This window comes from Phyllostomus hastatus, unplaced genomic scaffold (genome assembly GCF_019186645.2).
Source record: "Phyllostomus hastatus isolate PE091 unplaced genomic scaffold, TTU_PhHast_1.1 phas_contig_64, whole genome shotgun sequence".
NCBI lineage: Eukaryota > Metazoa > Chordata > Mammalia > Chiroptera > Phyllostomidae > Phyllostomus > Phyllostomus hastatus.
Genome location: NW_025333928.1, coordinates 4,339,236 through 4,604,536, shown reverse-complemented (window position 1 = coordinate 4,604,536; position 265,301 = coordinate 4,339,236). Strand labels below are relative to the sequence as shown.

General features: G+C 43.6%; 3 protein-coding genes and 3 pseudogenes across 10 annotated transcripts; 3 read left to right on the top strand and 3 right to left on the bottom strand.

Moving 5' to 3' along the window:
- Positions 1–6,845: 6,845 nt before the first annotated feature.
- On the top strand, positions 6,846–7,288 carry LOC123825664 (annotated as a pseudogene).
- Positions 7,289–17,932: 10,644 nt separating this feature from the next.
- Positions 17,933–51,685, top strand: GGA2 (golgi associated, gamma adaptin ear containing, ARF binding protein 2). Of its 3 annotated transcripts, XM_045849132.1 has the most exons (18): positions 17,933–18,104; positions 25,587–25,805; positions 26,308–26,392; positions 27,404–27,479; positions 28,368–28,466; positions 30,399–30,522; positions 31,523–31,626; positions 32,881–32,961; positions 33,501–33,638; positions 36,077–36,158; positions 38,590–38,715; positions 39,464–39,583; positions 39,877–39,905; positions 40,427–40,557; positions 41,901–42,058; positions 46,659–46,828; positions 48,114–48,224; positions 48,760–51,685. In XM_045849132.1, the coding sequence occupies exons 1-18, from the start codon at positions 18,014–18,016 to the stop codon at positions 48,868–48,870; spliced, it is 2,055 nt and encodes a 684-aa protein (XP_045705088.1). In that variant the 5' UTR covers positions 17,933–18,013; the 3' UTR covers positions 48,871–51,685. The 3 variants fall into 3 exon arrangements, with proteins under 3 accessions (XP_045705088.1, XP_045705090.1, XP_045705089.1); XM_045849134.1 differs by lacking the exon at positions 25,587–25,805; XM_045849133.1 differs by lacking the exon at positions 33,501–33,638.
- A 10,719-nt stretch (positions 51,686–62,404) lies between these two features.
- COG7 (component of oligomeric golgi complex 7) lies at positions 62,405–137,889 on the top strand. 2 transcript variants are annotated; one of them, XM_045849172.1, is made up of 17 exons: positions 62,405–62,666; positions 65,164–65,312; positions 65,613–65,729; positions 69,908–70,076; positions 81,712–81,794; positions 82,534–82,656; positions 99,586–99,784; positions 102,668–102,795; positions 103,738–103,892; positions 109,158–109,274; positions 111,251–111,316; positions 116,812–116,998; positions 118,588–118,728; positions 126,118–126,201; positions 128,121–128,235; positions 132,996–133,139; positions 137,481–137,889. In XM_045849172.1, exons 1-17 carry the CDS (start codon positions 62,498–62,500, stop codon positions 137,645–137,647), a joined length of 2,313 nt encoding a protein of 770 aa, XP_045705128.1. In that variant the 5' UTR covers positions 62,405–62,497; the 3' UTR covers positions 137,648–137,889. The 2 variants fall into 2 exon arrangements, with proteins under 2 accessions (XP_045705128.1, XP_045705129.1); XM_045849173.1 differs by having other exon boundaries at positions 132,996–133,153; positions 137,481–137,616.
- LOC123825408 lies at positions 123,280–123,634 on the bottom strand (annotated as a pseudogene).
- A 2,935-nt stretch (positions 137,890–140,824) lies between the features above and the next one.
- SCNN1B (sodium channel epithelial 1 subunit beta) lies at positions 140,825–203,451 on the bottom strand. Of its 5 annotated transcripts, none has more exons than XM_045849225.1 (16): positions 203,331–203,413; positions 186,644–186,846; positions 177,938–178,079; positions 177,045–177,287; positions 161,057–161,375; positions 158,191–158,467; positions 155,725–155,915; positions 149,263–149,366; positions 147,292–147,455; positions 146,858–146,965; positions 145,197–145,314; positions 144,043–144,118; positions 143,892–143,949; positions 143,190–143,251; positions 141,993–142,068; positions 140,825–141,753 (listed from the first exon to the last, which is right to left on the bottom strand). In XM_045849225.1, exons 5-16 carry the CDS (start codon positions 161,365–161,367, stop codon positions 141,373–141,375), a joined length of 1,926 nt encoding a protein of 641 aa, XP_045705181.1. In that variant the 5' UTR covers positions 161,368–161,375; positions 177,045–177,287; positions 177,938–178,079; positions 186,644–186,846; positions 203,331–203,413; the 3' UTR covers positions 140,825–141,372. The 5 variants fall into 5 exon arrangements, with proteins under 5 accessions (XP_045705181.1, XP_045705180.1, XP_045705178.1 ...); XM_045849224.1 differs by having other exon boundaries at positions 177,045–177,215; XM_045849222.1 differs by lacking the exon at positions 177,045–177,287.
- Positions 189,367–189,499, bottom strand: LOC123825730 (annotated as a pseudogene).
- Positions 203,452–265,301: the final 61,850 nt, after the last annotated feature.

Below are 265,301 nucleotides of genomic sequence, written 5' to 3'. Positions count from 1 at the left end.
AGCTTCGCAGAGACCTAGTCTTTTCTTGAAAAGTGTATCAGATGAAGTTCTTTGAAAACAAAGGAAACCAACTATGCCTAATTTAAGTTTATGAGAGTTTTAAGTTTGTGGGAGAATCACGGAGTCTGTGGGAAAGCCAAAGACCCAGGTCTGGAAAAGACAGGACCTGGGGAGCTTTGAGTGTGCAGGCAGCAGGAACTAACAGCCAGTCTTCAGTGGAGACACTGGAACTCCATATGTGCTTTATTTGTTTCTCTGTTTATATTTTCCCCTTCAGTTTTGGATACAGCTCCAGATTCTGATTCTAGGAAGAGTGTGTCTTCTTGGGCTAATTGAGGTCATGTTACTGTTCCTTAGCCAGGAATAGATGGTTCCTTCAGCATGACATCCAATGAAGAAAAGTTGTTCCCAAGGAAAACAGTGATTTTTTTTCAGAAGACGCAATAAAGCTAGTGATTTTTTGCACACTTAACCTGAGGTGCAGCCACATTTGGGTTTCAGAATTTGCTGGTTAATACTCCATTATCTCATTTAATCTTCACAAACCCATGAGAAGGATTGTTACAAGAAACTTTCTCATACTGTGGCTCATGGTGCGGGAATGTGAATATTATAACACTGCAAGTGATGAAGATGCTGAGATGATAAAGTGCTCCACTTTCTCAGAGTGAATTATGTAAAAAGCAGCATATTGGACTTCTGGCAAGATGGAGGCATAGGTGGACGCACCATACCTCCACGCACAACCAAGATTGGAACAACAACAATTTAGAGGCAGAATAACACCCAGAACTGACAGAAAATTTATTTGAATGGAAGTTGGACAGCCAAGAAATTGAAGTAGACCCGTTCATCCAGACTAGTAGGAGGGGCTGAGAGGAGGAACGGGCGCCGGTCCCAGCGCGTGGAGATCGGGGAGAACTGGGCGAATAAGGCAACCGGGAGTGTGTAAGCCTTCCAGGAAACAGTGGTGGACCCTGAGTACGCAAGCGGCGGCTGACGGACCCAGTGAGGCAGCATTGTGGACCAGGGCAGATCGTGCAACCCAGGATCCCAGAGAAGGGACTGAGATCCCAGGAGAACGGAGCTACCGCCATTGTACCCACCCCCGCCCCCACAAACAACGTCACAATCTAGCGACTGGGGTGCCCAGCCCAGGTGAACACCTAAGGCTCTGCCCCTCACCGTAACAGGAGTGACCAGGCAAAAAAAAAAAAAAAGAGAGAGAGAGAGAGACATGTCTCAAACAGAAGAACAGATCAATGCCCCCGGACTCATCCTTTTGAGCAACCAAGAGATAGCCAGTCTATCAGATGCACAGTTCAAAACACTGGTGATCAGGAAGCTCACAGAATTGTTTGATTTTGGGTGCAAATTAGATGAGAAAATGCAGGTTACCATAAAAGAGATGGAGGAAGATGTATGGAGAACCAATAGTGAAGGGAAGGAAACTGGGACTCAAAACAATAGAGTGGACCAGAAGCAAGAAAAAAACAACCAAGCAGGAAAGCACGAAGAAATAAAAATTCAAAAAAACGAGGAGAAGCTTAGGAACCTCCAGGACATCTTTAAACATTCCAACATCCAAATTATGGGGGTACCAGAAGGGGAAGAGGAAAAGCAGCAGATTGAGCATGTATTCAAACAAATAATAAAGGAGAACTTCCCCACTCTGGCAAAGGAAATAGACTTCCAGGAAATCCAGAAAGCTTACAGAGCCCCAAAGAAGTTGGACCCAAGAAGAAACACACCAAGGCACATCATAATTACATTAGCCAAGGTAAAAATGAAGGAGAGAATCCTAGAAGCAGCAAGAGATAAGGGGACAGTCACCTACAAAGGAGTTCCCATCAGACTGTCAGCTGATTTCTCAAAAGAGACCTTACAGGCAAGAAGGGCCTGGAAAGAAATATTCCAAGTCACGAAAGAGAAGGACCTACGTCCCAGATTGCTCTATCCAGTAAAGCTCTCATTTAGAATGGTAGGGCAGATAAAGTGCTTCTCAGATAAGGTCAAGTTAAAGGAGTTCATCATCACCAAGCCCTTATTTTATGAAATGTTAAAGGGACTTATCTAAGAAAAGAAGATAAAGAAAAAACATGTATAGTAAAAGGACAGCAAACTCACAATTGTTAACAACCACACCTAAAGCAAAATCAAAAGAAACTGAGCAAACAACTAGAACAGGAACAGAACCACAGAAAATGGAGATTACATGGAGGGTTAGCAACAGGGGAGTGGGAGGAGGAGAGGGGAGGGAAAAGTACAGAGAATAAGTAGCATAGAATGTAGGTTGAAAATAGGGGGAGGGTAAGAATAGTATGGTAAATGTAGAAGCTAAAGAAATTATAAGTATGGCACATGGACATGACTAAAGGGAGGGATATGGGTGGGAGAGGGTGTACAGGGTGGAGGGGAGTGAAGGGGGGGAATGGGACAACTGTAATAGCATAATCAATAATTTTTTTTTAAAAAAAGAACTTAAATGCAAAAAAAAAATGCAGCATATTTGGCCAAAAAGTTGTTTGGTTTTCCCCCTCTGATGGCTCTAGTAGTGCTTAATTGTCTTTAACTTCATTCAAAACAATTTTGTACTTCTAGGCAAGATAGGCATAGGTTAATACCATGCCTCGTCTTCTCACACAACTATAACAAAAATTACAACTAGACTACACAACAAATATCATCCAGAGTTGTCAGGAAATAGAGCTGTGTGGAAGTCTGACAACCAAGGATTTAAAAAACCACCTTCATCCAGACAGGTAGAAGGGGTGGAGACATGGAGAGGCATAGGGATATGGATGGAGCAGTCCCACGTCATGTGTGGTACATAAAAATTAGGAGGGATACCTCAGGAGCAAGGGATCCCAGCCTCAGACCAGACCACCCAGCCCAGGGTTCCAGTGCCAGGAAGACAATTCCCCATAACTTTTGGCTGAAACAAATACATTAGATTGTATTGTGACAGCTGTCATATCAGTGTGCACTTAAAAAGAAACATCAAAATTGGTGAATTTTTGTGTAGCCATTTTAACATTACAGATGGAAGAAAATAAGCAACATTTTAGCATATTATGCTTTATTATTTCAAGAAAGGTAAAAAACGCAACCGAAACAGATTTGTGCAGTCTATGAAGAAGGTGCTATGACTGAATGTGTCAGAAGTGCTTTGCAAAGTTTCATGCTGGAGATTTCTCACTGAATGATGCTCCATAGTTGGGTAGACCAGTTGAAGTTGATAATGATCACATAAAGACATTAATTGAAAACCATCAACATTAGACAGCAGACATACTCAAAATACCCAAATCACGCATTGAAAATCATTTGCAGCAGCTTGGTTATGTTAATTGCTTTGACGTTTGGGTTCCACATAAGTTAAGCAAAAAGAACCTTCCTGACTGTATTTCTGCATGCAATTCTCTACTTAAATGTAATGAAAACATTCCATTTTTAAAACAAATTGTGATGGCTGATGAAAACTGGAATTATTGTAAATTATTACTTTACAATAATGTGGAACAGGAAAGATCATAGGGAAAGCAAAATGAACCACCAACCATATCCAAAGAAGGTGATGTTGTATATGGTGGGATTGGAAGGGAGTCCTCTCTTACGAGCTCCTTGCGGAAAACCAAATGGGTAATTTCAACAACTACTGTCCCCACGTAGACCAGCTGAAAGCAGCATTTGATGAAAAGTGTCTGTAATTAATCAACAGAAAACCCATAATCTTCCATCAGGATAACACAAGACTGCATGTTTCTTTGATGACTGGGCAAAAGCTGTTACAGCTTGGCTAGGAAGTTCTGATTCATCTGCTGTATTCACCAGACATTGCATCTTTGGATTTTCATTTATTTTGGTCTTTACAAAATTCTGTTAATGGAAAAAGTTTCAGTTCTCTGGACGACTACAAAAGGTACCTGAAACAGTTCTTTGCTTAAAAATAAAAAGTTTTGGGAAGATGGAATTTTGAAGTTCCCTGAAAGATGGCAGAAGGCAGTGAAGCAAAATGGTGAATGCCTTGTTTAATGAAGTTACTGGTGAAAATGGAAAATGTGTCTTTTATTTTTACCTACAAACTTTTTTGGCCAACCTAATACCTTCAGGGTGAGGGGTTTTGCTCTAAACCAGTGGTAGTGTATGAAAGGATTTCACACATTTAAAATAACCTTGAGGACCCTGGCTGGCGTAGCTCAGTGGATTGAGCTCGGTCTGGGAACTAAAATGTCCCAGGTTCGATTCCCAGCCAGGGTACATTCCTGGGTTGCAGGCCATAACCCCCAGCAACCGCACATTGATGTTTCTCTCTCTCTCTCTCTCTCTCTCTCTCTCTCCTCTCTCCTCTCTCTCTCTCTCTCCTCGCTCTCTCTCTCCTCTCTCTCTCTCTCTCCTCTCTCTCTCTCTCCTCCTTTCCTCCCTAAAAATGGATGAATAAAATCTTTAAAAAAAAATTCAAGTTCCTTATTGGGTTATTTAAAATAAAATAAAATAAAATAAAATAAAATAAAATAAAATAAAATAAAATAACCTTGAGGGATTCCAAGAGGGCTGCAGAGTAGAAGGAAGTTATACTCACCTGCCCCTGATACCAAATCAGATTTACAGCTAAACTATAGAGCAATCAACCTGAATAATCAACTGAAGGCTAGCTGAAGTGAAATACTATAACAAGAATTACAGAAGAAGCCACATAGAAACTGGTAAATGTGGAGACAGGGCTGGCCCTTGCACCTGCATGCAGTAGCTGAGAACCTGAAGGGATACCTTGGGTATAAATCTTCCTCCTCCCAGGGGTGCAGGTTCTCAACTTCATCCAGGGATCCCAAACCCAGAGCAACAGAGACAGGAAGAGGAGCCTGCATAGCATCTGGTGGTGAAAATCAGGGGGTTCAGTCCACCTGGGAGAGGAGAGTCTGCTAGAAACCCAGGTGCCCCTTCCCAGGGTTGAGCACTCCTATTGTTACTGCACAAGCCTGGGGAGTGCACTGCCAAGTCATCCAACTACGGGCAACACCATTCTGTTGGGTGTGGGTTCTGCAAAGGGTTTCTGCTGGCCTCACCCAGCAGAAACCTTCTGGGCCCTTTCTTTTTTCTGCAGATGCTCTTGGTGGAGACTCAGTGAACCACCACTTTAGAAAGGGGAACATTCTTCCTCTGCATCTCTAGCACACAGTCGATGACGTGCCACCTCCCCCTATTTGTTGAATAACCTGCCCTACCTTGCCACTCTGGTCCTGCTCTGCTGAGTTCAGTCTCGTGGGGTGATTAGAGTACCATTTGGAGTGGGACTTTGGGAGCATCTCCCGGGGACAAAATCATCTCCTGATTTTGTCTCAAAATCAGGCAGATAGGTGCCAGACTATGTGACTACATTGCAGTAGGGACACTCCTATCTCCTCTGTGAGCTCAACCTGTGGATCCTGCAAAGGGGAGGAAGTACCCTTCCCTATTCTACAGGATTGCTAACAACACCCCTAACAGGAGTCTTTAGATCTGCCCTCCCAACTCCCAGTGGTCTTGCCCAGTTGAGCTCAGTTTCATGGTGGAGAGGGTGTGCTGCTGAGAGCTGGGACATTTGGAGTGTGTCTCCTTCAGAGGCTATTGGCTGGGACCAGGACGAAGTACTTGGTTCCCTCCTGTGGGCTTGGCCAGGACCACCCCCAAAAGGAGACTTTTGGTCTGGCCTCCTGAGCCCTGGTGGTTCCACCTTAGTCAGCTTACTCCTGCAGAGGGGCTGGCTGGCTGCACCCAACCTGAACCTGTAGCACAGTCCTGTGGGAGACTGAGGTGGAGACCGACAAAAACTGAGTGGTTTGGCTGTGGAGCAGGGGCCACTTTCCCCTCATTGAATGCCTGACCATGTAGTCCTGACCCACTAGCTCTGTCCTCCCAACCCCAGTCACCCAGCCCAACTGAGCTCATGACATGTGGAAGGGTCTGTGTGTCACAGCCAGCCTGGGTCCACTCTACAGTCTATTGGAAGGCTCTGGAGGAAGAACAGGCAATCTGTGGGGGAGGTGGAGTAGCTGGTGGGTGGAGGCAGACTTCAGGGAGCCTTGGACATTTTATAGATCTGTGCTGGAGGAAGCCAATCCTTGTACAAAGATTGGCCCCTCCCATGCACATGAGGTCCAGTAGACACAGCCACAGTGAATGGTATGGTAGCTCCAGATAAATAACCCAAAGCCAGTTACACACGTCTGACATCAACCTGTACCTGAACCCTGCACATGTGGACCCAAAACAAACACAACCAGTGGAGGGCTTCAGGACATACCAGAGCTCAACCCAACTAGCCACAAAAGTGGCACACCCAAAGGGGGATCAGGCAGCCACCAGACCCTGCTGGGAACAACCCACCTTGGGAGACAGCCCCTGCATAGTGACTCAAACACAGTGATCAAGATTTAGCCTTATAGCCAGCCAGGATGAAGGTTTAACTCCACCCATTAATGGGCCAACAGCATTCAGGGCACAATTACAACAGGAGGATGTACATAACTCAGAAGAAATATCCCTGGAGCACCAAGCTCAGGTGATCTATAAAACTGTGCAGCTGAGCCTAACAAGACACATACATCATAAAGCCATCATAACAAGTTTTGGAGTCATAGCAGATCTGCCTAATACACAGAGACAAAGTGGGGAGAGAAATAAGTATGTGCCAAATAAAGGAACAACAGAAATCCCCAGGAAAAGAATTAAATGAAATGGAAGCCACTAAGATACCAGGTGCAGAGTTTAAATCAATGGTTATAAGGATTCTCAGGGGCCTTGGGGGAAGCCTGGATGGTCTCAGTGAGAAATTAAACAGAGCCTTTTGCATTTTGGCCACCAACATGCCATCCAGACTGAGGAAGATCCAGAAACTTAGGGGCCACGTGAGCCACAGCCATGGCTGCATTGGCAAGCACAGGAAGACCTGGGAGGCTGAGGTAATGCTGGTGGCTTGCATCATCATAGGATCAACTTCAACAACTATTGCCCAGGTTACTTTGGGAGAGTTGGTATGAGGCACTACCACATGAAGAGAAACCAGAGCTTCTGCCCCACTGTCAACCTGGATAAACTGTGGACCTTGGTCAGTGAGCAGACATGGGTCAATGCTGCCAAAAACAAGACCGGAGCCACTCCCATCATTGATGTGGTGCAATTGGGATACTACAAAGTTCTGGGGAAGGGAAAGCTCCCAAAACAACCTATCATTGTGAAGGCCAAATTCTTCAGCAGAAGAGCTGAGAAGATTAAGAGTTTTGATGGGGCATGTGTGCTGGTAGCTTGAAGCCACACAGAGGGGAATTCATAAATGCTCATAAGTGCTTTTATCTTCTGGTCTGAGTGTAGGTTCTTTGGCACCTCTACCTGTGTATCAGAAACCTGCAGGTTCTAGGACTTAAGGGTATGAGGACCTGGACGACTCTGCCAGCTCCCCTGAGAAAGAAAGTGTGCAAGAGTTAGCACCAACACTTAGAGGCCTTGGTCTGTCACCTGACTTCAACTTCTCCTTTATAAAGTGAAAATGATAGCTTTTGGTGGTGTGTGTGTATAGATAAATACAAAATAGTTGAAAGCCCCCCCCCAAAAAAAAGGAAAAGAAAGAAAGAAATTAAAGAGATAATAAGCATTAAAAAAGACATTGAACCCTAAAAAATAATCATAAATGCAGAATACAATATCTGATATAAAGAATACACTAGAGCCCTGGCTGGTGTAGCTCAGTGGATTGAGCGTGGGCTGCGAACCAAAGTGTCGCAGGTTCAATTCCCAGTCAGGGTACATGCCTGGGTTGCAGGCCATGACCCCCAGCAACCACACATTGATGTTTCTCTCTCTCTCTTCCTCCCTTCCCTGTCTAAAAAAATAAATAGATAAAATCTTAAAAAAAAAAAAGAATACACTAGAAAGAATCAAAGCATGTTAGATGAAGCAGAGGTTCAAATCAGCAACTTAGAGGACAAGGTAATAGTAAGGACCCAAGCAGAGCATCAGAAAAGATAGTTTTCTAAAATGAGGAAAGTCTAAGGGACCTCTGGGAGAACATCAAGCATAACAACTGCATCATAGTGGTATCAGACGGAGAAGAGAGTAAGGGGTAGAGAAACTGAAGAAATAATGGCAGAAAGCTCCCTAACCTGGTGAAGTAAAAGTCACACAAGTTCAGGAAGCACAGAAGTCCCAATCAAGATGAAACCAAGATACATCATAATTAAAATGACAAAGGTTAAAGACAAAGAATCTAAAAAGCAGCAAGAGAAAGACAGTTACTTTCAAGGGAGTTCCCATAAAACTGTCAGCTAATTTCTCAACACGAACTTTTCAGGCCAGAAGGGATTGGCATAAAATACTCCAAAGTGATGATAAGCAAGGACCTACAACCAAGGCTACTTACTCTTTGCAGCAAAATTGAAGGTGAAATAAAGAGCTTCCAAAACCAAAAAAGCTAAAGGAATTTATTACCTGCAAACCAGTATTGCAAGAAATAGTAAAGAAAAAAAAAAGAAAGAAAAAAAGAAATGGTAAAGGGCCTGCTTTAAGAGAAGAAATATATGGAGGAACATGGATATAAATATAAAATGGCAATAAGTGAGTACCTGTTAATAATAACTTTATGTAAATGGATTAAATGTTCCAATCAAAAGATGGAGGGTAGCTGAATGAATAAGAAAACATGACCCTGCCCTGGCCCAGTAGCTCAATTGGTTAGAGCATCAACCCAATATGCCAAGGTTGTGGGTTCAATTCCTAGTCAGGGCACATACAAAAAATAATAAATGAATAAATATATATAAACAAGTGGAACAAATTGATGTTTTTCTCTTTCTCTCAAAATCAATAATAAAACATGATATTTTATATATACATATATTATATATTACATATATATGTGTGTGTATATATATATATCCTAAAAGAGACCCACCTCAGAACAAAACATACACATAGACTGAAAGTGAAGGGATGAAAAAAATATTGCATGCAAATGGAAACAATAAAAAGTTGGGGTAGCAATACTTATATCAGACAAAATGGACTTCAAAACAAAGGCCATAACAAGAAGCAAAGAAATCACTGCATAATACTAAAGGGATTGATCCAACAATAGGATATAACCCTTGTAAACATACATGCACTCAATATAGGAGCACCTAAATATATAAAGAAAACCTTCGTGGACATTAAGGGAGAGATCAACAGCAAAGCAGTTAATGTAGGGGATTTTAACACTCCACTGATATCAATGGATAGATCATCCAGACAAAAAATGAACAAGGCAATAATAACCTTAAACAACACACAGGATCAGGTGGACTTAACTGATATTTACAGAACATCACATCCCAAAGCAGCACAATATATATTCTTCTCAAGTGCACATGAAACATTTTCAGATAGACCATATGTTAGGACACAAAATAAGTCTTAATAAGTCTTAATAAAATTAAGAAGATTGAAACCATATGAAGAAGCATCTTTTCTGACCACAAAGTTATAAAACTAGAAATCAATTACAATAAAAAAAACCCCTGAAAAACATTCAAACATATCGAGGCTAAATAACATGTTATTAAACAATGAGTGGGTTAACAATGAGATCAAGGAAGAAATCAAAATTTACTTGGAAACAAATGAAAATGAACACACAATAACCCAAAATCTATGGAACACAGCAAAAGTAGTCCTGGGAAGGAAGTTTGTAACGTTACAAGCCTACCTCAAGAAGCAAGACAAATTTCAAATAAATGATCTAACCCTATACCTAAAAGAACTAGAAAAATAACAAACAACACCCACAGTAAATAGTAGGAAGGAAATAATAATTAGAATGGAAATAAATGACATAGAGACTTAAAAAAATACAAAAGATCAATGAAACCAAGAGCTGGTTCTTTGAGAAGATAAACAAGATTGACAAACCTTTAACCAGACTCCTCAAAAAAACAGACACAACAGAGAGAGAGTGAAAGAGAGAGAGAGAACCCAAGTAAGTAAAATCGAAAGTGAAAGAGAAGTAACAACTGACACCACAGAAATACAAAGGATTGTAAGAAAGTACTGTGAACAGCTATACCAACAAATTGGACAAACTAGGTGAAATAAATTCCTAGAAACATACCATCTGCCAAAACTGAATCAGGAAGAATCAGAAAACCTAAATAGACCAATTATGACTAAAGAAATCAAAGCCCCTAGCTGGTGTAGCTCAGTGGATTAAACGCAGGCCTGTGAAGCAAAGGGTCACTGGTTCGATTCCCTGTCAGGGCACATGCCTGGGTTGCAGGCCAGGTCCCTTCTTGGGGGGGGGGGGGAGGGCGTGCAAGAGGCAACCACACATTGATGTTTCTCTCCCTCTCTTTCTCCTTTACCTTCTCTCTAAAAATAAATAAGTTAATAAAAGAAATCAAAGCAGTTAAAAAAACAAAACTCTTGCAACAAACAAAGTCCTAGACAGATGATTCAGTAGTGAATTCTATCAAACATTCAAAAAAACAACGAACACCTCTTCTAAACCTATTCTAAAAAATTCAAGAGGAGGGAAGACTTCCAAGCTTCTTTCTTTCTTTTTTTTTTTTTTTTAACAAGGCCAACATTATTCTAATTCCAAAACAGATAAACACACATTACAAAGAAAGAAAATTGTAGACCAGTATCCCTGCTTATCTATCTGTCCCAGTTTCCCTATTCTGTTTTTTCTGGCTTACTAGGCTGTCACAATATGAAAGGCCAAGGGGCTTAAACTGCATGACTAGTGACATTCTAGGGATGCAAAGTTTATCCTGGGGACAAGGTCCCGCATTAGGATACTTGTTTTCCCAGTTTTGCCTGTTGCTAGGCACCTGGAGCTTTCCACCCTGGCGACCTATTCCTGGCCTATCATTCCTACTCTGCTCATGTCTGTCTAATTCCTACTCTGTCACTATGAAAGCTCACCATCCAGGAAGGGGAGACAGACCAAGGCCCATACACCCCATATAAATGGTAAGAAGTGGAAAACTTGGTCAGGAAGGGCTGCACAAGCACACAAGAGGGGACCTAGGAAGGCCTCATTAGGGTGACACCATAGTTCTGTCTGAAGCCAAAGCAGATGCACTCACCCACTATCCTGAACCCTCAAACCACTTTATCAATACCCACTTACTACCCTTTCAGATGTGGTCCCCAGACCAGCTGCATCAGCATCGCCTGGGGACTAATTAGAGAGATGGCTTCCTGGCCTCACCCCATACAGATCTGTCCAATCAGAAACTTTGTGGGTCAAGGCCTGCATTCTGAGTTTTTAACAAGCCTTTCAGGTGATTTTTGACAAATATTAGTTTGGAAACCACTGATCAGCCCTGGCTGGTATGGTTGGTTCAGTGGATTGAACACCAGCCTATGAACTGCAAGTTCCCCAGTTCTGAAACCAGAAAAGCTGGTGTTCGTGCTGTCTGTCACTACCAGAACCAATAAGCAGAGACAGAGGGTTGAATCTTTAATGGGCATTTTATTCAGATGGCCATCAATCTGAGAAGATGGTGGGTTATGTTCCCTAATAGATCATCTTACATTCCATTTCAAACCAACCTTTTTTATAGGGAGAAGTGTAGGCAAGGGGTTTGGAATTCAGGGAGAAGGTTAATCAGATAAAAAGCTACAGAATTCTTTCATCTGTTGACACGTGATTCTTTATCTGTGTACTGGGCTGTGGTATTTATCTATGTCCTACATGGTGGATGTCTCATACAATGACTCAGATACCATCTTGACTGCTTGCAGCCCTCCTGGAGCACAAGGTAGAACTGCTTGTGGTCTCCTGGAGTCAGGGTGGGTCACAACTTCAGTTCCTGAAACAATAGTGTTTTATATATATTAACTACTAAGCTTATTGACTATTACCTAAAACAAAAATTTTTCAACTTTTGTGTCCCCCATCAGTTCCATTCATGGTCAGGGGACAGGGCTGGGTTGCAGGCCAAGTCCTCAGGTGGGGGCATGCAACCAATCAATGTTTCTCCCACACATAGATGCTTCTCTCTTTCTCTTCCAAGAGAACCACTGACCCACATGTCAAAATATTAAATGAGTGGAGATGCTTGAAATAAGTACCCTAGGGCAGGTATAAGAAGTATTTAAGGTGTGATGGGTAGTCCTTGGCAATGGAGAGCAATCTCCACAGTCACTTCCCACAGTCACCTCCAGGCACTGAGGCACTGAGGAAACCTAGCTTCAGTGTTGTGAGGTTCAGAACTGTGAACAAAAAGGGGCCACATACTAAACTTGACAAGCTCAGGGAGGCTCACATGGCCACCTTACAAACTCAGAGACCAAAGTAACCACACAGCATGATCTGAAATGAAAATTTTTAACTAAAAGCAGTTAATGGTGGGTAGTCATGTCCTAGGCTAGAATCTTCCTTGACAAAAGTCAATCTTTACCTTAATTTTGAGTCTGTCTATTGTCTCTTTGCATCTGTGATAACATACGCTTTGGAATGTCAAAGTGTAGCAGAATGTCGGGCTATGCAGTTCTGAAACAGATTGGGGGCTTTCTTGCCCATCACTGAAAAGATAACTCCTGATGCCTGAGTTAGGTGAAAAGGAAAGGCATTGTTTATTTAAAAGTTGTACAGATTTCACCCTGGCTGGCGTGGCTCAGTATATTGAGCACCAGCCTATAAACTGAAGGATCATCAGTTCGATTCCCAGTCAGGCACATGCTTGGGTTGCAAGCCTGGTCCCCAGTAGGAGGTGTGTGAGAGGCAACCACACACTGGTGTTTCTCTTCTTCTCTTTCTTCCTCCCCTCCCCTCTCTAAAAATAAATAAATTTTTTAAAAAAATAAAAGTTATACAGATTTAGAATAATGGCAGAATTCTGCCAATAAGTCCCATTCCCTTTAAAATACCCACAAACACACACACACACACACAGATACACACACTCCTGCCTCCCTTTTGTAAAATCAGGCCAGTTTTCAAAATATGCCAGTCAGAGGTACTGTCTTTCAGGAAAAGAACAAAACAAAATAGAACTACACAGCTCAGCATTCCTCCAGTCTCAGTTCAGCATTCCTGGCTTCTCCCAGTAATCCATGCTCGGCTAGGCAAGTCCCTCAATCCCCATGCCATACAATCAGCCATGTCACCATGTTCTCCAGCTCTTAATCCAAAACTGTGTGGCACCTCCTCATGGCAGGCCAGTGGGGGTCCTTCTGCATCCTTTCAACTTGCATGGCCAAGAGTGTGAATGGATGCCATGCTTAAATATTCACTCCAAACTCCCTATTGTAATAGGGTATGGCCAGAGGCCCCCAAATGAAGGATTTGCAATGGGATCGATAACTCAGAGTATCCAGGAAATATAAAAATTTAGGATATCCCCACCCCACAAGTCTGGACTGAGGGATGGGACACATGGAGCAGGGCCATTGAGAATTATTTTGCATATTGACAGTTGGCCAGCTTCATACTGATATGCAAAAATAGTTATTTTACATATCTATAATAGCTAGCTAGCTTCGTAGATATATTAGGTAGCTGTGGCCATACTTTGAGCCAGGGAGACAGGAGTGACTTTAACCCTTGCTGTAACTGGAAGGCAGCTCCCCTTACAGCGCCAGTGTGAGAGCTTGGAGATTGTTCACTCCACGCTGCAGGGCCACACCTGCCCGGACTTACTATGGCAGCCCAGAAAGGCTGGAAAAATACAGGAGTGCTGGCAGGTGTAGCGGATTGTGGGAGGAGTCAGAAGTGGGGTTGCAGAGGAAGATTTGAGCGAGGATTTAAACCTGGGCACAGCAACCATGTGCGTTGGTATAGGGAACCAGTCCGAGTGGCAATGGCTAATGCATCTCAGCCCTGGTTCAGAAAACCTACAGGCGTGAGGTGGCACACAGGAGCCAGGCCCACAGATCGGCTCTCCCATGGGGGACCAGGCCTGCATTATATCTAGGCTGCCTTGAGGCTTGCTTTTGCTAAAACTTCCTCACCCTGAGTTAAGACAGCAGATGTTTAATGTATATCTTTGAAGCAACTCCCTAAAGTGTATACTAAGCAGTCCCAAGGACGAAGTATAACCAGATCAATCACTTTCATTGTTCCCTTGCATTGCAACATTCTTTTCTTTGTTATCTGTAAGAAGCAATTACTTAAAGTAAACCTGAGCATAATGAATGAGAACCTTCTTTGATGTAATGCTACTAGAAAGCAATAAAAGCCTGTCCAGGCAAGGGTTGGGGCACTCTCTCACTCAGAGAGTGGCTGTGTTGTCCCTTTTCTCCACCGGGCTTCTGCAGTCCATGTGAATTTGTTCATCACAGCCACAACACCGCCGACACTGCTGGCCAGAGTCCACATCAGGTTGGAACCACGTGGTTTGGGAGGACTAACCATGCAGTTTTGAGGCTCTCTTGACCACACAGCTTAGGAAGCAGAAATGCAAGGTGTAGCAGGAATACAGAGCTCTCTCTTAGCAGTTTGGAAGAATGCAGGAGAGACATTGTGGGAAGGAAAGGGGTGAAAAGACTCTTGCTGGTGGGCCATGAGAAGGTGCCACATGGCTTTGGATTAAGAACTGGAGATCAAGGCTGGAAACTCCGGAAGGCCTGCCAGCTGAGCACCAGTTACTGGGAAGAACCAGGAGCTAGCTGAGCCACAGACTTCTATTTTGTTTTTCCTGAGAAATGGTACCCCTGACTGGCCTGGTTGGGCAAAGTGGGAAAGGAAGGACTAAGTGTGTTTGTGGATGTTTTAAGAAACTTTGAGGTTTTCAACAATGACATTCTGCCATGACTCTAAATCTGTATAAGTTTTGAATAAATAGTTCCTTTCCTTTTTACCAAACTCTAGCATTGAGAACCATAATTCCTAAGGGCAGCGGGCAAGGCAAATATAGTACAGAGGGACCCTGGGGGAGGAGGGGTCAATTTGGTAACAGTATCTTGTCCCCCACTGTTCGTAACACTATGTCTGGTGAAGCCTCCTGCCTCTTGTGGGGCTTTCTGCTTCTCTCATAGGTGTGGTAAGCTTTCCCATCTCCCAAGCCAGGTTAGTGGGTGACTTCTCCATTTTGGGGGACTTCTAGCTCAATACCCCATTTCAAAAGTAACTTCCCTTTTTCTGAACCCTTCTGGCACAACCACAACCCCCCTCATTATTATTATGTTATCAAGTTAACTGTTGACTGTTAACTATCCTGTGCCCACCTATGTAAAGAAAGCATGTGTCTATCATTTTACTTTTTTAAAATACCTTCCCCCGGACATTTTTTTCATTGCTTTAGAGAGAGAGGAAGGGAGAGAGAGAAACAGCCATATGAGAGAGAACCATCTATTGATTGCCTCCCTTTGTGCCCTGATCATACATGCCCAGACTGGGGATCAAACCTGTAATGTAGGCATGCACCCTGACTGCGTATTGAACCCTTCATTTTTGGTTACATGACGAAGCTCCAACCAACTGAGCCACACTGGGAAAGGCCCATTTTACTTTTTACCCAATCCCAGACATTCCCCTCCGCCCCCACTTTGCTTTCTCCCTTCTTCCTAATCTATCACCAATAGATTTCATATAACCACCTTATGCATCTTCTTTTGATTGTAATGTATAAAATAAGGTGCAAAACTGCCATTTTCTGGTGCATTTTTTCCATCTGTTGAAGTTTTGCCTCCTGGTAATTGTCATCAGTTTGGCTCAAATAAACTCATCAAAAATTCTTACATGAGAATTTTTATTTAGGTATTTCTTACGTTGACAGAATTTTCAAGAGACAAATAAATATGTGTTAAAGATTTATTTAACTCATGAATGAAGAAACTGGTGAGATTTTACAACACATTCCAAAGAGAATCCAAGGAACAGACACATTTATAGATCAGGGATATTGAAATGAATAGGCAAACGGAGGCAAAACTGGCTTTTCACAGGGAGAGGGGTGTGTCTTCCTGGGACAATTCATTTGCATGTCATTAGACAAGAATGATTTCCATTGCATTCTGTTATACACCATTTACAGAGGTGTAATTCCCAAGAACCACAATCAGATTACAGAAGGTTGTGCTATAGACAATGCATAGTTTTTATTTAAATACAAAATTTCCCCTAGTGAATAATATTATAAACTGAACATTTCCTCTTAAAGTCCATATATTGAAACTAACCTTTAAGTGATGATATTTAGAGGTGGGGGAGCTTTGGGAAATAATTAAGTTTAGAGGAGGTCATGAGGGTAGGGCCCTCATGATGGGATTGGTACCATTAATAAGAGGAAGAGACCAGCACTCTCCCTCCACCTGGTGAGCACAGAGCAAGAAAGCTGTCAGTCCTCTGCAAAACAGAGCCACATCTGTAGCACCTTGATGTTGGACTTCCAGCCTCCAGACTTATGAGAAGTAAATGTGTTTTGGACTACCCAATCTATAGTGTTTTGTTATAGCAGCCCAAGTTTACTAAGATAACTGTAAAAGGTCTAGCCCAGAACCTGGAACATCGTAAGCACCTCAGTTGCTTGTTATTTAGCAGCAGTTTCATAATAATTTCTGTATAAAAGGATGCTTTTGGTGGCAATCTGTCAGATGGAGATATGTATGGCTAGGCTTATTTTGGAGCTGAAATAGCACAGCAAATGTGTATCTTTATTTGGGGTAGGGATGGAACCTGAAGTCCTGCAGCTACTTCTTATTGCTTCCACCCTTCTCTTGGCCATTCAGCAAATATTGGCACTTGTATACTGGGCACATTCTAGATACTGGGGATATAGATGTGTGCAAAATGAAGTCCCTGCTTATATTAGTGGACTGAAATGGTAATGGAGTATAGAGAAGAATTTGTGCTTCAAAGGAAAATTATGCATGTTCTAGATAGCATGCCATTCAACTCCCTAGCCTTTCAGTGTCTCGGAGATACCTTATAACTCCTTAGTTGTAGGTGACTGACAAACAGCCCATTGCTATTTTTTTATTTTTAAAGATTTTATTTATTTTAGAGAGAGGGAAGGGAGGGATAAAGGGAAGGAGAGAAACATCCCATTGGTTGCCTCTAGTACCTGACCAGGAATCAAACAGGGACCTTTTGATATTTAGGGTGGTGCTCTAGCCATTGAGCCACACTTGCCAGGGCAAGACAAGCAAGTTAATTCTATCTGCTGGATGAACAGCCCTGCTGTTCTGCCCTGCTGGTAGAAATGCTTGTTTTGTGCCCACTTGCTCATCTATTGCAACATTTCTTTTTCTTTTTTTTTTAAGATTTTATTTATTTATTTTTAGAGAGGGAAGGGAGGGGGAAAGAGAGAGAGAGGGGGGAATATCAATGTGCGGTTGCTGGAGGCCGTGGCCTGCAACCCATGCATGTGCCCTGACTGGGAATCGAACCTGTGATACCTGGTTCACAGCCCGAGCTCAATCCACTGAGCTATGCCAGCCAGGGTGTACAACATTTCTTTATTCTGTATAAATTTGTCCCTTTGACCTCTGATGAATAGATGATAACATCTTGGTTCCTGCATTAAAAGTTAATGAAAATATATTTTACACGTATTCATTTTATAGTGTATGAAAACCATGACTTTTTTTGAGGGGGAGGAGAATTATCCCTTAACAAAATAAGTAAACATTTAGTTGATAGTGTAATGTGTTATGAAGGCAATAAAGCAGAACAAGGAGGGAAGCAGGGCGTGTCATTCCAGGGAAAACTGTCAGGAAAAACCCTCCTGAATAAAAGTGCTAAAAGAATTATTCGTTATTTGAAATTCAGATTCAACCATGCGCGTCTTGTGTTTTATCTGGCAGGCCTATTTCTGAAAGACCGGACAGCGCTGACCCTGGGAGTTTGGCTGGACGGGCTTCGTCCCCCTTTGACGCCTAGGTGAGGCAGCGGCCCGCCCAGCGCAGTAGCAGAAGTCTGACTGGCGGGCGTGTCTGCACCAGGCCCCGCCTCGTCACGTGCGGACCCGCGGCTGCTGCGTCTGCTACTTTAGCGAGCCGAACGGCGGCTTAAAGCTAGCGCTACTGCGCATTTCGGAGCAATTCTTGCCGCATGGCGGAAGCGGAGGCGATGGCGGCGGGGGCTGCAACCCAGTTCGCCGAGGGGTTCCCGGGGCGGGCGGCGGCGCTGGAGCTGTGGCTCAGTGAGTAGCCGGGCCCGCGGGCCCTGCACCGCTCGTGAGGCCTGGCTTCCCGCTTCCTTGTGCCTTTCCTCTGAGGCTGGCCGCGGCGGGGGCCTAGGCCGGAAGCTGAGCCCGTGCGGTCCGCGGGGCAGCGGGCGGAGCCCTGGCACTGGACTCATGTCCACTTTCCAGGCCAGGCGCAGAAGCATTCGCGGAATGACTAACGTTTATTGAGCCTTTCTTTAGTGCTCGGAACTGTGCCACCCACTTATTCAGCCGTTGCTAATGCTCAGTAACATGCCGAGATACGGCTACCGTCGTTCACCCGGTTTTGGAAATGCGGATGATTAGGAGACACTGTCGTGCAAAATGAGCAGCCTCCTCCGCTCTCGGGAGCTGGGAAGGTCTTTGCTGCCGTCTTTCATGTCAAAACAAGTCCTTTTTTTGTGTACGTGTGTTCATAATGGGCTCACTGCTTCTGTGTAGAGTCGCCTCCTGTAAACTTGACACCAGTCGTGGCGGTAGGAGAGTTACTGCCCCCGTGTTACCCAGGAGGAGTTGAGAGAGAGGTTAAGGAATGCCCTTCTTGTATTGGGCTCTTCTAGGTGCTGGGCAAAGAGATGCATGGCACAGTGTCCTCACATCCGAAGACAGTTTGTAGTGGGCCCAAGCCTATAACAACAGCAGCTTGTTTTTATAATGGGCAGAGGGGCGCATTTGTTTAACCTGCAGTAGTAGAATTTGGTTTGTTTTTTCTGGAGTTTGTCTCAGCGGACATAGCACTTGAGTAGACAGTGGAGGTGACAGCATTTCAGAGAGGAAACGGCATGTGCAAAAGCTGGGGGAACCGGAGGCTGGAGCATTCTGGGAAGGAGTAGGTCAGTACTGCTGCAGTCCAAAACCTGGAGAGTCTGGAAACAAGGCTTCGCAGCTGGCTGGGACAAGCTCTTTAAGGGGCTTGTCTGCTGCCCTTGGTGTGGGGGCAGGAGTGGAAGTTTCAGCCTTAGAGTTTGTGATCATGTACATCTGTTAAAAGCATCACCGGCAGCCATATGGAGCTGAACTGGTTAGGCAGATGAGATTTAAGGCAGGAAGAGATTAAAAGCTCTTCTGGTAGGGCTGAGGGGCTCAAGTAGGAGGACAAAGGCTTTGGGATGGAGAGTAGAAATAATTAGCAGGCACAAACAGCTTTGATGCTCTAGAATAGAGGCAGAGACCTGGAGGAATCTAGAATGGATCCCAGGTTTCAGGCTCTGATAACTGGTTGATTACAGATGCTTCACCTATGAGGAGGAGCTGGTTTAGGGAAGAGGGGACAGTTGAGTAATGGAGTTTGAGGTGCTTTAGACACAGTTGGAAAGATGCTCTCTCAGTAGGTAGTTGGTCAACCCCAGATCTGGTAAGAGCTGGAGGTCAGCTTGGGAATCTTCAGTTCATTGGCAGTGAGCTTGTGCAGAGAGAGACTCGCAGAAGGAGCATGGAGAACCTCATCATTTAAGAAGCAGATAGGCTAAGCAGCCTGAAGATGAAAGGAGAAGCAGATATGGGGGTTGGAAGAGGTGGAAGCTGGGAGTTACCAAATGGTGGGAACAGAGATATTAGGAGGCAATGGAGAACAGTAGGCTTAGGCTGGAGTTGCAGAAAGGTCAAGTGGGCTGGGTCAGAGAACCGCAAGTGCTGCTCCACTGACTCTGGAAGAGATAAGAAGGAATGTGACTGCCCAAGGCAGTTCTTCAGCTCCTCCTATTTTAGGCCTATGGAGTCCCAACGTTGCTAGATCTTTCAGTTTTTCATATAGAGCTAGAACCTGTATTTTTATGTGAAATCTTTTGAGTTTTTAAAAGCTGGCAAGTACTTTGACATACAAAGTGTGTCTAGTTCAGGCCAGGCAGAATTAATCTGTGGGGAGGTATAACTTCTGGCCACCATTCCCCACCTCCCTTTTCAAGTAAAGCTTTTGCTATTTTTTTTTTCAGTAAAGCTTTTAATGATTTATTTATTTTTTTAAAGATTTTATTTATTTTTTTAGAGAGGGGAGGGAGGGAGAAAGAGAGGGAGAGAGAGAAACATCAATGTGCGGTTGCTGGGGGCTGTGGCCTGTAACCCAGGCATGTGCCCTGGCTGGGAATCGAACCTGCGATGCTTTGGTTCGCAGCCCACAATCCACTGAGCTATGCCAGCCAGGGCTATAACTATTTATTTTTTTTTAAATGGTATTTGAATGTGAAATGGAGGAAAGATAATAATAGCCAGAGGGAATTCAGAAGTAGAGGTCTTGAGAGGGGCACCAATGAGCGAGCGCCTCTCTGCTTGATGTTTCTTTGGGGGAACTATCCCTCCTGAATTCTAGGTCCAGTGTCCAAGTTATTGGAAAGGCACTTAAAGGTGCTGAAGGTCAGAGCTAGAGCAGAAAGGGGTGACATAGAGAGGACAGGTACCTTTTGTTTTTCTGACTGTCTGGGACAGGAGATAAAGACAATGGACATGCAAATAAGTTTGTTAGTAACAACCTCCCCAACCTCCCACTTAGTATTAGGGACTGAGGGAGTTTGAGGAAGGTGGGGACATTTGGGAATGGCTGGTAAGAGAAACAGAAGGGAGTCCACCTGGTCACTTGGGAACAAGGTTTCTCAGCCTCAGCACATTTTGGGCCTGATAATTCTGTGTTGTGCGGGTCTGTACTGTGCATTGTAGCCATTTAGTGGTATCCCTGGGCTCTTCCCACTAGGTACCAATACACACCCTTTTCCCAGTGAACAAAACATGTTTCCAGGCATTGCCAGATGTCCCTTGGGGGATAGGGGCAGGATCACCTCTCCCCTCCCCACCTGAGATCCTGTGATCCTGCCTGCCTGCCCCTAACTCAGGAGCAGAGAAGGTGAACTATGGTCAAACCAGCTTTGCTGGGGGATGTTGGTGGGGAGGTGGTAAAGCGGCAGGACGAGCGGGTAGAGAGGTTGATATGGCAAGGAGAGCAGTGTTGTTGAAGGATTGCATTGAGTCTAGGCTGGATGGAGAATGAAGTCACTTTAGGTGGGGTCTGAGGACTGCTCATGTCAGATTGCTGACAGACCTTGCCTCATCAGGCAAGGCAGCTATGTTTCCAAGAGGGGAATAATAGTAAAAACACGTCCCTCTTAGGTCATGAGGAGCAAAGGAAATAATACACATGAAGCACTTAGAATAGTGCCTGGCTTTAGTCTTTTTAGTTGCAAGTAGCAGAAAACTAACCCATATAGGATTAAGGGGTGGGGGAAGGGGGGAAGATTGGGCCTAGAATAGGGGAGGAATAGTTCCCCAAAGGATCATCAGGAAGCTGTTATCAGAAGCTCCTGCTTTAAAAATACACGAAGCAATTTATGTACATTCTGAGCTTTCCCACACTTGGATTGTTTTGGTCAGTGTTTCACATGACCGTATCTGTAACTGCCTCGTTCCTGTTAATGAAAAGTCTCATATGCCCTGTTGTGTGGGTGTACTATAGTTTGGCTAACCAGGCCCCAGTAGTGGGTGTTTTAGGTTGTTGCCTGTTTTATGCTATTACAAACACACCCGTTCCTCTGGATCTCTGGGATTCTAACCCTGGTAGTACGGATAGGGAGGCAGTAGCTTCAAGTACATTGCTCAGTGAATCGCTTCCACCTGGGCCTACTTCCAGGTGCTGTGTCCTGTCTTTCTCCCAGCTCCACTTTTATGCCTCCCTTGGGAATCAGGAGTGTTTGGATTTCATGAATTTATATCTCTGAGCTTCTTAGGGGCTGAGCTCGTTCTCTGTTGTGGAGCCCACATGGGATTTCCCTGTGATGGGTCTTGGGCCTTCAGCATGTGCTTGTTGAATAACTGCTGGAATGGAGGGTTCAGTGTGCATCTCCTGCAGAAGGGTCCCCTATGCAGTGAGTACTGTTGATGGATTGATTTGCAAATGTTTTTTCAGGTGGCTGCTATCCCACAGCCTCAGGGCTCCCCTATAGCACAGGCTGCTTCTAGCAGGCCAGAGGCATGACACTAGCATTTGGGTGGCAGCTGGTGGGAGATGATTTTGCTTCTGTATTAGTCACTCTAGGATGAGCCATTTTTACTCACAGCTGGAGTTCTTGAAATTCCTACAAACCTTGCTTTTATTAAGCAAAACTGGCAGTAGTGTTTTAACTTGTCCTACCCAAATGCCAAGTAAATAAACCACTTTGGTGGCAGGGTAGCCATTCTCAGCACCCTGATGAGGAGCAGGTTGGGGGTTCTGTGAGTTACTCTCTGACCATGCCTGCTCAGGCCCCAGGCCACTCCTTGGGATTGTTGGCATCAGCAAACCTGGGCAGTTGCTTTGGCCCATTCAGACCTAGTCTTTGCCCTCTGGGGGTCAGGCTCTCTGGAGCTGCTCTAGGCTTCTGAATTAGCTCGCAGGCTGGGATTATGTGTTGGGAGTTGTCATTTCAGAACTAGAATGGCCGTCTCCTGTGGTCAGCAATATGTCCAGCCAACTGGCTAAACTGTGTAGCAAAAGATGAATCATTCATTTAGTAAATATCTGTGCCAGTGACTGTTTTAGGTGCTGGAAGGTGAATGATACAGATCTTGCCTTAGGGAGCTGATAACTTAGTGGCAAGAAAGGCAAGGAAACTAGTTGCCAAAGATGTCCTACTTTATCAAGGAAGTGAAGACTTTACTGTGAGGAATATTTGGGCCCTGGAGTCAGGCAGACCTGGGACTGAATTATAGTTCGCATTGTTTTCTAGCTTTGTGTTTGGGCAGGTCTCTTCACATGTAAAATGGTGAGGCATGCTTCGAAAACACTCAGCATGGTGTCTGGTCCCCAGTGAGTTCTTCAAGAAGGCAGCTATGATTATTACTGTTATTTGGGGTTATAACAAACCTTGAGTGGGTCTTCATGATACAAAGAAAAAAAATGCTCACACTTTATAGATCTTCCAGCTGCTTGGTCTTGGGTAAGGGTTTGGGACATGGCTTAGCCTCACAGCAGTTTCTTCTCCTTTCTCTGGAAAAGCTGTTGGTACTCTTTTCACCTGGCTGCAGGGCAGGCTGCTGAGGGCTCTATCTTCAGGTGTGCTGAGGCCTGCCTGCTCTTCTCTGCCTTTAGGTCCATCATGTGTTGAGTGCTGAATGCCTTTGAGGTGTCAGTCTTGACCTTGTAGTGAACCGAAACCTCATGAAGGATTAATAACAAAGAATTATTTTAGACGACTCAGACCCCCTTAATCAGATTTTCTGAGAATCATTGCTTTAAATACTTTATTTCATGAGTACTTATTTCATTTTGTACTTATGGGTAAAGCATTGTACTAAACTCTGTGGGAATATATGCCTGTCTTTAGTTTTATTCTCTTTAGGTATAATAAGGCACGTGTACATATTTTTAAAGGAAAAGGCCAAGGCTGTGTGTTAAGATAAGTGATAATTTAGCTATCCTTGCCCTGGCTGGGTAGCTGAGTTGGTTAGAGCGTCATCCTGATATGCCAAGGGTGTAGGTTCGATCCCCGGTCAGGGCACATACAAGAATCAAACAAGGAGTGTATAAATAAGTGGGACAACAAATTGATGTTTCTCTCTCAAAAAAAATTTTTTTAAAGAGAAGTATTGATTGTACGTTAAAAAAGATTAAGCGAATACTTAATTGATTTACTTAAAATCAGTTTTAAGTAATCAGTCCTTTCAAGTAATCAATCCTTTATTGATTACTTAATCTTTGCTACTGTACTGATCACTTTAGACACTATTTACTTTAAATCTCATGACTATTTGTTGAGGAAGGCACTGCCATATTTTTGCTGTGTGTAATGCACACCCACGTTTTTGGCCCAAAATTTGAGGCAAAAAACCTTTTGCTTTGATTTTTTAAATTCAATTATTTATTTATTTATATTTAGAAACAAAACCAATTATTGTGTTCCAGGATATTATTTTACATACAGATATTATTGCTTTCTGGAGTTACACTTTTAACACATAAACATGAATAAAAGAATTAAAAACATTTACATAGATACAGAATTAGTACTACCCATGTATAATACACATCCTTATTTTCCCCTAAAAATTTTGGACAAAAACGTACACATTATACATGGCAAAATATGGTATTTCCTAACCTTATAGTTGAGAAAACAGGCTTAGAGAACCCAAGGACATGTAAGTGATAAAAGACTGAATTAGCAATCTCCATCATAAAAGGGGGGCAGGTAGTGCCCTGTCTGGTGTGGCTCAGTGGATTCAGCACCTGCAAAGAGAAGGGTCTCCAGTTTGATTCCCAATCAGGGCACATGCCTTGGTTGCTGGCCAGGTCCCCTGTTGGGGGGTAAGAGAGGCAACTAATCTATATTTCTCTTATACATTGATGTTTCTCTTTCTTCTTCCCCCTCTCTCTGAAAATAAGTAGGTAAAATTTTAAAAAAGGGGTAGGGACAGATAGAATGTGGGACTTTAGACGAGTAACAGAAAGAGACAGCTTCTGTTTTCTGTGGTGGGAGAAAACAGAGCAAGGGCACCTTCATGAAGAAGGGGGCATTTATTTTATTTTTTAAAAATTATTTATTTTTTTAGAGGGAGGGGGAGGAAGAGGGAAAAAGAGGGAGAGAAACATCAATGTGTGGTTGACTCTCATGTGCTGCCTACTGGGGACCTGGCCCACAACCCAGGCATGTGCCCTGACTGGGAACCAAACCAGGGACCCTTTGGTTCACAGGCTGGCACTCAGTCCACTGAGCCAAACCAGCCAGGGCAAAGGGCATTTAAATTGGAACTCAAAGGGTAGACAGGATTTTGAGAGGTGGGATATGGGGGAAGAGCTTTAAGGGGGGGAAAAGAGGAGAGATATATAAAAATTGATAATCCCATTCCTTCGCTTCCTGTGTCACCTTCTTTTTCACTTAGAGTGGCATTCATGGGTGAGAAGATCGGTGATTACATGACCTTTAAGTCTCACTGTTGAGCTGGGGAGACATGAATGTGACTGCATTAAGGAAAAGTTGAACTCTTGTTAGCCATTGAGTCTTGAGTAATCAAAGGGAGGAGAATTAACAGCAGCTGGAAGAGTAGGGGTGGAGGTTTTGGGGACGGAATTCAGACAGAAGTTCAGATGGTCCTTGAACATCTAAGTACATCAGAAATCTGACTCTCAGAATTAGCCTGTTTGAAGAGTTTGAAAGAGCTTCTCTGTCAGGACCGGTAAGATGCTCATTGGAGAGGCTGGTAGGCATGGATGATCTGGACAGAGGGGAGGAGGGAAAGTGTTATGAAGAAAGTCTCAGGAACTCCTTTGTAAGGGAATGTGGCCTGGTTCAGTCTGGGGGTGGGGACACATGGGTGGGCATCCTTGTTGGGCTGCTGGATAGGTTTTCTCTGCAGTAGCAGCAGGAGGAGAAGAATAAACTGCTACCATCCAGCCGGGAAAGATACATACAACCCCGGATTCCTGGGAGATTGAGCATTGCCCCTCCTTCAGTGGGCTGTGGTCTCATGTTAGGTTTCTGATAATCCCTCCTGCTACAGGTATCTCCTGTCTGTGCCTGTGCCCTGATGCCCTTCAATGTGCAATGTCCTCATTTCATCTAAGTATGACTGTTTGGATGGAGGACCCTAGCATAATTGGATCGGGGTCCCTGAGAATGTATACAGTAGCAGAGAGGGACAGCATTATGAGGAGTGAAGGCGAGGAGATGTCTTCTGGTCATTTTGGACAAGATGCCAACACACAGAGAAGCTTCTTACGTAAGACGGTCAGAAAGGATTTCAGGAAGCTAAGGCTTAGATTTAGGGGTATTGCTTTTAAGGAGATGGTGGGATGACCAACTAGAGTCACCTAGAGCCTTAGTATGTTCTTGTCCTTTTGTCACATGGCTGTGAAACTTACAAGCAGCCTCCCATGTGCTGGCCCCTGCCCATCGTCATTGTAGGGCCACCATGGGAGACTCCTACCTGACGAGGGGTGTGAAGAAGGCCTTCAAAGGCCGACCCCTGCACCGGAAATGGAGCTCCTTTCAGGGCTATAGCTTGTCAACTAATATGCCCATTCATTTAGTCAGCAAATATTCATTGAGGCCATGTCATATGGTACGTGGTGACAGCACAAGTGTGGTCCTATTCCTTTCAACTGTCTGATCCCCTAGAGGTGTGATTTCATAGTCTTTAGCTGTTATATTTACTTTTGGGGGGAAGAGGTCTATGTTTCTTTTTATTATGTTTTCTTTAATTTTATTTATTTACTTGGCAGATAAAGCCACAGACCCAAGCATGTCAGAACAGGATTGGTCAGCTATCCAGAATTTCTGTGACCAGGTGAACACTGATCCCAATGGGTAAGATGACTGTCACCCTTGACTCTGTGGGTACCTCAGACTAAGTGCACGCTGTTTTGTCTTTGGACTGTTTGACAGCTAGGCTTTCTTTGGTTTTTCCATCCATGACCTACTGAGAACATTAGTTTTATAGTTACAGCAAATTCATGTGGCTTTCAAAAAAGCAAAATAGTCATTTTATAACTGGCAGTTATTTTTAAAAATGTTAAATAGTCTTATGAAAGAAACACTGACACTTAGGAGACCTGAATGTTATAGATAGAGTTAGCAATATGAAATAGATCAGTGTATTTTCCATAATTTAAATGTAACCTTTCTTCAGAAGAAGCAGGAAAAAGGCAAAATTGTGTTGAATTCTGGTTTTCAAAGTGTCTCAGTAGGAAATGAAGAATCCAGATTTTTAAAAAGATTTTATTTGTTTATTTTTAGACAGAGGGGGAAGTGAAGGAAAAAGAAAGAGAGGGGGAGAAATATCAATGTATGGCTGCCTCTTGCTCGCCCCACACTGGGAAACCTGGCCTGCAACCGAGACATGTGCTCTGACTGGGAATTGAGCCAGTGACTCTTTGGCTCTCAGGTTGGCACTCAATCTGCTGAGCCACTTGAGCCAGGACCCAGATGTTTAATCTGCATATTACTGACTATTCAGCATTGAGAAATGGGCAGAAAGTTTGATCACATTGTCTACTCTAGTCTTTATCTGACAACAAACGGGGTGTGTGCTGCTCACGACCTAGCTACCCAGAGGCTTGGATCTGTCTGCTCAGCTTGGAGTTTAGGGGTGGGTGGGCTGGGGAGGGTGATATGCTCTGGACAGCAGCAGTTACAGGAAAGATAGGTGGGGCTTGGCCTCCTTCAGAGGCTTGTGAATGGGCTGCATGCCAGTCACAGTCCATCTCTGCTGTGGGACCAGAGCTCCTGGAAGGGGGGTGAGTTTATGGAGCACACTTCATCAGACTGGTTAGTTTTTTCCTGTCCAAGCAGACTCCCTCTGTCTTTGTTTCTCCTTAGCCCCATCCATGCACCCTGGTTGCTGGCCCACAAGATCCAGTCTCCACAAGAGAAAGAAGCTCTTTATGCCTTAACGGTGAGTTTGACCTGTAGCCTCAGCTCTCCTGTCCTGCAGCCAGAGAGAGCTGGGCCCCAGTCCCATTTTGGTGTGGTGGGGAGCCTGAAAGGCGCATCTCACTGGCTATGAGAAAGCAGACCACAGGGAGGTTGGGCTCGGATTGCCCCACCCTAGGTTTGTTTCTAGGGAGCAGCACTGAGCCCACTTTGGGAGAAGGAAAGGAAGGTTTTTTTTCCCTTTGCCCTTTATAGTCCAGGCCTGACAAGTTCAGTGCCCACAGGGCCAGACTGGTGACATAAACGAGTGAGCCACTGGGTAAGGATCTCAGTCATGGAGACCACATGCCCAGTCAATGGAGGATGGCTGCAGTGTGGCACCAGCTAGCTATTGTCAGGCATGACTTTGGACCCGTAGTTGTTAGGACTCCCTGTTTTTCAGGAGAAACCATAAGTCTAGATTTTTATATGAATTTTCTGAATGTTTGATGTTGGTAACTAATTTGAAATGCTAAACAGTAGTATGGACCAAAGAAAACATGTGTAGGTCCCACTTGCATGCCAGTAGGGATCCTGTGGCTTGGCAGTTCACAGGACTTACATACCAAATGTTGTCTCTGAGGGGAAGGGGCTCACTTGTGTGAGGGTGGGGTGACCTCCTTCAAAGGTGGGGTGACCTCAGGGTACATAACTCACTGACCTGTTTCCTGGCCACAGACCTGTCAGATACAGTAAGATCAAATATGTGCTTTTAAAAAACATCTGAAAATGTTCTCCCTTCTCCCAAACTTCAGTGTCCTCATAGTCCTAAGTAAACACTAGCCCTGGTTCCAGCAAGTGCTCAACAGATGTGAGATGAGCCTGGAGCCACTGATTTCCCCATTCTCATGGGAGTCCTGGGTCTGTGCAGGTGCTGGAGACATGTGTGAACCACTGTGGAGAGAAGTTCCACAGGGAGGTTGCCAAGTTCCGCTTCCTGAATGAGCTGATCAAAGTGTTGTCCCCAAAGGTGGGTACACTGGTCTTGGCCCTGTTTACTGTACTGCACCTGGCCCAGCCTTTAAACTCCAAAGGCAGGCCCATTCCAGGACAGCCCCTGCAGCCTGCCTCAGGTTTGAGAGGGAGCTGAGAGAGGAAGCCCTGCATGGGAAAGCTTTCTTCTCCAAGGTCTAGGATGACCTTGCTGATCCCTGCCTTCCCCTGTTAGCATCTTCAAATTATTCTCCATTTAAAAATGGTCTTTGGATGGGTGGCATAGAGGGGATGAGGAACTCTAGCTTAGAGCACAGGTTTCCTGACAGAGACAGCAAGAAATAATCAGGTGTGACATTAAGTTTCATATCACCTCTTGCCATGTGCTCCATACCGTTTCTCCTAGCACCTGTCTTAGCTCTGCCATTCTTGGGTAACTGACATGGATGGAGCCTTGCTGCTTCCCAGCAACAGTTCTCTTGATACCAGCTTAATGTCCTATAGTTTAATTCAGTTCAGTCCTGACACTCACTACCCAGAGCTAAGCGCAGATCCTACATGTTCAGGACTCAGTCATACCTAGACTACGCCTAATTTATTTATTTATTTATTTACTCATTCATTCATTTGTTTTTTTAAACTTACATTTCTTTTTTTTAAAGATTTTATTTATTTATTTTTAGAGAGGGAAGGGAAGGAGATAGAGAGAGAGAGAAATATCAATGTGCGGTTGCTGGGGGGCATGGCCTGCAACCCAGGCATGTACCCTGACTGGGAATCAAACCTGCGACACTTTGGTTCGCAGCCCGTGCTCAATACACTGAGCTATGCCAGCCAGGGCTGACTACGCCTAATTTAAACATCAGCCATGAGTCTCATTGCTCTTCTGCTTGACCAATTACAAATTTGGGGGTTCCCATGACCACCTCTACAAGGTTCCATAATTCAACAGAAAGAATCAAAGAACACAGGAAAGCACTGTACTTACTATTGTTATAAAGGATATGAATGGAAGAGATACACAGGCCAATGTTTTAAGAAGAAGGGAAGCAGAGCTTACATGCCTTTCCTTGTGGAATCCAAGCACATTACCTTCCCAGCACATCTGTGTGTTCAGTCAGGTAGCTTTGTGAGCTTTGTTTCAGAGTTTTTACCTGGAGTTCTAGTATGTAGGCACAATTGATTAAATCATTGGCCAAGTGATTGTACTCACTCTCCAGCCCTCAATGCCCCCCACTGGGGGTTGAATAAGGCTGTAAATTCCAACCCTCTAGTGACATGGTTGGTCTTTCTGGCATAGTTATTGCCTACCTTGAAACTAAGTGCCCACCCTGAGTGGTTAGCGTAAACTCAGGTAAGGTCCAAGGGGGCTTATTGTGAATAACAAAAGATTCCTATCACTCAGGAAATTGCAAGGGTTTTTGAAACTCTGTGCCAGGAACTGGAGATAAAGTTCAAACATATTCTTTTATTATTCACACTTGTTCCAGTTAAAAAATGAATGTTATGCCCTGGCTGGTGTAGCTCAGTGGATTGAGCGTGGGCTGCGAGCCAAAGCATCGCAGGTTCGGTTCCCAGTCAGGGCACATGCCTGGGTTGCAGGCCATAGCCCCCAGCAACCGCACATTGATGTTTCTCTCTCTCTCTCTTTCTCCCTTCCTTCTCTCTCAAAAAAAATTAAAAAAAAAATAAAATCTTTAAAAAAATGAATGTTCCCAGTGACTCTAACCTAGGCCAGTATATGGTGGGTTTTAATTTTAGCTGTTTTCGAGCTTGATCTCTTGAAAGCCAGAAAGAGCCCTCAGTTTTGTGCTAGGTGATTTGACCTCTTGCTGTGCTTCAGCTTTCAACCAACCTTCCGGGGGTTGCCTCTCTGGGCCTCAGCAGCTGTCTCTTTTGCACTACTGTGGGCTTGGTGTTCTACTAAATCCCTTTCAGATCTGTAATTATCCTTCCTGCTTGTTTTCAGTACCTGGGATCCTGGACCACAGACAAAGTTAAAGAAAGAGTCATAGAAATACTCTTTAGTTGGACAGTCTGGTTTCCAGAAGACATTAAAATCCGAGATGCTTATCAGATGCTGAAGAAACAAGGTCTGACTCCATTACTCATACTGCATTGCCTTTCTCATAGTACTTGTTTCTTTTTTCTTTTTTTGTGTGCTTTAGAATTTTTTTGTGAAAACTGGACATCTTATATAGGACAGAAGAGACTGAAACAAGTAATTTCCAATATCTGGAAATGGGCAAACCTTTCCTTCTGGTGGGCAGAAGCCAAGCTGGGTTTGAGATTGTTGTTGCTGTGGTTACCCTTGCTACACCAGACTTCAGATTCCTCCAACATTAGCTTGTGTTTAGGGTGGGGGCTGATTTGCTAGATTTTTTCTCAATATCTGCTTCGCTCTTAGCGCAAGGTCTTTCTTTAGTCGGTACCTCAGAAAGGGTCTTATTCCCTTGTTTTTCCTGACAATAGGCGGTCCATTCTTAGTTTTTACTCAGTAGTGGTGTCATCATCTCTGCTCTGACTAGACCTCAGTCTTAGGCAGGCATTGTATCCCTGGACTTATGAGAGACAGAGATGGACAGAGACACAGACACTGACACCTCCAGAGGTTCTATATTCACTTGCAAAGTTATGAATTTGTATGTTATCCATGCCTTTCTGTGTCCTCTGTGGAAGCTGGGTGTCCATTTTCCCTCTCCCTTGGGCTCTGTAGAGATAGGAACCAGATTCAGGATGGATTGTTTTCCTCTGTCACATGTACTCAGTGTTTTTAGGAGTGTCAGGGATCCCACTCTACTTTTTGGGCCCTGAGATAATGTATCTGCACAAAATGATCAATATTTTTACATCCTAGAGCCCATTTACCACTAGCCATAGGCTCTGGTTCTGCTCTCAGTAGGCTCTGATGTCTTTGTGCTGGTTCCCTGGGTTCTCTGGAGGGAGGATGTGGATTATACCCTGGGTTTATTCATTAAAGCTATTGACAGTGTTTCCTAGATCGACATCAGGAACCAAGGTCTATACAGGTTTATACTGCTGAAGTCAATGTACCCATATCAGTATCATCACTTCATGAATTGCATGTTTCAGGAATCATAAAGCAAGATCCTAAACTACTGGTGGATAAAATCTTGCCTCCACCTTCTCCCTGGCCCAAGAGCTCCATCTTTGATGCTGACGAAGAAAAGTCAAAGGTAAGGAGCTCTTCCCTGACCTTGGTGGCCTACCTGGAACCTAATCAGACCCCTTCTTTAGGGACTCCTTTCAGATATCCCTGGAATGTCTTCTGAACCCTTGAACTAAAGTGTGGGAGAACATGGTAAGGGGGCTAGTGGGTTCTTTCTGGAGCAGGTTTTTATGAGTGAAATAGCATAAGGTCTAGATATTTTCTGTAGTGTGGATGGTTGGTCATATGCAGTGTGTGTGGTATTGGGGAAGATTTGGGGGAGGAAATAGTCCATTGTATGTTGGTTCAGGTCTTTTTAGTGCCAGTAAGCCTGCTCCCACCCATTTTTCTTTTACTACTGCATCCCAGAATCCTCAGACATCAGTAAAGAGGAGGAAGTGAAGGAAGGTGGTCAAAACTCAGGCCAAGACCTGGGGTAACCCTAGAGAATCAGTGGTGGCAGTGCTTTGGGTCATTTCTGGTCTTCCTCATGCACAAGGCCTGTTAAATATTGTGCTAGGAAAACTCCAGGCCATGTGTGTCTCTCTGTGGTACCCATTGCCTTCCAACTGTACCTTTGTCCCCTTGGATCCATGTGTTCAGTGGCCATGCATCCCTGTATGCACATGAGCAGGGCTGTGCTAGGTTTTGGTGCCTTTCTTTCTGTCTCCTCTCCTGCTGGTTCCTTACAGTTGCACAGGGTAGTAGGAGCAAGGGAAGAGGTAGGTCATGGACTTCTGAGAAAGAGAGGAATCCTGAGTCACTTTGGGAAAGCTGCTTAACAATCTGGGGCTCAGTGTCCCCATCTTTCCTGCCATCCATTCAACAAAGATAGAGTGACTCCTATGTGCTAGTTGTTCTGCTGGGCATTGGGAGTCACATCACCAAGGTCTGTTACAATGTAGAGTCCATCATTCAGGACAACTCAACACTGTTGACACTTGGGCAAGATAGTTTTCTTATTGGGGCTGTTCTGTGCACTGTAGGGTGTTTACAGCATCCCTGGACTCTACTCACTAGATGCCAGTAGCATCCCTAGTTGTGACAACTGAAGTGTCTCCAGACTTTGCCAAATATTGTTCTCCACCTTCCTACCCTATTGAAACTAGTGCCTGTGGAGATAGTGATAGTATATGATTGTGTGACTGCAAGGATTTGGTCAGAATATGCATATGAAATATATGGGCTCCTATTGTTAGCATTAACTTTTCTATTGCTGATGCCACACACTGGCCATTTGACACAGAGGGGATTAGCTTCTTCTCTTTCTGTTCACCTTCAGCTTCTATCAAGGCTTCTGAAAAGCAGCCACCCTGAGGATCTACGGGCTGCAAACCGGCTGATCAAGAGTTTGGTCAAGGAGGTGGGTGTTTTTCCACTGGATTCTGCAGAACCAGCCTTGTACAGGAGCTGCACAGTGTGTGTGTGCACATGTGATGGTGTAGACGCATCCCCAGGCCACTGGGGAGAAGGTGGTCTCCTAGTCTGAGCCGCCGAACAGCCATGGGATCCCTTAGGGCAGCAGGTGGTGAATGGAAGCAGGGACCACACTATGTGCTTTCCAAATGCTTCCATTCAGGAGTACAAAGCATTTCACAGGCATCATTTTCTGTCCCAGTGACAGTTATTGTGTGGACAGAGTCCAGCTTTGGGAATCTGTTTTTTAGAGAGTTATGGCTGATGGTACAAAGTAGGGGTTTGCTAGGCCCCCAGCTGCACTGTCTTCTGCAGGAACCCTGGCTTTGAGGACTTTCTTTCCCTGCTGAGTGAACATTCCCTCCACTCACTGTTTAGTGATTTCCCTGAGCTTGCTCTCCACAGTGCAGTACGCACTTCTCACTCCCTGTTCAGGCTTCACCTAGGGCTCTGCCCCTCACTGCCATCCTCTCCTTCCTCCCAAAGGAGCAGGAGCGATCAGAGAAGGTATGCAAGAGAGTCAGTGCTGTGGAGGAAGTGCGGAGCCATGTGAAGGTGCTGCAGGAAATGCTGAGCAGGTACCGCAGGCCGGGGCAGGCCCCACCAGACCAGGAGGCCCTGCAGGTACTCTTCTCTAAACATAAAAAAGTAAATAAGTAAAAATTTTAAGAATAGCTGAGTATAATCGACATACTAGAAAATCACACATATTTATAGTGTACTTTTATGTGTGTTGATGTATCCATCTGTGCAGCCATCTCCACAATCAAGAATTCTTTAGGTCCTGGATGCAAGTCCCTTATCAGACAATTTTCTCCTGTCTTTTCACTGTTTGAACTGTATTTTGAAGCAAAAGGTTTTAATTTTGAAGTTGAATTTGCCTTTTTTTGGTTGTCGTTCCTGGTGTTTTGACGTCATATCTGATACACCATTGCCTGCTGAGTGGCCCACTCAGTCTGTCTGGAGCTCTGCTTTGTGCCCTTCTCTACATTCTAGTTTTTTATGCTTCACCACACAGAAGAGACCTTTCAGAAAGTTTACCTGTCCTTCTATTTTATGAGGCTAGCAGAAATGAACTAGTCTTTCCCATTACCAAATTCCTGAGAGAAAAATTTATTTGGCTAGTGTGACTCATGTATTTACCTGGGTCAGTCAGCTGTGACTGCGACTAGGCAGTTACAGAGAAACCTGTGCTGGTCTTCCTCTGTAGCTGGAGGGAACTGCTCAGAAGTGTTAGGAGCCCGGGCCAGGCAGACACTACAAAACTGATCTGTGGTGAGGTGGTGTTACCAGACCACTTCTGCATTGGGGGTGCCCCTGCCTTGGCACAGTCCGGGACATTGTGCGTGTCAGGCAAGCTCCAGGCTCTTGACTCCTGAAGCGAAAAATTTAAGACACTAGTCCAGGTGAAAGTGAAAGTGAATTTATTAAAGCTTAGGACAGTGAGGCAAAAGAAGAGTCCTTGCAGACAGGATTCAGGGCGAGCCTAGGACAAGCTGCTGCTGTCCACTGCTCCCCTGGGTGCAAGTCTTGTCAGGAGCCTCAGAGCTTAGGATAGAAGAAGCAAAGTACGTACCTGAGGAAAGTGGGGCTTGGGCGTGCTCAAAGAAGAGCATGGGCTCGTGTTCTTTGTCCTGAGCATTTTATCTGTTTTCTGTAGGTGGGAATTTTAGGGGATATCCCAGTGGAGGCTCTCAACAGAATATTCGTTATATTTCAGGTGTGCCGTTTTGTGTGCTCTGATCTATTGAAATGAGCATGTAGTAGGGTCCATGGTCATTTTCTGGTCAGTTTTACCTCTTTCTTGGTTTCATGTGGATCTGTCTGGTTTTTGTTGTCTACCTCCCTGTGATGGTTTAAACCATCTGCTCTTAGGCATCTTCAGTTAGGGAGGGTAGGGTCTTGCAATTTATTAGCTGGCTGTTAATTAATTGTTCAGCCATTCTAGCCCTTCATTTTAGTCATCTATCTCAATTTTCCACATTCCACTTGCCAGGGAATTTTCCTTTTTACTAACCTGCCATAGCTGTACCAGATTCTCAGGAGGGTTGGCACATTGCTCTTTTAAACAGTATGGTTTTTCCCCAGCCAAGATAATAGCCAGCTATGAGGTACAGAGATACAGCAGGAAAGAAAACTTCATCTTTATGATGGATAAAAGCGATTGGAAAATGTGGCAAATAAGTATTGGCCAGTGGCTTCCTGATACTGAACCCTAGAATCAGTCAGGTTTACCTGCCACCTAGGATGTTTCTGACATACCACTGTCTTTCCCACCAGGGGTTTCTTCTTTAACACTTAGATCAGGTAGGAGCAGGGCTGAAAGTGGACTTCCATATACTATAAGCAGGTAGCACTCACAAGCAAAGTGATAAAAACAGAAAACAAAAAGGAGAAGAGCAAAGTGGGAAGAAGGGGTTCCTTTTTGCTTCCTCTTCCAGACTCACCTGTTGGATATATTATTTCACCAGCCCCAGGGAGAGGAGCTCGAGTATTAACTTAGTTAATTGAGCTCCCTTGCAGGGAAGGAAGCTTGAGATGTGCAAAAGCTGTATCTCCTCCTCAGCAATATGTGGATGGTGTAATTGTCTGGAGCATTCTCCCTGTGGTGCCAGAGATGAGATTTCTCAGATGTTGGGGGTGGGGCCAATCATGGGAGGGAGTGTTGCTGTAAAGGGAAAATTGGCATTGGACAGCAGTTGGATGGGGAGTTGCTGCAGGCTTCCATGGTGGGGGCAGGGTGGTGGTCATCCATTGCTAAAACTGTTCTTGCCAAGGCAAGGGGAGGGAACTTGAAGAAGAGAATGCTGTACACTGATGTGGTGGGTTCTTTCTGAGCTAAGATCCTATCGCCCATTTACTTATTGTCTTAAAAAATTCCCATATAATTGTAACCTAAACTATTTTCGAAACGGTAACTGCCATGTTACTTCAAAGCTGCAGTCATGAATTTGGGGCTGATTAAGGAGAACTCATGAAGCACAGGCCCTGCTACTTACTTAGGAAGGCCCCGGGCTCCCCATGGGTCCTCGGTATGTGGTGAACTGAGCTCTATTTCCCAGGCTGTATATGAGAGGTGTGAGAAGCTGCGGCCCACCCTGTTCCGGCTGGCAGGTGACACCATTGATGATGACGACGCACTAGGTAATGGTTCTTTTTCTCTCGGTGCAGGTAGCATGCAAGCAGACATGCTACTTCCTGTTGTGCCTCTGTGGTGCCAGGAACAAGGCAAAATGGACTTTGGGGTTTATAGTGTTGGGCTTAAAAAGACATGGCCTCAGTTGACTTAGTACTGCTTTCTAGAAGAATCTAGCCTTGAGCAAATCAGCAGTTGGTCTGAAAGCATAGGAAGGGGAAGAAATGTACCACGTAGATTGAGTGTGAGGGTAAGAGAAGAAAGAGAAGATATTGCTGATAGCTTGAAGAAAGGCTGGACATGCCACGGAAGCCAAGAAACATTTTCGAGTGGTTATCTTGGAGGTCCCCCCATCCTGAGTGCTTTCAGGGACTGCGTACGTAACCTCTAAGGAGTCAGCCTGATGAGGGGAGGAGACAGTAGTAGGGAGAATGGAGAATTTTAATACCTGAATAGGGTATTAAAACATTTAAACTTCTTTATTGAAAATCTGAAAACATATCAAAAGAGGGGAATAAGAATAAAATCCTATGTACTTTTCAACTATCAACAATGATCAACTTGTAACCAGTCTTTAGGTTTTATTTCTTCTGTACCACTCTCCACACTGCTGCCATTCTGTTTTGAAGCAAATACCAAACATTTCAAAGTAATTAAATATTCAGTGTTCAGGGGTCCCTGGCATTTTGCTCTTTAACCATCTCTTGCTGTTTGCTTCCCTCCTTTTTAAACAGTTTGTTCTAAAGCAGATTCAAAAGAAAAGCCATACTTTGAAAGTGGTTGGTATTTCTTAAGTCTTTTAATGGACAACCTCCATTTTCTCCTTATTTTTTGCATGAAAAATACATCCTTTGACTTGTACGGTTTCTCTTGGTCTCACCTTTCTGATGGCATGGTGTTTAGCATGATATGTTTTTAGAAATTCCTGATATTTCTTATAAATTGGATTGGGACCTTGATCAGATTCAGGTTCAACTGGGGTAGGGACGGGGGAAGCAAGAATACTTCCTAAGTGGTATTCAGGAGGCCCATGATGTCTGGTTGGGGACAAGAAATAAATAGTTGATCACTGCTGAGGAGTAATCTTCTGGCACTTTGGCCTGCATAGCCCCTGGTCCTGTGTTCTTGCTCTTTCCTAGGAGAGAGTTTTTGCAGGTAAACCAGATCATGAGATACTCATGTAGTTTTTGAAATCTGGGTATATTTTATACTTTCAGGACATTTTACTTTGGACATTACATTTTCCTCAGGAATCCTTTTTTTAAAGAGATTTTATTTATTTTTAGAGAAGATGGGAAGGGAGAGAGAAGAGAAGGAGAGAAACATCAGTGTGTGGTTGCCTCTTATGTACCTCCAACTGGGGACCTGATCTGCAACCCAGGCATGTGCCCTGACTGGGAATCAAACCAGTGACCCATTGGCTTGAAGGCTGGCACTCAGTCCACTGAGCCACACCAGCCAGGGCCTCCTCAGGAATTCTTGATCTGTATTTAGATTTTTTAAAGGTAGATTCATGTACTAGTTTGTTCCCTACATACTTAAAAGCTTTTCAATAACTGAATAAAGTACCAAAAATTTTTTTAATATTCATATTCACATTGATAAAATAGCTTTCTGTTTTAATTTTAGATTAATTAAAATAAAGTTTTAGTGCTTTAGTTGATAGAGCCATATTTCAACTGTTGGCCATCATGTTGGCCAGTACAGGTATAGAAGGTGAAAAAATTTGGTTTCTCTTATTTATTTATTTATTTATTCATTTATTTATTTATCAGAGAGAGGGGATGGGAAGGAGAAAGAGAAGGAGAGAAACATCAATGTGTGGTTGCCTTTCACATGCCCCCTACTGGGGACCTGGCCCACAACCCAGGCATGTGCCCTGACTGGGAATCGAACCTGCGACCCTTTGGTTTGCAGCCTGCGCTCAATCCATTGAGCTATAGCAGCCAGGTTGTTTCTCTTGTATCTTTTTTTTTTATATTGAGGGATTTATATTTTTAAATCATCTATTCTATTTATTTTATTTATGTTTTAGAGAGAGAGGAAGAGAGGGAGAAAAACAGTGATGTGTCAAGGATACATCGATCAGTTGCCTCTTACACGCCTTGCCCACCCACCCCAATTGGGGACCTGGCCTGCAACCCATGTATGTGCCCTGACCAAGAATTGAACTGGTGACCTGTTGTTCATAGGCTGGCACTCAATCCACTGAGCCACACCAGCCAGGGCCCTCCTATATCTTGAAAACTAAAAGTGTTGGGGTTCAGGGATTGAGTGACTAGATGTAATAGAGGGGCCTGATCACATGACCTGGGGGAAGGGGCATGGATATACTGAATCTGGCAGAGCCATGTCATAGCTGTGTTGTGGAATGGCTTAAAAAAGACTGACGTGTTGGTAGCCAAACCTGGGGATTCTGAGTTTTCTCTCATTCTTCAGTGGAGATTCTTCAGGCAAATGACCTCCTCACCCAGGGAGTTCTGCTGTACAAGCAGGTTATGGAGGGCCGCGTCATCTTTGGGAACACAGTGAGCAGCACAGTGGGAGACATACCTGTCTCCAGAGGTATGTGCAGAGAGCCTTCCCCTGCCCTCTGCTTTGATGCAGCCTGCAAATACCAGAAAAGAAATGACTCTCAGAATATTCTGGGTTATGATGTAGAAATGGGAAAACTTGGCCTCTTTCTGTTTCCTGCAAGCACTGCCCCACATGCCTTGACAAGTTGACTGACAGGCTGGACCCCAGCTTTGGCTATAAGAGGCAGGTGGCTATATTGTGCCCAAGTCTGTATTCCACTTCTCACAAGTGCATACTTACGGGAGCTGGAGACCGAGAAAGTGATCTTTTTCAGTGGTTCCTGATGCCAGGCTAGCTGCATCAGAATCATCTGTAATACTGGTTAAAATGCAGACTCTTAGGTCTCTGGCTTGGACCTCCTGAATCAGGATTGCTTATAGGTAGGCCTGGATATTTGCATTTTTATTAAACTCTGCAGGTGATTCTGATTAGCTGTGGTCAGCAGCCTCCAAAGGGCTCTGAATTGGAGAATACAGCTCTGCTGTGTCCAGACCATCAGAGGAGGACTTTGGCTGCTGGGTGGGAAGGCAGTCACTCTGGCTCCCTCATTTCAAATGCCAACTCAGGCTATATGTCAAGCCTTTCTCCTGAGCTTGTTTTTCTGGGGGTATGTTGAGGGTGGGGTGAGGTGATGTCTTTTGATTGGAAGGAGGCCTGATGGAAGCTGATAGACTTTTAAGTGGAGACTTGGCTCTTATTCTGACTGACTTGCCTTCCTAAATCTGTTTGTTTCTAGTCTTTCAGAATCCAACAGTCTGCATGAAGAACTGCCTGATGGACTTGGAGGTAGACACTGGATCTGAGCCAGCTGGAACTGGAGCACCATCTCTACTTCATCAGGACCTGGCAGCCTTAGGTGAGGGTGGTTGATTGGGGAGAGGTACTGAATGATCCCGGCTCCCAGGGAGTGTGAGTAAGCTGGTTCCATTTAGGGAGAACATGCCTGTTTTGGAGGGAATTGGGTGTACTGGGAAGCTCAGAGAGGCCCTCTTTTATTTAGTCTCAGATCTGCCATGGATGAGGTGAATGACTGGCTACTTTGCTTTGCCTAGGCTTTCTAAGTGTTCTAGAAAGGTTGGACATGGGGTCACTCTCCAGCTCCTATCAGGTGGAGTTACTGGTGTGCATCTCTCTGTTCCTTCCTTGTAGGAATCAGTGATACTCCAGTTACCAACAAGGTAAGGAAGCTTTTCTCTGGGACCACAGAAGAGAGCAGAGGGTAGGTCCCTTGAACCTAGTGCTGTCTAGGGGAAGAGTGGGGCTATGGCATAGCCTAGAGGGTGCTTGCAGACTTGGAGGCCAAAGCTTCTTCCTCAGCTCTACTATCTAAGCTTGGAACCCCAGAGGGAAGACATACTTGTCTTCTCATACCCCTACCCTCTTCAGTAGTGCCCTCCTGCTTATTGAAGGTCTACTTGGAGTCATGTTCTCTTGCCCTTTCTTGCCTACCTGTGTCGGGCAGTGAAGTCAGCCTGAGCTACAGTGGCTTTTGGTGGGGTCAGGAGAGCTGTGACATGCTGTCACCATGGCTGGTGGTCATTCATGCCCTGGCCTTATTTTTATTTTATTGTTTTTATTTATTTTTGGTGTTCTGACTGGGAACCCAACCTGTGACGTTTTGCTTTGCGGGATGACACCCAACCAACTGAGCCACACCAGTCAGGGCCCGGCCTTATTTTAGCCGTTCCTGGTTTGGCAGGTTGCTGGGCAGAGCTGCTGTAAGGAAGAGAGGAATCCTGCCAGGACACTGCCAGGTGGTGGTGTTGAGAGCCCGTCGGCAGAAAGGAGCTTGTTGGACCTCCTCTCCTCACAGCCACCTGCGGACCCTCTGTGAGTCTGTGGGTGGGAAGGGTGAGGGGGCTCCTGTGTGCAGCTCATGCTCATGGCACCAGGGCTGGGGTGACCCTCCAAGGCAGGGAGAGCCCTCTCACTCTGGAGGGGCTTCTTTGCTTCCCCTCTTCTCCTTTTACTCCCATTGTAAGTCAAGGAAGGACACACTCTGGCCAGGACCTCTGGAGGTTTTGTTTAAGCAGTAGCAGCAGGAGATGATGATGTTTTTGTTGTATATAGGTGGGTTTTTCTTCTATGATTATAATTTAATTTGAAATGAAGCAATATTTGATCACGAGAGGAACAGTTAGTACAGAAAGTCCCAAATATCAACCCCTAAGACAAAGTTGAATGTTCCTTCTTTGCTTTTTTTTCTATACATGTAGTAATGTGTTACTGTCTCTTATTTTTACACAAATGAGGTCATAATTTACAAACTGTATTCCAGCGTATTTTTTTCATATCACGTTAATATCTTTAATATGTTTTCACGTCAGTTTATATAAATTTGTTTCATTCTTTCCAATAGTTATATAATGATTCACATATATATGTATACATGTATTTAATCATTTCCTCCTTATGGATCTTTATATAGCTTCCAGTTTAGAGGTACTTGGGTAGTGGTTACAGTACAGATTTCCTGAAAGTAGAGGTGCTTCAAGCTGTGAATATGAATACATTTCCCAAGATCCTGTCCCTTTGCCTCTGGAAATATTGGAGCAGTTTGCCTTCTCTCAACAACGAGTGCCCTTGACCCTGGTGAGGAGAGACCACAGGGCTCTGGTGGCAGTAATGTGCCAGGTGGTCATACTTATTGCACCCAGAAGGGCTTTTTCCAGTTTACTTTCTCTAATCACTCCATAGGGGCCAGTCATCATTCTGATTTTGGTGGGTTACTTCTGTCTCGACTTTAGTTTTTCAAAAACATTTTCAATTGATATTGCAAATGGACAAAATGATAAAGAAGTATGAATGAAATGGTCCATATAACTTGTGTTACCATCTTCCCGCATTACTTCACCCTGGTGCTCACATGTGGGCAACTGAACTAATGGAGCTTCTGTTGTCAGGGACTGCCTGACAGGTACATTAATTGCCTTACACATTCCACTTAGTGTTTCTCAAACATTTTTCTCAGTTAATTCTTAGGACACCATTAGAAAACTGAGGTATAGTTTAAATTGCTTATATAAAGTCATATACCTCTAAAATATACACACATACCTATGTACATGTATATATTTCTTTTTTCCCCCCATCTTATTCGTCAGAAATCCTAATTACAGATTCCTGGAATTCTTGCTGGTCTTGATATTTTTTATTATTTTTTATTTTTGCAGGAATTATATTCCACAAAAAAACATCCCTAAGGAAGTGCCGACAGGTACTAAGTCATCTCCTGGTTGGTCCTGGGAGGCTGGCCCATTGGCTTCATCCTCATCTTCTCAGAATACACCTCTGGCTCAAGTGTTTGTCCCTTTGGAGTCTGTTAAGCCCAGTAAGTGCAGTTTCACCCTGTTATTTTCCTTTTCTCTATTAGATGCCTAGCATTATTTCCTCTGGATTCATAGGAATGGCTCTTAAACTGGGGAAGATGAGTGGTGGAAATTTTGCCTTGGGGCAGAGGATAAGGAGGTGACTTCATGTCTTTTAGTTAATATTTTCCTGAATGTTTTCTCTGTCTTGGAGTGGACATAGTGAAGGGTATTGACAGGCAGGATTTAATTAGGGAGTTTGAGTCTTCTTAGGGACATGATGTTCATTCATTTGGAATTCAAGAATGTAATGTTCAGTGTGACCTGAAATACCTCAGAAGAGGCGAAATTAGGAAGGGGACAATTTGGCTGGCGATTCTCCTCTTCTAGGGATCCTCATTAAGGCAGGAAAGTAGATGTTACCCTTTTCATAAAGGAAAGGAAACTGAAGGCCCAGCTAAGTATGGTGACTGCCTGTGCCCAGCGCTAGTATGTGAGCAGGAAACAACTGTGCTTTAGATCTTGGGCCTGGCCCTCTTGTGTGGGCATAGGGCCCTGTTGTGGCTTGGTGTGGTGAGGTTAGGCTATAGAGAGCCCTGGAACCAGGCAGAGGAAGTTAAACAGTCAGTAAGCAGTGGGAGCCCTTTGCATACTTACTTTGTTAATTTTTTTAAAAAGATTTTATTTATTTATTTATTTTTAGAGAGGGAAAGGAGGAAGAGAGAGAGAGAGAGAGAGAGAGAGAGAGAGAGAGAGAGAGAAATGTGTGGTTGCTAGGGGTCATAGCCTGCAACCCAGGCATGTGCCCTGACTGGGAATCGAACCTGCGACACTTTGGTTCACAGCCCGAGCTCAATCCACTGAGCTACGCCAGCCAGGGCTTGACTTTGTTAATTTTTGATATAAAAATAATCCACGTTCAGCCCTGGCTGGTGTGGCTCAGTGGTTGAGTGCCAGCCTGCAAAACAAAGGATTGAGGTTTCGATTCCCAGTCTAGGGCACATGCCTGGGTTGCAGGCCAGGCCCCCAGTAGGGGGCGTGTGAGAGGCATTAATGTTTCTCTCCCTCGTTTCCTCCCTCCCTTCCCCTTTAAAAATAAATAAATAAAATATAAAAAAAAAAAAGTCCGGACTTCTGGCCAAAATGGAGGCATAGGTAGATACACTGTGCCTCCTAGCACAACCAAGATAGGGACAACAACAATTTAGAAACAGAATAACAACCAGAACTGATAGAAAATTGAACTGTATGGAAGTCGGACAACCAAGAAATTAAAATAGACACGTTCATCCAGATCGGTAGGAGTGGCCGAGCTGGGCAGCTGGGCACAGGGTGAGGCCCAGACAGCAAAGAGCGTTAGGACTGCGCACGTAAGACATCTGGGGCGTGCAAGACTGCAGCGGGTGGACCCTGAGCGTGCAAGCAGCAGCTGGCAGACCCCAGCCAAGGGGTGGCAACTGGCAGACCCAGCGAGGCAGTGATTGTAAAGCAAGGCAGTGCATGCAACCCAAGATCCCAGTGCTGGGAAATAGAGCCTTGGGCACTGATGGAAAACACCTGTGGGGGTTGAGGCACAGGGAGAGATCCCAGCCTCACAAGGGAGATTGTTGGAAAGTCCCATGGGGTGCACAAGCCCACGCACATGGGAATTGGCACCAGAGGGGCCCAATTTGCTTGGAAGAAGTGATGGAAGGGACTGAGGTCCAACAGACAGCAGAGCAAGTGCCATTGTTCCCTCTAGGACCCCGCCCCCATATACAGCGTCACAACCCAGCAACTGGGGTGCCCTGCCCTGGTGAACACCTAAGGCTCCCGCCCCTCATATGTAACAGGCACGACTAGACCAAAGAAAAAAAAAGATGGCTCAAACAGAATTGAAAGCCCCACAACCAGTAATTTTAAGCGACTAAGAGATAGCCAACCTATCAGATGCACAGTTCAAAGCACTGGAGATCAGGATGCCCACAGAATTGGTTGATTTTGGTCACAAATTAGATGAAAAAATGAAGGCTACAATAAGTGAAATGAAGAGAAATGCACAGGGAACCAATAGTGATGGAATGAAAGCTAGGTCTCACATCAATGGAGTGGACCAGAAGGAAGAAAAAAACATACAATCAGAAAAGAATGAAGAAATACCAACAAAAAAATAAGGAGAGGCTTAGGAGCCTCCAGGACATCTTTAAACATTCCAACATCCAAGTTATAGGGGTACCAGAGGGGAAAAGGAAGAGCAACAAGAGGAAAACTTATTTGAACAAATAATAAAGGAGAACTTTCCCATTCTGGCAAAGGAAATAGACTTCCAGGAAGTTCAGGAAGCTCAGAGAGTCCCAAAGAAGTTGGACCCAAGGAGGAACACACCAAGGCACATCATAATTACATTAGCCAAGATTAAAATGAAGGAGAGAATCCTAGAAGCAGCAAGAGATAAGTGGATAGTAACCTACAAAGGAGTTCCCATCAGACTTGTCAGCTGATTTCTCAAAAGAGACCTTGCAGGCAAGAAGGGACTGGAAAGAAGTATTCCAAGTCATGAAAGCCAAGGACCTACACCCAAGATTGCTCTATCCAGCAAAGTTTTCCTTTAGAATGGTAGGGCAGATGAAGTGCTTCCCAGATAAGGTCAAGTTAAAGGAGTTCATCATCACCAAGCCCTTATTTTATGACATGTTAAAGGGACTTATCTAAGAAAAAGAAGATAAAAACGTGTATAGTAAAATGACAGCAAACTCACAATTATTAACAACCACACCTAAAACAAAACCAAAAGAAACTGAGCAAACAACTAGAACAGGAACAGAGCCACAGAAATGGAGATCACATGGAGGGTTAGCAACGGGAGTGGGAGGAGGAGAGAGGGGGAAAAGGTATGGAGAATAAGTAGCATAGATGGTAGGTAGAAAATAAACAGGGGAGGGCAAGAATAGTATGGGAAATGTAGAAGCTAAAGAACTTATGACACATGGATGTGAACTAAAGGGGAATGTGGGTGGGAGAGGGTGTGAGGGGTGGAAATGGGACAACTGTAATAGCATAATCAATAAAATACATTTAAAAAACGAAAAAATAATCCATGTTCAATGTTAGTTGATTGGTTTTGATAACTGTGCCGCGGTTTTATAAAATGTTAACATTTGGAGAAGCTGGGTGAAGGGTATATGGGAATTTTTTGTTACCTTTGTAACTTTTTACAAATCATAAATTATTAAAAACAAAGTAAAAAAAATTAAAAGCAAAAAAATACATGTTAAATGTGGAAATTTTAGAAAAGAGAATAGACTAGAAAATTAAAATCATCTGTACCATTATCATCCAGAGATGGAAGTTCTGTTAATGTCTTAATGTAGTTTTGTTTCTTTTCTCTTTTTCCTTTTCCTTTTCCTTTCCTTCTTATCCTCACCTGAGGACATGCTTATTAGTTTTAGAGAGAGGGAAAATGAGGGGGAGAGAGAGGGAGAGAAACATTGATGTGAGAGAGAAACATTTATTGGTTGCCTCTTGTACCTGCCCTGACCGAGGACCAAACCCCCAACCCAGTCATGTGCCCTGACCCCGAATGGAACTTGTGACCTCTCTGTTTATGGGGTGATGCTTCATCCAGTTGAGCCATACCAGTCAGGGCAACATTTAAACAATTTTGATCTGCATTGTCAAGCTTCCCTCCAGAAAGTTTGCCTTAACCCAGTGCTCTCACCCATAATCCCTTGTGGTTATTCTCAGTCTTTTGATTCTTCGGCAGTTTTATTGTTAAACTATATTTTTATTTATTTTTAACTGTATTTTTATATTTGCATTTTGATAAATGAAAGTTGGCATGAGACAAGGACTTATTAAAGTTTTTTTCCAGCTTGTTAGCCAGATGTCCGCTACTTATTAATCTGCCACCAGTTTTGAAATACATGCTATTAACATATTAAATCCTCATATTTGGGTCTGTTCTGTATGCTCTGGCTTATACCATTTTGCTTGAACTTCTGCTTTGTATATATCTTGAGTATTTGTTAATGTGAATAGCCCATTCTTCTCTCTCTCTGTTTTTAATGGTCAGTCTCATGATTCCCCGCCCCCACCCCCCAAATTAGCTTTAGAATCATTTCCTAGCCACATTAAAACAATCGTTTTAGTATTTCTGTTGGAATGCCATTAAACCTATTGATTTGATGAGATCTGCTGTCTGTGCAGTTTTGCGAAGTTGAATATAGGAGAGTATGTGTGTAGTCAAACACAAGAGATGGGAAGGACAGAAGCCCACATGTTCGCAGTGCTTATTTCTGGGTAGAATTAGGAGTGGTTTTTATTTTGTTCTTTGATATCCTGTATTTCCCATTGTGTTCATACATTATTTTGATCATAATCATATCTCCTTTTTAAAAAGTTCTTATTTAAAAAAAACACTTGGTAATGTGCTTAGGACGGTTGGATGGCGGGAGGGTCATAGGCATCCAACTAGAAGCACTGAGGACTTGGATTATGGCAGTGCAGAAGGTTAAGTCTAAGAGCTGCTGTGACCCGAGGAGCGAGGAGCGACAGCATTTGGTGAGATTGTACATGTCTTCTTCAGGCTTGGTTTTCTGGGGATTATAGCAGTACTAACCCTTCTGTTTGGCCCTTCTCTACCAGGCAGCCTGCCTCCAGTCATTGTGTATGACCGGAATGGATTCAGAATTCTGCTCCACTTTTCCCAGTTGGGGGCCCCGGGTCACCCTGAAGTTCAGGTGCTACTGCTGACCATGATGAGCACTGCCACTCAGCCTGTCTGGGACATCATGTTTCAAGTGGCTGTGCCAAAGGTGAGCCATCCGCTGGTCAGATTCTTTGAGCTTGTCAATAAAGGTTTTCATTTCTGAGTAACAGGTCCTTTGCTGGGACATTATCTGTTAGTTAGGTATAAAGACAGAATCTGCACTCAGTCATGTAAGATAAAATGGGAACTCTGTTGGCTCTTTTTACTGCAGATTCTTGATGTCTGGATCCAGGTAGGTTCTTCCATGATTCCTTAAGAATCTGTCTCATCCCATCTCCAAAGAGGACTTTGCTTTCCTCTTTGGAGCTTGTTCTCTGACAGACTCTCCACAAAGGAGAAAAATGGTACCAGCAGCTCCAGAATTACATGGTTCTTAGCCCTTTTCTCTCCGAAAGAAACTCTCCAATGCTATACACCTAAAACTAATACAAATAATATTGATTGTAAACTGTAATTGAAAAATTAAATATTTTAAAGATTAAATTAAATAATGAATATGGAAGAAGAAAAAAGAAAGAAAGAAACTCTTATCTGGCATGAAGCATGCAGACTGCCCAAGACAAGGATAGGATTGGCACTGTGGTGTTACCTGTATACACTGGCAATAATTTGGGTTCAGGGATATGAGGTACTCTGGCCAATTTGGATATTAGGTTTACCCCTTTCCAATGGGATGAGGGCTCCACTGATTAACAACCATACCAGAATCACAAATGGAGAAGGGGCATGTCCTAAATGGAAAGGTTCAAGGCAGACAAAATTAAAGATACATATTTTCTAATCCTTATGGTGATCATGTGGGACATATGCTGTGGTTACTTCTGTTTTTTTGTGTGTGTGTTTTTTTTTTAAGATTTTATTTTAAGAGAGGGAATGGAGGGAGAAAGAGAGAGAGAGAGAAACATCAATGTGCGGTTGCTGGGGGTCATGGCCTGCAACCCAGGTATGTTCCCTGACTGGGAATTGAACCTGCAACACTTTGGTTTGCAGCCTGCGCTCAATCCACTGAGCTACGGCAGCCAGGGGTTACTTCTGTTTTACGAATTATCAGTCAAAGGCTCAGAAAGGTTAAATATTTTGTCCAAGGTCATAGAGCTGGTGAGTGGCAGAGTTAGAATTCAACTCAAGATGTGCCCTTACTCTGCATGTGCCTCTTAGAAGCCACTCTCTGACTCACGTCAGACACATTCTGTATATGGGAGGAGTGGTCTTTTGCATCCTGTCATCAATGGGTGGGGTGTGGGTCAAGCTTTCCTGTTCACCTTATCTCCTTATTGAAGCTGTCATTTACTAGGAATGAGTTATATGTTGATTCCCCTGTCCCCCTGTAGTCAATGAGAGTGAAACTGCAGCCGGCATCCAGTTCCCAGCTCCCAGCATTCAGTCCTTTGATGCCACCAACCGTGATCTCTCAGATGCTGCTACTCGACAATCCACACAAAGTAGGTTCTGGTATCTTTAACACGAGGGAGCTGGGGCCCTGAACTGTGGGTTGGCAGCTTGGTACATGGACAGAGGCATAATGAGGTCTTGCTCTGAAGTCTCTAGTGTGGTTGGGAGTGGTGGTGGGTTGGTTCCTGCTAGAGTATGTTTTCTTCTGAGGCTTATTGAAAGAATACTCGTGACCAGATTGTCGTGTCTGGGAACCAAGGGAGTGACACAGACTCTCCCTAATACAAAGAGTCTTCCAAAAGGGTGATGCCTGTCTGTTGTCCTCAGCTGGTCTCTGAGCAGTGGTCCAACTTAGGATTGCACAAGTGGGAAAGGACTTGCAGGATGTGTGCCTAGCTCCCCTTGGGTTTTGGTCCCCAGGGGTCTAGGCCAGGGTATTCTGTCACAGTTGGGTGAAGCCCTCACCTGGCTCCAGTTAACATGAATATACTGCTCTTTGGTGACTACTGGATGGGGAAAGGCTTTTACTTTGTGCTTGTCTCTCTGTTGCTCCTTACTAATTTACCATCTTCTATCTTTGCCTAGGAGCCCATCCGGTTACGGTATAAGCTGACATTCAACCAGGGCGGACAGCCTTTCAGCGAAGTAGGAGAAGTGAAAGACTTTCCAGACCTGGCAGTCTTGGGTGCAGCCTAACTTTTCACAAGACACACCCTGCCATTCAAGTTTAGGCAGTGTTGTTTGTGCTGTCTAGATAGGACTAATAATGGTGACCTAGTGCAGAGTGCCCAGAGTTCTGTCCCGATTCAGGCTCTGGTTGCCAGCCACCAACCTCTGACTTGTTCTGCAGATTGTGTGTGTGTGTGTGTGTGGTATGGAGTTCAGGGGATGGAGGAACAGAACTTGGGATATGGGCAGTATGGGAAGTGCTAAAGCATTTGTGATAACCATCTGCTACAATCATATCTCTTTCTGCATATTTGGACACTGATCTCTCTGCTCAGGGTGAATGTTTTATAAGCCAAAGCTATTGTTGTTTTCATGTATTATCTTTTCATTCATCCACTGTGTGTCTTGTCAGCCTTCAAAAGTCTTGTTTGCTCCCAGGCTGCTAGTCTCAGGGACCTTAAAAGGGACCTACTTAGTTGGTTTTGGGGCAGAGTATATCTTTTGGGGCATTCTCTTTTAAGTAAGACCTTGTCTCCATTTCCATTAGAGAATGCTACTTGCAAGTGTTCCAGAATATCTTCTCAGTGGAATGCTTGTTGCACTGCTTTCCATGTGATGGGCTGCCACTAGACCAGAGGACCACTCCTGTGGGCCAATCATGTCCTTTACCACTGTGCCTTAGAATCACCCATAGATGGGCCCTCCAGGCCAGAGGGAAAACCAGATCCTAGGTCTCATTCAGGCCTCAGTTTCTGAGGGTTGTGCAGCTTGTCTGGGTCCTTACTCAGGACCCTCATCTCCATCCTTATCCTCTTTACAGGCATTTACCTAGAGCTCTTTGTGACACAGTGCTAGTTATTGTAAATCATAGCTACCAGGCTCCCCTGGAATGTTGCCTTCACAATCCAAGATGAAAAACTGTGATACAAATAGATATGAAAAGAGCTTAGTAGTGATTTAAGTGGTGACTAAGTACAGAAAGTCATTGAATAAATACCCGTGTAGCAAATATACTCTGTGGACTTTTGAGTAAGTAGGAGCTGCAAAAGCCATTGCATTTAGAGATGATAGGGTTAAAGGGAACTGTCAACTATTGAGGAAGTAAGGAAGACTTCATGAAGGATGTGAAATCTTAACAACTGTTTCAGTGAAGAGAGAAGCCCTGGGGATCTGAACAATGCTGGAAAGAGATGTGGATTTTTGTTTTGAAGGAAAATTCAGGTATACAATCCATACTTAGTACCTACTATGTGCTAGGCACTTCTTGCATGTTTTAGAGGTCCTACTTGGCCCAATTGGTGGGAGAAGAAAGCTGACCTTGGCTATGATGGCCTAATGAAAGACTTTAAAATTCTAGCAGCTCACCTGTTCTAGCAGAATTCTACCTCAGAAACCGTGAGGCGCCATTTGGGGCTTTTCATTATGAAACCTGGCACTCTGTAGACTGATCTTTCAATATCTACATTTAGTTGGAAATCTGCCAACACTAATTGGTGGGAAAGGTGCTATAAAAAAAACAAGGTATGCTAATTTTTAAGCAAATGTGAAAACTCATAAATGATGGGCTGATTTCTTCATTTGGCCTAATGCACATAAGGTTCATTTTAATCTAAAGTTACTTTTATGTTCACGTGCTCTGTATAGCTTTTATAGGCTCTAGCTACTTCATAGTCTATAATGACAGTGTTGGCCTAGGAAGAGTGATCCATTAAAATGCATGAATGAGGCTTACATGTGAAACAGTCTTATCCTGTTGTCAGAAGTAACTTGTGTGTGTCTGAACATTGTTCTGTCTTCTGGCAGTGGTGCTCTGCTTAGGTGGAGTTGGATAGGACAAGAGGGTTGGGGATAGGGTCCTGAAAGTGACTTTGGTTTACCTTATCAGTGCCTTCTAATTATCAGGTTCAGTGACCACTTAAGGTTCAACTCTTATCCTCTTAAGTATTTGAGCAACTACTATGAAGCAGGCACTGTTGTAGGCACTGTGGATACAGTAGTGACAGAGTCCTTGCCTTCCTGCATCTTCCATGCTAGTGAGGACAGGCAAGTCCCTATTACCTGGTAGAGGTAATCAGTAAGGCACTGATGATTAGTGTGTTCCTGTCCTGAACTCCTCTTCCGGGATTTATCTTACCCCTAGTTCTTTTCCTGCCTCTGTGCCTCTCCACCTGCCCTTAACTATGGTGTTTTCCCAGGGTTTAATCCTTAGGACTTCACTAAGCACATCTGGGCATTTAACCTCTAGATGGGGCCTAGACCTCCATCTCAAGCTTCTACCTCTGTGTTGACATCAGATCCATGTTTTAAGCTGGCAGTGGGTCTGTTTATCTTGAGGTTCCACTGTTACCTCAAACTCCCATTGCTTAGAATGGAACCCAGCCTTCTCCTTGTTTCCACCTACATTTTCTTTTATTTGAAAGCATCTATCTGATCCTTCATGGATCCTTCATTCCTGCTCCATCCATTCTACTTAATACTCTTGTCTCTAGTGTTTACTTCTACATACAACCATATCTTGCCCTCCCCTGTATTCACATTAGTCACCTGCCTCTCAGTTCTTTGAGCAGTGATACTTGCCACCACTAGAATTCTCTGACAATCTGTGTCATGAATCCCTTGCTGAAAAATTCTGCATGATTCTTAATGTCTGAAAAGCCTATGCAATCAAATTGAAGTTGCTTACAGTACCCTCCTGTAACTGTGCGACCTACCCACTGGCATCATCCGCCAAAAATAGAGCACACTTTCCACAGCCACAAGAAAGTTGGTCGGGTTTTTTTTTTAAAGAATATTGATTTGAGAGAAACACAAACATCGATTTGTTGTTCTACTTGTTTATGCATCCATTGGTTGATTCTTGTATGTGCCTTGGCTGGGAATTTTACCCTCAACTTTGGTGTATTGGTGTTACAGAACAAACAAGGGGGGCCTGGGACAATATACTATTATTGAAAGAAGGCCCCGGGTCCATTACGTCCGCCGCCCGAAGAAAGACGTCTCTCAATGCCAGAGATTTGTGAAAAGGAAAGGAAGTGTTTATTTAATGCTATACAAACTTAAAGTAGTGACCTAATGTCTTTATCAAAAATCCTAAAGTCCCTTAAAAGACCCACAAACAGACACAGTCCTTCCTTCCCCCTTTGCCCAGTCCAGAGTACCATATCTCAGGAAAGGAAATAGAAGTCCATGGCTCAGGCAGTCCTCTGGTTCTTCCCAGTTAGTACTCCATCTCGACTGGGAGACCTCCCTGGGTTCCCGGCACCCTCAGCTTGAGTCACCGGGATCTCTGCTAAAACCAGGTGGTGGTTCCCCCTTCTAAAGCTGCGGGGGTCCCCATTCTGGCAAAGGCACGTGGTCCTCTCTCCCCGGGCCACAGGAGTCCCCACTCTGTCAGGCCACGTGGTTCTCCCTATCTCAGGGCTGCGGGAAAGGAGAGTCCCCACTCCGTCCAGGCCGCGTGGTTCTCTCTCTCAGGGCTGCGGGAGTCTCCACTCTGTCAAGGACGCGTGGTTCTCTCTCTCTCAGGGCTGCGGGAATCTTCACTCTGCTAAAGCTGTGTAGTTCTCCCTCTCAGGGCTGCCGCATGGTTCTCCCCCTCAATGGCTGCCACCTCTGGGTTTTAAATTCCCGGGCCCGCCTTCCTCTGCAGCCCCATTTCCGACTCCTCCTACACTTGGGCACACTTGCCCTCAATCTGCTGTCTTCTCCAGCTTTTCTGGTCACCATCGTGGGTCTGGGCAGGTGTGGCCCCAAGTCCTGGAGCCAATCATCTCCAAGCTCCCATGCAGGTGCTGTAACTCCGGGGACCTGCCCCCCAGTTACACCTTGGTGGGGTAGTTACTTCCATTCCCTTGGCTCTGAGCATAGCCACAGCTATTTAACATATCTAAGTGACCAGCCAAAGGCTATAGATATGTTAAATGACCACACCAGAGCTTAGCTGCAAGGCTGTTGCTATGCAAAACAGCTCTCAATGGCCCTGCTCCATTTGTCCCTTCCCCAAACCCACACCCTGGGGGTGGGGTTAGAACATCCTAAAATCTGGACACCTTGAGTTCTGGATCCCATTTCAAATGCCCATTTGGGGTCCCCCCTCTTGGCTGCACCCTGTAACATTGGGATAACACTAACCAACTGAGCTACCCGAACAGGTAATTAACAAAACATTACCTGTCATGTTATTTGTGGAAGGACGCTCTGTGTGGCTTGGTCCCAGCTCCCACTCAGAGATCCACAGGACCCATGCCCACAGATAGGTTTACCCGTGGGGAATCAGGCCTGCAATGTACCTAGGCTGCTATAAGTCTTGCTTTTTGCTAAAACTCCCTCACTCTGAACTGAGGACATTTACTGCAAAGCAACTTCCTAAAAACCATGCTAAACCTTCCAAGGATGAGTGTAACTGGTCCAACTACTTTTGCCTTTTCATTTGCAAATATCCCTCTTCTGTGATATGATTACCAGTATCCTCTCCTTTGTTTTCTGTATAAGGTAACCACCTAAAGCAGCCTGTGCATAGTTAATGAGGATCTTCTTGTACTGTGCCCATTAAGACAATAAAAGCTCATTGGAGCGAGGGTCAAGGCTTTTGCTCCCCTTGAGAGAAAATCCATGCTGTCCTTTTTTGTCCACAGGACTCGATAGTCCATGTGCATATCTCATTTCATCCATAATGACGAGGACCTCACGAGCTGGGATCTGCATCAGTTATTTATTTATTTATTTATTTATATTTTTGAAATTGTTTTTCAATTACTGTTGTCCCTATTTTCCCCCATTATCTCCCCTTCCCTGCTCGCCCCCACCTCTCAAATCCCACATTCAGTCCTCCATACCCCTTGTCTTTGTCCACGGGTCCTTGATACATGTTCCTTGACTTGACTTTTCCCCTTCTTTCCCTGTTATCCACCTCCTCCCTCCCCTCTGGTTATTGTCACTTTGTTCCTTATTTCCATGTCTCTGGATCTATTTTGCTTGCTTCCTTGTTTTGGTGATTATGTTCCATTTATAGGTGAGATACCCGTCATGTCTTGATAATGTTTTCTCCTGTCCCTTTCCATACCTGTGCAGGTTACTCCTCCCTTTATTTCTTCAGTGAATGTAAAATGCTGCTTTATCTGTGTGTCACTGAGAGAGTAATGGGCAATGGAGAGAGTAAATGTTGAAAAACAGGATAAATGACTTAAGAACGAAAGAACATGACTTTTACCCATTAAAGATAATGTGAAATGAGAGAATACAAAAGGTAGACAGCAAAGGTGATATTCTAAAATGCAAAGAGTGCTGGACTACAGCAGTGTTTACAAGTCACAATTTTTTTTAATCCTCACCTAAGGATATGCTTATTGATTTTAGAGCAAGAGGAAGCGGGGAGGAGAGAGAGAAACAGTGTGAAACAGAAACGTGGATCAGTTGCCTCCTGTGCGCACCCTGAGTGGGGATTGAACCTACAACCCTGGTATGTGCCCTGGCCAGGAATTGAATCCTCAACCTTTTCTGTGCAGGATGATGCTCCAACCAACTGAATCACCTGGCCAGGGCACAAGTCACAAATTCTTTAAATATATTCCAATATAGAAGACACCCAGACCCCAAAATAGAAAATTCTGTCAATTAGGGGTCCTTTTTTTTTTTTAAACTAAAAAAAGGGCAAGATTGTGTCCTGGAATGCTGCCTATGGTTGGTTGGTTTGTTTTCTCTTTTTTAAAGGTAAGGTTTGACACTTCATCTGGAAAGAGGTGGAGCCAAGTAGGGACAAAGCAGGGAGTGTCTTTGATAAGATCATACAGTTAAGATACAATGTCAGCTGGAATGAAAAAAGCCAGGCCTTTTGCTGCCCTTGTTCAAGGCAGTCCCAATTCTACCATGTTCATCTGAATAAAGCTTGCATTTTAAACATGAGCATTTACCATGACTGGTGTGGCTCAGTGGGTTGTGTTATGCCCCAAACTAAAAGGGCACCAGTTCCATTCCTGGTCAAGGCACATGCCTGGGTTGCTGGCACCTGGTTGGGGGTGTGCCAGAGGCAATAGATCAATGTTTCTTGCACATTGATGTTTCTTTCCCTTTCCCTCTCCGTAAAAATAAAAATCTTTTAAAAAAATAAGCATTTTGTTACTTTGGTTTTTATTCTGGAATACTTCACCTTACTTCTAGAGGTTATTTTTAAAATTGATATAAGCCTTCTTAAAGTTGAGGTCTTCTGAAGCACCCAAAAGTTTATTTTTTTATTTTATTTTTTTGTTTATTTTTTATTTAATTTTTTAAAAAGGATTTGTGTGTGTGTTTTTAAGATTTTATTTATTTATTTTTAGAGAGGGAAGGGAGGAAGAGAAACATCAATATGCTGTAGCTGGGGGCCATGGCCTGCAACCCAGGCATGTTCCCTGACTGGGAATCAAACCTGCGATGCTTTAGTTTGCAGCCCACGCTCAGTCCACTGAGCTATGCCAGCCAGGGATAGAATTTGTTTATTTTTAGAGAGAGGATAAGGGAGGGAGAAAGGGAGTGGCTTCAGTCAGTTGCCTCTTGCATACAACTGGAGACCTGGCCCACAGCCCACATATGTGCCCTGACCGAGAATCAAACTGGTGACCTTTGGTTCACAAGCTGATGCTCAATTACTGAGCCATTCCAGCCAGGGTTCACAATTCATTTACTATTTGTGCTTGGCCTGTCTGCCTGGTTTCCATACAGGAACAGACTTGACTTGCTCATAAGTATTTAAAGTTTAACATTTTGGTGAGGTTCAGATTAACACTGAGACAAAGTAAACACCAAAAATTACAATCACCTTGTATTTCTATAACAAGAAACTTAAAATCATTAAGAATGTTCTATTTGCAATAGCACTGAAATCAATACAATACTTTGGAATAAATTTATAAAAAGTACAAGACTTTTACAATATACAATTACAAGATATTGCTGGGAGAAAGAAGATCTAAATTAGAGGTCCTCAACCAGGGGTGACTGTTTAAACTGGAAGACACTTTGAAACCAGAAAATACACTGGTGTTCGGGCTGCCTGTCACTACAAAACCCAATAAGCAATGACAGCAATTGAATCTTTATGGGCACTTTATTCACATGGCCGGCGATCTGAGAAGATGGCTCGTTCATACCCTAACAAACCATCTTCCCTTCTCTTTCCTGGCCAGATCTTTTATAAGGGGGTGGGGGCTTTGAGATTCAGAAGCTCCAACATTCCTGTCCTGGGCAGTTAGCTGATCCCAAGGGGGAGGGGTGGTCATCTGCTCTCCCTGGAACAAAGGTTCAGATGTCCCCAGGCAGTAATCTATCAGTGCTCCAGGAGGTCGGCTGTTTTTCCCAGGAGCCAGGATGGGCCTTATCTGTAGTTTCTGAAACAAAAGCTTTAACATGCACATTATTTGCTAGACTCATAACTTTTTACCTTAAGCTAAAATTTTCCAAGTCTTGAGTCCCCTATCAGAAATGCAAAGGGTCTCAAGTAGCAAAATAATTTTTTTTTAAAAGAACAACTTTCACACAAGACTTAACACTTGTATGAACTACAGTGTTCAAAACAGCTTGCTATTGGTACAAGAATAGAAAACAGAATTCAGAGTTCAGGAATCCTTACTTTTGTCACTTGATTTTTGACAAAGATCTAAAGGCAATTCAGTAGAGAAAGAAAAGTCTTTTCAACAAATCCTGGGATAATTGTATGTCTGCCCACTCACACAAATGAACTTAGACCTTTACCTCATACCATACCCACCCCCCAAAAAATGAGCTCAAATTGGATCACAGACCTAAATGTAGGAGCTAAAACTTCTAAGATTTCTGAAAGAAAATTAGGAAAAATTGTTCACGATTTTGAGTTAGGTGAAGAGTTTTCCCCTGCTTCTTGAATATCACTTTTTAAATATTTTTTTTAAATTACAGTTGATACAATATCAGTTTTAGCTGTACAGTATAGTGATAAGACATTTATATAACTTATGAAGTAAGTGATCACCCCAATCTAGCACCTGCCTAGCACCATAGTTAATTCTGTTTTACTTTACATCCCTATGACTATTTTGTGACCACCAATTTGTACTTAATCCCTTCTCCTTTTCCACCCATCTCACTACTTCCTCTTAGATACAACAAAAAAGTATGATACATAAAGGGAAAAATTGGTAATGGTCAAAGTAAAAAAAACATGCATCTCAAAAGACACCATTAAAGTGAAAAGGCAAACTGTTACGGAAAAGACACCGGTGTTCGGGCTGCTTGTCACTACCAAATCCAATAAGCAATGACAGTGATTGAATCTTTTATAGGCGCTTTATTCAGATGGCCGGCGATCTGAGAAGATGGTGGGTTCATACCCTAACAAACCATCTCGCTCTTTCTTTCCCAGCCAGATCTTTTATAAGGGGGTTGGGGGAGGGCAAACAAGGTGTCAGTGAAAGCCTTTGAAATTCAACAGTTGCCTCCAAGGGGAAGGGTAGGCGCTTGCTTCTTCCTGGTACAGAAGTCTCCAGATGAGGTAATCCCCAGTCAGTGACCCAGGAGGTCAACTGCTTAAAATTTAGGCACCAGGATGGGCCTTATCTGTAGTTACTGAAACAAAAACTTAACATAGACATTTCTTGCTAGATTTATGACTATTTACCTTAAGTTAAATTTTCCCAAGTCTTAAACCCCTATCAAAACTACATATGGGTAGAAAATATTACAAACCATATCCTTAATAAAAGAATTATATACATGTAATGTGTAATGAACTTTAATAGCTCAATAATATGAAAATAACTCCATTTTGAAATTGGACAGAAGGTTTGATTAAACATTTCACTGAAGATATAATGATGGCTAATAAGCAGATGAAAAGACGTTTAATATCACTTGTTATGAGGGAAATTCAAGTTAAAGCAACAATGACTTAACACTTCATTTGGAGAGGCTGTAGAGAAATTGGAACCCTCTTACATTATTTTATTGATAGTAATATAAAATGGTGTAGGCACTCTGGATAACTCTTGCAGTTTGGAGCCCTGGCTGGCGTAGCTCAGTGGATTGAGCTGATGTGTGGGTCCCCGGCCAGCAGTGACCACGGAACACTGCGGATGGCTCGACGATAAACACCCGAGAAAAAACGACATGCACAGAGACAGACTAGTTTCTGTGGGTAAGTAGGGACGAAATGGCCACCCCCCCCTAGTGGGGAGCGTGCCGATTTACAGTCCATACCTGCTTTTATTGGGCTCATTTTGCATACTAATTCAGGTAAAGTACAGTACTCATTAGGGGGAAGTAAGGAACTATAGAAAACAAAGAACTCTGTCGGTCTATTTTGAGTTGGGGTCAAAGTGCTGTAAGACTTTGAGGAACATAACTTCCTCCTTGGACCCCTCTCATCCAACTGAGAGCATTCTACACAAAGAAGGTTTCACAGTAATTTACATGTTCTTTCTTAGGCCTGATCACCCGGGGAATCCGCTCTTTTCAGCACAGAGCTGCACCACCCTGTCATTGTTTCAGGCTTCGGTGGAGCAAGGGAACTAAGGCAACCAAGAGATAAGGAGATTTTCTCCCAGACCATGAGAACTCAGACTATGTCAAAGCCAAGGAGCGAGGGTCCATCACCCCCTTTTGCTGCAGCCCCCCAAGTCCTTCTTTTGGGTGGCCTCCCAAAGTGATCGTGCCTGTCTTAGGTCGTTCCCCCCGTGGGGAATCTTACCCGTCTTTGGCTAACCGACCAAGCTTTTTGGGGTTCAGTCATGAATAAAGCAGCAGAAGCAGCATTCCTGCCAGGGAGATAAGCTTTTGTCTTCTTGCTGGCTCACGGTTCCAAGGGCGTTCCCTTAGCCTTAGCCTAGGTGGGGGTTTCAGCTTCTGATACCAGTCAGGGCGGTTCCCAACATTGAGCACGGGCTGCAAACCAAAGCATCGCAGGTTTGATTCCCAGTCAGGGCACATGCCTGGGTTACAGGCCACAGCCCCCAGCAACCCCACATTGATGTTTCTCTGTCATTCTCTTTCTCCCTCCCTTCCCTCTCTAAACATAAAAATAAATTAAAAAACTTAAACCTTTAACAAAAATCTTGCAGTTTGTTAAATTTATCTTAAAATTTATCAGTTACACTTCTAGGGACCAAAAAGTAATGTTACAGAACAGACAAGGGGGGGGCCTGGGACAATATACAATTATTTAAAAGGCCCCCAGGTCCGTCATGTCCGCCGCCAGAGGAAAGACATCTCTCAATGCCAGAGATTCGTGAAAAGGAAAGGAAATGTTTATTTAATGCTATACAAAGTAGTGACCTAATGTCTTCATCAACATCCCAAAGTCCCTTAAAACACCCACAAACACACACAGTCCTTCCTTCCTTCCCCCTTTGCCCAGTCCAGAGTACCGTATCTCAGGAAAGGAAATAGCAGTCCATGGCTCAGGCAGCCCTCTGGTTCTTAGTTAGTCCTCCATCTCGAATGGGAGACCTCCCTGGGTTCCCGGAACCCTCAGCTGAGTTGCCAGGATCTCTGCTACAGCCAGGTGGTGGTTCCCCCTTCTAAAGCTGTGGGAGTCCCCACTCTGGCACAAGCACGTGGTCCTCTCTCCCAGGGCCACGGGAGTCTCCACTCTGTCAAGGCCACGTGGTTCTCCCTCCTCAGGGCTGCGGGAAGGGGAGAGTCCCCACTCTGTCCAAAGCCGCGTGGTTCTCTTCTCTCAGGGCTGCACATGGCTCTCCCCCCTAAAGCACCACGGTTGTCTCCCCTAATGGCCGCCCAGTCTGGGTTTTAAATCCCCGTGGCCAATCTTCCTCTGCAGCCTCATTTCCGACTCCTCCCACACTCGGCTTCACTTGCCAGAATTCATATCCTTCCAGCTTTACTGGGCTGCCATCACGAGTCTGGGCAGGTGTGGCCCCATGTCCTGGAGCCAATCTTCTCTGAGCTCCCACGCAGGCACTGTAGCTTGGGGGATCTGCCCCCGGTCACGTCTTGGTGGGGAAGTTACTTCCATTCCCGTGGCTCAGAGATGATCACAGCTATTTAACATATCTAAGCGACCAGCCAAAGGCTATAGATATGTTAAATGACCACACCAGAGGGTAGCTGCAAGGCTGTTGCTATGCAAAACAGATCTCAATGGCCCTGCTCCATTTGTCCCTTCCCCCAACCCACACCCTGGGGGGGGGGTGGAGACATCTTAAAATCTCCTGGACACCTTGAGTTCTGGACCCCATTTCAAATGCCCATTTGGGGTCCCCCCTCTTGGCTGCACCCTGTAACAGTAATGCCCAAAGATAAGTGAATGTTCGTAGCAGAGTTGTAACTGGAAAAGACACTGGCGTTCAGGCTGCCTGTCACTACCAAATCCAATAAGCAATGACAGTGATTGAATCTTTTATAGGTGCTTTATTCAGTTGGCCGGCGATCTGAGAAGATGGTGAGTTCATACCCTAACAAACCATCTTACTCCTTCTTTCCTGGCCAGATCTTTTATAAAGGGGTTGGGGGAGGGCAAACAAAGTGTCAGTGAAAGCCTTTGAAATTCAACAGTTGCCTCCAAGGGTGGAAGGGTAGTCACTTGCTTCTTCCTGGTACAGATGTCTCCAGGCAAGGTAATCTCCAGCCAATGCCCCAGGAGGTTAGCTGCTTATTCTCAGGTGCCAGGATGGCCCTTATCTGTAGTTACTGAAACAAAAACTTAACATAGACATTACTTGCTAGATTTATGACTGCCTTAAGCTAAATTTTCCCAAGTCTTAAGCCCCTATCAGAGTTACTCATAAAAGTCAGTGTCCATCAACTGGTGAATGGGTAAAATGTCAAGCCACACAGTGAATTACTATGTAGCAGCAGGAACAAACTGCCACTGCACTGACAAGATACAGGGTGCAACGTGGACCACTGAAACATGTTCAGTGAAAGAGACCAAATGCAAAAGGCTACATAGTGTCTGATTCAATGTATTTGAAATGTCCAGAGAGGTAAATGTATAAACAGCAAATCAGTGGTTTCCCAGGACTGGGCGTGGGAGCAGAGGTTAAGTGCAAATGGGCAGCAAGGAACTTTTGGCTAATGGAAATGTTCTTATGGAGATGGCACAACTCTAAATTTACTGAAAATCATTGAACGTTATACTTACTGTGGGTGATTTTTTATGTCCTGTAAATTTATTACTCAATAAACCTGTTTTTAAAGTGTCAGCTGGTTGGGGAGGGAATGGGCATGTTAGAGGTATCTAAGGCTTCTGAGCAAGACCTGGGGCTTGATCAGTTTGTGCCTACAAAGCTAGTGTACCAGCTTTCCTACTTTGTGGATTTAGGTCTTCCAGAAATAGCAAAAGTATTTACAACTGTACACCAGGAATTTTGTTTGTTTCCTCCTTGGTTGGTGTGACTCAGTTGACTGAGTGCTGGCCTGGGAACTGAAATGCCATTTCCGTTGATTCCCTGTCAGGGCAAATGCCTGGGTTGCGGACCAGGTCCCCAGTTGGAGATTAGACAGAGACAGCTGATCTCTAATGCACATGATGATTCTACCCCTCTTTCTGCCTCCCTTCCCCTTCTCTAAAAATAAAATCTCAAAAAATAAAATTTTGTTTCCTCTGACAAGGTGAAACTGAAAAAGACACCAGCGTTCAGGCTGCATGTCACTACCAAACCCAATAAGCAATGACAGCAACTAAATCTTTAAGGGCGCTTTATTCAGATGGCCAGCCATCTGAGATGGTGGGTTTATACCCTAACAAACCATCTTCCCTTCTCTTTCCAGGCCAGACTTTTTATAACAGGGAATAAACAAGGTGCGGTGGGAGTTTTGGAAATACAGGGAGGATTAGGTAGAAGAAACTGCAACATTACTGTCCTGGGCAGTTAGCTCTTCCCAGGGGCGTGGGGCCATCTATGCTCCCTAAAACAAAATGGCTGGGATGCCTGCAGTTGTCCTCAGGTGGTAATCTTTACCAGTGCCCTAGGAGATCAGCTGTTTTCCCAGGAGCCAGGATGAGCCTTACCCATCTGTAGTTACTGAAACAAAAGCTTTAACATATACATTACTTGCCAGGCTTGTAACTTTTTATCTTAATCTAAAATTTTCCAACTCTTGAGTCCCTAATCAGAAGGAGACTCTCCCAGGTTGTGTCTTTTTGAGGTGTACACAGTTTCCAACTGGAGGAAGCAGTAAGTTGCAGACTGGGGAGTTCTAGTGTGCTGTCTCAGGAAAGGTCAGGAGATCAGTGTGGCCAGAGTGATGGGACAAGAGTGGAAGAGTGCTGGGCAGAGGCCAAGCCACGGCTGTCCCTCTGTCCCCTTAAAGTACAGTCGTGTTCAGGCTACCTGAGTTCAAATCTCTGCACTGCCACTACCTAACCGGCTTCCTTCCTAGCTCTAAACCAGCTGCCTGCTCCCTCTCTTTGTCTTCACGTAGGGGACAGTAACAGTATTCACGGGAGGTCCGTAATGCTCAGTAAGCGCCCAACTTAGCGGAAGCAGCGTTTCCAAAGGCCAGCGCTGGCTCCGCCCCTCCTCCAGCGGCACTTGCCTTTGCCATGGTGACAGCCATCTACTTCCGGGGGAAGTACGGCGCGCGGAGAGGGCCATTCCCGGGTGTAGACTTCGGATTGGTGACGGTAGAGGCGTTCGGAGGAGGTGCTGCGCTCTCACAAGGCCCCTGGGGCTGAGGTGGCTTTGTCATGGACTACTCCAAGTTCCTGGCTGAGGACTTCGACGTGAAGGAGTGGATCAATGCGGCCTTCAGGGCTGGCCCCAAGGAGGCGGCGGCGGGAAAGGCGGACGGGCACGCAGCCACCCTGGTGATGAAGCTGCAGCTGTTCATCCAAGAGGTGAACCACGCCGTGGAGGGTGAGCGGCGGGCCTCTGGGTAGTGGGGCCCATGCTGGGCGGTGGGTATCGGGGCTTCCCGCATCGGCCTCGACGGACTGGCCGGAACAGAGACTGCAACCGTCTTTTAAGGGTAGTTAATAATAAGAAAAATAACACTAGCAGGCACTCCACGAACTCCTAGACGTGATTTTTTTTAATTGTTGTATTAAGCCATTGAATTTACAAGTTACCTTGTTCTTCTCATGTTCTGTTTTCACAGAGAAACCCAAGGTTTTTCCAGGACAGTATTTTTTGGGGTGACTCCTTCACTCTTTATTTTAACTTTTTATTCTATTACGGTTGTCCCAGTTTTTCCCACTTTGCCCTACTCCGCCCAGCCCCCACAGTCCTCACACCGTTGTCCATTTCCATGGGTCATTCATGCGTCTCCTTTGACTAGTTCCTCAATGTGATTTTAATCCACTGTATGTTTGTTAGGTATGTCCTGCAGGCCAGCCTCCCTGGGAGGCTTGGTGGGGAAGACGAGGTCAGCAGGCTGCCCACTGGAATTGGGTCCAGTAAATAGACCTTTAACAAAGGTTAGGGAAGAGGAACACTTACTTCCCTTCAAATTCTTTATTGTACTTTGCATCTTTAACTAATTATTGAGCATCTATTGTGTGTGTGTCAAGACATGGGCACTGGGAATGAAAAGTGCCCCCTGATGGAGCTTGCTGCCTTGTGGAGACTATGTGTAAACCAGTTACATACAGTAAGGTGTGGCTTTACTGGGATTGAAACTGGGAGCTGTGGAGGCTGGAAGAAGGTCCACTTACCTCCTGTCACGGAAGACTTCATAGGGGAAAGACGGGGGCGGGGGGGCATTAATAATAGCAAATATTTGAGTCCTTGGTATGTCAGTCATTGTTTTAGTGCTGTATATGTATTAATTAAATGGTTCTAAACCAGGGCTGGTAATGCCTGTCCCTCTCCCCATAATATTTGGAAATTGGTGGGAATTTTTTCAGTTGTTGAAATGAGAAGAATGTTGTAAACATGGATGGTGATGCTTAATGCCCACAGTGAAGGGCATGTCCTGAACAATGATGAAATCCCCTGGCCACAATGTTAATAGTGTCTCTTTATAGGCATGATTATCTAATTTAAGCCAGATTCCTTCTTTGTAGTTCTAGAAACTGCAGCTGACAGAAGTAACTTGTCCAGCATCACGTTGCTAATGAATGAAGGAGTCTGGAATTGAAACCAGGTGACTGGTTGCAGAGCCCAGACTTTTATCCAATATATGTACTTTGGAGCTAGTCCTAGCCAGTTCAGAGAAGGATGAGAGGTTCAAACAGAGCTTCATCAATAATATCAATAGATACTAGTCTTCATCATCATCATCATTATAATTAGAAGATCACACTTTTCTGGGAGAAACTTCTGCTGGAGATAAGGTAGGAAAGGAGGTTGGGATTAAACTATGAAAGGCCTTTTTGGCCCTCCTATTCGGTTTGGGTTTCATCCATCAGCAGGGAGAAGCTTTCAGAGGTTTAAAGCTTTATGTTTATGGAAGACGAGACAAGGGCCCAAGTGTGCAGTGAAGAGAAGTCACTGCAGACATTCTAGCAGGAGAGGGTAAGGGCCTTTAGCTGGAGGATTGATATGCTTATTTATTCAGTCAGCAAATATTCAGTATTGGGCACAAACTCTTTTCCTGGGTCTCAAGATACTGTTGAACACCACCTAGTCTTACGTTGGAGAGGTTGGTAGGGATCACCCAGGATTTGAATGTCACATTGAAGAGTTTGGATTTTATTTAAAACCAGCCAGGGCTAGACTGTATTTTGAAAAGACTGTGTAAGGCTTGGTTTCATCTCTGTGAAGTCTCAGGCAATAACCTCTGAACCTCAGTTTTTTTGTCTCTAAGAGGTGGCTGCATGTCGTGGCTGGTGTGGCTCAGTGGATTGAGCACTGGCCTGTGAACCAAAAGGTCACCAGTTCAATTTCTGGCCAGGGCTTGTGCCTGGGTTACAGGCCAGGTCCCCAGTTGGGGGTGTGCAAGAGGCAGCCGTTCAATGTTTCTCTCACACACTGATGTTTATCTCCCTCTTTTGCTCTATCTAAAAAGTAAATAAATAAAACCTTTTAAAAAAGAGAGGTAGCTGCTACTAATTGGCGTGAACAGTAAGTGATATAATGTGTGAAAGCACCTGTCACATAACTGGCATTCACCAAATGCCTTCATTCTCCTTCCTTGGGAAGGGTGTTAAAATTGAACTTGGTGGTTGAAAACAATTGATGTTGGGTCAGGTCAATGGTACATTCTGTGTGAAATCACATGGCCCTTACCCATGAGTCTGGGGAGAACATGGTCCTGACAGAAGCCAGGGCACCTTCCACTTTGACATAGGTTGGGGAAATGGTGTGGTTAATATACAACTTTGTTTCTGTCATCTGATTTATGTCATTCACTAGTGACCGGTCTGATTTTTCACCTTCAGTACCTATGTCTGTGTTTGGGTTCTTGCTACAGAAACAAGTCTCCAGGCCCTTCAGAACATGCCCAAAGTGCTCCGTGATGTGGAAGCCCTTAAACAGGAGGCATCTTTCTTGAAAGAACAAATGATTCTTGTCAAGGAGGACATTAAAAAATTTGAACAGGACACATCCCAGTCAATGCAGGTATTTTGGCTCCTGTCCTGAATGTTGACTTGTGGTTTAGAAGATGTTCATTCTCAGAGTGGGAGGCCAACCTTAACTGAGAATTCTACCAAATACTCAGAGTACTCTTTTGCTGGGTTCCTTCAGCTTATTAATCTCTGTTCAGCACCTGTGACAATCAGCCTTGTGATTGTGTCATAAGGGACACAGGAGCTCCCTAGAGACAAGAACATGCCACAATACTTAGGTTTCAAGTCACTGATGGGAGGTAGAGATAATAGAACAGCCACTTCCTTGGTTTTTGACCCCTTTCCCTTTTAGGTGTTGGTAGAAATCGATCAGGTGAAGTCCAGGATGCAGCTTGCTGCTGAGTCCCTTCAAGAAGCAGATAAGTGGAGCACGTTGAGTGCTGATATTGAAGAGACATTCAAGACTCAGGTAAGTTTCTTATTTAGGGGAATGTTGTGAAATCTTCAGTGGGAACCTGAGGTTTGGGGAAACTAGTGAAATAGCCATTCTCTCACAACCGTAGGGGCAGGAGATGACCATGTACAGAAAAGTTTAGACATGGGGCAGGACGAGTGTGAGAGTGCTCTGAGCATTTCCACGCTCTTTAGTTTTTACCCTCTGCTTGACTGAAGCTTTGAGTCCCACAGAGTGAATTCAGAAGATGCCTCAATAAAAAAGGCAGAGAGAACAGTGTAAATGAGAGCAGGATGGAATGTGGGCAGAGGGGCCTTATAAACCACAGGATCATGCTGAGTTACTTAACCCTTCCTGGGCTGCAGAGTGTGGAAAGTAGTGTATTTCTGAAACTTGCTTATCAGGATGAATTGAGATGATTTCTTATGAAAAACTTTGTTACTTGTAAAGCAAAATGATTTATTTATTATGCCTTGCTATTTTTAAAAACTTCAAAGTTTTAAAAAAATATTATAAATGTACACAGGAAAAACAAGAATAAACAGCAAAACATGTTTTCTTATAATCCTGACATCCCTAATTTCTCCTCTCCCATAAACTCTGTTACCACCTTTATGCCTATCCTTCTAGATACATACAGGTGTTTTTCCTGCCCATTTTTTTCTCCAAGTGGGAGTACATTGTGAACACTGCTTTGTATCTTGTGTTTTTATTCAATCATCTATCTATTATTCTGTGTCAGGTGTCATTATTTTTACCTACAGCAGAGCCATACTCCTCCCCGTTCCATTTTAGAGTCCTGCAGGGTGTTGACAAATCCAATTGATTTGGCTTTTTAGATGTAAGTTGCAAATCTTTCTGAATTTCTGGCACATGTGTATGAGAGAATGGATTTAAGTATGGTCTCTCACTTTAATAGTAGTGAACTACCAATTTTAATTAGTTGAAAGTTATAAATCTTGCTTTTTTCTCTTCCCGTTCTGCTATTCAGAACTGCCTGCCCACAATGCCACATGGATCCTGTGGTACTCCCTCTAGGCCCTTCAAATCTACCCAGAACCGCTCCCCACTTCCCCTTTCTTTTGGCCTCCCTGTCTTGGTTAGTGGTGAATTTTCCAACCAAGTATGTAGGCCAGAGCCTCAGCAGTCCTTAATTGCTCCTTCTTTCCCATCTCTCCCCTATTTGTCTTTAGTTATCTGTCCTTTTCATTCTTCTGCTATCACTCTAGTCATGCTTTACAGTTGGTTTACTGCTAGACCATTGCCATAGCTGCCTATTGGTCTTGCTGCCAGGTCCCTCCCAAATTCCAATTTATCCTCCACATGGGACCAGGGAGATATTCTAAAGCATAGAATGACACATTTCATTTCCCTGTCCTTTGTCCTCCCATTGTAACCTTCATCAATTCCTCATTTTCTACCAGATAAATCTTATGCATACTCATAGGGGTATGTGTGACTTTTTCTGTGGCCAACCCCTCCAGATGAACTCTACACTGTGATTGCTCTGAATTGTTAACACCATCCTTTTATATCTTCTTTCTCTGCCTGAACTGTCCTTCCTCTCTTTTCTTACAGATAGTAGACCTCCTCTCATCCTTCAAGGTCCAGCTGAAGTATCACCTCCTTTCTTATCCTCCCTGCTAGCCCTTCACCTCTCACATGCAACATTGATTGCTCCCTCACCTGTGCTTCTGTAACACTGAGGCATACTTTTTAAATTGTATTGCAGTCTTCTGTCCCAGTACGCTGTGAACTTCAGGACAGTAATGTGACCTTCCTCATCTTCGAACACCTCATACAGTCTCTGACACATCACAGATGTGTTGAGTACTGAAGTGAAGTGCAGTTAGTGATTATACTCTTAGTTCTTTTGTAAACATAGCATTTATTTTTCTAGTTACAAACATAATCTATATGTATCTTAGGAGATTTGGAAAATTTAGAAAAATGCATGAAAGAAAACAAAATGATTCTCATTCTTATCCCCTAGTAATATGTTTTTTATGTTTATTAGGTACTTTTTCTCTGTATTTGTATATACTTATGTATTTGTATGTATACATATACTATAGGTAATATACATTTATATATATTTTAGTGTCAATATGCTTTTGTATCCTGTTTCTTTTTGTTAATAATAAGTGGTATTTTGCTATATAATTAATACTTTTTAAGAATATCTTCTGTGGGAGTGTCAAGAAAAAAATGACCCAAACGAAAGAACAGATCAAAGCTTCAGAAAAAATACAACTAAGCGATGAAGAGATAGCCAACCTATCAGATGCACAGTTCAAAGCACTGGTGATCAGGATGCTCACAGAATTGGTTGAATTTGGTTGCAAATTACATGAAAAAATGAAGGCTATGCTAAGTGAAATAAAGGAAAATATACAGGGAACCAGTAATGATGGGAAGGAAACTGGGACTCAAATCAATGGAGTGGACCAGAAGGAAGAAAGAACCAAACAGAAAAGAATAAAGAAACGAGAGTTCAGAAAAATGAGGAGAGGCTTAAGAATCTCCAGGACATCTTTAAACGTTCCAACATCCAAATTATAAGGGTAGCAGAAGGGGAAGAGGAGGAGCAACAAGTGGAAAAGTTATTGGAACAAATAATAAAGGAGAACTTCCCCATTCTGGCAAAGGAAATGGACTTCCAGGAAGTCCAGGAAGCTCAGAGATTCCCAAAGAAGTTGGACCCAAGGAGGAACACACCAAGGCACATCATAATTACATTAGCCAAGATTTAAATGAAGGAGAGAATCCTAGAAGCAGCAAGAGATAAGGAGATAGTAACCTACAAAGGAGTTCCCATCAGACTGTCAGCTGATTTCTCAAAAGAGACCTTACAGGCAAGAAGGGGCTGGAAAGAAGTATTCCAAGTCTTGAAAGCCAAGGACCTACACCCAAGACTGCTCTATCCAGCAAAGCTTTCATTTAGAATGAAAGGGCAGATGAAGTGCTTCCCAGATAAGGTCAAGTTAAAGGAGTTCATCATCACCAAGCCCTTATTACATGAAATGTTAAAGGGACTTATCTAAGAAAAAGAAGATAAAAAACGTGTGTAGTAAAATGACAGCAAACTGATAATTATTAACAACCACACCTAAAACAAAAACAAAAAGAAAGTAAGCAAACAACTAGAACAGGAACAGAACTACAGAAATGGAGATCACATGGAGGGTTAGCAACAGGGGAGTGGGAGGAGGAGAGGGGGAAAAGGTACAGAGAATAAGTAACATAGATGGTAGGTAGAAAATAGACGGGGAAGGTAAGAATAGTATGGGAAATGTAAAAAAGCTAAAGAACTTATAAGTATGACACATGGATATGAACTAAAAGGGGGGAATGTGGGTGGGAGAGGGTGTGCAGGGTGGAGGGAGTGAAGGGGGAAAATGGCACAACTGTAATAGCATAATCAATAAACTATTTAAAAAAAGAAAAATAAAGACATCTGTGACTGTATAATATTCCACCTGCCATTATGAGTAATCCATAATTTCTATTTTATTATAGAAGATTTAGGTTGCTTCCAGGTTTTGTTGTTATAACACTAACATTGTACTAATTAATTATAATACATTAATATCTTTGTGTACTCTGATTATTTCCTTAGACAAATTTCTAAAAGAGGGACTACCAGGTCAAAGGATGTGAATTTTTTTTTTTTTAAAGATTTTTATTTATTTATTTTTAGGGAGGGAAGGGAGAGGGGGAGAGAGAGAGAGAAAGAGAGAGGGAGAGAGAGAGAGAGAGAAACATCAATGTGTGGTTGCTGGGGGTTATGACCCAGGAATGTACCCTAGCTGGGAATCGAACCTGGGACACTTTGGTTCCCAGCCCGCGCTCAATCCACTGAGCTATGCCAGCCAGGGCTGGATGTGAATATTTTTAAGGCTCTTGATGTATGGTACTAAATAGCTTTCTAGAAAGATAATATGAATTTATAGCACCTGACAGACTTTTTTTTGCAACCTCACCAAAAATAGGTATTATAATTTTTAAAACCTTTTTCCAGTTTGTTAAGAAAATGGCACTTCCTCATCTCAATTTGCATTTGAGTACTAGTACCAGTAAGCACATTTTTATTGGCCATTTTCTTATTTTATGCTTTTTCATGTATTTTCTCCATTATTAACTGAAGTAGCAGGGTTATTATAAAATGGGTATCCTCTGTGTTTTTTCTGCAGGACATAGCTGTGATTTCTGCCAAACTAACAGGCATGCAGAACAGCTTAATGATGCTTATTGACACACCAGACTACTCAGAAAAATGTGTGCACTTGGAGGCGCTGAAGAACAGGCTGGAGGCTTTGGCCAGCCCCCAGATTGTGGCAGCGTTTACCTCAAAGTCTGTAGGTGAGTGCTGGCTGTTTCTTACCATGTACCCCTCTGTACAGAGATAAGGCTATTTGAGTCTTCAGCCTTTACAATGTCTCAATGTTGATTAAATTATGTATATTGGAAGTAAATTGTAACTTTATCATGGTTGCCTTAACTTCAACATTTTACATGAAAAATTTCAAAATGTCAAAAAGTTGAAATAAGTGTATAACAAAACACCATCTAGATCCTAGCATTAGTATTTTGCCACCTTTGCTTTGTCACATACCTGCCCATCTGGCCAGCTCTTGAGACTCATCATCTTATTTATTTTTCATGGGATTTTTTAAAAGTATATTTTATTAATTATGCTATTACAATTTTTCTAATTTTTTCCCCTTTATCACCCCTTAGCCCTGCACCCCCAACCCTCCAGCATTCCCTTCACTTAGTTCATGTCAGTGGGTTATACATACTAAGTTCTTTGACTTTTCTGTTTCCTATACCATACTTAACTTCTCCCCGTCTATTTTATGCCTGCCAATTATGCTTGTTATTCCCTGTACCTTCCTCCCCCCATTCCTTGCCCCCCACTGATAACTTGCCATGTGATGTCCATTTCTCTGATTCTGTTCATGTTCTAGTTGTTTGCTTAGTTTTTGTTTTTGTTTCTTTTTTAGGTTCAGTTGTTGATAGTTGTGAGTTGGTTGTCATTTTACTGTTCATAGTTTTTGATCTTCTGCTTAGATAAGTCTCTTTAACATTTCATATAATAAGGGCTTGGTGATGATGAGCTCCTGTAACTTGACCTTATCTGTGAAGCACTTTATCTGTCCTTCCATTCTAAAAGAAAGCTTTGCTGGATAGAATAATCTTGGATGTAGGTCCTTGCCTTTCATGATTTGGAATACTTCTTTCCAGCCCCTTTCCTGCAAGGTTTTTTTTGAGAAATCAGCTGATAGTCTTATGGTCACTCCTTTGTAGGTAACTCTCCTTTCCTCTTGCTGCATTTAATTTTAAAAGGAGATAAAGATAAGGAGATAATCTCTCCTTATCTTTAATGTTGGGTAACATACATTGGTGTGTTCTTCTTTGGGTCCAATTTCTTTGGGACTCTCTGGGCTTCCTGTACTTCCTGGAAGTCTCTTTCCTTCACCAGATTGGGGAAGTTTTCCTTCATTATTTTTTCCAAATAAGTTTTCAATTTCTTGCTCTTGTTCTTCTCCTTTTGGCACCCTGATGATTTGGATATTGGAACGTTTAAAGTTGTCCCTGAGGTTCCTAAGCCTGTCCTCATTTTTTGAATTCTTGTTTCTTCATTCTGTTCCAGTTGGATGTTTACTTCCTTTTTGTTCCAAATCATGGATTTGAGTCCCAGTTTTATTACCTTCACTGTTGGTTCCTGTATATGCCCCCTTATTTCACTTTCGGTAGTCTTCATTTGTTCCTTCATTTTGCGACCAAGCTCAACCATTTCTGGTGAGCATCCTGATTACCAGTGTTTTGAACTCTGCATCAGATAGGTTGGTTATCTCCTTGTTACTTAGCTCTTTTTCTGTAGTTTTGATCTTTTCTTTCATTTGGGCCGTATTTCTTTGTCTCGGTGCACCTGTTATGTTGTAATGGGGTGGGGCCTTAAGTATTCACCAGGATGAGGCAACCCTCTTTGCTGCATTGTGGTACTTTCAGTCTGGGTGAATGTTTCTTTAATTCCTTGGTTGTCAGAGTTCCATTCAGTTTGATTTTCTGGCACTTCTGGTTTTTACTGTTTTTAGATTGGTTGTTATCCTCTTTCTGGTTGTGCAGGGAAGTGAAGGGTTTCTACCTATGCCTCCATGTTGACCTGAACTCTCATCTTATTTTTTGATGCAGTTTCAAGTAAGTTAGACATCGGTACGCTTTACTCTTTTTTTTTTAAATGTTTTTTTCTAAAGATTTTTTTAGACAGAGGGGAGAGGAAGGAGAAAGAGAGGGAGAGAAACATCAATATGTGCCTGCCTCTCGTGCACCATCCACTGGGAACCTGGCGTGCCACCCAGGCATGTGCTCTGACTGGGAACTGAACTGTCGATCCTTTGGTTCACAGGCCAGCACTCAATATACTGAGTCACACCGGCCAGGGCAGTACGCTTCACTCCTAAACAATTCAGATTCACATTAGTAACTTGAGTTTAGTATTTGTTTGTGTGTTTTTTTTTTTTTCTTTTTGGGGGGGTAAAATTTACATGTAGAGAAATGAACAAATCTTTTTTTATTTGAAGCTTTTATTTATTTATTTATAGGAGAGGGTAAGGGAGAGAGAAAAAGAGGATGACAACATCAGTCGAGAGATACATCAGTCAGTTGCCTCTCACATGCCCCCAGTTGGGGACCTGCAACCCAGGCATGTACCCTGACTGGGAATCAAACCAGTGACCTTTTAGTTTGCAAGCCGTTGCTCAATCCACTGAGCCACATGAGCCAGGGTGAGAAATGAACAAATCTTAAGTGTACCACTTGATGAGTTGTGACCCTTATGAAGAATATTATGTTGGTATGTTATTTTCCAGTGATATTTCAACATGTTTATCTAACTCCCGTTCCCTTTCATTCACACAATCGTTAACCAGGAGGAAGCAGCAGTAAAGCTGTTTTTTTACCTTCACAGCTGTTTATCTTGGGCAGAACATTATCTGTACTCACTGCTCCTGCTTTCTTTACTTGCAAGCCCTTATCCTGTGGGTTTAATTGTCTTGAACTTGTTCCGTTGAAGCTCTTCAACAAGTATCATCAGCAAACTTGGAGGCCTACCACTTATACTTTACTGTTTCTCATTGTCAACAATACTTAATGTTTTTTGCTCCCTCCTTTCTGAAATGCTTTCATTGCTTGGCTCCTGAAAGGTAGTATCGGTTTTGTTTATGTGATGGCACATTTCTGATGATGAAATTAAGTCTGCTACCTTAGGAGTTCTGTTTGATGTCTTAAAAATTTGTTTTAATATGGTTATGTTTGCTGAGACCAGCCTTCATTAATTACTTTTTTTGGAACTCTATAGCTAGAGAGTTAATATGAATATGTAGACCTGTGTATGTATAAACGCTTATCATACATATAAACACTAAAATTTCATTATATGAGTTTGGCCATGTAATTTGTTATTAAACTATGATAGTTTTGAGAGGAAAGGGGGTAATTTTAATAATGAAGGTGGGACAGTAGATATAAACCAAGACTCTCCTAGGCCTGTTGGGGTATACAGTCATCTCTTTTCCCATATAGGACCTTTAGAGAATGATCCTCTGGCTAGTTGAGTGTTCAGTGTGGGTGGGAGCAGCTTAATAACCTCCTTATGCCAAACAATAATGCTGTTCTCCCTCTGAAGATGATTTTTTCACACTCCATTTCTCTTCGTGGTTGAGGACCTGCAAAAGTCTGGCCTCCTATGCCCAGGTGGTGAAGCCACACCAAATGGGACTCATAGTCAGCACTTAATATTACTGTGTTAGGTAATTGAAAAAAATTGTTGTCAAATGTTATTAAATGCGTTTTCAGCATTTATCAAGATCAAATGTATTATTTTTATTTTCTCTGACCTAGTAACATGGCAAATCATATTAATAGCATTTCTAATGTTGCAATTCATGAAGCCCCACCTGTCCATGGTGTGTGTATGTATGTGTTAATGTCCTACTGGATGTTTGCTGACATTTTACTTAGAATTTTTTCATTAAGATCCCATTAGTCAGTATCTTTGTCAGGTTGCAGTACCACGATTCTGTTGGGTTTATGAAAATGGTTGAGAAGCCTTTATTCTTTCTTACTCTCTATTTTTTTAAATTAACTCTCATTTTTAATTTTTATTTTTAAGTATATTTTATTGATTATGCTATTACAGTTGTCTCATTCTTTTTTTCCCTTTTATCTGCCTCTCCCTAGTACCCCCATTGTCTGCAGCATCCCACCTGCTTAGTTCATGTCCATGAGCCATACATATAAGTTCTTTGACTTCTCCATTTCCCATACTGTTCTTAACCTCCCTTTGTCTATTTTGTACCTACCATTTATGCTTCTTATTACGTGTACCTTTTCCCCCTTTCTCACCCCTCTTCCTCCCCACTGATAACCCTCCATGTGATCTCCATTTCTGTGTTTCTTTTCCTGTTCTGTTCTATTCATTTGCTTAGTTTGTTTTTAGGTTCAGTTGCGCATAGTTATGAGTTTGCTGTCATTTTGCTGTTCATACTTTTGATCTTCTTCTTTTTCTAAGATGAGTCCCTTTAACATTTCATATAATAGGGGCTTGGTGATGATGATCTCCTTTAACTTTACCTTGTCTGTGAGACACTTTAGCTGTCCTTCCATTCTAAATGATAGCTTTGCTGGAGAGAGTAATCTTGGATATAGGTCCTTGCCTTTCATGACTTTGAATACTTCTTTCCGTGCCCTTCAGCCTGTAAGGGTTTTTTAGGGAAAATCATCTGATAGTCTTATGGGCACTCCTTTGTAGTTAACTCTCTCCTTTCCTCTTGCTGCTTTTAAGATTCTCTCCTTGTCTTTGATCTTGGGTACTTTATTGATATGTCTTGGTGTGTACCTCCTTGGGTCCAACTTCTTTGGGTCTCTCTGAGCTTCTGGACTTACTTACATGTCTGTTTCTTTCACCAGACTGGGGAAGTTTTCCTTCGTTATTTTTTCAAATAAGTTTTCAATTTCTTGCTCTGCGTTTTCTCCTCTGGCACCCCTATGATGTGGATATTGGAATGTTTAAAGTTGCCCCGGGGGTTCCTAAGCCTCTCCTAATTTTTTTGCATTCTTGTTTCTTCATCATGTTCTGGTGGAATGCTTATTTCTTCCTTTTGTTCCAAATTGTTGATGTGAGTCCAGGCTTCCTTCCATTCACTGTTGGTTCACTGTACATTTTCCTTTATTTCACTTTCTGTAGCCTTCACTTCTACCTTTATTTTGTAACTGAACTAAGTCATCTCTGTGATCATCCTGATTACCAGTGTTTTGAAACCTGCATCTAATAGGTCGACTATCTCCTCGTTATTTAGGTCTTTTTCTGGAGTTTTGATCTGTTCTTTCACTTGGGTTACGTTTCTTTGTCTTGGTGCACCTGGAATGATGTAAGGGGTGGACCCTTCGGTATTCACCATGGCGGGGCTCCCACTTGCTGTCATTGTGGTGCTGCATGTGGGAGAGGTGTTAGAGAGGGCACAATGACGGTTGCTCGACTCTCACCTCACTTTGAAGAGACTGGCTGTTTCTCCCGCCACCCCAACCTACACATGTTTTTACAGTCAGAGGTTCTAGGCCTTACCTTGTCTGTGTTGGAACCCTGGGTTACTCAGTTTGTCTCACTTCCCATTTGTTCCTCTTGATTTATTTGCATGTGAACTGCCAGGTCTGTCAGCTGCCACTTTGTCATGCATCTTCTTTGCCCTGGCTACCTGTTTCTGCCCCTCCTACCAATCTGGATGAATGTTTTTTTCTTTAATTCCTTGGTTATTGGACTCCATAGAGTTCGATTTTGTGGCACTTCTGTTTTTTTTTTTAATATATTTTATTGATTATGCTATTACAGTTGTCCCATTTCCCCCTTCATCCTGTATACCCTCTCCTGCCCACATTCCCCCGCTTTAGTTCATATCCATGTGTCATAAGTTCTTTAGCTTTTCTATATTTCCCATACTATTCTTGCCCTCCCCCTGTCTATTTTCTACCTACCATCTATGTTACTTATTCTCCATACCTTTTCCCCCTCTCTCTTCCTCCCACTCCCCTGTTGCTAACCCTCCATGTGATCTCCATTTCTGTGGTTCTGTTCCTGTTCTAGTTGTTTGCTTAGTTTCTTTTGGTTTCGTTTTAGGTGTGGTTGTTAGTAATTGTCAGTTTGCTGTCATTTTACTACACACGTTTTTTATCTTCTTTTTCTTAGATAAGTCCCTTTAACATTTCATGTAATAAGGGCTTGGTGATGATGAACTCTTTTAACTTGACCTTATCTGAGAAGCACTTCATCTGCCCTTTCATTCTAAATGAAAGCTTTGCTGGATAGAACAATCTTGGGTGTAGGTCCTTGGCTTTCAAGACTTGGAATACTTCTTTCCAGCCCCTTCTTGCCTGTAAGGTCTCTTTTGAGAAATCAGCTGACAGTCTGATGGGAACTCCTTTGTAGGTTACTATCTCCTTATCTCTTGCTGCTTCTAGGATTCTCTCCTTCATTTTAATCTTGGCTAATGTAATTATGATGTGCCTTGGTGTGTTCCTCCTTGGGTCCAACTTCTTTGGGAATCTCTGAGCTTCCTGGACTTCCTGGAAGTCCATTTCCTTTGCCAGAATGGGAAAGTTCTCCTTCATTATTTGTTTAAATAACTTTTCTACTTGTTGCTCCTCCTCTTCTCCTTCTGGTACCCCTATAATTCAGATGTTGGAATGTTTAAAGATCTCCTGGAGGTTCCTAAGCTTCTCCTCATTTTTCTGAATTCTTATTTCTCCATTCTTTTCTGTTTGGTTGTTTCTCTACTCCTTCTGGTCCATTCTATTGTTTTGAGTCTCAGTTTCCTTCCCATTACTATTGGTTCCCTATATATTTTCCTTTATTTCACTTAGCATACCCTTCATTTTTTCATCTAATTTGTGACCAAAATCAACTAATTCTGAGTTTCCTGATCCACCAGTGTTTTGAACTGTGCATCTGATAGGTTGGCTATCTCTCAGTCACTTAAAAGGATGGGTCCTGGGGCTTTGATTTGTTTTTCTTTTTCAGCCATCTCTCTCTCTCTCTCTTTCTCTTTCTCTCTTTTGGTCTGGTCTTGCCTGTTACAATAAGGGGTGGAGCCTTAGGTGTTCACTAGGACAGGGCACCCCAGTCGCTGAGTTGTGACGATGTGTGTGGGGGCGGGGTCGAGAGGGAACAATGGTGTTTGCTCTGCTCTCTGTGGGACCTCAGTCCCTTCTTCTGCTTACCCCGAGCAAACTGGGCCCTTTGGGTGCCCATTCCCGTGTGGGTGGGCTTGTGCACCCTGTGGGACACTCCAAGGACACTCCTGTGAGTCTGGGTGTCACTCCGTGTGCTTCAACTCCCACAGGTGTCCTCAATCAGTGTCCCGAGGCTCTGTTTTCCAGCACTGGGATTCTGGGTTGCGCTCACTGCCTTGCTTCACAATTGCTGCCTCGCTGGGTCTGCCGGTTGCTACCCCTTGGCTGGGTCTGCCAGCTGCTATTTGCGCACTCAGTGTCCACCCGCTGCGGTCTTGTGCGCCCTGGATGCTTTACATGCCCCCGGATGCCTTACCGCCCGGTCCCAACTCTCTGCTCTCCTCACTATGGCCCGCGCCTGGCTGCCTGACTTCGCCCCTCCTACCGGTCTGGATGAATGGGTATATTTCAACTTCTTGGTTGTCCGACTTCCATTCAGATCAATTTTCTGTCAGTTCTGGATGTTATTCTGTTTCTAAATTGTTGTTGTCTCTATGTTGGTTGTGTGTGGAGGCACGGTGCATCCACCTATGCCTCCATCTTGGCCAGAAGTCCTGTTTTCTGTTTTTAAATCGGTTGTTTCCTTCTTTGGTTTTGTGAGGAGTCCAATTGTATCTACCTATGCCTCTATTTTGGCTGGAACTACTCTGCAGGGGTTTAAATACCATTTTTATCAATATTGCTGTGACCCCATTCAGTCCTTTTTGTCTGCACTTCCACTTTGGTATGAATATTACAACATGTTTATTTTTGTGCCAATACTACCCTGTTTTGATTATTTTAGCTTTGTAGTAAGTTTTGAAATCGTGAAGTGTGCGCTCACCAGTGTTGATGAATGATTGGCGGTACCCAGTGATATACTGTGTGGAAACAGGCCTTCCCACGCCTTGCCCAGACCTCTCTTTGCTTCCTGTCTTGACTTCTTTCCAGCGTACTATACTCCATGCTTATATTCAGAGTACTTTCAGCATTTCCATTCCTTTTGAACCAAAATGATTGAATATCTGATTGGCATTCTTTGAAGTCTGTAGTACAGATATTTTCATGGCTTCAACATAGATGAGATGGTGTTTTTTTCTTTTGGTGGTTAGTTTTGATGAATGTCAGGAAGAGTCCCCCTGCCCGCCCCCCACCCCCTGCCAGGTGCTTTTTAATTAGGTATCTCTCCTGGAAGGTCAAGGTGCTTCCTGTTTGTTTGTTTTTTTAATCTTCATACAACAGTTTTTCATTGCTTTTAGATAGAGTGGAAGGGAGCGAGAGAAACATTGATGGGAGAGAGCGTTGATTGGTTGCCTCTTGTATGCACTGGTTCCGGGACTAGGGATATAACCAGCAGCCTAGGCATGTGCCCTGACAGGGAATTGAACCCATTACCCTTTAGGAGGATGATGCTCCATCCAACTGAGCCACACAAGCCAGGGCCCAAGGTGCTTCTTTATCTTACAGTCCTTAAAGGGAGAGCTCTGATAAATTCATACATCCCCAACACATTACCCTTTTCGGTTTCTTTCCCGAGTGATAATCTCTAAATGTACATGCCTGTTTCATTTTATACAGCCAGTAAATTCATTTGTTCAGTTGAAGTAATTTGAAGTAACTTTCTGTGGCATAATTTTACTTGTAGCAGAAAGATGCATTTAATTAAGTGGTCTTATGGAAATAATAAGAATTTTAAAGGCAAATAGTCATTTTCTAACTCATGGATTCTTGTGCATTCAAGTGGTATCTAACTGGCAGTTCTCCCAAGTTTAGCTGGATTGTCTCCGTGGTGGTAGCTATTACAGATTTTCCTTCTTAGCTGTTTATTGGGCTTCCCGGAGATGAAGGGGAACAAAGCAGATATAAAAGGTTGGGCACTTGCCTACTCAGGATTTTTTCCTTCTTTTTCATTGAATTCTAAGATTGTGGTATCTACGCTTTGGCCAGAAGGGGGCAGATGAGACATGGCGAGGTTTCTACATGCTCAGGGCCAGCAGGGACGGCCCTCCTGTTTTTCTGTGGTCATCCTGGAATCAAGTGCTGTGTTTAGTCATTTCCTCTGCTCTTAGGGAAGCATGTCAGCAATTATTTGATATTAGACCCAGGAGTCAGCTCTTAGAGTTCATTGCTATGTATGGAATGCTGATGTTTACCAAGTGATTTACTTGTTCCTCAAGCTACCAAATCTAGGAGTTGAGTTTGTTTGTGTTTTTTCTAATTCCCATCTGGTGTGATCACAGTAAGAATTTTCAAAGGGAAATTTTTTTCAAGTTATTAATGATGTGAGGAACAGTAGGGAATATAAAGATAAGTAAAGTAAGGTTTCTGTCCATTAGGACAGATTAATCGAAGGTGAGGTTGAGAGAGAACAGTGCACAAATAGTTACAGAATGGAATGTGAAAGTCGCCTAAGCTTGCCCTGAGATGAAGGAAAGGATGAAGGAAAACTGAGAACGATTTTAGGCAAGAGCTAGTATGTGTGCAGAACCATGAAAGAGAGATGACTTTAAAACATTTAAAAATTGTTTCTGATTGTAAAAGTAATACATATACAGGTTATTGAGAATTTGAAAAATATAGAAAATGATTTAGCAGCAAACTCACCACCCAGAGATGACTGTTAGTGTTTTCTTCCATTTTTTCCCTTTGTATACATATATTTTTTTTCTAATGATTTTTATTAGAGAGGGGATTAGCAGGGGAGAAAGAGGAGGAGAGAAACATTGATGTGAGAGAGAAGCATCTATCAGTTGCCTCCCCTATGTGCCCTGACTGGGGACTGAACGTGCAACCCAGGATTGTGCCCCAATTGAGAATTGAGCTAGCAACCTTTCACTTTGTGGGACAATGCCCAACCAACTGAGCCACACTGATCAGGGCCCCTTTGTATACATATATCTTTCAACGAAAGTATATGCCTTGAGTATACACAAATCTTTTTTGTTGTTCTTTCCCCAGTTACAATAAAGTATGAGCATTTTCTCCTGGGTGTAAGATTTTGTTAGGTGAGGGCAAGTGTTTGGAGTAGAGGGAACATCATATGTTTGAATGGTACAGAGGTAGGAAAACTCAGGATCTGTTTTGGGGAATAATAATTAAGCCCATTTTAGTGGAGTGAATGTTGGAAAGTGATCAGTGATGATGCTGGAAAGGAAGGTTTGGGACAGAGCATAGTTTGCCTGAACAGATTGAGGAGCTTCTCTTCGGGGAATAATTTCGTCTCTGTTAACAATTTATTATTAAGTCTCCTGAGGAGTCTGGCTAACTGGAAGCAGTGTTGACTTTGGAGGGACAGACCTAGCTTTAAATCTCTGGTCTGCTGCATATGAACAAGGAGACCTCAGTTTCCCCCTCTGTAAAATGAGTATGGAATAGGACCATACTGTTTTGGGAGGATTAAATGAGACTGTAAGAGTGCAGGGAACATTCTTTCTCTTGGACCTCCCGTTTGGAGACTTTGTAGTTCCTACAGTAGTAGCCCAAGGGAAAAATTCCTGTGAGGCCAGTAAGGAACTCCTAGAGATTCTACTTGAGTGAGAGCTACCTCATTTCTAAAAGGCCTGCAGCTCAGCAGATTTACCTAAACTACAAATTGGAAATGCAGACCCACAAATGAGTTAATTACTTTGTTTTTCTTTTTCTTGAATTCAGCTGATTTTTTTTTGTCAGCTATACTTTTGAAAAAGTTAAATTATACTGAAGGTCTTATAGGGAAAAATAGCACCATCTTTTTATATCTTATGTCCGACTTCCCATCCCAGGAGACCACCGCTTTTAATTTCTAGAGTTTTTGTTTTCTAGTATTATACTTTGCATTTCTGCATAGTAAATGCATTACTTTATTACTTTGTATGTCAATTTTAGACATTGTGTATTGACTTCCTGTTGTTCTAGCTAAGGATTTAGCTTTCATAGCTGTCCTCTCCCCTTCCCCCATTCTCTCCTATACCATTATTTAATGATGCTTATTGATGTGTTAATTCTAAACAAGCAGTGTCCAATCGAGAGACATATTCTGCCCTTAACTTTACTTACCATATTTTGCCATGTATAAGGTGCTCCAGTGTAATGTGCACCACGTTTTTGGCCCAAACTTTTGGGAAAAAAATCTTTTGTTTTAATTTTTTAATTCAATTTTTTTATATATATATAAAACTCATTATCATGTCCCAGGGTATTATTTTGCATATGGGCATCATTGCTGTCTAGAATTATACTTTTTTTTAAAAGATTTTATTTATTTATTTTTAGAGTGGGAAGGGGGGGAGATAGAGAGAGAAACATCAATGTGCAGTTGCTGGGGTTATAGCCTGCAACCCAGGCATGTACCCTGGCTGGGAATAGAACCTGCAACACTTTGGTTTGCAGCCCGCGCTCAATCCACTGAGCTACGCCAGCCAGGGCTATAGAATTATACTTTTAACACATAAGCATAAATAAAAGAATTAAAAACATTTATATAGATATGGAATTAGTAATATCCATGTATAATGTGCACCCTTATTTTTCCTTCAAAAAGTTGGGCAGAAAAGTGTGCATTATACATAGCAAAATATGGTACTGGTATTTTTCATATTTATGATCTCCACTCATGAGTTACATCATTATCTAGGTAGGAACTTCTGAATATTAGTTCATGTGTCCACATTTATTTTGATAAATTCTTTCTCTTAGCTGCAACAGAAAACCTGGTAACAACATATACACGTTTTATGTCGTTCTCCTTTAGAGCAATCCAAAATGTTTGTGAAGGTGTTTACTGAAATTGACCGGATGCCTCAACTTCTTGCATACTATTACAAGTGTCACAAGGTGAGAAGCTGTGAGTGGTTATGCTTGTGGAATCCTAGTTCCATGCCCACGGGTAAAAACTTCTTCCTCACATTGACCATTTTCTTTTCATTAGCCAGCAGGGGGTGCTCTTGGTTCAGCCTGAGGATTTATTTAATTGCCAGCTGGAAAATGAATCATCAGTTTTGGTCTCTCTTGTATTTATTTACAGCTGGATTTCATTTATAGGCTGAAAAGTTGTTTTTATTTTTTCATTTGTCCTCTAAGGGAGATTCATGTATTAAGTTTTATTAAGCCCTCAGCAAGACATGGGAATTTTACACATTTCCTAGGGTGTTGAAGTTATGTTCCTAAAACACTTGACAGTGTCCTGGGCTAGCTTAATTTCTTTCAGGTCTGATGCTGATGTGTCATTTAAGCAGTAGTGTTAGGACTCAAAGCTAAAACACACACTCACACCACCTCTGAGGTCTGTTCTGAAGGTGGTAGTCTGCTGAGTGGAGGCCTGCTTTTGGTACAGGATAAAGGGGAAAGGGTCAATTAGAGGGCAGTAGATGCAAGCTTTGATTGATGACCAGAGCAGATAGCTCTAAGTGGGTTTTTTCCTGTCTTTTTGGAAGTGCATGACCATCAGTGGGTACATGGTTGCTCAGGATAGTAGGTTGCAGTACTTTGCTTGCCGTGGTAGGAGGGCAGGGTGGTTTTAGTGGGAAGCATGTGTTGGTGTTCTCAGTAAGGCCCCTTTGTACTGCTTGTGCAGGCGCAGCTTGTAGCAGCCTGGCAAGAGCTCTGTCAGAGTGACCTACCCCTGGACCGGCAGCTCACTGAACTCTACGATGCCTTACTCGGAGCTTGGCACACGCAAATCCAATGGGCTACGCAGGTAACAGCTCATTTAGGCTCTGGGGAGAGCAAAGCATTGGTGACCAGGAAACAGGTGACTGCCCTGGGAGTTGTCTCTCTCAAGTGCAGAGCATTGCCCGAGAACCTCTCTGTTTGCTGCTGTCATGGAAGAGGTTAAAAGATAAGCTCCAAACCCAAAACAATAAAATCTCTAGATCTCACTTAAAATTCTATTTTTTATTTATTTTTTAATTAAAAAATTACTTTTTAAGGATTTTATTTATTTATTTTTAGAGAAGAGAAGGGAGGGAGAAAGAGAGGGAGAGAAACGTTGATCAGTTACCTCTCATACATACCTGGACTGGGGACCAAACCCGAAACCCAGGCTTTGCCCTGACTGGGAATTGAATGGGTGACCTTTTTGCTTTTTGGGATGATGGCCAACCCACTGAGCCTCACCCAACAGGGCTCAGTGAAAACTCTTGTTATCATTCTCATCCATATCTTAAATAGAATCTAATGTGACATTGTTACTTGTTGTTCAGGAAGGGAGTCTGGAATTCCTCAAGGCCAGTATCTTCTGATCTAAAAGCAGGAGGCTCATAGCCAAGTGCTGTTTGAGTGAACAAGATCGTTTTTTATCATAACTTTGCATAAAATTTACCTGGTCCAAAGTTAGTTTCTTTTGTTCTCACAATACCTCAAGAGTTAGCAAAGAATGTGATTCTATTTTATTTTTTAAGATTTTATTTTTACTTATTTTTGGACAGGGGGCCAAGGAGGGAGAAAAAGAGGAAGAGAAACATCAATGTGGGAGAGATATATTAATCAGTTGCCTCTTGCAGGCCCCCACCTGGGGACCTGGCCTGCAACCCAGACCTATGTCTTAACTGGGAATCCACCCAGTGACTTTTGGTTTGTAGGCTGGTGCTCAGTCCACTGAGCCACACCAGCTAGGGCAAGAATGTGATGTTAGAGCCACCCTCTGACTTGGGGGGCAGAGGTGAGACTGAGGAACTTTATTCGAAGTGGAAACTTTTCATCACCTACTTTCCCTAAACCTCTAGACATTTTCAGCCATAAAGGTTGTGAACTATTGTCCCCTTGTCTTGATGCCAGAAGGTGCCGTAGGTCCTGTTTTAGAAGGGAAAGGGCTGCCTGCCTTCTCAGTGATGACTGACTGGGTTTGTTTATAGTGCGACTTACATTTTTTTTTTCAAAATTAGTTGTGAATCACTCTTCAAATGTTTGTCATTTGCTGTAATGAACTCAACTGTAGTTGGAGAGAATTCCTTGTATAGGATCATGCCATGCAGGGTGGTTAAATTACTTTTCTTCATCCTCCCTGTTTCTTTTTCCGAATTAACCTAATTCAGACTTCAGGAGAGAAAACCAAAAAACAATGTCCTGTAGAAGTTTCACAGTTTTCGTGTAATCTTTAGTTTTCAATGACCTTGTCCATCTATACTCATTTATGTACTATCAGCGTCTTCTTATGGTATCATGAAGATGAAAACAGTCCATGTCCATATGTACAGATGTTCTTCACATCTAAGGAAAAGGATTTAGATTTCCCAGATTTCTGTTGAGGCCTCATCCCCAATTTCATAAAGCACACACTTATGCTAATTCATACTTTGGGCCTGTGACCCATTCTCTTTTCAGGATGTAAGCATAGGAGGTAGCTGTTCTCTCCTGAAGCTCAGTCTAGGGTAACAAGCCCAGAGGTGCTGGAGTAAATATCTTCTTCAAAATTTCCCCTAGTATGTTAAGAGGAAAAATTTCCAATGTATAAAAACTTCAAAGCATTGTACAGTGAACAGCCATGTACCCACCTCTGAGGTTCCACAGTGAGCAACTTGCTGTATTAGCATTATCATAGATCTAGGATCTGTCCATGTGTCTGTTTGTTCATTGACCCACTTTAATTTTTTTGATTCATTTCAAAGTAAATTGCAAATTTTCACTGCAGAACATACATGTTTTTAAACTAGAGTTTAATATCTGTTTATGGTTTTTTAGAAAATTGGAAAATTATTTTAAATATGTTATTCGATTAGCTTTGACAAATACAGCTACTATACAGCCTCATTTCATATTAAGATACAGAACAATTCCATCACCTCAGAAGTCCCCTCATGCTTCTTCCTAGTCAGTCTTTGCACCAACACCCCTGAAGGCCACTATTTTCTGATTTGTTTCTAACATAAATTAGCCTGTTTTTTTACTGTGTGTGTTATTTTGGTAAGGCTTCTTTTATGCAGTGTGTTCTTTGAGATTTATTCATGTTGCATGTATTAGTAGTTTGTTCCTTTTCAAACATTTTCACATTTTTTAAAATCCTCACCTGAAATATGTTTTTTAATTGATTTGAGAGAGAGAGAGAGAAAGAGAAACAATGATTGGTTACCACCTATATGCGCCCCTACCAGGGTTTGAACCTACAACCTTTTTGTGTATAGGACAACACTCCAACCAACCAAGACACCTGGCCAGGCCAGTTTGTTCCTTTTTATTGTCGAATGCTATTACTCAGTATGAAGATACCACAGTTTGTTTATTGTTTTATTGATGGACACTTGGGCTCTTTCCAGTTTTGAGTAAACATGAATAAAGCTGCTCTGAACATTGTTTTATAAGTCTTTTTGTGGGCACATACGATCCTATGTCTTGGGTAAATATCTAGGAGTGGAATTGCTCGGTTATATAGGGTAGGTATATGTTTAGATTTACAAGAAACTAGCAGACATTTTACCACAGTGGTTGTACTTTTTATACTCCCACAACACAAGTGTGTGAGGGCATTGATTATTCCATATCCTTGCCAACATTTCGTGTTGCCAGTCTTTAATTTTAGCTGTTCTGGTGGATGAGTTGTGGTATCTCATGGTGGTTTTATGACTAGGTATGACTAAGGATGTTGAACACCTATTCATGTGCTTATGTCTTCCTTTGCGAAATGTCTGTTTTGTTTTGTTTTCTCCCTTGAAAAGTTGAGTTACTGCCTTCCTATTACTGAGTTGTAGGAGTGCTTTTATATATTCTGGATAAAAGTCCTTTGTCAGATATGTTTTGGAAGTATTATTCCAGTCTGTGGTGTGAACAGGTGTATTAATTTTGAGGAAGCTTATCAATTATTTTTTAAAATATATTTTATTGATTATGCTATTACAGTTGTTCCATTAACTCCCCTTCATTCCCCTCCACCCTGCATACCCTCTCCCACTCACATTCCCGCCCTTTAGTTCATGTCCATGTGTCATAACTTCTTTAGCTTCTACATTTCTCATACTATTCTTGTCCTTCCCTGTCTGTTTTCTACATACCATCTATGCTACTTATTCTCTGTACCTTTTCCCCCTCTCTCCTCTTCCCACTCCTCTGTTGCTAACCCTCCATGTGATCTCTGTGGTTCTGTTCCAGTTCTAGTTGTTTGCTTAGTTTCTTTTGTTTTTGTTTTAGGTGTGGTTGTTAATAATTGTGAGTTTGCTGTCATTTTACTGTACATGTTTTTTATCTTTTTTCTTATCTAAGTCCCTTTAACTTTTCATAAAATAAGGGCTTGGTGATGATGAACTCCTTTAACTTGACCTTATCTGGGAAGCACTTCATCTGCTCTTTCATTCTAAATGAAAGCTTTGCTGGATAGAACAATCTTGGGTGTAGGTCCTTGGCTTTCAAGACTTGGAATACTTCTTTCCAGTCCCTTCTTGACTGTAAGATTTCTTTTGAGAAATCAGCTGACAGTCTTATGGGAACTCCTTTGTAGGTTACTGTCTCCTTATCTCTTGCTGCTTCTAGGATTCTATCCTTCATTTTAATCTTGGCTAATATAATTATGATGTGCCTTGGTGTGTTCCTCCTTGGGTCCATCTTGAGTCCTTTTGGACTCTCTGAGCTTCTTGGACTTCCTGGAAGTCTATTTCCTTTGCCAGATTGGGAAAGTTCTCCTTTATTATTTGTTCCAATAACTTTTCCACTTGTTGCTCTTCCTCTTCCCCTTCTGCTAGCCCTATAATTTGGATGTTGGAATGTTTAAAGATGTCCTGGAGGTTCCTAAGCTTCTCATTTTTTTGAATTCTTGTTTTTTCCTTCTTTTCTGTCTGGTTGTTTCTTTCTTCCTTCTGGTCCACTCCATTGATTTGAGTCTCAGTTTCCTTCCCATCACTATTGGTTCCCTGTGCATTTTCCTTCATTTCACTCAGTGTAGCCTTCATTTTTTTCATCTAATTTGTGACCAAATTCAACCAATTCTGTGAGTGTCCTGATCACCAGTGCTTTGAACTGTGCATCTGATAGGTTGGCTATCTTTTCATCGCTTAGTTGTATTTTTTCTGGAGCTTTGATCTGTTCTTCTGTTTGGGCCATTTTTTTTTTTTTTTTGTCTTGTTGTGCCTGTTACGTATGAGGGGCAGAGCCTTAGGTGTTTACCAGGTGTTTGCTGGGTTGTGATGGCTGTATGTTGGGGCAGGGTCCGAGAGGGAACAGTGATGCTTGCTCTAGTCTCCGTCGGACTTCAGTCCCTTCTGCCGCTTCCCACAATTAAACTGGGCCTTTCTGGTGCTAATTCTCGTGTGGGTGGGCTTGTGCACATTCTAGGACCCTGTGGGTCTCTCCAGTGAACTCTCCTGTGAGGCTGGGAATCTCTCCCAGTACTTCAACCCCCACAGGTATTTTCAGTCAGTGCCCGGAGGCTGTATTTCCCGGTGCTGAGACCCTGGGTTGCTCTCAGTGCTTTGCTTCACAGTTGCTGCCTTGCTGGATCTGCTGGTTGCCACCCTGCACCCGGGGTCTGCCAGCTGCCGCCTGCACACCCAGGATCCGCCCACTGCGGTCTTGAGCACCCTGGATGTCTTACGCGCCCGGTCCCACTGCTTTTTGTGCCTCAACCCCTCTCTGCTCAGCTGCCCGACTCTGTCCCTCCTACCAGTCTGGATGAATGTGTCTTTCTTAACTCCTTGGTTGTCCAGCTTCTATGCAGTTCAATTTTCTGTCATTTCTGGTTGTTATTTTGTTTCTAAATTGTTGTCCCTATCTTGGTTGTGCGAGGAGGCACAGTGTGTCTACCGATGCCTCCATCTTGGCCAGAAGTCCTCAATGACTTCTTTTGTGATTATTGCTTTCTGTGCCCCAAGAAACCATCACCAACCCCCAAGTTGCAAAGATATTCTTCTGTGTTTTTTTTTCTTGAAGCTTGTTTCACTTTTTGCAGTTTGGTCTGTGGTCCATCTTGAATTAATTCTTTTCTCGTGTCAGGTAGGGTCAGGTTGTTTTTTGCATGAGTTATTCAGGTTAATTCAGTAGCCCTAGTTGACAACTTTGGTTTTGTGGTCTGTGAACTTTTTGGTTGTTTTTTGGCCGATGGCCAAAGAGTCCCTTTTGCCTGATCACTTTAAAAGAAAGGAACACCTCTGAGCATAAGGGTTTTCACTGAAACATGCATAAAACATGGTACTGAAGGTCTACAATAGAATTTGAGTTTCACCGGGCCAGCCAGTGAGAACTCTTTGATACAAAGTCATTTAGTCTAATTCTCCTCCCCTCCCCACCACCCCCATCATTTCAGTGGGAGGTGAGAGTGAAATGGACACTTACTGCTCAGTCCTTTCTCACATGTAGGAAGAAGTTAAGATTTCTTTTTCTAGATAAGAGTAGTTTTCATCTCTTCCTTTCTTGTAGCAAAATGTTTCTTCTGCCAAATGAGGAAGTTGATTGAATTGGGTGATTCTGATGGTCTCTGAAATTCCATTCCATGAACATGTTTGAGGGATAGTGAGGGGAATACCTTCCGTGGAGAGGAGGGTTTGTACTTGGGCAGCTGTATGGGGCATGGGGACATAGAATTGAACAACTTTGAATTCAACACACAGGAGTTTGTGAGAGTAACAGAGTAAATGATGACATTGTTTTAAGAATGATTTTGATGTCACCTATACTGTTTCTCTGCCAAAAGGCTTAACTCTCATGCTACTGTGAAGGAACTTATAAATAACCCAGATTCAATACTGGTTAGCTAAACAGCTGTCCTAGGCTCTTCAACAATGTCATTGTCATGCATGACAGGAAAAACGTCAGGGATTTGTTTTAAGATGAAAGGAGACCAAGAAAATATGACAATTAAATGTAATTGCATGGTCCTTGATTGCATTTTGCACAGTGACAAAAGGCTATTGAGAACATTAAAGGAACAACTGGGGGAATTTGAACATGGCCTGTAGTAGCTACAGGTATAACATTTGGGTTAGGTGTGATTTACTGTAGTGTTGTAATGTAAACTGATACCCTCATTTTTAAGAGGTATGTGCTGAAGCCATGTGTTATGATGTCCATGGCAGAAATAAAGCAAATGTGGTAAATTGTTTATAATGAATCTTACAATATTTAAGCACTTAGAATTTAAGTAAAAAAAATTTTTTTTAAAGATTTATTTATTTATTTTTAGAGAGGGAAGGGAGGGAGAAAGAGAGAGAGAGAGAAACATGAATGTGTGGTTGCTAGGGGCTGTGGCCTGCAACCCTAGCATGTGTCCTGGCTGGGAATTGAACCTGCGACACTTTGGTTCTCAGCCCATGCTCAATCCACTGAGCTATGCCAGCCAGGGCAAATTTAAGTAAAAATTTAAAATAACATTTAAAAGTAATAAATTTGGTGGTGGTGAGCTCATGAAGAAAGACTGGGGACAAGGTAGGAAGCTTATCTGGTCTGGTGATGGTGACCTCGTAAAAGGCGTCTAGGTCCAGAACAAAGAATGGTTAGGACCTGGTAGCTGATATAGGCACTGGAGAAAAGGAAAGTCAACGGGAGATTTTGCTCTGATTGAATGGATGCTATGGACAAAAATAGGGAAGTTGAAGAGAAACAGATCTGGCGAGGTTAGTGGGAGAATCATTCTGATTTTGGACACTTAAATTTTAGATGAGAGTGACTCACCTTAATGTTGACATCCAGTAGGAGATGGGAAGATGGTTGTGCAGGAAGTATAAATTACTCATATCATTGTTTGTTGGTTTTGTTTGGTTCTTTGCTCTGTTTCTTTCTCTCAGACTCAAAAAGGGAGGTTTATCAAGCTAAACAGGTATGCATTAAAGTTTTGTGAATTCTCTGTGCAGATTAAAAAACTTTGTTTTCCATTTTGATAATCTAAGAAAAATATAAGCATATTTTGGGTAATGTGTGGGACCACCCTATAACAGTTGTTACCCTGTGATTTCAGTGAGTGAGCTTGTGTGGATAGTCACATTGGTACACTCATTCTGTTGGGGGGCAAATTGGAAAAGAATAGAGACAAACTGAGTACTCGTGTGATGGAAGCAGTGGTGCCAAGTGAGTGTTGTTTAATGCCATAGCCAACTCGATGTTTTCAAGTAGTTCGTAGTTTGAAAGAGATAGGAGCAATACAAGAATTCTGTCATACACCACCAAGTAGGACAGGCATGCTGGACTTGAGGACCTGTGCTGTAGTAGTCAGAGCAAATTAATGATGGAAAGGACAGGAGAACGTTATCTTTATTTGTCCTATTATTTTGTTTTTTAAAGATTTTATTTATTTATTTTTAGAGAAAGGGGAAGGGAGGGAGAAAGAGAGGGAGAGAAACATCAATGTGTAGTTGTCTCTCACACGCCCCCTACTGGGGACCTGGCCCACATTCCAAGCATGTGTCCTGACCGAGAATTGAACCAGCAATGCTTTGATTCACAGGCCAGCGCGCAATTCACTGAGCCACACAGCCAGGGCTATTTGTTCTATTATTTTGAATTTTATTACTTTTATAGTTAATTTTTTATTGTGGTAAAATATATACAAGTTGAACTATTTTTAAGTGTACAGTTAAGTCACAATAAGTACTTTCAAATGTTGATTAACTATCAGCACTATTTCCAGGATTTTTAAAAATTATGTCTTATTGATTATGCTGTTATAGTTGTCCCAAATTTTCCCCCTTTCCTCCCTCCATCCAGTAACTCCACTCCCTCAGGCAGTCCCCACACTATGGTTCATGTCCATGGGTCAGGTGTATAAGTTCTTTGGATACTCCATTTTCTACACTGTACTTTATATCTCTATGACTATTCTGTAATTTGTACTTCTCAGTCCTCTCATCACGTCACCCATTCCCCCCCCACCCTCAATTTGGCAACCATCAAAACGTTCTCCATATCACTGATTCTGTCTCTGTTCTTGTTGCTTAGTTTTTTAGATTTAGTTGTTGATATGTATTTATTGCCATTTTATTGTTCATAGTTTCAATCTTTTTTTTCTTAAGTAAGTCCCTTTAACATTTCATTCATTTGGTGATGAATGAACTCCTTTAGGTTTTTATTGTCTGGGAAGCTCTTTATGTGCCCTTCAATTATAAATGATAGCTTTGCTGGGTAGAGCAATCTTGGCTATAGGTTCCTGCTTTTTACAACTTGGAATATTTCTTGCTTGCCATTCACTTCTAGCCTGCAAACTTTCTTTTGAGAATCAGCTGACAGTCTTATGGGAACTCCCCTGTAGGTAACTAACTGCTTCTCTCTTGCTGCTTTTAAGATTCTCTCTTTACTTTTGACATTTTAATTACAATGTATCTTAGAGTGGGCCTCTTTGCATCCATCTTGTTTGGGACTCTGTGTAGTTTGGACTTGCATGTCTATTTTCTTCACCAATTCAGGGAAGTTTTCTTTATTATTTTTAAAAATAGATTTCCAGCTTCTTGCTGTTTCTCATCTCCTCCTGGCACCCCTAAGATGCAAATGTTGGAATGCTTGAAGATGTCACAGAGGCTGCTTACACGATCCCCTTTTTTTTGGATTCCTTTTTGTTCTTGTTGTAATTGGTTGTGTTTTTTTTTTGCTTCCTAATATTCCAAATTGTTGATTTGATTCTGTCTTTCATCCTCTTTACTCTTGTTTCCTTTGAAATTGTTCTTTATTTTATCTAGTGTATCATTCATTTCTGACTGGATATTTTTTATGGTGTTGAGGTCCCCTTTAAAGTTCCTTGAGCATCCTTATAACCACTGTTTTGAACTCTGCATCTGATAGATGATCTCATCTCCATTTTGTTTAGTTCTTTTTCTGGAGTTTTGTTCTATTCTTTCTTTTGGGCCATGTTTCTTTGTCTCCTGGTTTTGGTAGCCTCCCTGTGTTTGTTTCTATGTATTAGGTAGAGCTGCAATGACTCCCTGTCTTGGTAGTGTGGCCTAATGTAGTAGGTATCCTATAGGGGCCCAGGTACAGCCTCCTCTATACCCAAGCTGGGAACTTGAGGTGCGCCCTTTGTGTAGGCTGAGTACACCCTCCTCTTGTAGTTGAGCCTTGGATGCCACTGGCAAGTCAATGGGAGGGATTTACCCAGGCCAGTCAGCTGCAAGGACTGGTTCTGACCTTGACCACCAATCTCCACCCTCTGGAGGATTAGTTATGCAGGGGCAGGGTGGTGGTGCTTTGACAGGATCTTTAGCTGTCCACTAGGTGCACAGAGGCTCTCGGGTTTGCTGGGTGGTACAGGCCAAGGTCGGCCTCAACCTGTGTTTTGCCTAGGGCTACCCTGCCTGAGGTATAAAACAATCTGAGATAGCTCCTACTTGTGCTGAGATTTGAGATTCCCAAGTGAAGCCAGCCTGTGAACCTGGACTGGTTGCTGCTAGTGCTAGTCCTGGAGCCACTTAGCAAGAGTTGCTGGGGATGGGGACTCAATGAGGCTGACTGTTGCTTGTTTGAGAGGATTTAGGAAGTTGTGAAGCCTTAGCCAAGGCCAGCCATTCATATGGAAAAGCAGCTTTGTTGGCCCAGCAAGTTGCATGGGACAGAGTCTCTGGGGATCACCTAGGTAGGACACTGTTAGCCAGGTTGATAGAGTCTCAGATATGGCACCAGCCTGCCAGCTTCTTGGCTCTGTGGGGGGAGGGTTCAGAAAAGGTACAATGGCCTCTGCCCACCTTTCTGCGTGGGAGAAAGCTGTCCACAAGCTCTTACCTTGTTGCCAAACACTTGTTTTTCCCTGTATGCCATTGATGCTTTTCAAGGTGTTACTTGGTGCTAGAGCTCAGAGGACATGAGTCTGAATAAGTCCGTGTATGGGTTCTTTAAGAGGAACTGCTTAGGAAGTTTCTTCCACCAACTCAATCCCTGCTGGTTTTTGCAGCCAGAAGTTATCAGGACTCATCTTCCTGGCACAGTAATCCTGAGCTAAGGGGCCTGGTGTGGGGCTGGGACTCCTTGCTTCCGAGATATCCCTCCCAAATTTTTATCTACCACATGTGGATGCGAGAATAGCCTGTTCCATGTCTCTGCCCCTTCTACCAGTATGGATGGATGTGGTTTCTTTAATTCTGTAGTTGTCAGACTTCCATTCAACTCAATTCTGATGGTTCTGAGTGATGGTTCTGTATTTTAGTTGTAAGTTTGATGTAGTTGTCCCAGAGCTTTTGTATCATCTCATTCAGAAACAGTGTACCCATTAAGCAATAGCTCTTCATTCCTCCTTCCTTCATTACCTGCTCCTTTAAGTTTTCCTATTGTAGATACCTCATATAAGTGGAATCATACATCATTTTTCACTTTATGCACGTTTTCAGCCATCATCCATGTTGTAGTATGTAACAGATTTCACCCTTTTTATGGCAGAATAATATTCCATTGTATGTAGGTACCACATTTTGTTTATCCATTCATCTGATGATAGATATATGGATTGCTTCTACCTGTTGGCTCTTGTAAATAATACTGCTATGATATCTAACATTGGTGTACAGATACCTATTTGTGTCCCTGTTTTCAGTTCTTTTGGGTATATACCTAAGAATGGAATTTTTGGTAATTATGTAATTCTTTGACATTCTGGGGAGCTACCAACTGTTTTCTATAGCAGCTGTATCATTTTTATATTCCTGCCAGCAATGTACGAGCATTCTAGTTTCTCCACATCCTTGCCAACACTTGTCATTTTTCTTTCTTTTCTTTTTCTTTTTTTTTGATAATAACCATCCTAGTAGGTGTGAAGTGGTGTTTATTTTTGGTTTTGATTTTTATTGCTCTGAATGACTAATGGTATTATAATCTACTCACATGCTTATCAGCCCTTTTGTATTATCTTCTTTGCAGAATGCCTGTTAAAGTCTTCTTCCCATTTTTGACTTGGGTTGTTTGATTTTATGTTATTGAGTTGTAGGAGTTCCTTATATAACCTGGATAGTAATCCCTTACCAGATATATGGTTTGCAAATTTTTTTTCTCTTGTGGGTTATTTTACTTTTTTTTTTTTTAAAGATTTTATTTATTTATTTTTAGAGAGGGAAGGAAGGGAGAGAGAGAGAAACATCAATGTGCGGTTGCTGGGGGTCATGGCCTGCAACCCAGGCATGTACCCTAACTGGGAATCGAACCTGCGACACTTTGGTTCGCTGCCCGTGCTCAATCCACTGAGCTACACCAGCTAGGGCTTTATTTTACTTTCTTGATAGTATCTTTTGATGCACAGAATATAAATTTTTAATAAAACCCTCACCTGGGGACATGCTTGTTGATTTTAGAGAGAGGGGAAAGGAGGGAGGGAGGGAGGGAGGGAGAGAGAGAGAGAGAGAGAAAGAAACATCAATGTGAGAAAGAAACATTGATCAACTACCTCTCCTACCCACCCCGACCTGGGATCAAACCTGCAATCTAGGCATGTACCCTGACCAGGAATTGAACCCACCACCTTTAGGTTTATGGGATGATGTTCCACCCAACTGAGCCACACTGGCCAGGGCAAAATTTTAAAACTTTAATGTTGTCCAATTTATATAATTTTTTCTTTTGTTGTCTATGCTTTTGTTGTTATACTTTAAAAAACTACTGCTAAATCCATGGTCAGCTCTGGCTTGTGTGGCTCAATGGATTAAGTGCTGTCCATTGACTTGAAAAGTCACAGGTTCTTTTGCCAATCAGGGCACATGCCTGGGTTTTACGCAAGGTCCCCTGTTGGGAGTGTGCGAGAGACAGCTGATAGATGTTTCTCTCATACATGGATGTTTCTCTCCACTTGCTCTCTCCCTTCCCCTCTCTCTAAAAAAATTAACAAAATATAAAAAATTAATTAAAAATCCAAGGTCATAAGAATTTTTCCCTATGTTTTCTCTTATTGTTTAGCTCTTAATGTTTTGAGTTAATATTTTATATGATGTTAGGTAAGGATCCATCTTCTTTCATTTGCATGTAGATATCTAGTTTTCTGAGCACCATTTGTTGATACACATATCCTTTCCCCTACTGAATGGTTTAGGCACCCTTGTTTAAAAATCGTTTGACTGCTTATATGAAGGTTTATTTCTGAGCTGTCCATTCTATTCCATTGGTATATATATTTATTCTTTTTCCAATACCACAGTGTTTTGATTATTGGACCTTTGTAGTAAGTTTTGAAATCGGAAAGTAGGAGACTGCCAATGCTATTCTTTATTAAGATAGTTTTGGCTATTTAGTGTGTCCTCTAAAATTCCATGTGAATTTTAAGATGGGCTTTTTAAAAAATATATTTTACGGATTATGCTATTACAATTGTCTCATTTTTTTTCTCCCTTTTACCCGCTCCACCTGGTACCTAATTTACTCTAGAATTTCCCCCCCCCCCTTAGTTCATGTACATGGGTCATACCTCTAAGTTCTTTAGCTTCTACTTTTCCAATACTGTTCTTAACTTCCCTCTGTCTATTTTGTACCTACCGTTTATGCTTCTTATTCCTCATACCTTTTCCCCCATTCTTTCCCCTCTCCACTGATAACCCCCCATGTGATTGATCTCCATTTCTCTGATTCTCCTCCTGTTCTTGTTGTTTGCTTATTTTTGTTTTTGTTTTTGTTTTTTTAGATTCAGTTGTTGATAGTTGTGAGTTTGTTGTCATTTTACTGTTCCCAGTTTTGATTTTCTTCTTTTTCTTAGATAAGTCCCTTTAACATTTCATATAATAAGGGCTTAGTGATGATGAACTCCTTTAACTTGACCTTATCTCTGAAGCACTTTATGTACCCTTCCATTCTAAATGATAGCTTTGCTGGATAAGAGTAATCTTGGATGTAGGTCTTTGCTTTTCATGACTTGGAATACTTATTTCCAGCTCCTTCTTGCCTGCAAGGTTTCTTTTGAGAAATCAGCTGATAGTTCTATGGGAACTCCTTTGTAGGTAACTGTCTCCTTTTCTCTTACTGGTTCTAAGATTCTCTCTTTGTCTTTAATCTGTGGTAATTTATTGATGATATATTTTGGTGTGTTCCTCTTTGGTTCCAGCTCCTTTTGGCCTCTCTGAGTTTCCTGGGACTACCTGGAAGTCTGTTTCCTTCTCCAGATTGGGGAAGTTTTCCTTCATTATTTTTTCAAATAAGTTTTCAGTTTCTTGCTCTTCCTTTTCTCCTTCTGGCACCCTTATGATGTGGATATTGGAATGTTTAAAGTTGCCCCAGGGGTTCCTAAGCCTGTCTTCATTTTTTTGAATTCTTGTTCCTTCATTATATTCTGGTGGATGCTTATTTCTTCCTTTTGTTCCAAATTGTTGATGTGAGTCCAGGCTTCCTTCCATTCACTGTTGGTTCACTGTACATTTTCCTTTATTTCACTTTCTGTAGCCTTCACTTCTACCTTTATTTTGCAACTGAACTAAGTCATCTCTGTGATCATCCTGATTACCAATGTTTTGAAACCTGCATCTAATAGGTCGACTATCTCCTCGTTATTTAGGTCTTTTTCTGGAGTTTTGATCTGTTCTTTCACTTGGGTTACGTTTCTTTGTCTTGGTGCACCTGGAATGATGTAAGGGGCAGACCCTTCGGTATTCACCATGGTGGGGCTCCCACTTGCTGTCATTGTGGTGCTGCATGTGGGAGAGGTGTTAGAGAGGGCACAATGACGGTTGCTCGACTCTCACCTCACTTTGAAGAGACTGGCTGTTTCTCCTGCCACCACAATCCCCACAGATTTTTACAGCCAGATGTTCTAGGCTTTATTTTTCCCACACTAGAACCCTGGGTTACAAGGTCTTTCTTGCTCCCCAGTTGTTCTTCACTGTTTATCTGCATGCGAATGTGGGACTGCCAGGTCACTAGCCACTGCCTTGTCTGCCTGGCCTGCCAGCTTCTGCTGTGCCCTGCGTCCACTTCACCCTGACTTCCTGTCTCTGCCTTTCCTACCAGTCTGGATGAATGTTTGTTATTTAATTCCTTAGTTGTCGAGCTTCCATGGAGTTCAATTTTCTGGCAGTTCTGGTGGTTTTTGTTTTTAAATTGGTTGTTTCTTTCTTTTTGTTGTGTGAGGAGGCAAAGTGTATCTATATATGCCTCCATCTTGGCCATATCTCAAGATGGGCTTTTTCTTTTCTCTGGAAAATATCTTTGGGATTTTGAAAGAGATTGCATTGGATCTGTAGATTACTGTGAGTAGTATTACCTTCTTAACAATAAGTCTTCCAATTTATGAATGTGGAATGCTTTCCATTTTTGTGTGTGTGTTCATCAATTTCTTCCAGCAGTGTTTTGTTGTTTTTGGTGTACAAATATTTTAGTTACTTGGCTATGTTTATTTCCAAGTATTTTATTCTTCATTATAAATGGAATTGTTGTCTTAATTTTCAGGTCGTTTGTTGTTAGTGTACAGAAACACAACCAATTTTTCAATAAATTTTTGTATTTATTGATTTGAGACAGAGAGGAAGGGAGAGAGGAAAAAAAACATTGATTTGTTGTTCCACTTATTTATGCATTCATTGGTTGCTTCTTGTGTGCTCTGACCAGCGATTGAACCCCCAGCCTTGGCCTGTCAGGACGATGCCTTATCCAGCTGAGCTACCTAACCAGGACCTTAAAATTTTATTTATTTATTTTAGAGAGAAACCTCAATCTGTTGTTCTCCTCATTTATGCATTCATTGGTTGACTCCTACATGTGCCCTGATCAGGGATTGAACCCATAACCCAGGGCGTGTTAGGACAATGCTCTAGCTAACTGAGTTGCCTTCCAGGGCTCAGAACTGATTTTTGAGTATTGATTTTATATCTTGTATTTATGCTGAATTTGTTAAATTTTTTAATAGTTTTTTTGTGAATTCTTTAAGGTATTCTACTTATAAGATTATTATTTGTGAACAGAGATAACTTTACTTCTTCCTTTCCAATTTGGTAGCAGCCTTTTCTTTCTTTGTGTTGTCCAATTAATTACTCAGGCAAAAGTGGGCATTCTTGATCTTAGAGGGAGAAAGCTTTCAATCTTTCACTATTGAGTATGATGTTAGCTGGGGGGTTTTTATAAATGATCTTTATCATATTGAGGAAGTTCCTTTCTGTTTCTAGTTTATGGAGTTGTTTAAATCATGAAATTGTGTTGAATTTTGTCAGATGTTTTTTCTGCATTGAGGTTATCATGTATTTTTTTCCCTCATTCTGTTAATGTGCTGTATTGCATTGATTGATTTGTGTATTTTGAACCATCTTTGCACTCTGGAGATCAATTTTCACTTGGTCATGAGGTATCATTCCTTTCATGTGCTGCTGAATTTGGTTTACTGGTATTCTGTTTAGGATTTTTGTATTTGTAATCATAAGGGATATTGGTATATAATTTTCATGTAACTTAATGTGCATTTCATCTAAGTTAATTTGTTGGTATATAATTATTCATAATATTCTCTTATAAATTGCTAGCGTCCCCACTTTCATATTTGATATTATTAATTTGAGTCTTCTTTTTTTCTTAGTCACTCTAAGGTTTGTCTATTTTCTTAGTCTTTTCAAAGAAACAATTTCTAGTTTTGTTAATTTTTAAGTTGGTTTTTCTATTCTCTTTTATTTGTTGTCTCTGCTGTAATCTTTATTACTTTTGTTCTTTTGCTATTGTTGTGTTTAGTTTCTTCTATTTCTAGTTCCTTAATGTGTATAGTTAGGCTACTGATTTGAGATATTTCTTTTTTAATGTCTGCATCTACAGCTATTAATTTCCCTCTTAGTGCTGCTTTTACTGTATCCCCTGAGTTTTGCTATGTAGTGTTTTCATGTTCATTCATCTAAAGATATTTTCTAATAAAAGTTTTAATTTATTGATTTTATGGTTTTTAAACTTACATCTGTTTTGGCCTTAATGTTGCATAAGAAAAATCTTATATCTTGAGTCATGTTTGTGCATTATTTAAATTGTTATAATTTTAAAAAGCATTTAATCATCAGTGGAAGTCTATAAGAATCCCTCTCTAAAGTCACTGTGCATATGATTCAAGTTTTGTCAAAGATATGTCTTGTCTATAGAATAGGCAAAAGCCTCAGTGAATAAGTGAATCTATGATCTAAAAGGCTCTGGATACACTGTTTCTGGCGGTCCTTACCTTTACTGAAGATCTACATTAAGAAGAGAGAGGTGGCTGAGAGCTGGTCTGTGAATCTGTTTAAAGTTCTCCAGATCTGGTTCAGTGAATTGCTCTTCCTTAATTCTGTTTTGTTCCCTCCTTTCCAGTTCCTCCCAATTTCTGCATTGTCATCTTCACAGTTTTTGGTGACCATACAGGGATGTCTGACCTGCAGCCCGTGGGCCACATGTGTCCACAATGGCTATGAATGTATCCCAAAACAAAATTGTGAATTTACTTAAAACATTATGAGATTTTGTGTGTGTGATTATGTGTCACAGTGTATTTAATGTGTGGCCCAAGAAAACACTTCTTCTCCCAGTGTGGTGCAGAGACACCAAAAGATTGGACACCCCTGAATTCTAAATACTACATTCTATAGATTTGTAAATAGTTCAGCATTTGGGGCCAGTGATAGACATGAAGTAGCCAGCTGTTCTGGACAAGTTGCAAGTCCTACCAGTTCACTTAGCTTTCTGAGCATGTTCGCCTTAGCCATGAGAAAAACTTGGAATTCATAGCTCTTGATTAGACCACTTGGAGTGATCTAGGAGATTACTTCTTTAGAAGGTATGCACCCATTTGATCATGTGTACTAATGCATATACCCCTCTCTCACTGCAGGTTTTCAAGAACCCCTGTGAAGTGGTGACTGTGCTGCTGATTCAGACCCTGGGGGACTTGGCGCCCTCTCTACCCATGTGCCTCACCTCCAGTGTGGAGCGGGCAGGACCTGAGCTGGAGCTCCCCAAGCTGCTGGAGTTGTACGCTGCCACCGGTCACTTTGCCAAGGGGCTGGAGATGGCACTGCTTCCCCACTCACGTAAACATATCTCACTCCGTCTCCACCTTGTCTTTACTTACTTTTGTTGAAGCTTCTGGGGTCTGGGTTGGTATGCCTTTTCAGGCGCCTGATTTTGCAGAAATGAAAGGCATCACTGTTCTCCTCAACAGATATGATAACCTTTTCCCTGAAAACATTACCATTATGGAAATAGTTGCTGCTTAATATACTTACCGAATAGCAGTGCTACCTTGGTGCTTTACTCATTCTGGGGAAGTGATGGACCCTTCTGCAGGGTCTTAGAAGGTACAAGAGGCAAGTAGACATTAGTAGCTGCCAGTTGGGAAGGGTTTCTTTGGGAATATAGTGTCCTCTTCCTTTTAAGTCATCATTTAACCTCAGGCAATTCAACCTAAAAGTTAGAAAACAAATGGGTTAGAGGAACTTTTTGATATGGCAACAAGTTTTGAGGATAGGGGTGCTGTGTCAGGACTGAAGGTGGCCATAGGGAAAATGGGCATTCCCCAGTACCATCTGAGAGCAGAGCAGTCTCTGTCCCCATTTGGGCACATGATGCCCTGGGGTGTGCACTTCCCCAGCTCTTCCCATCTGTGCTAAAAGCATCATCAACTTCTAAGTAACACAGACCTCATGACGCATGCTGCTGTCAGATCAGGAAATAGCTCTAGGAAGGTCTTGTTCTGCCATGAATGACTGCTCTGTCACCAGCTCAGCTTATTTAATAGTTATTCTCTTTAATTTTACACTGGCATATAAAATTACCTTGGACATTCTGGGGAGTATGTTTATTGTTCTGGCTCCTGGTGATTCATAGGTGTTTTTGGCATACTCAGTGGTCAGGCCTTGGTTGTGGGAGAGGCACAGGTGACTGGCAGCTTCCAGGGGATGAAGGTGCCCTTCCAAGTGGCCAGAGGGTATGGAGGCCATGGGAGCAGAGTAGATGAAGGTGCTCCAGGAGCAGGTTACCTTCCTCCCGCTAGAGAGTATTGAAGAGTCAGGCATACAAGTGCTTTGTTAGTCAGCCATAGTGGTTAAGATTTTTAATGATTCCTATTGCTATTGTCAAAAATGTATTTTTTAAAAAGATTTTATTTCTTTTCAGAGAGAGGAGAAGGGAGGGAGAAAGAGAGGGAGAGAAACATTAATCAGTTGCTTCTTAAACCCAGGCACGTGCCCTGACAGGGTATCAAACTGGCGACCTTTGGGCTCATAGGCCAGCATCCAGTCTACTGAGCCTCACCAGCCAGGGCTCATAAAAGTATTTTTATTTATTTTTAGAGAAAGGGGAAGGGAAGGAGAAAGAGAGGGAGAGAAACATCAATGTGTGGTTGCCTCTCGTGTGCCTCCTACCAGGGACCTGGCCTGCAACCCAGGCATGTGCCCTGACTGGGAATCGAACTAGCGACCCTTTGCTTCGCAGCCCAGCACTCAATCCACTGAGCCACACCAGCCAGGGCAAATAAAAGTTTTTTTTTTTCAATTTAAAAATACTTTGGAAACATTTAACAGAAATAAAAGAGAATAAAAATGAGCCTCACTCATTACTCTGAGAGTCACTGAAACATATATTTCTTCCCAGTAATTCAAATATAAATGCACATTTTTTATAAATATCTATACTTTATATGCACATACATACATATGTACATATTTTTAAATATTGGTTGAACACAATCTTATATTCTCTTTTTTTGCTTAAAATAATATAAGGAGAATTTTCTTACATCATTAAATGTTTAATAACCAGTTTATGAGTTGCGATAATTCATTGTTAGTTCTTGGAACCCTTTGTGTCAAAAGCAAGAAAGCACTCAAGGACTAATAGGGACATATCAAAAAGATACAGGTGCCAAACTGAAGGAGCAGCCACTGACCAAATTTCAAATAATTTGAACATTGAGATGAATAATAACAATAATGGATGAAAACACAAGGAATAAAAAAGAATTCATGAGTTCATAGTAATATTAAAGAGAGAGAAAGAAAGGAAAATGCCTTCTTTACAAAAGAATGCTAGAACATGTATGTAGAAGGAATGAGAAAGTTAGGAAATCTCCATTTATTGTCAGTAATATTAAAGTTTATTCAGGCAAGGATTATCAGTTGGTGCCAAAGTCATTGAGAAAATGTTCAACCTAGAAGTTGAATTGCTGTGTCATAGAATATGCTCATTTAAATTAAAAAAAAAAATTGATTGATTTCTATGGGGAGTAGGGGGAGAGAGTGAGAGAGAAATACCACTTTGTTGTTCCACTTATTTATGCATTTTTTGGTGGTTTCTTTGGTTCGCAGCCCACGCTCAATCCACTGAGCTACACCAGCCAGGGTCTTGGTGGTTTCTTATACCCTGACTGGGAATCAAACCTATAACCTTGGTGTATTGGGATGATGCTCTAACGAACTGGGTCAGGGCCTGCCCATTTAAATTTTGATATGCAATTTTAAATTTTTATGTTGTTGAATTTTGGGAATGCCTAATGTGTCAGTACTCTGTTTCTGTAAAGTTCAGGAAAAGTGTTTTCCTGCAGAGCCTTTTCCCTATAGCAGTGTTTAAACTTGACTGATGAGTCATTATTTGAAAAAGTTCCTTTTTTTCTTTTTGATTTAAAAATGTTTTATTTTTTAATTACAGTATGAAGAAGTTCTTAACTACAATGGATTGTGGGATGTAGGGGCTGGGTGTCTTTAATAGTGCTTTTGACAAATAATACACGGAGTCTAAATGTATCAAGGTATTGACAGAAGTGATTTTTACAGCTTCCATGGATAGTAAAAGCAGGCCAGAGAATGTAGTCATCCTGAGATGAAACGGGAAAGCCCCAGTACCTGTCCCCTGTTGTTTTCCAGAACTGATTTCTGACTCTGCGTTCATTATTGCCTCTCATTTCTGATTTCCTAAAGATGAGCACAACCCAGTGAAAGTCATGGAGCTGGTGGACACCGTGTACAGTCCATACAAACCCTACCAGCTCAAGTACGGCGACATGGAAGCCAGGAACCTCCTCATCCAGATCAGCACAGTGCCTCTGGTAATGTTGTGACACTGCCACTGGTCACTCAGGGATCATTCTGTTTGCTGGGCAGAGGGTTCGGGATGATGTGCACCAGAGAATGTGGCCTCGCGTATGCATGGAATAAGAACAGCTACGCAAAACCCAGCTCTAAGGCCCTTGTGGGCCCTTGTGGACCAAATGTAAAATGAGACCACAGATGTACTCACAGTTTTCTACTTAAAATCCCCAATAAAGATCTAATTGGACTAGAAGCTTCCTTCTGGTAGGGATAAGTTACTTGTCTCCCTGATTTAATCATTTCTTTTGTGGGGATAGTCTTTTTTTGTTTGAGGCAGATAAGCAAAGGAGTACAGCAGCTAGGCTCTTACGGACAGGGCTCTAGGGGAAGGTCTACCATCTAGGCGCTAAAGGAAAGAGAGTTCATGCCCAGAGCAAATGTTGAGATTGTCTGGTGTGAGGTGAGTTGACATTTTGGAACAGATCTTAGGGTAGTTAAATCTACTGCTTTTGTCATTGTTCTGTTTTCTAGGGATGCACCTAGAAAGTCTGTTATGCTTAAGTGATGCACTTGCCTCTGAAGGAGGGATTTTCTTTTCATGGCTTTCTTTTTGGAATGTCTGATGCAGAGAATCTGATTTCTAGCTTGAGAACTAGAGGGAGAGATGCCATCTTAACCACAGAAAAAGAGGGAAAAAATGAAAAATGTAAGGATGAATGTTAGGATTTGATCATGCTTCTCTGCCAGGAGTTAGTTTCTGTTATCTCACTGGCCACTTCGGCCATCCTCCTCCGGTTCAAGCTCATGAAGAGCTGCCACAGTTGGGGACTGCATTTCTGATGTCCCTGGTAAGTGATTTTACCATAGATGAGGAGCTTGGAAGTCTCCTGTCTCTGCATTGTCTGCTCATTTGTTCTAGAGTCTGAGACGACTTTTGTTTGTCTGTGTTTGCTGACCAGGAGCACGGGGAAGTCATTGACTGTGTGCAGGAGCTGAGCCACTCTGTGAGCAAGCTCTTTGGCCTGGCATCCGCTGCAGTTGACAGATGTGTCAGATTCACCAACGGCCTGGGGACGTGTGGCCTGCTGACAGCCCTGAAATCCCTCTTTGCCAAGTAAGGCTGGGGAGAGAAGATAGGCTAGCCACATGGGAGGGCAACACTTGTTCCAGTAAAAGTGTCTGTGTCCCATACACCTGCTTTGAACCCTGGAGAAGCTCTCCCTCTTGAGCCTAAGGGGACAGTACCTAAGGATGTTCATTGCAACACTGTGTGTAGTGTTAGAGCATCAAGCAGCCTGACTGCCCTTCAGTTTCTCAATGGCTATAGGAGTTATGGTGTATTCATACAAGGGAGCTCTAGCTCTATGTGGCAGTTAAGGTAGTAATTCCATCTACATATACCAACATGGATAGATCTCAAGAAATGTTGGGTGAATAAAAACCAGTTGCAGAATAATATATGTATAGAAAGTCTCATACTTTATGTTAAAAAAGAACATACGAAATCTAGAGTATGTTTTCTGTAACAGGGTTTAGAAAGGTTGTTTTTGCAAAGGGTCAGATGGCAAGTATTTGAGCTTTTGAACTTGATGGTCAATAGAAACTATTATGGCACTCGTCTCAGTATCCGGCCTAGATGACACATTGAATGAATGGGTATGGCTGTATTAGTACAAGTTCATTTACAAAAATCCACGAGTGCTATTTCCTGGATCTTTTTTTATACTTTAAGATGTATTGTATGTTCCTATAAAGTAAGGTTTGGCAAACTCTAGATCGTAAGCCAAATCTGGCCTGCCACTGTATTTGTAAATAAACTTTTATTGGAACACAGCCATCTCTTTCCCTTACCTATGGCTTGTGACTCCTTTGCACTATGAAGGTAGAGTTGAGTAGTTAGGACAGAGACCTGTGACCCTCAAAACATAAAATATCTGGATCTTAACAGAAAGTTTAGAACCCTGATGTGAAGGTTAGGTTACAAATGCAAAACACTGTCTGTCTTTGGGGAGATAGGGAAGGACCAGTGTGGTGGTCATTGGGGATTTAGTTTTATTTTTTAGCTTCTGGTTTTTTAAAGGAGAATAAATTCATGTACTTCTTATGTAATTAAAAATATAAAATAAAAAACATGTAAACATCATGCTAAGTGAGAGAAGCCAGTCACAAAAGATCACATTACACATTTCATCTGTATGAAAGGTCCAACACTAGCAAACCTATAGAGACAGAAAACAGGTTAGTGGTTGCCTAGGGTTGGGGAGAGGGTAATGACTTGGGGAGATGGGGGATGACTGCCAGAATGTATGAGGTTTGAGTGGTGGTGGTGAAAACATTCTGAAGTTGTGGCGATGGTTGCACAACTGTGACCACACTAAAACCCCCTGAATTACACTCTTTAAATGGGTGAATTGTGTGGTATGTAAATTATATCACAATAAAACTATTAAAAGAAAGAAAGAAGGTGAAACTAAAATGAAGTTTGGTTAGAAAGAAGAAGAAGAAAGAAAGCAGCATAAGGCTGGATTCTCTGACCTGGGAATCGAGGCGGAAGGGCCCTCAGGAAGTTAGAAGCTCCATTCTCTGGCTTGGAGACAAGTACATTCTTAGGCTCTCCAAGAGACCTTACTTGGTAGCTTGTGCTAGAATGAAGTTGCTCCAAGTCTCAAGAAATTTCTTTTATTGGATTCAATTTTGTTTGCTGTTGAAATTTTAGGGAGCTCTTGTCATTCCATAAATACTGAGCACACCCCTGTGAACTCTGAGGGTCCTTGGAACCAGTGCTCTCATCACTTTGTGGGCGGTCATCACCTCCTGAGAGTGTCTCACCGTGCAGGCTGAAGTCCTGCTGAGGACATGTGTCCTGGTCACAAACGTGTGGCCAGATGAGCTCCTATAGAAAGAGAAGCATGGGTGACAAGCTTAATGAAGTGAAATTTGACCTCGTTCTCTGCCACTAGCTGGGAAGAATTTTTCTGAGATCTGGAAATTTTATTGTAAAACAAAAACCGTGCCTTTAAAATAACTTAAAAAAATGAGAACTTTGAGCAGATTGCTTAATTAGTTAAGAATGTCGTCCTGATGCTCCTAGGTTGCAGATTCAATCCCCTATCAGGGCACATACATGAATCAACCTGTGAATGTATAAATAAGTGTAACAACATATTGATCTCTTTCTCTGTCTCCTTCCTTCCTTTCTTCCCTCTCTCTCTCTCCCCCTCCCTACCCTCCTTACACTCTTTCTAAAAATCAATAAATAAAATGTTTTTAAAAATAAGAAAAGGTACTAAATAATGGAAAGTCTTCCTTTTTGCCGACTCTCAGTCCTCTTGAGGAGTGACAAGTTGTGAACATTTTGTCCTTAGTCCTCTAATTCTTACCCCCCCAAGACTTTCAACATTTTTTGTTTATCAACTTTATTGTATCCTGACACTCCGAAAGACAAGGAACTGAGTTGACTTGAGGCTGGTCCTCTCTTGTACCTTGCTTCTTGCAACTGTTGTTAGTTCTGTTGGTTATTTTGATTTACTTTGTTTTAAAAAATAATAAAAATACATGTTAGAAATCCAAACTGAAACATAGTCACTTGTTCTTAGAAGAGGGGATTTTGAAGCTACCAAGACAGCTGATTTTTATAAAATTAGGGAAATCAGGGTGAAGCTAACTTGTGCAGGGTTCTGGGTGTCTTTTCTCTGAGTGATCTGATGATGACAATGTCCCCAATCCTGGTGGTTATGGCTGTTAAGGGAAAGTATGTAATTAGAGCCTAAGGCAGTGGCTCTCATATGATAGACACACGTGGAAATGTTGATTGTGACAGAATTGGGGAGCTTGGGGACAGATGTGATGCACACTGTGGCTAATTCCCCTTCCCCCCATGCTTTGGGGCCTACTCACTATCCCCAGGACTCTGCCATACGAGAGTCTGCAGAGCACGTGTGTTGTTGGATAGCATATTCCTTTATTTAAAATTTAATTTTAGGGAAGGGAAGAGGGAGAGAGAGAGAGAGACATCGAATTGTTGTTCCATTTCTTTATGCATTCATTGGTTGATTCTTGTATGTGCCCTGACCAGGTATCAAACCAGCAACCTTGGTGAATTGAGATGATGCTCTAACCAACAGAGCTACCCTGCCAGGGCTGGATGACATATTCTTACACGTATTTGTCAGACTTACAGGGTGGTGACACTGTCATTTAGACTCCTACAGCTAAAGTGCGCTTGTATTCTTCAACATTCCTTTGTCATTTTGTTGTTGAAGCCTTTGCCCTCCCCACAAGGATTGATTTCTCGAGAAAGCTCTCACCTCTTGGTGCCAAGGGAAAGTGCTGTCAGAGGAGTCTTGGTTTTGTAGCTTTCCGCATTGAAGCTTGAGGCCTTTGTGGAGGGAGCAATAGCACAGCTGTGGTTAGTAGGTGGGTCTGAAGCAGTTTCTGGCACTTGACTTCTTGATTGGCCTTTCTTTCCAACACATGAATGCACTCCTTAGGCTGTGCCCGGGTTATGGCATGCCATTCTCCTCACTTAGAGCATATGGTTTGGGAAGCAAGAGAAGCATGCCTTCCTGTGATGCACACAAATACTATAGGTTTTTAGGGAGCCTCTTGGCTTCCAGAGAACATGATGCCGCACTTTGTCCTCTGTAGCACACCCTCCCAAGGTCATGTACTCACTTGTTCATGTTCCAAGGACCATACCGCCTTAAAAACAATATCCTCCATAACAGCTTTCATTTAATACTTTTCAGAGAATTCCTGTGTATATTATTTGTTTTAACATCATGACAACTCCATAAGGCAATACAGAAGACAGTATTAAGTCCATTTTTAAAAACCTTTCAACAAAACACTTGGTTATAATTCTTTTTGAAATTTTATTAAGTTTACTGGGGTGACATTGGTTAAAATTATGTAGGATCCGCCTGGCTGGTGTAGCTCAGTGGATTAAGCATGGGCTGCGAACCAAAGTGTCACAGGTTCGATTCCCAGTCAGGGTACATACCTGGGTTGCAGGCCATGGCCCCCAGCAACCCCACGTTGATGGTTCTCTCTCTCTATCTCCCTCCCTTCCCTCTCTAAAAATAAATAAGTAAAATTAAAAAAAATTATGTAGGATCCAAGTGTACTATTCTATAATACATCATCTGTATATTGCATTGTGTGTTCACTGCCCAAAGTTAAGGATCATTCTGTCACCATATATTGGCCTTTTAAGTAATTTAATTAAGTCAGTTAATAGGTTTTTTAAGATTACTTTCGATGCAGGTGTATTTTAGAACTATAAAAGCATAAGGAAATTCAGGTATCATGATATTTGTTTAAATACTTTATGACCTTGATAGTGCCACTTTAGCTCCCTTAACTTCATTATTATTATTTAGAATAAAAATTCTCTGAATCTGTATTTATTTTGGGGTGGTACTTTGTGGTAACAGTCTTGGGTAACATAATGGAAAACATTAGATACCTTAATGTGAGGCCCACGGTTTGGGAAGGCCTGAGACCATTGTATGAAATGAGGTGATCCTGACAAATGAGATAGCAAGAGTAAACAGGCCTATGGAGGTTCTGGAGATCTCTGTGGACATGATGATTAAGTTCATTTTAAAGATGAGGAACTTGAGACTCAGAGGTACTGGTCAAAGCCTGCAATCAAGTCTTCATTCATTCAGGACCTATTTCTGGTGTCAGTTTTGTGCCAGCCCTGTGCTCTTCCTGGGGATATGATTATAAGCTTCAATGAGACAGTCCCTGTTCTCCCAGAGCCTCTAGTTTAACAACAGCAGTAAACATAAAACACATTAAATAAACTGTTTGATTATAGTTATGTTAGATGCTATGAAGGGAAGTATGTGGTGTGCATTAGGAGCAAACAGCACAGTCGTTGAGGAAGACAGTTTTCAACTTTGAATCCAGTTTCATCATGCCATTGAAGTCAGGCCTGTCGTGGAGCTTGTTTGTGCCATCCAAATTCGGGGGATTAGAATGCAACAAAAGTTCCCTGGACATCATTGAGCTGACTCACAGCATCCTAGGTGACAGTCGGGTGTTATGGTGGGACCATGATGTTTAAAAAAAGAACTGCATCTGTTAGGGCAAGGGAGTACTCTACCTGCATCTTTCTCACCTGGCTGGTCACCAGAGCTGTGGTCTTCACAGCTGCCCTCTTCCCTCATCTCGAGTATCTCTTAAATCATCTCTGCCAGGTGAGAAGACTTTTGTGCTCAGAAGATTATGAGGAGTCTCACCTGTGGGTAGGAGCCTCTGAAGACACTCTCTCAAGGTCATTAGCACTTTGTTCAGCAGACTGTATGATTCCAGCAGTCTTTAGCTCCAAAAAGCGACTACAGCCCGTCACTTTTTGTTCCTTTCCCTGCAGGTATGTGTCTGATTTCACCAGCACTCTCCACTCGATACGGAAGAAGTGCAAGTTGGATGACATTCCTCCCAACTCCCTTTTTCAAGAAGATTGGACGGCCTTTCAGAACTCTGTCAGGTGATGTGGGGGTTGTAGTTTAGGTACATGCCTCATGCATTCTGCGTTGCTATGCATGGTGTAGTATGTAAAATGACAAATGTATTGTAAGGGGTTGCTTTTTTCTCTTACTGTCTTTTTTGTTTTTTTTTTAAGAAATACTCTAGACTCTAAAAACAAGCCCATGAACAAAAACCCAATGCAACAAACACCAAAAAGGCTCCTTGCTTTTAAAATATTTTTACAAGTTCTTTATGAAATCCTCATCTCCTGTGACAACTTAAAAATTTTATGTTTGGTTTAAGATTTTCTCCCCTTAGCCTATAGTTTTTCAGACCTAAAATAACTTAGAGCTTATATTGTAGAAAATGCATAGCTGATGGGATCCTATTTCTGGATGCCATAATACCAAATGCTAAGACAGTGCTGTTTGGTCTGCAAAGTGCCTTGTAAGAGTTTTGTGAAAGGCAGTGAGGCGACCCTCCCAAGTGGTTGTTTACAGCCAGATCCTGGAGTAGCCTGTGTGACCTCTACACAGCTAGAGGTTCCCTCTACCTGTTGCCCCCAGTGGCCTGAGAAGTTTGGCCTTTGATCTGTCCAGTCAGAGAGTGCAGACTGCTGGCCCGTGGCCAGATCTGACCTGTGGACATGTTTGGTTTGATTACAACATTTAAAAAATTTTGGATTAATTGGTAACATTTAAAAACCTGATTTAACATAATCCAGATTTCTCACATCACGTAGAAATTGGAAGCTCTGGAAACACCAGGCCCACATTGTCTCAAGCACATGACCCACTGGTGGTGGTAGCCAAAGTCCCCATTAGACCAGGCATGTGTTCTCAGCTGTGTTGTGGCTGTCTCACTCCCAGGTGGCTTAACAACTATACCATTAGGCTGAGATAAAAAGCAGTCTAGAAGTTCTTTTCCTTAAAATTATTCTGCTTGGATATACATTCTGAAGAGAGAACCTGATTTTTCCCCACATGCATTTTTTGCCTGACCTGTAGCCTGGGTGATGTGTGCAGGGTGCCTGTGACACGTGGTTCTCAGCACACACTTCCGACGGCTCTGGACTCTTGGTGGATCCAAAATCTCTCAGGACCATTTATTATTCCCTCATAGGCTCGGGTCTCGGCTTGAAATTTTTGGATGAAATACAATGTTCTAGATGTTCCTTGTATCCCCGTCATCTGTGGTGGCTTGGAATACCAGAAAATATTATGCACAGGTTGTTTTATTGTACCTGAGGCACATGGAATAGTTCACTTTCTCATAAACCTTTTTATGATGGAATGCCTAGATACCCTGGTGATGACAGGCATTTTTAGAGAAAGTTAAAAGTTAACTAGACTTAAGATGTTTTTAATCCTTGGATTTGCCCTTATATTATAGTTTGGTGTTGAAGGACTCAGGAGCTGGAGTTTGAGGCCTAGCATAAAATTACTTGAAAATTAAGATGGTTAAACACAGATCTGATGATCATTCAGTCTTACCTCTGAGAAACAAGTGGAATATTCTTCATCTGCCTTTCATGTGATCAGAGAGAGAATTTTCTGTTATCAAGATAGTTTTCTATGTCTGGCAAATGGTAGGCATCTAACAAACATTAAATAATGAATTTTGGCTGTTAAATTTTATATACAAAGTCCACTAAATTTTAGATACAAAGTTCCAGCCCACTTTCTCAAAGACAAAGCCCAGAAGCACCTGACTTTGAAAATGTAAAATTATTTGAGATCATATTAGATAGAACTGTGATTCATAGCAGAGGCCTGTGATGTGAGAATACTAGAAGGGATTATCATTTGCCTTTTACATTAATTACTAATTAATGAAACATTTCAGGTAGGCTATCAAATGGTTAACTGCTTTCCCAGAACCCAGCACACCACCAAAGGAGTGAATAGTTAGAATTTTTATGAATGAGACAATGTTTGTACTGTAAATGTTGGCATTCCAGATACTTGAACTTAAAGTACTTTTTGTTTTGTTTAGGATAATAGCTACCTGTGGAGAGCTCTTGAGACAATGTGGGGACTTCGAGCAGCAGCTGGCAAACAGGTAGGAGAGAGGTAGGGGTGAGACTACAGGTTCTTTTTGGGGAAGAGCTTGGCATAGCATACAGCACATAGCACCCAGCAATGATAGCTTGTGGTCAAATGTGAAGCCACAGAGTTCAAGGACTGTCTGTACTTAGATATAAGGTATCATTTATTGTCATCATTAAACATTTATTGACCACCAAAAGGGCAGTCTCTAACCTATTTGGCAATGGTCATGTAATTTTGATTAGATTTGTCTCAGCCTAAATGAGGTTCCAAATTACGAATGGGCTGGGTTCCACTGCTGGTTTATAAAGTCAACTATTGGGACTAAAATAAATTTCCCCATAGAAGTGGTGTTCATAAGTGATGGTGAGTCCTTTGGCCCAGCCTGCTGCATGAGGATTCACCCAGCTAACCTGGCCTTCAGGGTTCTGCATCAGAATTCTGTGCTGTCCAAGCAGGAGTGTGTCAATGGAGGATTTCTGGGTTTGGCCTAAGAAAAGTCCCTTTTAACCCTTTCTCTATTCTGATACTTGCCTGAGTCTTATAGAGCCCCAGTGTACTATTCAGGCCAGTTTTACCCTCAAAGTGCACCAGCTCCTAAATTTCCTTCTTTTTTCATTCAACTAAATCTCTCATTTCCCTGGCACAGCCTATCTCTGTTCTTCAGGAGTTTGGGGAAGAAGCCTGTTCCGTACAGTTCTGTGAGACCTAGCAGCTGTCCCCTGTTCTCTCTCAGAGAATTCATTATCCTAAAGTGCAATTTTCAATCTTTTTCATTTCACAGCACACAAAAACTAATTACTGCAATTCCACAGCACACCAAAAACAAACAAAAATATGTATATATTTTTTTGCAATTTGACCAAAAAATAGATAATTTTGATTTATTCATACCAGACGGCTATTGTTATGTTGGCTGTTGCCATTTTTCTATTTGACAGTCTAAGGGAAAAGAGGTCAGTGCCTCTGACTAACTAGACAGGTATTGCATGTTTTAAACATTCTTGAGGCACAGCGGTTGAAAAACGCTATTTTAAATAATCTCTGTGGGCAGGAATTTTTGGTAGTGGTACCAGGTGAAATGGAAGCTGAGGCCACAAGGGAGGAGGACTTGGGGAGGAAGGAGGTCAGACTGGCCACAGAGGCAGTACCCTGAGCTGGATATTTTTGTTTCCAAACCCATGGATTGTCTTCCAGTCCTAAGACTTTCCCTGATGGTTCTTGTGTGGAGCAAGTTGTGCAGTGGGGGAGGGTGGACAGCCATTGTTTTCATAACCCCTGCACTGCCCAGCACAGAGATAACACCACTTCCTAAATGAAGACAACCCAGCACCACAGACATCTGGTGCGTGTGTGTAAATAACATAAATGAGGACGTAAACCCCCTGTGTATACACACTGCTCACATGTGCATATGGTCATATAGTTGGGGGAGCTGTGGATGGAAAGGTGAGTAGGTCTGCATTCACAGAGGACCCTAAAAAGAGGTGAAAATCTAACAAGTATTTAAAAGAAAGGCATATGGTTTATTATTTTCTTAAATATAGTAGTAATTGCAGCCTGATCCCATCTCATTGCAAAAATTAAAGCAGCTTACAGGTGTACAAAATAAAAACTGAAAATCTACTCACCCTAAAAATTCTTTTCTCCAAAAGAAACACTGTTAACAGCCCCACCTGCCCCATGACATTTATTGAGCTCTGACATTAAGGAGTTTACATGAATTAACTTGCTAATATTCTCAGGGGCCAAAGAGTTGGGTACTATTCTTATCCTCATTTTTACAGATGAAGAGACATTGAGGCATAGAATTTGACACAGGTAGTAACTTTTTTTAGGTAAAAGAAATTATTTAAGGAAATAACTGTGTCCGAGGTGACATATCTACAAGGCAGTGATTTGATCCTGGATATCAGCTGAGTCATCCAGAGTGTGTGAGCGTTACCCCCATGCTGTCCTTCTTCACAGGTTAGTGTCTGCCCTTAGACTTTAGTTTCTCCATATATGTATACATCTCAGACATCTTTCATATCAGAACATGGTTTTTCTTAATCTTTTAATGAAAGGGAATAGTACATTCTAAAGGGTAGGGAAGGATCTGGTTAGGATCCTTCCAGATCCTAATGGAGCCATGAGAGGTAAAAGATGAGTCCCGAGAGGTTGACATCCTGACCTGAGCTCTGGTGTGAGATGAGAACAGACGTCATTTTGAAAGCACTGAGCCTGGAAAGGGAAAGGAGCAACAGCCTCTGTCTGTGTTCCTGTCAGGGAGGCCATGTGTGTGGCAGCACTGTAAAACTTGCCTTACCTCCTTACCAGTTTCACTGTAGAGCTCAGACTCGTAACAAGGTTCCTTCCCTGGGGTGCAGCAGCAGTATCTGGAAACACTCTAGATTACTTCAGGGACTAGAGTGGCATTGACTGTGTGGCTCTTGAGATCACCTCCTTGGGGAAGGGGGTCATTTTGTGATTGATTTATGGGTTGAGTAAAGCAGGGCCAAGTTGGGTGTCACCTGAGAGATTTCTCTCCCTTTAAAAAAAAATTTTATCTTTCAATTGTAGTTTACATCCAGCATTATTTTATATTCAGGGGTGCAGCATTGTTGTTAGACAATCATATACTTTGCAAAGTGATCCCCCTGATATTTCAAGTACCCACCTGGCACCAGACATAGTTACTACAATATTACTGACTACATTCCCTATGCTGTACTTTACATCCTGTGACTGTTCTGTAACTGCCAGTTTATACTTCACCTTTTTCACCCATCTCCCCAACCCCTCTTCTTCTGACAGCTGTCAGTCTGTTCTCTGTATCTGAGTCTGTTTCTGTTTTGTTTGTTCGTTTATTTTTTTCTTTAGATTCCACACATGAGTGAAATCATATGGTACTTGTCTTTTTCTATCTGACTTATTTCACTTAGCATAATATCCTTTGGACCATCCAAGTTGTCTCAAATGGTAAGATTCTGTCCTTCTTAAGGCCAAGTAATATTTCATTGTATATATATATATACCACAGTTTTTTTTATTCTACTTGTCTATTAATGGGCACTTGGTTTGTTCCATGTCTTATGAGGGATTTCTCTTACATGGAGCAGGGTAGGTGGGGCACCTGGAGATTGCACTGGCACCTCTTGTGCTTGCATGGTGCCCACCACTTCTTTTTGGAACACTGGTGTTTTCACTAGGGTTAGGTGTTAGTGGGAAAATTCAGTGGAATAATCAGTTTTGGGGGAATCTAATAGAAACTTACAAGTTTACACGACTGAGGAGTGAGTAACAACTTTTCATGACAGGAAAGTGAACTGAGGAAGTAGGCAGAATTATAATATTAGCCTACATGGGCACATGGTAGCCTTCCCCATTAATGCCTGAGCTTAAGGGCAATGACTATGTTCTGTCATCCAATATTCCCAAGACCTAGCTCAGAGCCCCCTACAGTGCTGAGAAAATTTTCCTTGATAAACGAGGAAATCGAGTGTTCATTTTATGTGGTTTAGTTCACAATTTAGTAAATAACACAGAATAGGAAGTCAGGTTCTAACAATTAAATAGACCACTTAATGCTGTCTGTCTGGATGAGGAGTTTGGGGAAAGATACCATGAGGTGCTTGAGCTTGGAACTATATTTATACATTTTAAAATACTGGATTTGATTTTTACTGTAGAGCACACTATTCTGACATTTCACTTTAATAGACTTCAACTTGGGTGGCATGCAGAGGCCCATTTCCCCCAACTGACTGAGACTGACACACATACTGTAGTATCCCTGCAAAAGGGGAGCTGGCTTCCCAGAGGGCAACCTCCTGCTCACTAAACCCAGGCTTACCTGGCATTCAAAAGATAATTATTGAGTGCCTGCCATGTGTCAGGCACTGTAGCAGATGCTGAGAACTCAGAGATGAAGAACACTCTGTTTTATCCTCCCCTTCTAGTGAAAGAGAAATGAGACAAGATGATAAATACCATAAGAGAGGTGAGAGATTGATGGGAGAAGACTGAGTGCCTTGGAGCTGTGGGGGTCAGGGGGTGGTTAGGAAGGACGTGGCAGCAGAGAAGCCCCTGGGACTAGGGCTTGAAGGAGGAGTGAGGTTTCCCCAACTGTACAGAGGAGGAGTGAGCATTTCTGGTTGAGAGGTGTGAGCATGGCATGCACATGTGGGAAGCACAGAGAGTGGGGTTGGGGGAGTTGGGGCAGTTGCCATGACTAGGATACAAGGGCTGCAGAGATGGAAGGCTCTGGGTTCCCTGCCTAGGCATGTTTAGATTTATCCTGGGGGGCAGAGGGATCTTTGGGACAAAATCAGACTTGTCTTTTGGAGAGATTATTTTGTTAACCCATAGTAGGACAGAGTAAGTGGAGCATGGAAGGACTAGAGGAAGGGAAGGCTGCTGAGGTCCAGATGAAGAACAGTGATGACTTGGAAGTGAGGCAGTGGCAGGGATGGCCATAGGTTGGCAGACAAGGACCCAACCAAAATCACTGGTAGGCCTAAGCAACAGGGAAACTAATTTGACCATAATGGCTGAGGCAGGTAGCAGCTTGTGTCGACAACAGATCCTCAGGAAGGTCCTGTCCTCAGGATTTGTGTAAGTATGGATATTCATTCTTTGATAACTCACAGCATTTATTTTTGGAAAAAAAGTAGTGAGTGCAACCTAAAAGCTGCCATGTCCAAAGCATTGTTTTTCATAAGAAGTTACAGTAAAGGAGAGGTCAAGGAATATCACAACATCTGTTCTCCTGGTTACATATGTTCGTGTCATTCTGTACCCATTTAAGTGTAGGCTGGAGGATAAAGTTGGGCTAAGGAAAAACCAAGTGGAGGATTTTCAGCATCCATGAGGGGAGGCCATCCTTGTTGGAGACAGATCCAGCTCCCCCAGCAGCACTAGAGGTTGATCATCACATAAAACCTCCTTGGGGTGATTTTCTTTCTCAGAGAAATTGAAAAGGGCCAGCTTCTCTAAACAGATGTCTCTAGCACCTAAACCACAAAAGGAAACTTCATAATGCTGGTGAGTATAAGCACACACCAGTCCAGTGTGTGTGCCAGAGAGTCCTGTGTGTGGAGGCATGCAGCTAGCTGTTGTCAGTGCTCTCCAGGGGCCAGCTATCCCGCTTCCCTGTCTGGATACTCACACGACTTTGACTACTACAGAGTTATGCTCATATCACAAAGAAGGTCTACAAAGAAAGTGCACAGTATTCCAGACTGCATTAAAGTAACAGCGGCCCTGTGGGCTGCATGTGATATTAGGAAGACAGCATGTTCTGGAAGAGTGAGTATTAAATAGGAAATAACAACACCCGGTGTCTGTTGTGCACCTGAGATCCAGCTCACTCCTTAACAGTGAAGGACGTCTTCATTATAAAATGGACCCTAGGTCCACCTGCCTCCTGGGAATATCCAGGGATTTATTAAGGAGCAGTCTGAATGCTTCAAGAAGAAAGTTCCACATAAATAGCTTGGGGTGTAACACTCACTACTGTCATTGCAGGATTTTGTCCACAGCTGGGAAGTATCTATCTGACTCCTATAGCCCTCGGAGCCTGACTGGGTTTCAGGACAGCATCTTGACAGACAAGAAGACCTCTACCAAGAACCCATGGCAAGAATATAATTATCTCCGGAAAGATAACCCTGCTGAATACACCAGCTTAATGGAAATACTTTATACCCTCAAGGTATGAGACCAGATGAGGGCATTCTTGTCAATGGATACTTTCCCTTGTCACTCGTTCTTTCCTTATCCAGGCTTTCTGGCCCTCTGTGTGGGCCCTGGGCCTTGGCATGTCCTGCTGCCACTTCTCTGTCTCATTAGTGTTGTGGTTTTAAGGGGCTAATCAACTAGACTGGGTTGGAACCAATTGCAGTATAGATATAGGAGTCAGGTAAATGGAGCAGTATTAGTGACCAAAGGTAAGTTGCAGAATGTGGCTTTAGATCTGCAGCCAAATGAGCTTGCTATACTTCCCTCCAGAGTTAAACCTGTCACCAGGCCCTGGCATCCATGCAGAGACAGTCCCCTTTTACTGAAGGACAGAGGGGACCAGAATGTGTAGGCCTGCTAGTGGGCAGAACCAGAAAGGTGGATCCCAGCCCAGCAGTCAGAAAAGTGCCCCTTTCCCAGGGAGGAGCAAGGTGAAGGGGCCCAGGCCGCCCCTCCAATGTGAGTTCCTACAGGAGGCAACTTGAGGACTTGAGGACAAGTGTGCCCTCCTAGCTATTCTTTAGAGTCTTAGTTTGTCTTCCATAAAGCTGCCCTTGACTTTGAGCTTAAACTCTTGGGGTCCGGGGATAGAAGGACTTCCCAACAAATGGAATGAATCACGTAGCTTCCTGGGAATGGCCCCCAGGTTCCAAGAGGGCCACAGGCATCCTTTCCAGAATCATCCTCACACCCCCCTGGTCTGGTTTGAGGTTCCTCTCTCAATGATAGGCAGAGGAGATGTTGCTTCCAAAGCCCTGAACACCATCTGGAATTATCCTGTTGGGGCTCAAGCTCTGGGGAGATGGCAGTGTGCTTCTGGATCTGTCTGCAGCTTCAGTGTTGCCCTCACAGGGCCTCCCCCATTTTTATGCACACTGGCCCACCAAATGTCTGCATTTGAGCTTGGCAAACCCTTGTTAAAGCAGTTTCGTAAGTTCACTCACCCATGCTTCTGTGATTAGAGCAAAGCAGCTCTGTTTATCTTTATTGCTAATCTGATTTATTTCTGTTTGTTGTAATCGGTTCATTTATAATAGCAAAACTAAGGTTCCATTTTCCATCTCTGAGTTTTCTCAGGCTGCTTGGAATTCCTGGGCACACACGGGTTATGCACACTCTGGCATACAGCCCAGTGTAATTGACTTGACCTCACTGGGGATCAGGGCTTTGTCCATTACTTTTGCCTGTATATGACACTTACGATCAGTTTTCCTGTTCTTATATCCCTGAGGGACAGTTATAGGTCAGTTTTTCCTAAACTGCCAACCCATGGCTTGTGTTCACTCAAATGCATCAGAATCACTTAGGAAAGTGAATTAAAAAGAAAGATTCTTGGACTCCAGCATCCTGCTGGATTCCAATTCAGTAGTTCTAGGGTAGAGCCTGTGTATCTGATATTTGGCATGTGCCCCAGGGCTCCTGTTTTGGGAACCACTGTTGTCTAGAACAACACCCCCCTGCCCCCAATGTTTTCCTCTCAGTGACTTCAAAATGTATAACTAGCCAATAACCTGGGTTGGATTTAGGGCCTAACAAACCGCTCTTTGTATTTTCTTGTCTTAGGAAAAAGGGTCAAGTAACCACAACCTGCTGTCTATGTCCAGAGCAGCCCTGACTCTGCTTAACCAGCAGGCCCACCAGCTGGCCTTTGACTCTGTTTTCCTGCGCATCAAGCAGCAGCTGCTGCTCCTTCCCAAGATGGAAGTGAGTTTCCTACAGCCCTGCCTCCTTCCCAGCAGGGTTCTCCCTGCTCCTTCCCCTCACCCCCTGCCCCACCCCAAGCCAGCAGTTCTACCACATAGAGCCACTGTCCCTTGCAGTTCATTGCTTAGCAAGAATTCCTTATCTTAATTACAGTTACTGTGATGCTGTATTTTCAGGCCCTTTCTTGGGATTATTACTGTTGCTTGATTAACTTCAGCCATCAGGAACAGCATAGCTGTGCCTTCCAAGGGGGCAAGTAAGGGAGATTTCATGCCACTGGGTGGGTAGGGCCAAGTCAGAGGGGCTAATTGTCTTGTGATTGTTTTTATACCACAAACATTTCTAGAGAATCCATTCTGGAACTTTATCCGAAGAGTACCTTCCCAGATTTGATCTAGGGTTTTGGAGGGGGATTGGAAGTGTTCTATTATGTTCTGTCTTTGATACCTTTTTTACTTGGCTTTTCCTAAAGTGCCTCACTGTTACAGAACAATACAAGGGGGGCCTTGGGACAATATACTATTACTGAAAGAAACCCCCAGGTCTGTTATGTCCACCGTCTATAGGAAAGATGTCTCTCAATGCCAGAGATTTGTGAAAAGGAAAGGAAATGTTTATTTAATGCTGTACAGACTTAAAGTAGTGACCTAATGTCTTCATCAAAATCCCAAAGTCCCTTCAAATACCCACAGACACAGTCCTTCCTTCCCCCTTTGCCCAGTCCAGAGTACCGTATCTTAGGAAAGGAAATAGAAGTCCATGGCTCAGGCAGTCCTCTGGTTATTCCCAGTCAGTACTCCGTCTTGACTGGAAGACCTCCCTGGGTTCCCGGCACCCTCAGCTGTGTCGCTGAGATCTCTGCTCCAGCTGTGTGATCCTCTCTCAGGGCCACGGGAGTCCCCACTCACCCAAAACCGCATGCTTCTTTCCCTGCGCAATGGCTGCAAGGAGGGGCGGTTGCTACTCTGCCAAAGCCCAGTGGCAGTTCTCTGCTAAAGCCACATGGTGATTCTCTCAGGGCTGTGGGAGTTCTCGCTCTGCCAAAGCCGCATGGTTCCCCCTTCTCAATAGCTGTGATCCTCTGTACTGCCACAGCCGCATAGTTCTCCCTCTAATGGCTGCCGTGTCTGGGTTTTAAATCCCTGCACCAGTCTTCTTCTGCAGCCCCATTTCCAACTCCTCTCATACTCACCCTCACATGCCAGAACTCATATCCTTCCAGATTTACTGGGCTGCCATCATGAGTCTGGGCAGGTGTGGCCCCATGTCATGGAGCCAGTCATCTCCAAGCTCCCGTGCAGGTGCTATAACTCGGGGGACCTGCCACCCAGTTACATCTTGGTGGGGAAGTTCCTTTCCATCCCCCTGGCCCAGAGCATGGCCATAGCTATGTGTGCCCCTTCTCCCAACTCACACCTGTGGGGGAAGGGGTGAAGACATCTTAAAATCTCCTGGACACCTTGAGTTCTGGACCCCATTTCAAATTCCCATTTGGGGTCCCCCTTCTTGGCTGCACCCTGTAACATCACTTTCGTTTCCTTGCCTCTCTTCTCTTTCTGGTTGTCCAAATTCCTTTTCAAGGAATTGCCCACCAGATATATATTCTCTGATGGCTCGGTCTCCCCTTGTCCTGATCTCTTCACTTTTCCTTCTGGATTCCTGGGACTATCCCCAGGTTAATCCTTCTCATTGTCTCCTCAAGTTTATTGGGATTTGGCTTCTTTTGAAGTCAGTCTTGTGGGAAGGATCCAGTTCTGGGGCTTTAATAACCAGGAGATCTATTTGGGAAGCAACAAGAATGAGTTTGGCATAATTACAAGTTCTTTGCTTCTTACTGCCTTCCTGAAAGCATATCAGGCTGGGCGTCAGGGGCAACTCACTGTTCACTGTGTGACTTTGGTCATTCTCAGCCCTTCTCTGCATCTCAGTCTCCATCTATAAAATAACTTGGTTGAACTGCATGTTTTCAAGGTTCTTCCTACCCCTGGAATTCCGTGATTTTCATTTTCTAATGATTTTTCCATGAAAAATACCATGATATCTACTCCCACCAGACTGTGCATCTAGTGTGGTTGGGGGCAGGGTAGGTTTGGAGGAGAGCCACTGATGTCCCAGTGCTGTACCTGTGTACCACCTGTACATGGTTTTGGATCCCTTTACTGAGGCTGCTGCTTCCTCTGTGACATCATCTCATCTTTCAAATGGGGACACGGTAATTCTCACAATACAGATATGTGAGGATTAAATAAGATTTTATATATGATAGAATTCAGCACAGTGGCTGCTAAAGTAGTAGATGCTTCATAATGGTGGTTTTCTTTCTCTGGTTCTCATTTTTTTAAGAGGAATGAGAATTTTTTAAAAAAGATTTTTATTTATTTTTAGAGAGGGAAGGGAAGGAAAAAGAGAGAGGGAGAAACATCAATGTTTCTCTTGCTACATTGCTACATTGAATCATTGCTACAGAAGTGTTAAAACTGAATGCATGACCAGCGATTGCTGGGGGTCATGCCTGCAACCCAGGCATGTACCCTGACTGGGAATCGAACCTGCGGCACTTTGGTTTGCAGCCTACGCTCAATCCACTGAGCTATGCCAGCCAGAGCTAGGAATGAGAATTTTTAAAAATAAAAAGTATATATTTTCAGAAATCAAGCACTATAGGAAAATGTGAAGGAAACAATAAATCCCTTCAGAATTCTACCAGGTAGAATAAGCAGTGTGAACATTTGTTTCTCTCTCTCTGTCCATGCCCGCTCACATGTGGAAGTCTGGATGGGCACCACTGGAAGAAGGTGCAGTTGTACAGTACAGGGTGTTTTTTTAAAACAAGACATAATACCATATAAATTTTATTTGACTTTAATTAGAAAAAGAAGATAAATGAAACCAGAGGAATGGTTGAACTTGAGATACTAGTTTCTTCATTGCAAGAACTTCATTCCCTGATCTTTCTAAGGTTAAGAAACATTATGGAAACTATGAGAGATTGGGGTCATTGTCTTTGCTGATCATATTTCGTGTGTGTGTGTTTTAAGTCCTCATCCATGGACATGCTTATTGATTTTTAGAGGGAAGGGAGAAAGGGGTACATCAATTGGTTGCCTCTCATACGTGTACCTAGTGGGGAACCAAACCCACAACCTAGGCTTGTGCCCTGGTAGAGAACCGAACGTGTGCCCTTTCAGTTTACAGGATAGTGCTCCAGCCAACTGAGCCACACTGGTCAGGGGTTTAGAAAGATATTGACACTGGTTCATCTATCCTCAGAGGTGAGGGGAACAGCATCCTCACAGCTCTTGTCTCCCTTTCCTACCTCCAGGCTTGGTTCCTTTTATTATTTTCACTTAGTCAAAGCTCAAAATCTTGACCATCTTTTCTGAAATCTTAACTATCCTGGTCTTAGTTCTACATGGATCCAGGCATGGAGCTCCCACCTGTCCTCATCTCCATTTCTGCATTCCTGAGCTCATTATTATGATTTGATTTTTGGTTGCCTCATTCTGGCCTTCTCATTCAGGTCTCAGCACAGCACCTGGGGTGTGGGGACGGAGGCAGCAGCTCTGCAGGTGGGGGTGTTCTCCGCCAGTGCCAGCATGAAAGCACAGCACAAAGGCAAACACTCAGTCTTTGGATTTGAAAATTAAGCCTTGGTCGTTAAATGTTTGTTTTTAATGTTTGCTGGTCAATTGTACTACCCTTTTACATGACAGGAATACACACCCACACTCTATTGCATTTCAAGATAGATTATTGAAGTTCACCTGTATTACCTGGTGACAGATGGATAGAAAAGCCCATTTGAGGGAAACTTTAAATAAATTTTGAACAACTGAAAAATAATCTACAGCATTTCCTAGTTGCCCATTTCAAGTCTACATTTTCTGCCTGCTATTTGTTTATTTACATGTTTTTTTTATTAGAACAGCTCAGCAAAATAAAATTCAGTTTATTGTTGGACAACATTGTTTTATGCATACATCAAACAGGTTAAATAAATAAATAAATAGCAACTTCACAGACAAAAAAAAAGGGAAAAAAAGCAACCTTTTATCTTTGGCCTTTTAAACCATCTCATACAAGCCAACTACTATAATATAGCTAAGTACCTACACAAAAAGTTACTGGAATGCTGGGGATAAGATTTTTTGTTGTTGTTTTTACAAGATTTTTTTCTCCTTTGAGATTATAATGAACATGGTCACATGAACAAAGTCAGAACAGAGAATGCTCCAAAGGTTGGTTTGGTCATCCCAAGATCATTAAAAATGGTTGATCCCTAACAATATGTACAAAAATATAAAACGTTAGTATAAAATACAAGTGAAGTTTCCTTTTAAAGTACTTTTAAGAAAAAAAAGCAGGGCCTTAGAAATTTTGGTTTTCCTGCTCCCCTGTTGCAAATTCACAGTGTGGTTTTGGTCGGGTGGTGGAGGACTCCTGTCACCTGCAGGTGGCACTGCCCATGGTGGGCAGGCGGGTGGGTGGGCAGGACTCTACTGGAAGGTTACCATGTTTAGATTCTGAGATGGGAAGTGGAGAGTGAATAGGTCATGGTGGCCTTTTTTTTAAGTTTAACTTTTCCTTTTTTGTTGTCTGGTCATCTTCATTGGTCTTCTTGGTGTCAACAGACTCATCCTTATCATCTTTGGCTGCCTGTTTGTCTGTAGCTGCTTCAGCCTCCTCATCTTCATCCCCATCCTCTTTCTCACCATCTTCCTCCTTCTTCCCATCCCTTCCTTCCTCTTATTCATCTGTTTCATTGTCACCTTCCTGCTCCCCATTCCTAATTAGCATTCTCATTAGCAGGTGCATCTCTTCCATTCTCTGTCTCCTCCACAATTTCCTTCTCCTTTAAGGCCTTGGTGGTGATCTCAGAGCTGGTATCCACAGCTGCATCTGACATGGTGGGGCACACCAGTGAACTTATGCAGTAGATTAATTAAAAAAAAAAAAAGCGAGAGTTTGAGGACTCTGCTGAAAAAGCTGCTGGAGTCCACAGTGGCTAATAAAGAGGCTGTGGCAGAGGTGGTTGGGTGACTGGAGAGGCAGACAAAGGAACAGTGCAAAGATGGCTTTTCAGAGCAGCCAGTGGACTCTCTGCCTGCTTTTCAAGCCTTTCCATATTCATTGTGCTCTGTTGGGCCCTAATTCCAAGCTACTTTCTTTTCCCCTTCACCTGATCACCTTCTGTAATTGCTGTGCCTGCTTCTTCTCAGAAACCTTTCCCAGGGCTTCCCATCCACAGTGCTGGTCCATTGAATGCATGCCTGTGACACTGGTCTTTCCTGACAACCAGCCCTTGGTTCCATCCTGCCCCGTGGTGCTGCTCTTCCCATCCCTCTGTGTCCCTCTCTGCCAATGACTTTATCACCAGGCTGTCATTGTTCCCGCTTTTTAAATGTGGCTCCCATCTGTTTTCATGGCTACTGCCCCAGTCCAGGTTCTCATGGTCTTTAAATTGTTTCTTTAGTTCTATCTGCCTCCCATCCTCAGTCCTCCTCAGAGTTTCTGCATTAATCTTCATGAAAGATTGCTCTAATTTTGTCTCTCCCCACTCAGAACCCTTACCAGTCCTCCCAGGGCCAGTATGATAGTCTATTTAAAACTTTTTTTATTGTGGAAATTTTCACACATATGGAAGAATAGAGGAAAGGACTCCATGTCCTCATCACCCTGCTTCAACAGGATCAACTCTAGCCATCCTAATTCAAATACTCAAATACCTCTTACCTAAAATAGAAGGACTCCTATTTAACTAGAAAAAGAAGATAAATGAAACCAGAGGAAGTGTTCAAATTTCCCATTATCTTATAAATGTCACAATGTAACTGTTTGAATCAGGATTCAGATTAGTTCTGTGCATTGGAGTTGGTTGATAAATATCTCACGTCTCTTGTGCACTATAGCTTCCCTTCATAGCTACCAAGTCTGTCTGTCTGTCTGTCTGTCTCTCTATCTGTCTATCTCTGTTTCTTTCTCTTTCGCCCACTCCCTTTGCAATTTATTTCTCAAAGGTAAAGCCTTATCTTAGCCTGGTGTTCAAGGGCTTCTTTCTGCACCTTATGTGTCCTGTGGCTGGCCCCTCGTCTGATCACTCTGAGCTCTTGTTTCTCTGAACATTGATTGCATCTGCCTCTGAGACCTCCTGAAGTGGAAGCCTGCGTGTATGTGTGTGGGGGTGGCGATTTCTTTGTCTCCTCTCTAAAAAAGCCTAGCACATTATGGGTACTTGGTACATGTGGGGTGGGCATTAACTGACAAAAAAAAAATAGGACATTTTGAAACAAAAGAGGATTCTCGGCAAGAACAAGAAGTTTAGAAAATTGTAGGGGCAGAGATGGGGAAGAAAAGAACTTGTCTAAGACCAAAGAAAATTAGGAAGAATCACGTTATGCTAGAGGTCTTGGGGAGGACGGCTGAGACTTAGCCTGGGCCGAGCCCAACAGTGGGCGTGGTCAGTACCTTCCCAGAATGCTACTTAAAGGATCAAGCACCCAGGTTAGGCATCAGGGCACAGCTACAGCGTGACCTCAGGAGTCCAGCCAGAAAGGGCCTTGTTTTCCAGGCTGGCTTTAGGGTGACTCAGGTTGGAATTAAGAAACTGGATTTACATGTGAGGGTGTGCCAAGCTGAACTCTGTAACTATGTGTGTTCTGCCAGTTTGCCTAACTCTGTAGAGAATGTGGAGAAGCTCACAATGACATCAGAGACATTCTCACTTGAAATGATGAAAGAAGACGTGTTGGTGCTGAAGGTCTCCTCAGGCAGAGGGCTCCCAAAGGGGCAACTGGGGGGTGGGGTGGAGACTGCTTCCTTTCCCATCGCCTCTGAGTTCTGAATCAGTTGAGAAATGGATCCAGAAGGCAAGTAGAAATGAAAGCAGTAGGTTACTTAATAAAGTGGTATTGGTGAGTATGGTTTGGGTATTCCTGCAGCCAGAAAGGGCTTCCCAAGCCTTCCTCCCAAGATTAAGGATTACTTGTGGTCTCTGTGGTGGAGTTTGGGGTGTCCTAGCCTTTGCAGAGTGCTAAAGACACAGGAGTTAGTGTGGCTACCTGCACTTAACTTTTTGCCTGTTGCCTGTACCCAGTAGAAAAACTCAGGGTAGAGGAATCCACTTCATTTCCTGAGCTGAGGGAGAAACCATGGGCTTGACTCCCACAGAGTAGTTCAGCAGAGTAGGTAGGAGCCCTCTTTTGTGGATCTGCAGGAATGCAGAGAGAGTTCATTCTTCTGTGTCAGGCTTCAAGGTGATGGTTTAAAGAAGAGAAGTCCCTAGTCTGCCAGCTTGGAGCATACAGTGCCTGTGGGAATTCTGCCTTTGTGTGGCGCTCTCCGGTGCTGCCTGGTGCTGTGACATTGACCCACCTCTCCTTCCTCCCCCAGAGTTGGAGCACAGCAGGCATTGGAGAAACCCTGACAGATGCCCTGCCCACCTTCAGCCTCACCCCTCTTGAGTACATCAGCAATGTAAGAACCGCCATGAGCTTCCTTCCTGATGGTCACAGCCTTTAGGCCTCACCTTGGGTTTTGGTTCTGGGTCCTCTGGGCAAAGTAGTCATTACCCCAGCAGTGCTGTTGGACCTCTGCTTTTGCATAGTCTCCTTCCATGTCCAGGACTTTAAGGAAATGCAGTCGAGTTCTTTAAATCAGCTGGGGAAGCATGCTGATATCAGAACCTGACAACCTGCCACCCTTCTCTCACCTCCCTAGTATAAGGAGCAGTTAGTACCTGAAAGCATCAGAGTATGAGTCCAGTAAGACATTCTGATTTGGGAAGACTGAATCAATTTTGAGAACTGCATGTATGTAGGTTTGAATTCAAAGCAAGCAGACTTTTTTTTTGTTTAAATCCTCACCTGAGCATATATTTTCGGAGAGAGAGGAAGGGGTGGAGAGAGAGAAAGACAGAAAGACATCTATTGGTTGCCCTCTTATACACACCCCAGCTGGGTATTGAAAAGTGATGTTTTATTTTGAGTTAAGCTGGGTCTGTGAATTTAGCCAAAGATGTAGCTACCAATGAAAGGTATACCAAGTACAGGAACATGCCTGGGGTCTATGCACACAGTAGGTATTCAGGAAGTGCTTGCTAAGTGTAATTAAGTGGAATTAAGCACTGCCTGAAGGGAGAATTCCCAATGCCCGAAATCGGCACCCTTATCTTCCTGTGAACTTGTGGAAAAAAGAATCTATTGCCATTTTCAAGCAGAGATATGCAGTGGTTATTAGTGAGGTAAGTGACTACTTGTCTGGTTTGAGTGAAAAATCATACTAAGTAAATGTAAGGGGAAGATGCGTACTTCTTTAAAGGGAGACCAAACTTTTTTGGGGGGAGGGTAGCATGATAGATCGTAAGACGTTTAGACTTACTACAGCCAGGGGAACAAGGATGTAATCGTTGTGTAGACCTCTGGACTGGGTAGATTTTGGAGTCTGTGTAGACTTCCAGATGTTGTACTTTGACCTGCCACTGGATAGGTACCTGTGAGGCCAGGCTGAAAGGCCTCAAGGCCTCAGACCTTTAGCTTAGAGTTTGTATCAACTCTAAGTTGAGATGGATGTCTGAAATGAATATGGAGTCAAAAAAAGCAACAGCAGGTTCACAGACTTTTTAAAAATATGTAGATTATGTTGTCATAATTGGGAAATCAACCTTATTATTTTATACTTACCCTAAAATACAAAACAGTTCCAAGTTACAATGAAATAGGTGTCTGGAATACCTTCATGATGATAGTTACATGTCTCTGACAAACAATTGACAAACACTGTGTTATTTTGGCTTGTCCAAAGGTCTTACAGACCTACCTCTTGTGATTCCCCACTCACTGGCCAAGAAAGTGTTGTGTTTATTTCCTAGAGTCTATATTATGAAAACTATAGTTTCCCTCCAAATTAATTTATAATTACAAAAGGGTTTTTTTTCCAACAAAATTTCTCCCTTTGCTTGGTTAAATCACCAGAAAGGAGAGACCAAGATTCAAATCCAAAAGACAGTATTTGCTTGGCCATGTACTTGTGGACTTTAACTTCTTACTGGTGTTTTGGTCTGTGAACAATGATAACTTATAGTTAACACAAGTTCTGTAAATTGTACAAAGTACTTCGGTATCCATTACCTCATTTGAGGTAGACCTGGTGTTGAATGCCTGCCAAAAATATTGAGGCCATCAGTGAGAAGGATGAGTCTGTGCTCTACATGCAAACCACCACTGAGTATTTTTTAAGGTGTTGCCATAACCAGTATTAGCACACACTAGAAAGGTCAGACATGGGGCTGAGTGTAGCAATTTGTCTGTCATTTGCCATCACACAAGTACCGGTTGTATTTCATGAAATTATCTGTGTGCATTAGTGTTGGGCTGAAATGCTTACTTCTGTTTCAGATTGGGCAGTATATCATGTCCCTTCCCCTGAACCTAGAGCCATTTGTGACTCAGGAGGACTCTGCCTTAGAGCTGGCACTACGTGCAGGAAAGCTGCCATTTCCTCCTGAGCAAGGTGAGAGTGACCTGTTGGAAGGGGAGTAGTGGCTTCAAGGTGTAATGCATGCTCACTTTAGTACCCTGACCCCCATTGCATATAGCTCTCCAAAGTCCCACTGAAACAGCTAAGTGTATAATGGTTACTGATGCCCTGGCTGGCGTGGCTCAGAGAATTGGGTTGCAGGCCAGGTCCCCAGTAAGGGAATGAGAGAGGCAACCAGTCACTGTTTCTCTCACACATCATGTGTCTCTCCCTCTCTTTCTCCCATCTTCCCCCTGTTTCTAAAAATAAGTAAATAAAAAAAAATAGTGACCAGAAAAGATTGGGGAACACAAAATAATACATGTAATATCACTTATGTTTTGAAAAAATCCAGCCCTGTGTATTTCCACATGTACAAAGGCATGGAGAAACCTGGAAAACAGGTCTCAAGCATATATGCAGGTATCAGTGGGGGAAGTGGGAAGAGAGGTGTGAAGGATGCTTACTTTTTACTCTGTATTTCTTTATTGTCTGAAATGTTTTGTAAAAATATATTTCTCTTGTATGTAAAAAATATAGTACACCAAACTCTTTCCTTTTGGTTTGTATTTATTTACTTTTTAAAGTATATAAGTTCTTCAGCTTCTCTGTTTCCTATGCTGTTCTTAACCTCCATCTGTCTATTTTATACCCCCCAATTATGCTTCTTATTCCCTGTACCTTTTCTCCCTTTTCCTACCTCCCCTTCCCCACTGATAACCCTCCATGTGATCTCTATTTCTCTGATTCTGTTCCTGTTCTAGTTGTTTGCTTAGTTTGTTTTTGTTGTATTTTTTTTTAGGTTCGGTTGTTGGTAGTTGTGAGGTTTTTTGTCATTTTACTGTTCATACTTTTGATCTTTTTTTTCTTAGATAAGTCCCTTTAACATTTCATATAATAAGGGCTTGGTGATGATGAACTCCTTTAACTTGACCTTATCTGGGAAGCACTTTATCTGCCCTTCCATTCTAAATGATAGCTTTGCTGGAGAGAGTAATCTTGGGTGTAGGTCCTTGCCTTTCATGACTTCGAACACTTCTTTCATACCCCTTCTTGCCTGTAAGGTTTCATTTGAGAAATCAGCTTATAGTCTTATGGGCACTCCTTTGTAGGTAACTGTCTCCTTTTCTCTAGCTGCTTTTAAAATTCTCTCCCTATCTTTAATCTTGGGTAATGTAATTAGGATGTGCCTTGGTGTGCTCCTCTTTGGGTCCAATTTCTTTGGAACTCTGAGCTTCCTGGACTTCCTGGAAGTCTATTTTCTTCTCCAGATTGGGGAAGTTTTCCTTCATTATTTTTTCAAATAAGTTTTCAACTTCTTGCTCTTGTTCTTTTCCTTCTGGAAGCCCTATGATTCAGATGTTGGAAAGTTTAAAGTTTTCCCAGAGGTCCCTATGCTTCTCCTCATTTTTTTTGAATTCTTGTTTCTTCATTATGTTGCAGTTGAATGTTTATTTCTTCTTTGTGCTCTGAATTGTTGATTTGAGTCTCAGTTTCTTTCTCTTCACTATTGGTTCCCTGTATATTTTCCTTTATTTCACTTTGCATAGCCTTCACTTCTTCCTCTATTTTGCTACCATACTCATCCATTTCTGTGAGCATTCTGATTACCAGTGTTTTGTACTCTGTATCTGATATGTTGGCTATTTCTTTGTTGCTTAGTTCTTTTTCTGGAGTTTTGATCTGTTTTTCATTTGGGCCATATTTCTTTGTCTTGGCACACCTGTTACATTGTAAGGGGCAGAGCCTTAGGTATTTGCCAGGGCGGGGCCACCCTCTGAGTTGCTGAGTGCTGAGTTGCTAAGTGCTGAGTTGTGGCACTCTATGTGGGCGGGGGGGGGGTCAGAAAGACAACAATGCTTCTTGAAGGGCTCTTGCCCTGCTTTCAGTCACTTTCCCCACTACACACAAGCAAATTGGGCCCTTCTGGTGCTGATTCCCAGGTGGGTGGGTTTGTGTACATTCTAGGACCCTGTGGGTCTCTGCATTGAATTCTCCTATGAGGCAGAGAGTTTCTCCTGCTGCTCAGCCCCCACAGGTTTTTCAGTCAGAGGTTGAGGCTTTATTTTTCCAGCCCTGGAACCCTGTGTTGCTCGGTCTGTCTTGCTTCCCAGTTGTTCCTCCTGGCTTATCCTCCTGTAAATGCGGACTGCCCAGTCCTCCAGCCACCACCTTGCTTCGCATCCTCTCCACCCTGGCTGCCTGTCTCTGCTCCTCCTACCAATCTGGATGAATGTTTCTTCTTTAACTCCTTGGTTGTTGGACTTCCATACAGTTCAATTTTCTGGCAGTTCTGGTTGTTTTTTGTTTTTAAATTTGTTGTCCTTATTTTGGTTGTACAAGGAAGCAAAGCATATCTACCTATACTTCCATCTTGGCGAGAAGTCTAAACTTCTTAGGTTCAAAAAGTTTTTTCATAGAATTTTCACATACATATGTGTGTATGAGTGTGCACACACACGTAGTGGGAATAGTGTGAAACCCCAGATACTTGTCATCTGCTTCAGGAATGGCTTCTGGTTACATATATTCCCATCACATTCTTCACTAGAGTATTTAAATTAAATCCCAGATGTCACCCTATTTTGCGTATAAATATTTTATTTATGTGTCTCTTATTGCAAGGATTAAATTCAGGTTCAGATTTTTCACCAAAAAGATGTGCTGTCTAATTGTGTGTTGCCTCAGACCCAGAAGCACATAACATCTCACTGTCCCTTGCAAAAAAATATGTTTAGATTAATGACCATGTACTGTTTTCATTTAGTCAGTTAGGAAATGTTTATTAATCGTTTATTGTAAGAGAGGCACTGGGTTGGGTATAAACTTCAGCTATAAAGTAAAATTGTAACAACTGTTGAAAACATCACTACCATAAGAAGCCAATCTGTATATTTACATCCTTGTTTTTTCTCTCTCCATTTTATTATGAAGATTTCCAAACACAGAGAGAAGAATCACACAGTGAACATGCATATATAATCTGAGGATTTCCAGCATTTTAACAATGCAAGTTTTTATAGCCAGATGGTGAACAGCCAGTGGGAACTTTTTGACTTAGATAAATGGCTTTTTCTAAACATTGTGATAAGTAGAAGGGAGTTTTGAGTCTTTGTGAGTGTTTTTCTCATGAGGAGATTAAACTTTGGGAATCGTGAAGTGGTATATGGGAGGGCCGCATGTGAACAGTGAGTTCTGGAGGCGTGTGTGCAGGCCAGCTTTTGACTCTCCTCTGCACACCCTCTACCCTCATGGACTTTTCCACACATGGCCTCAGTGGGGCTGGACTCCTGCAGAAGTGCAGCTGCTGCCCTGGACTTGTGATTTGGGGTTGAGGATAAACATGCTGCCTGGTGTGGGGCTGGGCTCTGTGGAGGATCTCCTGCTCTCCTGGGCCTGGGTTATGATCTGGGTGATCAGGCTCCAGGTGGGTCATCTCACAGGCAGGTGCATTCTTTCCAAGGAGCTTCTCCTGTATGTGGCCCTCAGCAAGAACCAGCCTGCTGGGAGTGCTGCTCGGGTACAAGCTGCCCTGAAAGCTTTGTGGCTGGACCGTTCCCAAAGTCCAATGCAAAGACACAAGTGTTGAGCCAAGCATTCCATCTCCCTAGCCTTTTAACACCCTCCTTGATATTTCTTTTCTCTCCTGCATTGTCTGTTTTGCTTCCATTTTCTGGTTCTTTTTTCCCCCAGCCCTTAAAAAAGTATATATTTTATTTTATTTATTTTTAGAAATAGGGGAAGGGAAGGAAGGAGAAAGAGAGGGAGAGAAACATCCATCAGTTGCCTCTTGTGCACCCCCAACCAGGGACCAGGCCACAACCCAGGCATGTGCTCTGACAGGGAATTGAACCAACAATCTTTCTGTTTATGGGACGGTGCTCAATCAACTGAGCCACACAGGTTAGGGCCCATTTCCTGGTTCTTGTTCTCATCCTCTGACTCATGAATCTTGCCTGCTTGAAAACCTTGGTAGTGCTTAGAACCTAGAGGGAAAAATTCAAACCCCTGTCTGATATTTGGAACCCTTTCTTCATCTGCCTAGTAAGTGCTTGTGGCCTCATCTCCTCCCTTATGTCCTGGGTACTCACATGCTCATGCTTCAGCCACTTAGAAGGACTTTTTTCTTAATTTTTTAAAAATGAAAATAATTTTTCTGTTTAACTGTCTGTTGACCTGAGCTGGTGAAGGTGATATATTAGGGACTGCTGTCCCATGAGCCTTGGTCTTCATAAACGGGGTCATCTCACATGTGCTCTGTGCATTGAGGGCACTGTTTAAAACAATTCTTGTGTTCTCTGCTCAGATACTCTTTTTCCTCATGTACATTTGGCCAACAGCCCATTTGTCCAAGTGAAGCACCTACACTTGCTCCAGGTTTGGGGTTCTGGTAGTCTCTGAGTGCACCTTGCTGCATGGCTGATGTAGCTCTGTTGAGGGCCTTTCTTTTCTCCCTGGGCCAGACAGAGCATTGAAAGGGCAAGGTCACCTAGCACCAGCACCCAGGGCAGTCCCAAACCCAGTGGGGATTCCATTTCTGAGTCCTTATTGTCCTTAGTTCATACCAGTTGGCCTGAGAGGTAAATTGTTCTGTTCCTTGTGTCTCCTGTAGAGATTAGTAAGCACCTTGGCATGTTTGTGTGTAGAGCACCTGCTGTGGGCCAGCTCACCCAGAAGAGCTCTGTGAAAGCTGTTACTGATGGGTTTTCCTGAGCACGTTCTGTGGTTTTTGGTAATTGTCTCTCCCTTTGCAGGAGATGAATTGTCTGAGCTGGATAATATGGCTGACAACTGGCTGGGCTCGATTGCCAGAGCCACGATGCAGACCTACTGTGATGTGATCCTCCAGATACCTGAGCTGACCCCGCACTCCACCAAGCAGCTGGCCACTGACATTGGTGGGTCCCCTGGGGTAGGTGCTAGGTGGGACAGCTCTGGCCCATGGCGACTGCCAATCTCCTCCCCTCTAGAAGTCTCCTCCCAGGTCACCTCTTAACATCAATTTCAGAAGGGGCTCTGATGCTTGTTAAAAATGCAGATGATTTTCCAGGCCTGGCCCTCAGAGTTTCTGACTTAGTAAGTCTGGGTTGAAGCCCAGACATCTGTATTTTGGAAAATGTCTCAGGGCATTCTGGCAGGCTGCTGAGGCTGAAAACATTAAGGGAAGTTTCAGTGAGTTGAGTTGAAATGACCTATGCAGACTTGTGTTATGCTGCCTCGCCTGGCCTGGTGTGCTCCATTTATATAACAGTCTCCCAAACTAATATTGGTTAAGCTCTTTCTACACATCAGGCGTGCCAGGTGCCAAGCCAAGCACTTACACCCTATGCCTTATGCAATTTTCAAACTCTCCTGTGAGGTTGCTGCCCTTGCCTCCATCATGCTGATAAGAAGTGGAGGCATAACACTATTGTGTAATGAGGCCACCTGGAGTCCTAGAATGCCCACCTGCTTCCCAGGACAGAGAGGCGTGTGCCTACCTGCTCCTGCTGGCACTCATCAGCGGAGGTGGTGCTCTGAGGCTGGGGTGCTATGGGCAGGCAGCTGGGAATATCCTCAGTCTCTTGGTATCATTCCACTGACTTGCCTGTGGCAGCTCTGGGTGCCTAGGGGAGAGGGTGGTGGGCACCTTAAAGATTGGCTCTTTGGGGATCCAACAGAGCTCTGACCTGGATGACCACAGGGCTAAGCCAAGCCTCTTGTTTTGCTGAAGAAGAAACCGAAATGAGAACTTTTCCTCTTGGCCCCAGAGCTGTTAGTGGTGGAGCCAGGCCTGGAACTCAGCCTCTCTGGTCCCTTGAGTGGTGTGTACTTGGTAGTGAACTCTTAGCAGACACAGAAGGATAGCAGCCTTGTGTCATTTCACTGGGCACATGTTCAGAGAAGAGAGATGAGGAGATTCCAGCGCTCCTTGGTGTTCCCTGTCAGTACAGGAGGAGTGCTGAACAGAAAACTGGCCACAACTAGTGAGCCAAGTCAGTGGGGTTGCCCCTAGGTATCAGTTGTTCACATCATTTCTCCCTCCCTGTTAAGCTTCCTCCTGATCCATCCGTTCCTTGTTAAGTGTTGACTGAGCATCTGCTATGTTCTTGCCACAGTGCTGGGAAATGGAATGTAGACAGTTTCTGTGCTACTGCATTTATACTGTGGGGAGTGTGCTTGTGCTTAGAGGCTGGGAAGAAACAGCTGAGGTGTGAAGCTCAAGCTGTGGGATAATAGAGATGGGTGAGGTCTGTGTCAATCTATGGCCCCTTAAAGATGTTCAAATTCAATGATAATAGACACCTCAAACCATTCTGCTACCCAAACAAAAAATGTCATGGTGGAAAAAACTACTTGACCTAGTAAGTGAATTTGGCAAAACAGCAGGATACAAAGTCAATATTCAGAAATAAAAGGCATTTTTCTACATCAGCGATGAAATGTCAGAAACAGGAATCAGGGAAAAACATACCATTTGATACAGCAACAAGAAAAGTAAAGTCCCTAGGAATAAACCTGACCAAGGAAGTAAAAGACCTGTATTCAACTTCACAACACTGGTGAGAGAAATTAAGGAAGACACAAATGGAAGCATGTACCATGCTCATGGATTGGAAGAATTAACGTCATCAAAATGTCCATACTACCGAAAGCAATTTATAGATTCAATGCAATCCCTATTAAAGTACCAGTGACATATTTTACAGATACAGAACGAACATTTCAAAAATGTATATGGAACCATAAATGACCCCAAATAGCCGCAGCAATTTTGAGAAAGGAGAACAAAGTAGGAGGGATCACAATACCTGATATCAAACTGTATTATATGGTCACTCTAATCAAAACAGCATGGTAGTAGCATAAAAACAGACATATGGACCAGTGGAACAGAATAGAGAGCCCAGGAATAAACCCAAGTCTATGGTCAATTAATATTCGACAAGGGGGCAGAGGCATAAAATGGAGTAAAAATCACCTCTTCAACAAATGGTGTTGGGAGAGCTGGACAGCTGCATGCAAAAAAAATGAAACTCAACTACCAACATACACCATGCACAAAAATAAATTCAAGATGGATAAGAGACTTAAATATAAGTCATGACACCATGAAACTTCCATAGGCAAGAAAATGTCAGATATTTCACGCAACAGTATTGTCATTGATATGTCCCCTAGAGCAAGGGACATAAAGGAAAGAATAAATGGGATCTCTTCAAAATAAAAAGCTTCTGCTAAAGAAGAGCATTAAAATGGAAAGAAAACGAACTATATGGGAAAACATATTTGCCAATGATACCACAGATAAGGGTTTGATCTTCAAAATATATAAAGAGCTCATACAGCTCCACTCTAGGAAGACAAAAAACCCAGTTGAAAAACGGGCAAAGGACTTGAGGAGACACTTCTTCAAGCAGGACATACAGAGGACCCAGAGACATATGAAAAGATGCTCAGCATCACTAGCCATCAGAGATGCAAATTAAAACCACAATGAGATACCACTTCACACCAGTGAGAATGGCCATCATAAACAAATCAACAAACAAGTGTTGGAGAGGATGTGGGGAAAAGGGAACCCTAGTGCACTGTTGGTGGGAATGCAGACTGGTGCATCCACTGTGGAAAACGGTGTGGAATTTCCTCAGAAGACTGAAAATGGAACTGCCTTTTGACCCAGCAATTCCACTGCTAGGATTATATCCTAAGAACCCTGAAACACCAATCCAAAAGAACCTATGCACCCCAGTGTTCATAGCAGCACAATTTACAATAGCTAGATGCTGGAAATAACCTAAGTGCCCATCAATAAATGAATGAATCAAAAAACTGTGGTACATTTACACAGTGGAATTCTATGCAGCAGAAAGAAAGAAGGAGCTCCTACCTTTTGCGACAGCATAGATGGATATAGAGAGCATTATGCTAAGTGAAATAAGCCAGGCAGTGAGGGACAAATACCACATGATCTGACCTTTAACAGGAACATAATCAATACAACAAACAAGCGAGCAAAATAGAACCAGAAACATTGAAATTAAGAACAATCTGACAGTAACCAGAGGGGAGGAGGAAGGGGATAATGGAGGGGGAGGGGGAAGGGTTTTCAGGAACAACTGTAAAGGACATGTGGACAAAACCAAAGGAGGGTAGGATCGAGGGTGGGAGGTGGGGTTGGCTGGGGTGGGGGAGTGGTAGCGGGGAAAGGGAGACAACTATACTTGAACAAGATAAAAAAATGTCATGGTGGGCCATGGGCTACCACTTCGCAGTTCCTGGCTTGCAGGCGGGTGGAGCTCAGTTTTATGCATAAGCTTGTGTGGGAGACTGGTGCCTGACTGATGGTGGCACCCTTCTGGGAAGCAACTTCCCCTAAGTTGGGCCTCAGAAGAAGACACAAAGATGCAGGACATGGCCAGTACTCCAGTCTGCCTGGGAGAAGAGATTAATCTAGGCAGTAATTGGAAAGGAAGGAGGGACCTTTTGGGTGCTGCTGTCTTCCAGGCCTTTCAAGCAGGAATTCATGTGGAATGGTCCCTTAGGTTTGTCTCCATCCAGGAAGGAGGAAGGAAAGGCAGCACCCATTTATCCGCCACCTACAGCACGTCTAGTGCCTTCATGGCCTTTGGCTTAACACACAGCATGGTGGGTATTAGCTATATCAGCAGGTGGGAGTGGGGATACAGAGAGGCTGAGGGACTTTACCAAGGTCTCTTTTACTCTGCTAATGTTGCCCAAGCTGCCTGGTACTTAAGAGTTCTCAGACTGTCTCTTAGAGAATCTCACCGATGTGGTCTGGGGTGGGCTCAGGAATCCGTTGTTAACTAGTACTCCAGTGGGCCATCTAGGAAGTGTGGGAACCTGCGCTGTGTTAGGCCACCACTCCCAGCACTGTCCTTGTCTTCATGGTGGAGGTTCTGCTGGGAAGACTAACTTCTGTGATGAGCTCATGTGTCTTGAGAACCCCAGGAGTCAGTGCAGTCCACTGGGGAGCAGGACCGGGAACCCAGGAGTCCCCAGTAGGAGCTTCTGGATGTTGCTGGTCCTTTATTAAGTTGGAATTCCTGGACTGGGGCCTAACTCACAGTCGGGTCTGACCCTCTTGGAAAAAATCTCAGAGTAAAGGCCTCCTTCTGAGGGCAGAACAGGCACACACACAGCATTTGGAGCTTGGGTAGCATCACTGTTTCTTACTTAGTGGATACCTGGTGGGTCCTGTCCTGCCTGGTGTTGAGTCTCTGTCCCCCACCCCACAGACTACCTGATAAACGTGATGGACGCGCTGGGCCTACAGCCCTCCCGTGCCCTCCAGAACGTTGGGACACTCCTGAAGACCAAGCCTGAGGACTACAGACAGGTTAGCAAAGGCCTGCCCCGGCGCCTCGCCACCACGGTGGCCACCATGCGGAATGTGGACTACTGATCCCATACCTGGCCGAGAGGTGGGCCAGGCTGGGGCTCTGGGGTTGTGGCAGCTTTCCAGAATGGCTTTGCTCTAAAACTGCCCAGGATTGGGCAGAATTAGTTTTAAAGACTTTCATTCGTGATTTAAAAAAAAAAGTTGTAAATTAGAGGTATATTATTTATTAGAGAAGAATTTTCAGATGACCTTTTTAAATGATGCAGTCTTGAAATGGAATTAATAAATACAGTGACATGCAAGAACTTTGTTTTCTTTCCTCTTTCCTTAGTAAATGTTTGGTTTCTTGCCATGCACCATGCTCTTTGCACTGGGTACACTGGGTACACTGTCAGAGAAAGAGAAGGAGGGAAAATCAGCAGGTAGACCAGCAAAGATAACTTGAGATGTCAGGGAATAAGAGGGCATCAGGGTGGAAGATAGGTGGGCAACCTGGAGACCTAAAGGATAAGAGTCGGAGTGAAGAAGAACAACAGCAGGAATGTTCAGGTAGGAGGAACAGTGCAGACCTGGCCTGGGGCACATCTGCAGCCAGCAGGGGAAGCAGGAAGTGAAGTGGGGTCAGAGAGGAAGAGGTGCTGGTCACAGAGGGACCTATGGGCCATTATGAGTGTGAGGACTTTGCTTTTTCCTTTTCCTTTTTTAAAGCTCACAGATTCTGGTGAGGATTCTGTCTTTTTTTTTTTTTTTTTTTTTTCTTTTGCCATTAGCTTCTGTATCTGTTAAGGGTGTACTTGGCTACAACTAACAGAGTAATGTAGTTTGAGTGACTGAAACAAATAGGAGTTGATTTTTCTCAGTAACAAGATGTGAAATGGTGGCAGCCTTCGGGCACTGATTCAGTGTCTGGATGACCAGTACCAGCAGCTTCTCTGTGATCGGGACCTTTTGTGCAGTGCAGCTCCTGCAACTGCCAGGGCATAGCTGAGTGATTGTGTCCCTGCCACTGTGGAGGCAGAGGCCTTCCCAGAAGCCCTGCTGACTTTCTCCCAGGCTTCATTGGCCATTTTCTTGGTCACCAGCCATCCACTCAACTGTAAGGGAAGGTGGGGACAGGACAGCTTCCCCCAGGGTTTCCAGCTTTGGCACTAGCAATGTTTGGGCTGGACAGCTTTTTTCATGGGGCCCGTCCTGGGCACAGTAGATGTTTACAGCATCCCTGGCCTCCACCCACTAGCTGCTGGAGGTATTCCCGTAGTTGTGACAGCCAGCAAGTCTGTAGACATTGCCCAAGGGGCAAAATCACCTCCAGTAGGGAAACTCTGGCTTAGACCACTCAGGGTTTCTTGCCTGGGCTGGGCTATTACATCTCTGAAGAGAGTTTTGTTATCAAGGGAGAGGGGAGGGCAGCGGTGTCTCACAGGCTGTCTTTTTGGAACTGGATGCGTGCTGTGTTCCCAGGACTATGTACCTTTCCTTCTCTAACCTACGCCTTCCAATAGCCTTGGAGGCAGGAAACATGGTGCCCATTCTACATACAAAGGGACTGAGATTTGGAGAAGTTTAGGAAGCTTGCCCACAGTCACTCAGCAACCATATGGCAGAGCTGGGGTCAGAGCGAGCCTGGTGACACACCTGTGGTCCTGACCTCTGGGTGGGAGGCACACAGCGAGACACGTAATCCCAGCTGGGACATCTTGCTTGTGCCTCTGGAGGGGCACTACCCAGCCAAGGGCCTCTCAGGGACCAGCCCCACCAGGGGGCCAGGGTAGTGTCTCACTGGGTTGCCCAAGAGTTCTTTGCACATTCTGTTCTTACAGCCTTGGGACCAGTGTTGCTCACTCTGGAACAGCATTTGCTGTGACCCCTCACCAAGAAAAGTATTGTTTTCTCCTGTGGTGCATCCCAGACTGTGCTTGGCAGGGCTTAAGCCTGGCTTCTGCCTTGGAGAACAGAGGGCCAGAAACCTGGAGGTGCAACATGCTGCCCTAATGCGGGAACCTGTGGTGACCTCTGCACCAGTGTCTATGAGAGCCACTGGGCTTGGAGTCCCAGCTTTGCCACCTCCCAGCCTTGGCAAAGGCATGTCACTGAGCCTCATCTCCTAATCTGAAGGACAGGGGCCTAGTGGTCCCTAACTCACAGGGTTATTAGAAAAGCCATTGAGATATGGCAGGGGGCAACGGCATATAGTACATTCAACCTACCTTTTCTTTATGGTGGAGGTGGGAATTAAGATTTTCTGGACAGTTCAGTTTTTGAGCCCTGAAAGGTTCTGATGGGTCCCAGGGTGGGAATGGGACAGTGCGCCTCCTCACTTTGGACACCTAATTGGAGGCCAGCTTGTTTGCTCTCCAGGCTAAGGACTCAGGTGTCACAGACCAGCAGCAGGGCTGGGCCTTTAACACCAGGCTCTAAAGCCAGGGCTCCTTCACCACTGGGACCAGCAGGTGACAGGCCTTGCAGCAGCCAGCTGTCTGCTCCTGCTGGACCCACTCTCCTTCAGTAACAGCTCCCTGACCTCTGTGGGAGCCACAGAGCTTCCCATAATTAGCAATAAAAAATACAGGATGCTCAGTTAAACTTGAATTTCAGAAAAACTAGCGAGTTATTTGTATAGTATATGCCAACTATTACATGGACATATTTCTACTAAAAAATGAATTTTGATTATCTGAAATTCACATTTAACTTGGTGGCCTGTATTTTATCCGGCACCCTTGGGAGCCACTGCCCCGCCACCTGGAACCATGTGATTCCACTGGGGGTCAGCTGGCCACACTGACTGGTTCAGAGGCAGACATATGATCCAATCACTGACCAATGAGAGTCTACCTGGGAACTTGTGGTCACAGCTGGGGAAGAGGGGAGCTCTTGGCTGTGTTTGCTGAGTTTGGAGTTGACCTTGGATGTAGTGTGGGGACAGCCTGCCTGGGAGAAAGTAGAGAGAGACCAAGATGCCTTGTGAGCTGCTGGAGCAGCAGCCAGCCAGAGGATTCTTCCTTTCCTCTCTGCCTTCCTCACTCTCTTCATAGCCCAAACAAGTAAGTGGGGTGGCATTAAGAAAGTCATAAGGCTACTGCTTCGGGGACAGCTGGAAAGGGACTTCAAATGTCACCTGCTTGGGGCCTTGCCTTGGCCTGGCCTAGCTCTCCAAGCAACATGGATGTCCTTCCGCTCCAGAGATGCATCAGGGAAGGGCATTGTGGCTGCCCCATCAGACGAAGAACAAAGCTCTACTCGGGGTTTTCTACTTTTATTTTCTAGAATAAAACACATGTCACCTAGCAACCCCCACCCCCTCCTGATGCTCTTCCTGCCTGGCACAGCCACTGACTTTACCAGTCCCATCCACAGAGGCCGGTCAAGGCCAGGAAGGAAAAGGCCACACAGGTCTGGGGACTGAAAGCACGGTGTGCCCGATTGTTCATCTCTGCAGGAGATGGTGACTGGCATTGAGGGAAGTGACTTGCCTCAACGGGAGGGTGTTCTTGGGTCTCGGGCCTGGCTGGGGATGTCCCAGGCCAAGGCTCAGGTTGGGTTAGGAATGGGCAGAAATCAAGTGCGGACACAATCCTCATATTTGTACCAGCACTGTGACCCTATGGAGCCCTTAGCCTGGGTCTGGCTAGGAGCTGCTGGCCTCTCTGTAGAGAGACATGGCCTCTGGACTGGGACATCTATCAGGCCAGCCCTTTGGAAAGGGTGCAATAAAGGGAGGCCATGAGCACTGGCTTCACTTCTCAGGTCTGAGCTCTTGGGCTGCCCAGGGTAGGCAGGGACAGGGTCTAGATGGCATCGTCCTCACTGTCTGACTCGATGATGTCCAGTGGCTGCAGACGTAGAGAGTCATAGTTGGGGGGTGGGGTACCCGGGATGGGTAGGGTCTGCTCACTGGGGTAGGCCCCGGGGTTGAGGCCATGGTTGACAGTGTCAGACTGGAAGGCAAAGTTGGTGTGAGCCTCTACCAGCTCAGCCACAGTGGGTGGTGGGCCAGCGTAGCAAGCCTGGGCCCGCCTTTGCCGCAGGCTCTTGGAGAAGGTGACCAGCTTGATGACAGTGATCCAAACAAAGTCAATGATGATCTCTGCAAACTCGATGAGGCACAGCACTGAGCCTCCCATCCAGAAGCCAAACTGGCCGCCCAGATTTGAGAGCAGCCAGACAATCTGTGGGGAGCAGGAGACTAAGGCCCTGGCAGAGGCAGGGGTTAGGCTACAAATTGCTGCCTGAAGCCCAGCCCCCTGGCTTCCCATGAGATATACTGTTGACTGGGAAGGGGAAGGGTGCCCATCTCAGCCCAGAGAAACAATTTGTGTTAAGAGATCTTCCTAATTCGTCTATGGGGCTGGGGATCCTCCTGCCCCTCAGGGAGCAGGGCAGAGCTGTCAGGAGCCCCCAAACTCACATTATTAGCTGCTGACTCCTCAATGGTACGATAGTTGAATTCTTGGAAGAAGATGTTGAGCTTCACAATTCCCTTCCTGCAGGAGGCAGCAAGGACTGGTGCCCTTTCCCCAAGACACACACACACACACACACACACACACACACACAGAAAAGGCAGTCAAGAGGCTTCCCCAACCCTCCTCTGCTCGGGCTTCTCACAGGCCCACTCCCATGAGTGGTGAGGTCCAAACAAGAGCCACCAGTGCTACCCTTCCTGGCTGCTGTGTGCTTTGAGTCACAAAGGGCATCTCTGCCTAGCACCCATCCTGTGGGCCCCTTTCTGAACCAGCTCCCTAAGGAATACTCTGGCCAGAGACAGCCCCTGAGAGCTCGCCTCTCTGTCAGGAAACCTGGGGCAGAGAAAAGAATGGCCAAGTGGGTGTCCCTCTTATATCTGATGGTCCTCAGAAAGGCTAAGCTCTCTCATGTCTGAGTTTCTGCCTGGACATTTTTACCTCTTCTTATTTTTTTGAACAACTCTTACTCCTTGGAGAGTTAGCTCAAGTGCCACCTCCCTATACAGACCTCCCTTATGTCTTAGGCAGATAGATGGTGGCTCCTTCCTGCTATGCTTCCACAGGGAGGGTCTGCTACAGACTCTTACAACCATAAACTCTGATCGTATCTCTCTGTCTTCTAGACTCAGGTTTCCTGACAGTGTGGACTTTGTATCTTTGTTCATGCTCAGTGTATGTTTGTGTTGAATGAATGGAAAGATGAATGAATGGATGGAGGACGGGTGGTTGGATGGATGAGTGGAACGATGGAAGGGAGGATAATGGAGGGGTAAATGAGTGGGAGATTGGAAAGACAGACGATGAATGGATGGACACATTGGTGGATAAATAGAAGATTGGAAGGATGGATGATGGATAGATGGGTGGGTGGGTGGATGGATACAAGACTGGAAGGATGGATGGGTGTATGTATGAACAGGTGACAGTTGGAGAACAGGCTTTCCTTTAGGGAACAGTAGACTCTGGGTCTCCTTTACTGCTTGTCTTTCACTACCAGTGCTTCCTCTTCCAGGCTTGCTCCTGGATCTACCAGTGTAAGAAAGTGTCTGAGGAGCTGCACTATGTCCAAACTCCTCCTCTGAGGTTCTCATTCCTGCCCTTTTCTGCCTTCTCCAGCCCTATCCACACTCCAGGCTTACCTGCTTAAGGTGATATTAGTGCTTTGGTCCCGCTCCTGAGACAGGACATGGAAAATCCAGTCCTGCAAACCAAGAAGGCAGCTGAAAAAAATGGTGCCTGCTGTATTCCCTCCCAACCATGGGCTCTGCTCCCTTTGGGTGACAGACTATAGGCCTGTATCTTCCTGAAGCCCCCTGGGGGCCATGTGTTGGAATGGGAAGGAGAAAGAAGGTAGTAGTGTACAAAGTAGCTGCTCTTATGGGGAGAAGGCACTCAGGTCTCCAGACTCTTCCCACAGGGCTCAGCCAACCTCTGCTATCTCTTTCCCACCTCTGGCCCTTTTGCTGCCTGGGCCCTCCTCCCCAGCCCTGCCCAGGGCTGGCTCTGCTCTATCCTCTGATGTCAGCTAAAGTGTCACAGTGTTAGGGAGTCATTCCCCCAGTTACTCTCTCATCATCTGGTTTACTTCCTACACAATCGTTATCATACTCTGAAATTATCTTGTTTCTGTAGGCTGTCGCTCTGACTGGAGTGTAAGCACTGTAAGGACAAAGGACTATGTCTGGTTCACTGCTGTGTTCCCGGCACAGTGCCTAGGAGTGGAAGGAAAGGGGGAGAAAAAGGGCAGGAAGGAGCACCCTCTCCAAAGTCCCAAGCAGCCTGCAGACTAGGCCCCAGACCAAGGGTGGGTGACCAGGAGCTTGGCCACACCACCACCTCACCTCAGAGGCCTCAGAAGGCCAGTCGGCCATGGAGATGGTCATCTTGTACTGGGTGTCACTGGAAGAGAGAAGGCGGCCCTGTGGCTGTCCCGCCCCACAGTGCCCACACCGCCCTGCCCTGTGGACCCTGCCACGCCCATGCCACACTCACTTGCAGGACTCCTTGCACATCTTGATGCAGGTCTCCCTCTGGCCCAAGCTCCTGCGCAGCTCTGAGTAGCAATAGACTGAGCAGGAGAGGGGTGAGGCAGAGGATTTGAGCCTTTGAACCTCTGGCTGCCCTCTGCCCCCCTGGCCCTGAGCCACCTAAGGTCTGTGACTTGGGGATGGGGAGTTTTCTCAATCTAAAGTCCCCTGTCATGGAGAACCATCCATCCGTCTACCCCCATCTCTAGCTATTTTGGCCCAGCCTGGTCTGGGGAATCCTCTCCCCAAACATCCAGACTCAGCTCAGCAAGATCAAGGCAGCTTCCCTCTGCTCATCATCCTCATTCCAAATGGGGACCAGGGTGACAGGGTTGTGTTGAAGGGGTGGGTGGTAGCAAGGGATACAGTTTTCTCCTCTTGTTCCCACATTTTAAGAGGTGGTGGAACTCTCTCTGCTGCCCCCAACATCCTGAGGACTTCAGACTCTGGGCCATTAGGACTCCAGCTCAATGTGAGCCCTGCTCACAGGAGTGGCTCTTCCTCCTTCTGTGGCTTCAGGTTTCAAGACCTTGGAGGCCACTTCCCTGTCCCCTTGCCCCAGCACCCCGCAGAGATGCCAGGTGAGCCCACACAGACACAGCTCAGGCTGACACACGTGGCCTTGCATGTGCATGCACACTCATGTACACACAGCAGTGGGTGCAAATGCAGACACTGGAAGTGCAGGCCAGTGCACAAACAGCAGCTCAGACAGGCACCGCAGTCCTGAGTGCGGCTATGTATCGAGACACAAACACAAATGCCTTTTCACACGTGCGTACATGGGAAAACACAAATGTGTGCACATATGTGCTGTCACCAGAGTTGTTTTCCCAGGCCCACACAAGTGAGGGTGTTCATGTGGCACACAGGCAGAATCACTCCCACACAAGGCACAGTTCAAGTGTACAAGTCATGGAGTCGAGGTGTGGAGGGGAGCTGGGTTCTCCTGAGAAGGGTACCTGGGAGGGAGGGGCTGTGGACTGTGCATGTGGCTGAGCGAGCTTGGGTATACCCCTGGGCCCAGCTGAAGCCATGCAACCATGTCTCTCTCTGGCAGGCAGAGCCTTGATGGATAGTGGCCAGCTGGCTAGGGTGCTGATGGCTGGTCCCACTCACCCCAGTCAGGGAACTCCTGGTTGTTGCAGTATTTCTCTCCATGGGGCAGCGGGTATAGGTAGTGGCCACAGCTACAGTTACGGATCATGTGCTCTTGGAAGCATGAGCGAATACAAGCCTGGAACAGGGGGAAGGGAGACCACACACATGACCAGTGATGCCCCTCCCCAACCACAGGGTGAGGGGCCCAGAGAACTTAGTGCCTGGGCCCAGGGAGCTGGGGGAGCCAGAGGAGGTGACCCTCCAGTTGAGATGTGGTGCTGAGGTTGCCGAGCTGCACCTCCTGTCCTTCCCTCTACCTGACCCTTGTAGAGGGATTCAGGCCAGCTCCTCCTGTTCAGCACTGGGGCCCTGCAGATGACTTGGGAAGGGGTGACTTGTTGCAAATTCTAAAGCTAGCACTGGGATAAATCACTTGTTTCGAGCCCTTTACACAGAAAGACCCAGAAAGGCAGCTCTGAGAGAGACAGGCAGGCTGGCTCCAAGTGTCTTCTTCCTGGAGGAACCCAGGCAGGGACTGCAAGGAGAGGCTGATCTCTGAAAGCCCAGTGGTGACGAAAGAGAGTGAGAGTTGCAGCATGTCCTCTGTGAGGGGGGTGTGGGAGAAGAGCAGGCTCAGCCCCTTGGGGATGAAGCTGATGAATCTCTATTCATACTGAGTTTTCAGGTCATTCCAACCTGGTTTCAGTCCACTCAGAGATCTACTATGTGTCCTACAGCCAGTCATTAACCTCGGGGCCTCAGTTTACTCATGGGTGAACGGGGCGACAGTTGCCCTGTTGGCTGAGGTCAGGAGGGCTGGGCTTGGCCTCTGTAAGTGCTTGGTCTGGAGCAGGAAATGGGGTGTAGGCAGAGGACACGCAAGCCAGGAGGGGTAGAGCTGAGGAGGAGGCATGTGGGGTCGACGAGGAGCTCAGAGTTTGGGCAAGTGTACTAGGTTCTTCCAGACCTCTTGTCTCAACTGGGAAGCAGGTATTCTCTCCAGCCCCATGACTGAGGCTGGGGTGGGGCAGGGTAGGGTGGACAGAGCACTTGACTAGGGCCTGGGTCTTTGCCAAGGTCTCTGGCTGGAATGCCATCTTGAGGGCTGGGGCCCAATGCCTCCGTGTCCTCCTGCTTTCTCCCTACCTCCCCACACTGTCCCTCTGAAAGAGGTGACCAAACCATCCAGGAAGAGTATGGGGTGGATGGAGTCAGCAGAATGGGGTAGGCAGGCAGGTGAGCCCAGGGGAGGGTCAGTTTCCTGTGACTAAGACATAAGGGAGGACCCCCCCCCATGCTTGCAGCACTCAGACACAGAGGTGGGCACTGGGCTGCCCTCTTGTTGTGTCTCAGTTTCCTATATCTGCCAAAGCAGACTGGGCTGGGAGAAGAAGTGTCGGCAAGTGGTTACTTTTGTCACCTTTGCAAAGATTCAGTCTGTCCCCTTCACTGAGACTGGGTCTGGGGACCTGCCTCCCGGCCTGATTCTGGAGATCAAGACCAGAGAGAAGCCTGTGGCTGCAGCAAAGAGGTTTGAGGCCAGATACAAGGTGGGACTTCTCCAGTAAACTGGCTTCTCAGGTAAACAGCCTTGCCAGGACCAGCTGTCCCAGAGACTGAAGCCTCAGGCCGGTGACACAGACAGGGCTAGGGGCACAAGTCCTGCACTGCCTTCCTACCTGGATGGAGTAGGTGGTGTTGTGGTCCCTGTAGAGGTTGTGGACTGGGACGTCAGAGCCGTTCACAGTGCACTGGCTGTAGGGCTTGCCCTTCCGCTCCAGCTTGTCCTGCGTCCAGACAGCGTGCTCGTGGGACCTCTGGTTCTCCCTGGGAAGCTGCTCTGCCCCTGCCTCCCACTGAGCACGTGGGTCTAGGAGTTCTGAAAGGGGGTGGGGAGCAGTAGGCCCTAGCAGGAGCTGGGGTGCTTGTCTTCCCCCAGAGTGTGGCTGCCCTGGTGGGGGTCCATCAGGAGGGTTGGGCAGGAGTGGGCCATGAGGGAAGGCCAGGGTGTAAAGAGGCCTGATCCCCTCCTCTCAGGCTAGGGGAAGGTAGCACTAGATAAGTCGGCTTCCACCCTCACCCCCGTCGGTCTTCCCTGGGGCTGTAACCATACCACCAGCACCCCGATGGACGTCTCCGTCCCTGACATGGCATAGATGCCCTCATCTTTGACGAAGGGGTACGACCTCTGCTCATGAAGTAGCAGGCGGGCCCCGGCCGTGGACGTGAGGAAGGGCACATAGTCTTCCTGGCCTATGTCCAGGATCAGCTTCAGGCCTGTGGGAAAGGGGGACCGAGGGCTCCCTGAACTCTCTCCCCAAAGCTGAAGGGAGACCCACCACCCACTTGTCCACATCCCCTCCATCCAAGGGGACCTCTAGGGCCTGCCCAGGCAGCTGGCTCCACTTTGTGAAAATTGGACTCCTTGTCTTCTCTAAGGCCTCATCCTAGTCCAAGCCACCATCACCTCTGCCCTGGGCTCCTCTTGCTTCCCCAGTCCACACAGCAGGTAGATCGAGAGGCATACACCATGTGGCCCTGCCTCTCCTTGCATGGGTCCTCATTCTCACCATTCAATGCCCCTTAACTCCTGTGCTCCTTCCTGATGCTCGCTTTTAGGAATGCACTTCCCACCCTCACCTTTCACCTAGAAAGTCCTGCTCTTCTGTGGATCTCCACCCAGTGTTACTTCCTCCAGAAGCCTTCCCTGACTACCTAAATTAGGTCTCAGGATCTTTGTTATATCCTCTCCCAGCTCTGGAACTTTCCTTCCTAGAACCTGCCTCACTCTTGCGATTCTTCCTTTCTTGTCTCTCTTTCTTCCCCATTCGACTGTTCCGTTCTTGAGGGCAGAGGCCAGAGCTAATATTCTGTACAACACAGGACTAGATTAGGTTCTTAGGACAATAAGGCTGGTTGGTGTTTGTTGAGCATTTGCTACATGCTGAGTGCTGGACTAAGTGATTTTTTTATACGTAATCTCACTGGTGCTCAGAAGGTACATTTGAGGTAGGTACTGTTATCATCCTCATTTTACAGATGAGGAAACCAAGGCACAGAGAGGTGAAGGGACTTGTCTGAGGTCATTCAGCGAGGAACTGGGGTTGCTGATGTCCTAATACAGCTCCTTGATTCTAATCTGCTCCCCCTGAAAGGGCATTGATCCACTCCTCTCTGATACACAGTGCGTTTAGAGGCACAGGACTGGGGGAAGGGTGGTCAGTCCACTCTGCCCCCTTGACCAGCAGCCCTGATGGCTACTGAATGACAACTCGCCTCTTGGTGGCTGGCTGGGGAGGTCAGAACCTGAGAGGGGAGGAAGGCTTTGCTCCCATCTGTGCTCATAGCCTGAAAGGCACAGTCATCCTGAGTCTACCAGCTTGTCCCTGGGACATGGCAACACAGCAGCCTCTGTCACTGACCACCTCCCACCTCCTCATGCACACCTGCTCCTTTGTTCTTTCTCGGTCTGTGTGATTTGCTCTAAGAACTGCATAGGGACGACGAGGCTGAGTTGGGCTGCCATGTGGTAGCTGGGTGGTCTTAGGCAAGTTACTAAAATTCCTAAGGATCTGGCACATACTGAGCATTACTGCTTGCAGGGCACTGTGGAAGCAGTTCACCTGCCTTATGTCTTAGTGACTCAGTGAGGCATACACTGTATGCTATGCTACTGTAGACCACCTTCTAGTGGGGAAACCAAGGCTCTGAGAAGTTAGGTCTTGAACTCAGGATCACTCACTGAGAGAATGAATGGTGCAGCTGGGATTTCATCAGACATAGGAGCTTGAGCCCCAACCACTATGCTCTATTGCTCTGAATCCTCATTGTACTCATTAGCAAAATGGAAACATGGTCGGTGCCCCAGGGATTTACAGGCATGGGATAAGAAAATGGCTGAGAAGACCCCTGGGTCAGCCTCCCCGCACACAGGACAGGCTTCCTATGGCCACTCTTCCTTATGCTGGGTCTATCTAGCCCAGATCCTGCCCTTTCACGCTTGATGGTAATTTAGTCTTTTTGCCCCACATGGTGGGGTGGTTAAAGCCTCAAGGTTCTGGCCCCAGAAGGAACCAAGACTTACCAAACTCAACTCCAGGGTTGGCAGAAGGGAGTGCTCTCTCTGTCATGCCCCAGTTGAAGATGTAACAGTTGCCATAATCAGGATGGAAGAGGGAGGTGAAGTTTCTGAAAGAAATGCCAGCAGCTGGAGGTCAGGGCCCAACCTGGCCAGTGCCCCATCGCCGACCGGGTGCTGTCCAGGACTCATGGGGTGGACAGCTGGCAGCTGCTCCTTGCCCTTCGCTGACTGCTCAGAGGGGCCCAGAAAGGGACAGGTGAGCAGCAGGTCGTCTGTCCAACCCCCTGTACCTGAGCACAAGCCAGAGATTCCCAGACTTCCTTGGGAAGGAGGGGAGAAGGGAGTCTTTCTGGGGTTGGGCTCGGGCTTTCCGACTTAGCCAGGAATTACAAAAAGTTGCTTTCATGCTTTTGAGGCAGCATAGTAAGAAGCTAGGGAAATTCCTTGACAAGTGGAATAAGGGAAACTGAGATAAAATAATTAAACAAGGCCAAACCATTTGAGCAATTTACAGCCAGCTAGTGAATCACAAGGCTTTATCTTCCCTAAGCAAGGATGCTTGGGAACAAATGATTTACATATTCGAGACATCAGGGGCAGACTGGCCTCAGTGCCTCTTTGATGATGTTCTTTGAAAATGAAACTAACCAGAAAATAACCCTGACCCCTCTCTACGAACATTTTGGTGAATCAACATATTGAAGGACACACCTGGAAAGCTAATGAATATTCTGTTAAGACCCTCCCCTGAGGCCTCCCCTAGGATTCCTGCCAGCCAAAGAAAGAAAAGATAAAAAGATTCAAGACAAAAAACTCCTGGTGCTCTGGTTAGGGTATACCCATGCCTTGTATATCTGCTATCTTTCTCCAGAACTTTAAGGGTCCCTGGGAGACTTGCGACCAGGGGATTGGTGGGCAGTGCAGCTCGTTCCAAGTTAACCCCTGATTGTCTTCAAGGACCCCACCACCCCCACTTTTAAAAAAAGATTTTATTTATTTATTTTTAGACAGGGGAAAGGAAGGAGAAAGAGAAGGAGAGAAACATCAATGAGTGGTTGCCTCTCACACACCCCCTACTTGGGACCTGGACCAAAACCCAGGCATGTGCCCTGACTGGGAATAAACTGGTAACACTTTGGTTTGCAGGCTGGTGCTCAATCCACACCAGCCAGGGAGGCCTGCTTTTTCCCCTGACTTCCCAGTGAGCTGACAGCAGACCTGCCTTGGCTCGGTTCTTTTCTCTACATTTCTAAACAGTCCAAGCAGCCCCACCTTGGCTCTTCCCTGTTTCTTCTTCTACCCTAAGCCCTTCCTTTGTTTCACTGTCCCCGGCTCAATAAACATATTCTAAAATCACCTGGACTCATGAAATCTTTCCTGCACAAAGTCAAGAAACCGCATACTACTGACCAGCTGGAGACAGACCCTCTCCAGGCCAGGTCCCCATCTGGTGACATTTTCATCTGTCTCATCTAGTGTCTGGTAAGCCATTTAGTAGGTTAAACTGTGGCCCGCAAAAGATATGTCCACATCCTAAAGCCAGGGACCAGTGAATGTGAACTTATTTAGAAAAGGAGTCTAATGTAATTAAGAATCTTGAGATGAGATCAGCCTGGAGCACTCCGGTGGCCTCAAAATCCAGTCACAACTGTCCTTACAAGGGACAGGTGAGAAGATACTGATGCAGAGAAAGCCACGTGAAGATGAAGCAGAGGTTGGAGTGATGCAGCCGCAGCCCAGGAAGGACTCCTGGCCTCCTCTGTGAAGAAACACGTTTCTGTTGTTTCAAGCCACTCTCTCTGACAGAATCCAGAGAGGTGGACTGGATGACCTTGGGAAGCCAGATAAGGAGGGCAGTGGACTGGGTGGAGGGCCAGAGAGGGGCTGTATGTCCAGAGAGCGTCTCAGCAGAGGCTGAGGGAAGAGAACAGTGAAACGAAGCATGAAAACAACCTTCTGTGGGGTCCTGTCTCATCTCATGGGAATGTTTCCTAAGGAAATAATTCAACAATAAGAAATGTTTCCATAAAGGTGCTGACAGAATAGAGACAGTGTAATGTAGTTCCTAAGCGTTTTGTTAGAAAACATTTTTTTGATATGGAGCATTTCAAACATGTAAAAGTGCAGAGACAAAGCCCACCACGAGCTTCAACAGTTGCCACCCCTGGCCAGCAACGTACCATCTCTACTTGCCCTCCACTTTCCTTTTCATATTATTTTGAAGCAAATCTCAGACATCTTAATTTGAAATACTTCATATAGATTTCTAAAAGAAAGAACTAAAAAATAATGCTACTACTAGGTTAAAAATAACTAACAAAAATCCCTTCATATTATAAAACATTCAGTTCAAAGTTTCAGTTGTCTCGTAAATGTCAATTTTGTTTTTCACGGTTTATTTGTTTAAATTGGGATCCAAATGATGTTAACATGTGATTAGCTGATACACCTTTTAAGTCTCTTTTAATCTATGCTATGTGCTCTCCACGTGACACTTTTTTTTTTCTTGCAATTTGCTGTAAAAAAAAAAAAAGCTCTGGTTTGATCCCACTGATAATTGAAGAGGGAGTGATACAGCCAGGAGACCAGCATTTTGCATGCTGATGAATGACTGGCTTTGGCAGCTGCACTGGGATGACCTCTACTGTGTGTCTCTGGCCAGCAGAGCACAGGCTGATGAATAAGTGGCTTTACCAAAACATCAGCACCAAACAGCCCTGAGTATCTATCTGTCTCTGAGTACCACTTGCAACAAATACTAGCAACAGAGGAACATGTTCAAAGACACCACAGAGAGTCAATCTGCGAAATCCAGACCATGGGGAACTCAACAAGATAAATAATGTAGTATCTTCAACAAACAAACTGTGAGACAAGGAAAGGGAGGCAATCTGTAGATGAACAGAAATGTGAAAGACTTGGGTTACAATCGCAATGTGTGGACTATAACTGGATCTGATTCAAACAAGCAAACAAACAAAAACATGACATTTATGAGAGTGAACACAACTAAACTGTTGATGACACTGAGGAATTATTGCTAATTTTTTTTCAGGTGGGATAATGGTATTGTGGTTCTGTTAAAACAACAACAACTCTTTCTCTCTCACAGGTGCACTCTGAACTCCGGCAGACGGAGGAACGGGGCTGCCCTGGGAGGGTGCGAGTCCTGCTTGCTGGGGTTGGGCAGCGGGTCCCCGTGAGATCACCATGCTCTGCACATCTGTGTCTGTTCTCCAGTTTCCAGAAAGTATAGAAATGGCTTTAAAGTGTCTTTGGATGCTTTTATATTGCTTTTCTTATTTTATTGTAACAGGAAGGAATGGAGCTCAGTGCATTCAATGTACAGACACATCGAGAGAAGCACAGAATTATCCTCTAAGTCTTATGTTCTCTAAGCAGACATTTCTACTGCTTTAAAAAAAAACCCCAAACCTCTATTTTTTAAATGTAAATGGGCTTTTTGAGGGAATTTTAAAGTACACTAAATTCTTTTTTAAAAGAATTTATTAACTTAGAGAGAGAGAGAGAGAGAGAGAGAGAGAGAGAGAGAGAGAGAGAGAGACATTGATTGGTTGTTCCACTTATTTCTGTGCTCATTGGTGGCTTCCTGTATATTCCCTGACCTGGGATCGAACCACCTTTGGCATATCGAGATGATGCTCCTACCAACTGAGCTCCCCAGCCAGGACTCCACTGCTTACTTTTTGGTAGCATGCACCAAAATCTGAAACTGTCTTCTATTATTTACTTGCTTGCTTAAAGCTGCCTCCTGCTTTAGAATGTAAGCCCAGTGAGGGCAGCTGTCGTGTCTATCTTGAGGGAGAAAGAACTGCAAGGCTGAAAGCCCAGGCCTGGGAGCCAGCCTACCTAAATTCAAATTCTGGCTCTGCCACTGACTAGCTGGTGAGCCTGGAGAAATTACTTCATCTCTCTTAGCCTCACATGCCTCACCTGTAACACAGGTAATAATAACAGCACCCACCCAGAGGACTGAGGTGAGATTTGGAGGTCGAGCATATTGAGGTACTCCCCAGATGTTGGCTGCCAGTGCTCAGTGCTCTCTCCTCAGAGCCCGACACACAGAAGACAGACAGTAAATATTTGTTAATATTATAAATTATATCTGATAGGGCATCTGCAGAGATAAGCATGAGGATCGACACCTGATTCCGCTGGGGATGGGGTAGGGTGTGGAGCAGGTTAGGGAAAGGTTCTTGGTGGAGGTGAGGGCTGAGATGAGACTTTTGGGAGGAGTGAGAGGTGGCTGAGCCTGGGGAGTGGAAAGGAGGAAGGGCACACCAGGCAGGGAGCACGGCATGGGCAAAGGCCTGGAGGGAAGAAATAGCTTTGGGCAGACACTGTGGAGTCTGCATCCTGTGTGGGTTCAGGGCTGTGGCCACAGGAAAGGAACAGAGCGGTGTAAACCAGCTAAAGCCGGGTGCTGCTCTGGAGGGCCAGACCCCGCCCCTGGGGTGCGGGGACACAGTGTTCCCAACAGGCTGTCTCAGACAGCTACAGCGCAGGAGCAGGAGGCTGATCAGGGTGTGGCCAGATCCCCTCCTGCCCAGAATTACACTCCTGGTCTCCCCATACCTGCTTGCCAACTATTTGCTTGCTGATAATGTTCTTTACCCAGAGAGGCTGTTCTCAGTACTAACCATCTCTAGCTCCAGAAACAGGTGTTTCCCTCCCAAACCTTTCCTGGGATAGGGGCCAGGTGTGCAGACAGAGACCAGCAGCCTCCAGAGGAGGAAACCAGGAAACAGAGAATCCTAGCAGGAAGTAGCATAACAATGGCGGTGCTATGTGGCAGGGGTCAGGGCAGGCTTCCCAGGGAAGAAACTAGCTAGCCAATCTCTGATGTAGCAGCAGTAGTAATAATAATAATAGTGATACTGATTATCTATGCCTAGGTCCTGGTTTCTGAATGCCATTCTCTAATAAAAGGAACCAGGGGTCCTCAGAGCAGCAGCCAGTTCTGGGCCCAGGGCACGTCACAGTGCCAGAAAGTAAGGGGTACTCAAAAATAAGTAAATAAACAGATGGGGACATGCCAAAGGGACTGGAAAAGTTTCTGTGGACAAAAAAGGGTGTCTATAATAAAACTGGTAATTCCACTGATGGAAAGTCACCTCCCAGGATGATCTGATCATAAATTCCTGGCTGAGCAGGTCATGGTGGGTAGTCACTCCCCAGGCCTATTAACTTCTTCAGTGAAAGGTTTATTTTTGCCTTAAGCAAGCCCTGTCCATTGTTCTTGTGCACCAGGGGCACCTGTAAAAGGCCAGAGTCATCCTCCTTTTCAGACCCCTCAGAGGCTAACCCCCCTCAAGGGAGCAAGCATGTAACTATGTTAGCTGTCCTGTACCTTACTTTCTCCCACCTTCGTGTGGTCGTCCTCACTGTTCCCTCCTTAATTTCAAATGTGTAAAATAAACTGCAAACTGTCACTCTGTGGAGCATTTAAGATCTGTTTTCTGGCATTGTGGTCAGTTTGAGTTTGGCTCAAATAAACTCATAAAAATTCTCTTCAGGTTTGGACACTCCCAGCAGCCAAAGCTGGATGGATCAGAGCAGAGAATAAATAATGTGCTATTGGATTACAACCCAAATATACACCAGCCCACACTGGTAGAAATAAATGACTCAGGAGATGCACAAATGGGCCCAGACAAACCCACCTGACAGAAGGGTTCCAAACCGTGCATGTCCCCGCTCCCTGGTCCCTCACCCCTAGAGTGTGGGCCAGACCTGGTGACTTGGCTCACAGATACAGACCACGGGAAGGGGATGTGGTGACCTTGCAGTGGAGAAGCCCAGCATGCTGCATGCACCTCCACCAGGTGCCAGAGGGCAGCACCACAGGCAGGGCACGTGGCCACCCTGTGTGATGCGATGAGGAGGACACCTCACTTCTGTGCTCTGCCTTCCCAAACCGTCTCACCTGTGTGCACCTGCATGGAGTGCTTTCTGTGAAATGCCTGACCAGTGCTGTGAAACTGTCGCAGTCCTCCAACACAAGGAAGTCTGAGACACGTCACAGCCTGGAGGAGACTAGGGAGAGATAGTAACTAAACACAGCGTGGTCTCCTGAATGGAATTGGGAACAGAAAAAGGTCACCAGGAAAGAAACTGATGAAATATGAATAAAGTGTTAATAGTAATGTGCCAATGTTGGTTTCTTAGTTGTGACAAATGACCATGATGATGCAAGATGGCAACAACAGAGGAAACTGGGTTGGGAGGATAAGGGAACTAATTCTGTATACTATTTTTTTGCAAATTTTTTGTAAGTCTAAAGTGATTCTACAATAAAAAGTTGATTTTTAAATGCCCATGTAATTCTTACCAGGTACCTCCAGGAAGCATGACCTAAGACACCGAGGCACAGAAAATTGCAGTGCAGACAGCTGGGAAGTTCCCAATCCAGGACATTCACTGGAGGTGGACGGCACCTCTTACCTGTAGCTGCAGGGCTCAGCCCCAAACAGGCAGGCCAGGATCAGCTGCTCGCCCGGGTAGCCCATCTTCACCAGCTCCTGGGCTGGCACCTGTGAGAAGATGTTGGTGGCCTGCAGGGTGTACCACTCTGTCACGGCCTGGGTGGCGCTGGTGAAGTTTCGGAAGGTGCACATGGTTCCATTGAGGGAGCACTGCGGAGACCAAGAAGGGTTCCTGTGGGTGTGGGGCTGCTGGCAGGGCCCCCCATCACTGCCCCAAGGGCAAGGGCTGAGCGTGCAGGGCCAGATGCCCTTCCCCTGGCTGCACCCTGAGGCTGCAGTGGGGACCCGTGTTTACATTCATGCTCACACGCACTCAGGGGCTGCCCCTCATACACAGCTGCACAGTCACAAGGACTCATACACACAGTGCCACTCCAACCCCCCAGTGTAGCCTTAAGCATGAGTGAATACGTGCACACATGTATATACCCTTATATGCACACATGTTTGCACACACATATACAGAGAAAGACATCCACTTTCTGATATCCCCAGTCACACAACATCATGGTCACAACTATGCACACACATATCCTTACTTGCCCATAAGCCCATATACCTAGATTCCTAGCCCATATACACATGATGCCACACTCATGCTCACTTGAGCACACATGCGCACAGACATACTCTGACCCTCCGATTCCCTGACTCCTTTCCAGCCCCCCTCCCAAGACTTCCAGGAGCAGCTGCCTGAAGGCCATGTAAACCACAAAGGACTCCAGACTCTGCCTCCCCCTCTGCTGGGGAAGGATCTGGGCCTCGTCAGTCTGAGCCCACTGAAGGGCGCAGGGCCCTCCACCTCGCTGCAGCTGGCCCACCACGAAGTCATCACACAGACAGAACAGGCTTGGCTCTGGGACTCTGGTCTTGGCCTCTCTGCCTCTATTCATCCTCATCTCATAATGGGCCTTCTTTCTGAATCCCAGAGGCCAGAAGAAGCTTCTCCTTCCCAGGGCCGGCCTGAGGCACTGTCCTCAGGTCTGTTGCTGGAGGCCTCCTTGTCTCCCCTTAGGGAGATGATAATAACACTTAACACTTAACACTCACTCTGGCCCAGGCTCTGTTCTCAAGGCTTTAATTTATGATCCCATTCAATTTTCACAGCAACCCTATCTCACCAGCATGAAGAAACAGAGGCCCAGAGAGGCTAGTAAGGTGTGACAACAGCAGACTCTCACTCCCACTACACGTGGGCACACGTACAACATACAAACACATGTGTGCACATACACACAAGGGCTTGCCCTGACAGCTGGTGCAGCCATCAGGGACAGGCCTGCTTTACACAAGCAGCTAGTTACCAATGAGGACTTTCTGCGGGCCATAGAAAGTAGTAGGGCACTGGGTTCGAGTTGGCAGCAGGACTCTGCAAGCCTGGTGCTGTGTGCAGGTTCGTGTGGAGATGAAGGCGAGTCCTGACCACATGGTGGCAAGGGAGGCAGTGGCTTCTCTCTGGGGGGTATGTGGCCCCAGACTGGGCCCCCAGCAAGGGCAGATTATCAGAATCACCAGAGAGCTTGTTAACAGTACAGATTCCTGGGCTCTGGCCCAGAGCTGCCCATTCAGATTCTACAGAAGTGAGGCCCAGAGATCTGCAGTTACAGTGCCACCCAGGGCATCTCCAAGCACCGACAGTGCTGCATAGCTGTGGTTTTTCACCTGCCTGATGTTTATGCCCCTGTCTTTTGAGAATAGGACTTAATTCACCCTTGAGGGAACCACCTCTTCTCCCTTGCTCAATCCCTGTGGTCTGACAGAGGCTGAATCGCCCTCAGCTCCAGAACACCTGACCCCAGGACTGGCCAACCATGACAGCCTGTCCTTCAGCCCACAGCGACTGGTTGAGGTGTGAGCATGTGACCTGATGATCAGGCCCAGGACTTCTGATGTGGTCACTGGAAAAGAGGAGCTTTCTGGGAGAGTGCTAGCTGGTGGGATGTGTGTCTGGGATTGTCAAGGTCCTTCACTCCAGAGAGTGAAATCTACTGAGAGAAAAGTACAGATAATGCATTACAGAATTGTGCACTTGAAATCTGCGTAACTTTATTAACCAATGTCATCCCAATAAATCCAGTTAAAAAGCTGAGCCAAGATGGAGAGCAATAGAGTCCTGATGACAGCATCTGAACACCTGGGTTCAATTACACCTGAACCCAATGTACTCATGGGCTTCTTAGTGTGTGAGCCACTGAATTCCCGATTTTGCTTAAGCTAGTTTGAGCTGAGTCACTTGCATCCAAAAATGTCTTGACTGATATACCAGCTATTTCTATTTTTAAAATGGCTTGGCAAACATACAAAATAGGCACTGGCTTCCAGCCTGCCTTTCCGCCAGTTAGACCCAGATTATTAAAGGAAAGAAACTCCCGTCAGCCTCACTGGATAGGGCCCATTGATGGACATATGCCTGTGGCCCACTTACCAGTCTCATGGCTACTTTGCAGTCCTGGGCATTGCAGGTCCTTCCTGATGTGGGGCTGCTGCTTGCTGAATCATTCTGATTGTCCGCCAAGAGCTCGAGGACCACTGGGTGGTGGGGGTTCCGCTCATCAATAAGGACCAGGGGTGTGTGGTTCCAGATGGTGAGGTTCAAGGTCTTGGTGGCATTGGCATGGGTTGGCCCAGAAGCCACGATCCTCTCTAGAACTGCTTCCATCAGTTGATCCAGGTCCCTCAGCAAATGCCTGACTTTAGAATACCTGGGTGGAGGAAAGTCTCCATAAGGGGGGCAAGCGCAGCTGGGAAACAGCTGCAGCCTGGGATCCCCTCCAACTCCAGCATAGCTGCCAGCATGTTTGAGAACACCCTGCCCAAGTGCCCACCTCCCTATCCACCTACCCGTGTGTCCATGCATTGACCCATCCACCCACCCACTCACTCTCATTCATTGTGTATTGAATAAGCACCCATGATGTGCCAGGCACTGTGAAGGTACAGGGGAGAAATTCACATTCTAGTGAGGAGGGCAGTTATTGACAGTTTACCATGTGTCAAGTGCTAGGTGCTTCCTATGTCTTATTTAATTTAATCTCTTCCACAGTTCTCTGATCATCTCCCCATACAGACGAGGAAACAGGCTGAGGGAGTTGCTGTGATGTCCTGAGCTCACAGAGCTGAGCCTGGAACCTGGAAGTGGTGGGCTTCAATGGGCATGCTGTTTGTATACAGGGTGGAGTGGAGAGGGCTCTGCCACCTTCCTTCCAAGAGGGCATAGGAACTGTAGGGAAGAGGGGAAGATCTGTGACCCTGGGGCCCTTGTTTTCCAGCAGTGATTTTGGGAACAAGAACCAGTTTTGGGAGGAAGAAGGTGGATGGGACTGTGGGGCTGAACTCCAGTATCGGCTCTGAGACCCTGGAGGCTCCCATATTGGAACTGGTGACTAGTTAGTCTGGCAGAAATGTGTCCATACCAGAGACTGTCCTGTGTGGGGGCCCTGGGCTCTGTACCCCAGTCCATATCCATTTGATTCAAGATCTTACCCTAGAGTTGTGGTCACCAGTGTATGTCACCTCTGGCTAGAGGACTTCCTGCAGGACAGAGCATTCAACCCTGGGCACAGGCCCAAGTTCTGGTATACAAAGGTGTACAGTAGCCTCAGACAGTGGCACTGCCTGTCCTCTGACCATTAAGCTAGCCACCTGAGTGCACATGGGAAGAGGAGAGTTGGGAAGGTGGTAGGCTGCGGTAGTGAGGGCTGCTGTTACAGCCTGCATGTCCACAGCTGCTGCTGAGCTTGGTGGCTTACTGCATGGGCTCTGGACTCAGATTCTGACATCCCACTTAATATCTGTGCAGCCTTGGAAAGTAAACTCCTCTGAGGCTCTGTTCTTTCATCTACAAAATCGGGATTAAAATATTTACCATAGAGGGCTGTTGGGAGGATTCAATGAGGTGAGGCTTATAAAGCACTTGGAACAGTGTTGTTTTAACATGATTGCTAAGGGTTCTATTGAGTAGCTGCAAGGACCTGCAAAAAACAGGCAAGAAACCTATTGCTGGAAAGAGGGGATTTTCTGATAACTGAAAATGTAATCAGGAAGTATGAATTCCCTTCTAGGACCTTCTTGTGAACAAGAATGCTCTCCATGACTCAGCCACACTGGTCCTTCTTTAAATTCTTTAAAAAAGGTTTGTAATTGATTTGAGAGAGAGAGAGAGAGAGAGAGAGAGAGAGAGAGAGAGAGACATTGATTTATCGTTCCACTCACCCAGGCATTCATTCATTGTTTTTTTCTTGTAAGTGCCCTGAAGAGGGATCAGGTGCAACCTTGGGTTGTAGCAGGCTGGTGCTCTAACCAACTGAGCTACCCAGCCAGGATGGCCCTTCTGTCACTTCTTTGAATGCACTGAGGTCTGTCCAGGACCTCTGCATATGCTGTGCCCTCCACTTGGAATACGCTCTTCATCTGTGACTAGTTTGGCTAACTTGTAATCATTCTTCGAGGCATTTTTCTCTGATTGACCCCTTGCCTCTCCTCAACCCTGACTAGGTTGGGTCTACTTGTGCATCCCCTTCATAGGCTTTGCCATCAGGTGGTTAAACAGTGGCAGCTCTGGACTCAGATCAGGCCTGAGTTCAAATGCCACCATGGCCCACTGCGTGTCTCTGGGCAAGTTCCCTGACCTCTCTGAATCTTCATTTCTTGACTTGTAAATTAAGGTTACTACAGGAGTGCCCATCTCTAAGGTAATTGTATGGATTAGAATTACATTAATTACCAAGAACACTCAACTCACTGCCTGGGACTTCATAAGCACTTGATGTATGTATGTTGTATATATTTTTATCATCACTTTGTAGTGATTGGACTATTATAACTAATTTGACATTTAAGAAAACAGGTTAATATCTGTTTTCTTTGGTAGGCTGTGAAGAGGACAGGGACTTTTCCTCACTGATGTATTCCTGAGTGCCCATACACTGCCTGGCACATAGTATGTGCTCAAAAGACACGTGCTGGATTGATAACTAGGCACTGGTATGTCTAAAGGCAGGCACTACTAGATATTCCTGAGGCTCTCTTTAAGCCTAGGATGTTTATGAATTTTGAATCTTGCTTGCTGCAAAGAGGTGAAAACAAAGAGGCAGTTGTTTGAAAACATTGAGAAAGAAGGGAACAAAAGAAAAGGAATGGAGAGAAAGGAGGAAAAGAGCGGGTAAACAAAAGAGAGAGAAAGGGAAAGAAAAAGGTAGGGATAAACAGAAAGGTGGAAGGAAGTGGGGCAAGGGAATAAAGAAAAAGAAAAGGCACCGTGAAGCCAGCCTTCCACTCCAGGGACCACCTACTGGAAGGGGCTGGCATTGCAGATGGTGACAGCAGGGAAGTCCATGGTCTTGAAGCCGACAGAGAGGGAGACGCTGACCTCCCAGCTCAGGTAGGTCCTGATGAAGACGCCCCACTGCCAGAAGACGATGGAGGCAAAGAGCAATGTGATCAGGAACCACATGGCCTTCTTCTTGGGCCCCTCGCAGATGATGCGCTTGGGGCCATGGGTGTTGGTGTTGTCACAGTACCACACCAGCAGCTCCTTGTATGTGTAGCCAGGGCCCTTCTGCAGCCTGTGCAGGCACTTCAGCAGATACTTCTTCACCTGCATCGTGGCACCTGCAGAGAGACATGGGAATGCCATGTCAGATACAACACCAGCCTAGCGTCCAAGGATGTCCCAGTTGTGGCCAGAGCATCCGAATGAGGCAGGCAAACAAGGCTGCATGAGGCAGTTGTCCCTCCCTCCCTGCCCCCCTTCCTCCCTTCCTTTTTCTTTCCTTTTTTGCCATCTATCATCCATCCATCCATCCATCCATCCATCCATCCATCCATCCACCCATCCACCCACCCATCCATCCATCCAACCAAAAAGTATTTATTGACTACCTATGTATGCCAGGCACTGAATTAGTCCCTCTGGACTCAATAATGAACAAAATGAACATGGTTTCTGCCCCCTGGGAATTTTCAGCCTAGTGGAAAAATTACTTAAACTCTCCACTCCTCAGGCTCTCTATCTGCAAAGTGTGGATAATGGTACCTTATTTACAGGACTGCTGGGAGGGTGAAATTAGGTAATGCATAGTAAGTGCTCAATACAGTGCCTAGTACAAACTGAGTGCTCGATATGTTAGCTACCATCATTATAAGCTATTAGCGAGTGGAGGATATTAACCAAATAATCCATCAAAAAATGGGTCATCATGAAATGTGATCAGGATGGGGACCCTGTGCTCTAAGCTCCCAGAGGCAGTGCCGGTGGCAGTTAAGAGTGAGGACTCTGGAGCTGAAATGCCTGACTTTGAATTTGGCTCTGCCACTTTCTAGTTGCGACTTTGAGCAAATCACTTGCTCAGTGCCTCAGTTTCCTCATGTGTAAAATGTGGATAATAATAGCCTCTACCTCTTAGGGTTGTTGTGAAGACAATGAAAATAAAGAGTGTGGTTAATGCCTGGCTCCTACACCTCCCACACTGAGAGTCCCTGGAGAAGCTGGGAGTAAACAGCAAGACTAATGGGGTGGAAAAGAGTGGAGGGGACACTCAAGTGGAGGGGACAGCAGGAGCAAAACCTTTGAGGGGGAGGGAACCTAGACAGGGATCTGGACCATGTGGGCCACATTAAGGACTTGGGTTTCAATACCAAGAGAACTGAGCCTTTGTGGGGTGATACCATTCAAATTGCTTTCTGAAAACAGCCCTCCATCTGCTCTGTGGACATACACTGGAATGGGGTCAGGAGTCCAGGAGAAGAGTGTGCTAGGTGTGGCTCACTAAGGAATGTCTAACTTTTTTGAGACCGTTTCCCATCTGCATGAGGAGACAGGGTTCTTATGAAGATAACCAAGACACTGAGAACTGGGCAGAGGGTAGCTTCTCAAAAATACCTAGGTCCCCAGGTACAGAGCAGGGACCTGTGGCAGGAGCACCCCCACCCCATCCCTAGAGCCCCAGTTGGCCACATAAGTTTGCCCCTACTCCCTGGCTGAAATGACCCTCTCTGAGAGCCTCTGTCTTTCTGGGGGTGCTCTGGTGGGCAGTGAGGCATCCCTTCCACCTCACTCTGAGGTTCCCTCAGGTGAACTGCCCCTCCCCCAGTTGCAGTTAGTGTGAGTTGCCAGGGTGACCTCCACCCCAGCTTGGACAACTGGGACTTAATTCTCTTACTTTATGCCGGAATAACTACAGAAGAGACTCCCTTTTAGCTAAGTGGAGAGACTGCCAACACAGAGAAGCCACAAGATGGAGAGACAGATTTCTGACATCATTGAAACACCTGGATCCAACCATTCCTGAAGCCATTTATTCCTGGACTCATCAGATATGGGAACCAATACATTTTCTTCGTTACTTTTGCTGATCCAAATTGGGTGTCTGTCATTTGCAACTATTAGAATCTCAATGAACAAGAATTCACTTTGTTCTACCCTGTGTCACAGTTACTTCTGCTGGCAGCTTCTCACCCCCTATGAAATCAGAAACCCTCTGAGGGTAGCAGTATCCCCAACAAGCCCAGCACAGTGTCTGGAATGCCACCAACTGCCAAGTGAATAACACCAGAGGTCTTAAACTTGCCTGAGCATGTTCCCTCCTGACCCCATTTTCTGACCCAGCAATGCCCCTCACCTTCCTAGTTAGCTTGCTAAAGGCTTTCCCCTCACACCCACGCCTTTGCTTGCTGATGGAGATGGAGCGCCACATACCCAGCCAGGCCGTCATGACAGAGACAACTCTTCACAGACTAACCCAACACTCACCCTTCCCCAGAGGCCCAGGCCCTGCTATGGAATAATAGAGTTAACGATAATGATAATAACAACTACAAGAGCAACATCAGAGTAGTACGTGTTTCCCATGATCGAGGCACTGCAAGGTGCTTCTGATGCTATTTCATTCTTACACATTGTTATCCACAACCATAAACCTGGAAAGAACTAGGCCTGTGGTTGTCCTGTGTAGTCCAGAACCCCAAGGCCTGGACTTGCACATTAGGCCACCATAAATAGTTGTGGAAGAAATAGACAAAGAGCTTCTCTGATGTCTACATTCTCCATTTTCATGTAATCACTGTTTCAGTCAAGGAGAATTTCTCAGTGGGCTCCAAGCAGGTCCTTAACACCTTCTAAACCCCTGCTAATCTCCCAGTTGAACAATGAGGCCTCAGGCTCACAGGCATATCAGGCAACAGTGTCTAGTTAGAAGTAACATTCTGTTTCCCTGGGTTTATTTGTAGGTGGGATCTTCCATGTACGTCAAGAGATACTGGCTTGGGCCCTGGCCTGTTAGCTCAGTTGGTTAGTGTGTCATCCCAATAGGCCAAGGTTATGGGTTCTATCCCTAGTCAGGGCTTGTAGAAAGATCAATCAATGCATGTGTGAATGGGTGGAACAACAAATCTCTGTCTCTCTCTCTTTCTCTCTCTCTCTTAAATCAATGAATAAGAAAATTAAAAAATAAAAGAGATATTGGCTTTTACTTTAGGTACTTAAATACAATTACTTAAAAAAAGGAAAGAAACATACTCAGTAAACAATAACATAGTGACAGCAAAAACTGTGGCAATGACATGCCACAGTGTGTTGCTATTAGCTTACCTCCTAATTGTCATTAGGCCCCTGGGAGACCAGCCAAGTAAGAATCAATAAATGTTACAAATAATTTTATGTCAGATTTCATCCCCAAGGTGATAAATGGTCTGTGTTTGGAATGTATACACAGCTTGTGTACAAAGGTTTAAATCTGTTTACAGCTTAAACCAACCCAAACAAGCAGAGTGGAGATGGAGTCCCTGACATGAGTGCAGGGAGAGTGGGCGCCATCATGCCTTGCCGAGTCACAGACCGCTGCCTGCGTCTTGGCCTCCCTTTCACTGCAAAAGGTTCTGTCAGCAAATTCAAAAACAATACATGCTGTGTGTGCCCATTTCTGATTTCTTCCAAGAGAAAATGTCTATTCACTTTCAGAGATAAATGTTCCTTGAGGTTTGACTCAGTCTCCTGGTAGAAGGAAAATTGGGAGCCCAGTGTGGGTCACTACTGACTTTGACCAAACATGTGTAAATGTTATTCATAAGGTCAATTCTTCTGAGTCTTCTGAACGAGAGGTTGCAGATGGGTGACCCAGGAGCTGTACTGAGTTTGCAAAAGAGTTTTTCCCCCCTTAGCACAGTATTATTTATTTATTTTTATTTATTTAATTAATTTTATTTTTTAGAGAGAGAGGAAGGGGGAGAGAGAGAAAAAAAGAAAGACATTGATGTGAGAGAGAAACATCGATTAGTTGCCTTTTGTATGCTCCCTGACTGGGAACTGAACCCACAACCCAGGCATGTGGCCTGACAGGAAATCAAACCGGTGACCTTTCACTCTGCAGGACGATGACCAACCAACTGAGCCACACTGGTCAGGTCTCCTTAGCCCAGTATTTTAAAAAATAATCCCTTTTAAAATACTCTGGTTTCTATTCAAATCATATAAATCTTTTGCCTTTTAAAAATAACATCTTTATCAAGACATAGTTCACATGTCATAGAACTCATCTATTTAAAGTGTAGAGTTAAAAATATATATATAAAGTGTAAAATTCAGTGGATTTTAGTATATCCACAGAGTTGTTCAGCCATTACCATAATAAACCTTAAAACATTTTGGTCTCCCCCCAAAATAAACTTTGTACCCATCAGCAATAACTCCTTGTCCCTCCTTCCACCTCCCCTCACCCCAAGCAACCACTAATCTATTTTCTGTCTCTATAGATTTACCTATGATGGATACTCCACATAAATAAAAGCATATATTATGTGCTCCTTTGTGACTGCTTTTTTTCACTTAGCATGTTTTCAAGGTTCATCCATGTTGTAACATGTATCATTATTTGATTCCTTTTATTGCAAAATATTCCATATTATGAATATGTCACATTTTATTTATACATTCATCTGTTAATGGACACTTGGTTATTATGAATAATCCTACTATAAGCATATGTGTATGAGTTTTGGTGTGGACATGTTTTCATTTCTATATATCTAGGAGTAGATATACCCACTGGATCATGTGGTCATTCTATGTTTAACCCTTTGAAGAACTGTCAAACTGTACTTCATAGTGGCTGCACTATTTTACATTCCCACTAGCAGTGTATGAGAGGTCCAATTTCTCCACATCTTCTTCCAACCTTTCTTAGCCACTAAAATTAATTATTATAGCCATCCTAGTCAGTGTGAAGTGGTGGCTTATTCTGGTTTTGATTTACACTTCCTGACAACCAATGTTGCTATCTTTTTTTGTGTGCTATTGGTCAATATAGTCATTATACAGCCAAAAAATCTTTGGAGAAATATGTATTCAGAATTTTTGCTTGTATTTTAATTGGTCTATTTGTTTTTTTTATTACTAAGTTCTAAGAGTTATTTATATATTCCATATAGGTTCCTTATCAGATACAGTATTTCAAAAATGTTATTCTCTGGGTTTTTTACTTTCTTGATGATGTCCTTTGAAGCAAAAAAAACTTTTTAGTTTTGATAATACCCAATTTGTCTCTCTCTCTATATTTTGTAAAAATTTATTTATTTATTTTTAGAGAGAGGGGAAAGGAGAAAGGGAGAGAAACATCTATGTGATACAACGATTGGTTGTCTCTTGTGCACCCCAATTGGGGACCTGGCCTGCAAGCCAGGTATGTGCCCTGACTAGGAATCAAACTGGCGACATTTCGGCTTGCAGGCTAGCACTCAATCTACAGAGCCACATCAGCCAGGGGGTCTATTTTTCCTTTGTTGCTTATTCTTTGGCATATCATATCAAAGAATCCATTGCCTAATCTAGGGCCATATGACTCATTCCTATTATTTATTCTAAGTTTTATAATTTTAGTTCATATATTTAGATCTTTGATCCAGTTAGAATTGAAAATCTGTGCAATGTTGGAGTAGGCACAGATATTTAAGATAGGTCACTAAATCATGAATCAGAAAAGAAAAAACTTATAAAGTGCACTTCATTAAAATTAAAATCTTATCTTCAAAAGCCACTGGTAAAAAATGAAAGAACAAACCACTGGGAGAAAATACTTGTGATAATATGTCTGACAAAGAATTTGCATGCAGAATATATAAACAGTTCTTAGAAAATAAGAAGACAAAAGGCCCAACAAAAAATGGGCAAAAGATTTGAAAAGACACCTCACGAAGATGATACACGAATGACCCATCAGGCTGTGAAAAGATGCCTGACCTCATTAGTCATCAGGGAAATGCAAATCCAAATCACAATGAAGTGCCGCCTCCCACCCATGGGGTCTGACAGCACCTGGTGTCCAGGAGGGTGTGCAGCAGCCGGGGCTTTCCTGTGGGACTGGCTGGGGTGCAAAATGGTGCAGTCACTTTGGAAAATAGTCGGTCAGTTTCTCCTAAAGTTAAAAGGATACTTATCCTATGACTTAGCAACTCCACTTTTATTTATCCAGGAGAACTGAAAATATGCTCAAAGACTTTTACACATATGTTTATAGCAGCCTTATTCATTAATAACCCCAAACCAAAAACAAACCAAATGTCCACCAATGAGTGAATAAACAAACAAATTGGGGCATAGCCATACCATGGAAAACTCTTTAGCAATGAAACAGAACCAACTACTGGTACATACAGCGACATGGATACATGTTTAAAAATTATTGTTGAGTGAAAGAAGCTAGACACAAAAAGTACATATATATGATTCCATTTATATGACCCCTAGAAAAGAAATATTAATCTGCAGTGACAGAAGACAGATCTGTGAGTCTCTGGGCTTGGGGTTAAGAGTGGATTGACTAGAAAGATACATAAGGAAACCTTTTGGAGATGATGAAAATATTCTACATCTTGAGTGAGATGGTGTTTAATTGGGTGCGTACATTTGTAAAAACCCTTCAAACACTATAGTTAAAATGGAGGTATTTTATTGTATGTAAATTACATCTAAATAAAGTTTTAACAAAACACTTAAATCCATTGCCATTTCAAAACTGAGATTTCACATTTTAAAAGATCTAGATTTTCTTCATCTTTTGAGAAGTCAGGACGGCCTGACAGCTGCCCCCTCATGTCAGCGTTCTGCTGGAACTGAGCAGTGAGCAGCGCCCCCCAGAGGGGACCTGGGCTCCGGTTCACCCTCATTCTGGCATCCCCAATTTTCTTACGCGTAGCCCATTCTGTTCATTTTTTTTTAGTTAGTGCTTTGGCGTATACAGACATCTGACTTAGTGACCCCTGTAAATTGTAGGTTAGATGCTTTCATTAAAATCCCCTGTATTTATTTTTTGCACCAAAACCTCAATTACCCAGGGCTATCAGGGAGTAAGTGCTTTAGGTAGCTGGATTTTTATAGTTAATTGTAGGGTCACCTGAAAATGCATTTGACTCTGGTTATTGAAAAATGTTTCTGTCTTTGCTAGGGCAGCCCCAGAACTGACTGTCTTCGAGCAGCTGGCCAGGGTCAGAGCCGCAGGTGGGGCTTGCTGTCCCAGGCTGGAGGTGTCACAGGAAGATGTCAGGAGAATGGCTGGAATCTCTCCAGGGGCCAAGACATGCACTGGATGTCATCTCTATTTATAAATGCAAACATGTGCATTGCAGGTGCCCAGTGTTTGGTCTCCATATATCATTCCTGACCAAAAGAAACCAGGGCTTCCTATAAAAATGGCTCATGCAACTTTTGGTGCAGGAAATGTACCAGATGAACTTGGGATATCTTATTATACCAGAAAGCAAAACAAGGTACCAACGACTACTAGGGTCACTCAGAAAGACTCCTTGAAGGGGTTTTCACTGGCAAAGGTGGGACAATTTGAGCATCTTAAAAAAAATCAGCAATAAAGTGAAACATTAAATGCATAAAAATCTGTGAGGTCATAATAATAATGAAAAAAGAGGAGTAAGGAAAACATTAATGTTATTTTTTTTTAATAAATGCATTTTGATTTTTAAAAGACATTTATTTATTTATTTATTTATTTATTTAAAGAGGGAAGGGAGGGAGATAGAGAGAGAGAGAGAAACATCAATGTGCGGTTGCTGGGGGTCATGGCCTGCAACCCAGGCATGTACCCTGACTGAGAATTGAACCTGTGACACTTTGGTTCACAGCCCATGCTCAATCCACTGAGCTGTGCCAGCCAGGGCAACATTAATGTTATTAATAAATGGGTCCCACTCAGGTTGTTTTTACCTGTATTTGGGGCAGCTATTATGCTCAGTAAACTGCTTAATATCCTGTAAAGGCCTAAAAATTTCAACTCAAAATCTAGCCCAAAGCCTATTTTGTACAGCCCTTGAGCTAAGGACGGTTTTTATGTTTGTAAAGGGTTATGAAAAGAGGATGACATGACAGAGACATGTGTGGCCTGCAAAGCCTAAACTATTGACTGTCTGGCTCTTCACAGGAAGTCTGTTGGCACCTGATCTGCTACTGTGCCCTGCATATTTGCATTAAATAAAAATAAATTTTGAAAATGGGTTTTCACATCAGTATCCATGAATTCAATGTTTCCCAAACATCAACATTTGCATATCACCTTTACAATTTTTGCTAAATCCCTATAGCACTTGTATCATTATTTAATTAATATATAACATCACCTCAATTCGCTTTTTTACTTAAAAAAAGCTCATCCTTGTCTGAAGTAATACTATGAACACTAAGCAATACTATGCCTGTGAAATATGTTAGATGTGCTAACCCATTTTTTCCTAATACACATGAAAATAACTACAGTATTTGAAAAAGGGTTCCTCTGTGTACCATTTAAGTCATCTTGATTAATGCCCTTTAGGAAATTTTCTGTTAATTATTTTCTACCTGGCTGAAGTGTGCGCTCATCCATAGACATAGGATCTCTTCCAAGTGCTTCCCCCTATGTCTTCCTGCCATCCTTTTAAGTCCATTGGGGTAAGCACAGTATGCACATTTCACAGAGCGGTGACTAGAGCACAGTGGGACCTAACCATGGTCACAGTGAGTCAGAGGTAGATCTGGAAATGGAACCAGGTCACCTGGTTTCTGACCCCCCCCTTCTGTGTGCGTACACGCACCTCATCTGCTCAAAGCTGTGCTCTCCAACAGCTACAGGTCCTCCCATAAAGTCAAATCCAGGGTCACGATGGGAGGCGTTAAGGAAAGTGGTTCCCTCTAAGTTCTGGAGGGGACCCACAATGTGTTATTTGAGCTGATGAGAGAAAGAGAATTCTGCCAAGGTATACAGTTAAGTGGAAGAAAAGAAAGGTCAGGCCAGTATATAAAGCCTGCATGCATTTGTGTAAAGAAAAGAAAGTGTAGAGACATTTACCTCTCAGGGGCCACTTCAGAAAGTGGTCATGAGAGTGGCCTTCAGAAGGGAAACTAGATGCCCAGGGAAATTTAAAAGTGAGTCCCTTCTTATTCTCCTTCTCCTTCTCTCCCCCTGCTTTTTCTTCTTCCTCTTCTTCCTTCTCTTCCTCCCCCTCCTCCTCCTCTTTCTTCTTCCTTTTCTTCCTCTTCTTCCTCCTCTCCTCCTTCCTCCTGTACCTTTTGTATTTTGGACCATATCAATGTTTTTTATTTTTATTTTTATTAGATTTAGTGGCATAACATCAGTTAGTACCTCTCAAGGTTTAATCTATTCGTTTACTCAGTCAGTAACCACTGAGCAAGACTCAGCACTGTTCTAGGTGTCAGGGGTCAGTTGTCAAACAACAAAGAAATGAACCCTGGTTTTGTGTCATCCACATGCCCACAGGAGACAAAAAACATTTTAAAAAGCAATTTTTAATTGATGCTGATTGGAGTTATTTTTTTAAATTATGATATGAAATTAGGATCTGGTAGCTGTAGTTAAGTTCCTAATTATTATGAAGGGTGAATATATGCAAAGTATGTGTCCAGTCTTTGTATAAAGGCATTATTGTCCTGGCTCACGGGAACATCTTTCTGATTAATCAGTGGATGTATACATATATGTGTATACATATACTTATATGTGGATCATAAACTTATATGCAAGCATGTAAGAAAGAGAGAATGGTTATGCTTAAAAATTCTGTATGGCAGCCATCAGATTCACAAAAATTAAAATGTTTTGCAATACTGGGTATTGGCCAAGCTTTGAGGAGAAGCACAGCTTCACATGCTGATGGGGTATAAGATGGTGCAGTCATTTGGAGAGTAATGGCCACCTCTACTGCTTTTAGAATGTGATAACTAGGACCCAACACACTTGAACTTGTTTATGTTGTGCACTCGACCTCATGAATATGGGTGTGTGCGTGCCCATGTGAGCACAGTAAGGATGGTGACTGCAACATTGTAATACCCTCAGACTGGAAACAACCTCACCGCTCAGAAGGAAAAGGCTGCTGTGAGGTGATGGGGTGCAAACCACAGTTGCAAGAGCTGTGGGAGCAAAGCAAGGAAGAGCAGGTGCACTTCAGGCTTGCTGAGGAGTGTGGGGAGCAGCTCCGATAGGTGCTTCAGGTTAGCGGAGCAGTTCAAACGCTGGGCCCTTGGGTGGCCAGGCCGTGTGGGCTGGCCTGGGCTGTAGGAGCTCCTGCTCCTCTGCCATCAGCACCTGCTGCTCTGTCCCTTGACTATAGCATGTGCTACAAATACGCTCACTCTCTGTTGGTTCTGACTTGAGTGGTTGAAATACACTGGTTTAGAAGTATTTTCATGTTCATTCCAGCCCTGAAATGCTACAAATTTGTGACAAAGTCATGCTGATATCACCACAGAGTCCTCTGTGGTAGGGTCATCAGTGGGTCACTCCCTTCTGTCTTTATGGTGTCCAGGCAATGGCTGCACTCTCGCATCCTATGGAGGTGTCTTTTGGGGTCATTGTCCCATGTTTTGGGGTGGTGTCCGGGGGTGATATGAGGCACGTTGGTAGGTGTCCCACTGTTTCTCTCAGTGTTGGAGTGAGGGTGGAGTCACCCTATCATTCTACAGGGCAGGGAAGCCCTCCAAGGGCAGTTAGGAAGTCCTGGCCATGGCACAGAGGGGCACATCCCATGGCTTTTGACAAGCCACCAAATGCCCTACGTGAAGGACTGAGAAATGCATTCCCACTGAGGGGGAAACTGGATGGGGCTTGGGAGCCAGGCCCAGTTGGGGTCCGGCTCTCCTCTTTCCTCAAGGGAGGGGCTCAATCCATGACAACAATAGGTTCGTCTTTTGGAGTCTCATCTGTAAAATGGGGCTAATAGTACCCATGTCTTCTAGGTTGTTGCCAGGGTCAATGTGACAATGCACAGGAAGCACTTTTGCTCAGTGCCTGCCTATAGTTTGTTTGAATACATGGTAGCTGCTATTATTATTATTTTATGCAAGGAGCAGAATCACTCAAAATGACTCTGAGTTGTTGGGACTATCATTCATGGGGAAATGGCCAGCTGAAGAAGGGGCACCCAGTCTCTGCTCCTTGTGGGATTGAGTCCTTCGCTGGCAAGGAAATCCCATGGTTTCCAGGTCTCCAGTGGTGGGCGACTGACTTTCCCAGAGAACCCCTGTAAACAGCTATAGCTAAACCCAGCCTGCCTGACACCAGCAGCCGTATATGCAGCCCATGTGTGTTGGCTGCTGATGAGGCCACTTCCTATACTTGTCCCATATGAAGGGAGACCCAGGGCAGTGGGCAGTGGGCCAGGGGTTGCTGCCCTGGAATGGAGCCCTCACCACTCCAGCAGGTGTCCTGGCCCCTCATGCTCCTCTGCCTGATGACAGGAGCCTGGGGGAGCAATGCATCCTGCATTGCTGACTCCAGCCTGTGGGTTTCCCTATTGAACCCTTCTTGTATTTCATACCTTGTGGTGCTGTAGATTCACCCCACCCCTCTGCATGGCTGCTGCCAGCCCACAGGATGCGGGCGGTGAGGCAGAGCCCAGACCTGGAATGCAGACCCCATTCCTCCTGGGCTAATTCTAAACTATCCTGGGGGGAGTGCTGAGGGCTTCCTGTCTGAGGCTGGCTGCCTCAAGCAGGGTGGCAGGGGACCCTGCCCTGTACACTTTCCTCCCTGAACCTCCTTTAAGACCCTGGGAAATCTAGTCATGACTCAGGTGCTAGCACTCTCCCTTTGTCCCTGGGCAAAACCAAACAACCTTTCCTGAAGAGGCCAAATATGGCATACATTTTGTAATCTGGAGTGCTGGGAAAGGAAGGGAGCTGGTTAAGCCAAAGCTGCAGGCACTGAATACGGCCAAGGAGAAGTAAGAACAGAGTTGTGACCATAATGGGAGCCAGCATGGGCAAAGGAAGTGGGGCAGGGCCTGCCACCATCTTCACTCCAACCCTAGGCCAGGCTCCCTCCTGTCACCTGCCAGCTTGGAGCAGAGCTGTGTGCTGTGCCAATCTGGGTGAAAGATGAGTGATGATGCCAGGCAAGTGCTCAGAGCTGCTGCCAGTGGAAAACACTGGCCATACCTTGCAGAGAGCATGTAAGAGGGGCCTTGGAAAACCTGGCCTGGTTTCTAGATGTGAAGCCACAATCTGCGACCCCCCTGCCCCACCCCCGTGCCCTCCCTCCCCACAGTCAGCTCAGTGGAGGCCTGGGGCACAGGAGACACCCCTGCTCAGAGCTCAGCACAGCATACATCTTTGCCCCTTGGGCACTGCATGAAAAGCAGGCTGCAGGGTCCACAAGAGACAGGCTTTTGGGAAGAAAGGATCTGTCATCACTTCTCAGTAGACTGGTGTTCCTGGTGCAAACAAGGCCTCTATGGCCCCAAGAATGGCTGCTTCCACCTACTTCGTACCTATAACCATTGGGACACCAGGAAAGATTGTACTGGGTATGCTTGTTCAGGCTGGAAGCTTTGGAATGGGAGTCAAAGTCCAACCCATGCCCCATGGACCCAGTGGTGGTCCCGCAGGGTCTGCGCCCACACACAGCGGCATCTTTCTAATTTGCTCCAAGGCTCCTTCTGGGATAGCAGGAGTGGTCCTGCCAAACATTGGCTCTGCCTGTACCAACTTTTGACTGAGCTGGGCCATATTTTCAAAAGAAGAGTCTCCTATCTCTTGGCTGGAATGTGGGGGTGAATTTCCCCAGTACAGGGAGAAATCCAAAAAAGACAGAGCATGCAGGAAAGGCTAACCCATGACTCCCCATGTAGGGGAGATGCTCAGGGCTTGGGTGCTGGATTCAAGCTTTGTATCTAGGTGGGCTGTGCAACCTGGGGTAAGCTGCATGGTGTCTCTGGGCCTTCATTTTCTCATCTGAATACTGGGGACAATACAACACCTACCTTGGCAGGTGTTTTCTAAACATTGTTCTATAGTGCCTGGTTTACAGCAATATATGTATACTGGCTCTTACTAGCTTTTATTTTTCAAGGGTCTATGCAAGTGATAAAAATGACTATTTTCCAAATACGAATGGAACTTTGCAGCATTTAAAATGAATAGTTAAATACATGTTTGTAATATGGTGCCAACCAGACAAATGCCACTCAAGTCTTAGGTAGTAATATGCAAAGGACATGGGAACTAATTTTTTTTATAGTGAAAGTTATAAAGATCACAAAAGAAACTGACACAGGATGAGGAACTTCCATCTGCACTTTCTTTGACCTTTAATACATCTTGAGGACACAGATCTGGGGACCCCCTTCCTCGTGATGATCCAAAAAATACCCACCTCCTGAGTCACTTTTACTAGCTCCCACCAAGTGCTGAGAGTCAAATATATATATATGTATATATATATATATGTGTGTGTGTGTGTGTGTGTGTGTGTGTGTGTGTGTGTGTATATATATGTATGTATGTATAAATATGTCATATATATATATGACACTTTATTTATTTTTTTAGAGGGGAGAGAAATATGAATGTGTGGTTGCCTCTCTTGTGTCCCCCAACTGGGGAACTGGCCAGCAACCCAGGCATGTGCCCTGACTGGGAATCAAACCAGCAACCTTTTGGTTCACAGTCTGGCGCTCAATCCACTGAGCCACACCAGCCAGGTCCCATTTTACGTTTTTAAAGACTGACACATACCTAAATAGCATCATCCACAGTAGTGGGAGATCCCTGGGATCCATCCTATGCCAACATAATCATCCCAAGTCTAAAGAAAATCTGAAATACACAGACCCACTTAAAAATCTCACTTCAAAAAGAAACAAACGCTCAAGTTATGGTGCAGGCGGCAACACCAAGGCCCAAGGTCAGAAGCATTTACCACAATGTTGCAGGATGGGACCTCTGTGTTCACAATTGACCAGACCGGCCCAGCTTCCTGGTGTTGGGAACGCAGATCGTGCACCTGCGCTGACTGCTTGTTTCCAGTACCTTCTGGATCCTTGACCCAGCTCACACTGCAAGGTGGAGAAGGTCCAAGAAGCTGCCTGTGAAGATTGGGGCCTGTCGTACCAAAGGCAGGTCAAGGATGGAGCTGATGGTGACTGGCTGGCTTTGTGTTCTCAGGGACTAACTCTTGACCCCCAAGAACAGACCCAGAGTGCTGTCTTCTCAATTTGGGCTGCAACTGGGTACCAGTTACACTCTCATTGACAGTATCTTTCTTTACATTGACTCACTCTTGTTTTTACTTAAATACCTACTTGAGCTTTGTCCTAAGCAACAATGTCCACAAAATCACATGTTCAAGGTTACTAATTATGTATGTTTTTTAATACAACACAAATAGTTGCTAGTGACACAAAAGACCTTTATCAGCACACCATCAAAAATCCATCTCCACATACCACACTGCACCAGGAGACAGATTCAGCCAAGATCCTCCCTTGCCTCATAAACCAGATTAGGTAAAATACCTTGCCACTTGCAACTCAAGGACAACCTGCCCCTTAGCCCCAGCTGCTGTGCAAGGCAATGTTCTCACAAAACCTGTTCTGTGGGTTTTTCTACTACTGGTCTAAGATGACATCAGTCTCCATCTCAGTCTGACACCTGTCCTGCCACCCCAGCCCAAAGACCCTAAACTCCAAAATATCAGTTGTGGCCAGAGCTGCCAGAAAAATCCTTTCTTTTTTGAATAGCCTTTCAAAGGAAAAATAAGCACCTATCTGGCCTCTGGCCAATGTGCTGAGCCCTGTCAGGAGGCCAGAGTGCTCCTGGCTTGTCATTTCCTTGTTCACCTGGTGGCCAAGTGCCATAGGTAGGTTTGAAAGGTGACCACATCTTGTGACAATGAAACCCTCACTGCCTGTCTTCTCTGCATGGACACAGATGGTCGTGGCAAGAAAATCTAAATGTACAACAGAGCAGAAGGATGCAACAGATTACGATACAGGCGCAAGATGAAATATTTGGGAGCCCTGAAGAAGAATGGTTAATTATTTTTCTTTAAAAAACTATAAATTTATAGGTATTTATGTACATAGAAAAAAATGTATATGGAATTAACCAAAATGTTTATACTGATTATCTTCGTGTAGAAGGATCTGTGGTTATTTTAATATTTTTAATTTATATGTGGTTTGCATCTTTTACTCCACTAGGAATGAACAGCTATTGCTTATATGATTAAAAATAATTAATGAAAAAAAATTTATATCAACATGGAAAAATGTTTATAATAGAATATTGCTTGATTAAAGTAATAAGATTATAGCTTTATGGAAAAATAAACTGTCATGGAAAATGATTGTTAGGCAGTGAGAATTATAGAAGAATTTTTTTAATGTAGGCATCTTCAGAATTGTATACCTGAAACCTGTATAATTTTATTAACCAATGTCACCCCAATAAATTCAATTAAATGAATGAATGAATGAATGAATGAAGAAATAAATGTAAGCTTCTTAGAATTTAGATGTGACTTTACGAAAAGGGGCACAGGAAATGCTAGATTGGTTGGGATTAAGTGTCTACTATTTTGCAGAATGAGCTGAAAAGAGAAGTTCAGATTATTTACTTCTTTATTAAATTTTTTTAGAGAGAGGGGAGGGGAAGGAGAAAGAAAACAAGAGAAACATTGATTGGTTGCCTCTCGTATGCACCCCAACTCGACCAGGAACTGAACCCGTAACCCAGGCATGTGCACTGATGGGGAATCGAACCGACAACCTTTCGTGTTGTGGAACAATGCCCAACCCGCTGAGCGACACTGGTCAGGGTGAGAAGTTCAGATTAGATATACTCTTCAGCCTATATTCTAATATTTGCAACTGTTTTCTAAAAATTTCTGTTACTTTTTTATAAGTAAATGTTTAAAAAGCCCCAAAGAGAGGGATGTTAACTAAGAAAATTTGCCTGGGGTCTCAGCAGTGCAACAATTCTTTCCAGAATTGAGGTAGAAGTACCTTTCCTTTCCTCTTGAGGACAGGGTGAGTCAAAGATGGATTTCAGAGGAGGTGGCAGCTTCAGAACTTGTATTTCCTGGAGGGCTCCTGTCTCCCAAGCCCTTGTTGACAGAGCCTTGAAGCTGTGTTTATTTCCTCATTGCCAGGGACTTGGCTGCACCAGGCTTTATCCTGTATAATCACATTTACATGGGAAAACGCCTCACCCACCAGGCCTGATGCCAGGAGCCATGTCATCGCTTCCTAATGGGCAGACAATTTGGGATGCCAATAGTGAGCACACAAGCTCACAGCCCTCCCCTCCCCAGCCATACAAGTGGCCACTTGCCCAGGGTGGGTGGTGTGTGTTGACAGCCAGCAGGAAAGAATGCAGCCAGTTTCATTGGCCCCCTCCCTCCCTCCCTGCCAAGGCTGGAGGCAACTTGGAGTGCAGACTATCTGTGAGCCTTGGAAGATGCCAGTGGTGTGTGGAGAGTAGGGGTGGAGGAAGGAGGTGGTTACCCACCTGGGAATAAAATGAAGTGTCCCTGACTAGAGTCAGAAAAATAAGGCCAACCTGGCCTTATTTCTGAGGCCCATGTAGTAAGTCCAGCTCTCTATTTTCCACTGGGAAACATGAGTTATTCTATAATTATTCAAAATGTGAGCTTGGGAGTCAGATAGAGTTGGGCGGAGTCGTGGACCCATCACAGCACCTCTCTGAGCCTCTGGTATCTCATCTGTAAACAGGCCAGCAATAACACCTCCTTCCCTGGGCCTTTATTTTCAGGGAGGATTAAAATGAGATAATGTACATAAATCTCTTAGCATAGCATTGAGTAAATGTTGGCTATTATTATCCTTGTCGGGGAAAGAAAGATGAAAACGTGTAGGTGGCTGGGAAGTTTTCTTACCTGCAATTTAGAAAAGACGGGTGCGGGAAGGGGAATTTCCCAGCTCAGTAAATGAATGCTCTAGGTTTTGTGCTGCACTTCCCAGAGGCTCAGCTGTCACCACAGCACACTTCAGTCAGAAACTTTCAGCAGTTCCCCGTGTCTGCAGAACAAAGGCCAAAGCCTTAGCTGGTGTTCAAGATACCTTTCAGTGTGTCCCCAACTTACACATCATCTTTTGTTTCCCTCATTCTCCTTTAAAATAGGGTAATGCTTAAGAACCTGGGTTCAAATCCTAGCTGTCCCTCATTTGCTGTGTGACCTTGTAGAATTGACTTACCCTTTCTGTGCCCTGGTTGTCCCATCTTAAAATGAGGGAAAATAGAACCTACTTCATTTCCCAGTCCCCACTGAACCAAAGTTATCTTCTCCCCTTTCTCCTTCTGCCCCTGTAGCTCCATGATATTTTCTGTGGACCAGCTCCTATTTTATTTGCTCCCATGTGTCTTACATCATGGTTATTTATATCCTTCTCTAATCTGTCTTACTGGGTGAGGAGATCCCAGGACAGATTTCCCGGTGTTTGAGCTTGACTCTTGCACACAGTAGGTGTTTCGTAAGTATGTATGACCTTCAGGGATGGGGGCAGGTTTGAAATTCAGCTGGTGTTCATTGGTTTGGTTTTGAGGCCGGAGACCTTTCCAGTTGGAAGGTGCTTTTTACTTAAACATCCAAATATGGCTGCTGCTTGTGTGAGTGTGTGTGTGGGGAGGAGCTGTGGGTTGAGAAAAGCACCTGGTTTCCTTCTGTCCACCTGCCACTTAAGCTGAATTGTGTCCCCTCCCTCCAGTTTATATATTGAAGCCCTAAACACCAGGGCCTCAGAATGTGACTGCACCTGAAGACAGGGTTTCTAAGGAGATGATGACGTCAAGTGGGTCCAATAGTGTGCACCCCAATCCAATCTGACTGGCCTCCTTATAAGGAGAGGATGTTTGGGCACCCAGAGAGACACCAGGGATGTGCCCTCTCAGAGGAGAGACCTTATGAGAACATAACAGGAAGGAGGCCAATTGTGAACCAAGAAAAGGTCTCAGGAGACACCTTGACCTTAGATTTTCAGCCTCCAGAACTGTGAGAGAACAAGTTTTTGTTGTTTAAGCTGCCCAGTCTGTGGTATTTTGTTATAGCAACCTGAGCAGACTAATAAAAGCTGTCAAAAGAGAAGGAACCAATAGGCATTAGGGTGAGAAGGGGGTGAGGAGGGAGGAGGCTGGAGGACTCCCTCCCAAGTCTAGGATTGGGAAGACCAGGTCAGTAAGCCTGTCATCCCCTACCCCCCAACCAACAGATTCCATACCCTTCTATGGAAACACACTGCCATATTTCATATTTAACCACCCACCTTGGAAATCCTTCTCCATTACCAGATGAAAGGCAATAATACATGGTACCTTAAACCTATTATTATTATTTGCCATTGGCAAAGAGTGAGTGTTCAAAATTTTTGTTCAGAAGACCTTGCACTTTTCTGTGACAAGTCCCACAAAAACTTTCTACCACACTTAGAATAAAACCCAAATTCTTTACTATTGTCTCAAGGGCCAGTTGAGGCCTGGTTGCTGTTCCCCTCCATATGCCCCTCCTACCCTGGTCCTTCCACATTCTGCTCCTCCAGTATGCCAAGATCATTTCACCACTGGTCCTCAGCAGCTACCACAGCTCTCATGGCTGTGCTTCAAGTGAGCTCTTTAAAAAAATATTTTATTTATTTATTTTTAGAGAGAGGGGAAGGGAGGGAGAAAGAGAAGGAGAGAAATATCAATGTGTGGTTGCCTCTCGTGTGGCCCCTACTGGTAACCTGGCCCACAACCCAGGCATGTGCTCTGACTGGGAATCAAACCAGCAACCATTTGGTTTACAGGGTGGCACTTAATCCACTGAGCCACACCAGCCAGGGCTCAAGCGAGCTCTTAACACACACACACACTGGGTCTCACGCTCAGCTATTCTGACTCTGCAGGTTGACGTGGGGCCTGGTGTCTTTATACTGATTTTTAAACTTTCACACAGAATCTGATGCATGGGCAGAATTGAGGACCACCACCCTAGATCTTCATGGAGCTGGCTGCTTCTTTGAGGTCTTAGCTCAAATGCCACACACCCTGGCCCCCTATCCCTGGAACACCCTAGCCCATGGCCCTATTTATAATCTGTAGCACTAATACACCATCAGAGACCATCTGATCTACTCATGTGTTTCCCATCTGTCTCCATATACTAGACTTCTAAATCTCCTGTGGGTGTGCACTGGCCTCTCATCCCCATGTTTGCCCCAGCAGAACTTCTCTGTCTAACACAGAAGCCACTACTCACATGTGGTGACTACTTAGTGATAGACTTGCCACTCAGTGGGCTGAGATGTACCCTCAGTGTAAAACACTGTCCAGACCTCAAAGACATTGTATGAAAGAGAGAGGCAGAAGATATTAAGAAAAGTTCTGGAGATGGAGATGGTTGCATGGCAATGTGAATATATTTAACATCACTGACCTGTACACTTAGAAATGGTTAAGATGGTAAGTTACATTCTGGTTTTTAAATTGTTTACCACAACTAAAATTTTAAAAAGATGTGTTGACCATAAAAATCTCATTAATAACTTTTAATATTGATGACATATTCAAGTGATGATATTTTGAATATAGGGGTTCTATGAAATATATTATTAAAATTAATTTCACCTGTTTCTTTTTTCTTGTCACTTAAAAAAATGTGGCTTTCAGAAAATTTGAAGTTGCTTGTGTGGGTCAGACTTGGGCTTGTGTTATATTTATACTGAATGTCACTGGCCTAGAACCATGGCCAGCACACAGTAGGCACTTAAATAGGAGTTGACTATTTGTGGCCAAATAGGTACTTTTTTGCGCATAAGCAAGCTGTGCTGTCTACCAGGCTGCAGGGAATGGGAGGGAGTCTGGGTTAGAGCAGTTCTCATAACTAAATAATCATAACTGATATCTATTATTATGTTGATAGCAGCAACCACCATTTGTTGAGCACCTAACATATGCCAGATGCTGCCTCAGCACTTTACCCACACACCATCTCATGTAATCCTCCAGTCAGTCCTGCAAGGTGTCATCATTGCCCCTCCACAGAGCAGCTGATGCCCAAAGTCACCCCACTGGTGAGTGGTGGGCCGGGGCTTGCACAAAGGCTGCTCAAGCCTCCCCATCTCAGGGGCCAGGCCCCACATACTGTCCTGTCACATGGCTCTGCCTGGGATGGCCAATGGGCAGGGGCTTCTTGAGCCAACTCAGAGCCCCTGTGAGGCAGCCAGTCTTTGCCTGGAAGGGTCCAGGAAGATTATGTATTAAATAATACATAATCTCTGATCAACACTAGTTCAGTCATCCAGATCCATCCGCTAGCCCTCTCAGGTTCGAGGACTCTGAGAAACCGGTCCTGGCCAGGGTGATCATTCTTGTTCAAGGCAGTTGCAGTGGATGGCGCTGGGCCCAGCCTGACCCTCAGGAGGGCCCTGTCAGTGCTCCTGAAGCTGCAGCAGCCACAGCTATCTTTGGGGTGTGGCCTCTTCCCACCTGCTCTGTGGCTGGAGGCCTGGGCCCACCCAAGACCCCATATCTGGGGTTCAAATCTGTTTGAGCACTGCCACCTGTAGTATCTAATGTGAGATCTCCGTGGGGGAGAAAATCCTGCCATCTCCAGGCTCTAATTGTTTTTAGATTGTGGGTTTGAACTAGAAAGAAACTGCTTGGGTCTGGTCAAAGAGACAGTTGACTGAAGAAGCCAAGAAAGACCTGACTTCCTCGGCAACAGCTGGGCTTCTGACATCGTTGGATGGAATAAAGATCCTGCTGTCTGGGGGACCTCTGAGCCCCCTACCCTAGGTGTGAGCCAGTGGGTCAAGCACACAGCCTAGAGCAGTGGTTATCAAAGTCTGGCTCCTGACAAGCTGCAGCAGCATCTCCTGGACAGTTGTTACAAAGACTAATCCTCAGGTCTCACTCCAGGCCTTCTGAATCAGAAACTGAGTTTGAACAGCCCCCTGGGAGACTCGGCCATACCGAAATTTGAGAACCATAGTCTACAGCCTAACTACTCAAAGTACCAGGCCCTCCAGATCAGCATCATTTAGCAGTTTGTTAGAGATATAACATGTGGGCCCACCTGACCTGCTGAATTGGAATCTAAGCCCCCAGGAACACATGTGCATGTTAACATTTGAAGTGTGCTGGGCTAGACTTCCTTACTGTTAACTCAGGGCACTTGAACTCAAACGCTTTCAGGGACCGAGCAGGCAATGTTAAACAATGAAGCCGAGTCAGATCCAGAGGATTATTGCCACTTGGAAATGGGGACTTCAAGAGTATCTGAACCCAAATGCCACAGTGAAATTTCAAGCTTTAAAAATTGCTGCATGGGCCCTAGCTGATGCGGCTCAATGGATTGAGCACTGGCCTGCAAACCAAAGGGTTGCTAGTTCAATCCCAGTTGGGGCACACACTTGGGTTTCGGGCCAGGTCCCCAGTAGGGGGCATACAAGAGGCAACCACACACTGAGGTTTCTTTCCTTCTCTTTTTCCCTCCCTTCTCCTCTCTCTAAAAATAAATAAATAAAATCTTTTAAAAAAGAGGCAAATTTATTTAAAAAATTACTGTGTGGGATATTATCTCTATTATTAGAGATAAAAAATTATCTTTAATAATTTTTTAAAAAATTATTTTGTGGGTCACACAAAATAAGGCCCACGGGGGCCAGCCTGCAACCCTACCCACAGGTCTTGGGGCAAAAAGGTGCTTAAATTCTGGGCAAGCTTTCTGAGCTTGGTTCAGCCCTCCCAGGTAAGGCAGGAGGCACAAAGTAGGGGCTATGACAGAAGTTCCCAAATTCAGCTGCATAGTGGATCTGATACTTGGCTCAACCCTCAGAGAGTCTGACTTACTTTGTCTAGGACATGATCTGAGCCTTAAGTTTTTAAAAACTTCCTGGTAGTCCTTGCCAGTGTGGTTCAGTTGGTTGGAGTGTCACCCCATTAACTGAAAGGTTGTGGGTTCAATTCCCAGTCAGGGCACATGCCTAGGTTGCAGGTTCTGCACCTGGTTGGGGGGTGTGTATGAGAGGCAATTGATCTATGTTTCTCTCTCACATGGATGTTTCTTTCCCTCTATCTCCCTCCCTTCTCCTCTAAGTGTGTCCTCAGGTGAGAATTAAAAAAAAAATAAAAAATAAAAACAAATAAATAAAATAAGCAGCCTCTTTAAAAAAGAAAGTTCCTGGTAACTCCAACATGCAGCAGAGTTTGGGATCCATGTGCTAGGCAGGGGTCCACAAACTGTTTAGTGAAGGACCAAGCAGTTTAGGCTTTGTGTACCACATTGTTTTGGTGGCAGCTATATGCTACGAAAGTAGTTCAAAAGCAGCCACAGGTAATAATAAGTGATGGAGCGTGGATGTGCTTCCATAATACTTTATTTATGAATCCTGAAATTTGAACTTCTTGCCATTTGCATGTGTCATAGTATATTATTTTTCTCTCGTTTTTTTTTAACAGCCATGGAAAAACCATTCTTAGTTCATAGGTTGCACAAAAACAGGTAGAGGACTGTACTTGGCCTGGGGGTTACAGACTGCTGACCTCTGGTTTAGAGGAATGAATTGTCCGCATAGAAACCTGGACTGCAGGCCTTTTCCTTCCCAGCATTTGCCCGCACACTCTCCACCACACAATCTTTGAAACTGTAATAGCACCTGATTATGAAAAAGCTATGCTGACAAATTCCAATCAAGCACTGGCTTGATCTGGCTCTGGGCCAAAGACTTCAGATTGGGCCCCAAGTCCTTCATTGCCCTGGCAGGATTTCAGGGAGCTGCCTTCCAATGGGCCAGTCTAAGTCCCACCTCCCTGGCTGGTGATGTCACTGACCGTTAACTGGAGTGACCATTTAACTACCCAGTGTACACTATGCTTAGAGCTTTACCTGAATCACTTTTTTCCTTCTCATGGTAGCTCCACCTGAGAGGCAGGATTAGGACACACCCATGCCCATTTATTATAAACCCATTTTTCAGATGAGGAAATAGGCACAGAGAGGTCAAGTGATTTGCCCAAAGTCACACAATGAAGGCAGTAGAGCAGAACATCTGCCTGACTCCAGTGCCTGCTCTTATAACCACTATGCTACATTGTTTCTCAATAATCTACATTAAGGACAATCAGTAATCCATCCCCATCACTGGTCATTGCAATCCCCAGGCACAACCTTTTCAAGGACAAGCCTTGGACAGCAAGGATCTCTCTGTCATGATTGGCAAATGTTGCTCAGTCTTCTCTGCCTTGAATGCATCCAGATCTGGGGCACCCAAGATCTATTCTGTACTGTCTCCAAGAAGAAGGAGGCCTACAGAGCTACCCCACAGGGCTGTGTACTGCACAACTCCAGGGGGCACCATTCACAATGGATTCTGCATGAATGACACCCCTGGAGCTGTGGAGCACACAACCCACACAGTTGTTCGAGGCAGCCCTGGAGGCTGAAGTGAAATGCTCAGGGTTGACTGATGTAGGATTGACTTTAGGTACCCATCATTACTGCTGTTCAGAAACCTATCATCAAAAAGGGGGAGGGGCCCAGAAGGAAATGGCACCATGGATGGTGGAGGTCTGGGCTGGCAGCTTCGGAAAACTTTTTGGATCGGGAGAGGGAGTGGCTGGCTCTTGCTGGAACCTCCTCCATCCAGCGTGGAAAAAGATCCAGTTTCCCTGATCTTGCCCACACTGGACAGATAGCAGCTCCAGCTCTGAACTCTTATCCCTGTTCCAGGTGACAGCTGTCCTTCTCGCCCTCCACACCCTGGCTTTTTATGGGGGAAAAGTGAGCCCTTGAGTGATCTCTTCAGTCCTACTGCCCAGCTGCCTTGTGCTGGCCCTCCATGCTGTTCTCACACTGGCTGGGCAGCACCTGCCCCTCAACATTCAGAGCTGCTGGGAGCTCCCAACCAAATGTCCCTAGCTCTCCCCTTAACTGCTGTTCCCCTTGCCAGAGTGTTCTCCTCTGCTTGTTTCCTTTTATGATTTCAGCTGGGCCCAGCACTTTGCATGCACCAGTTCCTGTGACCCTCATCACAGCCCCATGACACAAGGACTGTGATCAGCCTGATTTTACAGATATAGACTCCGGTCACTTGCCTGAAGTCACACAACTAGAAAGTGTCAAAACTAAGAACCAAATCTACATCTTTCAGACTCTAGAGCCCAAATTCTTAATATTTCTAGAGGATGGATGTGTCATGTCTTCTGGGTCTGTCTTACCATCTGCGGGTTGGACCTTGGGCCTGGGAAGTCATGTTCATGATATTGTGGCTGGAGATGGTGGGGATGATGGGGATGGCAGTGATGATGGTGGTGGTGGTGATGGTGAGGGTAATAATGTTGGTGGGGGTGATGGGGATGGTGATGGGGATGATGATGATGATAATAGTGGTGATGATGGTGGTGATGATAATGATGATGCCAATCATGTTCCTACTTGATAAGGGTTATTGTGCAGATTAGATGAGATGACAGGCAAAACATGGCTCACCATGCCTTTTTCTATTAGTGTTGGCTCAGCTGGCCTCCCTGTGCCCTAGACTTCCAGAGTGGGTTCCACTGCATTGGAGTTTATTGAATAAACCGTTCTCCCACCATTTCTGGACCTTTAGGCTAAGATGAAGTGAAAGAAACCTTCCTCCTTAAACACTAGGTGAAAGGTGTGAATCAGAGACAAGGAAGGGAAACAGGGTGAAGTTTTGCTCCCTTGACTCCTGCTTCTTGCCAGCCTCTGAAATCCAGCTTGGCTGTTCTGAGCCTTAGCCTCAGGCTCTGTGAATGGCCATCTCCCAGGCTCCCAGGGAGATATGGAAGCAGAGCATCTGCTGTCCCAGAAGGTGAGGGATACTGCCCACAGCCACATGCAAGACGGGTGCTGGCATGGCCTCGCTGTTGGGGGCAATTAGGATCTTCACCCACACAGTGACTCAGGGCAGATCTTGAGTGAAAAGCTGAAACTTTATCTGTGGCCACAGGTGGAGCAAGGCCTTCAAGAGCCCTGTCATGGAGTAAACTTTTCCTCTCTTCTTCATAGTCACCTTTCAGATGACTCCTGGCAACTGAGAGGTGGGGTGAGCAGAGTGAGCTCTGCTTGGGTTAGAATCCCAGACCCACCATTTGCTAGCTTTGTACGACTGCAACAAGTTACTTAACCTCTCTGAGACTGCTTCCTTATCTGCAAAATGCAGACAATCCCATGCACCATTTCACTGGACTGTTGGAGGTATACAGCAAGATGGTGCCGTGAAAGAGCTTAGCTCCTCTGTGTGTGTGTCCCTGGGGGAGAATATTTGTACCTAACCTTCGTGATTTCAGAAAGAATCCCATAACACATGTGCCTGGTAGGTAGCATATACTTAAAAACACTGTATTATTATTATTATTATTATTATTATTATTATTATTATTGGGAAAGCCATATGGACCCCATCAGCATTTATTTGATAAACTTTATCAGCGGCCGAGGCAGTTCATCGCTGTGTATAAGCAAACAAAACAACATGCAGTGGCCACACATCATCGAAGGAACAACATGTGGCAGGGAGAGGTCTTCATGTCAGGGGTTCAGCCAACTAGATCATAAGATTCAATAGGAACACAGCTCACCCACCTCAGGTCTGGCGCCATTGGTGGGCACCAGTGGGAGTTCAGGAGTTGGAAGGTGGATGGAGAGTGTGTCTCAGGGTAGGGTGCTGAGGAGTCTCCTGGGGGCTGACAGATGTGGCTTGCTCATCATTGCTGGCACTCATCCATGCAGCCATTCACCACTCATTTGTTTGACAAATATTCATTGAGCATTACAGGGAGCTAGGGCTACAGAGTGAAGCAGTGAACAAAACAGAAAAAAAATCCTTGTTCTCTAGGAGTTTAAATTCCGGTGAGCTGGTGTCTCAGCTTTAAGGAAACAATCCCTTAATAATCCCTGATGCAGGGAAATGGGCCCCATACTGCTCCCCCCACTCCCATGCTTTGCCTTCTGTGCTTAATACACCTGCCTAGCACCCCTTGGCTAGAGCATCCTCTGTCTTCTGGTGTTGGACAGGCTCCTGCTCCAATGGCCACCAAGTTGCAAACCTGGTCTGCTCTGTCCTCTTGCCCTTCACCCCTCCCTTGACACACACACACACCCAGGCCCTGATTGCCATCTTTAAACTTTCTCTGAATTCTACAGGGACAGGTGTTTGTGTCTTTCAGCCCCAGGCCTCTCCTCCCATGGCTCCACCCACAATCCTTTCTCCAAGGTTAGGGCAAGGACAAAGCAGCATTTCTGGAGTTAACCAGAGCAGTGAGACTGGTGGGATCAATGACTGGGGGTCAGCTGCCAGCAGCCACTGAGCTCAGGTGGTTTGCCCTGAGCTTGCTAATACCTTACCAGGCACCTGAGGGAGGTACTATCATTGTCCCCGTCCATAGGCCGGGATTGGGGTTCAAAGGTTCAGTGTCTTCTTGCACAGTCACACAGCTGAGCTCCAACTCCAGCCTGTCTGACTCCCAAACTCTTTTTTTTTCTAAAAGACTTTACTTATTTATTTTTAGAGGGAGGAGGAGGGAGGGAGAAAGAAAGGGAGAGGAAACATTGATGTGAGAGAGATACATCAATTGGTGGCCTCCTGCAATTGGTGAGGACCTGGCCTGCAACCCAGGCATGCACCCTGACCGGGAATCAAGCCAGCGACCCTTTGATCTGCAGGCTGGCTGTTCAATCCACTGAACCACACCAGCCAGGGCACCAAACTCTTAGTTGTTAACACAAATTCCCTAAGAAAAATTATGGAATCTGGGGGGATTTAAACCCTTAAACCTTGGCAGTAATGTTTTAAGGACTGGAACTGTCTCTCCAGAGACCCACTGAACCAGTAAGTGGCCCCTTCTTCCATTAGGGAATACCAACCCTGTGCCAGCCACACTTCTAAACATTTTACATCCCCCCAGTGTCTAAAACAGTCCTTCAAAAGTGCCCTCAGGTCAACAGCCTCGGATGCTGAAAGTTTTCTGTGGCCTCTCTCACCGACCAAACTCTCCAAAGCCTCTATCCAAATTCTTATTTATTTCTTATTTATTTATTTATTTTTAGAGAGAGGGAAGGGGAGGGAGAAAGAGGAGAGAAACATCAGTGATTGGTTGCCTTTCACATGCCCCCAACTGGGGACCTGGCCCACAATCCAGGCATGTGCCCTGACTGGGAATTGAACTGGAGACTTTCTGGTTTGCAGGCTGGCACTCAATCCACTGAGCCACACCAGTTAGGGCTCTATCCAAATTCTTTTCACTCCTTTGCAAACCACTCAGAAAGGACAAAGGTGATACCTCCTAAGTTAGGGGTGGTGCCTTTCAATCAGGAAAATCAACAAATTTCACACATAGACATAGGTGCAAGATCCACAGTGGAATTTCAGGAATCGGCTTGAGGTGCGTGGAGCTCATTTTGGGAGACTGCAGCCCAGCCCTTGCTTAAGGCACTTGATAGAGCCAGATCAGATGTAGCTCCTGAAGGGGGGTGCACCTGAGTTCCTGGATCTTAGCCCTCCTTCCAGATCTCTCTGCTTGAGAGTGAGCTGTCTGGAACAACAGGAGGAAGCAAGGCTGTCTGAATTGTCCTGGAGGTCTGCAAGTCACCAGCTGTGGTTCCAAGTTAGAGAGGCACAGGGGAGGAGGAGAAAGTGGGGGCTGACTTCACTTTCTGTTGTAACTGTGTGACCTCTTGGACAAGTTCCCAAACTTTTCAGAGCCTCAGTCTCTTACTGCTCCCCCTCAGCTGGTCACCCCTTACCTCAATTCAGACTCCCCAAGCCACCTACCAGTAAACCCACCCCTGGGAAGTCCTGCAGGTAGAGCTTGGCCCCGTGACTATGTCTTGGCTAGAACACTGTCTCCTTACTGTAAAAAATAAATTCCTTTTAAAAAACAAAATTGCTAAGACTTTCAGTTTTATTTCAATTAATTTAACACTTATTTAGGACTTACTGTGTGCCAGGTACTGCTCTAAGCACTTGACACATTTACTTCTTATAACACCCCTAATGAGGTAAGCATATATCTCGAGTTTATAAATGGAAAAAAAAATACACACACACAAAACAGAAGTACAGAGAGGTTAAGTAATTTGCCTGAGGTCACACAGCCAATAAGTGACAAGGCCAGGATTCAAATTGCTCTGTAGGTTAGTAGGCCTCAGGTTAAGAATCCCTGCACCTTTTGCGTATTTCCAACAGCCAAGAAAATTTTGTCTGACACTGCATTTTGTAAGTGACATTTGGAAACACATAATTTTTAAATTTTACAAATTTAAAAGGTGCCAGAAGATGATGCTTTACAAACTCACTAGACACTTGTCCCATCTGAATGTGCTGGTCCTTTTTTTTTTTTTTTTAATACTGTGCTTCCTCCTCATGGTTTCAGGTTCTCTACACATTCAGAGAAACCTCTAGTAATGAACTATAGAAATGATCCCTGAAAGTACAGTCTTTGAGTCTGCTGGTCTTAATATTTGGTCCAGTGGCTGTTCTAGCCTTCTTATTACCCTAATCCTGACCTCCTATAATAGTCCCAGCGACACATGGGTAAAGTTACTTAATTCTTTCAGGAGTCCTGGGAGCTGGGCTCTCTGACAGCCCCATTTGCTGGTGGGAAGTCTGAGGCTTAGAGAAGTACATGCACTTGATCAAAAGTACACACAGCTAACTGGTGGAGGAACCAAGGACTAGAACCCAAACAATCTGACATCAAAGCCTCTATTTTTTTGGACATCCCTAACTGTTTTCTTTGTGGCAAAAGATACAACATAAAAGTTACTATTTAAATCATTGTTGAGTGTACTTTTCAGTGCTATTAAGCACATTCACATTTTTGTGCAACCATCACCACCATTTAACTCCAGAACTTTTTCATCTTCCCAAACAGAATGAAATGCTAGACCCATTAAACACCAACTGCCAATTCTCCCCTCTCCCAGCCCCTGGTAACCTCTATTCTACTTTCTGTTTCTCAGAAATTGCCTAGTCTAGGTCCCTCATGTAAGTGGAATCATACAATATTTGCTCATTTGTGATCAAAGTCCTCCCTTTTTAAGGACTTAATTTATATTCTACTTGAAAACATAATTTGTAATTTGGGTAGTGGTCAATGTAGGGATTAGCCTTATTTCTAAACTTATGCTTGTTTTGAATAATGTAGAAAATGTATGTGATATAATTATAACAAACACATGGATGGAAAATATCTAAAGAGTATCAAATTGTGTGCTTTAAAGATTCACCTTCCTTCTCACTTAAGATCATTAACTTCCCTCCCCAAAGTCAACCACTGTCACCAGCTTCCAGGGTGTCCCACAGATTTTAATGTGCATATACTAATATATACACTATATATGCTACCTAGTCCCCTTTAAAAACACACACACAGCATAATACTATACCCTGTTCTATACCTTGCATTTTTGCTTTAACAGTACATCTGGGAGGTATACTTTCATGAAGAGCTTCTGCTTTCTTTTTTATAAAGATTTTATTAATTTTACTTTTTAGAGAGAGGAAAGGAGGGAGAAGGAGAGAAAGAGAAACATTGATGTGAGAGAGACACTTTGATCCTATGTACCTGGACCAGTGGGGTGGAGGGGGAAAATGAACCTGCAACCCAGGCATGTACCTCGACCTTTCACTTTGCAAGATGATGCCCAACCAAGTGAGTCATACCAGTCAGGTCAAAAGCTACTGCTTTCTTTTAAATGGCTGCATCATATTCTTTTGTGTGGCTGTTCTGACACATACAGTACTTAGTTCCTTTCTTTTTTTTCTATTTAAACTTTTAAAAAGTATTTTTATTGATTATGCTATTACAATTTTCCCAGTTTTTCCCCTTTATCACTCCTCCACCCTGCCCCCCAACCCTCTAGCATCGCCCCCCTTAGTTCATGTCCATGTGTTGTACATATAAGTTCTTTGAGTCTTCTGTTTCCTATGCCATTTTTTATCTCTCCACATCTATTTTATGCCTACTAATTATGCTTCTTCTTCCCTGTAACTTTCCCCCGCCCTTTCCCTCCCTTCCTGCTCTTCACTGAACTCCCTCAGTGTGATGTCCATTTCTCTGATTCTGTTCCTGTTCTCGTTGTTTGCTTACTTTTTGTTTTCATTGTTTTTCTTGATGTTGGATTCCTTTAACTTAACCTTATCTGGGAAGCACTTTATCTGCCCTTCCATTCTAAACAATAGCTTTGCAGGATAGAGCAATCTTGGATGTAGGTCCTTGCCTTTCATGACTTAGAATACTTCTTTCCAGCCCCTTCTTGCCTGTAAGGTTTGTTTTGAGAAATTAGTTTTTAGCCTTATGGGAACTCCTTTGTAGGTAACTGTCTCCTTATCTCTTGCTGCTTTTAGGATTTTCTCTTTGTCTTTTTTTTTAAATATATTTTATTGATTATGCTATTACAGTTGTCCCATTTCCCCCCTTCACTCCCTCCACCCTGTACACCCTCTCCCACCCATTCCCCCCCTTTGGTTCATGTCAATGTGTCATAAGTTCTTTAGCTTCTACATTTCTCATACTATTCTTACCCTCCCCCTGTCTATTTTCTACCTACTATCTATGCTACTTATTCTCTGTACCTTTTCCCCTTCTCTCCTCCTCCCACTCCCCTGTTGCTAACCCTCCATGTGATCTCCATTTCTGTAGTTCTGTTCCTGTTCTAGTTGTTTGCTTAGTTTCTTTTGGTTTTGCTTTAGGTGTGCTTGTTAATAATTGTGAGTTTGCTGTCCTTTTACTATACAGGTTTTTTTTAATCTTCTTTTCTTAGATAAGTACCTTTAACATTTCATAAAATAAGGGCTTGGTGATGATGAACTCCTTTAACTTGACCTTACCTGAGAAGCACTTTATCTGCCCTTCCATTCTAAATGAAAGCTTTGCTAGAGAGAATAATCTGGGATATAGGTCCTTGGCTTTCATGACTTGGACTACTTCTTTCCAGCCCCTTCTTGCCTGTAAGGTCTCTTTTGAGAAATCAGCTGACAGTCTGATGGGAACTCCTTTGTAGGTGACTGTCCCCTTATCTCTTGCTGCTTCTAGGATTCTCTCCTTCATTTTTACCTTGGCTAATGTAATGATGTGCCTTGGTGTGTTTCTTCTTGGGTCCAACTTCTTTGGGACTCTCTGAGCTTCCTGGACTTCCTGGAAGTCTATTTCCTTTGCCAGAATGGGGAAGTTCTCCTTTATTATTTGTTCAATACATTTTCAATCTGTTGCTCTACCTCTTCCCCTTCTGGTACCCCTATAATTCGGATGTTGGAACGTTTAAAGATGTCCTGGAGGTTCCTAAGCTTCTCCTCATTTTTTTTGAATTTTTATTTCTGCATTCTTTCCTGTTTGGTTGTTTCTTTCTTTCTTCTGGTCCACTCTATTGTTTTGAGTCCCAGTTTCCTTTCCATCACTATTGGTTCCCTGTGCATTTCCCTTCATTTCTTTTATGGTAACCTGCATTTTTTCATCTAATTTGCGACCAAAATCAAACAATTCGGTGAGCTTCCTGATCACCAGTGTTTTGAACTGTGCATCTGATAGGTTAGCTATGTCTTGGTCGCTCAAAAGGATGAGTTCTGGGGCGCTGATTTGTTCTGTTTGAGCCATCTCTCTCTCTCTCTCTCTCTCTCTCTCTCTCTCTCTCTCTCTCTTTCGAGCCTTAGGTGTTCCCCAGGGCTGGGCACCCCAGTCACTAGATTGTGACGTTGTATGTGAGGGCGGGGTTGAGAGGGAACAATGGCAGTAGCTCCGTTCTCTGTGGGACCTCACTTCCTTCCCTGGGATCCTGGGTAGCGTGCTCTGCCCTGCTCCACAATCACCGCCTCACTGGGTCTGCTAGCTGCCACTTGTGTACTCAGGGTCCACCTGCTGTGATCTTGTGTGCCCCAGATGCCTTACACACTCCTGTTGCCTTATGTGCCCAATTCTCCCTGTTCTCCACGCAGCGACCCGACCCGTGCCTGGCAGCTCATCTCCACCCCTCCTACCGGTCTGGATGAATGGGTCTATTTCAACTTCTTGGCTGTCTAACTTCCATTCAGATACATTTTCTGTCAGTTCTGGGTGTTATTCTGCCTCTAAATTGTTATTGTTCCCATCTTGGTTGTGAGTGGAGGTACGGTGCGTCCACCTATGCCTCCATCGTGCCGGAAGTCCTTCTCTTTGTCTTTAATCTTGGTTAACTTAATGATGATTGTGCCTTGGTGTGTTCCTCTTTGGGTCCAACTTCTTTGGGACTCTCTGGGCTTCCTGGACTTCCTGGAAGTCTATTTCCTTTGCCAGATTGGGGAAGTTTTCCTTCATTATATGTTCAGATATGTTTTCACTTTTTAAAAATATATTTTATTGATTATGCTATTACAGTTGTCCCATTCTCCCCCTTCACTCCCCTCCCCCTGCCCACCCCCTCGACTCACATCCACCCCTTTAGTTCATGTCCATGTGTCATAAGTTCTTTCGCTTCTACATTTCTCACACCATCCTGCCCTCCCCCTATTTTCTACCTATTGTCTATGCTACTTATTCTCTATATCTTCCCCCCCTCCTCCTCCCACTTCCTTGTTGCTAACCCTCCATGTGATCTCCATTTCTGTGGTTCTGCTCCTGTTCTCTTTGTTTGCTTAGTTTGCTTTTGTTTTAGGTGTGCTTGTTACTAACTCTGAGCTTGATGTCTTTTTTTACTGTTCATATTTTGTATCTTCTTTTTGTTAGATAAGTCCCTTTAACATTTCTTATAATAAGGGCTTTGTGATGATGAACTCCTTTAACTTGACCTTATCTGAGAAGCACTTTATTTCCCTTTCTATTCTAAATGAAAGCTTTGCTGGATAGAGTATTCTTGGATGTAGGTACTTGGCTTTCATGATTTGGAATACTTCTTTCCAGCCCCTTCTTGCCTGTAAGGCCTCTTTTGAGAAATCAGCTGACAGTCTGATGGGAACTCCTTTGTAGGTAACTGTCCCCTTATCTCTGGATGCTTCTAGAATTCTCTACTTCATTTTTACCTTGGGTAATGTAATTATGATGTGCCTTGGCGTGTTTCTCCTTGGGTCCAACCTCTTTGGGACTCTCTGAGCTTCCTGGACTTCCTGGAAGTCTATTTCCCTTGCCAGATTGGGGAACTTCCCCTTTATTATTTGTTCCAATAACTTTTCCACTTGTTGTGTTTCCTCTTCCCCTTCTGGTACCCCTATAATTCGGATGTTGGAACGTTTAAAGATGTCCTGGAGGTCCCTAAGCCTCTCCTCATTTTTTTGAATTCTTGTTTCTTCATTATTTTCTGTTTGGTTGTTCCTTTCCTCCTTCTGGTCCCTTCCATTGATTTGAAACTCAGTTTTCTTTCCATCACTATTGGTTCCGTGTGCATTTTTCTTCATTTCACTTATTGAAATCTGCATTTTTTCATCTAATTTATGACCAAAGTCCACCAATTCTGTGAGCATTCTGATCACCAGTGCTTTGAACTGTGCACCCAATAGGTTGGCTATTTCTCGGTCACTTAACAAAACTGGCTCTGGGGCTTTTAACTCTATTTGAGCCATCTTTTATATTTTAAATTATTTTTTTCCTTTGGTCTGGTCGCGCCTGTTACATTGAGGGGCGGAGCCTTAGGTATTCACCAGGGCGGGGCACCTCAGTCGCTGGGTTGTGACGTTGTATGTGGGGGCGGGGTCCCAGAGGGAACATTGGCACCCCTTCCGCTCTCACCAGGACTCCACTCCCCCTTGCCGCTTCCCACAAGCAAATTGGTCCCCTTTGGTGCTGGCTCCTGGGTGGGTGGGCTTGTGCACTCTCTCGGACTCTGTGGGTTTCTCCAAGGAGCCTCCTGTGAGGCTGATCACCCAGCCTCAACTTCCACAGGTGTTTTTAATCCGTGCCTTCAGGCTTTGTTTCCCAGCGCTGGGTCCCTGGGATACGCGGTCTGTGTCACACTGCCTGTTTTCGCTAAGTTCTGTGAGCGAATGTGCGGCTGCGGACAGCCAGCTGCCTTGCGCACCTCACTGAGTCTACTGGTTGCCTCCCGCACCCAGGGTTTGCCACCAGTCTGTCAGCTGTGGTCTGCGGTCTGTGCCCTGCATGTGCGCACACCTTCCAGCCACCGACTTTTCCTGCCGGTACCCCTCGACCCCTCTCCATAGGCCTCCGATTCCACACCTCCTTACCAGACTGAATGTATGGTATTCAGACTTCTGTTGGGTTCATTTCTCTCTGTTATGGTTGTTTTTTTGTTTGTAAACTCTTGTCCTTAGTTTTGGTTGCGCGAGGAGGTACACTGTGACCACCTATGCCTCCATTTTGGATCCTCTCACTTTCTTTTTTTTTTTAAATATATTTTATTGATTATGCTATTACAATTGTCCCTTTATCCCCCTTTCATTCCTCTCCACCCTGCACACCCTCTCCCACCCACATTCCCCCCCTTAAGTTCATGTCCGTGTATCATAAGTTCTTATCTTCTACATTTCCCATACTATTCTTGCCCTCCCCCTGTCTATTTTCTACCTACCATCTATGCTACTTATTCTCTGTACCTTTTCGCCCTCTCTCCTCCTCCCACTCCCCTGTTGCTAACCCTCCATGTGATCTCCATTTCTGTGGTTCTTTTCCTGTTCTAGTTTTTTGCTTAGTGTTTTTTTGTTTTGTTTTGTTTTAGGTGTGGTTGTTAATAATTGTGAGTTTGCTGTTATTTTACTGTACATGTTTTTGATCTTCTTTTTCTTAGATAAGTCCCTTTAACATTTCATAAAATAAGGGCTTGGTGATGATGAACTCCTTTAACTTGACCTTATCTGAGAAGCACTTTACTGGATAGAGCAATCTTGGATGTAGGTCCTTGGCTTTCATGACTTGGAATATTTGTTTTCAGCCCCTTCTTGCCTGCAAGGTCTCTTTTGAGAAATCAGCTGACAGTCTGATGGGAACTCCTTTGTAGGTTACTGTCTCCTTATCTCTTGCTGCTTCTAGGATTCTCTCCTTCATGTTAATCTTGGCTAATGTAATGATGATGTGCCTTGGTGTGTTCCTCTTTGGGTCCAACTTGAGTCCTTTTGGACTCTCTGAGCTTTCTGGACTTCCTGGAAGTCTATTTCCTTTGCCAGATTGGGAAAGTTCTCCTTTATTATTTGTTCAAGTAATTTTTCCACTTGTTGCTCTTCCTTTTCCCCTCCTGGTACCCCTATAATTTCGATGTAGGAAAATTTAAAGATGTCCTGGAGGTTCCTAAGCCTCTCCTCATTTTTCTGAACTCTTGTTTCTTCATTCTTTTGTTTGATTATTTCTTTCTTCCTTCTGGTCCACTCCATTGATGTGAGACTCAGCTTTCATTCCATCACTATTGGTTCCCTGTACATTTCTCTTAATTTCATTCATTGTAGCCCTCATTTTTTCATCTAATTTGCAACTAAAACCAACCAATTCTGTGAGCATCTTGATCACCAGTGCTTTGAACTGTGCATCTGATAGGTTGGCTGTCTCTCAGTCACTTAAAAGTACTGGTTGTGAGGATTTGAATTCTGTTTGAGCCATCTTTTTTTTCCCCCTTTGGTCTGGTTGCGCCTGTTACATATGAGGGGTGGAGCCTTAGGTATTCACCAGGGCAGGGCACCCCAGTAGCTGAGCTGTGATGTTGTACGTGGGGGCAGGGTCCAAGAAGGAACAATGGTGCTTGCTCCACTCTCTGTAGGACCTCAATCCCTTATGCCGTTTCCTCCAAGCCAACTGGGCCCCTCTGGTGCCAATTCCCATGTGGGTAGGCTTGGGCACCCCGTGAGACTTTCCAAGGACCTCTCCTGTGAGGCTGGGAGTCTCTCCCTGCACCTCAACCCCCACAGCTGCTTTCAATCCATGTCCTGAAGGCTCTGTTTCCCAGTGCTGTAATCCTGGGTTGCGCGCAGTGCCTTGCTTCACAATTGTCGCCTTGCTGGGTCTGCTGGTTGCCTTCCATTGGCTGGGGTCTACCAGCTGCCGCTTGTGCACCCAGGGTCCACCCGCTGCGATCTTGCGTGTCCCGTATGCCTTATGAGCCCAGTATGCTTTCTGCTCTCCACTGCTCGACCCACACCCGGCTGCCCAACTTTGTTCCTCCTACCAGTCTGGATGAACGTGTCTATTTTAATTTCTTGGTTGTCCGACTTCCATACAGTTCAATTTTCTGTCAGATCTGGTTGTTATTCTGTTTCTAAATTGTTGTTGTTCCTATCTTGGTCGTGAGAAGAGGCACAGTGTGTCTACCTATGCCTCCATCATGGCCGGATCCTGTTTTCACTTTCTTGCTGCTGTTCTTCTCCTTCTGTCACCCCTATAATTCAGATATTGGAACATTTCAGGTTGTTCCAGAGAATCCTGGGTCTCTCTTCATTGTTTTTCATTCTGATCCAGTTGGATGTTTATTTCTTCCTTTTATTCCAAATCATTGCTTTGAACCCTGGTTTTCTTCTTGTCACTGTTGGTTCCCTGAATATTTTGCTTTATTTCATTTTGGGTATCTTTCATTTGTTCTTTCATTTTTCAACCAAGCTCAATCAGTTCTGTGAGCATTTTGATTACCAGGGCTTTAAATTCTGCATCAGAAAGGTTGGCAATCTCCTCATCACTTAGTTCTCTTTCTGAGGTTTTGCTATGTTCTTTCATTTGGGCCATATTTCTTTGTCTTGACACACCTGATTAGCTGTAAGAGGGTGGGGCCTTAGTTATTCACCCTGGCAGGGCAACCCTCTTTGCTGCTCTGTGGAGCTGCCTGTGTGGGTGGGGCCAGAGGGGGAACAATGCAGCTTGCCTGCTTGTCTCTAGCACACTTTCCAACAGACTATCATGTGAAACTGGAAGTATCTTTCACCGAGGCAACCCCAGTCTTAGCCCACAGTCAGCTCTGAGTCTCAGTTTTTCCCTTAAGTTAGTCCCTCCCTCGCAGCTCTGCCAATTTTGGCAGTCAGCCCTGCCCCTCAGCTCCCTGGAGGTTTTTCTGAGTTGGCCTGGGCAGTCCGACTTACTGGTCTGGTTGCTCTGGTTGATTTTTCTTTAATTCCTGTTGCTGGGAGTTCCATGCAGTGTGATTTTTCTGGTGCTTCTGATTGTTTATTGATTTTAAATTGGTTGTTATCCTTCTTTTGGTTGTGTGAGGAAGCGAAGGGTTTCTACCCACTTCTCCATCTTGGCTGGAATTCTCTTAGTTTCTTTCTTTAGATAGTTTCTAATTATTTGCTCTTAACATACTGTGCTATCTCTGTTCCAGCACGTTGTGCTCCATGCAAGGACATCTACTGGGGACAGTCCTAGATGTGAAATGGCAGAGTCATCTTACATACTGACAATGTTCCTAACTCTCTCCAAGGTTACCCAAGTTTGTGCTCCCACTATCAGAGTTGGAGAGTCCTGGTTTCTCCACAGACACACACGTTACCCAGAAATCCAGCAGGGGAAAACAGAACCCATGTGATATTGAACATTTCTTTTCTTGGAGTATGGTTGAGCATCTTCTCATCTGTTTGTAATCCACTTGTACTTCTCTCTATGTAAATAGCCAAATTCATATTGTTTACTCTTATTTTTTCTTTTTTCGATGGGGTGGTTGGTCTTTGATTTGCAAGAGCTCTTTATCCATGAAATTGACTCTTTGTTGTGAAAGTGGCAAATAATTTTACTTGTTTGATATGCCTGGGTTTATGGGTATTTTTGTTTTGGGTTGTGGAAAAATATTAATTTTTATGTAGGTAGACCTAGCAACTTTGATCTTTAGGGCAAAGTCTGTGCATCTACCCAATAAGCTGTATTGCCTCCTCACTCCTGATCAATTGTTTGAAGGGGCTGAGGCTGCTTCTCGACTGAAGGTCCTCTGGCAGGGTGTGACTGTCCCCAACCTGGACTTAGCTCCTTATTAGTTGACCTGGGACCTCTTTAATGGTCCTCAATGGAGAATTATGGGATCAATCATCCCCACCACCCAGGACCTGCCTGGATACACACTCTCATGGGAATTGAGGGTACAGAGCCTGACCATACAGGCTCCCAGGCACAGAGAGCCTCTAATAACAAGCTTTTAACGAGAGTGATGAGTCTTCAGCTGCCCGGGGCATTCTTCACCCAGAAACAGCTCCTCTGAAAATGAAATGTTTCCCCAGGCCCTCAAAGTGGGCAAACTAGAGGCTGAAGGACGAGGAAGGAGAGCAACTTCTAAGGAATGAAAACCCTGGTCCTCTACTAGGCCCGTGGTGACTTTTCTACCTGTAAAGAAATGCGTCTGGCCAGCCTCCAGAGCAGAGGGGCAAGTGCCTTGTCTTAGGACATCCCTTCCAGCTTTGGTCTTTGCTGAGGACATAACTCTCACCATTTACCCACCCTTGTAGGGAGGTGGATGCAGGTGGCTGGAGATCTCTTTGGAAGGAAGCCCTCTAGGCAGTGATTCTGAAATTTTAGCAAGCATGAGAACCATGTGGAGGGCTGGTTAAAGGACAGATTGCTGGGCCCATTTCTGCCCCACTGGTCTCTGACTCAGGAGGTCTAGAGTGGGCCTGAGAATCTGAAGTTCTAACAAGCTCCTGGTGATGCTGAAGCTGCTGAATCAGGGGCCACACTTGGACACCCTCTGGCTCAGGTCACTCTCTGGCCCTGCTTCCCTCTCTGAGGCTGGGTAGTAGTGTGAGTTAGACTGAGAGGCTTCATTCCAATCAAAGTAACAACAGCAACTGCTAGGTGCCAGTGACTGTGCTCACAGCTGTGTGCTTCATTCTCTCACCTAATCCTTACAACATATCTCTGCAGTTGGGTTTACTAGTCTTGTCTCCCATTTACAACAAGAAAACTGAGGTTCAGAGAGAGTGGCTGGGCTTTAGAATCAGACAGATCTGGGGTCTGACCCCAGCTCACTGATGCACTGCGTGAGCTCTTGGGGAGTGACTCACTCTCCCTGAGCCTATGGGGGATTACAAAACCTGATCCCCAGGGAGCATGTGAGGACTCCAGGGGTGGTGATTACAAGAGCACCTGCCTGAAATAGTTGCACAGGAAAAATGCATCTCTTTTCCTGCCACAAGCCCTGTCATGATTGTAAGGTCCCTTTATGTTTCCCCAGACTCATCTTCCACCTCTCTCTACATTTTGAGATACCTCACCTCAAAGCTGCATTGGACTACTTGTCACTTCCTAAACATGCTTCACTTGGTCATGCATCCAGGCCTTTGTAAAGGTTGTTATCACTGTGTGTCTTTTTCACTCTACTGCTCCAGAGAAACTCCTATTCATCCTTCAAAACCCACTTTAGAAGTTCCCTCCTCTTGTTTCCTTGAAATGTCATCCTCTTCCTGTCCATGGGCAGAAAAAAATATCTAGGGTTGAAGCTTCTTATTTGAAGAAGGAGCTCAAAGTGTTATTTTCCTTCTCTCCCTTTCTTCTTTGACTTGTACTTCCACAGTATTTTATATGGAGTACAATTTGGAGTACAAATTACCAGGCAGCTAATACCAACACTATCAGCATCAGCATCAACACTAAGATAGTGTTGACCATGCACTAGGCACTGCTGTAAGAGTTGTTGACTCATTTCATGCTTAAAATAACCCATAGAGACATGCTACTTATTACCCATCTTTTACATATAAGGAAATTGAGTCACAAAAATGCTAAGTAGTTTGCCTTAGACCACATCTGTGTCAGAGTTGGGATGTAGAAGCTGTTTGTGGTATTGGTGTTATTAACTTTGATATTATGTTGCTCTTTAAGAATGAGGGGTGGGACATGTGGAGACTGAGGTACCCTGGAGAGTACCTGACCCATCAGAGTGGGGAGCCATGTGTTGAGCCCAGAGTTGTCAACTTTGCTGATCTTCTTTTCTCAAGAGGACCCAGAAAGACAGTTTTATATGATATCTCTCATTTTTTTTTTAAATCTTGGGAGTAAGCTAAAGTTTTTAAAAGCTCATAGTTGTCATAAAAGCTGCCCACAGGTCTCCTCTGTGACTTCTGTTCTTTCCTGTATCTTGAAGATGGGACCTCGTCTGACTTCATTTCTGTAGCTTAGCTCAGGGGTGGACACACAGTAGACCGTTTGTAGGTGCCCTGACATTTCTGGACTCAACCGAGAGCTGTGCTTGGCTCTCAACAAGTGAAACCCTCACCCTCAGTTCCACTCAGCACTCAGGATTCTCTGCCTGCGCTTGGGGTGTGGACGAGATCCCAAATTGGTGGCTCTGAGCATCACCTCTCCCTGGGGCCATCTCCGGGTCTGTCCTGTCAGGACAAGACTTCCTGTTCATCAGGTGCTGACAATGTTCTAAATGTTGTGCTTCCTCATCTCACTGACCCTCTCAACATTTTGGGAAGTTGCCATTGTCATCATCCCCATATTGCAGATGAGAAAACTGTGGCTCAGGCAGGGGAAGGGAATTGTCCCAGCTGGGCAGGGGTGGAGGTGGCATTGTGATACTTGTATCACAACCAAGCATCTCTGATTCCAGCTTTTCTGCAACTGGCTCTTATCAGGCATTCCCACAAATGTTTGATGGGTCCTGGCACACATTCCAAAGCAAACAGACTCTCCTGACACAGCCTGGACCTGAGAAGTCTGTGGTACACCAATGGGACCCTGGATACTCCTGTCTGTCACCATGCTTCCTAACTCCTCGGTCTCCTGTTGGAGGGTGGGGTAACATGGGGAGCATCTAGAGAGAAGCCTGGGATGCGATACCTTATGGGAACTCTGCTCACTGGGGCCTGGACAGGCAGAGCTTGTGGCCTGGCTGTCTCAGGCCTTTGGACTCAGCTAGAGGGACCACAGCTAGAGGGGCTGTTGTGTTTGTCCTTGTCTATAGCCAGACAGGATAGAGGTATGTGTATGTGCACCTTGCATGTGTGTGTAGTGCATACAGGTATGAATGTGTGCACATGTATGTGTGTAGGCCTGAGAGCACATGTGTGCATGTGTATGTGCATGTATGGGTACATGTGTGTGTGCAATTGAGATGAAACTTTGTCTCCCAAATTGAGACCTCATGATGTCAGCTTGGGACAATGAGCAAAAACTCTTATTTAACCCAGAGGTATCGGTTACACAAAAGGCTGAAATAAAAACCAGTTCCCCCATTTTTACAACCTGAAAGCCCATTGGGAGGCACAGCCAGGGTGGACATCTATGCAGCAGTGAAAATAAACAAGCTAGATTTATACGCAGCAATATGCATAACTCCCAAGGAAATGATAACTGGGGGGAGGGAGAAGGCAAGTTGGCAAATAATATGGATGGATTAGGTCATTTGTATCAAACAGCTGCCCACAATATTACTATGCAGTTCACATGCTCTCTACGAGAGTAGGAAAGGTCTAGAAGGAACAAATTATGGAGGTGGTTACCTTTAGAGGGCAGGGAGGGCAGGGGCTAGAAGGCTATTAACAAAGGAGCATGGGTTGATCCATGCATTCCCCATGAAAGTGTACAGTCTGTAGGTAGGAAGTTTGGGTCACTTCTGGACGTCATATCATCAGGGCCACAGGGATGCCTAGGTCTGGGGGAGCCTTTACAAGCCCCCTCATCCTGAGGGTTCCCTGGTGGAGATGGGGTGGGAGTGCTGTTGAGTTTTCTGTGGATGGGAGAGGCTCTGCTGCTTCCTCCCTAAACTTCTCCATGCTTCAGTTCTCCCACTAGAAGGTCCCTCCTCTGCGCTGCTCACCCTGTCTCAGCATGCCTAAGTGATGTGACATCGTCTGGACATATCCTCTCCGGGGGATAGATAGGAAAGGGTTCAGATCCAGCCTGCTTGCCAGCACTCCCAAGAGGGGGCACTCAGAGAATACAACCACATTTTCCCTGAGGCAGCTTCACAGGTAGGCTCTGGCACCAGATTCCCTGGGCTAAATCTGGGATCCAGGGACTTTTCTGCACCCTCTGACTCTCAGTGTTCCCCTCAATACAGTGGTCGAGGCCACCCACGGGGATGTTGTGTGGTGAAGTCAGTTCATTCTAACAAAATGCTGTGCTTCGCAGCGCCTAGCACGAAATCCACGCTCCCTAGTGTCGCTCTTGTCATCCTTCTGAATGACGCTTGACCGCGCCCCTCCTCCCTCTCTGCTGCCCCAGAAGCTCCTGGGACTTGCCGCTTCACTCACCCCACACTCCAGGGGATTGTCTCACCCTGCAGTACACCCCCAGCACCCATAATCTGGGTCTCCGCAGTGTTTGAGCGCCCCCATGAGAAACTGGGGCTGGGACAGGGGAGGGCGCGAGCCGCAGTTGTTCAGGGCCAGGGACCACTCCTGCGCTCGCGGGGGGGGGGGGGGGGGGGGGGGTCCCTGTCATACCTGCTTCCTGTGGCAGCTCTCGGTGGCTGGGATGCGCACGCAGGGCACGGTGGCTGCGAAGTGGATGAGGACAGGGGGCTGGAAGCTTGCGGGCAACAGGGCGGAGAGCTAGCAGGGGAAGGGGCGGGGAAGCCCGGGAGCGGCCGTGGGCGGAGCTTGGTGGCGCCCAAGGCCCAGCCACACGCGCCAGCCGGACACCCCGGCGGCCTCCTTTGGCCCCTCTTTCTTCCCTTCATCCCCACCAAACTGTGGTCCCACACGTTCACTCACCCGCATGCCACATCAACGCACATCCAACACTCCGAACTGTACCACCACCGCACACATCCCCATTCTCCCTCAGCACATTTGGATACCTATACGTGCCACAACTGTGCACACAGGGGACCCCTCATCTGGGTGTCCCCTAGACAGAGCACTGTCTCCCTCATTCCCCTGTGGCTCATCACATGCCACCTACAACACTCCAACCTACCTGGAGGTGTATCAGAACACACACACCTGTGCAACTGCACACCCATCATATACACACCCCCACAGGCACAGATGGTTCTCTGGGACAGGTGGGGATTTTAGAACAGGCTCCTACAGCTGATTCCCCCAGAAATATCCCTGTGCCTCATTCCACCTCTGACTTGGCTCACCTCTGCTTTCCCCCTGACCTTCTCTTTCCCTCCTCCTTGGTCACCCTTCTAAGGTCTCTCCCAGACCCCTGTCATCTCCTAAGAGCCCCAACTCTGCATTAGGAATTCAATCAGCCTACCTGGTGGATGACTTCCTCCCAGCGACTCCCACTGCACTCTTGACTTTAGTGCATTGCTGGGCCCTCCCCTTTTCTCAGTCTCATTTCCTTCTTCTGTCTCTTCACTCCATCAGGTCAAGTTTCCATGGACTATCTTTTCAGCCATTTTCCTGCCAATATCTGTAACACATGGGTTTTCATGTTCCCCATGCACAGTAAACCCCAGTGTCAGCCTTCTGCATTCTGCCATTGAGAGACTGTTTCTTTACACTCATTGCCGTAACAAATGACAAAAAAGGTACTGGCTTAATATGAACAAATTTATTATTTTACAGTTCTGGAGGTCAGAAATAAAGAAGTAGTAGGAAGGTGTTCCTTCTGGAGGCTCCAGGGGAGAATCTACTTCCTTGTCTTTTCCAGCTTCTAGATACTGCCTGCATTTCTTGGCTTTTGGCCCCTTCTTCTATCTTAAGAGCAAGCAATATTGTGCCAAGTTTATCTCACATGCCATCTCTCTCCTTCTCTCTCTCTTTTCCCCTTAAAAGACCCTGTGATTGCAGTTGGCTGATCCAGATGACCCAGATAATTTCTCCATTTCTAGGTTAACTGATAACTACCTTAGTTCTATTTGCTTGAAATCTTAATTCCTCCTTGCCATGTAACTTAACATATTGCAGATTTTGGGAAATCAGGACATAGACATTGTGGGTGGGTGTGTGTCATTACTCTGTCTACCACAGACACTGAGCCTGTGGGAGGCTGAGCCCTGCTGAAGAAAATTAGTCAACTCAGACTTTTGACCCCATAAATGTATGAATCTCTACAACTACAATAGAAAGAAGTTTATTATTGTCATTTTCAGTAGATAAATAATAAAACAGGAATTGGTTATTTGTTGTGATGCTATACAGCACTGAACAAGAAACATATTCCATCTATGTGTATGGATGTTCATAGACTTCAAAATTGTGAGTGAAAAAAGAAAGATTGGAATAATAATGAGAACATCCAGGGTTTACTTTAAAAAAAATCCTTATGTAAGGATATTTTTTCACTGCTTTTAGAGAGAGAGGAAGGATGAGAGAAAGGGAGAGAGAGAAACATTGATGCAAGAGAGAAACATCAATTGGTTGCCTCTAGTAGACACTCAGACTGAGGATTGTATGCACCTGAACTAGGGTTGAACCCTCAACCTACTTATGTGCTCTGGCAGGGCACATAAACCTTTCAGGGATGGGATGATGCTTCAACCAACTGAGTCATGCCAGCTAAAGCAGCACATGCTTTTATAGTGCTTATTCTAAGCTGCTATTCTAGGCACTTACATTAAAACTCACAACAACCTATGGGATAGGTACCTGTATTGTCCTTATTTTATTGGTAAAGAAACTGGGGTATGGAGAGGTTGAGTAACTCGCCCAAGGTCATACATATAGGAAGCATCAGAGTTGGAATTTGAACCCCGGCTGTCTTAGGCCAAAGACCATGCACTTAAATGCAGCAGATGAATTTGTACAGCATGAATTATTTCAAGTAAAAATTTAAAGCATGTAAAAGAATTATATTTACTATAAAAAATTATAACTAAATATGGTGGAAAGAAACCATTGAAATTCACAGTAATAGTGACCTAGGAGTTTGGAAATGGGATAGGGACCAAAAGGATTCTAACTTTAGCTGGAAGGCTTAATTAATTCATAAAAAGAATAAAAGGAAATATTACAAAATTTTAACATTTAGTTGTGGGTTGTGAGGCACTGAATGATTATCATTTCATTATTTTTGTACTTAAAAAATTGATCTCTCACTTCCAGCCAACATGGAGGCGTAGGTAGACACACTGCCTCCTTGCACAACAAAAATAAGGACAACAACAATTTAGAAATAAAATAACAACCGGAACTGACAGAAAATTGAACTGTACGGAAGTCCGACAACCAAGGAGTAAAATAGACACATTAATCCAGACAAGTAGGAGGGGTGGAGTTGGCAGCCAGGTGGAGAGGGGTGCGGCAAAAAAAGCAGTGTCAATGGGCTGTCAGGGCAGCAGCTGACAGACCCCAGGCTCTGGGTAGCAATATGGGCAGACCCAGTGAGGCTGTGTTTGCGAAGCTGGGCACGGTGTGCAAGGCAGCTGGCTGATGGCGCGGTCCCATATTCATGCACGCAGATAAACTGGGTGAAACTGGAGAGCGAGACAGACCACGCAACCCAAGGTCCCAGAGTAGGGAAGTGGAGCCTCAAAACACTGATTGAAAACACCTGTGGGGATTGAGGTGCTGGGAGAGATTCCCAGTCTCACAGGAGAGTGTGTTGGGGAGACCCACAGGGTCCTAGAACTTACACAAGCCCACCCACACATGAATCAGCACCAGAAGGGCCCAGTTTGCTTGGGGGAAGCAGCGGAAGTGACTGAAATCCAGCAGAGAGCAGAGAAAGTGCCATTGTTCCCTCTCATACCCCTCCCCCACATACAGTGTCACAACCCAGCTACTGGGTTGACCCACCTGGGTGAAACCTAAGACTCCACTCCTCAATACAGAATAGGTGCGACCAGATGAAAAAAAAATGGCCAAAAGGGAAGAACAGATCAAAGCTCCAGAACAAATACATCTAAGTGATGAAGAGATAAACAACCTGTCAGATGCACAGTTCAAAACACTGGTAATCAGGATGCTCACAGAATTGGTTGGATTTGGTTGCAAAGTAGATGAAAAAATGAAGGTTACGCTAAGTGAAATGAAGGAAAATGCACAGGGAACCAATAGTGATGGGAAGGAAACTGGGACTGAAATCAATGGAGTGGACCAGAAGGAAGAAAGAAACAACCAACCAGAAAGAATAAAGAAATAAGAATTTCAAAACATGAGGAGAGGCTTAGGAACCTCCAGGACATCTTTAAACATTCCAACATCTGAATTACAAGGGTACCAGAAGGGGAAGAGGAAGAGCAACAAGTGGAAAAATTATTTGAACAAATAATAAAGGAGAGCTTCCCCAATGTGGCAAAGGAAATAGACTTCCAGGAAGTTCAGGAATCTCAGAGAGTCCCAAAGAAGTTGGACCCAAGGAGGAACACACCAAGGCACATCATAATTACATTAGCCAAGATTAAAATGAAGGAGAGAATCCTAGAAGCAGCAAGAGATAAGGAGACAGTAACCTACAAAGGAGTTCCCATCAGACTGTCAGCCAATTTCTCAAAAGAGATCTTACAGTCAAGAAGGGGCTGGAAATAAGTATTCCAAGTCATGAAAGCCAAGGACCTATATCCAAGATTGCTCTATCCAGCAAAGCTTTCATTTAGAATGAAAGGACAGATGAAGTGCTCCTCAGATAAGGTCAAGTTAAAGGAGTTCATCATCACCAAGCCCTTATTATATGAAATGTTAAAGGGACTTATCTAAGAAAAAGATCAAAAACATGTACAGTAAAATGATAGCAAACTCACAATTATTAACAACCACACCTAAAACAAAAAGAAAGTAAGCAAACGACTAGAACAGGAACAGAACTACAGAAATGGAGATCACATGGAGGGTTAGCAACAGAAGAGTGGGAGGGGGAGAGAGGGAAAAAAGGTACAGAGAATAAGTAGCATAGATGGTAGGTAGAAAACAGACAGGGGAGGGCAAGAATAGTATGGGAAATGTAGAAGCTAAAGAACTTATGACACATGGACATGAACTAAAGGAGGGGGGGAATGTGGGTGGGAGAGGGTGTGCAGGGTGGAGGGGAGTGAAGGGGGGAAAATGGGACAACTGTAATAGCATAATTAATAAAATATATTAAAAATTGATCTCTCTAAAAAATACTGTGGTCTTTAAATTCAGTGTTGTTGCCATATTTTTATATGTTTTTTTTAATTGTTCCAATTGTTTTTACTTTATTTCATGTATGTTTCTCTGAAGAATCCTAATATAGGTGTTCTCAAAGTTTGATCTTTTGGCAATTTTAAAAATTATTGGAGATCCCAGACAGTTTTTGTTTATGTGGGTTACATCTACTGATGCTTACTATATTAGAAATTTAAATATTATATACTTTCAAAGTATTAAAATATGATAATACTCCATTTGATGGTAACATAAACAAAATACCTTTATGGAAAATATTTTCCAAACCAAAAACAATTAGTGGGAAGAATGGCATTGTTCAGTAATTTTGCAAATCTCTTTAATGTCTGGCTTAATGAAAGGCAGGTGGGTTCTCACATCTTCTTCTGCCCTCCTTCTGGTACAGTACATTGTTTAGTTGGAATAAAGAAAATCCAGCCTTGTTGAGTTTTACCTACCATTGTTTTGTCGGTGCAAAGGTCAACATGATAAAAAGGCACATATTATTAGTATTATTATGAAAATAATTTTGACCTCATGTTCTTTTTGAAAGGTCCTTCTTGAAAGTGTCAAAATAATTTTGATACTCCTCCTCCCCCACAGGATTCTGTGTGCCACACTTTGAAAACCACTGTCCTAGTATATCCAGTTGTTACTATATGAAATTGTTGATATTAGATCATTACTAGCTATAAAAATGGCAATTTAATATGGTTCTACCCAGTGCATTTTATTTGGAGAGTTTTCCTTTTGGTTCATGCACTCTTTTCCTTGCCAGGCCCTGTCGTTGGACATTATTAGGGTGCATCTCCTTGGGGACCATATTGGCATGAGCAACTTTATACAAATGACATGTCTTTCTTTGTGCCATGATTTCTGCCTGGGGGAGCTGGGGTTTTGGGGATGTATAGGAAGTATGGACTGATTGATGCCAGGCCAACACATTTTAAGGTACATGTATTTTAAACAATTGTGAACAAAGAGAGGTGTGTTGTCTCAGGGTTGGCTTGGCTTGTTACAGCTTGAACTCTCTTCTTATTGTCTTTTGATAGGAACTCTGGTCTGAAGGATGTCAGTGAGAGTTCATGTGGACTTTTGGCCAGGTGTTTTGAACTATGGACTATTTGGCCAAATTAAAATGAAATCTTTCTAGATGAAGACACATGGGCTGAATTATGCATAGTCAGACAAATTCGTATCTGGGTAGATTCATGCCTCGTTTTCCAGATCTCTCAGTGTTAACAATAAATGTTCTAGTGGGCATTTACATACCATTGTAGCAGAACAGTCCTCCTGCTTTCTTTAATCAGGTTAGTGCAATTCTAGGAGATGATGAGACATAGAAGGGGATCCAAGAGCCGAAAGGAAACCAAGTGAGCGCTGATGATCAATGGGGTGTTACAGGCTGTACTTTATAGCCACTACTTCAATAATACTTTGCATAAAAGATAAGGTGAGTATTCTTTTTTTTTCTTCAAAAAGAGAAGGGCACCAAACATCCATTTATTCTCATTCAGGTAACTGCACCTGATTTAGCTCTGGAGTCTCCACTCCTTCCTTACATCCAGTCCATATTTTGACTCTGGGACATTGATTTCATTCACCACTACCCTCTGTTCAGGGTTGATATCACCCTAGCCTAGAATCAGCACATTATACTGCTGTCAGGATATTAGTTTAAGGGAGGGACTATGACCCAAGTCTGATTAACCATAGTCAGTGAAACTCTGTACAGGGATGTTTTCTTGGGACACTTTCTTTGAGCTCTTAAGGAGTTCCACCTGCTTTGGAGTTGTCTGGGTGTGGAGCTGCAGCTGGGAAGAGGCTGTATAAGGATGGATCCCATCCAGAAAGATGATGGAGAGAAACTACGTCCTGGTTTCATCATTTGGCCCCTATCAAGCCATAACTGAAACCAGCCCTATCCCTGGACATTTTGGGTGCACAAGACTATCAATTTCCTTTTTGCTAAACCTCCGTGGGTTGGGGTTTCTGTTGCTGCAACCAAAAGACTCTTAACTGATCCTGGTGAAAATGTTATCCAAACTACTAAAGAAGAAACTCAGAGGGACAGTTAACATATTGATTGTAGAATCTTGACAGTCTGGAGTGTCAGGCCCCAAACTTGTAAGATAAAACACAACAAGCAAAGATATTAAGTCCTACAGTTAGGTTCAGATGGATAACTGCTGTACTTAAGTACAGAAAAGGAAGCTCTGGCTTGGGACCTGTGCTACCCCCTAAGATAGAGAACCTCATAGGAATGCAGTGCCACCTGCAGGTCTGGAGGCCCTAGGGCACTGGGTTTCTGGTTTGTTGGCAGAATCCTTACCTGGGCCCATTGATCAAAAGTGGGACTCTGGATCTTCAGTCTCAGCATCCCAGGCAATAGCAAGCTTACTTGTGCCACTGCTGCAACATACCAACTATCTCCATATATGTCCTTTTGTTATTCCTCTTTCTCTCCCAAATATTCCCCAGGCTCTTTGCTTCTCCCTCTCTCCCTTCATTACTACAATGAATACTATGTCAGGCACCTGCTAACTTTTCTCCAAAATGAGCTTATGAGGTAGGTTCTATTTTTGTTCTCATGTTACAGATAAAGAAACAGACTTGCACATGTCAAAGAATATCCCCAAACTGTGGCAAAGCCAAGTTTTTCTGGAACATGAGTTCATGTTCTTAAAATTTTTGCTAGACTACAGAACTGTAAACTGGTCTTCCTGGAGTGGGATACATGGAGGATGGGGGAGAACCTAGCTTTCAAAAGTGTTTTGTCAGATCACATGGTGTTTTCAAAAATTTTGAACCAATGTTTAAAAATGAGGAAATAGTGCCTAAAATCCAACTTCCTGATTCTCTGGAAAATAAGTAGTCACGAGGTTTGGCAACACAGGACTTCCATTCCTGCTTGGCCTGAGTCCCCTGGTTCTCTGTGATCCCCACTCTCAGGTACCCAGTGTGGGTACACACAGCCTTCCAGTTTGTTTCTGCCCCATGGGCATTGCAGTGTGGGATCTCTGTGGCTAGTGCATCCTGGCCACCTCTTCTTGTCCTTTCCCACCACCTGGCCAGTCTGCCACAAAAGCTTCTGGCCACTGCCAAGCCTGGTAGTTTGTACTTTGTTCCCAGAAATCCAACCACAGGGCCCAGATCCCACAAGACACAGCCAGACTGGCGCTCAGGGTCATGTAGTCACTCAGAGCACATACTTTCCCAATGTTATCTCCCTACTGGTCCAGAGAGAAACTTTAATCAGCTCCCTGGACTTGACCTGGGAAAGAAGATCTGGAAACAAACTTTGCAACTTTGCTATTGAGGTTTTCAGTTGCATCCGGGAACCCTGAGAAAGGTCAGGTTAGGGCTTGGAGATTTTAAAACACTCTTACATTCTCACATTCTAGTGAGGAAATACAGTAAACAAGTAAAATAAAGAATCTTTTAGGTGGTAATAAGAAGAAGATGGGGTGGTAGTTGAATTTTCAATAGGGTAGTCAGCCTAAGGGAGTGAGAAAGGTAGTCATGCAGATATCTGGGAGAGGCAGGGAGAGTACCTGGCATGTCTGAGGAGCAGCAAGGAGCAAAAGTGAACAAGGAGAAGAGAATAAGAGGGGGGCTCAGAAAGGTAATGGGGGTGGGGAGTTGGAGGAAAATATTGGTGAGGGGCTTGTAGGGACTCCAGTCTTGAATCAGTGAGGTGAATCATGTGACTGAAACATTTTTCTTAATTGTGATGAAATACACAAAACATGAAATTTACCATTTTAACCATTCTTAAGTGTACTGTTCAGTGGCATTAAGTAACATTCACATTGTTATTCAACCATTACCACCATTATCTCCAGAATTTTTGCATCTTCCCAAACTGAAACACTATACACATAAAAAAAATTAACCAGTCCCCCTTCTCCCAGCCTCTGGTAACCAATATCCTACTTTCTGTCTCTGTGAATTTGATTACTCTAGGTACTTCATATCAGTGTAATCATATAGTACTTGCCTTTTTTGTGACTGGTTTATTTCACAAGGCAAAATGTCCTCAAGTTTCTTCCATGCTATAGCATGTGACAACATCTCCTTCCTTTTTAAGGCAGAATAATCTTCCATTGTACATATAGACCACACTTTGTTTATCCATTCATCTGCTAATGGACACTTGGGGGTTTCCCCTTTTGACTATTGTGAATAATGCTGCTGTGGACACAGGTGTGCGAATATCTGTTTGAGTGCCCACTTTTAATTCTTTTGGGTGTATCTGACTGGGAGATGAAAAGGCTCACCTATAAGAATTTTGAAAATAGATCACAGGGTGGCAAGGACTGAAGCAGGGACCAGGCTAAGTGACAGGAGGCAGTGAGAAGTGGTTAGGGTCTGGAGATGTTCTGCAGGGATAGCTGGCATCACCTGCCCAGCAGTTGGATGTGGAGTGTGAGAGAATTTAGGACCAAGTCTTCCCAGATGACTGATATTTAGTGAGTCCTATTTTCTGAAGCTATTTTAGCAAGCTGCAGAGCAATGCCTCCAACATAAATGTTATCGCATGAAAGCCATATAAAACAATAGAATAGATTTTTTAAAAGAAACTTAGGAATGGCTCTTTTTTAAAATTAATTTTTTTTTTAAATTTTTAGAGAGGGAAGGGAGGGAGGAAGAGAGAGAGATAAACATCAATGTGTGGTTGCTGGGGGCCGTGGCCTGCAACCCAGGCATGTGCCCTGACTGGGAGTCGAACCTGCCATGCTTTGGTTCTCAGCCCATGCTCAATCCACTGAGCTATGCCAGCCAGGGCACAATAGAATAGATTTGAATGAGTACATAAGTCTAAGTAAATGCAGGGACAAAGTTTGAGAGGAATGCATAACCGTGGCTACCTCTAGAATAAAAGGGAGAAAACAGATAGGAGGCAGTCAAGGGGAATTTTATCCTTAGCTGCATTCTTTTTTTTTTTAAAGGAGTATATTAATATATTGCACATGTAATTAGAAACTTGAAAACCCTAATAAAAAATGCTTATACTTTATAAAAGAATAGGAGGGGTGTGATTTAATTTAGGACCTAGTGCTCCCAGACAATTGGGTGTTTATTGAGCTAGACTCAGTTTTGAAGCTATTTAATTGCTGCTGAAGTGGCCCAAAGTCACTGGTTCATGCTGGGAAGGCAAACGGGAGATTTATTTGGCTCAGTCTAGTGAAAGAGAAAAACCTTTCTAGCTAGTGTGGGCCCACAGCCCATGTTGGGCCAGGCAGCCTTACAGAAGTCAGCAATTATGTGGTCTTTTTTTTTTAAATATATTTTATTGATTATGCTATTACAGTTGTCCCATTTCCCCCCTTCTCTCCCCTCCACCCTGTACCCCCTCTCCCACCCACGTTCCCCCCTTTAGTTCATGTCCATGTGTCATACTTATAAGTTCTTTAGCTTCTACATTTCCTGTACTATTCTTGCCCTCCCCCTATCTATTTTCAACCTACATTCTATGCTACTTATTCTCTATACCTTTTCCCCCTCGCTCCTCCTCCCACCCCCTTGCTGCTAGCCCTCCATGTGCCCTCCATTTCTGTGGTTCTGTTCCTGTTCTAGTTGTTTACTTAGTTTCTTTTGGTTTTGCTTTAGGTGTGCTTGTTAATAATTGTGAGTTTGCTGTCCTTTTACTATACATGTCTTTTTCTTTATCTTTTTTTCTTAGATAAGTCCCTTTAGCATTTCATAAAATAAGGGCTTGGTGATGATGAACTCCTTTAACTTGACCTTCTCTGAGAAGCACTTTATCTTCCCTTCCATTCTAAATGAGAGCTTTGCTGGATAGAGCAATCTGGGATGTAGGTCCTTGGCTTTCATGACTTGGAATATTCCTTTCCAGCCCCTTCTGGCTTGTAAGGTCTCTTTTGAGAAATCAGCTGACAGTCTGATGGGAACTCCTTTGTAGGTTACTGTCCCCTTATCTCTTGCTGCTTCTAGGATTCTCTCCTTCACTTTTACCTTGGCTAATGTAATTATGATGTGCCTTGGTGTGTTTCTTCTTGGGTCCAACTTCTTTGGGGCTCTCTGAGCTTCTTGGATTTCTTGGAAGACTGTTCCCTTTGCCAGATTGGGGAAGTTCTCCTTTATTATTTGTTCAAATACATGCTCAATTTGTTGCTTTTCCCCTTCCCATTCTGGTACCCCTATAATTCGGATGCTGGAACGTTTAAAGGTGTCCTGGATGCTCTTAAGCTTTTCCTCGATGTTTTGAATTCTTATTTCGTCATGCTTTCCTGCTTGGTTGATTCTATCTTCCTTCTGGTCCACTGTATTGTTTTGAGACTCAGATTCCTTCCTTTCACTATTGGCTCTCCTCCGCATATCTTCCTGCATCTCTTTTATGGTAACCTGCATCCTTTCGTCTAAATTGCACCCAAAATCAACCAATTCTGTGAGCTTTCTGATCACTAGTGTTTTGAACTGTGCATCTGATAGATTGGCTATTTCTTGGTCGCTCAAAAGGATGAGTCCTGGGGGACTGATCTGTTCTGTTGGAAACATATCTTATGTCTTTCCCTGTCTCTCCTTTTTTTTTTTTTTTTTTCTGGTCTGGTCGCTCTTGTTACGGTAGGGGGTGGAGCCTTAGGTGTTCACCTGGGCTGGGCACCCCAGTTGCTAGATTGTGACGTTATATGTGGGGGCGGGGTGGGGGCGGGAGCGGGAGGGAACAATGGTGGTAATTCCGTTCTCCTGGTCTCAGACCCTTCTCTGGGAACCTGGGCTGTGAGCTCTGCCCTGGTCCACAATCGCTGCCTCACTGGGTCTGCCAGCCGCAGCTTGCATACTCAGGGATCACCACTGCGTTCTTGCACCCCAGATAGCTGTTGCACCGATTTCGCGCCAAATTTTTCCCAACCTCCGCGCGCTACCCACCCATGCCAGCCCCGCGCCCACCCAGCTCGTCGTCTCCTACCAGTCTGGATATACGGGCCTACTTTAACTTCTTGGCTGTCCGACTTCCATTCAGATAAATCCTCTATCAGTTCTGAGTGTTATTCTATCTGTAAATTATTGTTGTTCTAATCTTGGTTGTGCGAGGAGGTGCGGTGCGTCCACCTATTCCTCCATCTTGCCGGAACTATGTGGTCTTAAAATTAATTCAATCACAAGAGTAACAATACTCATGTCAACAAAAACACAGTAGCTGCAGCAACCACTTACATGGGGCACTCACAGTGCCAGGTCCAGTCCTAAACATTTTATATACACTAACTCATTTAATCCTCACAGTAGCCCCATCAGCTCAATATGCTTACCCTCATTTTATGGGGAGGAGTTGAAGACACACACATTGCTACTGGTGTTGTATTCTGGAGATTAAATCCATCTCCTATTGTCACTCCCTAGTGTCTTTCTTGCCTTTTTACTTCACTGATGAGGTTTGGAACATATAGAAATCTTTAATACTGAACTAGCAAACAAGGAGGCTATGAGGGTGCTTGCAGCAGATCAATTAGCTTTGCTTTTATTTTTATTTTTACTTTTTTAGGTCAGCTAGCTTTCATTCACAGCAGCAAGAATAATCCTTTTATCCTTTGATAATCTGAGGTATGCTGAAGAAACAACAGAAACAACAAAAAAAATTTGGCAGTCCCTTTTGGAAGATAATAGGTGTGGCAGGACAACTGTAAGATGGGCCCCAAGGATTCCACCTCATTGTGTTAACACCCTTCCCAACAATATCAATGACCTCAGGAGCAAATTTCCCCATTGGAGCCTTTCAATGAATCTGCAGCCCTGACCAACACCTTGACTGCAGCCTGTGAGCAGAGAACCCAGCTAAGCCATACTGGCGTTCTTGACCCACAGAAACTGTGAGATAATAAGTGCATATTATTTTAAGCCACTAAGTATGGCAATTTATTATGTGGCAATAGAGAACTAATAGACTAGGGAACCAATTCATTAACTGAAAACAAATAAAGAGAAAGTGTCAAGCATGTCATCTGCTACATGAAGGGGAAGTTCAGAGTGTCCAGCTGTGTAATATGAGAAATAGAGACATTTACAGAAGAAGATACAAGATACAAGAACCAAACTACATAGGACAATGACTCCTCAGTCCTCTTCAAAGTAGGCACCTCACACAGTTCTCCAATAACCATCAGCTGCACCATCTTACTTTCCTGAATCTCATTGATGGCCTGAAATCTCTTCCCTTTCAAAGGTGATTTCAGTTTTGGGAAAGGCCAGAAGTCACAGGGCACCAAATCTGGGTTGTAGGGAGGTTGAGTCACTTGGGTGATTTGATGTTTTGCCAAAAAACTCTGCATGAAATGAAGGGAATGAATGGGCATGTTGTTGTGATGAAGCTGCCAATCACCAGTTGCCCATAGCTGCAGCCTTCTGAATCATCCAAATAGTTTGCACAGAGGAATGTCCAAGCTTAACACAAAATTTTATGCAGATTCATTGTTCTATTCACTCAGTCATTTTGAATGTGATAGCCACACAGTGCATGCACTCACTCACTCAATGGTGTCTACTGCCCCTACTGATTAGTACAGTGAAGTCATCATTGTTCACGCATGTGCATTCCTGTCCACTATCCTTGGCTGCCAGTTTATGTCAATGTAGTGCAAACCATTCTTGTTATATTAACAATGATTGGACTTTTTCTGGAAAGATCACTAACTACACACACACACACACACGGCTAATAAAAGAAGGAAAAAAAATGTTAATGCTTTGAACTTCTAAAGAATTCATGGATCTACGCAAAGATCCATTTGTGGCTGCTTATATCATGAAATCAGGGACAAACATTTTTTACCTCCCACTGAAAATGCCTAACATCATCTATGAAGGAGTCTTGCCCCTCCCCAAAATGAACTTGAGTCCAATCAAGTTTGTAGATATAACTGCCAATTTACAAGAAATCTAGGGAACAGAGGTATGTGTTAAATGACATGGGAATGTAACTAGCATTTTTCATTGTAAAAAATTCTATAGGACTAATGATCCAGTTTCTTCAACAGAAAAATTGAAAGAAGAAACACAAATTCAAGATAGAGATGAAAAGACTTTAATCTTTTAAAAAGATTAAAAATTGAATGCTAGAGATGAAAAAACTTTGAACTATTTCAACAATTGCAATTCATGAATATTATTTGGATGCTGATTCATATAAACTCTAAGAAAGTAATTGTAAGACAATTGGTGACATTTACACACTTAGTTTAAGTATTTAGGAGTTATTGTTAATTTTCTAGGAATGATAATGGTTTTGTGTGACTTTTCTAAAAGAGATCTTATTTTTTATGTATACTTTACTGATTATGCTATTATAGTTGCCCCATTGTTTTCCTCTCCTTTACTCCCCTCTACCCTGAACCACCTCTCCTTCCAGCATTTCCCGCCAGCCCTGACTTAGTTCATGTCCATGGGTTGTACATATAAGTTCTTTGGCTTTTTTCATTTCCTATAGTATTCTTAACCTCTCCCTATCTATTCTTTACCTACCAATTATGCTTCTTATTCCCTGTACTTTCCCCCCATTTCTTCCCCTACTCTCTACCCTTTGATAACCCTCCATGTGATCTCCATTTCTGTGATTCTGTTCCTGGTCCAGTTGTTTGCTTAGTTCATTTTTCTTGTATTATTTGTAGGTTCAGTTGTTGGTAGTTGTGAGTTTGTTGTCATTTTATTGTTCACTTTTGATCTTCTTTTTCTTAGATAAGTTTCTTTAACATTTCGTATAATAAGGGCTGTGTGATGATGAACTCCTTTAACTTGACCTTATCTGAGAAGCACTTTATCTGCCCTTTCATTCTAAATGATAGCTTTGCTGGATAGAATAATCTAGGTTGTAGGTCCTTTGCATGACTTGGAATACTTCTTTCCAGGCCCTTCTTGCCTGTAAGGTTTCTTTTGAGAAATCAGCTGATAGTCTTATGGGCACTCCTTTGTAGGTAACCATCTCCTTTTCTCTTGATGCTTTTAAGATTCTCTTCTTATCTTAAATCTTGGGAAATTTAATCATGATGTGTCTCGGGGTGGTTCCTCCTTTGGGACTCTCTGAGCTTCCTGGATTTGCATGTCTATTTCCTTCACCAGATTGGGGAAGTTTTCCTTCATTATTTTTTCAAATAAGTTTTCAATATCTTGCTCTTCCTCTTCTCCTTCTGGCACCCCTATGATTCAGATGTTGGAATGTTTAAAGTTGTCCTGGAGGTTCCTAAGCCTCTTCTTATTTTTTTTTTTAATTCTTGTTTCTTCATTCTGCTCTGATTGAATGTTTATCTCTTCCTCCTGGTCCAAATCATTGATCTGAGTCTCAGTTTCATTTCCTTCACTGATGGTTCCCTGTAGATTTTCCTTTATTTCACTTTGTATAGCCATCATTTCTTCCTTTATTTTGCAACTGTATTCAGTCATTTCTGTGAGTATCCTGATTACCAGTGTTTGAACTCTGCATCTGATAAGTTGGCTATCTCCTCTTTGCTTAGGCCTTTTTTTTAGAGTTTTGATCTGTTTTTTCATTTGGGCCATATTTTCTTTGTCTCAGCGCACCTGTTACATTGTAAGGGATAGAGTCTTAGGTATTTGCCAAAGCAGGGCAACCCACTTCTCTGCATTGTGACACTGTATGTAGGGGAGGGATCAGAGAGGGAACGATGCTGCCTGCTTGGCTCTTGCCCCACTTTCAGTCACTTCCCCAGCTACACACAAGCAAACTGTATCCTTCTGGTGCTGATTCAGGTGTGTGGGCTTGTGTATGTTCTAGGACTCCTTGGGATTCTCCAACAGACACTCCTATAAGACTGGGAGTTTCTCCTGCCCCCACAGCCCCCACAGAATTTTATAGCCAGAAGTTTTGAAACTTTCCTTTCCCAGGGCTGGAACCCTGGGTTGCATGGTCTGTCTTGCTCCCCAGTTTTTCCTCTTGGTTTGTTCACATTCAAATGTGGGACCACCCAGTCCACCAGCTGCCATATTACCATGTGTCCTCTCCACCTGTACTGCCCATATCCATCCCTCCTACCAACCTAGATGAATATTTTTTCTTTTACTCCTTGGTTGTTGGGCTTCCATGTAGTTCAATTTTCTGGTAGTTCTGGTTGTTTTTTGTTTTTAAGTTGGTTGTTATCCTTCCTCTGGTTGTGTGAGGAAGAGAAGCATGTCTACTTATGCCTCCATCTTGGCTGGAAGTGATATTATCTTTTAAATACAGATACAAAACTATTTAGAGGAGAAATGATAAGATGCTTGGCATTTGCATCAAAAGAACCACTTGGGTGATGTGGAAGACACATTGGCCATGAGTCAGTGTTGAAGCTGTCTGATGGGTACTTTAGTGTTCATTATACTATTTTCTCTATGTTTGTATGTTTATAAGTTTTTATAAAATAATTGAAAATAAATAAGTCAAATCATGCCCCCCATCTCAGAGTAAGAACTGACATGGCCTGTATGTTTCCCCAGCATCTGCAATACTCCATCCCCTTCACTACTGCTCTGAGACCATTTACAATCATTCTCCCCCTGCTCATTCCACATGAGCTTCATTAGCCTCCTGGTTGCTTCTTGAATACTGCCAAAACTGCTTCTACCTCAGGGCCATTGCACTTGCTATTTTCTCTGCTTTAAACTCTTGCTCCTATACCAAGTATCCCAGTGGCTGTTTTTCTCATTTATTTTTTTAATCCTCACCCTAGGATGTGTTTTATTTATTTTAGAGAGAGAGAGAAGGGGGAGGTATAAAGAGAGGGAGAAACATTGATGTGACAGGGAAACATCAATCCATTGCCTCCTATATGTACCTCGAATAGGGATTGAACCCACAACCTAGGTATGTTCTCTGACAGGGGACCAAACTTTTGGTGTATGGGATGATGCTCCAACCAACTTAGCCACCCAGTCAGGGCTTTTCTCATTTTTTCAGGTCTCTGTTTAAATGTCAACCCCTCAGAGAGATCTTCCTTGGTTATCCCACATAAAAGATCAATATCTACTCAATATAGGTATTTTTCCTGTCTTTATTTTCTTACCCTATTTTTCCCAAGTAACTTGTTACTTTACCTGCTTGGCTTACTGATTGTGTTCCTTCTTTGACTGGATATAATTCCAGGAGGGCAAGGAATTTTTTTTTAATTTAGTATAATCCCAATGCCTAGATCAGTTCCTGGTACATAGGAAGTGCTCAATAAGTATTTGTGGAATAAATGAATGCTTGCTTAGCCTGCCCTTGTCTTGTTCTTTATTATGAATAATTTCCAACATACAGAAAATCAGAGAAAATCCTATAATGGACATGCATAACACATCACTTAGATATAACAATTGTGAACATTTTGCAATATCTGTTCATCCAGTTTTTCTTTTTTGGCTGCAGTATTTTAAATTATTTATAGTCAACATAATATTTTATCCCTAAATACTTCAGTATGCATCCTTAAAAAAATGAGAGCTTCTTTGCTTAGCCACAATGTTATTATAACATTTGATAAAATGAGCCCCAAATCTGTAATATCATTGAATCCTTCCATATTTACATGTCCCCAATTGCTCCCAAAATGTCCTTTACATTTGATTCAAACCAGAAGCCAATCAAGTCCACAAGTGTCATTTGATCATATTTCTTAAGTCTCTTTAAGTCCAGAATCACCTCTCTTCTCAATCCTCCCCCCTTTTTTTCCAGATAATTGACTTGTAAAGAAACCAAGGTCATTGTCTTACTGGTAGAATGCCCCATTTTTCTTGATTTGTCTGGCTTGTGGTGTATTTAACGTGTCCTTCTATCTCTTGTATTTCCTGTAAACTAGAAGCTGGATATAAAGGTTTGATATAATTTTGGCTAAACATTTTTGGTGATAATTCCTTCTAGGTGGTGCTGTGTGTGTCCTGTTGCATCAAAGCACAGGTTTGTAATGACTAAGTGTATCAGTAATGAAGTTCAAATTCATCAGTGGGTTCCACCATGGTGACAATTCATCAGTGATGACAACCTGACTCCTTCATTGTAGAGTCATTTCTCCCAGTAAGTTCTCTGTGGGCTGATGATTTCACACATGTGAGTATGCAGTCTTCCTTGAATCTTTCATCCTGTGGTTTTAGCATCCATTGATGATTGTTGCCTGAGTCAACTATTGTATTTGGGATTGCAAAATTCTAATACTATCCTTCCTTTAAGGTGCTCTTCTATACAGAAGAGGGTATTTTTCTTCATTGACTAGGCCAGAATAAATTATTTCCCTTCAATTACTACTTTTTTAGAGTAAAGATACAATAGCTTCTTTTTGACACAATAGCTTCTTCCAATGGTGACAAATTCTTCCTCCCTCCCTCCCTCCCTCCCTTCCCCTTCCTTCTTTCGAGTATTGTTAGGAACTCATTAATCTTTTTTCTGCCTTTCCCCCCAGCCCTCCCCATCACCCAAGCCCTCCTCACCTCCCTCCCCTGTTTCCACCCCCCTTTGTTATTGCTCATGTGTCTTTTATAATTGTTCCTGCAAACCTTTCACCTTTTCCCCAATAATCCCCTTCTCTCTCCCCTCTGGTCACTGTCAGGCTGTTCTCAATTTCAGTGTCTTTGGTTATATTTTGCTTGCTTGTTCATTTTGTTGATTAAGTTCCTGTTAAAGGTGAGATCATATGGGATTTGTCTTTCACTGCCTGGCTTATTTCAATTAGCATAATGCTTTCCAGTTCCATCCATGCTGTTGCAAAGGGTAGGAGCTCCTTCTTTCTTTCTGCTGCATAGAATTCCACTGTGTAAATGTACCATAGTTTTTGGATCCATTCATTGACTGATGGGCACCCAGGTTGCTTCCAACACTTGGCTATTGTAAATTGTGCTGCTATGAACATTGGGGTGCATAGGTTCTTTTGGATTGGTGTTTCAGGATTCTTAGGATATAATCCTAGCAGTGGAATTGCTGGGTCAAAAGGCAGTTCCATTTTTAGTTTTCCGAGAAAATTCCATGCTGTTTTCCATAGTGGTACCAGTCTGCAGTCCCACCAACAGTACACTAGGGTTTCCTTTTCTCCACAACCTCTCCAACACTTGTTGTTTGTTGCTTTGTTTATGATGGCCATTCTCAACGGTGTGAGGGGGTATCTCATTGTGGTTTTAATTTGCATCTCTCTGATAGCTAGCCATACTGAGCATCTTTTCATGTGTCTTTGGATCCTCTGTATGTCCTCCTTGGAGGAGTGTCTAAGGAACTCATTAATCTTTAAAAATAGAGTTTAGAGTTTCATTCAATTGCATTAATTATTTTTGAAAATGAACTTTTATTTAGGAATAATTTTATTTTATTTATTTATTTTTTGTAAAGATTTTATTTATTTTTAGAGAGAGGGGAAGGGAGGGAGGAAGAGTAGGAAATGTAGATATATGAGAGAAACATTAATTGGTTGCCTCTAGTGCACCTCCCCAACTGGAGGCCTGGCCCTTCAACCTAGGCATGTGCCCTGACCCGGAATCCAACCAGCGACCCTTTGCTTTGTGGGGTGATGCCCAATCCACTGAGCCACACCAGTTAGGGCTATTTAGGAATAATTTTAGATTTATAGAAAAGTTGCAGGATAGTAGAAAAACCTCCCATATTCCCTTATTCAGTTCCCCTAATGGTAGTATCTTATATTATCATGACAAAACTGAGAAACCAACATGGATGCAGTACTGCTAAACTCCAGACTTTCTTTAGATTTTACTAGTTTTTTTTCACTAAAGTCCTTTTTCTGTTCTAGGATCCATTCTAGGATCACTCATCCACTCTTTCTTTTTAATGCTTAAAAATGACCCAACTTAACCAAGGTGGCCAATGGAAAAACAAGTGATCAAATTTAAGCAAAGGAGATCGTGGTGAGACTGTTTCTGTGTTCTGTTGATATGACCATGGCCCCAAATAATCTCTAATAAGCTTCTTTTTGGCCCTACAAGATGTCCCAAACTCATCTGGATTTGACTTCTTTGCTAACATGTAAAAATCAGTAGATTTAGTTCAAAAGTCAGGATTGTTGGTTTCTCCTGAAAAGTCGGTAATTCAGGTGACACTGAACCCGCATTTCTGCTTGGCAGAAATTGGCCGTAGCTAGTAGGGCTGCCCCATTTAGACAGGGCGTGCACTCTCAGGTTCAATCCTCACATAACCAGTTAGTGCTAGTGCCATACCTTTAACATGAGCTGCCTGGTTTCTGCAGGCACTGAGGTTGCTCCCTCTGGATTACAAACTGACTTTGGTGTCTGCCTGTCCTTCTTCCTCCCTCCCATCTGCCTTTCCTCATCATGACATACTTTCTATGTGCCAACCACTGTGAGGTGTTAGGCTGTCTCCAAAGGCACATGAGACAAAGATATGAGTCACTGGCCTGTTTGATCTTAGATCCATTCATCCCCCTCATCCTTTTTGTTCTGCAAACTACATTTCCCAAACTACATTGCTAACTGGCCAACTGACTTCTAGCTAAGTTGAGTCAGAAAGAGGTTTAAGAGGCAGGAGAATGGATGGTGAGACAGAGGGAGGAGCCGGCATGGTCCCTGACCCAATTTCAGAGACTGCCTCTCTTTTGTGGTTTAATTCTGCACTGGGCAGCACCCCTGCTGTGGTTCTGGCTCCTCCTTGAGGACCCCAGGGAGGGACCTCATCTCCTTCCTGTGCCCCAGAGGTGATAGTAGCTGCCCACTGTTACTTAGGGTTGCTTGACCATTGTTGCCTCTCTGACTTCTTAGCTGTTGGCTCATTTGTGTAATCAATTCCTTGTATGAGGTTCCCTCTGTTTCAAAGACCTAGAATGATTTTTGTTCTGACACAACTGACCTGCCTCTGACTTAACGGAGCATATATTAGTTCCTTTTTAAATAACAATCTGCATTTACTTGCTTTGTGACTCTTGGCAAACTACTTAATTCCCCCTTAGTCCCAGTCTAAGAAAACAGGAAAGTGAAGGTGTTCATCTCATACTGCTGTTGTGAGGATGAAAACGCACTGATGCATATAAGGGGTTTAGCTCGTTCCCTGGGACCTAATCAATGGTCAAAATTGCTACCTACTCTTTTTAAAATTTTTAAAAAAATACATATATCTATTTTATAGAGAGAGGGAGAAGGAAAAAGAGAGAAATATCAATGCAAGAGAGAAACATTGATTAGTTACCTTCCAACCAGGGACCAAACCCACAACCTAGGCATGTGCTTTGTCCAGGAATTGAACTGGTGACCTTTCGCTTTGTGGGACAGTGTCCTACCAACTGAGCTTCATCAGGCAGGGTGAAATTGCTACCTATTCTTATTCTAGGCTACTGGGTACAAACTGTACATGACCCCACCAGAGGACAGCCAGGGACTTTTTTTCTTTGGGTCCATAAACACACAGCTAGTGTTTATTGAGCACCTACTATGACAAACATCTTAACATATTCATCTTGATAAATATCTTTAAGGTGTAGGTATTAATAGTCTCTCTATTTTCCAGATGAGAAAATGAGAACACAGAGAGGCTGAATAACTTGCTCAGGGTTTCACAGTGAGTCCAGATGTAGGGGCAGTGTCTAAACCTAAGCAAGCTGCCTGTAGAGCCTGAGCCCTCAGCTCAGGCAGCTGCACATGAACCTCCTCAATGTGTGGGGCCTCCTTGTCTCACATGTCAGAAAAGTTCTCTTCCTAAGCAGCCCACAGCTTGGCTGGAGAGGCAGGCTTGCTAATTACTCAGCACAATGTAATACCATACAAGTTAATCATTATTTTATGTGTTTATTCATTCAATCATTCATTCATTCAGCAAGCTCTGGACACTATGTGTCAATCCCTGCTAAGGGCTGGTGAAGAGGCTCATAGTGGTTTGGGGGACCCAGACCTGCCCACCTTTTCTAGCTACTGAGTGCTAACCGGTGGAATGGGAGGCTTCTGACATTTTCTGTTTTTATTCCTCTCAGACACAGGAATTTAGAGTTGCACATATCTGAGTTTGCCTCCTGCTTCATTTGTTTATTTGCTGTGTGGCCCTAGGCATATCACATCACATCTCTGTGCTTGTTTATACATGTAAAACTGAGTCTAATAATAATAATAATACCTACCTCACAGGCTTAATTATTAGTTGTCACTATTTGATGGTGATGCTGGTTAATTGCCTGTGACCACCAACAGTGGAAGACTGACTACACACTTCATCCCTCAGTTTGACAGAGTTTTGCTGGTCTAACAAATGGGATGAGTTCCTCTGGCTCTTCTACTGACCAATCTCAGCAGGATGGAAACAGTGCTAGCAAGCACAACAGACATATACTTACAAGAGACACAAAGTTGGTGGTTGGTTTGCAGGTCCTGCATGTACGGTCTGAAGAGCCTGGAGCACCACAGCCTCTCCGTCCTCCTGGCAAGCCCCCTGCCTGGCTCCAGATTAGTTGCACGTGGGTATCTTTACAGAGCTGCAACCCAGTTCTGATGGAGACAGTATGAATTTCATCCCATGAACTTGTATGACACATGACATTGTTTACTTTTCTGTAATAATGTAATTTCTACTACTGATCTCTTCTTTCTGGAAGCAGAAATTTAATATCAGCCAAGTCCAAGTCTAAGAATGAGCTATCTTCTAAAGATTCCCAAATCTTTCCAGCATCTTCTCTGACACCCAAGTACACACATGTGTGCTTGACAATCTCACTTGGATGTTCAGTGGGTGTCTCTAAATTAACAGGCCTCTAAAACTGAATCCTGGTACTTTCTTCCCAACTCTGCTCCTTCTGGAGTCTTCTCTACCTCAGTAGATAGCAACCCATTCTTCAAGTTTGCAGACCAAAAGTATTGAAGTCATTTTTTAATTTTTATTTTTTAAAAATATTTTATTTATTTATTTTTAGAGAGAGAGGGTGGGAGAGAGAAAGAGAGGGAGAGAAACATTGATCAGTTGCTTCTTGTGTGCCTCCAACTGAGGACCTGGCCTGCAACCCAGGCCTGTGCCCTGGCCATGAATTGAACACGTGACCTTTTGGTTCTCAGGCCAGCACTCAACCCATTGAACCACACCAGCCAGGAATGGAGTAATTAAAAAAAAATTTCCTGTTGAGGTGAAATTCACATAAAGTAACGATGTTAAAGTAAACAATCCAGTGACATTTAGTACATTGCTGATGTTGTGCAGTCACCACCTCTGTCTAATTCTAAAACATTTTCATCTCCCCATAAGAAAACCCTGCACCCATTAAACAGCTACTCCACTTTCTCTTAACCCCTAAGCCCTGGAAACTACTGCTTCACTTTCTGTCTCTCTGGATCTACCTGTTCTGAGTAGTGGACATAAGTGGAATCATACAACATATGGCCTTTTGTGCATGGCTTCTTTCACTTAGCAAAATGTCTTCAAGGTTCATGCAGGTTATAGCATAAATCAGTCCTTCATTCCTTTTTATTGCCAAATAACATCCTGGAGAAATTATTGATGCCTCTCTCTTACATTCCACAAACAACCAGCCAGCTCATTCAGCCAGTTCTACCTTTAAAATATTTCTAAAATGGCTTCACTTCTCACTGTCTCCATTGCTATCACCTGCAGTCCCATCTGCTATCACCTCTAACCTGGATTATTGCTTTTTCTTACTTCTGTCCTGCAGAAACCCAGTCTCCTTTTCTACTCTGATCTTTTCTCCACATAGAATCCAGAGTGGTCTGTTAAAGCCTAAATTACATCATGCCCCTTCTCTGATCAAAACTCTCCAGTGCCACGTGTCCATCTCATTCACAGTCAGAGATGAAGTCCTTAGCCCTGGCTGTTGTCCTCATTTGGTGGGAATGTTGTCCTACAACTGAAAGGTTGTGGGTTTGACCTCTGGTCTGGGAACATATAATCCCCAGTCAGGACACATACAAGAGGCAACCATTGATGTTCCTCTCACACATCAATGTTTCTTTCTCTCCCTTTCTCTCTAAAAGCAAGGAAAACAAAACAAAGGTTGTCCTCAGATGAGGATAAAAAAAGTCTTCAGTGTGTCTAAGGAGGTTCTGTAGCTCCTGGCCTCCTGTCACTTCTCTGATTCACCTCTGCCGTCATCACTTTGTTCTGCATTTTCTGGCCACTTGGGCTGGCATCTTTGTTCTGAGCACCCATGACCATCTGTCTCCTAATTCAGGGCCTTTGTATTTGTGCTATTTCTGGAACGTCAATTGATGGTTTTTAGCCCTTAACTTACTTTATCTCTGTGCAAGTTTTACTCTGTTGATCATTGGTGCTTTCATGAAATTACTTCTTTTCTTGATTTTCATGATGCCTTGGCTCATTTCCCACCACTCTCCCGACCCAAAGACCTGGCTGTTTTATATCAGATGCCTGGGTGAAGTCCACTTGCTCTGCACCCTTAAATGTTGGTATTTCACAGGCATTTCACAAGGTTTCATCCCAAGCTCTCTTCTCTTCTCTCCTTTCTACTCTCCCTGGAGTGAGCTCTTCAACTCTCATGCCTACACACACAGCCTAAATCCTTTTCTTAATCTTTAGATCCATATGTAATTGACTGTATGCTATCTCTCTCTAAATGTCCCATGGCACCACAGTGAAATCAACCACAGTAAAACAACAGTGTTGACTTTCTTGGCAAATGGGATCACCAGTCACTCAGTTGTCCAACTTGGAAACACAGCCCTGATCCTCGATTTGTCTCTTGCTTAGCACCACAAATCAAATCTCTGCCTCCTTCCACAGTCATGTCTGTAGTTCAGATTGTCATCTTTCTCAGATAGCTGGCTTTCTGGCACCTTCTCTGGTCCCTTCCAATCTATTCTCCACACAGAAGCCAGAGAAAATTTTCTGGAAGACAAACCTCTTCCTCAATTGATAAATGTTCCTGGGTTTTGATTATTCTTGGGATCAATCCTTTAACCCCTCCAGACAAGCAGAACTTCTTTCCTCCCCTCAGCATACCATGGTTTTCAGTGTTCTGTGTTCCCACTTACATTGATGCTTGCCTGCAACACACTGCTTCCTACTTTGTTTTGCCTCCCTTTATCCGGTAACTCTTCTGTATCCCTCATTCATCAGCTAGAAACTGCCTCTTTGGGAAATTTCCCCCATTTCTCAAGTTTGGTGCAGCATAGACTGCTATATATTCACCAAACTGTGGCTCTTTTTCTTTTTTGGGCTCAGGGCTTGACCACCTTTCCCAGGCCCTCCTGCAGATAGATGGGAGCATGTGACTCAGTTCTGGCCAATGGAGAGTGGGTAGAACCTATTCAAGGCCTAACCATTAAAAACCTCCATGTCATCCTCCACAGTTTCTTGTTCCTTCCTCTGCCAGGTGGATGTAGCTGGGGGTGGGGTTGGACTCAGAGAACTCTGACTCCCTAAGAGAGAACAATGGAGCCATTAGACAGAAGGAGCTTGGGTCCCTCAGTGACTGTGTACAGCAGATCCTCACCTGCCCTTTCCCCAGCCAGCTTCAGATTGTAATGTGAGTGAGAAATACTTTATTGTATTAATTCACTGAGACTTGGCATTGTTTGTTATAGCAGTGAATTTACCCTGATAAATGCATTCCCTCTCCCACCCCATTCTTCCATAGAATTCTTTACCTCCTATCGTAGGTAGCACTTACCATATAAACAGCAACATCCTCTCACCTGACTGTCTCTTCACCTGACCAAGTGGTTTGTGGGAGGACAGAGATGGATCTGAATCTGCCTGTCTCATCCTAGGTGTAAACTGGCATCAGTTTAACACCTGGCTTGTCACAGCTACTAAATAAATATCTGTGCAATTGTTTGTGGTTGTTAAGTTTCTGCTCCTGAGTGCTGGTTTTGGTAACTCCTCGAGGTCTGGGATTCCTCCTGCCTCTTTCCAGTCCTCTCCTAACACCACAACCTGCCTTTGAACCAGTTTGATGGCTGGTGCTCCCTGATGACACAGCTCTGAAGCAGGCCCACCTCCTCCTGGTGGAGGGTGCAATCACCAGAACATCTTGTTAGCAAAAAGAAGTCAGGAAACAGAGTATCCAGTGTGCAATCATTTGTGAAAAAATGAAAAAGATAAAGATACACTAGAGTTGCATAAAACACCTAGGAGAACACATCAGAAACAAAACAATGTATGTGAAGGGAGAGTAGAGTCCTGGGAGTTATGGGAAGGGGATTTTATTCTTTACTCCTTTGTACTTGTGGTAGGTGGAATAAAGGCTCCGGCTTCTCCCCCGCAACTTCTAGGGGCTGTGAATACGTTGCCTTGCGTTGCAAAAGAGATCTTAAAGATGAGATTTAGTTGAGAAAGTTAAAGATGAGAAAGATCTTGAGGTGGGTAGATTATCCTGGATTATCTGGTGGCCTCAGTGTAATCACAAGTCCTTCCTTATAAGAGGGGGACAGGAGGATGAGAATGAGAGTAGATGTGAGTGGGAAGCAGAGCAGAGAAGGAAGTGGGGAGAGAAAGAGATTGATGTAAAAAGATGCCATGCTGCTGGCTTTTGGCTCTTTTTTTGTCTATACCTGTTCATGTTTTCAGAATCTAGGTTCCTTAGCTCCAAGTCTGGGACATATGAGGCAAAAAGAAGACCCAAGGTACTCAACACTGTGTGTCCAGTGGATTTTTATGTCCCTAGTCTGTTGGCTGACTTCTTGCCACTTGGCAGTCTTCCAGTGTTGGTGTTGTACAGTGTTTAGAGTTTTTCATTGTACTTGGCAGGATGAATAGAGGAAAAAACTTCTACTCTGTCTTTCTGAAAGTAAGTCTCCAGGATCTTTTTAAGGTTTACCAGGTGATTAAGGCAGCCAGAGGTCAGAATCACTGTGATAAGTGGGGGGTGGGGGGAGGAACTGATTTCAAAAGAGCATGTACAATGTAATTTATAAAATGCAAATATATATGCATAACAAGAGTCTGGAAGGAAAATAACAAAATGTTAACAGTAGTTATCTTTGGATGGTATGATTGTAAGCATTTTTTAAATTAAAATTTCTTATTTTGAAATAGTTTAAGGCTCACAAAAAATGTCAAAAGTAGCACAGAAATCCACATATCCTCCATGAAACTTTTCTGATGATAATATTGTTACCAGACCAATTTTTTTGGGGGGGGGGTATGCCTGCCTGCATACACTGGCCCAAAGAAACTCACGAGCAAGAATTTGCAGTATACAAAGAAAAAAATAGTTTAACATTGAATTGGCTAATACAAAGACAAGGAGCTTATGCTCTAAAAAACCCTGATTCCATGAGACATGTAGGTTACAGATTATATTGGGCAAAATCACAAGACACCATGGGTCAGGAGTTCCAGTTGTGGTGTGTACTGATTGGTCGGAGGGGAGGTGGGGGTAATGAATAATTTCTTCTTGTCCTGAGGAGAGTATTTTCAGATTTGTACTGATATCCCTCTGTTTAGCCTCATGGGAAAGTAGCTAGTGGGTACATCCAACTTAGGGCTCAAGAGCTGAAATGTAAGGTAAAGGTGTTAACTTTAACCTGCCAGAGGTACACCTCTGCAGGGATCATTCATTAGTCAGGTCCAGGCTCCTGTCTTCTATGGCCTAGGGTGTTGCTGATTATCTAGGGGAAAGGCTAGTTCTCTGAGGGCTATAGAGAGGGCCAGGGAGAGATTACTTCTAGAACTAGTATTCAAATTTAATCAAAGTCACAAAAACCCTCAGATTCAGTATCTTGCATAGTATTTATTACAATACTGTTAACTAAAGGACAGACATTATTCAGATTTCATCAGATTTGACATTATAAGTATTAAATAAAAAGTCAACCAAGTATATTTGAAAGATCTAATTGGCTTTATTGAACAGTTAATGAATTGGGCAGCATCCCATCTAGCAAGTAGAAAGGAGCTCTGAGGGAATATACAAAATGGAAGTGTTTTATAGAGAGAAGGAAGAAAAGAGTAGATTGTGTCAGGCTTAGGATATTTATCTTTGTTTATCTAAGTTTTCTTTCTTTCTTTTGGGGGACAAATAGGATCTATGTGGCAGGTTACCTCCTTGGTGCTGACCAGAAAATCCCCAGGCTGACTGGTTAAAATGATATCCCTGGAGAGGTTGTAACTGCAATTAAGCTAGGTATTAAGTCTTGGTTTTAGGGCATGCGGCTTACCACAAATGACTCCATTTTTGGCCTGTTGTCTTTTTTTAAACATAGGCACTTTTTATTTTCTCTCTCTTTTTTAAAAGTTGTGTTTTATTGATTATGTTATTATAGTTGTCCCGATTTTTCCCTCTTTTCCCTCCTCCACTCAATACCTCCACTCCCTCAGGAAATCTCCCCACCATTGTTCATGTCCATGGGTGAAGGGTATAAATTCTTTGGCTAATCCATTTCCTATACTGTATTTTACATCCACGTGGCTATTCTGTACCTACCTATTTGTAGTCCTTAATTCCCTCATCTCTTCACACATTCCCCCACACCCCCATCCCATCTTGCAACCATCAAAAGGGCTCTCTGTATCCATGATTCTGTCTCTGTTCTTCTTGTTTGCTTAGTTTGTTTTTTAGATTCAATTGTTGATAGATATGTATTTTTTGCCATTTTATTGTTCATGGTTTTGATCTTCTTTTTTTTTAAATAAGTCCCTTTAACATGTCATATAATAATGGTTTGGTGATGACAAACTCCTTTAGTTTCTTCTTGTCTGTGAGGCTCTTTATTAGCCCTTCAATTTTTTTTTCAATTTAGATTTATTTATTTATTTTTACATTTTATTTTATTTTAGTTGTTCAAGTACAGTTTTCAGCCTTTTATTCCCATTACAGCCCACCCCCAAGCCCTCCCTACTTCCCTCCCATTTCTACCCCCTGCCCTTGTTTTTGTCCATGTGTCCTTTATATTTGTTCCTGCAAACCCTTCCCCTTTTCCCCTGAAATTCCCTCCCCTCTCCCCTCTGGTCACTGTTAGCCTATTCTCTATTTCAGTGTCTTTGGTTATATTTTTCTTGTTTGTTTGTTTTGTTGATTAGGTTCCCATTAAAGGTGAGATCATATGGTATTTGTCTTTCACTGCCTGGCTTATTTCACTTAGCATAATGCTTTCCAGTTCCATCCATGCTGTTGCAAAGGGTAGGAACTCCTTCTTTCTTTCTGCTGCATAGAATTCCATTATGTAAATGTACCATAGTTTTTTGATCCATTCATTCACTGATGGGCACTTAGGTTGCTTCCAACACGTTGGGCCTTCAATTATAAGTGATATCTTTGCTGGGTATAGCAATCTTGGCTGTAGGTCCCTGCTTTTTACAACTTTGAATATTTCCTGCCATTCCCTTCTAGCCTGCAAAGTTTCTTTTGAGAAATCAGCTGACAGTCTTATGGGAACTCCTCTGTAGGTGACTAACTGCTTCTCTCTTGCAGCTTTTAAGATTCTCTCTTTATCTTTAACCTTTGGAATTTAATTACAATGTGTCTTGGAGTGGGCCTCTTTGCATCCATCTTGCTTGCGACTCTGTGCTTCCTGGACTTGCATGTCTATTTCCTTCACCAAATCAGGAAAGTTTTTTTTCATTATTTTCAAATAGCATTCCAACTTGTTGCTCTTTCTATTCTCCTTCTGACACCCCTATGATGCAAATGTTGAAACATGTGAAGTTGTCCCAGAGGCTGCTTACACTAGCTTCATATTTTTGGATTCTCATTTCTTCTTGTTGTTCTGATTGGTTGTGTTTTGTTTCCTTGTGTTCCAAATTGTTGATTTGATTCTTGGCTTCATCCATTCTACTGTTGTTTCCCTGTAAATTGTTCTTTATTTCAATTAGTGCTTTCTTCATATCTGACTGGATCTTTTTTATGCAGTTAAGGTCCTCATTAAGTTTTCTGAGCATCCTTATACCAGTGTTTTGAACTCTGCATCTGATAGATTGCTTATCTCCCTTTCATTTAGTTCTTTTTCTGGAGTTTTGATCTGTTCTTTCATTTGGACCATGTTTCTTTGTCTCCTCATGTTTTGGCAGCCTCCTTGTGTTTGTTTCCATGTATTAGGTCGAGCTTCTTTGAATTTGGGTCTTGTTAGTGTGGCCTAATGTAGTAGGTGTCCTGTAGGGTCCAGTGGCACAGCCTCCCCTATCAGTCCAGCTGGGTACTCGAGGCTTGTAGATGAGCATTGATTGCAATTGGCAGACCAATGGGAGGGATTTACCCAGGCCAGTCAGCTTCAAGGATTGGCTGTGACCACTGAACACCAACCTCTGCCCTCCATGGAAGATCAGCCGTGCAGGGGCAGGGTGGTGGTCCTCCAATGTGGTCTGTAGGTGTCCACTAGTTGCACTGGCCCTGGGTTTCCTGGATGGTGCAGGCCAAGATCAGCCTCCACCTGTGTTTTGCCTGGGACCACCCTGCCTGAGCTATAAAGCAATCTGAAATGTTTGCTATTTGTGCCGGGCTTGGAGATTCCCAGGTGAATCCAAGCTGTGAATCTAGGCTGGCTGCTTCTAGTGCTGGGCCTGGGAGCTCACCGAGGCCAGCTGTTGCCTGTTTGATAAGATTTAGGAAGTTGTGAAGCATGAATCTAGACAAGCCCTTCATATGGAAAAGCAGCTTGGGTGGGCCTGTAAGTTGGGTGGGATAGAGTCTCTGGGGATCTCCAAGGCAGGTCAAACTGTGTTAGCCAGGTTGATGGAGTCTCATATATGGCACCAGCTTGCCAGGTCAGTCTTGATGGATGTGTTTTTTTTTTTTTTAATTCTGTAGTTTTCAGAGTTCATTCAACTTGATTTCTGACAGTTCTGAGTGATTGTTGTTCTGCATTTTATTTGTAATTTTGACGTGGTTGTGTGAAGAGCTGGACCACCTCTCTTTTTTTCCTGTATAGCAACAAAATTTTTTGAAAAATGAATTCCTCCTTTAGTTTTGATTGAAGTCCTTCCTTTTTGTCTCCTGAAGTCTTTCCTGGTTTTACTTCTGGCTTCATCTCTGCATTCAGATCAAAATCATCCTCCACAGGAAAGTCATGGGAAAGAAGGTATGTAGGACAGACCTTTACTGTCCTGAAAATTCATTCATTCCTTAAATTTTTTTTGACATGTCTACTATGGGTTAGAAATTGATGGAATGTAAACCCCAAAGCAGCTTTGTATTATATTTTTATTTCAAAACATTTAAATATTTTTAAAATTTATTTTTAGAGAGAGGGGAAGGGGAAGGGAAAGAGAAAGAGATGAAGCTAAACATTGGTGTGTGGGAGAGACATCAATTGGTATTGGTTGCCTCTTGCACACACCAGAGATCTGGCCCACAACCGAGGCTTGTACCCTGACCAGGAATTAAACTTGTGACTTTTTCCTTTGTGGAGTGATGTCCAACCCGCTGAGCCACACCAGTCAGGGCTACTTTTTAAAAAAAATTATTTATGATGCTTTGACATCTTAAACTTCTGGCTGGGACTGTCCTCCTGGAGCTGGCCCATTCTCAAAGATAGCAGGGCTCTTTGGGCATGTCTTTGATGTGCAAACTAACCAATCCAGAGGTATATGCTCAGCTCTCCACTGCACACCAGGAAGACTTAATTATCTCAGGGCCCGACAGCAGGCCACTAGAGACCACCCCTATAGCTAAGTGCCTGCTGAAATTATTCTACTTAGCAAAGCCTAGCCAAGCTTTCCCTTGGCTCCTGCTTTCTGCTTCTGACCAGCCTGAGGCTTCCCTATATGGATCTGCATGGCATGGAGTGTCTCATGTTTCTAGGACCCATAGAATAAACCTTGTTTTCCTGAGCAATTCTTGTGGCTGCTCTTGAGTGACCATCACATGTGAGAACCTAGGACAAGCTTCCTCCACAGGAGTGCACACTCAAGTGCACAAGATAGATGTTAATAAGATATACCCATAAATGTAAAATTATAACTATGCAGAAATTCTATGACAAAGAGGTTCAGGGTGCTCAAAAGTTGACCTAGGGAAGGTTGACCTAGGCTTGGGTGATCAGAGGAAGTCTCCTGGAGGAAATGACATGTGGGTGAGATCTGAAAGGATGACAAATAAAAATTAACCAGAGGAGTGGAGGGAGGTTTCCCAGGCAGAGGGGATGGGGTGTGCAGAGACTTCTCAGCTGGAGCCAGTGTGTAGGATGTTCAGGCAGAAATTTTTGCAGTCTTGAGGCAGAACTTCTTTTTTGGGAAATCTCAGTTTGTGCTTTTTAGGCTTTGAACTAATTGAAGCCCATTCATATTACTGAGAATAATCTCATTTACTTAAGAGTCAACTGATTGTAGATGTTAACCACATACCTTCACAGTCACAGTTTCATTAGTGTTTGATTGAATAACTGGTTACTAAAGCCTAACCGAGTGGACACATGAAATTAACCATCACTGTGCTCAAGCTAGTGACCACTGTGGGCAATGGGTTGAACCCTGCTGGGGCATACTGAGAGGCAGTGCAGAACACACACCAGAATGATCCACCCCAGTGGGTGACCTTGGGTATTTGCACCCAACTCTCATCAGATATTTTCTGTGGGCTTCAGGTAAGCATATAGTTGCAGAGACCACAGGAAGCACTCACACAAAACAGATCAAGCAATAGAGCAAACACTGGGAGCTGGAGGTCAGCAGACATGCTCTGAAGGAGTTAGGATGAGAGGACAGGTGGCATACCTGCTACAGAAGACCTCTGCGACAAAGGCAGAGAGTGAAGTAGAAACAGGCTTGGCATTAAGCAGTTTTTATATTAAGAAGAGTAGAAAGGTATTATTTCAGGGGGAAGGGCATAATGATAGATTTGTGATTTCAAAAGATTGTTAGGCTGCAGTGATAAATGTGTCTTGAAAAGGGACAGAGGGGTTGTGGAGCCACTAACTGGGAGAATCTTGCTGGAGTCCAGGGGGCAGGTGGTGGCTTTAGGGAATAGAATGGTAACAGAATGGAGGGAAGACAGACTCTAGGCCATTCAGGAAACTAACAGTTCTCAGTTATCAATCTGGGATATTGGCGGTGGGGGTAAAGAAGGGGATTGAAGCCAGCCCCATCCAGGAATCCTTAGATTTATCATAATACTTTTTGTTGTTGTTGTTATTAGCTGGGGCCCTAGTGTGAATTAAACAGCCTAGAAGTTGCCTGCACCAGTTTGATCATGAAAATGACCTTAAGCTGACCTTGCCTGCTGCTGGACCTGTTTCTACATCCTGAGATGCTTATTGCATAACCAGAAACCTCCTGTTAAAAATACAGCTGGGTGATACAGTGTGAATGGAGTGGACCTGTGGAAAACATTCCTTTGGTCTCTCCTCATGAGGGCACATCTCATAATGAGTCTGAGAAATCAGATACCCAGACCTGTCACCTTGAAACAGGCACCCTTAACCCTCACACCTTAGTTGTCCCAAACATTGGATGTTCCTTAAATTCCCACCTGCTTCCTGCGTCATATTTTGTTTTGTCCACTGTGTGGAACAAAGGATGGGTTTATCCACTCTGTGGGGGGAGGGATTAGGAGTGGATGGGAAGGATGGGAAGAGCAATGTCATTTTAGGACTTTCCCAGACGTCCTTGGTTTTCAGAGCCAGGTGTAATAAGAAAGCACCAGATGGTGGTGGTGTAGTTTGATGGGACATGAGATTCTCCACCCCTACCCCCAGCACCATGAGGATCTTCTTCTGGAAGGGATCTTGGCCCAGCTGGTGAACAAGAAGTCGGGGATACACTGTTGTAACCAGACTAAACAAATGACTAGAAAACCAAACTGGGCTTTAATTTCCATTGGTGTCTGAGCCCAGGCTGTAGTGTTTCTTATCTCATCTCCAACAAAGGTGCTCAAGCAGGAAACCTAAGGGGGATTGTGAAAGGCTCCCAGTGATCCACAACTCCTAGTGTTGATGTTATTGGATAGTCAACCTCCCACGTCATGTCATAATTGATCTGAGTGATAAGCAGAATAGTGGCTCCAGCGATATCCACAACCTAATGCCTGGGGCCTGTGGATATGTTATGTTATAAAGCAAAAGGGAATTTGAGGCTGCTAGTGGGGTGAAGGTTGCCAATCAATTGACTTGGAGATGGGGAGATTGTCTGGATTATCCAGGTGGGCCCAATGTAATAATAAGCATCCTCTATACTCTGGTTTCTCTTCAGAACGTATAAATCTTTCACCTTTTTAAATAAGTGTTCTCAGGTGGGGAAGAGGAAGGCAGAAGAGTCAGAACCAGAGGAGTGGCTTTGTTAGAAAGACTAAATTAGTTATTGCTGGCTGTGAAGATGGGAGGGGGTATGAGCCAAGGAACACAGGCAGCCTCCAGGAACTGGAGAGCCAAGGAAATGGGTTTTCCCTGAGGGTTTCCAGGGGAAATAAAGCCCTGTTGACACCTTGGTTAAAGCCCAGTGAGACTGCTTCAGACTTCTCATTTCCAGAAATATAAAAGAATAGATTTGTGTTGTTTAAAGTCACTAACTTCATGGTCATTTATTACAGCAGCAGCAGGAAACTAATGCAGTGGTATGGCCGACAGCACATGGCAGAATGTGATAGCATGTCATTTCTGAGATCAGATGGAGGCTTCCATTTTGAGTCCCCTTCCCTTTCACTCTTTCTCATGCCATGAATGGCCCTAAGAGAAGCCACATAGCAAGGAACTGAAGCAGATCCTCCAGACAGTCAGACCTTTAGAGGCTGTGGTCCTGGCTAACAATTTGCAACCTCAAGTTGCTCCTGTATTTGTGACCCTTAGAAACTTTGAGGTAATATATACCTGTTGTTCTAGGCCTCTATGGTTGTTGTGCGACACTAGAAAACTAAAAGGATTATTCCACACTTCCCCCCAAACTTCAAATAACATGTTTCATCAGGTGCTAAGTCAACTCTGGAGCACCCTAGTGATTGCTGCAGCTGTGTCCTTGCTCTCTGAGATTATTGCAGTGGTTCTCTGATTCCTCAACACCTTTGCACCTGCTGTTTCCACTGCTAGAAACAGTCCAGTTGGATCTCCCCATAGTTGCCACCTTTTCATCAGGTCTCAGATTAAATGTCACTTGGAGAGGTCTTCTCTAATCATCCTATTTCACACTCTATTTTAATTCACATGGAACATACAATGCATTCTGAAATTATCTTTAAAAAACAATACTTACGTGGCCCTGGCCTGTATGGTTAAGTTAGTTGGAGTGTTGTCTCATGAACCAAAAGCTTGTGGGCTTGATCCCCAGTCAGGGCACATATGTAGGTTGTGGTTCAAACCTTGGTTGGGGCATATGGGAGGCAACCAATTGATGTTTCTTTCTCTCTAAACAAAAAAACAAACCAATGAAAAAATGTCCTCCAGTGAGGACATTGTTATCCTCTAGTGAGGATAAAAAGGATATATATATCTTTTTTATTATATATATATAGTAATTTATGTGTAAATTGTCTATCTTCTTCATATATATAGTAATTTATGTGTAAATTGTCTATCTTCTTCAGTAGAACATAAGCTCCATGAGGTCAGGGACCCTCCTTGTCCATGGCCCCAGCACTCTAGCACAATGCCTGAAATATAGGGGGTGTGATAGGCAGAATAATGGCCCCCAAAGGTGTACATATTCTAACCCAGAATGTGTGAATATGTGACCTTACATGGCAAAAGGTAAATTAACATTGCAGATGAAATTAAGTTTTCTAATCAGTGGACCTTGAGATGCAGACATTATTCTGGATGGTCCGATGGACCTAATTTCTAAAATAAGGATGTGTTCTCATTGTTTCTCTAATCATATACCTTTAATCATCTCCCTTTGGCTGTAGGGTTGAGTCAAAGCTCCTTCAAGACCCTTGCACAATCCTCAGTCCACCATTCCAGTCTCACTGGCTCCTCCACTCACAGAAAAATCCACTTCTGCTTGGAAGTGGATGTCTTGCTTCACCCCAACTTGGCCATGCCCTTATGAGCTGTGTGTCTTTTCCCATGATGTTCCCTCTTCCAAGACTCATCATCCTCCACACTTTGTGAACACCTTCTCACCCACCAAGATTTAGCTCATATGTCACCTCTGGAAGATTTTCTCTAGCTACTCAGGTCATAATTAGCACCCACAGTAGCTTTCTTACTCACCTGCATCTCAACATTTATTACCTGCACCATATTAAGCTTCTGCCTGTCTCCAATACCATGTAGATCCATTTACAGGTGGGTTGGTGTCTTAGCCATCCTTGCATCCACTTGGGATAACAGATTTGGGGAGGAAACCTCACTCCCAAAGATCAATGACTAGCCCAAACATCCTAGTTTTTCCTCCTTTGATCTCTCCTCCAGAGGGTTAGTTAAACCTCTGCGTCACCTCCAAAAAAAAAAAAAGACAAAATGTAAATAACCTTTTCTTGATTATAATAGTAATACCTAATCATTGTCTAGCATATGGGAGACCCAGAAATCTACATGGAAGACAATAAATTCCCACATAGACCACCAGCAGCATGTGTAAACTTTTCATCCATCATAATGAATAACATTTCTTTTGTTCTGGCCAGGTTTCCAGGCATTGAGCCAAACTCTCTAATGTGGCGTTTTCATCATAAACCCCACTGACAGATGGAGATATTGAGGCTGAGGGAGGTTTAGTGGGAGAGCCCAGTTTACACATGTAGCCCTTCAGGGTCCATGCTCCTGTCATTAATAGGCAGGGAAAATGTCTCTCTATGCTATTTATATGCTACATCTGTTTTTTTTTAAATCTTTAATTATCCTGAATTCTCCCTTCTCTCAAATTAGAAGCTTAAAAAGCAAAACATTTTATTATGGAAAATGTCAAATTATACAAAAACAGTACAATGGTATAATGATTCCCTAAATACCTATTGCTTAAATGACACACCAAGCAATGTAAAAAAAATGTACAGTGTACAAAACACTGGCTAAGTAAAAACTTGTAAAATATACATATCACAAAATTTACCATCCTAACCATCTGTAAGTGTACAGTTCAGTACAGTTCAAGTACATTCACATGGTCATACAGCCAATCTCCTGAAAAGCTATTTTTATATTCCAATAACCTTAAATATTTACACTGTCATTCACCTCTCTGTTTAGATCTATAGCACCCACCACATTGCTTTGCTTATTTTTATTTTAAAGATTATTATACAATAAAGTTGCCCTATTTTGGGTCTGCAGTTCTATGAATTTTAACATCTGTATATGTGCGTGCCCACCACTACCCCTGGGATATGAAGCACTTTTGTCACCATGAAAAACTCACTTCTGCCTGCCACCCCCTTTGTTGTCACCCCCTTGGATCCACTGAGTGACAACTGATCTGTTCTCCATCAACATAGTATTGTCTTTTCCCGAATATCATAGATGGAATCACATAGTTAGTAACCTTGTGGGATTACTTTAATCACTCAGCACAATGTCCTGCAAAACATCTAAGTTGGGGGTCTCCACAGTGTGTTTCCTATTTTGTATTTCTGCATCTGTTGCATTAGATGACTGTCCCCCACACAGCCGCCATCCCAAAATTTAAGGACAGTAGCTTCATCATGGATTTTGATAAAGGATTGGTGAGTTTCAATATTGCCCACCAGCATTGCTTCTATTCTCTTTGTTTTCAAGAGTGTCTTGGCTATTCTAGTGTACTATGTATTTTGTAGTTTGGGTTGCTATTGAGAGTAATTCCTCCAACCATTCAATTATCCAAGCTACAAATCTCAAAGATATACCAAGAACAAACCTAACAAACACTGTGTACAAGACTTGTGAAGAAAATTGTAGAACTATACAGAAGGACTTGAAAAAAGACTTGAATGCATAAGACATGTTCTTGGAGGTGGAAAGGTGCCTATTCTTTCCAACTTAATTGAGGTATTTTGTAGATTTAATTGATAGTCTAACTATGCCTGAAGGCCTGTGTGGCTGATCTTGGAGTATGTAGGGCACTTTATGTACTTTAAGGTCTGTCCAGAAAGTATCCAGCCATCTACTATGAAAAATAGAGACATTTATTGAAGAAGATACCAAATACAAGAAACATTGTACATAGGACAATGACACCTCAGTCTCCTTCAAAGTAGGCACCTTGGGACCTCACATGGTTCTCCCAGCTGCCATTAGCTGCCCCATTGATTCAAATTTTCCTGAATGTTATTAATGGTCTGAACTCTCTTCCCTTTCAAAGGTGGTTTTAGTTTTGAGAAAAGCCAGAAGTCACAGGGCACTAAATATGGACTGTAGTAGGGCTGAGTCACCTGGGTGATTTGATGTTTTGACAAAAAACTCTGCATGAGACGAGGTGCATGAATGGGCATGTTGTCTTGATGGAGCTGCCAATCACCAGTTGCCCATAGCTGTGGCCTTCTGAATCATTTGAATAGTTTCTGTGGAGGAATGTTCAAGCTTAACATAATATTTGATGCAGATTCATTGCTCTACTTGCTCAGTCATTTTGAATGCAGTGACCACACAGTACACATGCTCACTCAACAGTGTCTACTGCCCCCACTCACTAGTACAGTGAAGTCATCATTGTTCATGCATGCCCATTCCAGTCCACTCTCATTGTCTGTCAGGTTACATTAATGTTGCATAAACTGTTCTCATTATGTTAACAATGGCTGGACTTTTTCCAGACAGACCTCATATGCCTCTCTTTCCTCCAGTCTTGTGAAATATCCTGAGAAGGCAGAAAAGTGGATTTGTTTTTTCTTTTTTTAATATATTTTATTGATTATGCTATTACAGTTTTCCCATTTCCCCCCTTTACTCCCCTCCACCCTGTACACCTTCTCCCACCCATATCCCCCCCTTTAGTCATGTCCATGTGTCATACTTATAAGTTCTTTAGCTTCTACATTTCCCATACTATTCTTACCCTCCTCCTATTTTCTATCTACCATCTATGCTACTTATTCTCTGTACCTTTTCCCCCTCGCTCCTCCTCCCACTTCCCTGTTGCTAACCCTCCATGTGATCTCCATTTCTGTGGTTCTGTTCCTGTTCTAGTTGTTTGCTTAGTTTCTTTTGGTTTTGCTTTAGGTGTGGCTGTTAATAATTGGTGAGTTTGCTGTCCTTTTACTATACATGTTTTTTCTTTATCTTCTTTTCTTAGATAAGTCCCTTTAACATTTCACATAATAAGGGCTTGGTGATGATGAACTCCTTTAACTTGACCTTCTCTGAGAAGCACTTTATCTTCCCTTCCATTCTAAATGAGAGCTTTGCTGGATAGAGTAATCTGGGATATAGGTCTTTGTGTTTCATGACTTGGAAAACTTCTTTCCAGCCCCTCCTTGCCTGTAAGGTCTCTTTTGAGAAATCAGCTGACAGTCTGATGAGAACTCCTTTGTAGGTAACTGTCTCCTTATCTCTTGCTGCTCCTAGGATTCTCTCCTTCATTTTTACCTTGGCTAATGTAATGATGATGTGCCTCGGTGTGTTTCTTCTTGGGTCCAACTTCTTTGGGACTCTCTGAGCTTCCTGGATTTCCTGGAAGTCTATTTGCTTTGCCAGAATGGGGAAGTTCTCCTTTATTATTTGTTCAAATATGTGTTCAATCTGTTGCTTTTCCTCTTCCCCTTCTGGTACCCCTATAATTCGGACGTTGGAATGTTTAAAGATGTCCTGGAGGTTCCTAAGCTTCTCCTCATTTTTTTGAATTCTTATTTCTTCATTCTTTTCTGTTTGGTTGTTTTTTTTCTTTCTTCTGGTCCACTCTATTGTTTTGAGTCCCAGTTTCCTTCCCATCACTATTGGTTCTCCATACATCTTCCTCCATCTCTTTTATGGTAACCTGCATTTTCTCATCTAATTTGCACCCAAAATCAACCAGTTCTTGAGCTTCCTGATCACCAGTGTTTTGAACTGTGCATCCGATAGATGGGCTATCTCTTGGTCAGTCAAAAGGGTGAGTCCTGGGGCATTGATCTGTTCTTCTGTTTGAAACATATCTCTCTCTCTCTCTCTGTTTTTTTTTTTTTTTTTTTTTGGCCTGGTCGCTCCTGTTACCGTGAGGGGCGGAGCCTTAGGTGTTCACCTGGGCTGGGCACCCCAGTCGCTAGATTGTGATGTTGTATGTGGGGGGCGGGGGCGGGGGTGGGAGGGAATAATGGTGGTAGCTCTCTTCTCCTGGGACCTCAGTCCCTTCTCTGGGATCCTGGGTTGCACGCTCTGCCCTGGTTCACAATCGCCACCTCACTGGGTCCGCCAGCTGCCGCTTGCCTACTCAGAGTCCACCCGCTGCGATCTTGCATGCCCCAGATGCCTTACGCTCTCCCAGATGCCTTATGCACCCAACTCTCCCTGTTGTCCACACTGTGACCCCGCGCCCGGCTGCTCCTCTCTGCCCCTTCTACCAGTTTGGATGAACAGGTCTACTTCAACTTCTTGGCTGTCCGACTTCCATTCAGATAAATTCTCTATCAGTTCTGGGTGTTATTCTGCCTCTGAATTGTTGTTGTTCTAATCTTGGTTGTCTGTGGAGGTATGGTGCATCCACCTATGCCTCCATCTTGCCGGAAGTCCAGGAAAGTGGATTTTAATCAAGCTGTAAGGTCCTAGGATCCATCACTACCTCAGGTGTCTCCAAAAACCTTTCCAGGCCCAGCCCACTCCTATCCCGCAGGCTTGCCTTCCTCTTCCTCACCCCTTTCTTTCCTCTCATCATTTCATTATTAAATCAGCTGTAGTCATTATGTTATCATATTGGTATAGTTTTTATAATGGGGTACAGAGGAGTTAAATAGAAGAAACAAATACAGGGTTTTAAAAAGTGAGTCAGAAAGAAAGGGAGTTTGTGAACATAATTACACACATGCATAATTTATTGGCTAGTCCTTTCCAATAAACAGCTCTTGGTTTTAGCAGTTCTACCCTTTTCCCCTTTCCTTTCCCCAATGTCTGTTTGTCATTGTGTACATTTTCCCTTTCTGGTTTTTAAAAATTTATTTTGTATTACTTTTCCTAGTTTCTTGAGTAAATGCATTAGTCACTCATTTTAAAATTGCTCATTTATTAATAATCCATTGAGGGTTGGGCGTTGTTCACCCAACACCAGCTTGGCTGCATTCTCCATGGTTGTTGAGGACTTCATGGGCAAAGTCCCCTTAGGTAGAAAGTTATCAATGCCATACATATGAATTCTGGGGACAAGTAGAGCCTTGCAGGCCTACTCATGCCCCTGAAGTCCCTAGGTGCTGGACTGCCCTCCTCCAGGGAGGTGTGGGGAGGGGTCATGGAACAGCTTTCCTGCTGCTTCTTCTTCTAATCCATACACCTCTGATGAATGTCACATGGAACATAGATCAAATGATATGTTTCCTGTCCTTCCCAAAGCTTATCTATGTGTCCACACTGTCCCTGACAAATGCAGGAAAGTGACGAGTTCCTCTGGTACTGTCAGGTTATGTGGTGCTCAAGAGTAGGGTATAGAGGTTGTACCTGGCATTCCTTTCAACTTGGTCCAAACTGTCCAATAGTTTACAGAGTCTTGTGCTATGATGTTGAGGCCTTTTTCAAGTTCAACATAGATGGTAGTTTTTTTTTTCTTCATAAGGGAAGCTCCTTTTGTTGCATATTAAGGGTTTTCTGTTTGCTCATATTTCAGTTTTGAAACATATATTCTGTATTTGTGGGGTCTCTCAATGTGGCACAAACCTGACTCAAACTGGCTTAAGCCAGAAAAGGTAAATTTACTGAAATTAATCAATATTCATGTTCATAGAGAATATTCACACTCATTTGCCAATGCCCTTGAAAACCATCTTCTGTCTCCGTTTCCTGAATCTTTCCTGTGCATTGGCCTCTGGATGACCCAGGCCTTTGCTCCATGCTCTTTGCAGCTCCAGACCTGGCTTGTTCATCTGCTTGGCCATATGCCTACCCTGACCAATCTCTGTGACTGGAAAACCAGAACACTCTGGGTGGGGAAATGGGCTGGCCTGATAGGACACCTGGTGACCAGTATATGGTTTTTATGGCTGCCCTCTTCCTAAACCACCTCTTGAATCATGGCCGGACTCATCTTGAAATTTTTACTGTCTCCTTAGCAGGACAGAAAAGCTCTTCTCCACCTCATCAGCTCTTTACAACCTCAGCTCCCAGCTTGCTTCCTTTCTCCCACACCCTGTGTTCCAGCCACAGTAAGCTACTCCCCATTTCCAAACAAATGTGTACTTTTGTTTTGCTTCCTCTGTACATGCTGTTCCATTTGCCAGGAATACCCTCTCCCCACTTACTCATTATTTAAGTTCCTAAGTCATGTCCAGGATCACTGGGCAGTCTGTAAACTCCTCCCTTCTCCCTCCTGCCTCTGTGCTTGTTCTCCTCATCCTGGGCAGGACTGTGTCACATGTGACTTCAAGACATCAGAACCCCTGACAGCTAAGTCATGCCTCCACAAGTTTCAGGCAGTGTCTATAATGTAATAGATATTCAGTAAGTGTCTGTTGAAAGAATGTGTAAATGTTCTCCCATGGCCTTTTGATAATTTTACCATGTTTGTGCACTATAGGCTCCTAGAAATTTTCAGTCTACAGAGTCAGTACCTTCATCTCTTTGGTGAAGGGTTGTTCTCAGGCTGCAAGGACCTGCTTTTCCTGCATGCTCAAGGGAGCCAGAAATGCCCCAAAGTTTCCCTGCTTCAGACATCCTTTAATCAATGACTAACAGGTGGAGGTTGGGGGGGCTCCAGTTCCTTTGTCCTAATGGGATACCTCTAAGTATGACCCACACTATCCCCAAAGCTCAATGGAGGGTTGAGCCACCATTACCCTGTGTATGACTTGACTTGATTACACACCCTAACTTGGCCTCCTTCCCCTTCCCACATCACATCCCCACTCCTCTGTCCATTCTTCCTGGAAACACCTCCTAATAAGTCACTTTCATATGAATCCTAGTCTAGCACCCCAGACCTGCTTCTGAGAGACCCAGCCTAAAACAGAGTTGATGACTCACTGAATAGAAGGAGAAGAATAATGAATTCAGCAATCAATAACTACTCACTTATTACCAACTGCATGGAAGAAACAAGAGCAGGAAAGGATCCCCTTCTGGGATGTATATTCTTGTAAGGAGACAAGATTTATACATATAGAAAAAGAGTTAATATATGAAGTAAAATGTGATAAAGAGTAAGCAGGTATAAGTTTCAAGGAAGAAGAGATCAATATGCACACTGGAAATGTTAAGAAACTGGTCATATTTCACAGGCAAGAGTGAGACTTGGTCCTTACCTTGTAGGAAGGCTGAGAGGTCACAGGCAAAGGCCCAGTGAATGCAGCAGTGTGAGAAGGGTAAAATAATGAGAATTTAGGCCAGGATATGAAGACTTGGAATCCATTCAAATGAGTTTGGACTTTATCTGATAAGGTCATGGGGGGTAGTTAACATTAATTTATTCATTCAACAAACATTTATTGAGTACTTGTAACATGTGACACACCCAGAGTGTAACAAGGTGTACTCTAAGAAGGGTGTTCCTTAACTGAACTACTTGTTCTGGACACCAGAATCATGACTGTAGTTATTAGTTGGATCCACCTCTAATTCCTGGATAGTTGTTTCCCCTTACATAGTTTTATCCTGTATGTATATGGTTTTCTGATTATAAAGCAAAATATTATCATTATAAAAGTTCAAATACTTGGAGAACTGTGCACTCTAGGAAAGGAGATGTCTTCTATTCAAGGGAGAGGACTGGAAATTTTGAATGGGGTTGGGTTGAGCCTGAGTGATTAGAAAGGTTCATGGTAGACTTCCAAGTCTTTCTTTTTTAATTCTCACCCAAGGACATTGTTTCATTGATTTTAAATAGGGAGAATAAGGGAGAGAAGAGAAGAGAGGAGAGAGAGGAGAGGAACATTGATTGGTTGCCTCCTGCGTGTGCTCCAACTGGGTATCAAACCCGCAACCTGGGTATGTGCCCTGACAAGGAATTGAACTCACAATCTTTTGCTTACAGGATGATGCTCCTACCAACTGAGCCACACCAGCCAGAGTTGAACAGCCAAGTCTTGAACAGTCACAATTCAGAGCAAGGCAAGCTGGTGGATGTGGCAAGTGACACAGGAATGAAACTTCTAAGCATTCCTTGGAGAGCCAAGAATAGTGGTAGAAACTATACTTTCTGCTATTCGGGAGAGTTGGGGATTGGATTATGCTACCTGGGAGAGTTAGTGTATTATGAACATTTTAAAATTGCAACTTCATTTGAGAGAAATTTTATGTAGACTATATAGAGATCTATAAATCAATAAGAACAAGGCAGACAGCCCTGGCTCAGTTGGTTGGAGCATTGTCCAGCAAATCAAAAGGTCGCAAGTTTGATTCCCAGTCAGAGCACATGCTTAGGTTGTGGGTTGGGTCCCCAGTTGGGGCACATGCAAGAGGCAACTGATTGATGTTTCTCTCTCACATTGATCTCTCTCTCCCCCTCCCTGCCTCCATCTCCAATCTAGAAAAAAAAAAAGCCCAAAAGGGGAAAAAAAGATATCTCTCTATCCTGTTTATCATTCTGTAGTCCCTTCACAAAAGAGAGTATCCAGATGGCTTATAAACATTTGAAAATGTACCCACCATCTTTAGTTATTAGAGAAATATCCATTAAAACCACCATTAACCATTAACCATTAGCTATATAGATATCAGTGTGGCTTCAATAAAAGATGAAAATTACAAAGTATTGATGAGAATGTGGACCTACTGGAACACTCAGACCCTGCTGGTTGGAATGGAAATTGTGTGATCTCTTAGATAATCACTTTAGTTTCCTGAAGCTAGACTTCCATATACTCTGACCCAGCAATTTGGTTTTTCACACAAGTACCTAGCAAAGGAAAGAATATACATATAAATGCACATGTGTGTTTGTGTGTTTATTTCTTTGTTGACATCATAGTTATTCAGCAATGACTATCCTATTTATCACTGGGTCCCACAATCAAACACCAACAGGGGCCAGGTGGGTTATACAAATGAGTGAGATGGCCGGTTCTCAAAGAAGTGGTAGAGATTTGGTAGGCTGGCTTCTAAAGGGGGCCATTACTTGTAGCTTCAACTGATGAATGCCATGCTGGAATATAAACCAATGAAGTCATATTTTCCAATTTTTAAAAAAGAAACCAGAAAGCCAAAGTGCTCTTGGAAGGGCTTTCAGTTTTTACATTTTGGCAATTCTTTCTAATGAAACAGGCTAATCAAAACATGCCTGTGGGTCAGATTTAGCCTATAGGCCTCCTGTTTGCAACCTCTGGTTTACTGGTTAATTGAATTACTCTGAAAGTGCTGTGTGTGAACCTGCAAAAAAAAAAAACAAACCAATAATTGCTCTTTTAAAAAATATTTTGTTTTTTGAGATTTCTGGCCAAGATGGAGGCATAGGTAGATACACTATGCCTCCTCGCATAACCAAAACAAGGACAACAACAAATTTAAAAACAAAAGTCAACAAGAACTTCCAGAAATTCAAACTATATGAAAGTCCAAACACCAAGGAGTTAAAGAAGAAAATTTCATCCAGACTGGTAGGAGGGGCACAGACAGGCAGCTGGGGTGGGGAGGATGCACTGCAAGACAGTGGCTGATGGTCCACATTGGCATGCAGATAAACTGGGAGGAACAACTGGGGACTGAGACAGACTGTGCAACCCAGGGTTCCAGCATGGGAAAAGGAAGCCTCAAAACCTCAGGCTATAAAAACCAGTGGGGACTGCAGTGGCAGGACAAATCCCCAGCCTCACAGGAGGGTTCACTGGAGAGATCCACAGGGTCCTAGAACATACACAAATCCACCCACCTGGAAATCAGCAACAGAAGGGCCCAATTTGCTTGTGGGTAGTGAGGTAAGTGACTGAAAGCCAGCCAAGAGCTGAGCAATCACCATTGTTCCCTCGTGGACCCTCCCCCACACATACACTGCCACAACGCAGTGATGTGGGTTGCCCTGCCCTGGTGAATACCTAAGGCTCCACTCCTTACAACATAACAAGTGCACCAAGACAAAAACATATGGCTCAAATGAAAGAACAGATCAAATCTTCAAAAATAGAACAAGAGATAGCCAATCTATCAGATGCAGAGTTCAAAACACTGGTAATCAGTATGCTCACAGAAATGGTTGAGTATGATCACAAAGTAGAGGGAGGAGTGAAGGCTATGTAAAGTGAGATAAAGAAAAATGTGCAGGGAACCAGCAGTGATGAGAAGGAAACTGGGACTCAAAGCAATGATTTGGAGCAGAAGGAAGAAATAAACATTCAACCAGAACAGAACAAAGAAACAAGAATTAAAAAAAAATGAGGAAAAGCTTAGGAACCTCTGGGACAACTTTAAACATTCCAACATCCAAATTATAGGGGTGCCAGAAGGAGAAGAGGAAGAGCAAGCCATTGAAAACTTATTTGAAAAAATAATGAAGGAGAACTTGCCAAACTGGCAAAGGAAATAGACTTCCAGGAAGTCTAGGAAGCTCAGAGTCCCAAAGAAGTTGGACCCAAGGAGAAACACACCGAGGTACATCATAATTACATTAACCAAGATTAAAGATAAGGAAAGAATTTTAAAAGCAGCAAGAGAAAAGGAGACAATTACCTACAAAGGAGTGCCCATCAGACTCAACTGATTTCTCAAAAGAAATCTTGCAGGCAAGAAGGGGCTGGAAAGAAGTATTCAAAGTCATGAAAGGACCTACAACCTAGATTACTCTCTCCAGCAAAGCTATCATTTGTAATGGAAGGGCAGATAAAGTGCTTCCCATATAAGGTCAAGTTAAAGGAGTTCATCATCACCTAGCCCTTTCTATATGAAATGTTAAAGGGACTTATCTAAGAAAAAGAAGAAGATCAAAAGTATGAACAACAAAGTGACGACAAACTCACAACTACCAACAACTGAACCTAAAAAAAAAAAACAAAACAACAAAAATGAACTAAGCAAACAACTGGACCAGGAACAGAATCACAGAAATGGAGATCACGTGGATGGTTATGAGAAGGGAGAGGGTAGGGGGAGAAATGGGGAGAAAGGTACAGGGAATAAGAAGCATAAAAGGTAGGTACAGAATAGACAGGAGGATATTAAGAATACTATAGGAAATGAAGAAGCCAAAGAACTTATATGTATGACCCATGGGTCGGTGGGGAATGCTGGAAGGAGGGGTGGTTTAGGGCAAAGGAGGGTAAAGGAGAGGAAAAAAATGGTACAACTGTAATAGCATAATCAATAAAATATACATAAAAATGTAAAACAAATAGGAACAAAAAGATATGTCTGAGAAATGAAGTAAATGTAGGATGCTTTCTTATTCTTACAAAATCATTATGTGGTAGGTACGATTATTAGGTACATATTATGGTATGAGGCTCAGTGAGGTTGATTAATTGTCCCAGGTTTATACATGTAATAAGTGACAGGACTGGAAGTTAAACCTAGACTGTCCTACATCCAATGCCATACTCCTATTCAGTGTGATACCTCACTTCCCTTTGTGGAATGAACATCACTGAGAGCCAATGTTGTAGGTTTTGGTTAGTGTTACAGTAGGCTAAGCAGCTGTAACACATAGACCAAGTTGTGTAGTAGCACAAAAAAATAAAAATGCATTTCTTACTCATTTAATAGTCTTTGGTGGCTGTCAAGGGTGGGGGCAACTCTCACATGCAGTCCTTCTGGGGGATGAGTATGTCACCTTCAACATGTGGCTTCAAAGATGTCACCAGCAAGGTGAACTGGGAGGAGAAAACAGCTGAGAGAGGCATCTGCAGTCTTAGAGGTCCTCAAAGAGTGGCCTCCACTCACATTTTACTCAGAAGAACGCATATCACACTAAACCACCAGCAGGGCTCAGATAGCTACTACCCCTCTTACCATGGAAAGTAAAAATGAATTTGGATCAAAAGCTAGTAGTCTCTTTCACAAAGTGGTTTACAGACATCAATAGTATTGTATCACAGAGACAAACCCCAATCTGGTGATAGGTCTTCAACACTTTTTGATTTTTGTTTTTGCTAGTCTCTCTCTCGTAAAGAGCACACAATGGTGTTTTTTGAGCTTACTAACCTTGTTTATTTTGATGGTATTCTACAGTTGCCTTCTTTTTTTTGGCAGCTGATGCCAAGTAGGAATATAAATTAATGTGTTTAAATTAGAAACTGTCGGTAGATGTTTTAAAATGTTAACTAATTGTGTAGTGGCATGTGGATATAACAAAAATTGTTAATGTACTTTGCACATGACTGAACCCTGATAAATGTCATACTGAAGACATCAGGCAGTGTCCCTGCAGCTAGACGGGACTCAGCGTGGTGGAATGGCCATTTGGTAGTTAGTATTACGTGATTTGGGCTGACAGCATACCAGCCCTGTTGGAGGCCTGGGCTGGTCCTGAGGCCCTGTGAGAGCAGCAAGTTCTAAGGGAAATCTGAGGCCAGTTTCTGTGTTCCCACTGGCCAGGTCCTCAGGGTGTAAGCAGGGGCTTGTGGGCCCAGCCAGGTGCCTGATTCTCATTCTGGGAATCTTGTTGATGCCTCCTGCTTCCCCCTTCCCCTTTGCCCCATTGGGCCACCCTCCAGAGGGCTGAATTCTTGGGCCCTATTGATGAAAGACTCTGCTCTGCCTCAGCACCTGGCTGGCCATTGCTCCTTGCTGGAGGTGACCACACTTCCTGAGGTGAAGGGATGGGGTGGAGCAGACCCCCAGTACTAGAATTGAGTGAGTCCAGACCATAGTCTGAAGCCCACATCCTTCCTGGAAATGGCTGGCCAGTGAGGAGTGTCTAGGTATTTTATCAGGCCAGTTACAAAGAGCAGAATTTGCTCACAGAACAGGAGATCATGCGAAATTCCTAAGGAGATGAAAGTCCCTGGGAGTCATCTGAGGAGGTTTATGCCCAGCATTGTTGAGGACTTTGGCTCAAGTATGCTTCCTGATCCTGCAAAGTCATGTCCATATAGTGTGAGGTTCTGAGTGGACCTGCTCACTGGTTAGAGAAAGGGAGATAAACATTGATGTAAGTGAGAAACATCAATCGGTTGCCTCTTGTCTGTGCCCTAATGGGGGACCAAACCTGCAACCTAGGCATGTGCCCTGACCAGGAACTGAACCTACAACACTTTGGTTCCTGGGAGGATGCTCCAACCAACTGAGCCATACCAGCCAGGACTGAATCTTTCTTCTCTGTCCTGTTCTTCTGGGGGCCCAATTATATGCACATTTACTCTTTATCTCCAATTTGCTTATCTTTTTTTAATTGTTTTCCTCTGAGTTTTAGCACCTTTAAATCTGTTCTTCAGATTCACTGACTTGGCTTTAGGTGACACCTAATCTTCTGTTAACTGCCTTTGTAACCTATTCAATCTCAGTAAATATATTTTCAATCTCATGAATAGTTTTATGTTCTAGGGGAGTGTTCAGCCCATGACTGACAGGCCACATTTGGCTCAGGATGGCTATGAATGTGGCCCAACAAAAATTATAAATTTACTGAAAACCCTTTTTTTTTTTTTTTTTTTTTGCTCATCAGTTTTCATTAGTGTTTGTGTATTTAATGTGTGGTCCAAGGCAATTCTTCTTCCAGGGCCACCCAGAGACACCAAAAGTTTGGACACCTCTGTTAGGGATATTTTCGTATTAAGAATTGTTTGAGAAGGCCAATAGCCTTTAAATCTGAAGACTACAAATCAGCAAAAATCTTTTCCCTTAAGTGTTGTCCTCTGAACTGTAAGTGTGACTTCTGCTGGGACATTTGCCCTCATTCCTCATATCATTATGCTTTGACCTGTGTGATCTCTGTCTTTGTCATCATTGTTCTCTATTTGCTCATTCCTATCGAAGGAGGCCTATGTTTGCTCAACCCTGGGTGTTAAGATGGGTTAAACAGTCTGTTTAAACATTTTCAGCCCAGACAAAGAGAGGAGGGGAGAGTGGATATTTACTGTACTTTTACTTTGCTCTATTAAAAGTTGGCAACCTGTGGTGACACGGAGGGGCTTTAGCCCCAGGAAGATGCCCACAGGGATTTCGCCTTTGTGCCAATGGTCTCATTTTATGTCAGGTGTGTGGCAGTAGTCAGATTTAACTGGGGAGATGACACCTTCTATAACAGGCCCAGCTGGTCTCATTGGGGACCATACTTGGGAGAGATCTTTTTAACCTAATGCATCTCTTGGGTTGGGCAGACAGTGGCCGATGCTTTAGCAGAATCAAGTTTTTTTTCAATTATATTTTATTGATTATGCTATTAGAGTTGTCCTCATTTTTCTCCCTTTGCTGCCATCCACCCAGCACCCCCTACCCCCTTAGGCAAACCCCCTACCCTTGATCATGTCCACGGGTCATGCGTGTAAATTTTTTGGCTACTCCATTTCCTGTACTGTACATCCCCTGGATATTCTGTAACTACCTATTTGTACTTCTTAATCCTCTTACCTCTCACCCTTCCTCCCACACTCCCCTCCCATCTCTTTATCTTTAACCTTTGGCATTTTAATTAGGATGTGTCTTAAAGTGGGCCTCTTTGTGTCCGTCTTGTTTGGGACTCTCTATGCTTCCTGGACTTGCATGTCTATTTCCTTCACCAAATTAGGAAAGTTTGCTTTCATTATTTTTTCAAAAGCTTTCCAATTTCTTGTTCTTTCTCCTCTTCCTCTGGCACCCTATGAGACAAATATTGGAACACTTGAAGTTCTCCACAGGCTTCTTGCACTATAGTCACTTTTTTAGATTCTTTTTTCTTCTTCTGACTGGTTGTGTTTTGCTTCCGTATGTTCCAAATTGTTGATTTGATTCTTGGCTTCATCCATTCTACTGTTGTTTCCCTGTAAATTGTTCTTTATTTCAATTAGTGCTTTCTTCATATCTGACTGGATCTTTTTTATGCAGTTAAGGTCCTCATTAAGTTCCTTGAGCATCCTTAAAACCAGTGTTTTGAACTCTGCATCTGATAGACTGCTCATCTCTATTTCCTTTAGCTCTTTTTCTGGAGTTTTGGTCTGTCCTTTCAGTTGGGCCATGTTTCTTTGTCTCCTCATGTTTTGGCAGCCTCCTTGTGTTTGTTTCCATGTATTAGGCCAAGCTTCTTTGACTTTGTGTCTTGTTAGTGTGGCCTAATGTAGTAGGTGTCCTGTAGGGTCCAGTGGCACAGCCTCCCCTATCAGTCCAGCTGGGTACTCGAGGCTTGTAGATGAGCATTGATTGCAATTGGCAGACCAATGGGAGGGATTTACCCAGGGCAGTCAGCTTCAAGGATTGGCTGTGACCACTGAACACCAACCTCTGCCCTCCATGGAAGATCAGCTATGCAAGGGCAGGGTGGTGGTCCTCCAATGTGGTCTGTAGGTGTCCACTAGGTGCACTAGTCCTGGGTTTCCTGGATGGTGCAGGCCAAGGTCAGCCTCCACCTGTGTTTTGCCTGGGACCCCCCCACTGCCTGAGCTATAAAGCAATCTGTAATGGGTGCTACTAATGTGGGGCTTGGAGATTTCCAAGCAAAGCCAAGCTGTGAATCTAGGTTGTTAGTTCTGAGTTTGGGCTCACTGAGGTCAGCTGTTGCTTGTTTGATAGGATTTAGGAAGTTGTGAAGCATAAGCCAAGACCAGCCATTCATATAGAAGAGCAGCTTGGGTGGGCCTGTAAGTTGGGTGTGGTGGCGTTTCTGAAGATCTTCAAGGTGGGTCAAACAGTGTTAGTTAGCCAGGTTGATGGAATCTTCGATAAGGCACCAGTTTGTTGGCTGTGTGGGAGGATGGCCCAGTAAAGGGACAATGGCCTCTGCTTGCCTTGATGCCAGACATCTCAGCCTCCTCTTGTATGCTATTGGTGCCCCTTAAGCCATCTCTCCAGTGCTGGAGCTCAGAGGGAGTGAGTCTGAGTAGGCAAGTCTGAGTGTAGGTTCTTTAAGAGGAATTGCTTGGGGCTCCAGAAGTTTCTTCCACAGACTCAATCTCTACTGATTTTTACAGCCAGAAGTTCTGGGAACTTATCTTCCTGGCACTGGAACCCTGGCATACTGGTGTGGGGCTGGGACTCCTCACTCTTGAGATATCCCTTCTGAATTTTTATCCACCACTACACTGGATGTGGGACCAGCTCATTCCATGTCTGTGCCTCTCCCACCAGTCTAGATGGATGTGGTTTCTTTAATTCCATAGTTGTCAGACTTCCATTTAACTCAATTTCTGTTGGTTTTGAGTGATTGTTCTATATTTTAGTTGTAATTTTGATGTGGTTGTGCGAAGAGATGAGCTATGTCTGCCTATGCTGCCATCTTGACTTGTTAGACTCTGAATCAAATTTGTTCCCCTTCATACCCACAGACTGAACCACTGTTGTCCCAGCAGGTGTCCTTGGAGATGGTAGGGGTCATGGGAATCTTTTGGTCCCTTCCACCTCCTCCTCTAATGGCCTTCTTTCTTCAACCTGGAATGAATCATGGCTTGGCAATACCTCCCCTCAATCTTGTTTAAGCTGAGTATTTTGCAGAAATTCTTTAGTGTTTTTGGCCTGCCATAGCAGCACACTCCCCTGTTTTCCATTAGTGTGGTGAGGCTTTTCCTCTTATATAAACCTCATTCTCCCTCTGCCTTGTCCTCTTTCACTTGTTTAACTAAACCATGCCTTAGGCTTCAGCTTAAACCCCACTTCCTCCAGGAAGTGTTCTGGGGAAGTTTCCCTAAGTAGGCAGCCTATGCTGTGCTCTTAGAAACTCTTATATTCTGTCTACCATAGAACTCACTACCTGGACTTCTAACTCTGGTTACTAATCTATCTTTCTCTGTAGTCTACAGAGCATGGGCAGTGCCTATTCATTCATTCAGAAAATATTGATGGAAATTATATTGATGGAGATTATATTATATGTATGTATATTTACATACATTTATATATACAAAGTACAGAGTTAGGCACTGGTTTTGTCTCCTGCCCACTGCTTATCAGAGATTATTTAATAAATATTCACCAAAAGAATTAATGCCAACTTCAAGTAAGCAGGCCTGAGATGGAGGCTGGTGATCAGAAAAAAAATGTTGGAACACTAGTGGAACAACACAGGTATAGGGAACCAATCCACATGGTAGGGATGAATGTAGCCCAGCCTCTGATTTGGAAAACCAGGGGGAATGAGTTGGCACATAGGAACCGGGCCCATGGATCAGTTTTCCTGTGGGGAACCAGGCCTGCATTGTACCTAGGCTGCTTTGAGGCTTGCTTTTTGCTAAAACTCCGTCATCTTGAATTGAGGCATCAAAAGTTTACTGGATATCTTTAAAGTAACTTCCTAAAGTCTGTGCTAAATCTCCCAAGGATGGAGTGTAACCAGTTCAACCATTTTTCCCCTTGCATTTGAAAATATCCTTTTCTTTGTAGTAATTAGCAACATCCTCTCCTTTGTTGTCTGTAAAAGATAATCACTTAAAGCAAAACAGTATAGTAAATGAGGATCATCCTCCATGTAATGTGCACAGAAAAGCAATAAAAACCTGTTCAGGCGGGGTCCCAGCTCTCTCTCACTTAGAGAGTGGGCATGCCATCCCTTTTCTCCACAGGACTTCTGCAGTCCATGTGAATTTATTCATCACAGCCACAACACACAGACCCCACTGGCTGGTATCCACATCACACAGGTCCTAGAGCAGAGGAACCTAGAGCATGAGTACGAGGATGCCCTGAAAGTGCCAGGACTACTTTCGGTCCCTGAATCAGTGCTGCAGAATTTGCTTCTGGCAAAATAAAAGGAACTTAGAGCAGCTGGAGTGGCGGTCGCCTGGCCTCTCCTACAGGCAGTGCCATTCACTATGGAGGCAGGACTAGCCACTAAGGTAGCTCTAGTCAAAGTCCAAGAGGAGGTCAAGCTGGAAAAGGACATTTTTCTAAACTCTCTTTCTCTCCCAAGTCTAGAAGAGTGTGTTCCACAGGTGGGAATATGCTTAGAAGCACAAGGATGGGCAACAAACCTTAACAAAATACAAGGGACTGAGCTATCTGTCAAGTTCTTGGATGTTATCTCGTCTGGTAAGATGAAAGTGTTACCTAATGCTGTTATAGATAAAATACAAATTTGTCCCTTAGACACTATGAGGAAAATGTTGTAAGAATTTGTTGGGTTACTAGGTTATCGGAGAGCTTTTATCTCTCATTTAGCCCAGATACTGAAATCTTTGTATGCTCTTATAAGGAAAGGACAACACTGGGATTGGTAGAAGCATCAGTGGGCTTTGGAGGAAGCAAAACAAGGAATTAAACAAGAACAGGTGCTTGGTATGTATGATCCAGCCCTACCTGGAGAATTGAATGTACATGTAACCCTGGAGGGGATGTCATGGGGTTTCTGGCAATGACATAGGGTTTTGGCACCATGTGTGGAAAGGGGCTGAAGAAACATACAGTCTAATAGAGAAACAGCTCTTTGTCACCTACAAATCCCCGCCAGCAACTGAGCCTATAATGGAAAGCTCTGTTGTAACGTCATAGACCACCCGTCCCATCAAGGGGTGTCTGCATGATGTGTCTCACACTCTGAAGTCTGGCATAGCACAGACACAAACTATAAGAAAATGGAGTGTTTACCTACAGCAGAGACATGTCCATGCAACATCACCTCTTAGCTGGGAAGTGCAGACATCGTTGGGACCTTCACCTTTGTGTAAGAAGATGCTGAAAAGACACCCAAGGAAAAGCCTGTTGGCCCTTTGCTGATGAAAGCAGGTACAGTTCTAGTACTACCCAAAGCATAGTATACTGATGGCTCATGCAAAGGGCAGCCCCCTAAATGGCGAGCTATTGCATACCAGCTCCTCAGGGGAGCCATTTGGATTCAGTAATCAATGGGCTGAATTAAGGGCTGTATGGCTGGGAGTTATACATGAACCAAGTTCAATATTCATCTGTATGGATAGTTGGGCAGTTTTTAAAGGCCTTACCTTATGGTTAGAGCAATGGCATGCTCAGGACTGGACCATCACCACAGACCCCTGTGGGGACAAATCATGTAGGCTGACAAATGGATGTTGTACAGATTAAGGAGGTGACCCTATATCATTTCTTGGGACATCAACCATTACAAAGTCCAGGGAATGCTGAAGCAATATGCTTGCTCATATTTGATGGCTAGAAGAGGCCCCAGCAGAAGACCTGGCTACATAGCTACACAGGAAAATGAAACATGCAGGGCAGGAAAACCTATGGGCAACAGCTTAAGCCTGGGGCCTCCCTCTGAAAATGACTGACACTGTTACAGCTTGTCAACAATGTTCTGTATGTACAGAATGGCATCCACGTCCCTTGAAGGAAACAACAGAGCAGACAAAGCAAGTAGAGTATATAAGCCTTCTACCACTGCTGGAGGAAACTCAGTGTGCACTAACCTATGTAGATACCACAATGGGCTTGATGCAAGCATTTCCCAGTAAGAGAGTGGATCAACAGCAACAATACAGGGCTTACAGAAACTACTGGCTATGTATGGTACTTTGCATGCTATTGAAAGTGATCAAGGAACCCATTTTACAGGACATTATGTGCAACACATGGCTGAGAGTCATGATATTGGATGGCAACTGCACCTCCCTTATATCCAACAGGATCTGGACTGATAGAAAATTATAATGGACTGTTGAAAAACTCCCTGAAAACTGAAGAAGGGCCATTATGAGGATGGTCTACAATGGTCCAGATGGTCTCTGATGTACTACTAACCATGAACAAAATCCTTGACCAGGTTGACCTACAGCATTCCAGATGCTGCAGCAGATGTGGGCATCCCTGCTGAGAGGTCAAGTTCCAACAATGGGTTCTAAGATAAGACCTTCTTGGAGAGCAGAGAATAACCTGCTCTCCAAGAAGGAGAGCTCTCAGAGAATAACCTGTCATTGCCAGCACTCCAGGGCATACATTCTGAAGCTAGTGTATTAACCTGGCCCTGGGAAACTCAAACTGGTACCCACTGGTGTGCTCTCCTGGCCCCATGGGGAGAGGGTCTTGCCCAGGGCTTGCTTACACAATCTAGCATAACTGGTAAATGGCCATCTACTATTCAAGTAAATAACCCTTGGAAACTTATCAGGGAAGGTACTTAATTATTTCTCTCTGGAAGATTCATACCCCTTCTCTCAGAGCTAGCATTCTAGGCTAGGGGGATGTCATGCATCAAAAGGTATGGCATGGGAGGCCAGGGAGATCACCTGAACAAGCCACTATTCTTACACAGGATACAGAAACAGCTTGTGTACTACCCATCCGTGCTGATTTGCCTTTGTTGGTGCTTACTAAACATTTGTCTCATTCTCCTTAGTTCAGTGCAGGCTAACTAACAACTTTGAAAATTGGGCTGAAGAAGTAGCTCTTTGGACCAATGTTCCAGACTGTTGGGTGTGTTTGGAGATGACCCCTCTCTGTTACCACTTGGATGCCTTGGAAAACAAATCCAGTCAGCCTTACAAAATGATCCTGTCTCAACATGATTTGGAAAGTTGTCTTGATCTGGCCATCAACTTTATATACTCTGATACTGATATGTGTAAGTCTGTCATTCCTTTGCTTTATGTTATATTGTTGCTGTGGAATATGGATACAATGTCTCACCCATCCTTCTCCCTACTCAAGATACATGCAGTAGATATAAGAGGCAGACTGTATGGGAGTGGAGAAGGAAGGTACACATGTTGGGGTGGAGTATGATATATGAGAACATGAGCCCCTTTCCAATCTCCAACTCCCTCCCCCACCCTGTGGGAATATAATAAAGCCCACCTGTAAAAGCACTGTGGAATCTTGGGAGTCCAACCAGCTCCTTGGTCAAGGAATAGACAAAAAGAAACTTTTCAAATGTGAGCCCAGATGTGAATAGCTGGCATTTTGATCTCATACAGCTTGAATGCAAACATGTCCACTCTGCATGCCCTGTTTTTTTTTTAACTGTAGTTCTATTAGAGTTGTCCCAATTTCCCCCTCATTGCTCTCCACTGTCCCTTCACCCCCACACCTACCCATAACAGTCAATCCTTACCCTGTTGTCCATGTCCTGGGGTCATTTGTACATGTTCCTTGACTAGACCCTTTCCCTTCTTTCCTCCCTTATCACCCTCACTCCCTCACCTCCAGCCATGGTCAATCTATTCCTTGTTTCCATGCCTCTTGTTCTATTTTGCTTGCTTGATTGTTTTGTTCAATAAGTTTCTGTTATAGGTGAGATCATATGGTATTTGTCTTTTGTCATCTGGGTTATTTCACTTAGTATAACACTCTCCAGTTCCATCCATGCTGTCATGAAGGGTAGCAGTTCCTTCTTTCTTTCTGCTGCATAGTATTCCATTGTATAAATGTACCATAGTTTTTGATCCACTAATCAACTGAAGGGCACTTAGGCTGTTTCCAGCACTTGGATATAAATCTGCTATGAACATGGGGTGCACTTGGAAATAAATCTGCTATGAACATGGGGTGCAAAGGGTCTTTAGAAATGGTGTTTCAGGATTCTTAGGGTATAATCCCAGCAGTGAAATTGCTGGATCAAAAGGCAGTTCCATTTTCAGTTTTGTGAGGAAATCCATACTGTTTTCAACAGTGTCTGTACCAGTCTGCATTCCCAATAACAGTGCACCAGGGTTCCCTTTTCTCCATGACCTTGCCAGCACTTGTTTGTTGATTTGTTAATGATGGTCATTCTGACCAGTGTGAGGTAATATCTCATTGTATTTTTTAAAGTATTTTTATTGATTATGCTATTACAGTTTTCCCAATTTTCCCCTTTTATCCTCCCTTCACCCTGTCCCCTCAGTCCTCCCACATTCCTCCCCCTTAGTTCATGTCCATGGGTTTTTCACATAAGTTCCTTGAGTCCTCTGTTTCCTATACCATTTTTATCTCTCCATGTCTATTTTATGCCTACTAATTATGCTTCTTCTTCCCTGTACCTTTCCCCCCGCTATTCCTCCCTTCCCCCTTCCCGCTGAACTTCCTCCATGTGATGTCCATTTCTCTGATTCTATTTCTGTTCTGGTTGTTTGCTTACTTTTTGTTTTCATATGCACCTCTCTGATGGCTAGTGATACTGAGCATCCTTTCTCTATGGGCCCTCTGTATGTCCTTGTTGGAGAAGTGTCTCTTTAGGTTCTTTGCCCATTTTTTAATTGGATTGTTTGTCATCTTGGTGTGGAGTCGTGTGAGTTCTTTATCTATTTTGGAGATCAAACCCTTGTCTGAAGTATTATTGGCAAATATGGTTTCTAATATGGTTGGTTTCCTTTTCATTTTGATGATGTTTTCTTTAGCTGAGCAGAAGATATTTAGTTTGATGTAGTACCACTTGTTTATTCTTTCCTTTATGTCCCTTGCCCTAAGAGATATATTGGCAAAAATATTGCTTTGTGGGATACATGAAATTTTAGATGCCTATGTTTTCCATTAGGACTTCTCCAGTGTCCTGCCTTACATTTAAGTCTTTTACCCACTTTGAGTTTATTCTGGTGTATGGTGTAAGTAGGTAGTCTAGTTTCATTTATTTTTTTTGCATGTACCTGTCCAGATCTCACAATGCCATTTATTGAGGAAGCTATTTTAACCCCATTTTATGTTCTTGACATCTTTGTCAAATACTAATTGATTATAGAGACATGTTTTTTTTCCTTCTGGGTTCTCTATTCTTTCATTGATTTATATCTCTGTTTTAATGCCAGTACCAGACTGTTTTGAATACAGTAGCTTTGTAATATAGTTTGATAACAAGTATTGTGATTGCTCCTACTTTGTTCTTTTTTTCTTAAGATTGCTGAGGCTACTTGAACAATGATTAAAATAAAATAAAATAAAAGATTGCTGAGGCTATTTGGAGTCATTTTTGGTTCCATGTAAATTTTTGAAATGTTTGTTCTAAATCTGTGAAATAAGTCATTGGTATTGTAATAGAGATTGCATTGAATCTGTAGATTGCTTTGGGTAGTATGAACATTTTGATGATGTTAGTTCTTCCAATCAATGAACACAGTACATGCTTTCATTTATTTGTGTCTTCCTCAATTTCTTTTTTCAGTGTTCTGTAGTTTTCTGAATACAGGTTTTTTACCTCCTTGGTTAGGTTTATTCCTAGGTACTTTATTTTTCTTGTTGCTATAGTAAATAGGATTTTTTCCTAGCTTCTGTTTCTGATAGCTCATTGTTGGTATACAAAAATACCTTTGATTTCTGAATATTGACTTTGTATCCCACTGTTCTGATAAATTCACTTATTAGGCTGGGTAATTTTTTGGTGGAGCCTATAGAGTTTTCTACATACACTATCATGTCATCTGTAAATAATGACAGTTTTACTTCCTTCTTTCCAATTTGGATGCCTTTTATGTCTATTTCTTTTTCTTGATCGTTGTGGCTAGAACTTTCAATACTATTTTGAATAAAAGTGGTGAAAGCAGATACCCTTTTCTTGTTCCTTATCTTAGGGGGAAAGCTTTTAGTTTTTGCCTGTTGAATATGATGTAGGCTATAGGTTTCTCATATATGGCCTTTGTTATGTTGAGGTTATACTCCCCCTATTCCCATTTTGCTGAGTGTTTTCATCATGAATGGGTGCTGTACTTTTTGAATGCTTTTTCAGCATCTATTGATATGATCATGTGATTTTTGTCTTGCATTTTGTTTTTGTGGTGTATTATGTTTATTGATGTTTGGATATTATACCATTCTTGCATCCCTGGGATGAATCCCACTTGATCACGGTGTGTTCCTCTAGATCTTTTTAATGTATTGCTGGATGTAGTTTGTCAATATTTTGTTGAAGAGTTTAGCATGTATATTCACCAACAATATTGGCCTGTGGTTTTCTTTCTTTGTCATATCTTTACCTGGTTTTGGAGTTAGAATAATACTGGGCTCATAAAAAGAGTTTGGGAGTCTTCCCTTTTTTTTGAATTTTCTGGAGTAGTTTGAGAAAGATAGGAGTTAGCTCTTCTGTAAATGTTTGGAAAAATTTGCCTATGAAATTGTCTGGTTCATGTGCTGGGAGTTCTTTGATTACTGCTTCAATTTCACTCATTGTTATCGGTCTACTTAGGTTTTCTGCTTCTTCTTGATGTTTTGGAAGATTATATGTTTCTAAAAATTTGTCCATTTCCCAGGTTGTCAAATTTCTTGGCATATACTTGTTTATAGTAATTTCTTATAATTTCTTATAGTATTTCTGTGGTATCAGTTGTAATTTCTCTTTAATTTTTGATTTTATTTATTTGAGTCCTGTCCCTTTTTTTCTTAATGAATCTGGTTAAAGGCTTATAAATTTTGTTTATCTTTGCAAAGAACCAGCTTCTAGATTTATTGATTCTTTGAATTGTTCTTTTAGTTTTTTTGTGTCATTTAATTCTTCTCTGATCTTGATTATTTCCTTCCTTCCCCTCACTGTGGGCTTTGTTTGTTGTTTGTTTGTTTGTTGTTGTTCCTATAGCTCTTGTAGATGCAGGGTTAAGTTGTTTATTTGAGATTCTTCTATCTTTTCTTAGGTAGGCCTATATTGCTATGAATTTCCCTCTCAGGACTGTATTTGTTGTGTCTCATAAGCTTTGGACTATGTGTGTGTTCATTTTCATTTGTTTCCAGAAACTTTTCGATTTATTCCTTGATCTCATTGTTATCTCATTCATTATTTAATAACAAGTTGTTTAGCCTCCATGAATTTTGGTGTTTTTGAGTTTTTTTTCCTTGAGATTGGTTTCTAGTTTCAAGCCATTGTGATCTGAGAAGATGCTTGGTGTGATTTCAATTTTGTTGAATTTGTCGAGGCTTGTTTTGTGTCCTACTGTGTGGTCTCTCTTTGGGAACGATCCATGAACATTTGAGAAGAATGTGTTTTTTGATTCTTTGGGGTGAAAGTTCTACATATATCAATTATATATTTGATCTATAGTGTTCAATGCCACAATATCCTTGCTGATTCTTTATCTGGAAGATCTATCCATTGTTGATAATGGGGTGTTAAAATCCCCTACAATGAATGTTTTGCTTTCAGTGCATTTCTTAAAGTCCTCCAAGATTTAGGTGCTCCTATGTTGGGTGCATAAATGTTTACAAGGGTTATACTTTTCTGGATGGATTATTCCCTTTAGTATTATGAAATGTCTTTCTTTGTCTCTTTTTATGGCTTTTTTTGAAATCTATTTTGTCTGATGTAAGTATTGCTACCCAAGCTATTTTTCATGTCCATTTGCTTGGAATTTTTTTCCATCCCTTCACTTTCAGTCTGTGTAGATCTTCATTCTGAGGTGCATCTCTTGTAGACAGCATATATATCAGTCCTGTTTTCTTATCTATTAAGCTCTCATATTTATTTTGATTGGAGAATTTAATCTATTTACATTTAAGGTTGTTATTGAGAGTGCTGGCCATGGGGCATAGGTAGAAATGTTTTGCTTCCTTGCACAACCAAAAGAAGGATAACAACCAATTTAAAAACAACAACAACAACAAAACAACCAGAAAATCAAACTTCATGAAACTCTGACAACCAAGCAGTTAAAGAAACATTCATCCAGACTGGTAGGAGGAGCAGAGATGGGCAGCTGGGACAGAGAAGTTGCCACACAGGTGAGGCACATGTAGATTAGTTGGGAGGAAAAACTGGGGAGCAAGACAGACCGTGAAACCCAGTGTTACAGTGAAGGAAACTGAAGACTCAAAACATCTGGCTATAAAAATCTATGGGGGTACTGTGGTGAGAGAAACAGACATTCTCACAAAGGAGCCTGTTGGAGAGGCCCATGGGGTCCTAGAATGTACAGAAACCTACCCATCTGGGAATCAGCACCTGAAAGTGTATAATCCACTTGTGGAAAGCAAAGGAAGAGATGGAAAGTGGGACAAGAGCCAAGCAAGCTGGCAATTGGAATTGTTCCCTCTCTGATCCCTCCCTCACACACAACACCACAATGCAGTGAAGTGGGTTGGCTCTCCCTAGTGAACACCTAAGACTCCACCCCTTAAAATGTAACAGGTATGTGGAGACAAAGAGATATGGTCCAAATGAAACAAGAAATCAAAACTCCAGAAAAAGAACTAAGTGATGAGGACATAGACAACCTAACCTATCAGATGCAAAGCTCAAAACACTGGTAATCAGGATGCTCACAGAAATGGTTGATTTTGATCACAAAATGAAGGAAGAAATAAAGGCTATACAAAGTGAAATAAAGGACAATATACAGGGAACCAACAGTGAAGGGAAGGAAACTGGGACTCAAATCAACAGTTTGGAACAAAGGGAAAAATAAACATCCCACTGCAACAGAATGAAGAAACAAGAATTAAAAAAAATGAGGAGAGGCTTAGGAACCTCTGGGACAACTTTAAATGTTCCAACATATGAATCATAGGGGTGCCAGAAGGAGAAGAGGAAGAGCAAGACATTGAAAACTTATTTGGACAAATAATGAAGGGAAACTTCCCCAATATAGCAAAGGAAATAGACTTCCAAGAACTCCAGGGAGCTCAGAGAGTCCCAAAGAAATTGAATCCAAGGAGAAACACACCAAGACACATCATGCTTAAGTTACTCGAGATTAAAGATAAGGAAAGAATCTT

Bases quoted from the DNA above. Each gene is read 5' to 3' on its own strand.
- COG7 (XM_045849172.1), top strand. From the start codon at position 62,498: ATGGACTACTCCAAGTTCCTGGCTGAGGACTTCGACGTGAAGGAGTGG. The intron at 62,667-65,163 runs GTGAGCGGCGGG...TTCTTGCTACAG, and splicing joins GGTGAACCACGCCGTGGAGG to AAACAAGTCTCCAGGCCCTT. The intron at 81,795-82,533 runs GTGAGAAGCTGT...CTGCTTGTGCAG, and splicing joins ACTATTACAAGTGTCACAAG to GCGCAGCTTGTAGCAGCCTG.
- GGA2 (XM_045849132.1), top strand. From the start codon at position 18,014: ATGGCGGAAGCGGAGGCGATGGCGGCGGGGGCTGCAACCCAGTTCGCC. The intron at 36,159-38,589 runs GTAATGGTTCTT...CTCATTCTTCAG, and splicing joins TGATGATGACGACGCACTAG to TGGAGATTCTTCAGGCAAAT. The intron at 40,558-41,900 runs GTGAGTCTGTGG...TTATTTTTGCAG, and splicing joins CAGCCACCTGCGGACCCTCT to GAATTATATTCCACAAAAAA.
- SCNN1B (XM_045849226.1), bottom strand. From the start codon at position 161,367: ATGCAGGTGAAGAAGTATCTGCTGAAGTGCCTGCACAGGCTGCAGAAG. The intron at 146,966-147,291 runs GTATGGTTACAG...GTCTGGACGCAG, and splicing joins CGTCCATCGGGGTGCTGGTG to GACAAGCTGGAGCGGAAGGG. The intron at 144,119-145,196 runs GTGAGTGGGACC...TCTCCTGCTCAG, and splicing joins CCAGGAGTTCCCTGACTGGG to TCTATTGCTACTCAGAGCTG.